At 41.3% G+C, this 288,358-nt stretch overlaps 2 protein-coding genes across 2 annotated transcripts in view; both read left to right on the top strand.

Annotated features, from left to right (window-relative positions):
* The window catches only part of OTOGL (otogelin like), a 145,599-nt gene extending 12,148 nt beyond the window's left edge, over positions 1–133,451 (top strand). The window contains exons 6-57 of the mRNA XM_048501557.1: positions 10,920–11,074; positions 12,335–12,456; positions 13,922–14,127; positions 15,282–15,409; positions 16,275–16,381; positions 19,145–19,251; positions 19,811–19,936; positions 21,176–21,284; positions 21,463–21,509; positions 23,448–23,593; positions 24,623–24,746; positions 27,129–27,306; positions 30,828–30,952; positions 31,315–31,524; positions 33,801–33,966; positions 34,754–34,828; positions 37,093–37,145; positions 38,315–38,477; positions 41,234–41,341; positions 42,974–43,112; positions 55,506–55,640; positions 58,398–58,544; positions 59,429–59,548; positions 61,102–61,218; positions 65,345–65,501; positions 65,665–65,691; positions 66,599–66,766; positions 69,305–69,583; positions 70,660–70,777; positions 75,619–75,698; positions 76,940–79,449; positions 81,564–81,741; positions 82,320–82,462; positions 82,977–83,000; positions 83,104–83,196; positions 86,992–87,181; positions 90,703–90,917; positions 92,230–92,371; positions 94,377–94,562; positions 94,997–95,209; positions 96,288–96,392; positions 96,503–96,610; positions 99,243–99,344; positions 101,742–101,846; positions 104,755–104,795; positions 107,374–107,434; positions 108,440–108,618; positions 112,615–112,719; positions 114,213–114,332; positions 116,393–116,438; positions 126,773–126,852; positions 130,882–133,451. Coding sequence (XP_048357514.1) covers positions 10,920–11,074; positions 12,335–12,456; positions 13,922–14,127; positions 15,282–15,409; positions 16,275–16,381; positions 19,145–19,251; positions 19,811–19,936; positions 21,176–21,284; positions 21,463–21,509; positions 23,448–23,593; positions 24,623–24,746; positions 27,129–27,306; positions 30,828–30,952; positions 31,315–31,524; positions 33,801–33,966; positions 34,754–34,828; positions 37,093–37,145; positions 38,315–38,477; positions 41,234–41,341; positions 42,974–43,112; positions 55,506–55,640; positions 58,398–58,544; positions 59,429–59,548; positions 61,102–61,218; positions 65,345–65,501; positions 65,665–65,691; positions 66,599–66,766; positions 69,305–69,583; positions 70,660–70,777; positions 75,619–75,698; positions 76,940–79,449; positions 81,564–81,741; positions 82,320–82,462; positions 82,977–83,000; positions 83,104–83,196; positions 86,992–87,181; positions 90,703–90,917; positions 92,230–92,371; positions 94,377–94,562; positions 94,997–95,209; positions 96,288–96,392; positions 96,503–96,610; positions 99,243–99,344; positions 101,742–101,846; positions 104,755–104,795; positions 107,374–107,434; positions 108,440–108,618; positions 112,615–112,719; positions 114,213–114,332; positions 116,393–116,438; positions 126,773–126,852; positions 130,882–131,082 — 9,089 coding nt within the window. The 3' untranslated portion in view covers positions 131,083–133,451. The remainder of the gene's footprint in view (positions 1–10,919; positions 11,075–12,334; positions 12,457–13,921; positions 14,128–15,281; positions 15,410–16,274; positions 16,382–19,144; positions 19,252–19,810; positions 19,937–21,175; positions 21,285–21,462; positions 21,510–23,447; positions 23,594–24,622; positions 24,747–27,128; positions 27,307–30,827; positions 30,953–31,314; positions 31,525–33,800; positions 33,967–34,753; positions 34,829–37,092; positions 37,146–38,314; positions 38,478–41,233; positions 41,342–42,973; positions 43,113–55,505; positions 55,641–58,397; positions 58,545–59,428; positions 59,549–61,101; positions 61,219–65,344; positions 65,502–65,664; positions 65,692–66,598; positions 66,767–69,304; positions 69,584–70,659; positions 70,778–75,618; positions 75,699–76,939; positions 79,450–81,563; positions 81,742–82,319; positions 82,463–82,976; positions 83,001–83,103; positions 83,197–86,991; positions 87,182–90,702; positions 90,918–92,229; positions 92,372–94,376; positions 94,563–94,996; positions 95,210–96,287; positions 96,393–96,502; positions 96,611–99,242; positions 99,345–101,741; positions 101,847–104,754; positions 104,796–107,373; positions 107,435–108,439; positions 108,619–112,614; positions 112,720–114,212; positions 114,333–116,392; positions 116,439–126,772; positions 126,853–130,881) is intronic.
* A 17,056-nt stretch (positions 133,452–150,507) lies between these two features.
* Positions 150,508–285,886, top strand: PTPRQ (protein tyrosine phosphatase receptor type Q). Its single transcript, XM_048501555.1, has 54 exons — positions 150,508–150,513; positions 151,622–151,808; positions 151,918–152,202; positions 152,816–153,100; positions 153,718–153,987; positions 156,666–156,926; positions 159,899–160,029; positions 161,344–161,473; positions 174,770–175,030; positions 176,176–176,336; positions 177,162–177,273; positions 177,701–177,927; positions 180,022–180,091; positions 182,795–182,994; positions 185,669–185,903; positions 188,900–189,028; positions 189,707–189,853; positions 196,195–196,367; positions 196,499–196,709; positions 197,708–197,863; positions 197,974–198,153; positions 199,085–199,192; positions 200,130–200,411; positions 201,061–201,243; positions 203,265–203,366; positions 204,801–204,921; positions 206,944–207,104; positions 208,842–208,987; positions 211,843–212,011; positions 214,136–214,429; positions 215,082–215,357; positions 216,940–217,091; positions 222,397–222,538; positions 223,942–224,211; positions 229,728–230,054; positions 235,793–235,914; positions 241,413–241,599; positions 242,743–242,987; positions 243,342–243,408; positions 245,050–245,208; positions 245,990–246,212; positions 247,717–247,790; positions 249,827–249,926; positions 251,183–251,311; positions 258,100–258,126; positions 258,738–258,819; positions 261,130–261,220; positions 262,720–262,796; positions 278,389–278,523; positions 278,628–278,753; positions 279,682–279,830; positions 282,066–282,201; positions 283,790–283,913; positions 285,617–285,886. The coding sequence occupies exons 1-54, from the start codon at positions 150,508–150,510 to the stop codon at positions 285,652–285,654; spliced, it is 8,841 nt and encodes a 2,946-aa protein (XP_048357512.1). The 3' UTR covers positions 285,655–285,886.
* The last annotated feature ends 2,472 nt before the right edge of the window (positions 285,887–288,358 follow it).

The raw sequence follows: 288,358 nt of genomic DNA, 5'->3' as shown, positions 1-288,358 counted from the left end.
TTAATCATATTCATCTTAGAGTAAGGTCTGATTTACACAGATGGAAGCTTTTAAAATGTGGTGATGGTAAGTCAGTTGTGTGTAGCTGGTTGAACACTGAATCAGAGGTGGGGGGGTGGGGGTGGGGGGGGGGGGGGGGGGGGGTGGTGTGGGGGGGGTGGGGGGGGGGGGGGGGTGGGGGGGGGGGGGTGGGGGGGGTGTGGGGGTGGTGGGGTGGGGGGGGGGGGGGGGAGATGGGGGGGTGGGGGGGGGGGTGAGGGGGTGGGGGGTGGGGGGGGGGGGGCGGGGGGGTGGGGGGGGGGGGGGGGGGGGGGGGGGGGGTGGGGGGAGGGGGGGGTGGGAGAGGGGGGGAGTGAGGAGGGGGGGGGGGGGGGAGGGGGGGGGGGGGGCGGGAGGGGGGGGGGGTGGGGGGGGGGAGGGGTAGGGGGGGGGGGGGGTGGGGGGGGGGGGGGGGGGGGGGGGGGGGGGGGGGGGGGGGGGGGGGGTGGGGGGGGGGGGGGGTGGGGGGGGGGGGGGGTGGGGGGGGGGGGGGGTGGGGGGGGGGGGGGGTGGGGGGGGGGGGGGGTGGGGGGGGGGGGGGGTGGGGGGGGGGGGGGGTGGGGGGGGGGGGGGGTGGGGGGGGGGGGGGGTGGGGGGGGGGGGGGGTGGGGGGGGGGGGGGGTGGGGGGGGGGGGGGGTGGGGGGGGGGGGGGGTGGGGGGGGGGGGGGGTGGGGGGGGGGGGGGGTGGGGGGGGGGGGGGGTGGGGGGGGGGGGGGGTGGGGGGGGGGGGGGGTGGGGGGGGGGGGGGGTGGGGGGGGGGGGGGGTGGGGGGGGGGGGGGGTGGGGGGGGGGGGGGGTGGGGGGGGGGGGGGGTGGGGGGGGGGGGGGGTGGGGGGGGGGGGGGGTGGGGGGGGGGGGGGGTGGGGGGGGGGGGGGGTGGGGGGGGGGGGGGGTGGGGGGGGGGGGGGGTGGGGGGGGGGGGGGGTGGGGGGGGGGGGGGGTGGGGGGGGGGGGGGGTGGGGGGGGGGGGGGGTGGGGGGGGGGGGGGGTGGGGGGGGGGGGGGGTGGGGGGGGGGGGGGGTGGGGGGGGGGGGGGGTGGGGGGGGGGGGGGGTGGGGGGGGGGGGGGGTGGGGGGGGGGGGGGGTGGGGGGGGGGGGGGGTGGGGGGGGGGGGGGGTGGGGGGGGGGGGGGGTGGGGGGGGGGGGGGGTGGGGGGGGGGGGGGGTGGGGGGGGGGGGGGGTGGGGGGGGGGGGGGGTGGGGGGGGGGGGGGGTGGGGGGGGGGGGGGGTGGGGGGGGGGGGGGGTGGGGGGGGGGGGGGGTGGGGGGGGGGGGGGGTGGGGGGGGGGGGGGGTGGGGGGGGGGGGGGGTGGGGGGGGGGGGGGGTGGGGGGGGGGGGGGGTGGGGGGGGGGGGGGGTGGGGGGGGGGGGGGGTGGGGGGGGGGGGGGGTGGGGGGGGGGGGGGGTGGGGGGGGGGGGGGGTGGGGGGGGGGGGGGGTGGGGGGGGGGGGGGGTGGGGGGGGGGGGGGGTGGGGGGGGGGGGGGGTGGGGGGGGGGGGGGGTGGGGGGGGGGGGGGGTGGGGGGGGGGGGGGGTGGGGGGGGGGGGGGGTGGGGGGGGGGGGGGGTGGGGGGGGGGGGGGGTGGGGGGGGGGGGGGGTGGGGGGGGGGGGGGGTGGGGGGGGGGGGGGGTGGGGGGGGGGGGGGGTGGGGGGGGGGGGGGGTGGGGGGGGGGGGGGGTGGGGGGGGGGGGGGGTGGGGGGGGGGGGGGGTGGGGGGGGGGGGGGGTGGGGGGGGGGGGGGGTGGGGGGGGGGGGGGGTGGGGGGGGGGGGGGGTGGGGGGGGGGGGGGGTGGGGGGGGGGGGGGGTGGGGGGGGGGGGGGGTGGGGGGGGGGGGGGGTGGGGGGGGGGGGGGGTGGGGGGGGGGGGGGGTGGGGGGGGGGGGGGGTGGGGGGGGGGGGGGGTGGGGGGGGGGGGGGGTGGGGGGGGGGGGGGGTGGGGGGGGGGGGGGGTGGGGGGGGGGGGGGGTGGGGGGGGGGGGGGGTGGGGGGGGGGGGGGGTGGGGGGGGGGGGGGGTGGGGGGGGGGGGGGGTGGGGGGGGGGGGGGGTGGGGGGGGGGGGGGGTGGGGGGGGGGGGGGGTGGGGGGGGGGGGGGGTGGGGGGGGGGGGGGGTGGGGGGGGGGGGGGGTGGGGGGGGGGGGGGGTGGGGGGGGGGGGGGGTGGGGGGGGGGGGGGGTGGGGGGGGGGGGGGGTGGGGGGGGGGGGGGGTGGGGGGGGGGGGGGGTGGGGGGGGGGGGGGGTGGGGGGGGGGGGGGGTGGGGGGGGGGGGGGGTGGGGGGGGGGGGGGGTGGGGGGGGGGGGGGGTGGGGGGGGGGGGGGGTGGGGGGGGGGGGGGGTGGGGGGGGGGGGGGGTGGGGGGGGGGGGGGGTGGGGGGGGGGGGGGGTGGGGGGGGGGGGGGGTGGGGGGGGGGGGGGGTGGGGGGGGGGGGGGGTGGGGGGGGGGGGGGGTGGGGGGGGGGGGGGGTGGGGGGGGGGGGGGGTGGGGGGGGGGGGGGGTGGGGGGGGGGGGGGGTGGGGGGGGGGGGGGGTGGGGGGGGGGGGGGGTGGGGGGGGGGGGGGGTGGGGGGGGGGGGGGGTGGGGGGGGGGGGGGGTGGGGGGGGGGGGGGGTGGGGGGGGGGGGGGGTGGGGGGGGGGGGGGGTGGGGGGGGGGGGGGGTGGGGGGGGGGGGGGGTGGGGGGGGGGGGGGGTGGGGGGGGGGGGGGGTGGGGGGGGGGGGGGGTGGGGGGGGGGGGGGGTGGGGGGGGGGGGGGGTGGGGGGGGGGGGGGGTGGGGGGGGGGGGGGGTGGGGGGGGGGGGGGGTGGGGGGGGGGGGGGGTGGGGGGGGGGGGGGGTGGGGGGGGGGGGGGGTGGGGGGGGGGGGGGGTGGGGGGGGGGGGGGGTGGGGGGGGGGGGGGGTGGGGGGGGGGGGGGGTGGGGGGGGGGGGGGGTGGGGGGGGGGGGGGGTGGGGGGGGGGGGGGGTGGGGGGGGGGGGGGGTGGGGGGGGGGGGGGGTGGGGGGGGGGGGGGGTGGGGGGGGGGGGGGGTGGGGGGGGGGGGGGGTGGGGGGGGGGGGGGGTGGGGGGGGGGGGGGGTGGGGGGGGGGGGGGGTGGGGGGGGGGGGGGGTGGGGGGGGGGGGGGGTGGGGGGGGGGGGGGGTGGGGGGGGGGGGGGGTGGGGGGGGGGGGGGGTGGGGGGGGGGGGGGGTGGGGGGGGGGGGGGGTGGGGGGGGGGGGGGGTGGGGGGGGGGGGGGGTGGGGGGGGGGGGGGGTGGGGGGGGGGGGGGGTGGGGGGGGGGGGGGGTGGGGGGGGGGGGGGGTGGGGGGGGGGGGGGGTGGGGGGGGGGGGGGGTGGGGGGGGGGGGGGGTGGGGGGGGGGGGGGGTGGGGGGGGGGGGGGGTGGGGGGGGGGGGGGGTGGGGGGGGGGGGGGGTGGGGGGGGGGGGGGGTGGGGGGGGGGGGGGGTGGGGGGGGGGGGGGGTGGGGGGGGGGGGGGGTGGGGGGGGGGGGGGGTGGGGGGGGGGGGGGGTGGGGGGGGGGGGGGGTGGGGGGGGGGGGGGGTGGGGGGGGGGGGGGGTGGGGGGGGGGGGGGGTGGGGGGGGGGGGGGGTGGGGGGGGGGGGGGGTGGGGGGGGGGGGGGGTGGGGGGGGGGGGGGGTGGGGGGGGGGGGGGGTGGGGGGGGGGGGGGGTGGGGGGGGGGGGGGGTGGGGGGGGGGGGGGGTGGGGGGGGGGGGGGGTGGGGGGGGGGGGGGGTGGGGGGGGGGGGGGGTGGGGGGGGGGGGGGGTGGGGGGGGGGGGGGGTGGGGGGGGGGGGGGGTGGGGGGGGGGGGGGGTGGGGGGGGGGGGGGGTGGGGGGGGGGGGGGGTGGGGGGGGGGGGGGGTGGGGGGGGGGGGGGGTGGGGGGGGGGGGGGGTGGGGGGGGGGGGGGGTGGGGGGGGGGGGGGGTGGGGGGGGGGGGGGGTGGGGGGGGGGGGGGGTGGGGGGGGGGGGGGGTGGGGGGGGGGGGGGGTGGGGGGGGGGGGGGGTGGGGGGGGGGGGGGGTGGGGGGGGGGGGGGGTGGGGGGGGGGGGGGGTGGGGGGGGGGGGGGGTGGGGGGGGGGGGGGGTGGGGGGGGGGGGGGGTGGGGGGGGGGGGGGGTGGGGGGGGGGGGGGGTGGGGGGGGGGGGGGGTGGGGGGGGGGGGGGGTGGGGGGGGGGGGGGGTGGGGGGGGGGGGGGGTGGGGGGGGGGGGGGGTGGGGGGGGGGGGGGGTGGGGGGGGGGGGGGGTGGGGGGGGGGGGGGGTGGGGGGGGGGGGGGGTGGGGGGGGGGGGGGGTGGGGGGGGGGGGGGGTGGGGGGGGGGGGGGGTGGGGGGGGGGGGGGGTGGGGGGGGGGGGGGGTGGGGGGGGGGGGGGGTGGGGGGGGGGGGGGGTGGGGGGGGGGGGGGGTGGGGGGGGGGGGGGGTGGGGGGGGGGGGGGGTGGGGGGGGGGGGGGGTGGGGGGGGGGGGGGGTGGGGGGGGGGGGGGGTGGGGGGGGGGGGGGGTGGGGGGGGGGGGGGGTGGGGGGGGGGGGGGGTGGGGGGGGGGGGGGGTGGGGGGGGGGGGGGGTGGGGGGGGGGGGGGGTGGGGGGGGGGGGGGGTGGGGGGGGGGGGGGGTGGGGGGGGGGGGGGGTGGGGGGGGGGGGGGGTGGGGGGGGGGGGGGGTGGGGGGGGGGGGGGGTGGGGGGGGGGGGGGGTGGGGGGGGGGGGGGGTGGGGGGGGGGGGGGGTGGGGGGGGGGGGGGGTGGGGGGGGGGGGGGGTGGGGGGGGGGGGGGGTGGGGGGGGGGGGGGGTGGGGGGGGGGGGGGGTGGGGGGGGGGGGGGGTGGGGGGGGGGGGGGGTGGGGGGGGGGGGGGGTGGGGGGGGGGGGGGGTGGGGGGGGGGGGGGGTGGGGGGGGGGGGGGGTGGGGGGGGGGGGGGGTGGGGGGGGGGGGGGGTGGGGGGGGGGGGGGGGGGGGGGGGGGGGGGGTGGGGGGGGGGGGGGGTGGGGGGGGGGGGGGGGGGGGGGGGGGGGGGGTGAGGATGGGGGGGGTGGGGGGGGGGAGGGGGGGGGGGGGGGGGGGGGGGGGGGGGGGGGGTGGGGGGGGGCTATGAGATCTAAGTTTGAACCTTACAACTGGAGAGGGCCAAGGGGGCTTCTTCTTCACGAAAGGACTTTCGAGCCAAAAGCCATTGTGTGAGCATCTTCCTTTTCCCATGCCTCATTGTCCTGTAGATTGGCTGGGGAGCATTCTGGGAAGAGTTCAAAAGCGGCAGTCCTCTTCCGTCAGCTTTTCTTTCACTGTTGCAATTCCGGTGACTGTGGACTCTGCAGAGATTTTGAAATCGCGATGCCATTCTCCGGTTTACTGGCGGAGGCATGGTGACACCAAAAGGTAGAAGGGGCTAGCAGAGCAGGAAGTATAGGCGTGGGGGGGGAGATGCAACGAGGATTTAGATTAGCTGAACCGTGAGTAGCCTCAAGTGAGGAAACATAGAAGCAGGGTGTTCAGGTGAACTTGGCAGTTTCTCGCCGGGATGTTCAATCATACGCGGATGTGGATGGCTCCCTGGTGCATGAAGTGCGATGACCCTGGGATGATAGACAACCCCTGTTCAGCGGCCGAGGAAGCTTTTGGCAAGACCAGCCTAATGGTGCTCACCGTGGGGGATGGGATCACTATACTGAGCTGGAGCAGCGAAGATCTCATGGGGAGCTCCGGGGGAAGAGGTTTGAGAGTCGCGGATCTTGGTTCCGGGCTGGGAGAATGCCAGGCTGAGGCCTCCCAAAGCCGGGCATTGGGAAGCGCCGGCCCTATGGAACTTTCCTGGGGGTCTTCGCCCTCTGGGGAGAGGAACCCTCCTCCGTCAGGGTTGGGAAAGCCCCCCCGCGGGCAGCCTACAATTCCTCGGAAATGTCCTGAAAGCTTGCCGCAATGGTGAAACACCTTTTCGTCACCGGGGCTGCCTCATGGCAGCCAGGCGGCGACTAGAAGGCTGGCTTGATGGGCGAAAGACCCGATATCCTGGCAAGCTTTGAGCATGTCGGCCAGCTACGGGGTTCCTTCCTAGGCCTGTGATAAACTGCGGCACTCAGCGGAGGCGTTCTCCTTGGCAAAGCGCTTAAGGAGGATCAAGCCCTGGGCCTCTTTCGTTTGTCAACCTGCCTCTTGAGGGCCTCCTGGAGCCTGTTCACAAAGCTTCGGCATAGAATGCTTAGGGTTTTAGCGAGGATGGTGGAGAATAACTTTCTGGGTTGGCTGGCGGCATTGCAGGGACTTTGATAAATGCCTTATAGGCGCACTCAGTAGCGCTGACCGTGGGGTCGGCCTCAGGCAGAGGGCTAATCTGATCGTTGGGGTTGGCGAAAGCATGAAACACGTAAAGCTGGGCGGCTGTGTAGAAGCAGCGAGGCGGTTGCCCTGCTAAAGGCATTGCTGGCGGAACTTCGCTCTCCCAGATCACAAATTGTTAATCGGGCTTTCCAGGAGCATCGCGGAAGAGTGAAGGTCTTCCAGTGCGTCGGAACCGATTAAGTGACTCCTAAAGCGACTGCCTCGAGCATGCTTCTCACACATATGGGCTGGTTGACTCCCGCGTCATACCGCGCAGCTGCGGAGCTCGGTGAGGGAGATATTATAGCTCAAGGGGTGGTACTACGTGCCTAACCGCCCGAACTATGCCATCCTCCCCCTCGGTATCTGTGAAGTGGAATGGGGGCACAATGGTCACAGGAATATGCGGCATGTCGTCTTCCTAATCAGGGTTTCTTTCTTCTACCAGATGTCGTGGCTAATCTGACTCTCTGCGATTTCGCCAGCGCCATTCGCGATGGCGCTGGCGGAGGTGCAGCGAAACTGGCGGAGAAAGTAATTCGAAGCAAAGGGGCAGCGGAGAGTTTGGAATGGTGAAGGAGCAAGGGCAGAAGGAGGACAATCAATTTCCAGTCGGATAGAGAAAATTCGGGGTTGAAATTGAAGGTGTTGAAAGATCGATCGAGATGGTGACCTGCAGCAAAGGGAGCCATAGGTCTGCCCGGGCTGATGGCGGAAAAGACATAACATTGTCTCCGCGTCAGTAGCTTGGCGACATGTCGGCGGCTGGCGAGGCTCTGTCGCGAAGAAGGAAGTGCGCCCGATGTTTTCCCAGTCGCTTAAGATTCAATGTCCCCCCTCTGGGTACGCATGGACACTTGAGCTTCAATCTCCTCAACCAATTTGCGCGGCTCCCCTTCTCTTCACAGGGGACCATACTGCGCATTTCGTTAGCGGCAGTTTAAGGTTAGCATCAACGTGCTTGTCATAAGCCCTGCTTTTGCAAGCTCCCATACTCCACCCGGTGTTCCGTCCGGATGAGAAGTGTCCTAGGATGCGTGTCTCTGGATGCGCCGATCGAGAGGATCAGAAGCTGACGTGTCACGAAGCGGTGGTCCCTGGATGCGCCCGATCCAGCGGACTTGATTATCGTAGCCCTTCCCCAGGCTGACCCGGTGAAGCAGGGTGGAGGGATTACGAAGGATTCGGGTTTGGCACCAGCTTGCTTTAGTCATCGCAGGGTCGTCAGCTAAGGAATAGGCGAGAGGCGGAGGAGGTTTCATCTGGTGGTCAGAGGCGTCCAGCAACAGGAAGCCAGCGGGATTTCGTGATCCTGACAACTCTCCCTGTGCTGGTCTCTGGCACCTTTTATTAGGGTTTCGATTGTGGGCCAGAGTGTAAAGGAGGTGGGTAGGGAGATGGCGGCGAGACCGAGCAGACCTGGAGATCATCATGTTGATGCATGATCTCACCTGGCAGCTGCGATCTTGAGAGGGGCGTAAAGCGTCTGAGGCCTAATCCGTGCTCACCTGGGGAGCAAGACCATTGATAAACCTGCGCCCGGTGACTGAGCCAGACAGTTCATGACCCGTGACTCATAGGGGGATGAGGAGTGGAGATGCGATGCGACCAGCAAGGCCGTAGGTCCATTGGCGTCCCAACGTTCTACCACGGTGCTGCTGGGTCAGCAGTGCATCACTACATCTAATCCACAGGTGTCAAACTTGTGGCCCTCCAGATATTATGGACTACAATTCCCATCACCCCCTGCCAGCATCATGCTGGCAGGGGATGATGGGAACTGTAGTCCATAACATCTGGAGGGCCGCGAGTTTGACACCTATGCTCTAATCCATTTGTAAAAATGCCCTCCTGAACAACTGTTTTCCATAATCTACAGAATGTTAGGAGCGTGGGAGCCTTGCTGACTTCCTCAGGCCAATCCACAAGGTGGGAGCCACAACAGAATGTAGGGGTATGGCAGTTGCCAAATGTACCCATTTGTAGGGTTATACCATCACAGGACTTTACTCAAATAAGGAAAGCTGTTGTGGCAGAGTATAGCAGGAGAAGTAGTCTTGCATAGTCTTGCAGTTATATAGGTCTAAGGCTATTAGGGGCTTTCTGATAACCAGTATCTTGAACTGAATCCAGTAACTGATTAGTGATCAATGGAATGGCTGCAGAATGGGAGAGATCCGTGATGGGATCCAAAAATTTTAGAAACAGGTTCCCATGGTGGTGGGATTCAAACTGTGGCGTAGCGCCAATGGGGCGGGGCGGGGCACGACGGGGGTGTGGTCGGGCATTCCGGGGTGGGGCATTCCTGGGCGAGGCTGTGGCAAAGACACAGCCACTGCGCCTCAGTCGGTATGAGCGAGGAAGCGAAATGCGCGCAGGCATGAAGCAGGCAGCCATGCGCCTTGCGCGGTTACCTCCTGCTAGACTGCTTCAAGTTCTGCAAGCTACTGCTGAGAGGAGGGGCGTAACTAAGGCAAAAATCACGTGGCAAAATCACCAATTAGTAACCCCCTCTCGGCACACACAAATAATTAGTAACCTACTCTCGGGAACCTGTGAGAACCTGCTGGATCCCACTTCTTGGTGGGATGTGCATGCTCCACCTAGCTTCTGATAGTAATCAAGCTGCAGTGTAAAAGTAGTTATCATACCACTATGTACTTGTGGGAAAACATCATGAAGACCTTTGAAATTAATGGAACTTTACCATAAGCATTTAGGCTAGGTTTCAGGGGTGTAACGGCAAAAGGGGCAGCCCTGGAGCGGAAGCTGGCATAGCAGCCTGGGCCAAAACCTGATCCACAGTTGGATGCCCGTCCCATGGTGACCCTCCACCACAACCAATTTTTTTTGAACCAGGACATTGGTGCCTGCAGGGGGTGCATTTTCAGACATACCAGCACCACAATTTCAGCACATTATCAGGAGACTATCCTTATGCTACTCCCCAAGTTTGGTGAGGTTTGGTTCAAGGAGTCCAAAGTTATGGACTCCCAAAGGGGGTGCCCCATCCCCCATTGTTTCCAATGGGAGTTAATAGGAGATGGGGGCTACAGTTTTGAGGGTCCATAACTTTGGCCCCCCTGAACCAAACTGCACCTGGGGGGCATCATCAGGGCAGTCTCCTGATGAGACCCTGAAAGTTTTGAGACTGTGCCTTCAGAAATGTCCACCCCCCAGTCTGCAACCCCCATGGACAGCAATACAGAAAACTCAATGCAGAACAAAGATTCTTGGGCAAATTTCTGGGATGTTCCTGCAGGGGGCGCATTTCTGGATGTATCGGCACCAACATTTTAGGGTATCATCTGGAAACTGTCCTTATGGTACCCACCAAAGTTTGGTGCAGTTTGGTTTAGGGGGTCCAAGGTTATGGACCCTCAAAGGGGGTGCCCCATCCCCCATTCTTTGCTAAGGAGATGGGGGCTACCCTTTGAGGGTCCCGCAACTTTTCAGAACCCCTGATAACTGCGCAAACAACTTCAAAGTGCCATCATCTCCAGATGATACCCTGAAATTTTGGTGCCGAGTACATCCAAAAATGCACCCCCTGCGAGGGAACATCTGAAAAATTTGCCCAAGAATACTGATGCTGTGGACCTGCATTGGAGTTTCTGCATTGCTGTGTCAATGAAGGTTGCAGGCTGTGGGGGGGGACATTTCTGAAGGCACAGTCTCAAAACTTTCAGAGTCTCATCAGGAGACTGCCCTAATGATGCCCCCCAAGTTTGGTGCAGTTTGGTTCAGGGGGGCCAAAGTTATGGAACCACTCAAAGGCTAGCAACCCCATCTCAATTCAACTCCCATTGAGATGAGAACTAATGAAGAACACCACGAATTTCCATACATAACTTCGAACTCGAACAACTGAACAAACTTCGAAGAATAACATAAGAGACAATACTCCTGATGATACGCTGAATTTTGAGGCCAGTGCATACCTAAAACTGCGCCCCCTGTAGGCCAAAAATGGAAAACCACTAAAATACCCAAAAACGAACCCAGCATTTTGATGCCCCCCCACAAGGTGATGCCCTGGGCAGCTGCCCACCTTGCCCAATGGGCATTACGCCAGTGCTAGGTTTCAAAAGAACTGAGGTTTCTTTCCCTTTGGAAACTGTGACGTGGACAACACTCAGCACATATTTTTTGATATTTTCTTTCAATGTACTTTTTAGCTCCTGCTCTGTTTTGCATCGGGTTGCAAACAAAAGAAGTAGTTCACATGCAAATGAGACAACCACAACACAACTTTCCTATATAATTTTTTCAGCAATAGGTCCCACTTCTGAAATATCAAATTAGCTTTGAATGGACAGTGACTTGCCTCTTTGGGAGCAATTGCAGAGAAAATGCCTGTTCTCTAAGTTATAACTTTACATAGGAATTACGGATTTGGTTAGGAACCCATATATCTATTTTGCAAAATAATTTCCTTAAATCATGCAGGTTTATTATACTAGGTTTTAATCTGTCATTTTAAAAACATGGTTTATGGAATAGATGTTGGCTCTGCTGCATGTGCCCTGTTGGTTTCCATTAAGCTCACACACCAATATCTGTTTTACTATTTCTAGTTCCAAACACTGGCAGAGACAGAGACGGTATTTGTAAATCATGGGGGCAGCATCACTTTGAAACATTTGATGGCATCTACTATTACTTCCCAGGAAATTGTTCATATATTTTTGTGAAAGACTGCAGTGATCCAGAGCCTCAATACACTGTATGGGTAAGACAGAGCCCTGGCTCAAGAAGGAGGTTATTAAGAATGGGAAATACAGTGCATCCATTCCCCTTCTTCCATTTCCTGTAACAGATTCCTCTGTAATTACTCTGCATAGATACCAACACACTGGTATTCAAGTACGGGATGGAGAAAATAGCATTTCTGTGCTTGTACACTTTTCTATTTGTGGTGATGCATTCAGGCACTTATCTGTATCTATGGTTCCATTTCTTGGTCAATTTAGAAGTCAGATTAAAACAGAATTACTCACATATGATCTACAACTACACGAAGAGGAAGAAGAAGCAAATTTCAGTTTTTTAATTGCTTAACCAAAAACACTAAGTTTTAGGAGTATGCTGCGGAATGCTCCTGCAGGCTTTCTTTCCCATAACCTTCCACACCATATCAGTTATGAAGACCTTGTACTTGTGACCTACACGAAAGCCTGTCTCAATCTTTTTCTCTTTTATGTTTTTTAATTTGTTTCATTATTTAATTTTTATTTATAACCTACTTTTCTTCATGAGACTTGAGGAGAATTGCAGAATGCACAGCAGTACAATCAGACAGTATAATTTGATAAATGCACTCAATGACCGCAGCATGATTCTGGCTTCAGGGGCCCACCAGCTGACTTGGAACCCCTGAATTTTGTCCCCCCAGCCTTCATCTCTCAGCAGCCCTGCATAATTAAAACAGTGCAATCAAACAACATAAGGCAATGGGACCAGGATTACTAGGATTTAAAAACAATGTAAACAGCAAACCACCTAAGGAAAAGGTATACTATACACAAGACAGAAAGTGGAATTACAAAGTTTAAGAGTTAGATTTTAGTCCTTAGAAACAAACAAAATTTTCAGGGTATATGCTTTTGAGAATCAAAGCTCCCTTTGTCAGCTATAAGATGTAAAGTAAAGCAAAATTATGCATATTCCAATAGATCACAGATGTGGTCCATTATAAAGCTGCCTTCCTTGATATTCTATTCTGCTACAGTTCTTAACTGTTCACAATAGTGGTCTCCTGAACATTTCTGTTTTGAGTAGAAATGTAGCAATTAGTGCATATTTGTTACCATAAGTAACACAATAAATCCACAATAAACACAATAAATCTGAATATCAGTCATAGTATGGAAAGTTTCTCTGAGAGATTCCTGTTCTCATTCTTTTTAAAATTAGAAAACAAGATAATTATGCCACTATGCAAATACTGCATGTGCTTGTTATTAATATGTCCCTATTTTTTCCTTTTAAGATTAATAACAGCCCACATTGTGTTGGCTCTGTGTACTCCTGCTTGCGGTCCATCAGCCTGTTCTTTTTAAATCAGGATGAAATAATCATATTGGGACATGAAGTAAGGAAAGGCAGAAACAGGTAAAAATTCAAAAACTGTTTTCTGGAGCTCTTTCATTAGGAATGAAATATTGAGGACACAAAGTTTCTGTTATTTTTTAAAATGCATATGCTAAATAATAAAGCACCACAGGCAGGCTAGCCTGATTTTGTTAGATCTCAGAGGCTGTGTGAGCCTTAGTGAGTACTTAAGAGAAGAGATCACCAATGAAGTCCAGGGTTGCTATGGAGAGGCAGGCAATGGCAAACTACCTCTAGACATCTTTCACCCAAAAGACCCTGCAGGGTTACCATAAAGCAGCTGCAACTTGGCAGCAAATAAATAAATAAATAAATAAATAAATAAATAAATAAATAAATAAATAAATATAAAAAAAACTGAAGGAAATATAAGGTTATAATCACATTTAGACTATGTGAATACTTTACTGTAATATTTTATACTACAGGGCTATACATAAAGCAGTATGAATAATCTAAATTACTACTAACATTTGCATGGAAAGCAAAAAAAAAGAGTTTTCTTAATTCTTAAGAATTAAATATATTTTGGTCATATTTTGTGTTCAGTAGTTGCATATATAAATAGAATTGGATTCTATCATTGTATCTGTTGGTGCCAGATGGAAGAGAGTCCATAAAAAGCTGTAGTGGGGATCATAGGACCTGCGTGGATAATAAAGTATGTGGAATATGCTGTTGTAATGAGGGAAATTGATAAGACTGTTCTTCTCTGTCTTGCATAGTGGAAAATATCCAACCGCAAATAATTTTTATGAATTGAGTATGTTTTTTCTATATAATACACTATATCAGCATTTCCCAACCCCCCCCCCCCCAATGGCCTGGTTATTTTAATGCCTCTTCTCTGTCACCAAATAAAATGTTTATGGCCTATTTATTAGTAAAATAAAACAAATTTGAATGCCACCCCGCCACAGGTCTGCCTATGCTGGCTTGGCAGGGACAAGCCCAGCCCTGCACTGGACCTCATCTGCATGCAGCAGCATCAAGGAGGCTCCCTGGGGTGCTGCTTTTTCCCCCACCTCCCTCACAGTACCAGCGTCTGCCACGAGCTGGGCTCTGTCCTCAGCCCCTTTCTAGGTGGTCAGCTGGCTGGGGAGGACCCCCGAAGCTGCTGTATCATCCCGGCTGGTCCAGCTCCAGGTCTGTGGTGCCCTCCGAGCTAGGACAGGGGTGGGGTGGTCAGCCCCAGCCCCGGATATTAGATGATCCAGCATTTTGCTTTCGTGACCCAGTGCCGGGTCACAACCCACGATTTGGGAAACGCTGCACTATGTATCAATATATATTATAAATATTATTTTATTTATTTAACTTTTATACCGCCCCATCCTCTAGGGGCTCTGGGCGGTGGCTCTGGGCGCCCCATCCTCTAGGGGCTCTGGACATCTATTAGTAAAAGATGTCAAACTATCATGTTGTTTTTGTATATTTTAATTGGGTTTTTTGTTTATTTTTCTAGGTTAATATTGCCCCAGACCATTGGAAATATTTTCATTGAACGATTAGCAGATTACATTTTGGTGAAAACTACCTTTGGCTTTTCTCTAGCCTGGGATGGAAATTCTGGGATTTATGTTAAATTAACTGAAGAACACAAGGGGAAGACATGTGGTCTGTGTGGAAATTATAATAGTGATGTATCAGATGATCTCATACTACAAAATAGTAAGCAAATAATCCTGGTATTTGTAAAGATGATGTTTTTGAATCCTGGTCTCTTATGATTGTCAGGAAATAATTCAGTGACTATAAATATTTTCATTGTAGAGCTGTAATTTTTCTCAAGTTTTTTCTAATTTATAGCTGAGCAAAAAGCAGCACTATAAGACAATGCAATAGGAGACAAGCCTAAAAATCCATTAAAAAGGTACCTACTTATTGGTAAAAATGTAAGTCATTAGAACAAACTTAGTATTAATCATTGTGCCAGAGGAACCTTTCTGAGGAAGGAATTTCATAGCTCAGATGCCCTCATGAAGAAAGCCCTCTCTCCAAGAGCTTAGAGCTGAGATGTTTCCAGAAGCTCCCAGAAAAAGGATTCATGAAAGGAGCCCAACTCTTGGGCAGATTGGTATGCGAGCACAGATGTTCTGGATCTTACACTCAAAGAATGATGTTAGTTTTAACATATACAATCTGCTCATCATATACTGGATAAGTCTTTATGGGGGGGGAGCACCTCTACACTCAGAACCAACTGAATGCCAGCTGCAGATTTTGCTGTCAAAGTCATCTTTAAACCAGCAAAACTCCACACTAATGATCTATGCATTCAAAATTTCATTGATTACTGCAAAGATAAAGCCTGTGTGGTGTGGTGGTTAGAGTGCCAGACTTTGCTGTGAAGATCTGGAAACAAATCCTTGCTCAGCTATAATGCTCACTGGCTCAGTTGTCAGCCTAACCTACCTCAGATCTTTATTGGAAGAGGAGGGGAGAAAAGGCAGGCTAACAAATGATCTTATGTTTATCTCTGATGACAATAGCACTTCCCTTTGCTGCAAAAGAGATTGGTTTCAGCTGTCTGGGAGTTTCTAAAGTAGTTAACTGAAGGAACTGAAAAGGTAATTGTCTTGCCCCACACCCCTGGTGGGAAGGAAATGCTGCTAAAACAGTCTTGATTAGGGTGAACATACCCTCATGCTGGAAGATTGAATGACTGTTCAAAATCACTCTAACATTATTAGAGTCAGGTGCAAGTTCATTTTATTTTTTTTCCTCTTTTTTGAGAATAATTTTTTGCAATATTTTACTTTTGAATTGACAAGATATTATTAGCTATGATGGTAAATGATATTTTCAAATGTTGTCAGATGTAGGTGACTATGAAGAAGATATTGCTAAATTTGCCAACAGTTGGTCTGTACAAACTCCAGATGATGCTACTTGTGTACCTACTGCCTCTGATTTTCACAGTCCATGCTCTGTTGATTCAGAGTCTTATGAGGTAAGCTAGCTAGCTGGCTATTATATTTTTATGTTAAGCCATCTGCATGGGCCAAGTAGTCTGGGTGAATAATCTGATTGTCAGGGGTGAAAAGTCCTTAAATGTTTTTGAGGAACTATAGATGATTGAATTATTTTATTTATTTGTTCAAATGAACAACTAAGGCAGCTGCTAAAATGAAACACAAAATTTAAGAGCAATTAAAAATAAAATATAATTAAAAGCCAGTGTGGTGTAGTAGTTAAGGGGGTAGACTCAAATCTGGAGAACATGGTTTGGTTCCCCACTCTTCCATCTGAGTAGTGGACTCTTATCTGGAGAACTGGATTTGTTACCTTACTCCTACACATGATGGCTGCTGAATGACATTGGGCTAGTCACAGTTCTCTTCAGACTTTCTCAGCTTCACCTGTCTCACAAGATGACTGTTGTGGGGAGAGGAAGAAAAGGAGTTTGTTAGCTGCTTTGAGACTCCTTACAGGAGAGAAACTTTACCTTTGTACAGGAGAGAAAGACAGGATATAAATCCAGACTTTTCCTTCTACTTCTTCTACTACTACTAAGTCAACAAAATTTGGTATGTTAGTGTGTACTGTACTCTAATCTGGAGATATTTGCTATTTCATAGATGTATATTTCAGTTTCCATTTATATTGTCTCATTAACTTGAAGGACTTTGTGTTCTTACCTTACATAGCAAAATTTTGCTATGTAAATCTTGTTAGCATGAGACCATGTTTAAAGTACAGTGACAAACAGGATTTCTAGTAAAAAAAGACACGATGAAGGGAGTTGTGTCATTTGCATTGCACTGAAAGGATTCTGGGTATGTATACATAATTGTTTGTTTGTTTTTTGTGCTCAGAACATCTACATCAAGTGCCAAATACTTTTGCAGTTTCCTTTCCTCAGCTGCCACCAAAGCATAGATCCATACCCATATATTTCTAGCTGTATGAATGACCTTTGTCAGTAAGTATAAGCATTTGTTTTTCTTGCGTGGATTTTATATAGTAACTGTTGTTGTTTACTTGGCTTGTGAATGGCATTCAGTAATTTACAAGAATGGGACAGGCAGAGGCGTAGCTGGGCCAAACTGCACCCAGTGCGCATTCTATATTTCCCCCCCCCCCCCTGCAGCATCCCCCTTCCCACACTTACCTTAGTTCCTTTCCTTTTTTTAAACTTGTTCAGGCTGCAAAAGGCCACTGTTCACAGTAAAAACGGCCTGATGGGAACTATACTTCCCAGGAGACCTTGTGAGCCCCAACGGTAGTTCCTCAGGCTGTTTTTACTGCAAACAGGCCTTTTGCAGCCGGAACAAGTTCAAGAAAAAGGAAGGGAACTAAGGTAAGTGTGGGAAGGGAGGCGGGGGCACCATGGAGGGCATCGCAGGGGGAGGGGCCTGGGGCGATTTTCTGCGCCCCCCAGGCATGCGCCCACCCCCTTAAAGCTCCGCTGCTGGGGACAGGTAAAAATGTGTTTATTATGAGTGATTGATTACTGTGAATGGGTTTGCCTCTCTGGTTTTCCCTAAGATGATGCTTATTTGAACTGTGAAACTCCCTAAGTTGGGGACCTCACCCATCTTGGGGAATTTGTTTAGGTGCTGAAAGCACCTCTGCCTTGCTGGACCAGCATGTGGTTTTCTCTCCCACCTGACTTAGGCATGCCTTTAACCTTGTCCAGTGGCGTAGCACCCACGGGATGGAGGGGAGGGCGCGAAGCCCTGGGCGGAGCAGGAATGGAGGTGTGGCTGGGCCATCAAGGGGGGCATGGAGAGGGCATGGCATGGCATTCCTGGGGCATTCCGGGGCACGTGCGCCCTGGTCACAGTTTCCCCTCACTCCGCCCCTGCCCTGGTCTAGTCCTCTCAGGTTGGGAAGCATCCAGGCTTTGTCTCCTGCCCTCCTTCCAGGACTCTTACTGATGCCAGCAAACTGGTCCCTCCGATAACTTTCTCTGTTGCACCTTCTAAATTTGTTTTCTTTACCCACTTAATCTCTACTGCCCACTATTCAAAGTGTAGTATAGTGTGAAAGTGAGCTAAGGCCTTTGATAAAAGAATGTTAATGGCTTGTGTGTGTGTGTGTGTGTGTGTGTGTGTGTGTGTGTGTGTGTGTGTGTGTGTGTGTGTGTGTGTGTGTGTGTGTGTGTGTGTGTGTGTGTGTGTGTGTGTGTAACAGGCTGCCAAGTCATAGATGATTTATGGCAATCCCCCAATAAGGTTTTCAAGGCAAGAGACTACCAGAAATGGCTTGCCATTGCCTTCCTCTGGTTAGTGACCTTGGAATTCCTTCATGGTCTCCCATTAAAATACTAATCCTTAGGTTCCAAGATCTGACAGGATCAGGTTAGTCTGGTCAGTGGTATACCGGTAATGGGGTCATGGGGTATCCCTAACCCTAACTCACCCATGTGATGAAATGGTGTGCACCCCAGCCACCCGCCCTGGGGAGAGCAGGAGCCGGCCTGTAGGGAGGCAGGAGGACGGGGCTCCATGGCAAGTGGTGACAGTGCCCGACTGGGCCGCATGGTGTCCCAGCCTCCTGCCCTCCCTGCAGACTGACTTCCCTCCCAGGAGCCTCCCCTACCCTGGCCTCCCTGCTGGCTCTTGTAAGTGAGGTATGGAGAGCTGGACGGGGAGCCAGGCAGGCGGGTGGGGGGATGGGGGAGGTGGTCATGCCCCCAGGTGCCATTTAGGCCTAGTATGCCACTGAGTCTGGGGTTTCTAGGTCAGGAAAATAGTCTTTAATAGATGTAGGCTTTTCCTCAGTGGGACTTAATTTTAGGAGATGGTCTCCTGTTAGCCCTCTCATTAAAGCTTGGAGAATGTTATCTAACAGAGGGATAGGTAGGGATGTGTGTGAGAGAAAGGGAAAGAGAAGAATGGGAAGTGGGGGCTAAGAAAAAGCACAAAGAAGGCAGAAAGACAGCTGTGAGTTGGCTGAAGATAAAATACTTTTGAGCACAGGATTGTTTGCTTCTGTTCCATCAAAATATCCTTGTTTGGAGTCTCTCTTTGCCTCCACTCTCATTCCAAGACCACTCCTGAATTAATTAATCCTTGTTTGGAGTCTCTCTTTGCCTCCACTCTCATTCCAAGACCACTCCTGGAACTTCACACCATTTTTGGAATGGAGGCAAAATAATAGTATTCCTTTTCTAAATTAAAATTTTGTAATAGTAAGGATACTGCAGATATTAAAAATAATGGAATATGTTTATTCAAATGTATTAATTAATGAGTTATTTATGAAAAAATTTCCTTGCTGTGCAAGGAAGCAGCTTGTGGTGCTATAGTTAACGTATGCCAAGTCATTATTTCCCTTTAAATTAATTTCATTGGGTTGGAATTAAAACACATTTAATTAATTAATTAATTAATTTCTAAACTGCCCTCCCCTTAGGGGCTCAGGGCGGTGAACAACAATGGTAAAACAACTTAAAAACATAACATAAAAACTGATTTGCAATAATAAGAATAAAAACCGGAACCATATTTCATTACAAGCCTTAAAATCAATAGCAGCGTACAGAATCCTAAAAACAGAGTCAACTCAAATTCCCTGGAAAACCCACAACAACCAAATAAAACCAAGTCTGTTGCCTGGAGTTTCCTTTTCAAACTGTCTTGCTATAAGAATGTGTGTTTTTATCACTTTCTTGTGAAATGTTTAAGGTTAGTTTAAAAGATCAGGATTTAACATCCCTGGATTAATTTTGTCATTTCAGAGAGAATAATGATGAGACTTACTGCCGAGCAGTGACTGAATATGCTAGATCATGCTCACATGCAGGTTACCCAGTACGAGATTGGAGGGATGACTTTCCAGAATGTAGTAAGTTGAATGACAATTGTAATTTTAATATTGGGTCAGCCAAAGAGTAGCAAGTATGTGAATTGGTGTTAAAATGGATGGTTCAACCATCCTGATACCAAAAAATATATATTTTGGGTAACAAAGACCCATTTCACTGTGGAAGCCAGTGGACTACTATAGCTGGCACCATTACAGCTGCTCAGGATGGAACCCAGAAAAACTCTGTCAGCCTTCAGATATCCTGAGTTGTCGCTGACTGGCCAAGATAGCTTACATAATAGAGATTAGACATTGACTATGAGTTGTTATTGAATCTTACAAATCTAAATTTTTGTATCTGCATATTTCCTTTGATTAATCCATGAGGACTCTCCTTCAAGGCTGGTTTAAGAACTTTTAGCTTGCAATGTATGCAAAGTTAAGAGTGAGAGTAACTTAGGTTAACATTAATATTTCAGAGTAAAAATAATTTCAATTTAAAAGTTGACTACAATTTTTGTTGATGTGAATTCTATTTTATTAATCAAGTGAAATGAAAAGAATGTAGTACGGTCTTCCTTAACTTGGTATGTTTCAGTTGAAAAGTGTGAAGACAGCTTCATCCACAGGGATTGTATTAGCTGTTGTCCACCAACCTGCACATTTGAGAAGGATTGTCTTGGCAGTAACCTCCATTGTTTAGATGGGTGCTACTGTCCTGATGGTAAGTAGGCTACTTTTTATTAATATTTTAGTGTTAAAGCTACTCTGAAAACTAGAAACCTTTCAGTGGTTGGAACACATTCTCCATTAGTTGTGTTATTTTTTTGTGTGAACTCCTGGTGGATTTCCAGATTGTATCTATATAAGTACCCATACAATTATGCTATTAGGTAATAGAAACTGCAATATAATGTGTATGTTTCTACATATGTTTTAACCTAGTATTGTTATTTCCCCACTTTTGCCTAATTGTGCACTACTTTTGTGGTGTTCATTGTTAAGGACAAAAGGCAAAACATAAAATATCCTCTGCAGCTCTTGAATAATCTTGGATAATATATGAAGCATTACCAAGCCTATAGAATAAAAGATACTGTAAAACGTACATTGTCAGTCCTGGTCATGGCATTTTTTTTCATTTATTCTGTGCTTTTTCAAACTAGAATTATTTTTGTAATTTGCCTAGATGCAAGCAAAGACAGAGAGAAGCATAGGCATATGGAGAAGCATATGGAAGTTTTTGTCTGCATAGACAAGAAGCTCCCACTTATGATATCATGCCCAGTTTGTACATGACTAAAAAGGATTCCACCTTAACTAATGCTTGATGAAAACTCCCCTGAAATCACTGATTATAGGAAGTTAAGAAGGTAGTTTCAGTCATGTTGCTGTGCAGTAGAAGAGTTAGATTTGAGTCCAGTAGTACCTTAGCGACAAACAAGGTTTTCAGGTATAAACTTTCAAGAGTCAGATGTAATGAGGGAGGTTTTGACTTTCAAAAACTTATACTGTGAAAATCTTGTTGGTCTCTAAGGTGCCACTGGAATTTCATCTTAGACCTTTCCTTAAGTAATGTATATTTTAACAAGAAAGAAGAGGTGGTGTTTGGATTTATACCCCCCCTTCTCTCCTGTAAAGAGACTCAAAGGGGCTTACAAATTCATTTTCCTTTGTCTTCCCACAACAGACACCTTGTGAGGTAGGTGGGGCTAAGAGTTCCAAAGAACTATGACTAGCCCAAGGTCACCCAGCAGGCATGTAAGAATGGGGAAACAAATCTGGTTCACCAGATAAGTGTCTTCCGCTCAAGTGGAGAAGTAGGGAATCAAACCTCATTCTCCAAATTAGAGTCTCTTTACCACCACATCATGCTGACTCTCAGAGTAGTATCCTTACTACATAATGAATGTTATGATATTCGAATGTCATGATCCTCATTCATGCTATTTTTATAACCAAGGTCTTATACTGGACAATGGAACCTGTATTTCTGTGTCAGACTGTCCTTGTGTTTATCATGGGACAGCTTTTCCTGTGGGCTCAAAAATTGAGCAAGAATGTAGCAGCTGGTATGTAATCTTCATTTCTATTGTCTGTTTGCTTGTACTTGCCTTTATTAAGATGTATTCCTGATTATATTACATTGTGAAACTGCCTGGCTTGTTAGAACTGCAAATGTGCAATGTAGAGATTTTCTTTTCTAAAATGCGATACAATTAACTTTTGTTTTTGTTTTTGTAATTTTAGTATTTGTATTGGTGGTATTTGGAATTGTACTGCGCATGATTGCCCAGGTAATTTTTATTGTTTTGTGACATGTAAAACTTTTTTTGGTTAACATTTTTAATGTTTGCTGCCCCAAGGGCTCTGGGTAGATAAAAATAATTTAAAAACATACCACCTGAAATGTAAATTGAAATCCAATAACAACAAACATTAAACCTTCAACTATTTGATCTGGATTAATGTCTGAGAACATTTCCCAATAAAGTTAAAGTATTTTCAGCGTTTTTAAAATAGGGATGTTCTTGGCTTTAGGTCAGATAGGAAGTGGTAAACTTCTTATAGTACCAAATGTAGGGATTTAGCCATTATTGCCTCTGGCCATTCAAGTCAATTTTTATTCTACAACTTGTCTGAAATCCAGGAAACAGGAGCATAGTAACATTTTCTTATTACTTAACCAGATTACCAGTTTTCCATGTGTTATTTATGGTAACATGGCAAAGCTGTGGCCACTGTCTTTTGGAGTCACTGTGTATGTGTGTTCTTTCAAGTCACAGTTGGCGACCATAGAGAGCTTTCAGGGCAAGAGGAATTCAGAGATGGTTTACCATTGCCTATTTCTGCATAGACTGAGAGTTCTGAGAGAACTGTGGTTCTTTTTGCACAACAAAAATAAATGTCTGGGGGGTGTTCAAATGCATTTAGGGGAGGAACTCCCCACAGCTTTTCCCCCCAAAATGTCCTCAGGGCATTTTATTTCTGCTCAACCCAGGTTTTTATAGAAACTAGTAATATTTTCCCCCCCAAGTTGGGGTCAAGATGTTTCCTGCTTGCTATCCAGACAGCAGGAATCATCTTATTTTTCCCGCTCAACTTGTAACAGCTCTTACTTTCATTTTCACCACAACTCACATCTACCACATGATTCTCCTTGCAGCCCTCCATTTGGCGGAGGCCTCCTTAGAGGTTTCCTCTGCTTGCCATTTATGCACCCACGATTTCATTGTATAAAGTACATGAAGAAAGTGAGTTTGGACTAGCATTTCCACACGTGTGTCGTTTTTCCTTTTTTTTGTCTTGTGAAAGGTATCTTCGAAGCTACAATGACTCGAAATATGTGCATATTGCAGATTCTCATATTGCATTGTCATAGATTTGAAGATACCTCCCTCAAAACAAAAAAGAAGAAAAACAACAGGTGCCCCAAATCAACAGTCCAAACTAACTTTATTCATGTACTCTATACAATGAAATCACGGGCGCATGAGCTGCAAGCAGAGGAAACCACTGAGTAAACCTTCACCAAATGATGAATGGCACGAATTACAAGTGGGAGAAAATAACAGGTGTGAGCTGTGGCAAAAACAAAAGTAAGATCTGGGGGGAGGCAGGAAATTGAACTGCCTTCCCTGGCAATACTTTTTTTTTGTCCGCGCTATGTGGACAAAAAAAGCCAAAATTTTTCTTTTTAAAAATGTTTGCAAGGTGTTTTATTTGGGTTGTGCGTAAAGAGCCAGTGACTGGCTCAAGGTCTCCCAGGAGGATTCACGTGGAAGAGTGAAAAATCTAAATAAATAAATAAACAATTAAACACGGTTTTCCAGATTAGAACCTGCTGCTCTTGACCACAACACCACACTGGCTCTCTAGCCACCTTTTTATGTGTAATTGGTGCATGGAAGAGGCAAGAGGATTTTCCAGGTTAATTTTAGAGAATCTTGCTGCAGTACTGTTGCAGAGTACAGAAGAGCCGGGGTGGGGGCAGTTTTTTCCTTATGAGCAGGTACCTTGTACTCCTTTGCAGGCTGCTTTTGAAGTTGCCCTGAATTTCTAAAACAGGTTGAGATATGTCATAGAGGAACTATTGTTGGGACAGTGAGGGCAAAAAAGCACATTCATCCACTCATGTCACTCTATTGAAATTATCTTATATTTGCTTTATGCCTCTTACGTTCATTATCTGGTTTTCTGAAAATGCAGTTTGTTATTTTTGTCTTTGTTTTCAGCTGAATGCTCAATCATTGGTGATTCTCATTTCACAACTTTTGATGGACGCCATTACACCTTCCTTGGGGTTTGCCAGTATATTCTGGTAAAAGGCACTGGGAAAGACAAATTCACAATTACTTTACAAAAAACTTCTTGTGGTCAGGTATGATCCCACGAATTAAACCTTCATGCTGATAAGTAAATAGAATGCACATAATATGTGGTTAGAACCAATATATTAATTAAACTGAATTAATAATAAAAATAACTTTTTTCTTAGTAGTGAATATTCAACTGGTCATAACAGATTTTATTTCAGTTATAAGTATTGCCTTTTGTAAAACCAATTGCTCCTTTTACTGAGATAAAATCAACAGAGCTTTTCATTCACGCATGATTATACAAGCATCTACATATTTGGTTACAGTCTGAGCAGGTGTCTGAGACAGATAAATGCTCTTGGTGACAGGACTGAAGAGGTTTGATATACTGCCAACTAGATAAGAGACATTTGAAAGCTTACTGAGATATTTATTTGATATTTTATAAGCTCTCTCATTTCTTAGAACAATAAATCTGAGAGCTCACAAGAATTTTAACTATAGCTATTTCAACTGATGTCTGAATAAATCCAGAAAATATTGAATTTGTCCCAGCATTAACCCTTTTCTCTCCCTATGTATGAACCACCCCCCCCTTTCTGGAAGAATAGTAACATTTTCGTTCCTCAACTGAGGCAACCGCATTTAGTGGGCAAAAGGAAATGCCCTTCATTTAAGTTAACTTTTTATATGAGAGTGTGCTGTAGCTTTCTCCTGCAGCTCTTCATCCTTTAAGGGCCAAACTAAACATCAGTTCATGTTCAGCCCTCCTGTAGTAACACCCATCTGGGATCATTTCAGGTTGGAGAAATTATATGGGAGGAAGGCTGAACCTCCTTCTCCCCCATTCCCCCCAGATTGGGCCTCTGCAGAGCTTTGGAACGATTCCCAGCAGCTGCCATCTGACTAACAGAAATGCAAGTTGGATAATGCCTAGTTTATACCTAAGATACGGATTTTCCAGTTAGAGTTCTGTGGCAATCAGTGGAATTCTTTCTGTATTATGTGCTGGTCATAATGGAATGTTATCCAGTTTAGTAAAGTTATGTATCTTTCTCTCTCTCTCGGGAATTGCTCCTGTGTTCCTCCAGAATCTTGACCATGCATGCATTCAGTCAATAACACTAGTTCTTGAAGATGTAAACAAGCAAGTGACTCTGAATCGGGGTGCTGAAGTTCAGTTTGGTTCTTCCAGCCAGGGATTTAACTTTAATGGTAAGGCACTTAAAAACATATTTTCCACTGAGGTTTGTGTTGTTTCTAAATGTTTTTTTAGAAGATTCTGTTATAATATTCTAACCAAACTGTTTCTGAGGAAATATGCAAACATTTGTGCATGCATGGGGTGAGTGCATTTTCATTTTAGGACAAAAGATGTTAACTCATGTTTTAATGAGCTAATTTTTGTGTGTGTCAATATACAAACATTACTAGCGTCACAAAACTCTTCTTCCGCTTTGGAATAGTTGAACAATGGGTGTCATCTCCCCACCCCCATCCCGCTGCAACTGACAGCGTTTCTGAGGAAGCCCCAGCTGCAGCTAACAGTTTGCCTGAGAAAGGGTCAATGGAACCTTGCAGAGAGACACCAGCTGAACTGGTAGAGCCTGTGAACTCACACAGGCTTCTGGCTCAGAACTAACCAGCAGGACTAAAGAAGATGCTAGCAGCTCTGGGTCTCCAGATGCAAGCCTGCATTGCAGATGGAGATTGAGACTGGCCTTAAAGGAGAGACGCTGCTCAACAAGGCTACAGGCTAGGCATTACCCAGAATCTTTGCAGGAGAAGTCCCAGGCAAATAGCTCTGAGGAATAAAAGGCATTTGGGCAGGAACTGCAATTATGCTTGCAAAGTGGATTCTATCTGACCTTATCTGCACACCACTATCTCCAGACCTGACAATAGACCAGCTTCTGACCTTGATTCTTGGATTCTCCTGGTTGCTGTATGTATTCCTGGCATTTGACTCCTGGCCTGATTGACTTCTCTTTGGACTCTCCCATGGACTTGGTAACCTTGGTAACCTTCTGTGTTGGACTGCTAGCACCCAGCCCCTACTCTGAGACTCCTCAGTACTGCATGTTGCTGCAGCAGCACACCAGCCCTGTCCGCCCAGCACAGTGTGCCAAATTAAATAGCTGAAACCATTAAACAATGATCATACAACGGAAGTCACTCATTGTCAAGAGAGTATCCATCTTAGAGGAATTTTCCAGTTTACAGCCTTTGCAGGTGAAGAGTACACTCCCTGCCCCTGCCATCACCACTTATCTCAAGGACAAGTTCCATGGCATACTTAATTAGATTATGCATTGCAGCTGAGAATCTCTGTTGGGAGGGAGTCATTCACTCATTCCCTGGGTGCATGCTTTTTGGCCCACATAACCGAAAGGTATGTGCCTCAGCTCAGGAGCCGGCCTGCAGGGAAGTGGTGGGACTCGGCAGCAGGCAGCTTCGGCTCATGCCTGGGCTGGCTGCCACCAAACCCCACTCCCTGGCCCCCATGCAGGCTGGCTTTTGGCCTTCCCAGGCCCTGCCGGTCTGCACAGAAGCTGGAGGCGGGGCTCAGTAGTGGGTGGCCCCGCCCTCACATGGGTCTGCCCCCTAGCTATGCTCCCATCCTCTGTACAGGCTGGCAGGACAGGGTTTGGTGCCCTGAGCCATGCCCCCAAGTGTGGGGGGTGTGGGGGCACCTGGAGAAGGGTTGTCTCTGGGCACCATTTCCCCCGATACGCCTCTGACCAAACTGATTGCCTTTGTTTTTAAACTTCTTTCCAATTTTCCTTAATAGAGCTCTATTTTTCTTATAATTTGATATGAATTTACTGGCCAAACCAAGAAGCACTTGGTTATGATACTGTACAACAGCTTGCCTGCTGCTACACTCATCATGTGAACTGAATTAGGTTCCTGGCTCACATCTATATCATTAGATATTTAAAAGAAAAATGCATTAAATGAATTTTGTAGTTCTCTCTAGTTATGGTTAAGTGATACATTGTGCTTTGAAACTGAACAATTAGCATACAGGTATCACTCATCATGTGAACTATCTTAGATGCATACCCTACATCTCTTGAGTTCTAAATGTGAATGGAGGAAAGGCATGAAATGAAACATATTATAGACCAGTGATCACTCTTTTCACAGTTAATTGATGTATCATGCTTTGGGTGCTTGTAGTTTAGGCAGACTTTGTAGTTTAGGCATAGTTTAAGCATATTTTACTCTAGTATGCATAGATTAACTGTAATGAAATCAGTATTCTGTCTGAAATGTCTAACATTTTGAGGCTGGATTGACAAGTGCCTTTCTTGGCATCAGATTCCCCCCTCCCATTTTTCCCATTTAAGGAAGCTTTAGCAGGTCTCGTTAAAATTACCATCATTTTGGGGAGATGATTGCTTTAAGGATAATTTGGAAAAAGATTGCAAAGTTCTTTATGTTAAAAATGTATATTTATAAAATTAGTTTATTTACATCTGTTTCATATGTTGATCATTAGCTTTTTTGATGAAAATGGGTGGAAAAAAGCATTTGTGCGTCTTTGGATGATTATTTTGATGACTGGCAATTATTTTCTCCTATTGCATGTAGGATATGTTGAAGTTCAGAACCTGTCTTCATTGTTTGTTCAACTGAAAACTAAGTTTGGTTTAAGAATTTTGTTTGCTAATGATGGAGAGAGAATATATATTCAACTCAGCTCTAGCTGGAAGAGAAGAACTCTGGGTCTATGTGGAACTTATACCGGAAACTTGAGAGACGACTTTCTGTAAGATGGATTTATTTTCCATTTTTTCCATTTTCTCTTTTTTGTTTACTCAACCCATAGAGAAAGCGTGGTCTAACCAATATATATTTACATAACATAGTGAACAGAAAAACCACATTAAAATATAGAATACAATACTGTACCTGAGGAGTCCCTCAACCTTATTGAGTTCATGGATTCCTTTGGGACTAAGAAAGGATAGTGTGCAATACCACAAAATAACTTTCTTGGGAAGCAGGTCTCATTGCAAAAGGCTGCCATGGCAGCAATTATAAATTTGGGGGAAGTTTCAAATTGAATTGGGGGCAACTATTTCTCAATGTATGCTCCCTGCAGACCCAAAGCAGCTCCTACTCGAGTGAAGTGTAGGATAGCCAAGACTGGCTGTTTGTTTTGGGAACCAGGAAAACATCACAGGGTACCATGGCATTGCAGGAGTCATCACTGCTGTATCTTATCAATTTCACTTCTGTTATTCATTCATTCAACCTAACCAATAAACTTGTTTGGCTAACATAGTGCAATGCTCAGTCTTTCAGATGATACTGTATATCCAAATGGATATGGGAAGATATCTTCCATTGTTTAAGTGAATCTCAAGACCTTTAGAGGGATAAAATGTGTTAAATGTGTGCCTTCGATCAAAACTGAACATGTTACTCTGTAAGTCTCCATCCCGATTTGGACTCCTTTGCTAATAAGAGCATTAGATAAGGCTACAACTATTTGGCTGATCTTAATATGGTTAGAATGTTAGGCTCATTCTGAAATTGCTCACACTTCAAGTCAAGGCTATCAGTGTTTCTCTGATAAACAATAGAGATGTTTTCAGTCTTAAAATTGATAGTCTGTGCCCATACATGTGATTGTTATGGGAAAAGTCTGCATGATTACCAAGCAGCAAGAAACCATGTCATGTGCATGTCATGTATAAGATTAATGGTATTTGACATGTCATGGCAAATGCTGCTTTTGAGTAATTTGCATTGCCATATCAAAACCTAAATCTTGTGCATGACAACAGATATGCATAGCTTTACTACCACAGGCTGGGAGCCAGCATACACAGGCTTTTCTTGCAGCTATATGCATCTTATAAATATACTCAATTTTGCATCAAAGTAAGGATTGGAAGAAGGGTTGCTCACAGACCCTGGAACAACAACCTAATTATTACATTCATTGTGCATTATCAGTGCAAGCCTCTGTAAAATAGTTGTTCTGGAGATTAAATTTTCTGTAGCGTTGGACACTAGTCATTTATCCCCTGGCTGAAATTTAGCTTGGACTTTAAGGGTGCTTTGCCTTTCGCTACATGCACATCAACATATGGGCTGAGAGGGTCTGTGCAACATGCTGGCCCTTTCTGCACAAATCTGCTAAAACATTTGTAAAATGCTTTCAATCCCCCCCCCCTTTTGTTCACCCTCACCCCTTAAAATAATTCCTGGCTGACATTTTGTGATTCCTCCCTCCAGAGGCGTAGCAAAGGGGGAAAGCGCCCGGTGCACCGGTGCGTCCTCTGCCCCTGCCCCATCCCGGAATGCCCCCACCACTCCCCCAGAACGCCCTTGGCACACCCCCACAAGGGCTTGCGCCCAGTGCGTCGCACCCTCCTCCCCCTTGGATATGTGCCTCTGTGTGCTTCAATTCTGCACAGTTTCGGGCTGCATTCTCTATTCCTTGTATACTCAGTGTATACTCAGTGCTTTGAAGATTGCCCCCTCCATAAAGAAAAGAACAAACAATGCTGCAAATAAACAGGTGAGAGGGAACTGAATGAGCTCAGAAGATGGTGCCAAGGATGAAGTTCAGGGAAGCAGAAAAATGCAGGAAAAGCAGTCGGTAGATCGCACAGCAACTGAAGACATTTTCAAAACACTTCAGCCAGATAACTGCTTTAAAAGGGGACACATTTAAAACATTTTGAGACTGGAAATGAAATGTTTGGGGGTAAAAACAATGTGAAACTTTGTGGAAGGAACGTTTTATTTCCTGCCTCCCTCAAAATGTTTTAAATGAATTGTGCAGGAAAGCCTGTTGTCACTTCTCCCTTGCCACTTCCACTCCCAGCTGGCCGGCCTTAGAAATCATTGATGCTATTCTCTTAGGAAAGTCTTCATACTGTCAAATCAAACAGCCAAAACAGGTTGGTTTAGGAAAACCTCTTTTCATCAAATAGGTGTTTCTGAGTTCTTACAGTTAAACCCTACACTCTCCCCTCTCAGCTGTGACACCTTATCAGCCATATTGATCACCAAGCAAATAACATCTTTCCATAAGAGCAGGAAAAAAGTCCAGTCAGCCATGAGGCAATCAAAAATTCCTGTTTGCTCTGTTAGCAGTTATTTGATCTCATACTGTCTTGCATAATAAAGGGATGAGTGATGGATTGTCATGCTGATAAACCTTGGACCCAAAGATGGAATTGTCCATTATAGGTTCCAGGCTTGCAGCTGAAGGCTGGTCTCAGGCATCTGCCATCTCCTACATACCGTATATACTCATGTATAAGTCGAATTTTTCAGCACATTTTTAATGCTGAAAAAGCTCCCCTCGACTTGTATGAGGTTAATTAAAATATTTTTGTGTTTTTACTTTGCCAGCCAGCAGGGGGCAGTTTTTATGCTAGCGACACCAAAATTTCAGGGTACCCTCAGAAGACACTCCTGATGATACCAGCCAAGTTTGGTATTGTTTGGTTCAGGGGGTCCAAAGTTATTGATCCCCAAAAGGGTTCCCCATCCCCCATTGTTTACAATGGAAGCTAATAGTAGATTTTCCATTTCTGATAATATCCCTCTTAAAATGGGTTACATTTGGACATACAGATGATGATGAGGAATCCAGTTTTGAAGGATTTTAACTCCTGTGTTTTAGCTTGGTTGCTGATTGAGCTAAGGTTTTTGTACTTTTAAAGGTACTGTTGAGACCATATTGTTCTTTGGCCAGCCTCTTTTCCACTTACAGAGCCAGTTTACTGTTTTTCTTTGAAATAAATATTCAAAAACATTTAACCTACTGATGCCTCAATTGATGTAATTTTATTGGTATCTATTTTTATTTTTGAAATTTACCAGCAGCTGCTGCATTTCCCACCCTCGACTTATACGCAAGTCAATAAGTTTTCCCAGTTTTTTGTGGTAAAATTAGGTACCTCGACTTATATGCGGGTCGACTTATACACGAGTATATACGGTATATTCCCTTCCTTCAAAGGGAAATCAGCAAAACTATCCTCACCCATAGGCATGAGCAGGAAGTACAGTTTTCAGGGTTTCGATGTACTGTTTCGGCACATTTGGTTTCTATAGCTATGCTGCATGATGTGAAGCTCTGTACAACATGGATACTTTTTGTGGATCTGGTTTCCTGTCATACCAGTTCAGTACAAACCACTGAGCCAGGCTCAGCAACTTTAGGAGATGCTGGAGAAAATGAACCAACAGTGATAAGTATTCCACATAATGGAATGTAGGCAGTCTTCTTCCCGTGCTTTATTGTGCTCTTTTCCCCCACAGTTCTCCGGCAGGAATGATTGAAGGAACACCACAGCTTCATGCCAATGCATGGAAAGTTTCTTCAGCATGCCACGTGCCTGTCAACATCCCTGTAGTTGATCCTTGTAACATTAACCAACAAAACGGTGAACTTTACTTTTGGGATATTGACGTCAATTTACAATAATCACATTGTTAGATCACATTATTGTGATTTCTTAGCTTTATTTTCACTGTCACCTTTGGGGATGTCAAATGTTCTAGATGGAGCCATATTTTAAAATTAAAATGAAATGTCTTTCTTGTTTGCTTGAATCCCATTTATTTCTATTACCATTTAATCTTAATTTTAGGAGGGATTATGCCTATTGGAACAGTGGAGTAAGGACTTCATCCTACCTTTACTTGCATTATGTTTTACCAAATGTTACTTTTAAGTGGTGTAAATTATTATATTTTGTTGTTTGAGTTCTCTAACATAAAAAACTAAATATTTGTGTTTTTTTAGTTGGTTATGCATCCCAGTGTGATTTAATCAATCAAGACCTCTTTGCTCCTTGTCATGCCTACATCAGTCCAGACTTGTACTACCAATTGTGCCGCTTTGATGCTTGTAAATGTGGGAGCACTTGTTTGTGCAATGCACTTGCACACTATGCCTATATATGTCGTAAGCATGGAATTATGATTGACTTCAGATCTCACATCTCCTACTGTGGTGAGTTAGTGTGGAAAACAAAAATGGTTACTAAAAACTGAAGTTCTGTTAGGTTGTGTTCTGCCTTCAGAACAAACTTACTCTCTCCCTGTTTCCAAGATTTTTCCCACCCGACTTACCAGCTTCCACTTTCATTTTCTCTGCAGCTCGCACCCACCATTTTGTGCTGCTTTGAAGTGGTGTAAATTATTATATTCTCCATGCTGCTGGCCATTTGCTGAAGATTTCCTACAGAGGTTTTCCCTGCTTACAGCTCATTTACCTGTGATTTTACTTTATGAAGCACATTAATAAAATTAGTTTTGACTAATGATCCTGCACATGCATCCTCTTTCCTTTCTTTGTTTTGAGGGAGTATCTTTGAAGCTAAAATGACTTAAAATATGCACACATCGTCAATTCTTATATTGTGTCATTGTAGCTGCATAGACACTTTCCTAAAAAAAAGGAAAAACAACATGTGCATGGGATCACCAGTCCAAACAAATTATATTTGTGTACTTTATACAGTGAAATTGCAGGTGGATGAGCTGCAAGCAGAGGAAACCTCTGTGGGACTCTTCTACAAATGGCGGGCGGCATGGAGAAACCTGCAGCAGCATAAAATAGCGGGCACGAGCTGCAGAAAAAAATGAAAGCAAGAGCTGCGGGGTGGGGGAGGGGATAAAATAACTGACATGCTTTATTTTCCTGTGCCATGAGGGAGAAAAAAGCCAAAACAGTTATTTTTAAAACTTCTGCAAGACGTTTTATTTGTGTTCTACAGAATCGACCTATGTCTGTGCAGTCCTTTCCACGTCCCCATTACAGTAGATATAAAGTACAATAGAGGGGGGGATGATATTTTATGTCATTTTAGTTTTACGAGGACCCTTAACAGGAGTCCTATTAATATTCTAGATTTTAACCATCACTGCATGTATAAATTTACATGTTTTAAATGTTTAATATTGAAATTGTGTACATTTTCAGTTGACTTATATATGGGAATACTTTAATTACATGTGTTAGCTGCTCTGAGCCTGGCCAGCAGTTGGGAATGAACAAGATAGCAAGTTTAATTTTTTTTTAAGTTTTAAGAAGAAAAAAAAGCTCATCTCCTAAAAGAGAGACAAGCTTAAAATTCAGAGATAGAATACTTCTTTTTAGTGTTTAACCTTATTAATACATAGTGTAAAATGATATTTTGCTTCCAGACCACAATTCTGTGTGTTGGGGGTTGGGGAGTTCGCTTGAAGAAAGGAATTATTGTCCCATTTTGCTTCAGTTCGTTTTACACAAATCCCTCCTCAGGTGTATCTGGATGCTGAAGGGAGTGAGCTGATAAGTCCTCCCTGCCTTTCGTCCTACCACAAGGGCTAATAGCAGCTCAGGTGAAGGGCTTATCTATCCATGAAACTGCATGAAAAGAAGGGATTAACCCTCCCCCCACCCCAGTAACACAGCACCGATGCACTATCTAAGACCACCACCTCACAAATTGCTTTTAAAGTACAGATACCTGCCCTTTTGTGTGTATCTCCCATTACCTCATTGAAGGGAGAACTGATTAAATGTGAAGATCTCCTGAATTATTTTCTTACTTACTTATTCCTATTATTCTTCTCTTACACTTTCCTATTATTACTTGTTTCTATTATATAGATGAGTCAGGGAATATTTTCTACACCAATTCATGGTATAATAAAATATGATAGTAGCAAGATTCAACACAGATTCTAGCAAAGGAATGGAGGTTCTTTAGAGTTCAGCAGTGGCAAACAGGAATGAGTAACTATGTCTTCCCCAACCCATTTTTCTCTTAGTGCTAGTTTTGGAGCAGTAGTGAGATAAAACAGTTTTTAAAATACCTTTTTTGCAGGAGGTGGAAAATGCAGGGGAGGAATGCAGGGGAGGAAAATGCAAAGCAGAGGAAGGAAAAGTCAGTTCTTCCTCCTGCTGAGCCTTGCCACACTTTGAATCTCACTCAGACACGTAAACACATATATCTACAGTTTTACAGGCAGTAGACCAGATTCTGCACATCTTTCTTGTGTTGTAACATTTTGTGTGGCCCTCATCAACCAAAAGTATCTTGAGCCAAGTTCCAGGCACTTTGTAAAAAGTATCTTTAAATCTCAAATATTAAGGTAAATGTTAATTAGAATTACTTTGACTTTTTAAAGTTTATATATATAAGGTTGCATTCTGTATTTTGTTAAAAAGTAACAGTGCATCTCACTATTTGTGCCTGTAATTTATTTCTGATAGGTTAACAGTGTGCTGTTTTTCCACAGCATTAGTGTGTAGAAGTGGTATGCAGTATCACCAGTGCTCTTCCTTCTGTGAGCACTCCTGTTCTTCCATGTCTTCTATGGATGCTTGTGATTATGACTGTGCAGAAGGGTGTAATTGCCCAGAGGGTAAATACTTTGAAGCATCTATCAACTTTTGTGTGCCAATGTAAGTCTTTAAAATGCCATTGTTAATGATATTCAGGAAGCACTTCCTTGTTTGCTTAAATTGGTGTTAACAAAGCAGGAACATTTGCTTACCAGCTAAATCACTGTGAGATCACAGGATGCCATGATCAGAGATCAGTTGCATCTACCCAACTTGAGCCCTGTGTGGAAGAAAGGTGGGCTAAAAGTGTCCTCATAGTCCTACTTAGTTGCATTCTGAGTATAAGGATTTCCAAAGTTAAAAATTTACGTCACTCATATTTTAGAACTGGAGGCCAACACCCCACCAAAAAACCCACCAAATGCACCTCTTCCACAGTTTGTGATCAAATTAAATATATGTCAATTCACTATCCTTTGAAAGAAAGCCAGATCTTGTGCTCGAGGCTGCCAGTTCACTGTGCTTTGTTTCTTTAGATGATTCTGTCTTAGAGTTGTATCAGTTCTTTATTTTATGTTATTGAAAGGGCTGACAGATTGCCAAGAATGTAAGCAAATAATAGTTAGTTCCAGCACTACTGGGGAAATCAATGTCTAGCTGCTTACTGTTAATTATCTCCCACTTAACAGAGGGAGATTCTTTTTCTGTGTCTACAACACTCAGAAACAAATTGAACAGAAATTTAACAAAATAGAAATGTAAAATTATGCAGCAGGTTTTGTCTGTGGTGGAATCTGTACTTTAAGTGGTAAGTGTTGGTAATTTAAAACTATATGATAAATAAAAGCTTTGTATCATGTTCTGTTATCTAACCTGCGTATCTAAATTCACTAGTTTTTTTTTTAAGGTCTAGCTGCCGATGTTATTTTAAAGGCAGAAGTTTTCAACCTGGGGAAATACTACCCACACCCTCAGGATTATGGTAAGCAGCAACAATTAAGAACTTTCTTTTTAAATAATATGATATAACATACAGCATATAATATGCAGTCTAACTTATATACACATGATTTTGAATGTGTGATTTTCCATCTAAATTGCTTATAGAGGTGGGTTTATTTTGTATACAATAATTTTTTTAAGGACCTCAATATTCTCTGTTGATTTTGTTAGATGGCTCTGCATTAAAAATATGCTGTATTATCATCTAAAAGTAGAGGAGGACTGGCTTCAAGCTTGCATGGTTTGTCCTTGTAAGAGAAAAGAATCAGACCCTTGGCTCCACCAATGTGTTTTAAGTGTACAAAGCAAGCATGTATCCTCAGGATCTCATCACAGTTACTGTATAACTGATCTTTGTTACATTAATCTGAGTATGCTCTTTTGCTTATGAACAACATACCTATCTTGCTGGATCTGACACAGGCTTAACTAGTCCCACAGCAATTAGCTGAATATGGAGAGCCCAGATGCAAAACACGAGGGTAATATCCCTGACTTTCCTTCAGTAACTGATGCACACTACTTCCAAACATAGCAATTCTATGCCCTTGTTAGAATTTTTGACTTGAAGTTGTCTGTGTGTGCCTCGTTCCACTTTCTACAAGTCTCTTGTGTTTTCTACAGCTATGACTAGCCAATCAAGAAACCTGCCTTCTAGCCAAAGCAATTTGCTTTGGGGGAATAGTTTTATTCAATTAATTAATTAAACATTTTGAGCATACTTTTTCTAGAGTCCAGATGGCAACATGTGCAACATGTAGAAGGGCACAGCTAGTTCTTAGAAGGGAGGAATGAGCTGCTTGCTCATTGCAAATTCGTTCTGTTAGATGAGGATCTGGGAAGTTTGCATGTAGGACACCATCAGGTCACAGAGGATTCATGGCGATCCTGTAGGGTTTTCCAGGCAAGAGAAATTCAGAGGTGGTTTGCCATTACCTGCCTCCGTGTGGGCCAAGAGAACTGTGACTGACCCAAGGTCACCCAGGAGGCTTCATGTGGAGGAATGAGGAATCTAACATGCTTCTCTAAAACAGTGTCTGCTGCTCTTAACCTCTACACCATCCTGGCTCCCCACAGGATCTGAGAAAGCCAGGTTTAAATCTCCACTCATGCCATAGAAGCTTGCTGTTCGACCTTTGGCCAGACACACACTCTAAGCCCTAATTCTGGCTAGTATTTTGTTGGAAGACTTTCAAGGAATACCTGGGGCATGACCGAGATAGGCAATGGCAAATCAGCTCTTAATAAATGTCTCTTGCCTTGAAAACCCCATAGGGTCACCATGAGTCAGCTGTGACTTGATGGCAAAAAAACCAGAATGGTGCTTCTTAAGTATTATAAATGGGACAGTTGCATGGATGATCACAATTCTGAAGCAATGCTGAGCAGAAAGGGAGGAGACATCGAACTGAAGCTGACAATGGAGCAGCTGGTTTTTCCTGGTGTAGGATTCTCTGGCAAGCAACAGGGGATGGAGTCTTCCAGGAGTTCTAAGAAATAGTACAAAAAGATGTGTAACAGTAAATTATGCTTTTTATCTCAAGAGTTTAAATACCTTCAGGCGCTTTTCTGAGCCTTGCCTAATAAAGGCTGTGAAACTGTCTTTGATCTTTGTAAGACTTGTGGGGAATATCAGGTTTCTTATTGAAACAGCTTCCAAAGTGCTATATAAACTCATCTCTACCTTTTGAGGTCCTGTTTCCTGTCTACTGTAGACAATACTCCTTTTTGGACCCCATGACTGGTTCTCTGAAGATGATGCCTTCATTATCTCGCATGGGCTCAAATACCAATGGCTACTTTTTGTGTTTTGCAGTAGCTTTGTAAGCTCCCAGATCAGTGTCAGTGTATCAGTGACAGTGCTTCAGATGCCATACGCCAAGGAATTTGCACTGACACATCCAAAAGAATGGCCAGCATTTCAGAACATTGTTTGAGCTATCATATGCAGAGCTATCATATGCAAAAAACATTTGTGTGAATTGGCTCTCAACTAGTTTTAATATCTCAGTATCGGATATTGGAAGCAGATTAACTGCTATTAAAAACACTTGTAAATGATAGAACGTTTGATTTTTTATAATCAAATTATTTTACTGCACTGCACTTAGTTGCATTATACAAGGTGTTTGAAATCTTAACGTATGCAATGAATCCTTGCACCATTTTTTACTTGTACATTAAAGTTCTGAACTTTTAAAATATTAAATAATGTAAATGTCTGTTTCTCTATACACTGACTAGCCATTGTCTGAATGGAACAATGAAATGCACTGAAGCTGCTGCAGTTCCTGCAGGTAAATCTCTTGGTTCTGCTAGATGAAGAGTTTGATCAATTTTCTTGTTATTGAGTCAGGTACTGCATGTTCCAAGGAAGAGTACTGAATATGAACCTGAATTCAAAGCCTTGCCTACCCATGCTTTTTCTGTATTTTCTTTCATCCTCATTCCTTTTTGCCCATAGAGGAACAGTAATAGAATTCATGATATAGCACTTTATTCAGAGGAATAAATAGTTGTGACACTTGAATGGAACTAGTTGGGGTTTTTTGATTCTGCTAAAAGACTGGCCATTATTTCAGATGCACGGTATGTTTTCTTATTCCGTTATTATGAACACCAGATCTGAGTTGGATTTGTTTCCTGTAATAAGCTTAGCACTGTGGCCTTTAGCATAAGTCCCCCAGGTGTATTGAGAGCAAGTACATGAAGGAGTTTTGACTTTTGGATTGGCTGTACAGGTGTAACACTTTTGAAAACATGAGGTCCAAAAAATTGGAGGGGAAACGAAGAAAAAGTACAAACACAGAAATGCCTCCCCCCAAAGAAATGATGTTTCTTCATAGCAAAGACATCACAAAACACCTCCTGAGCTCTTGATTGCCCACTTTGGGTTGTCAAGGCAGCTCCTCACAATGATGAGTCCTTCACCATTGTGAGTTGTTGCTTTGCCAAACTAGAAATGAAGTGGCAGCAGCAGACATGGTGAGGTGGTGGTGGGAGGGAGTGGATACAGACAGGATAGAAGCAAAGCAGATCTGCAAAGTGCTGGGGGAGGGAGTAAGTAGGAGTTCCTTTCCTTACCTTATTCATCTATGTTTTTGAGAAATTAAAGCAAATAGAGCCAGTGTGTTATAGTGGATAGTGTGTTAGCTTAGAATCTAGGAGTCCCAGTTTGAGATCCCCACTCACCATGGAGATCACTTTAAGATCTTGGCCACTCACTTGCAGCTTACCACACAGGATTGTTATGAGGAAAAAGAGGAGAAAAAAGTTATATATGCTGCCTTGGAAATACTGGGTAAAAATGTACACAAGTTTTAAAGTTTTAAGTTGATCTTAATTTAATTGTATTTTATCTAAATAAATAAATAAAATATAAAGTTAAGTAATTTTCAGTCTCACTAATTGTAAGGGAAAATTAAGCATATGATGCCCTTATGTAGCTTGTAATTTATTTTTGTAGTTCACACATGCCCTGAAGAAAAAATCTACTATGACTGCCGATCTCATGTACCTGGCTTGCCATCAGCTGGAGCGAACTGTGAGCTATCTTGTGCAAACCTTGCCATGAACTTTACCTGTACACCATTGCCACCTTGTGTGAGTGGTTGTGTCTGCCCCCCTGGGTAAGTACCTCAAATAGCAAGAGGACTGGAGAGATCTTAAACAAATTGTACTTATGGATTTAATAACTGAGGGGTTGTGTGGTTTCCAGGCTGTATGGCTGTGTTCTAGTATCATTTTCTCCTGACGTTTCACCTGCATCTGTGGCTGGCATCTTCAGAGGGGGGGCATAACTGGGGCCATAATTAGTGTTGCTCGCTGGCATCTTCTTCCAGTCTCAGTGAAGCCTCCAACTCCTTTGTTTACTAGGGAGATAGACAATATGAAGCAGACTGGGAGATGACTGGAGCAAGACTTGGGATGAATCAGTCAGAGCACATCATAAAGCCCATTTGCAGACCTATGAGGTGGTGGAGATAGCAGTGAAGACTTTCTGCTCAGCCATCATTGTATCAGCAGAATCTCATCCAGCTCAATTGTTCAAAGTGATTTGTCACTTAATAATACCTAAGTCTGATCCTGCTGGTGATGAAAATTTGCTTGTGATGTTTGGGGAGATTCTTTGCTAACAAAATCACATTCATTCAGACAAGTTGATTGCTGATTCAATATCTGATGTGTTAAGAGTGTCTGCTTGTCTTTTTGACATGTATAGTTTCAGATTGATCTTCCCTATGGATTCTGATGGGGTCCTTGGCCATGTATGTTGGTTCTGGAGTGTTCTGGAGCCCATGCTCTGGACCCAGACTTTTGAAATCTTGCTGGTAAAAGGTATTGAAGCCATTAGTGAAAACCATCAATTTCTGATTGATTGAGGGGTCTCTCCCTACTCAGTTACTTAAAGGGGCGGTGATTAGACCTCTGCTCAAAAAACCTTTGTTGGTGAGTGATGGGTTAGCCAATTACAGGCCAGTCTCCAAGTTACCGCTTTTAGGTGCGTGATATAGTGTGTGGTGATAGACCAGCTCCAGGATTTCCTGGATGACACATCTGTTCTTCAACCCATTTCAATCTGGTTTCAGGCCTGCGTTTGGTACTGAGACAGCTTTAATTACACTGGTGGACAATCTTTGTTTAAAGATAGAGAGGAGACAGTTTCCCCTATTTATACTGTTGGACCATTCAGTGGCCTTTGATCCAATTTGATCCACTCCATTCTTATCCATCAGCTTGAATATCGGATTGGTAGCCCTTTGCTAGCTTCACTCTTTTTTGTCTGACAGAACACAAAGAGACTTCACTGAAGGTTCAGAGTTGGATGGAACGTATTGTGTGCAGTGACACAGGTTTCTTCTCTTTCACCTGTGCTCTTTAATGTATGCACAAGACTGCTGAATGAGACTGTCTAGAGCTTTGGGGTTTGGTATCATCTGTTTGCAGATGACACTCAGCACTGTATTTCACTACCCAAGCCTCCAGATGCATACATCTTGGTTCTAAACAGGTGCTTTGGGGCTGTTGTCAGATGACTAGGACAGAACAAACTGAAGCTGAATTCAGACGAGTCAGAGATAATGCTGAGTCTACTTGTCCTAGATGGAGTGATGTTGGCTTTTTCACAGCAGGTAAAGAGCTTGGGAGGTACTTGTGTACCCATCTTGCTATTTCAAAAGCTAGTTGAAGGAGTACCTAGTATCAACTTCATCCAACTCACCAGCTCTCTCTTTACCTAGACTCAGCTGATCTGACTGCAGTGATCCATGTTTCTGTAACCTCACATTGGATTACTGCCAGACGCATATCTAGGGTGGGGCAAGGCAGGGCATGTTCCCCAGGTGGCATTCCTCAAGGGTGTGTGTGTGACAAGCCCATCTGACCCTGTTTGCAATGTGGAGACCTGCTTGTTGGTCTTTAACTGCACTGCCAAATGGAAAGTTCCTCACCATGGAGCAGTTGGGACAGGTCACAGCTGCAAAATGCACCCCCCAGAAGTGGCACCTGGGGCTTGAGACCCCTCCTGCTCCCCTTAGATACACTACTGCAGCAAAAGCAAGGAATGTGTACATATAAAAAGATAAGGAGCTTGACTTGCATTTTTGAGCTAATATTATTGTACAGTTATCTGAAAGATGGGTGTAGGATATTGGGTGGGCATCAGTTTTACTGCTTGATCCAGGTGCCATTTTCTGTAGATATGCCCCTCATTATAGCAGCACACTGTATGTGGGGCTGCCCTTGAAGACATCCCAGAAACTACAACTAGTCTAGAAGCCCACTATGGTCAAGAGCTAGCCACCAGGAACATATGTTGCCCATTTAGAAACAGCTACATTGGCTGCCATTCTGTTTCTGAGTTCAATTCATGGTGCACATTATGACCTTTAAAGCCCTTCGCAACCTAGGTCTCACATCTTTGAAGGACCACTCCTTTCATATGTCCCTGGACTTTAACTATGGTCATCAGGCAGACATCTGTTGGCTGTCCAGCCTATCACTTTTTTTTTGAAGAGGCCCATTGGGCATCAACCTTTTCCATTGTGGCTCCAGCTCTGTGGAATAAGCTCTATGAAGAAGTGAGGGGGCCTCCCTCCTTAGAAATCTTCAGGAGGTCTGCCTGTTTTCCAAGGCTTTTCATGGGGTTTGAACGGCAGACATCTTTTAAAGGAGTGATGGGGAAAAGAGTTGGTATTTACTATTTCATTTTTTTATTATATCAGAACATGTTTTAACCATTTTTGTAAATTACCTTGAACTATGACAAAAGGTGAGATATAAATATTTTAATAAATAAATGTTGAAGAAGATCTAACCATCCTCTATGTAGCTTTCCTCTTCCATGGAGGATTTTGTGTTTTAAATGAATGTTGTTGTTTCAAAGGATGGCAGAGCATAAAGGAAAATGCTATGTCCCTGATAGCTGTCCGTGTATGTGGAAAGATTGGGAATATATGTCAGGAGAAATTATAGCTACACCTTGTTATACATGGTGAGTAAATGTTACTTCATTACTAACATATCAGTTTGTAATAACATAATAAATTTTTGTATCAAACATTAATATATGGGACCACATTAGTTTTCAATGAATGTTATGCAATGATTGAATATGAAATAAGTTTAAGTAATACATTAAGAAAAAATTAAAGAAAGGTTGAAAATGGAGGCAAGTGGTGTATCAAATAAAGCTGCTGGGTCTATATTCTGTCAGTCTTTCTCAAGGCTATAAATTGATATAGTCCTGAGATAGGTCAAATAGCAAAATCAAATGTGGCATAGTTGTCAGAGAGCTGGATTAGATTTTTATTGTAACCCACCCTGAGACTGCTGTAAAGGGCAGGGAATAAATGCAAATAAATATAAATAAATAAAAAATAGAAATAGATTCTGGCAGACTCAAGTTTGAATCTCCATTCTGCCATGGAAGCTTGATGGATGATCAGTCACACACTCTCAGTTGAACCGACCTCATACTGTAGTTGTGAGGATACAATGGGGGATAAGGGAACGTTGTAAGCTGCTTTGGGTCTCCACTGGTAAGGGCATAAGTCCAGTAAGTAATTTTAAAGATGCTACTTTTAATTAAGCATAGAAATTCAATTATAATTGATACAAAAGTCTAGTTACTAATTATAATGCGATAAATGGCATTCTCAAGTATGACAGTGTAACTGTAAGGCAAATAATATCCATATGCCAGGTTTAAATCTTGTAGAAACTGATATTGACAATTTGGACGTGGTTAATTTACACCTTTCTAAGGACTCAAATAGATGAGGAAGATCTTGTGTCTTGAGAGAGAGAGAGAGAGAGAGAGAGAGAGAGAGAGAGAGAGTGAGTGATTGGGGGGGATAAACCCTTATATCTCCACTTGGTTTAGGTATTTGGAACCATGCTACTTTCTTTGTTGTTAGAATTAAAAAGAAGAAGATACGTGCCTTTTGAAATCAATGATTTTCTACTATATTCATTGAATGGCAAGACCAGCCTTTTAAAAGGCATGCTACAGAAAATAAAAAGGTGTCATTTTAAATTTGTATAAACATTACTGTTATGTCATTTAATAAAAACTGGTTTTTGTAGGTAACATTTTATAAGAGGGGGGAATCTTTCTTTTGAGTAAATATGATATTTAACATTCCAATGACAAAGGAGAACAGTTTTGAAAAGCAAAACCAAGTGGAGGTCGAATAGTTGCAGTTCCTCTTCCTTTCTGGTATTGCCTCAAGGCAAATAGTAGCAGCATGAGCCTGGAATTTTGCATTGTTTGGTTGGAATGAGATGTGTGATCTTTGTTTCGTGCCATGGCTTGGACTGTTTGTGATATTTAATCATCAAAAAATAAGTTTACTCTCATTGTGTGTGTCTCATTACCTATAGTAATATTCATGGAAAATACCAGGGACATTTCATATTTTAATTTATACTTTAATTTAATTTATACACAGGATTGTTTTTTAAAATGTCGTATCGTGATTGCCACAAAAACTGCACAGATCAAACAGATGTGCTGATGTATACTCTCTTTAATTTATGTTTTGTGGAAAGGGAGATATGTTTTGGTTTTCAACTCATAATAGCTTTCTACTGAAAAATTCTTCAATAATGTTTTTTCTTACAGTGTTTGTCGACGTGGGGTATTTAATTGCACTTATTATCCCTGTCCTGCTGTATGTACAGTCTATGGGGACCGGCATTATTATACCTTTGATGGACTAGAGTATGATTTTGTCAGTGATTGCCAGGTTTATTTGGTAAAGGTAAGAAGAGCTTTTGATTTCTTAAATGCAAATAATTGTATTGACAATAACTAACATCAAGGGGCAAATCAGCATCTTTAAAAAATACAGTGATAAAAAGTGAGTGATGGTTGCTGCTTTCAGATGCAGCAATATGTGAGATGATTAGAATCTGTCATACCACTGCCAAACTAGCCTTTTGTTAATGTTCTGGATCTCGTAAAAAAAAAAAAAGGGAATGTGGTTGCTTGAATCCTGTTCTTACTTTCCAGTCTTTCAGTGCTGTGCCCCATTGTGGATTGCATTCCATCAGCACAAGGTGTTTTCAGCACGTGCAAGACTCTGGTCTTGTCTGAATGAAAAGCACTTACTGCTTAAGAAATGCACTCAGTGACAAGGACAATTTCCACAGTAGAAAACAGTGTTGTGTAAGCAGAAGAAATGTATAAGGATGCAAACGATCTCCCTCTCTTTCCTTATTCCTGAGTATACTTGTTCAAAGCAAGAGATTTTCCCTATTTTTGGAAGATATAAAAGAGTATCCATTCATGGCAACAGCATTAGTTTGCCTATGTGCAAGGGTAAGTGGCTATGCAATGAGCTCATACTTATGCGTATATGCAAATGTACGTCACTATTTCTTAATCAGAAGATGTTTACATGACCAGTTCTTTCTACCTTATTTGCCTTCACTTCATAGTAGTTTTCCATGGTACACTGTCAGCTGAAAGCATCCAACTTGGATGGGCTAAGAGTTATGTTTTTGTCAATTTGCCAGAGCATAGCTGTGTTCATCATGTGATGTGAGCCTTTTTTGGGCAAGGTCCTGTTTTAAGTTGAATGTTTATATAGCTAGCATCAGGTGTAAAGCTGGAATTTCAATAATAATAATAATGTATAAAAGCAACAAATATCCATAGAAAACCATATAACAGGAATGGCATACTATGACCAAAAAGACCAACAAGACAAAGCTTCATTATTAACTCAATTTTAATTTTAAAAGGAGATTCAGATCAGAATGTATCTTCTTCAGGAGGACAATGGGATATTGATTGGGCCTGGTCTGTTTAATACTGAAGAGTTTGTCTTACCTTTAATGCCAACTTACTTTAGATTGTAAACTTGTTTTATTTTGAAAATTACAAATAAATAGGCAGGGTACCCACAAGGACTTGTGGGAGTCACATTTTTACCAGTACACCACATTGGCTTTCATGAGGTTTCTTCTGTTGAACAGTAGACAATACCAGGGCCTAGGTAAATCATACAAATCATACAAATCATCTGGTGCTTCCTAGCAGACATTGGCCTGATGAACTTTCTCTGTAAGGCCGAAACAGGCCTGGAAGCTGCCATACCTCCTACTCCTGTTCTTTACTGACAGTGGCCACTGAGGGCATTCATCCCTTAAAATTACAGGTGCTGCTTCTATCAGACTCTTGTAACTGTATGTACTTTATCACTTCAACCAGTTTTAAACCAGATCAAATAATATGGAACTGCAAATACTGCAGTTTTTAAGATAAGATTTTTTTTTTACCCTTGCCAGGATAGAGGCTGAGTATGTGTGACTGGACCAAGATCACCCACCAAGTTTCCATGACAGAGTGGGGATTCAAACCTAGGTTTTCAGATCCTAGTCCAACACTTTGAGCACTATACCTTGCTGGCTGTCTAAGAAAATAAATGCAAACAGATGAAAAAGAATAAGAAAGCATATGAATGACTTCTCATCCTTTTGCATTCAAGCATATTACTAAATATCATGTGATATGCCACAGTGGTCCATATTAAGCTACCTGTTCTGCTGGGGACATTTGGAGTTCTAAAGTTCAGGAGAGAAATTGGCATTCACAAAAACAAGATCAAAGGCAAATTGCCTGTAGCTCTTTCATCCAACAAGCAAGATGACACAAGTGATGAAAGCATTGTCTGTGTAGATCCATGGCATTAGAACTAGCCTTGTTATTGTCTGGACAGGTGCAATGCTAGCTCTACCAAGAAGCCTTTTCATACTTTTTGGTTTTTTTTTCAAAGGAAGATGATACACTATTTCACAATAGCCAATTTGTTCTTAGCATTTGGATTGCATAGGACTGTTGAAGGATTCCCCTGGCTTTACAGAATGTATTTTGACTATATTCTAGACCAGATATTCTCATACTATGTCATAATACATTTTCTTATGAGAACTGGTTTTTGATCTAAGAAGGCAGTGGTAAGGAAAGTGAAGCTTCAAAGATGTCTTCAAAAGTTGTCTCATGTCTCATCCTGTGTGCATTTGTATTAAGTGTCATTAAGTAACTTTTGACTTATGGTGATCCTGTAAATCAGTGTTCTCCAAAATGTCCTATTGTTAACATCCTTTATCAGGTCTTGCAAACTGAAGTTCATGCATCTGGATATTTCAGTAGTGTGGATCAGTGTGTTTATGTTTGCAGCATCTAAATAAAGGCCTGCCTTATGAGTAAAGTGTAATCGAGAGAAGATTCTCCTAGTAATGGCACCTACATATTGTTTGATAAGTAAAAAGAAATCACAGATGCCTCCTTTTTAAAATGTAGGGGTACCCACAAGACCAAATAGACCAGAATTCCCTTTATTCTGTCTAGTTTGCTGTTTGATAGCAAGCAATGGCGTACTTAGTGGGAGGACCAAGGGGGCCAATACTTCGGGCTCTACTTGCATGTGTTTCCTGTGGGGAGGATATTCGGCCGCCCCCTTCTCCCTCCACCAGGAGCAAGGAGCTGCATTGGACTGCCTGCTCTGTGACCTTCTCCTCCTGTGCACTCACCCACTGTCTCAGGCTGCTGCCACCTGGACCTCCCACCTCTGCCACTTCAGGTCACCCACCAGTCCACCTCTTCCTGGTCCATAGTGCTTCTGTGCCCTACTCTCACCTGTGAACCCAGCCTCCAAACTTCGGGAAAAGGCAAGAAAACAGGCAGAAGAAACCCAGATGGCTGACTCTGTCCCTCCTGACGCAGCAGCAAGCTCCAAAGATCAGTGCGGCATGCTGGGCCCCAGAGGAACCCTCCTCAAGCATGGCAGGCAAGCTGGAAGGTGACTGGAGTGGCCCTTGTGCTGGATGGGGTGAGCAAGTTAGAAATGCTAAACGAGTGGGTGAGGGAGGGCAAGTGGGCATACATGTGGTCTGTTGGGTACTTCTGGCTTGGCTGGGGGAGGTATGCGAGGTGCAGCCTGGGTCTGGATACCACTCGCCAGCTCTGCTTGCCTGCCTGCTTGTCCCCTAGGTAGATACACCACTGGAGATAAGGGAACTCAGGTCACTGCATCATACGCTAGGTTTTACAAGACTTTGAAGAGAATCAAATGTCTGTGGGGAGGCATAACTTAAAGTACTGGCACTAAGCACTGTTGATAAGGTAACACCTTGGCTAAGAAGATCGCCAAACTCCTGACCATTTAGTATAATCCTAAGGGTTAGAAAGGCTGGGGGCTGGGTAAGGAATGTTCCTTTTCCCCCCAAGTTCTATCATCTTCTCTGAACAGCTGAATTTCTAACAGGAGCTACAATGCATCTTTTACAATACTTGCCATTGCTCTAATATTTGTGTGCTGTCTATTTTGGGGAGAGATCCTACTGCTTATTGGTACAATTTAAAAGAAAAACTGAAATACAAAACTGACTTAAATTGCAGATTAGTATAATGGATTGAAAAGGTAAACTAATCTGGAGTGGCTCGTCTGGAGCATGTACAGCCAGAAGAAATTCAATGCTAGCTGGAATCAGACCTTCTGCCTCTTCAAAAAAGGTTGTTAAAAAGTAGATAAACCAGGAAGGAGCCCATCAGTGGGAAGAAGCATACCAAAGATTACTTTGATCATTTGCGGAACAAACAGTTGGTAAATCCATCATGTTGAGAGAACTGCACAGTAGCATTTTTCCGGATTATCAGTTAAAAATTCTTCCCTACACTATTTATGTGACATTTTCCCCTTAAAAGTAGGCTTTTTGCACTGAAAGAGAGTCAGCAATTCAAGACATTCTGATATCCTTGGATGCTATCCCAAATGAGTTGTATCTTCCACATAAATGCATTCAATAATAAATACTCTGATTTTTTTTAAAAAACACAATAGATAAAACATGCATGCTGTGACAGAGCAACTCATTGAATCTGAACCTTGGTTTTCTACCAGCTAAAAGGTACTTCCACTATCAAAAGAATAGAAGCAATTTTTGTTGCTTCCCCTCCCCACATATAGACACAACGGACATCTACATCTCACCTACTGTTTAATTTATCAAGTTTGGTGAGGTTTGGCTCAAGGAGTCCAAAGTTATGGAATCCCAAAGGGGGTGCCCCATCCCCCATTGTTTCCAATGGGAGCTAATCCCCAAATTGCGTGCCCTATGCAGCCCTTTGTCTGGAGTTAGGTCAAAACTCCTTCGAATCAGCCACTTGGCTGAGGGCTTTTAGATTCTGGCTGTGAATTCATTCTTTGCTAAGGAGATGGGGGCTACCCTTTTGAGGGTTCATAACTTTGGACCCCCTGAACCAAACTGCACCAAACCTTGGGGGTGCCATCATGACAGTCTCCAGATGATACCCTGAAATTTTGGTGCTGATACGTCCAAGAATGCCCTCCCGGCAAGAACATCCCGAAATTTGCCCAAGAATCTTTGTTCTGCATTGAGTTTTCTGCATTGCTGTCAATGGGGGTTGCAGGCTGGGGGACATTTCTGAAGGCACAGTCTCAAAACTTTCAGGGTCTTATCAGGAGACTGCCCTAATGATACCCCCCAGTTTTGGTGCAGTTTGGTTCAGGGGGGCCAAAGTTATGGACCCTCAAAACTGTAGCCCCCATCTCCTATTAGCTCCCATTGGAAACAATGGGGGATAGGGGCACCCCCTTTGGGAGTCCATAACTTTGGACCCCCTGAACCAAACCTCACCAAATCTGGGAAGTAGCATAAGGACAGTCTCCTGATGATACGCTGAAATGTTGGTGCCGCTAGCCTAAACACTGCACCCCCTGCAGGCCAAAGTTGGAAAACCACTAAAAATACCCAAAAACGAACCCAGCATTTTGATGCCCCCCACAAGGTGATGCCCTGGGCAGCTGCCCACCTTGCCCAGTGGGCATTATGCCAGTGGCAAAGGGTGATTCCACATGGTAGAAATATAGGCCAAGGAAAGAAAATATCCCATTTTTGGAAAGTACTTTTCACAGGTCCAGTGGCAAAGGGTGATTAAACTGGGGAAGCGAGGTTGGAAAATGGCGGCTTCGTGCCGCTTGGGCAGCGCGGCTGCGAAGCAGCTGCGCCCCCTGTGCGAACAGCTCCCTGGGGACGGCGTTTTTGCCATCCCCAGGGTGCCGTATTTGGCCCGTGCGGAAAGGGCCTTTGAGCCCCATTGTCTCTCCCCCAACCGTATTTCCCCTCCAGTCCATGTTCCTTATGACATGGCCATGAATAACCACTAACTGCCCCATTGGGGAAATGTACATATAATGATCCCTACATAACGTTTTCCCCTTGGGCAAATAGTGGCTCTCCAGGGCTCTCTTCCTGGTCAAAAACTGGCATGTGGGGGAAAGCCTTAAAAATGCAACATTTTTCATTGGCCACAAGAACTTTGCTAGGAAGACAGCCAGAGGTAAACTGCTGATTTCAATGAAACTAATCTCCCACAGATGAACATTTATAGTTGTGGCTTCTTCCATAAGGGGGAAGAAGATTTTAATTTGTGTCTTTTTAGGTTTTTTTCTTCTGATCTACTTTGTAAGCCACTTTGAGTTACATGGGTACAGAGAGACAGCTAATAAATCCTTTAAATTATTAAAAATAAAGTTGCTATGTGATTTTTAGGACATTGTTTTTATAAAAAGCAGCCTTTGGCAGGGAAGGAGCTAATGAAGCCTTTCCCGTTGCTGTTTTCCTACCTAAAGTACCTAACTTGAAGTGTTTTACTTCCAGCAGTTTTCCCAAAGGTGAGTAAAAGCAGTGATAGTTTTCATTGTAAAAATGCACCAATGGAAATATTTCTCTTTAAATCATAACCCCAACATTTGGTGATGGTGGTGGGGAAATGACAATATCCTGAAGAATAATTACAGAATTACAGAGATTATAAAAGGGAAATGTGCTCCAGGGAGACACTGTGTACAAAACTAACAAAAATATAAGAACTACATTTGTGGGCATACATAAATGTAGTTTAATGTATGTATTCCCAGCCTTTCCCCCTTTCCCTCTTCTTTCACCATTCTTTCTATGAGAACAAAGAAACACATTAAGAAAGTAAAAGTGCTCCTGTCCATAAGTATGTTTGTAGACTTTCAGCAGAAATTAAGTGTGAGATACATTCCTTCATGTAAGAGAGCTTCATTTCACTGAGTTTCCAGCAGCATGAAAAGCAGAGATTTCACCTGTTGAGCTACGTGGATACCTACTATGGCACATTGCTAGGGATTGTATCACTTGAAAATGGATACCTAGGCATTCCCAAACTTTAATTGTGGGACTATCATGTTTTTAATTAGGAAAGGATTGCTGTAATATAACCCAGTAAAATGCCAACTGATACTCAGCAAGGCACAGCTAAGTAAGTGACACAAAGGAGAACTGTTTATGGTGATTATTCACATCCTTTTAAAATGCATTAAGTATCTTCACATTACACCAATAATTGTTGATTGAAATAAGAACAAAAATTAGAAAGTCTTAGGTATATTTTATAATTTGTTCATTTCAGTAACTTTGGTGCGCATGTTTATTGAAGTTAATCTTTCAAGAATCATTAAAAGCCCATTCTGACCTACATACAGAATGAGAAAACTCTAGTGTCTGTAGGCCTGAATTTATTCATGTGATCATGTAGCAACATTCATAGAAGCTTTTAAATTGAAGGAAAATATGAAAGTTATTACCTTAACTATATACCAAGATAGGACAGCATTATATAATAATATTAAAGTAAATTACAAAAGACTGTGGTTTTTTTTAATTTGTAAAAACTATTCCATTTGTTGAATAGATAGCTAAGAGAATAGATAGCCCATAATAGTTCTACAAGCTGGCAGCCTAACCAACTCTTGAATTTGTTGATAGAATAAGCAACAAGAAAATAAAAATTAATCCTATAATTGCTATGAAGATGAACGCCAACATGATCAATATTCTTAGCATTGCTTAATCATATTATAGGAAATAATCATTTAAAAAGCAAATCAGGTTTCAGGTCTTCATCCCACAGGTTTTAGGAATAGGCACAAGTTACAAACCCAGAAATCTAATGTAGTCTTCTTCCATCTGGAGAAATCTGATTTGTTTGTCACAATAGGGTATATTTAAAGGAGTATATTAATCTTATCTTGTTATAATTCTATCATAATCATCTGATTATTATCTAAATAAATGATTCATTCATAATTAAATATGTGATAATCAAGAGCAAATAAGCCAGTCAACATATGCATATGAATTATAGCTGCTATAGCAAGATAAGGCCAGTCTCAATTCTTAATCTAAATTAAAAAGCATCTTTGCTTTAATATTGAGGCCAAAAGCCTCACACATTTAGCCCTCTCTGAACTTCAATCCTCGGAATGGTGGAAATGTATAGATGCCAAAATAACCTCTCTAGGTATCTCCTTAGAAACCTTTTTTATGCAATCTGCAAATGAAATTTGGCTATCCCTAAAACTATCGCTACTGGACCAGGAATACCAGTTGCTGTTGAGGTCAGCCAGGACATCTTGTTCTCCCTTGCACTTTGGAATCTATCCTGAAATTAGCCTCACAGCAGAGTTTAAAGCAGAGCTAGTCTGGTATGTTAGCATGGCCTTCATCCCCTGCCTTATGAATTATTGGATTTTCATATTATTCCTTACATTGTGTGCTGCAAAATGCCAGTTTCCATGTTTGTATGGGTGGATAGCAGAATGTCCAAACTGAAAACAAGCCTAAGGCAAAACAATCTGTTTGCAGAGATTAAATCTATGAGTTACTCCAGGCAATACTATCTGGATGCCTCATAATAAGGACATGAATCTTTGATTATCCCACCCTGCCAGAATACTCTGTTAACATAATGGAATCTGTAGAACTCCTGAGCACCGCACCTCGCTAAGCTGCTTTTTGGAAACTCCCTGATACTGTGCTCTTGAGAAAACATGTCTCCAAACAATTGCTTTCTCCATGCATTTCCTCAACCTCCAAATACAATCTCCCTAACAACAAGATCTCTTCCTGATTCACTCAAGCCTCAGCCAAATTTGAATACTTAAGGCAGAGACTTTAGGAAGCACCTCTGCATAAACCATTAAAGGTTTCACTGATATAATATAGGACCAATTGACCCCATTGTCCCAGAAAGCAGAGACAATAGATAGAGCTGTTAATTAGCTCAGCCCCGCTAGTCCATCAAGGAAACCCCAAGCAGTTGCAAAGAAATGAAACCTAAGCTTGAATTTCCCACCTTACCTGCGCAAAGGGGTATAAAAGTCCTGCTCACCTTAAGCTCATTGCTCATTTCTAACCTGAACCTCCCTTGGTCAAGTTGATGTGAGACACGATATATCGTCCTTTGCTTGGGTCCTATGCTGGCATAGAGATCCTTGCCTTCTTCTGGAACTTCTCTGCAGATTGTTGGTAACATACAAGTCCCTGCCTTCCCCAACTCCCATTCTATGATCCAACCTATTTTTTCCTCCCTATTTATATACTTAGGAACTGTGTGTATGTGTCTTAACATCTCACTGATTGTTTGCAACCAAAACTTATATAAAAATATTTAAACTGCAATTTGGTCTTTTGTGAATTCTCTGCGGATACGTTTCAAGCCGTTTCTGGTATACATTGTCTAAAAAGATCCCCTCCCAGCCTACCTCTAGCACTGCCAAGCCGAGTAATTCCCCATTGCTATATCAAAATAAGTCAGTATACTGTTAAGCTGGGTAACAGGTAAGATGAGAAGGTCTATAGTCTTCTTGCACTCACTGCAGCCTCCTTCCACTCTGGAAAAGAATACTCTCCATGCAAGATGTTCTTTCCATAGGAAACTCACCTATCATGTTAAAGGTCAACTGTTGCCACTTCATCCTAAACTTACTGTCTCCGGCCTTGTTGTTAGCAAACTTCTGCTGATTAGAAGATGAACCTTTTGTGAACCTTTTTTTTAATGTCATGACAAATATCTATCCCAACTGTCAGAGCCCAGGCAGAGATGGAGAATTACTCGAGCTAGATGTAATGCATTCCCCTCTGCCGTTCTTAAAGGGCGACAGTTGAATATTCCACTTCAAGATAGAACATGTGCATATTGTCAGGATATTGTAGAGACCCTCAAGCATATTATGTTTTCTTGCCCGGGGTATGCATTACCTAGAGTCTCCCTACTTGCCCCAGCTCTAGGGAATAAAAAAAGTTATTCGGAACATACAAAGACTATTCACCTGCTGAATAATAGCAATGGTGGGATAACTGGAAAAACAGCTGAATTTTTATTAGAAGTGCTCAAGTCAAAGACATAATGGAAGCTTGATCACCTCTTCTGTACCAACCTTATGTGCTTTGTCCAGTTTTATGTCCTGTTTTAGCACCCGCTCTGTCCTGTATTTTGTTTTATTTTTACTGACATGCCTAATAAAGGTCAGTTGAAGTTGAAGTAAAAAGCAATTAATCCAACTTTTCTGTAACTGCTTCAACTAATTGTCCAAGATAAAGGTAACTCTAAGCAGACAGACTCCACTAACAGTTGAAAAGTGCTTGAACTTCCGCATAGCTTGCAAACTCAGCAAGAAAGGGTTAGAGACAGCATAGCTATTGCTACACATGTAGCAGTTTCCAAAAGCATGGAACCCAGGACAGATGAGATGTTGAAATGAGCCTGTTAATGATCAGAAAGTGCCTGGTGCTAAAAAAGTGCTCTTCAAAATGAAGTGCACTTCCTAACAGGGAATAGTGGTATGAAAATAAAAAAAATTGGTTAGGATCCAAAACATGGTTAAAGGGATTTTTAAAAGTTTTTAGTGTTTCTTCTTTGGTTGACATAGGGAACATGCTACTCTAATAGTTAATATTGCTAGCTGCAAATGATTTTAAGAAGCAGAATTGTAGCATCAAAATGATAAAATAGTGGCAATCGGTTTCACCAGCCTAAATTTTCTAAAAGGAATAGAAGCTATTCTTTCTTCAGCACTGAAATCCTGATATACTGTATTCTGCAAAAATCGGGATGGTTGCTACATTTTTTATTCTTACCCAGATTTCTCTGTTTCCCCATTGCTTAGCAACACTACACTATCACAAAGAAACTGATACTAAATTAGAACAGGCTTGTTTTGGTGATTTAATGGGAAGATACGACCTGCAGTGGAAAAAAACATTTTGTTTTTGTTTTCTTCAATTGAGTTTAGTTTCTCAAAGCAAGTGTGGTATTTCCTTCTTTGCATTTTACCTTAAAAGGCTTTGTTCCTGAAAGTGGTTATATAAAAGTGATGTCATATGAAAGTAACAGGAAGGCAAGAATCTAGTCTTCTTGTTTTAAAAACAAGATCTACTGGTAATCACAGTAGACATTATTGGGCTGGATAGACCACTAGCCTTATTCTGCATACAGTAACCTCATATGACCGACTTTGAATGTGTGGTGGCCATCCTTGTATACAAATATGCCACAAGAAATATATGAGAATGCCAGTTAAAATCTTGCCCTTTATACCTCTCCCATCTTTCTTTTCTGTTTTTTACTATACTATAGTAAAACAAGTTCAACCAATGACTTTGGACACTTTGTTAAAATGTGAACCATTGGTGCATACTAGGCAGTACTGTACCATCCATGTGTGGAAAGCATACAGTTTCCCCATATTCTTCTCCTTTCCCACAACACAGAATGATAATTCCTGGGGTTATAGGATCCATTCAAAGTCATGAAGGTTGGTTGGCTGGAGTAAGGAGGAAAAAGAGAATAAAACTCCTTTCCTCAGCAAAGCTATGTTTGTGGAAGAGTCTGTTCTCCCCCAATACTTGCAGTTGTTCCTCTGTGTAATCACACAACTCTGGGAAATGATCTTTCCAATAGTCAGAAGGGGGTGTAGTGATTACAGTGGGACTGAGGAGACCTGAGTTTAAATCCTCTCTCAGCTATGAAGCTAAACAGGTGATCTTGAACGAGCAGCTTAGCCTAACCAACTGCACAAAATTGTTTGGATGATAAACTAGAAGAAAGAACAACAAAGTTGACCACCCTCATCTTCACAAAGGAAAATTAATGTGTAGATAATAGTTTGCCAGGAGGTCCTGCACTGGTAAGAAATAGTGTGGTATAGCAGCTATATTCAAGGTTGGTCTCCAAGATACTATTTAAGACCAAAATCTTGTTGGTTTCTAAGGTGCTACTGGATTTAAATCTAGCTAATCTGCTGCAGACCAACACTGCTACCTCCTGAAACTGTGGTACAGCAGATACACAACACCTGTATCAGATGTGGTGTTCCTTGGGAGTCATTTTCCTGTCTGTGAAAGGCTAATTATAGCCAAAATGGGGGAGATAGTAAAGCAGTGACTGGGGACAGCACCACTACACTGCCTCCAAAGAGGGAATTGGCAGCTGGGTGCCAGTGGATAAGGGGCAAACCTTTATTCCTCTAGGAAGTCCATTGTGCAGAGTAGGTTATGCCACACTTTTCAGTGGTGTAAGTTTACGCCACTGGAAGGGGGCATGAAATAACTCTCGGAGCCAACAAATATCAGCTCTGCCTCTAGAAATGCCCCACTTTGACACCGCTGCAAGTAGTTGCAGCAGAGGCTCACTGCTTCAGGGGCCAACTTCTGGGTTTGGCCATCATGCATCCACATGGTGGCCCAATACCAATGCAAGTGGCTCAATGCTGGCATCTGTAGGCATGAACATTGGCGTAGGGCTCCCATCGCTTCCAATGATGCCTCAACCCATCCCCATCCACCCCCAATTTCACTCTTAGAATTGTTATGGAGAATGAAAGTGAGCAACAATTGCCAGCCTGCAGAGCAAAGGAGGAAGCTGCGCTGTACATATATATGAAAATGAAGAACCACAGTGTTCGTTAGTCTGAATTTAGGATTTATTCCCCCCCCTCCCTGCCACACATACTTTGAGATGTATTTTTAAACTTACTGTGGTAAATTCAGTCTTTATTCTATTTGGTTTCAGTCATTTTGTGCTGCAATATAACACACTGTGCAACTGAATGGGTTTCATCTGGCAGATCAGGGTTTATTTCTATGTCAACCTAACGTAACTTGATTTAAAACAGTTTGGCTCAGAAACTGCCCAGGGCAACTGGAGTCAAGTCAGGGAAGGAGATGTACCATCTGACAAGTTCCATGTTGTTTTGTTATGAGGATGCTGCCATAACATACAGTTGTGTTTGCATATAACGATCCTTTCTGCTTCACAGAGTTCAGACAGTTCGAACATGTCTATAATTATTCAGAACAAGAAGTGCTTTGATAATGACATCATTTGCTCTAAGAGTGTCTTTATCTCTGTTGGAGACACTGAGCTTTATTTCAGTGATTCTCTAGATATCCAGGTAAGTTTTGTGTTTCTCTTTTTTTGACTTGACCTTTAGCCAACCAACTGCAGTATAGTTTGACTACTAAAACAGATTATATCTGAATAAACATAATAAAGAGCCCTAGCTGTAACATTTAAAAAATGCTGTTTTCTTCATTTTTTATTCTTCTATATGGTTTTCTGTACTATCATCCTCATCCTTTGGACAATATAGAACTTCAGTGAAGTCAAAGAGGTTTTTAGCCCCCAGCCATGTGGTTTCTGAGGCCTCCTCCTGCTGATTTTCAGAGGCCTGCTTCCTCCATTGAGTGATAAATGCTCCTTCCTTCTTTGCTCTTCAGATGTCTTTAAACTCTGTGCATTGAACTGCATTTGCCTAAAATGGCTTCCTTAACTCTTGTGAGTGGCATCTATCCTTACTGAGCATGTGTAACTTGCAACACTGTTTTTAGGAATCCATAGCATAGTAGCCTCACTAGCCCTGACTGGCCCAAGCTTGCCAGAGTTAGGAAACTAAGCAAGGTTGACCATGGCTTGCACTTGGTTGGGAGAACACGAAGGAAGACTGGAGTTGTTGTACAGAGAAAAACAATGGCAAACCACCTCTTCTCACCTCTTGCCTTAAAAACCCCTTCAGCTTGCCATGAGTCAGTTGCAACTTTTCAATACAAAATTATTTAATATTAAGAGTATATAGAGATTGATGACGAGTTAGCTGATTCATCTCCAAGAAAGAAGAGCAGGAAGCAGCTTCAACGAATGGGGTGAGGTGAAGGTGACTGTGGAGGATACTGCCTTCATAATCTACTCCATGAAGCCACCCCTTACTTAACCTTGGGCGTTTCCCCACTTACTCATAGCCCCCTATTCCACGCGCCACTCTCAGCGCGCGTCATTTCTGGCGTGCGCCCGGGCTTCCCCATGACCGCGGGGCCATCAAAAGGCGCCATTTCGAAGAGTGCCAGGAATGATGCGCGCTGAGGGGGTGCGGTAGCGGCAGGGTCGGGGCGGCTGTGTTGTTGCCGCCCCTGTAGTGGGGAGTGCCGGGGGACCCCGCGCTACTTGGCTACAGTAGCGCGGGGCAGAAGGTAAGTGGGAAAACGCCCCTCATTATAAAGCTGGCTTGATGGACGTGTAATTATCCAATAATATTGAAGTTTTTAAATGGGAGGAGGCATGAAATAAATTGATCAAGTCACTTTGTGAGATCTGGCTTTAAAGCAGGACTTAAAATATTTCTAGACACTGTTTACTCAGCTTCCCTTAGAAATCCTCTGAAAAGATCATTGCATACCTTTCCATGAAGAAATAATGGATTATGAACAATATATTTATATGTTAGAGTTGTGCCAATCTTGAAATGATATTATCTGAGTGTATATCTTGGCTATATCTTGTTTGGATCCTTTCCAGTCTAGTTCTAGGTAAGGTTGGGGGACTGAGAAGCTTTGGTTGCCTTTTTGGATGATTTGTGGTAGATGAACAGAGAGACTGCAGTTCTGTTGAATGTCCTGGGCCTCTCAGTAGCTTTTGATATTCTTTATCATAGTAATCCTCTGGACCACCTTACCAGGCTGAGACTGGAAGGCACTATTTTCGAGTGATTTTGGCCCTATGTAGAGGATAGATTTCAGAATGTGGTGCTTGGGGGACTGCTGCTCAGCTCGTTGGCCTCTGGCCTGTGTGGTCTCACAAGGCTTCATCTGTGCCTTTCAACATCTACATGAAGACACTGGTTTAGATCATCTGGAGGTTTTAGCTGAGTTGTCATCAATATGCAGATGACACTCAGCCCCATCTTAGTTTCAGCGGATGCCAGGGAAACTGTAGAAACTCTGAACTGGTGCCTGGAGGCCATTTTGAAGTAGATATTGGCTAAAGCTTAATCTTGACAAAGTAGAAACACTACTGGAAGTGGAAGGTTTTACCTGGGACTTAAGGTGTCATCTGTTCTGGATAGGGTTGCACTCCTCATGAAGAACAGGTCTGTAGTTTGGGGGTGCTGTTGGATCCAGCCCTGCTGGATAAGTAAGAGGCAGCTCTGACTAAGAGTACCTTTTACCAGCTTTGATTGGTTAGCTGGCTACTGCTTTTCCTAGTCAGAAAAGTTCTGGCCACAGTGGGGCATGCCCAGGTTACATATAGATTAGATTACTACAATGCACTCTATGTGGGGCTACCCTTTAAAAGTGTTCAGAAACTTCATTTGGTGCAGCCTGCTGGAACCAGGATGTTGACTGAAGTACTCTATTCTTGGCCCATCTGCAGGGGCTTCTAATTTGTTTCTGGGCATAATTCAAGGTGCTGGTGTTGATCTTGGAAGTTTGGTTCCAACTTACTTTAAGAACTGCCCACTCTCTTATGACCTACCTGACCACTATGGTTGTCTTCTAAGGCTCTTATGAGTTTAGGTGGGTGGCAGCCTGGGAGAAGGCTTATTTTGTCTCAGCACCAACATTTTGGAATGCTCTCTCAGAGAGACATGCCTGTCCTTTGCTGTTGCAATCATTCATCAGCAAGCGAAGGCTTTTTGTGTTTCATTTTAGTTCCCTTGGTGATCCCTCCTTCCAACCCTATGTTTTAATTGTTTTTACATTTTTGTGTTTTTATGTTAGCTTGGTCTTACTTGTTTTAATAATGTGTTTTTGTTTGTTTTAAGTGGTTTTTTTAAAATGTGTTTCAGGGCAGAAAGGCAGGTTATAAATTTTGTTAATAAATAAAAAATTGCATGTTACTGAATCCTTGTCTTTAACAAATATGGATTTGTTTACAGAGAATGCTGAGAATACATGAGAATAAAACCAAATATCAGCTTTGGAAGGCTGGACATTATACAGCAGTACACTTCCCAGAGCAGGAAATCACTGTCCTGTGGGATAGAAAGACAACAATGCATATCAAAGTTGGAGCTCGATGGAAAGTGAGTGAATATAAGATTGGGTGTCCTATATTTTTGCAGTTCTAGGAATAGAGCAGGTTAATTCTGCAGAGTCCCAATGTTCCACTGGGACAAGCTGGTGGTGGCAAGAAGCCACTAAAAGTTGCTTCCTGTTGTCAGCAGAGACCCAGATGTGCCCTTTCCCTAATGGTGTTACTCTTCATGGGCCTCAAACTGCCTAACAATTTTTCAGTCCATCAGCCCACTGGCAGAAGCTGTAGTCTAATAGGGACTGATCATTAAAAAAACCATTATGCAGCTCAATAACTGCATGAAAGAGGATGGTCCCCAGGCCATAATTTGCGCATCTCCAGTTTAGCAGCTTGATTTGACCTAGTGTTTAGGTAACAAGGCAAAATGTATATCAAAGTGTGGACTGTGTTTTCCCACAATGTGAAATCTGACAATTATCTTTGTTCACATTTTCTGGCTATGCCAGACAAATGGCAGCTGCTTTCTTATGAAAAAATAGCACTCTGTTGGTCTAGTTCAGTAATTTTTATAGTTTTTTTTAAAAAACATTTTCTTCATAAAGAAACAGAAGGGATGTTCCAAAGCAATGTGGGTTCTGCCTTTTCATCTCAAATTAGGGCAAAAAGGACATCATTTTTCTTCTTGAACCTGTGAAGCAGCTCCTCAGGGTCCTTTATGACTATATTGCTTCCCTCCACCAAATAGGACAGCAGTCCTACCACCTGATTTTGAGAGGAGAAAAATTGGGTGAGCATGTTTATAGCAAAACTATCTTTGTGTATTTGCTGCCAAATATGGGCATTATATTGAATTAGGTTTCTATAAGCAAGCCGTAAAGAAGTCTCAAAATAAATGAAAAGATTTTGAGAAATACCGTCTTGTTATAATTTCAGGGTAAATTGTCTGGTTTGTGTGGAAATTTTGACAAATTCACTTCAAATGATCTGACTACATCCAACAATATGGAAGTCAGAAATGCTCAAATTTTTGGAGAAAGTTGGGCAATAGGACAGGTAAGCAAGAGTCTCTATTCAGTTTTAAAATAATTCTATTGAGAGTGTACAGATCTGTGGAAATAAACAATATCAACTATCAGTATAACAACTAATAGCCAGTCAGTTTGATGGGCAAGGATGTTCAGGACTGGAAAGTTCCAGTTCTTTTTCCCTCTTCTTCCCTTGATCTCCATGCTTTTGCAGTTTCATAGTTCAACGTATCATGCATTGGATCAAGCAGAAACCCACAGCAAGCAAAGGAAATGGACATGCTCTAAGGCAGTGGTGGTGAACCTTTGGCACTCCATATGTTATGGACTACAATTCCCATCAGCCCCTGCCAGCATGGCATTGGCCATGCTGGCAGGGGCTGGTGGGAATTGTAGTCCATAACATCTGGAGTGCCAAAGGTTCGCCACCATGGCTCTAGGGAATGTCTACAGATGTTTTCATTCTTAGCCATTTGATAAAGAGTATGACTAGATCAGCACAAAGTGATGAAAGCTTCTAAGAATTTCTCAGAGAAACTGATATAGCTTGACAGAAAAAAACTAGATATCAAATGACTAAAATACATATATGTGGCAAAATCTACAACACATGAAAAAGTAAGGTATAACAATGAGCCTATATAATTTCTCATAAAATCACAAAATAGTACTCCTTTTTACAACATTTTAGGGAGATCACTATTGTCAGATATTTTGTAAAAGATTGGGGTTATTTGTGGGTCAAGCTCTTCTGATAAGGATACCACCAGAGTTTGACAGGAAGCTGAAATCTAGAGAAACATTGAACAATCCAGAGGGTTGTGGGGGCAGACCGTCAATCACAAAAAAGCAGAACATGGTCTACAATCAGCAATGCAATAGATGCACAATCACAAAAATCATTCTGAGAATGGTATTTGAGCGAATCATTCTCTTATTTCTGCAGTTGGTGGGGAATTTAAGAAATGGGTTCTTTCAGTGGCTCTTGCTAGGCAACCACAGTATTCAAGGCTTGGTTTTGTTTGAAGTGGCCATTTCTTGGTAAGAGTTGCAGTATCAGGTCTACTTTAGTTGTAAAATTCTTGGAAGGAGAAATCTTCCTTTCCCCCCTTGTGGTTGTTTGTTTTTTTTCTGTTTTTTCCCCCCAGAGATTAATTTGTTTCCACTGTTGCTTCTCTATTTGACCTTACTGGGTCAGTTTTCTCTCCATTGTAACTGTGTTAAAGTTTTTGGCAATAAACCAAAGGATACTTTGGATAAACAGTGTTTTGTTTGTCGTTTGCAGTCAGCTTTCTGGAAACTATGATACAATGTGGCAAAACAGAAAAAGAAAAAACATCTGTTTGTCATGCCAAAATGAAGAAGGAACATTAAATAATAATAAAAACCCCTTTATCATTTGTTTTCATTTGTTAAAAAAACAGAAAAACTATAAGTCCCAAGGGAAGAGAGAGAAACAATACTGCATCTCAAGAATTTCTTTTTTCTGTAGAAGGGGAGGGTCCCAAACCACTCTGAACAACAACACAGTGAAAGATATTGATAATTGGATAATTGCTGTTTGTTTTTCCTGTAAACCAGTGTATAAGCCCAAATGACACCATAAAACCATGTGAAGTACATCAGAGCAAGTTCCCATATGCCAAAAAGGAATGCTCAATTTTGTACAGTGATGTTTTTGCTCCATGTCGCAATGTGGTAAGTGAATACTTAATAAGCTATCTAGAAAAGTACAGATTTGCTCTGAATCTCTGTTTGCAGGATACTTCAAAAGCTGCCTTGGCACCAGCGCCTGTTTACATGAGCAGCTTCCTGTCTTAATGCCAATGAACTTAATGCCACCAGTCCTTATGCCACTCCAGGATTTATGCCAGAAACTTCATCAGATAGAGTTGAAGGGGAATTGAGCATATGCTGTTGTTACACATCCTTGAGCAGTCCTTTGTAGAATTACCCCAGGACTTCGGAGATTGTACACATCTTCTCTGAAGACCAGTACAACATAATGGCTGGCTGCAAAATGGGTCACTGAAAATGCCCCAACAAATGTATCAACAGGTGTAGTAGAACTAAACTACAATAAGAAAAAAAGACCTCCTACACTATGGCTATTGGCATGGGCAAACAAGGTGCAGAAATTTAATGTGAAAAAGTGCTAACATACCAGTATACAGTATTATAAATGGTAGAATACATACATCTCAAACAATCCAATGAGAACATAAAACCGCATCAAAATATGACAGAACAGCAAAGTACATGTAACAAACTCCAGATGCATGTTAGGATGACTAGACATAATGGGAAGAATAATATTAGCAAATATATTGTCCTTAAATTGTCCTTAAATTGCTAAATTAGCAAATATATTGTCCTTAAATTGTCAGGTAAGTGAGTTTTATTTATTTATTTATTTATTTCTTCAATTTATATACCGCCCGATCCCCGAAGGGCTCCGAAGTTCTTAAACAATTTGTTCCTAATATTTCAATTTATAAATCACATAATCCGAGTTCTTCCCAATGTATCAACTTGTGAGTCACACCATCTGAACTGCTCTTTGGAGATTGTAGTCATCTTCTCTGAAGACTAGTATATACAACACTAGCGGGGCCCGGCCACGCGTTGCTGTGGCAATTGTCCTTCTCATCAGTCCGCAACCCACACAGATGTCCATGCAGGTCCAATGATCCGCAGCATAGCCTTTTGGGGTGGTCAAATGGAATCCCTCTTTCCCAAAGCGGAACTGTCCAGAGTGCGAATCCTGCTGTCCATGAGGCTGGTTGACACGCACAGTCCTGGCTTGGGGAAGGCAGAACTGGGGCAAGCAGGCTATCCCAGTCAGTCAGCAGAGGCAGGGTGGTGAGGCGCTCAGATCCCTGGGTTCTTAAAGGGCCATGTGCAAAAGAAGCGGAGCCAGTAGTGTTGGTTCGCCCCCACCCCGCCGATTTTCTTAGAAGAAAAAGGCAAACTCCAGCTTGCTTTTAGTAAAAGAGATCTGTGGCGAATATGGGTGAGGAAGTGGGTAAGTGGTGTTTGGATGTGAAGGAGGGCAGAGTGAGGTGTGTGAGGATGAGCTGGATGTGGATGAGAGTATGTATGTTGTGTGGTAGCAGTGGGTGAGGCACAGAGAGTGAAAGTTACCTGCATGTGAGGGGGGGGGAACCCCACCTGACGTCTCACACGGCAAAGTGTGTATGTGTTTCCCTTCCACTCGTATTACCTAACAGTATTACCTATTTACTGTTTTCACTGCACATCTCTGCCCATCTGCGTGGACATTCTAAGGGCATACCAACCCCTCAGGCCACAGACATGTTGCACGAACATTCTAAGGGTGATAGTTAAACACAGCCAGCTTCATGGCCTGGTGTGCCAGGAAAAAGACGTTTTACCTGGCTCAGGTATGGACTTTCGGTGATTCAAAGGTCCAATTACCTGCCCGCAAGAGGGAGGACTTTCATGTGAAAATTTGGGGGCATCCGTCCAGCCATTTTGGCGTTAGGGCATGACTAACAAAGTCACTGTTAGCTTTTTATATAGATAGATAGTGGTTGGCTCCCAAATGGGTCACTGAAAATGCCTACCAGTCCACTCCCAAGCCTTTTTGAAATGCCCCCATCATTTTTTCCTTTTGATCAGCAAGTCCGCACACATGCTATGTCCTTAGTCTTATCACTATGGTGTACCTCTGAAATGTATCTTCAGAGGCCATTGTATTAATTGGTCCTGACATTTACATCTGGGATTTGACAAGATAAACAATATTAGATTATGTAACAAGTAGTTATGATTCTATTCAACTGTGCCTCTGAATGTGGGTTGATGGAGTATCTTGGAGGCTGGAATTATTTATGGAGAACTCCCCGGCTGAGAGCTCCCTTTTTGCTCCACCAGTTTCTTACTATCAGTATTGCTGTTATTAGCTGTGGCATTATTGTAAACTGCTTGTCGTCATCTTTTTTGGGGGTGGGGAGGAAGCAAGATATAAATGGGCATATTATTAATATGAGAAAGATTCCAACAGTATAATTCTACGTATAAATATATTTACAAAAATGGGCACATCTTTGAATAAAAACTGAAGTACAGTATATAAATAAATGCATTGTATGAGCACTGAACCTCTCTCTAACTGTGTTGTTCAGGTTGCTAGATAGTCACAGCAGTATTTCCCTTCAAGATTTGGTTTTTGCCAGTGTTTGGTCTTTGAGGGAAGATTCTTTGTGGCTAGGCCTGGTAACAACCACTGGGCAACTTGATACCATGTGACTTGCATGATCCACCTGGGACTGGCTGCTTGCTACTGTTCCTGTGGTTTGAGTTATGTGGAAACCCTGGAACATTCTCTTTTCCACTGCCAGAAACATACTCAACTGAGGATGAAATATAAAAACTCTTTATTTGTTAAGTGCTCGGGCCTGTCGGACTTCCATAAGATACTTTTCCTTTTAAATAATGAGGATCCTGTGCATTGTGCACTAGTTGCTAATTTATTATTAGATATTGCACCCAGATGTGCAGAGGTTCCATCTGGTGAATAACCACAGGACACGTCTTGGAATTAAAATGAGCTGCAGCCCTTTATTGAGGCAGAAGTTGGGCAAGCAAGAGGAGCACATCTGAGCAGCCAGTCAGAACCCCTGGCATAACCCCGGTACCAACCCTAATCCATATTGGGGAGGACAGAGAAGGTACTGGGCCACCTGGGTGCCTGCCCGCTGTGGCCCCCTTCCTGCTGGGGTGTCAGGCTCGATTGCAGAGGCCTCTGTGGCATGCACCATGAGCCCGCCCCACCCCAAGCCTCTTATGGAGGCCCCCAACCGCGGGGAGGTCCAGCGCGCAAGCTCGGCCTTCCCATAAGGATACACTCCTCTGCCCAAAACACCAAGACTGCAACGGTCTGAGCAGCAAAAAACCCTGCGAAATAGGGAGGGAGGGTGGGTGGGTCAGTTTGCTCCAGGCTTTGAAGAAGGCCGGAGCAATCACGTGCTGCCTAATACATAGGGAGCGTGCTCTACCCCTTCAACTCGCAAGCATCATGCGATCAGGCCGGGTGCGGCTCGGCCACCCAGCTGCCCCAGGACACGCATGCTCACCGCTCCGGAGTTCACCATGTGCCCTGCCCCTTGTCCAATTACGGTCCAGTTGATTCTAGTGCCATTATTTATAGAGACTCCGTGAATTGCTTACAGTTGCAAATTGTATTTTGTCTTCTGGTTATTATTTTTGACTTCTTATATGTAACCCTTTTCTTTCTTTTTCTTATGCCAATAAAGGCTGACTTTAGACATGAAATGACAATGAACACATTTACAATGTATGTACTTGATGTTTTCCTTTATATGTGTGTTGAGTAATTCTCATGTTACTACCAACACATGTAATCCAGGTATTAGTCTCTTGTTTCGTGTGTAAAGTGAAATTACGTTGCCTTTTTTTTTCACCAACATAAACCTTTAGGTTGTCTGTGAGAGTTCACTGCAACATGTGAGCAGGGCTGATGTGCTGATAAAAATGCACTGCAGGTTGAACTTGACAGCAAAGCCAATTTCAGATGCATGACTAGTCATTACACTAGATGGCAGCATTTGCTTTAAAACATTGTTTACCTTCATGCCCTTCTAGTGGACTTCTTGGAAGCATTTGCATGGAGGAATGCTGGAATTAATGGACCTTTGGTTTGTCTAAGCAGGGATCCTACAGCATATTAGAAGTCAATCAGCAGAGTCCTCAGAATATGATGCATTTGTGAAAGTGATTTCTATTATCTGAGGACTTTAATAAGTTATATCACATTGGGTTTTGTCCTGTCATTTTTCAGATTGATGTGACATCCTTTGTCAAAAATTGCCATGCAGATACATGCAATTGTAATCTTGGTGGAGACTGTGAATGTCTGTGTACAAGTATTGCGGCCTATGCTCACAAATGCTGCCAGCAGGGTGCTGTAATTCACTGGAGATCTCCTTCCCTTTGTCGTATGTATGCTGTTTTTCATACCACCAAATATATGGATTGACACTTCATTGTCTGATTTCTGTTAAATCACGGCAGTTGAACGCAGTACTAAGTGTTGATTCTGAGAATCAGAAGTGTGCCTATTTTCCAAGATGTTATAAATACTTGTACTTTTTCTTTCAGCTTATGACTGTGATTATTACAACCAAGGTATGTATCATTTCTGATTTTCTTTGTAATATTGGATATATACACTCTCTCACTTCATCTTCTTGTGCTAGAAGCAAATTTGCATTTGCAAATCATTTCAAGTGAGTTAAAAATAAAACTCATTATTTTTTATGCTCAGGGTACCATCCTGAGTGTAGTAGTTCTGTAGTTTTATGCAAGGAACAGTTTTAGAATAGTGTTGTACAGTGGTCCAGGTGGGACAGTCTTCAAGAAGTGCCTCCTTGAAGGCAGGCAGGTCACTAACTTTTTTTGGTGAGTCAGAAAGGGGCTTCTCACATCTTCCAGTTTCAGTCCTGCTTGGGTGGCAGGCAGATGACTGTTAGCAGCATATATTCACTTCCTGATAACTCTAGACTATTCTACAATATAAAAGGATTAGGCAGATAAAAAACATGATATAAACGTAACAAGGTATTAGTCATTGATCTAGTAGAACTTTGGAACTGTCCATTTGGCAGATCATGTTTTAATAGAGAATCAGTAGAGTTTAAGCAGAATCTGCCCAAATATGAAAAAGTGATGGTGAAGGGATTTAACATTCAGAATCCCAGTAAATGAAGATCTACAGAAGACATTCCGGATAATGCAAAAACAGCACCAGGTCTTAAGATGAGAACTGAATCTCTAGCTCTAGAACTTACAATACTTAGCCAGCAAGCAGCAGGCTCATAGTGTGGTCCATCCAGTGATTGGAAGAAAGCAGGAAGTAGACCTTGCACCGCCTGTGCTACTTGGTGCTTTCTGAGAGAAAGTTGGTGGAGCAGGAGGAACCAGTACCGATGAATTCTGGTATGCTCAGAGGAGTAATCAACAAGCATTTGAATCTTTATAAATTTTTTATTTTTCCCACACTTTTAACATTTTATTCTCATTTTTTTTCTTTTAGGCCTTGGAGAAGGACCATATATTTTGTCAAGCTATGGTCAGAATGACACAGTTATAGGAGTCAACATCAGCAGCAGAAATTTATTCCCTTTGCCTAGAATTAGTATGAATGGAAATGTGTATTTTAATTTTATGCTAACTCCAGGAATTTTTAAAGATAAAATATTGTGTGAGTATATTTTCATAGTGGAGTACAATTAAACCTCAGATTTTGAAAGTAACAAAAATGTTACCTTTTCCACATCATAGATTCATTTTCTAACATATTTTTAAAATTTGGATACACTTGGTGATTGTAGGCCTAAAGAAAAGGTTGTAGAAGTTGTAACTATGTACAATTGAGGAAAAAGAGGAATGCTTTAACTGTTAACAAGACCATTACTAATATTTATAGTTCAATATTTATTAACTTTTTAAATATTCATAAATTAAAAGCATTCTGTGTCTATGTATAAAAGCATTGGCTGCATTCAGACATTATAGTAAATCATATAAACATATAGTTAATCAGTAAATCATATGATTTCAGTCTTTTCCAAAAGGAAACTTAAACAGCAGTAAAACCGCATGAAAGAAGAAAGATGTCGGTGGCTATAATTCTTGTTTTACAAATTGATGAGCAGCTAGACATAAAGAAAGAGAAAAGAGACTGAAGATTCTGATCCTAGAGTGAGGAGAAGGAAGATACTTTGTTAGCCTTGGACTGATCTTTCCCCATTTATTGTATCTCACAGTAAGCAAGCTGTATATGTAGGGAAGCTATGCCAACAATCTGGAAATGTTGATGGAAAGTGCCATAAAGGTGCAGTTTATATATGGCAGCCCTGGAGGGTTTTCAAGGAGAGAGATAGTTTACAATTGCTTACTTCTGTGTAGCAATCATAAGAACAAGCCTGCTGGATCAGACCAGAGTCCATCTAGTCCAGCACTCTGCTACTCGCAGTGGCCCACCAGGTGCCTTTGGGACCTCGCATGCAGGATGTGAAAGCAATGGCCTTCTGCTGCAGCTGCTCCTGAGCCCCTGGTCTGCTAAGGCATTTGCAATTTGAGATCAAGGAGGATCAAGATTGGTAGCCATAGATCAACTTCTCCTCCATAAATCTGTCCAAGCCCCTTTTAAAGCTATCCAGGTTAGTGGCCATCACCACCTCCTGTGGCAGCATATTCCAAACACCAATCACACGCTGCATGAAGAAGTGTTTCCTTTTATTAGTCCTAATTCTTCCCCCCAGCATTTTCAATGAATGCCCCCTGGTTCTAGTATTGTGAGAAAGAGAGAAAAAATTCTCTCTGTCAACATTTTCTACCCCATGCATAATTTTATAGACTTCAATCATATCCCCCTTCAGCCGCCTCCTCTCCAAACTAAAGAGTCTCAAACGCTGCAGCCTCTCCTCATAAGGAAGGTGCTCCAATCCTTCAATCATCCTCGTTGCCCTTCTCTGCACTTTTTCTATCTCTTCGATATCCTTTTTGAGATGTGGCGACCAGAACTGAACACAGTACTCCAAGTGCAGTCGAACCACGGCTTTATATAAGGGCATGACAATCCTTGCAGTTTTATTATCAACTCCTTTCCTAATTATCCCCAGCATAGAGTTTGCCTTTTTCACAGCTGCCATGCATTGTGTTGACATTCCCATGGAACTATCAACTAAGATGCCCAAATCCCTTTCCTGGTCTGTGACTGATAGCGCTGACCCTTGTAGCGTCTATGTGAAGTTTGGATTTTTTGCCCCTATGTGCATCACTTTACATTTTGCTACATTGAACTGCATTTGCCATTTCTGAGCCCACTCACCTAATTTATCAAGGTCTGCTTGATAAATCCTGGACTTCTTGGTGGTCTCCCATCCAAGTACTAACCAGGGCCAACCCTAATTAGGGTAGCCTGGGCCATGCATGCCAGGGCAGCCTGGCAATAACTTCTGGAAGTTCTCAGTTTAGCAGGGAGTCCAGTTTGAAGCCTGGGAAGAAAGCAAGAAGTCAACTTGCTGAGATTTACATAAAAACTATGATGTGTTATGTACATTTTGATGGACTAACCAAGACTTGTGTAACAAGCTGTGTTTTAAACAAACGATGGTTTGTTGTGATGTTTGAATGCTGCTATTTTTTCATTGACCAAAGGAAGGAGTTTAATATAATCTTAACACTGTCTGACAGTTATGCAGTTTTTTGTCATGTTCAAAAATATACTGCCATGTTTAATATTTTGAGTTTCAAAAAATGCAAGAAAGAAATGAATGAATTCATGAATTTTCAGACTGTTTTGCCTCAACATGCTGGTCTAGGCAAAGAATGAAATAAAATAATCCCTATGGAAAATGATATTTTTGAATAAGTTGTTAGCAGATGTTTAAATACTAGAATTAGTATGAATGGAAACGTATATTTTAATTTTATGTCAAATACCAGTTCTTTAACTAATGAGAGGCCCCTTCCGCACACGCAAAATAATGCGTTTTCAAACCACTTTCACTACTGTTTGCAAGTGGGTTTTGCTATTCCGCACAGCTTCAAAGAGCACTGAAAGCAGTTTGAAAGTGCATTATTCTGCATGTGCGGAATGAGCCAGACTGAATATAGGTCGTTTTGCATGCTAAGTATGTATTCTGGCAATTAGTCTGCTTGAGTATCATTCGTGAATTTTAGTTTTTGGTACAGGAATCTTACTGTTCCTTCCTTTGTATTTCATTTGTCACAGCTCCATCTCTGGTTTTTCTTGAGTCAGCTGAAAGACCCAACTACTTTCTATATGTTCATGACAATGAAAGTGTTTGCTTAGAACAGTGGGAAACAAGTGCATTGTTTCATAGAAGAGCCACTTTCTTCCATCATCAGGGACTTTGGATCGCGGGTTACAGTGCATTTGAATTGCATAGCAAGAAAGGCTTTTTCATTATACTCACCACAACTGCTGTAAAAGTATCAAAATATGATGACTCTGAAGAATTCAAACGTTCAAGCAGCTTCAGTATAGAGGGTAAATGTCATATAATCCAAAGGTGGGACATTGCTAATGTGCTTATATTAGAGTACCAACAGCTACTTTTCAACTAGCCCATAAATCAGAGCTCACATCATCAGATTAGATGTGTAACTGTATCAGGCCCAATTTATAAATGCAACAGAAATGTGGTATTGAGGAAGTTACCAAAAAAAGTACACAAGATCTAATCCAATCCATTAATTCAGCATGGGTGTGAGAAATGAGAAGTCCTTGTTTAACACCTGACAGAGAGTGTTGAACTTCTCGATGAATGTTAACATGGTAATTTCTCTTTGCATTCTTCCTATGAAGTTCTTGGGTAGGAGAACAGTGACATGGCTTAGAGAAAGACATCATTCATAACTAATACTAAATTATGGTTTGACGCTATAAATATGAGACAGGGACAGAGGTGATGCTACAAGGGGACGGGGGGTGCGCACTGCACTGGGCACACACCTGGGGGGGGCAGAAGGTCCCCTAGGGCCTGCCCCCCGCCCCCCACATTTACCTTAGTTCAGCCTGAAAATTCAGGTTGGAAAAGTAGCCTGTTCACTTGAGGCTGAAAATGGCCTGGTGGGAACTATACTTCCCAGGAAACTTTGCAAGCCCCAAGGTCTCCTGGGAAGTGTTGTTCCCACCAGGCCGTTTTCAGCCTCAAGTGAACAGGCCGCTTTTTCCAGCCAGCACTTTCAAGCTGAACTAAGGTAAGTGTGTGTGTGGGGGAAACGCAGAGTGTACACCGAGTGCAGTATGACCCAGCTACTCCTCTGGACAGAGATTCTCAGGCTAATGCACTTCCTCTTCACCCTTTCTGTTTTCTCTTTCTCATGTGCATGGCCAGTTAACCAAAGCTTGGTTTGGTTTTATGGCAAACAATAGCTCATTAGATCTAAAAAACTATAATTACATCCTTTCATCCAAACCAGAATTTAATCCTGTATTCGGATTCCCCAGATTCATTAATATAATTACTCATCCATGGGCTCTGCTAGTAATTACATTTCTATTATAAAAGGTTGTTATAACCATTCATGAAATTGTTTGTTTTAATTTTGGTTGATTCCTAGAGCTTCCTGCAGCAATACCTTATAGGAGGATGTGTGAATGGAGATATGAGCCTTGTTCAAGTCCTTGTGTTAGAACATGCAGTGATCCTGAAGGAATAGCATGTAAATTTCTCCCACCGTGAGTTCATTGAAACTATAAACAGTTGTAATGAATGAAGCAAGTGCATTATATATTTTCTGCTGTATCCCTTTAACTGGTAGAGGTGGAATGTGCCATTGAGTCACATCTTACTTATGGAGACCCAAAGAGACAGCCTCTATATAGTTACCCTGGACTTCCTTGGAGGTATCCCATCCAAATACTAATCAGGGCTGCTTAGCTTCCATGATCTGACAAGATTGGGCTAGCTTGCTCCATCTAGGTCACAGCAGCACACTTAATTAGTGTAGAAGCTCTACAAATAGTTCTTTAAATATATCCTAATGTATAGAATGTTCTTAATTGGATCAGAGTTCTAAAAGGGAGGTTGTTAGCACATCTCACATTCATGATTATCTCCTCCTCTTCCTTCAACACAAGGAAAACTTTGAGCGAACTGGGAGATCATGAATATGCATATTTCCTGATCTCCAAGGCAGAAACTGTTGGAAATGGATTGTTAGCAGGTTCTGTTTCAAGATCAGAGAGATCCCAGGTTCAAACATTAATGGGATTACTCAGTTCTTTTGGTTCCGTCTCATTGTGTGGTTTATGTGTTAATATGAGATGGAGTATATTTTTCTCAAGATGTGTTCTAGTTTCCTTCTGCACAGATGTTTGTGAGAGAAGAATTATTCACATAGACTCATGGATACGGAATCCACATTAAGAACTAAACTATATTTTACATGACCTTTTTTCACCTCATGGTGAACCAAAGGTACTTATTTTTACCAATAGTCAGTGGTTAGGGTTTCCAAATAGCTCTTACAAAAATTCCTTCTACTGTCATGAGCAAATTAACAAAATTCCACTATCCAGAGTCAACTGCATTTTGGCTGAATCATGAACATGAATTTTAATGGGGTTGGTTTTAATATATATAGAGCCACTATTTAATGATTATTTAAATCTCGATATTATTGATTTTATTATTTATTTATTTATTTATTTTTCAGATTTCTAGACCGCCCCATCCCCTAGGGGCTCTGGGCGGTGTACAACACGATAACCATTGTATACAGATAAAAACAGTTAAAACCTTTAAAAGCAGCAGTGGATAAAGGACTAAAAAGAATAATTAAATTAATTTGTAAGATGGCGTCCGACAATCTAATTTCACCCTCTTTCAGAGAGGGAAGGGCAGCAAATCCCGAGATGGCAAAGGCACAGATGTAAAGGCCACGGGAGGGGGGGGCACCCAACGGCTGGTACCTCCCAAGGCCCGGCGGAACAGCTCCGTCTTACAGGCCCTGCGGAATTCTGTAAGGTCCCGCAGGGCCCGGACAGCTGGTGGAAGAGCTTTCCACCAGGCTGGGGCCAGGGCTGTAAAGGCCCTGGCCCGCGTGGAGGCCAGCCGTATCATCGAGGGGCCAGGGACCACCAGTAAATTGTTCGTTCAGCAGAGGCCGTATTGGGACATGTGGGGTGATGCGGTCCCGAAGATACGAAGGTCCCAGGCCGCGTAAGGCCTTAAAGGTCAACACCAGCACCTTGAAGATGATTCGGAACTCCACTGGGAGCCAATGCAGCTGGCGTAGCACAGGTTGGATATGATCCCAGGTGGCATTACCTGTGAGCAAACGCGCAGCTGCATTTTGGACCAGCTTTAGCTTCCGAATCAAACGCAAGGGAAGGCCCGCGTAGAGCAAGTTACAATAGTCTAATCTGGAGATGACCGTTGCATGGATCACTGTGGCCAGATCGGTCTGGGAGAGGAAGGGGGCCAACCGCCGGGCCTGGCGAAGGTGGAAAAAAGCAACCCGGGTAATATGGGCCACCTGGGTCTCCATTGATAGAGACGAATCCAGGTGGACCCCCAGGTTGCGTACGGAGGGGGTCGGTGCCAATGTGACCCCCTCCCACACCGGCGGCTGAAACATCCCCCTCTCCCCTCGGCCCGGCCAGAGGATCTCCGTCTTCGATGGGTTCAGTTTTAACCTGCTCTGTCGCAACCAACCAGCAACCGCCTCCAAACAATGCTGTAGAGCTGCAGGGCCGGTGACTCCTCCCCCCTCCATCAACAGAATGAGCTGAGTGTCACCCGCATACTGATGACAGGACAGCCCAAAACTCCATACCAGCTGATCAAGGGGTCGCATGTAGATGTTAAATAACAGCGGGGACAATAATGCCCCCTGGGGTACGCCGCAATAAAGCGGGCACTTCCAGGAGGCCTCATCCCCGCACCTCACTTGCTGATTCCGCCCGGGCAGAGACAATCCATTGAAGGACAGTGCCCCGCACCCCAGAGGCAGCTAGGCGGTGGGCCAAAAGGTCATGGTCGACCACATCAAACGCTGCGGTAAGATCTAGCAATACCAGCAGCGCCGATCCGCCCTGGTCAAGCTGCATACGGAGTGTGTCTGTGATGGCGACGAGGACAGTCTCCGTCCCATGCCCAGCACGGAAGCCGGACTGGAAGGGGTCAAAAGCGATCGTCATCCAGGAAGCCTTGAAGCTGCTCCAGCACCACTCTCTCAATTACCTTCCCCAGAAGCGAAAGATTCGAAGATGGGCGGTAATTGGCCAGATCTCCAGGATCTAATGATGGTCTTTTTAAGAGTGGGTGGACCACTGCCTCCTTCAGCCCATCCGGAAAAACCCCTTGCTCAAGGGAGTTATTGATGATGCTCAACAGATGGGGCCGTAGCTCCGCTCGGCAGGCTTTCACAAGCCAAGACGGGCACGGATCCAGAGGACAGGTAGTAGGTCTAACAGCAGCTAAGGTCCTGTCGACAGCAGCTTCACGGAGCAGGGAAAACTGGGCCAAACAAGGGCCTGAAGACGGCAAGGGAGTCTCCAGTTCACTAATTGTATCCAACGTAGGTGGAAGGTCGTGGTGGAGCGACGCAACCTTATCCGCAAAAAAGCTCATAAAAGCCTCACAGCTAATATCCAATTGAGGATTTGCAGACCTCTCTGACAGGGAGGTCAGTGACCGAATTATACGGAACAGTTGAGCCGGGCGGGAGCTAGCGGACGCGAGGGAGGAGGAGAAGAAAACCCTCTTCGCTTCCTTCGTCGCCATCTCATAGGCTTTCATAAGCGTCCTATAAGATGTTCGCGCAGCTTCGTCGCAAGATTTCCTCCATGCTAGCTCTAGTCGTCTAAGACCCTGTTTCATCTGACGCAACTCCTCCCTGTACCATGGAGCGCGTCGAGAGCGGGGGCGTAGAGGACGCCGGGGAGCAACGACATCGATGACATCGGAGAGCCGGGCATTCCAGTCCTCCACCTGCTCATCGAGTGTGCCAGCGGGTTCAGGGTCCCGAAGAGCATTCAGGAAACCAAGTGGATCCATGAGTCTCCGCGGGCGGGCGTAAATCAGCCCGTCGCCTAGACGGGGGTGTTGTGGCAAGTCCATCTGGACCTTCAAGGCATAATGGTCGGACCATGGCACTCTATCAGTAGAGGATACGACCAAGTTTATCCCTGACCCGAAGACCAAGTCCAGCGTGTGCCCGGCCTCATGAGTGGGGCCAAAGTTTATTAAGGAGAGGCCTAGTGTCGCCATGGTTGACACTAGGTCCGCGGCCGCTATACATGAGGCGGCGTCGACATGGACGTTGAAGTCCCCCATGACAATAAGTCTGGGGAACCGCAACGGCCAGTCCGACACCACCTCCAGCAGCCGCGACAGGCTGTCCCTCGGTGCGCTAGGCGACCGGTACACCAGAAGGACAGCCACCCTCTCCAAGGTCAACCACTCCAGGCCGACACACTCTATGCCAGTGATCTCCAGAACGGGGACTGCCCTAAAGGGCAATGCCAACCCACCCCCCCGGCCCTGTGTTCGTGATCGGTGAAGGCACGCGAAACCCGGGGGCGCGACTTCGCCCAAGGCGATGGTCTCACCTTCGCGCACCCAGGTCTTGGTAATGCCTGCCAGGTCCACCTGCTGGGCACCGAGAAAATCTCGGAGCACCATGGTCTTATTATTGATGGACCTGGCATTAATTAACACCAAGGACGAAGCAGAGTGTCCCTGATCCCAACCACCATCGTTTCTTGGGATAGGTCGGAGGTCAGAAGGCGTGCGAGCATAGCTATATCTCGTACGTCTTCTATCATATGGCCGCCGCCTACCGCAGTATCTACCCCGTCCCATTAACACAGGGATCCCCAGCCCCAAAGTTGGTGCCCCCATAGTTATGCCACTTCCCTCTATCTACAGCCTATCGGGCCCTAGCCTATCTGGCCCTGGTGTATACCAGGCTAACAAACTAACTACTTACAACTAATGCCTAAAATACTACAATAGTAATTATAATATCAAATGATGATTACAGATACATTCCAATTATAACAACAATCCTTTAAGCAAGAGAAATGCAATAGAAAAGAAGGGGGAGATTTGGGAAATAGAAGTTGAAGGCACACTAAATAACCGCAAAAGGGGGTTGCTGCCACCAAATCCCCCTGCTGTTGAGGTTTCCAATAGACTCTGTGGAAGTGATGATGAATACAAGAGATGGAAAATTGCTACAACGTAGGAGGAGGGCGAGGGGCTCACACCACCCAAGCCACTCACTCCTACGTGAGCCAGCGGAGTTAAAGAGAAACCCACAGAGTCGGCAATCTGAGACTGCAATCCAAATGATTTTATTGTGCTCTATCTGTTTGTTCACCGCCCTGAGCCCTCCGGGGGAGGGCGGTTTATAAATATTATTATTATTATTATTATTATTATTATTATTATTATTATTATTATTATTATTATTATTATTATTAATAATAATAATAATAATAATAATACATTGAATTCTGTGCAAAATGTATATATTTGAAATAATTCCATCTATCTTTTTTATCTGTAGGGTTGAGGGATGCTTACCATACTGTCCTAAAAGTATGATTCTTGATGAAGTCACACTTAAATGTGTTTATCCAGAAGACTGTAAGTGTCCGCTACATCTTTTTCCTGGATTACTACAATAATGAACTATGCATTTGGTTGTCAACAATATTTTTTAATTATATTGAACTGACTCCTGCCATTTCACTAAGCTACTGGCAGAGGCGTAGCCGGGCCAGAATGCACTTGGTGCGCATTCTGTGTTTCCCCCCTCCGTGGCGCTCTGCACCCCTTACCGTAGTGCAGGCTGGAGAAGTGGCCTGTTCCTTTCAGGCTGAAAATGGCCTGGTGGCAACTACACTTCCCATGAGACCCTGGGGCTCGCAAGTTCTCTTGGGAAGTTCCCACCAGCCTATTTTCAGCCTGAAGGGAACAGGCCACTTCTCCAGCCTGCACTGTTTCACAAAAGTCTATGTGGGTGTGGGGGGTGTGGGTGGGAGGGGGTGCCACGGGGGTGGGGGGTGGGAGGGCAATTTTCCGCCTCCCAACATGCGCCTGGTGCAACGCGCACTCCCCGGCCCCCTGGTAGCTCCTGGTTCCTCTGCTTCCTCTGGCTACTGATTCCTCTGGCACAAGGAACATTCCTACCATGGAAGATTCTCTTCTGCAGGTTGAGGAAAGCTCCTTGTGACAGGGAAACCATTAGCTGAGTAGAATGGCAGGATATCATGTACTTTGTACTGTACAATGTTTGTATTCTGTGAATTTTTAAACAAAAAATTAAATTGTGCTATATGGTATCAATATTGTTGAAGAAAATATACTTTGTGCACTTTCTAAAAGCAATTTAGATGAGCAAATGTGTAAATTGCTTTTTATGAATTATTTCTGAGCAATTAAATGTAATTTACATAAAAATCTTATGCCAGATTGTCATAAATCTCAGTGAACTGATTGAGACTTACAGGTAAGTAAGCATAGGATTGAAATATTGATTTTAAAATCTAAAAGTCCATTTTATATGTTAATCACTTTATTTTTTGGCTCGTTAAATGGTTTTAAAAATATTTCCTAAATGATTTCAAGGAAGTGGAAGCTACTACAGCTATTTTCCCTAACCATCAGGGGCAACACATATTCAAAAGTGGTTTTTCACATGTGCATCCATGATGAACTGTGTGCCAGTTACTTTCAGTGGGTTTCTGCATCCAGCACTAGTGCTGTGCACAGGTTCCTGATACTGCATCTTGCTCTTTTTAAGTTTTAGGGAACTTGTGATCCCTCTTCTCCCCCCGTCCTTTTCATTACCATTGATTTAATACTGAGGTTTATTGTCTTTACAGGCATACCTATAAAACCCACAGAAGCTATTTCTGTCACCAAACAGCCAAGAACAGGACCAGCCATAGATATATTATCTCAGATGTCTACTACATTTGTTAATGAAGAGGTTGAGTCAACACAATTTAATCTAACTACCAAAATGACAACAAAAGGAATTACAACATTAAAAGAAGCAAACTTTACAGAAAAATTACTTACAGATTCAACTGCATCAAGCATGTATTTACCTGATTTTCTGCCAGTTCCAGAACAACCTTCTGATGGCACAGCAAGCCCACAAGTGCTACTTAGACCTATATCTCCAACCTATCCAAAAGCTCCAGCAGTTACCTTGGAAGAAACATCATATAGCACAATCCCTCCATTCTCTATCTCACTGCCTCCTTCAATTCCAGTTGTATCATCATTCCCAGCTTTTCCTTCAATAACTCCAACATCAACTACACCATTAGAATCTGCAATCTCTTTAGCTATGTTAGCTACTCTACCCCTTGAATCAGACTTTGTTAAAATCCCTACAAGCATCTTAACTACCAGAAGTCTAGCAACAAGTCCCTCTCAGACATCAGGGGCAGCCACACATTCTTTTTTAACTGAAAGAATATCTTTTTTAAGTCCCATGTTATTTACAGGTACACCTTTAACTCAAACATTTTCTGTGACTTCAAGAAGTAAATCAACTGAGACTCATCCTCTTATTCATCCATTCTCTCTTTCTGAGCTGACTGCATCTGAGAGTCCTTTATTTACTTCTAGATTTACTACATTTGTAACAAGTTCTCATCATATTACCACAGATTCAGATACGGTGACAATACAACCTGCCTCACAGATGTCAACTAGTAGTTCAATTCCTACATCGGCATCTCTAAAAACATTCTTCACAGCTTCTGAACATATTGCACCCTTAATTACAAAGCATGTTTCTGTTATTGAAGATAAAATCAGGACATCATCTTCAGTAGTTGAGCAGACACCCACATTTATATGGTCTTCACTGAGTTCCAAAGAGACATACATGATGCCTACATTGGTGCCTCCTCCAATTACAACACAAAGACCCAAAGCAACTGGAGAAGTCACAGTTGTCTCAAAGAGCTTTCATATAGGGCCTTCTACAGTGTCTCTTCCAGGCATTTCCCAAACTTCTAGAACATTAAGCAAGCACACATTATACACTGATTCATCTCTAGAATCAACTGTTCCTAGAGGTTCAACAGGAATTGCTAGAACTAGAATTTTACCTAGTAGTACTTCAACATTACCTGTAGCAGTTTCATATGATACACCACAAACAACTGCGTACTTCCCTGGTCCACATACAGAATTAAAAACAACTTCTGTGATTAAAAGTCTGGACATTTTCCCAACTTTTGCAGAGCTCCCAAAAACCTTATCTGCTCTTACAAACCCATCTGCATTACTCACGCTGCTAACAAAATCTTCTGCTTCTCAGACATCTTCCTCAGAAACGCCTTCTAAAAGTTTATCAGCTATTCCCACAATTAGTGAGACGTCTGCTATAAAATTAGCAGGCACTCGAATACAAATGCCAGTTGTATCTCTTGGTACACACACTACCTCAAGAAGTCCACATTCATATCCTGAATCGCTTCCTTCAGTTATTTCTTTGTTAACTTCAAGCACAGGTATCTCTGCAACAGATACTGCATCGTTATCTCCTCCTGAGATCTCACATATGACAATACAACCATTAGGAACAAGAAGTTCCTCTTTGACTTCACCAGACAGTAGAACATTATCTTCATTTTCAAGTGGACTGGACTCTCAGGCTCCAGAGGCAACACTGACATTTTGGAATACTACATTAGCCTCACCTGACATCACTGAAAAGTATTTCCCTAGTTCTCCAATACATTTATTAGCTTCCACTGCCAGCCCAAAAGTTCCCAGTCGAACTGCACAAATCACTGACATCTCTTCTATCCATTTTAAACTTTATACAACTACTACTTCGACCCCAGTTCCTGCTACCTCCCAAACACCTGCATATACTCCAAGCTTTACTTTGTTTACAACCAAACCCTTCACAGAAGCCTTCAGAGCTACAGCCATAAAAATGGATGAAATTACAGTATCAGATTGGGCAAAGCGAAATAGAACCTCTGTTGGGAAAACTGCATATTCCTTAGGAAGTGATCAAACTTCTAAAGTTAAAGAACATGTTACAGAGACTAAATATGTAAGCCCCAAAGAAACTTTGCCACCTGCCTTGAAAAGCAGCACAGTGAAACCAGTCTCTTTTTCCAAAGTGATGCATGTAACATCAGACTGGTCTAGAATTTCATCACCAAAATCAGTTAGACCTTACTACAGTGTAACTGAACCACAGCAGTTGAAGATCACCAGCATACAGAATGTCACCACAGGACTTTTGGGAACCCAAACATCACAAGTTGAAACAGAGATAGCAACAGAGAGTGTGGAGCATTCTTCATTTGGCACTATGATACATACTTTAATATCTGTGACATCACCAGAATGCACGGTAGGAACACTTTTGACTACTTACTTTTTATTACAGAACACTCTTCCAAAATGTTATTTTTAAATGTTGTATTAGTTTATGCTGAAACATTCTTAACTTGTTGTCTTTTGTTTAGTTGAATATCGGTTTTTGTATTAATTTTTTCTCTCTGTTGTTCTAACGGTCAGCTGTTTTTAAAGATGTGTACATGTACATTCCTAGGTTCTTCCATATTTGATTGATATTGTTTTTAAGGATTAATATTGAAACAGATATGTTTGAAAAAAATGCACATATACTAAAATCACTAGCTAATCAATTCCACATCTCCTTACTTGGCCTATTCTGTCTTGGTTCATTCCTGTGGATCCTCAGTAACTACACAAGCCAGACACATTATCTTGTTAGTAGATATCCATTTAGTAAACATCCATGCACATAACCAAAACCTTCCAAAAATTTTCTGTTACCGGTGCTGTTCTGCTGTTCTGCTGTTGACAGTGTAGTTCCGACCTTTTGGGCTCGGCATGTCAAAAATCTGGAAAATGCTCAACATGACTCTGGTGGTGTGTCAACCCCCCTCTATCCCACTGCCAAAAGAGAAACATTTCTTTACATATTTATTTAAAAAAACACTGTCCAATCATTTGTGGTGATATGTAATATACAGAGAGACACCAATAATTACAAAATTGCCTCAAACTCAAAGAGGGAGAATAGCTGTTAGATGCTGGCAAACAGTGGCATGTCATTCAAAATGTTGTGGTATGTAGCCTTTGACACGCACGTCATAGGTTTACCATTGCTGGTGTAGTTCTTAGAAAAATCAAAATAGCAGTTAGATTTTACTGCATCTAATAAGGGCAATCACTGTGCAAGAGAAATGGTGTGAATTGAAGAAACTTAAGTTAGGCTCCACAATTTTGTGTAATTGGCAAACCAGTTGGCATCTTAGCTCATGGCATTCTTCAAGTATGCAGCGCTGACATGCTGGAATTGCTGCTGGAAGCAGGTGTCAACCTGGGCACTGAATCACAATGAAATAGCTTCTTTCACTTTATAGAAATAGCATCACAGTTGTAGCAGAATAGCAGCTTTCCAGGAGAATACCAAGAAACTCTTTAGGGAATCTTTCATAGAGTGAGTGCATTCAGGGAAGGAAGGACAGACAGATGTCACAACTGGGAACCTAGTCCTCTAACCTAGTCCTCTGATCTGTTCCTATATTGTTGGAATAGAACCTCCATATATACAACTGTATTTGTGTAGGTCTCTTACTTTACAAGGTACTTTGCTTTTTTTTAATAAATAAGTATGCTGTAATTCCAAGGTTCAATTTAAAATGTTAGATTATTGTTTTGTGATGGATGTTATCAGCTCTGTTTTGGTTTGGTTTGTGTATATGTACCTGGTCATTGTAAACAAAGTTGTGCTTTGGAATGCCAGAATGTTTAGGATGGACCTTATCTTTTTTGTCAGTGGGTTATAGCCAGTGTTGGGATTCAAATAATTTAACAACTGGTTGTTTACAAGCACCATTTTAACAACTGGTTCTGCTGAAGTGGTGCGAACCTGCTGAATCCCACCACTGGTTATAGCACCCATTCACGTAGCTGCATGCTTCACAAGCCTTTCTGCCATCAACACCCACACTCACCTATTGATTATGTAATTCCTAGGGAAGTCAATATGGTAACTACTTCCTAGTCTGCTGATCTCCATCCAGTTATTCTGAGGTATTAATGGTGTACAGCTATTCCGCATTCCTGTGTGCTGCTTGGGGTAATTCAGAACAGGAACTCTAGGGAATCTTTTGGTTTTAAATAAGATATCAGATGCTACAAATTCCAGCTCTATATTGGCCTGATATGAATCTGTCTCTCTGGAAATTATTGAGCAGTATGGGACAGCTGTGTCATTAGATATCGATGGGGATGAATTCTGATATTTTACTAAAGCCACTTTGGCCTTCACTCAACCATATACTGATGTTGCTGTTGTAAGGCAGCTGTTCTACAAGCATGCCAGTTCAAATCACACCGCTCATGTTGGACTGGTACTGAATGAGATTATCTGTTATGGTATAATGGCCAGATGTTGACATTTCAATTTCCCCCCTCCTTATTATGAAACAGCCAAGATATCTTGATCCAGTAGACAGATGCAGTCAATACGTTTGTATTAATATGGGCTGGATGCTCTACAACCTATCAAGGAACTGCCATAAAAATGTGGAGAAACCTAACTGTGGTTTTCGAGGAATGCCAGTCCAGGTTAACAGTGACAGCTGCTGTCCAGAATGGGAATGTCCTTGTAAGTTTTTGCACCACTGAACAAGTAGATTACGTTTTTAAAGGTGAAAGCTTGAAGCTTATGATTGGCATGGAGGTCCTAGCTCACTTTATTTGAAGTGCATGGTGGAAAGAAGAACCATCTGTCCCCTCTTCCATCATGCAAGGGCAGTAACATATAAACTGAGGGCAGCTTTGATGACACAAATTTTATTTTAATTTATAAGAAAGAAGCAAACACATGAATTGAGAAGAATGTAAATATAGGCACTGTACAAATTAGATGTTATGTTATTAAGAGCCATTGTTGCATCTGCTGCCTTTGCAAGCAATTAATGTTGAACTATATTTCCTTTCCTTCATCTAAGAGCTGCCTTACCAGTTACAAAATCAGCTGCTAGCATATCTAATAATTTTGTAAGTTGCTACTTCAAGATAATTATATATTTTGCTGTTGAACTGGTCTTTGGTGAGTCACAATTCCATTAACATTTTGCACAGTTCATCATATGAAATAATTCTAGCCATTATTTACTGAGGAAAAGAAACATAAAATGCCATGTTTAGTGGTGCTCTCATTAATTGTCAATTCTTTCTTAGGTCAATGCTCTGTCCTGTCCGAACTGAGTATTATTACATTTGACGGAAATAACGTAGCACTATATAAAGTAGCATCCTACATTTTAGTCAAGCTACCCACTGAAATTATTGTGGCTCATATTGAAAAATGTCCCACTAACCAGGTAGGAGACTTCTAATATGATGCAAAATTAAGTGTTCAAGATGTCTTTTTAAAAAGATTTATTTGTATTTGTATCACATATTTTTGTAATAAATAATAAAGTTTCATCCGTGTATTATAATCCAAATGTTTGCAGCCCCTAAATGTGTTTAGTGAACATGATTTTCAGTGCAATCCCAAGGAGAGTTGCTCCAGTCTAAGTTTATTCATTTCAGTGGGCTTAGACTGGTGTAACTCTGCATGGGATTGCATTGATAGTTGGAATTTTACAGAGAGGGAACAATTAGCAAAATACTGAAAATGCAGATCTTTTCAATATTGAATATTAAATGTTATTTGTGCCATGTGTTGTACTATAGTTTTGTTTTTTAAAAAAGGGGGTTGCATCCAAAGCAACTTTTAATTCTTATAAAGGATTCTCTATGTTGTAACAGAACTAATGTTTATAGCATACTGGAATTTTACCATATTATGCAACAGCAATTCTTCTAACATACTTCTGAAATATCTTTCAGAGTATCAATTCGATAAGAAAACTAGTAAGTATTTTTCTGTCAACATTTCTAATATTTCTATATGCTCATGCTACGCTAAGGTATTAATTTCACCTCCAAAATTCTGCCTTTGTCTTTTTCTTTCAAGGTTCCACCTGGGAGTGCTTCAGGCCTCTGTTTTAAGAAACTTAATGTAACAACGTCTTTAAATGCAGTACTCATCAACCGTTTAGCAAGAAAGGTAAATTAAGAACTCCTAAATTATAATGTAATTCTGTTAATATCTGAAGGAATATTTTAATGATCACACAGATATTCTCTGATGCAGTAAATATGCCATAATTAACAAACAGATTTTTAAAGTGCATCAGTTATCCACAGGGTCAGAGATGGCATAGTGAACCAACTGCTCTTTGCATTTTGACAATATATCATTCATGGCTATACAGATCTATAATTTAATTTCCGAGATTTAGGTATGCGCAAATATGTGCATATGAGTGTTAATTATATTGCAGTTGTGTCCTAGCTACATATTCTGACCAAATTTTAAAGTAATGAGAAGCAGAACTATCCAGACTTCAAAAACTTACACAGATTCTAATTTCCACACACTCTGGTTTCAGTGTACTTAGCCACATGCTTTGGATCTCATGCACTAAACATCTAGTCTGTCCTTAAGCTCCTGCAACAGAAAATCCCAATCTGTTTCATGACATCTATCAGATTCCTTGTGAGTCCTTGGAGGAGTAAGAGGCAAAACTGGAGGCATCAATCCCTACCTCCCAATTATCACCAAAAGGCATCCCTCTGCCTATCTATATGGTCACATAAGATTTCCAACAATTTGATGAAGGTATGTTTCACCTCCATCTCCCTGCCATTCCTCTGTTTGGACAAATTATCCCATGGGAGCTCTACTATCCTTCTTGAGCGGCATTCTTCTTTACCTGAACTTGTTTAAATCTGTAAAAGGCTGAGCCTTTCCCCCATCCCACCCCCCCTAAAAGGCTGCCCAAGCACCCAACTGAGCCTTTCCCCTGTCCACCCCATCTCCTAAAAAACCAGTCGGGCGCCCAAGCATCCGGCAAAGCCTCCCTGCCTCTCCCCCTCCCCCGCAATCAAGCTTCCGCGCCTCCTCCCAACAAGCAGCTTGGCAGCCCCTTTCACCTCCCCCAATCATACCCTCCCTAACCATTCTACAGCTTCCCACCCTCCCCCATCCAAGCATCATCTTCTAACCCTCCCCACCTCAATACTAACTTGCCAACCCTCCCCGCACTAATACTCACCTACCAACCCTCCCCCAGCCATAGCCACACCTTACAACCCTCCCACCACCCAAAGCCTCACCTCGCCATGCTACCCCACCCCAATACTAACTCATCAACACTCCCCACCCTCATACTCTCCTACCAACCCTCTCTCACCCTTAGCTAACCCTTCCATCCCTCCCCCACTCCAAGTCTTACATTTCAACCCTCCCCCACTTCAAGCCTCACCTTGCCCCATCAGAACCCTCACCTTTCTGTCCTCTCCATCTGGAGCCTCCCATTCAACCCTCTCCCAATCTGCCACCCCAAGCCACTCCTCTCCACCTCCACCTACTCTCACCTTCCTATCTACCCCAAGCCACACTCTACAACCTCTCCCACCCCTGAGCTACAGATGCACACCCAGGTAAGTGTTACGCCCCAAGGAAGGGTGGGGTGGGGGCTACTACAACCCCACTAAAGCACATTGCTGGGGAGATGCTTTCTCTTCCACCTTTTGCTAGGACCCATTGCATCTCCCCTGCTAGTAAATAATATCCCATTAAGCATCTGTTGATGGAACAGGAGTTTTTTTTTCTCCAAGAAGTTGGCAATCTTAATTTGCTTATAAAAATAACAGCATCACCCATCAGGTCCCAAAGGTCCAGCTGATGAAGTTACTCAACTCCTGCATCCAACCTTCAGTTTGAAACTTTTTCTTTTCTCCTGTCATGTCACCTGCCTGAACTGACACTCCCCAAGGGTGAGAATCAGGTTTACAAAGGCCCAATACTCACCTCAAGTCTCACAAAACTCTCAGTTGGCCCCAGTGTTGTGTGAAGCATCCGGTGACTAGGCTTCAAGCCACACAAACAATTGCAAAACATATCCTGAAGTCCTCAGTTTCTCCTTTCTTCTGGTGAGTGGAATGTGAGATAAGTAGAATTCCTCAACAGTAACTGTTAATATATTTGTAATTTCCTTCTGACCTATGGGTCCCAACTTTGTTTTATCGTGTTTTTCTCTTCCTGCTTGACATTCATAATCTTGGAGTGCCACTTGGAAAGATGATATACCCCTGAATTCAGACCACATTGTTTGCTTCCTTACATGCATCTATGTCTCTGCTTTCTTTATGGATTAAAAACAATTATTTAATGTAATTTATTATTAAAGATATTTTTATGCCACCTCTCCAAATACCTGTTTGAGATGACATGCAGATAAAATCCTCTTATTAATATAAAAACTCAACAAGCCTTTAAAACAGAATTAAGATCAGAGGCAGACTACAGAAAAACTAAAAAGACAAACACCAGATAAATCCCTCGCTGCCCAATTAAAGTTACTAGACCATTTTCATGGAAGCCCCACATAGTACACTGTATACTAGTCTAATTTGGATGTAATCAGAACATGAATCACTGTGGGCAGATCACACTTTTTGAGGAATGGCTGTAGCGGGCATATCAGCCAAAGTTTATAAAATGTGCTATGTGTCTGACAGCAGACCTGAACCTCCACACATAGGCCAGGATCCAGCAGCACCCCTAAATTACAAACCTGCTTCTTTAACAAATATATATCACAACAGAGCTTACTGTAAATCTTGTCTTTCCTTCCCCTTTCCCCAGAAAACCTGAAATAGTATCACTGCACAGCACAGATGACAAAACCTAAACACTGAATGATGTCTGAAAGATGTATAATAAAAGCGGTTGAAAACACTGGCTATTTTTTCATGGCCTGATGCACCAGGGTTGATCCAGGATCATATATACCAGGGCTATTTTATCCTGGTTTCTGCCTACATATGGATTCCCGCTTCTGCCCAGGAGCAGATCTAGGACCAGTAGGAAATGCTCCAGTTTACTCTGGCCGAGCTGGACTTCTATATTTACTTCAGAAGCATGTCTGAGCATGCCCAGTGTACCATGTACTGTTTGGCTGTTGTTTTGAGAGGCAGCTTGAATGGATATCAGGCGGAGAGAGCAGGCAGCTGGGCAGGAAAATAAACTTGGTCTGCTCCCGATTGGTGTTTTTGTGTATGTGCTGTGGGAATAGAAGAAATTGATCTGTGATTTTAATGGTTCAAAAAAAAAGATTTTGCTGTTAGAGGGAGAAAACTACTGAATAGGTCTGCTAATTGATTTAAAATAAAGCTTGTACTAAGAAAAATAGACCAACTGATTATTCTGATTGGCTGTTGCTTTTAAGTGGCAGCTGCAAGCACCTGTGAGCTTGCCCGGTGTCCCGCATTCTGATTTGCTGTTGTTTTTGAATGGCAGCTTGAATGAACGTCAAGTGGGGTGGTCAGGCAGCTGGGTGGGAAAAATAAACCAGTCCTGCTCCTGATTGGTTTTTGCATGGTACAGGCACAAGCAGGGTTACACTGCGACATTTTAAAAGAACCTCCAAACTGGTAATTTTTGAAAATCCTGGGCTAAGGTAAGCATTGCAGGGCCACTCCAGGGCAGACCCTGTGCAGCTTCGGGAACTGAGGAATTCCCAGCTGCAAAGGGATATTTTCCATGCTCAGCCTGGGATATTTGGACTGTGCAAAAACAGCCACTAAGGACCATCTTCAATGGAGAGTTCATATGTTAGCCAATACCTGAACATTTCATGAGAAAGTGAACATGTTGTTTTATGGAAGCAATCATGTACTGACAATTTATTATATTGGAAAATAATCTTTAAGGAAAGTATTGCTACTTACAGTGGTTGAAAACTTGGGCTTGGACTGTACTTTTCATTCCTGTAATATTTTTGGATTGTTATAGGTAGTTGTGGATTCAGTGGTTCAGCCTTTGCCATTCTCTAAACATGGCTTATGCATTCAAGATACTGGTGCTATGTATGTCATTAATACACCATCAGGGATCAACATTAAGTGGGCTCATGTTACAGGCATTATAGATATTCAGTATGGCTTTCACTCTAACACCACAACCAAGACTGAAGGACTTTGCGGTGAGCATGTGATTTCTAATCTTTTCTCCTTTTAATCAAGTGTATCCTTTGAATTTATTAAATAATAGCATGCTTTGCTCTCTAGTGCCCTGTCATCCTCTCCTCCCTAAAAGAGTTTATGTGATCGGATGGTTTCCTTTTTTAGCAAATCCCAGACACAGGCATTGCCACTAATTAATGTGATTTATTTAGCCTGATGATGCTATTGTTCAGTTTATTTATTTATTTATTTTTATTTATTATTCCATTTTTATACCGCCCTCCCCCGAAGGGCTCAGGGCGGTTCACAACATTAAGCAGGACAGTGGATATATTAAGAATTAAAACAATTTAAAAGCAGCATTCAGTTATATCAATTAAAATAAGGATGGCATCCGGCTATTAAAATCTCTACATAAGGGAACAGCGGGCTTTAGTTGTTTCTAGGCACTTCAATCAGCTGCTAAGGTTGGACTCTCCTCCTTAAAGCCCAAGGAATAATCCCTCTGTCTTACAGGCTCCTGCGGAATTCTGCTAAGGTCTCCGTGAGGGCCCGGACAGTTGGAGGAAGAGCATTCCACCAGGCAGGGGCCAGGGCCGTAAAAGCCCTGGCCCTAGTGGAGGCCAGCCGCATCATAGAGGGGGCTGGGATCACGAGCAGGTTGGCCTCTGCTGAACGCAGAGACCGCCGTGGGACGTATGGGGCCAGTTAATGGCCCATTCTGAGCAACACAAATAAAATGTCTTCAGGACATTAAAAAAGAGTTTTGGGGTGGAATTCTGCAGTTTCTCTCCCCCCCCCCAAAAAAAACACATTTGGGAGACGTTTTGTTTCCCCTCCAAGGGTTTTATTTCAAAAATGCTAAACTAGTGACTTTTTCCCCCTGAAGTTGCTTTGAAACCATTTGATTCTATTATTCTAGAAAAGTGGAGAAGTGCCTATGATTTTATATTAGTACCTGTGAGGAAAGCTGGAAATGTTTAAGCAACAATAAATGAAAATGCTCATTAAAATAATATGCAATCAAGGTGATCCTGGTAAAATGAGAAATAATAGACAGTTTTCCATGTTTAAACTGATACTGATTTTGTGAGTAAAACAACACTTTAAGAGTTTGTACTAATTCACATTTACATGTGTTTGTAGGGAAAGTATTAGTTGGCCATATTTATTCCTTTTTACTAATTCATTGGGAACAAAATAATATAACCTACTAGAATTCAAAAGCTAGAATTGTCCTTGCCAGTGGTTTTGGATATAATCCTACAAGGAATTTTGTGGTACTTTAAGAACTACATTGGTTGAATGAAGTTTGTCCTTATTTGTAGAATATACCTAAGACAAGAAAAAAAATCATGGTGATCAACAGTTCATAAAATGCATTGTCACATCTCTATCTAACATTCAAATTTTACAGTCAAGATAAACAAAATAACCATTCACACATCAGCAGTACTGGATGATAAGATTTCTCTAATTTTGCTAAACTATACATCTACCCAGGTGAGAAATACATCATCTTCATTCAGGTGAATATGGTTAGATTTCCTGATAAACTTCAAATGAGCAACGGCACATTGAAGATCATTTGTTGAAGAATGGCAGTTTTTTAGATCAGCTAAGGCATGTCTTGGGAGTCTGAAAAAACCACTGCAGCCTTGGCCCCCCGTGCCTCCCGGGAGCACACTTGCCTCCCCTGCTGGGCCCTCCGCATGTCCTGCTGCCCCCGGGCACCCCTCCCCAACGATGGTAAGGGTTTAGGCCTACACCCCCAGACATCCGGCAAACCCCTTCCCCCACCTCCAAAACTCCAGCCAGGCCATCCATAGGCTCTGCAAATCCCCCAACATTGAAAAGGTTGGGAAACACTGACCTACATGATAAATTGTATATCGCAAACCATTCAGTATACTATACTACATTTATTACAGATCCTTGGACAGGAACTCGTACCTGGTTTACATCAGGTATTCTTAAAACTAGAATTACCACCCACCTAGTAGATCGATAAAAGCCAAGCTAACACATACTGGTAATTTACAAGACGGACCCAAAAGCAAAAGTGATAGAACACTGCTTGTTGGCACACATTATTACGTTGTTGTCATTACGTCACACATTATCAGTTACTTCAAGCTCATGTTGTGTGTTTTTTAAAATATATATATAGATAGAAATTAACAAAACAGAAAAAGAAACTGGAATCAAGTAATAGATAACACTTAGTTCCAAAGACTAAGAGGGGAAATCAAATTTTACATATAATATTATATAGAAATTTGAAAAATTGCTGACGGCTATTCTTAAAATAATTTCTAAAAATCTACAATATATAAAAACACTGAAAAATACATTCTATTATAATGTTTTAATTGTTTCTCACTTGATAAGAGTTGTATTACCATATTATCATTTTTCAAAATGTAATTAATCATTTGTTTCCCTTTAAACCCCTTTTCAATCTGATACACAATATATTATTAAAGTTAATAATTTACATATATCATTTCAACAATATCTTTCACTTTTCATCACTATTTTCTTTTGGGGAATATATAAATAATATTACTTTCATTCATTTAGGAATTCTTCACTGGACACTTATTTACAAAGTTGGTTAGTTTTGCCATTATTAGATATTCCACTATTTTATTTTCCCAGTTATCTTGACTTGGACATTCCTCAGCCTTCCATTTTGTTACAAGTACTATTCTGGCTGCTGGTATCAGATTGTGAAATAGTTCTTCTGAAGTTTTTGGAATATTTTTGGCCATATGACTAGGAACACAGTATATTGCAAATTTGATTTTTAAGATTTTTAGAATTTCTGCATGTATTTTTAAACTTTTCTACATGTCCACAACATGTGATGAAAAGAGCCATCTATGTCTTTACATTTCTAGCATTTCACTTGGTAGTTCTTGTCCATCTTCTCAATATTCTTTGGAGTGATGTACCATGAATAAAATATCTTGTACCAATTTTCTCTTAATGTTTGGCTGGCAGTAAATTTATATTTATATTAGGAGCTAGCTAGAGCACTTACTAACAGAAGAGGATGGAGCTTATCTGATACTACTTTGTAGACTAAAGGGCAGCCCAATCCAGAGCCCTGGGGTGACTTGGGACTGCACTGCTGTGCTGCTGCCCTGCTACCTCCAGAGTTCTTTTTGGCGGCATGGGGAGGCAATAAGAAAAGCCTTCTCACTGCTGAAAAGGCCTCTATGGGGCTCAGTGCACTTATGCCACCCAAAAGGTCAGTTCCACCCCTGGCCCCGCTCCAGAATGCCCCTGCTATGCTGAGCCAGTGGGAGTGCAGGGGCACTGACATGCTTCTCCTCACCACATTGGAGCATCTTGGAAGCTGCAGCAGCCAGCCGCCAGTGGATTTGCCCCTCTGATGGGGTAAGTGCCTTAGGGAGGGCATTTTTGCCTATGCATGGCCCTTTCAAACCCCCCTCGCTGAATCTGGATTGGTCTGTTAAAGTTTCAACTCCTCTAAGATATTTAACATTCTTGTGTTTTGTTTACAAATTTTAAGGTGTTTGCAATGGTGATCCAGTTGATGACTTGAAAATGCAAAATAGAACAGTAATTACACATATGGAGGAAATTGAGGCTTTTATTAAAAGCTGGGAAATTGAGAAATCTGTTGATGTAACAACCAGGAGACCAGTAAGAAACTGTACGGAGGACAACTGTACATATTGTATGGAACTGCTACATAGATGGGCATTTGCCCCCTGTCATAAAAAAGTAAGTACAAAGCATTGACCAATCCCATATCCATAAAATCAGATTTAATAATTCTGGATAAAAAAGACAAAATATTTAAATTAAATCTATGAGCAAATGATGTCACTCATATTTGATAGTTTTATTTTCTGAATAGATAAGGGGATTCCCCCCACCCCAGAAGTGTTATACCAAGCATCTCTATTGAGACCATAAAGGGAGTATGGGATGGGATTAAACAGTTTGTTTGAAGCTTTCAAAATCAGAGATCTTTCAATTTTTTTACTGCCTTGAAGTGTCTGTTTTTCAAATGATGTTCTTGATTGGAAGGTTCTTGATATATGAGAATTGATTCATGAGCATGTGGCAAGAAATAGTCTTGCAGGCTTTGTTCCTGCTTGTCTGGGAGTTCAGAAAATTGACAAGTCACTGCCAGGCAGGGCACTCTTTTCCCTTATACCTGCATGTACCAACTGCTATCTGTAAAGTAACTATTTTCCCCTAAATGAAGAGTATTTCCATCAAAATGGATTAGAACTTCTAGCACTATCTACTATTTTGCTGTTTCGAGGCTCCACCTTGTTGCTGCATATCCTGCTTTGTTCTTTCTAACTTGTACTGGGAAACCATATCACCCTTTCCCCTTTAGGGGCAGCAAACTTAACTGCTACCGCTCTTCATTATCACTCTTTGGAAAGTGGAACCAAATAAAGAATCGGGTGGGCATTTAGAATATTTAAAAATGTGCATAGCCTGAACAAGTTTCACAATGAGCAAGGATAAAAAAGTTGTGAATATGCTCTGAACCCAACTTTGTACTTATCCTGAATGATGTTAGAAGTACTGTAGGCTAGTATCTTTTACAGATGCAGCATTTAAATTCCTCCTTTGTCTCAGTTTTCAGACTTTAGGACTTTTCCCCATTGCTCCTTGACAGGTGGCCAAGATGAAATCCCATTTCAATCACATGGGCCCCTTCTGCACTGCACAGGGAGAGTGGATTGCAAGCAGGATAAAGTAACCTGCTCTCCTGTTTTCCCATTAGCTTGTGTCCATGCAGGCAGTGACCAGAGCCCACGGAAATAATACAGGCGGCTGTCGAGCCTTCACACGGAGGCACGGGTTTGTATAGGCTGGAAGGCATTTTTCCATACATTTGTCAGACATAACTATACATTATTGTGCCAAAACAAATATGAACACATTGAATAGAAATACAGAATTTGCATATTTTAGCACATCTCTCTCATATGCAAACAAAAGAGGCACAATGAAAAAAAATTGCGTCAAAAGAAAGATGACAATGTGTGTTCAATCTTTTTTTACAACCTAGGTTTCACCACGAGACTTTTGTGAAAAAATGTGGATCAACAATACTTATTTCTGGAATTATGAATGTGATGCCCTTTCAGCTTATGTGGCATTGTGCAACAAGCATAACATCTGTATTAACTGGAGAACATCAGATTATTGCTGTAAGTATGCTACTGTCTTCTACTGTCAGGTTATATTTTGCATTTAAGGTTGGTAACCCAAAACATTAAGGCAATGACAAATCACTTCTGTTTCTTACTTGCCTTGAAAGCTTTTTCCTGGGATCACCATAAGTCAGCTGTGACTTGATGTCACTTTACACACACACACACACACACACACACACACACACACACACACACACACACACACACACACACACACACACACACACGCAAGCACATACACACAACTCAAAACATTGGTGAATATTATGTTTTGAAAGAAGCTCAACTTCAAATCTATGCTGAGCCATGAACTTCTCTAAGTGGCACTCAAGTCCTGAAGGACAGACAGAGCTATTTATCAAGTGATAAATTACCATGGTGAGTATGTTGAGTAGAGTTTGTTGTATCAGCCTGTCTGTTGAGGATAATTTTTATCTCTCCCTTACTTTCTCATACTTCAGAATATATATGGATGTGTACTAAATTCTCTTCAACATGTGGGTAGATACTGCAGACCACTAACTCCCATGTACAGTACCATTTGATAAATACTTGCGTTTTTTCTTCCTATCTAGAAACTTTATGCTCCACACGTGTGTAGAGATTATATTATTGTGAAAATACTTCATGTATATATGTGTATATGTGTGTGTATCCCTTTTAATTCGTGCAGTAGTTTTGTATGGTAGACCAGTGTCACCCATATCACAGATAGGAAGGGAGGGAGGTTGTAACTAACACTACCATCCTAAGCAGAGTTATCCCCTTCTGACCCCATTGACTTCAATGGACTTAGAAGGGTGCTACTCTATTTAGGATGGCACATTTCTCTATTTTAGGCTCCAGACTGAAACATTATTTTTCACTTGGTTTTTAAATTACGGGGTCTATGACTTATTGTGCCCTGACTTGGGTAGCCCAGAATAGCTTGATTTTGTCAGATCTGAGAAGCTAAGCATGGTTGACCCTGGCAAGTATTTGGATGGGAGACTTCTCAGGACTACCAGGGTTGTGACAGAGGCTGGAAATGGCAAACCACCTCTGAATGTTTCTTGCCTTGCCATAATTCAGCTGTGACTTGATGACAAAAAAAAAGACTTACTGCTACCATTACTATTGCTACAACTAAATTTTTTAAGTGTTAGTAGTGTGTTCGGCGTTGTACAGGATATAAATGTTAAATGGTTCCTCAGTGGAAGAGTTGCCATCTACATTAGATAGGAAAGAAGGGATGTGGAGAGGTCCTACAATGCAGCCTTATAGTGAATCAAGCCGTTGGTCTATTGACGTCAGTGGGCCTTTCCCCACTCTCTTCAATCCCCCCTATGCCGCGCGAAGTCATAAGTATCTGCGTCTGCCCGTGCGCTTCGAAGAGGTGCGGCAGTGGCAGTGTTGGGGCGGCTGCGCTGTCACCGCCCCTGTCATGGGGAGTGCCAGGGGAGCCCACGCTACTCTCTTCAAGTAGCGCGGGGCTTAAGGTAAGTGGGGAAAGGCCCAGTATGGGCTAACCGACAACAGCTCTCCAGAATCTCACAACACCTGAAATCTGATCCTTTTAACTGAATATACCAAGATTGAATTTAAGACCTTGTATATGCAAACTCTATCAAGACACTGCCTGACACTGACATAAAGGAGAGTGAAGAAGATTAAATAGGGTTCAAGAAAGCTGAGGCTAGGTTTGTTCAGGGTAGCTCTCTTTTAATAAGTGGGTTTAAGTGACTTGGATTGGGCTTCATTTTGTATGCTAATGCTGCATTTATTTCACAGGCCAATTGTTAGTTATATTATTTTCCTCAAAGTCTCATTTCCTCTTTGGTGACTAGGTTTCAATTCTTATTTGCCTTACCACAAAAAAGCTTGACTTAGTTATATCAGCATTTTATTACTTAAAATATGTAGTTAAACTGATAACTTTTTCTTCTTCTTTTGCCCTCTGTTAGTGAATGTTGGAAAATGTGGACATTTTTTTCATCTCCTCTGTATGTGTTATCTGTAGCCCTCAGTTGTCCTGATGGGAAGGAATACCAGCCTTGTGTGCAACCCTGTGCTGCCAAAACATGCCTAAATAAATGGTTCTATGAAGAATCACCCTGCTCCTACTTAAGGGAAGACTGTGTTTGCAAAAATGGGACCATTCTTCATAGAACTGATACTGATCTTTGCATCCCAGAAGAAAAATGTGGTAAGTAATCTATAGCTATGTAAACACATTCTTCCCATTAGACTCAAGTATTTTAACTGTCTGGTGAGGTTGGGAGGTATGATTTCTCTCTCTGTCTTCTATTTCCCCCAAAGGTATAGAGTTAATAGGCATCTTTAACAGAGTGTGGAGTTAATAGGCATTCGGTACTATGTGCCAATTAGAAAAGTTTTTGTCTATCTTCAGGCCATAAAACTACAGTCTTTATTACAAAAGGCCTTATTTCTTGACAGTGATTTCCAGACAGTGAACCCAAAATATTGGTTCAAAACTAATCAAAGGCACTAGAATTCTGTCCAGTATGATTGCTGGTACAGTTCTTCTGTTGACTTTTATACAGGGATCAAATGTTGTCAATACATTCCTAAGATCTTGGTTGTATTACAATGCAACAATAAATTATTTCTCTTTAACAGCATGCACAGATAATGATGGGCAGCCCCGCTCTGCTGGAGAGATCTGGAATGGCTCCAATAAAGGTTGCTGCATGTATAAATGCTTGGAGGATGGGAGTATTGTTGCTATACAGCCTGAATGCAATGAAGAGCCACCTCCCATCTGTGTGAGGGAGGGTGAGGCAATTATTAATGTAATTGAAGAGGGGGCCTGTTGTCCGAAGAAAGTCTGTGGTAAGTGTTAGAGCAGTTACTTTCCTCAACAGAAATATTGATGAGGTGATAGGCTATTCTGATGAAAAAGAGACTGATCAGAGTGCAATTAATAATGAGTTAAAACACGTTTCTCACTATGTATGTTCAAGGTAAAGCATTTTTTCATTGATAACGTCAATATTGAAGTTTTGTCACAAAGAAATTACTGCTAGCTATCTCCTGTGCTTCTTAGCTTTGCTGTGAAACAAGCACGAAAAGATTTTGCTTTGATTTTTGTTGAAAAATGGCATCTGATAGTTATCTAAATAATGAGTGAGGAGGCAGGTCTATGAACAAAACACCATTGGTCATGCCTTCATGGGGACTGACTAAGCAGCATGGAGGAAGGACCAGGAGATATGAAAACTCTTGAATAGTGTCCTCAGCTGGGAATAATAAGCCAGCCTAAAGGGATACACTGACTGTCCTTTCCAGAAACCCTGTGGATGCTAAAAAGGGAAGCTGGTACAAGTGCCTTGAAAGCTCATCAACTCTAGGAAACAAAGAACCATAATGGGGAGGGATCTAGAAATCTGGGCATTAACAGCCCAGCCGCTGGACTTCTGGCTCTGTGCTGAGCTGCCAACAATGGCATTGCAATCTTGTGTACTCCTGCTTGTATGTTTGTGTGTTTGTGTTTAGTTTTTCATAAGTGGAAGGGGAAAAAAGCTGGGCATCAATCTGGTAGAAACTAAATCAACATAATTTGTTCTCTCCTAACCTTGGTTTTTGTGTAATAAAAAAACCCTTCCACATTTTAAGGGATTAAACAAAATCTAGTAAATGGTAATTCTAGACACCGTGCAATGTTAATATGAAACATCATCAATTTAAGAATTTTAAGGGTTTTTTTTTATATTGCGCTTTCTCTCCTTATGGGTTGGCAATTGTAAAGAGGATTGTAAAGAGAACTTTTGGTTCAGTATGTGCATTTGCTTGTTTCTGAACCATAAGTGCTTGAAGTCATCAACAAATGCTTTGGCTGCCATGTTTATTCACATTAGCATGCTAAGTAGTGTTGTGTTGATTAACTTCTATTGTTATTTTCAATTTTTAGAATGCAATATGACTCTATGTAACCCTATTATTCCAACATGCAAAAGTGCTGAAAAACTGGTAGTGGGATATAGTCCTTCATCATGCTGCCCTCAGTACCGATGTGGTAAGTTTACATTAAAATAACCAGATTAAGAAGAGACTGTCCATTTAAACATGTGTAACTCCTCTAATCATTTTAAAGAATACTAGAAGAATGCTCTTGTCTTTATTCAGACTGTGACCCAACAGCATGTCCCAGTGCTTCCCATCCAGAATGCAGAGAAGATCAATTTATTGTTGAAGCAAAACAGGAGGATTCTTGCTGTTTTTCATATTTGTGTGGTAAGGAACCTTGGCTACAACACGTTCTTGACTTTCAAGGCATGATTAGTTGCTACTTTGAAAGAATTCACAAAGTGGGGCTGATGGAAACAGTGATGGAACCCATGGAAACAATCTGGGTTGCTTTCTCGCCTTCATACAGAGACGCTTCTCTCTCTCTTTTAAAAAATTTCCTGCAACACACGTGTAGCTTCGCAGGCATTGAAAAATGTAATCCTGCAGCCATGCCCACAATCCAGTCAGCTTCACCTGTGTAGCTGCACATGTACAACACACAAAAGAAAATAAAAAGGGAAAAGGGACTTCCCTGTAACAGCTGGGCAATAATAAATTTGTTGCTGTAGATCATACTCGCTGCCATGGGGAGAAAATATGTTTGGGAGACTTTGTACTCTGTGGGGCCCTCAGAGAATCTGCCCCCAACCTGTTACCTGAAGTGATGTGAAATCTTTCTCTTTTAGTGTAGGAAAATTAGCTGCAGCAGACACTTGGCATTGCAAAAGGCTGGGCAACACGGGATCTTGACTGCCTATTTATGCGCGAGTCAGCTTTTATATAGAAACATGCAGGAGGGTGGATCAAAGTTTAACAATGGAGGTACACAAGCACACAATGAAAACAGGACACACATACAGTTGTGAGGGGATGGATCTAGATAAGGAATATAGGGAGAGGCAATAAAAGTTATAGTCACCTGATCTTGGAGCAGAATGGTCCAAGAAACAGAAAAGGGCGGTCGTGAATCACCACAGCCACAGTTGCTACCCGGGAAGGACAGGAGGAGGCCCTTGGCATCCACCCTAGTAAGGGCGGATGGGGGGCCTCTCAGCCATGCCCCATATGGGCAGGGCAATGTCACCAGGGGAGGCTGGCCAGAGCTTACATGAGGCTGGCCCAGCCTTTGTGTTCAGACCATGTGCCCTGGCTGGCCAACAACTCGCCCACCCACCTCTCCCCTTTTCATATTTTGGTAATGTGTTAATGCATGCTGCTTTGTCATAGCCATTCTGCGGTTTGGTGCATGGGAATTGATCTGAGGAGCTGGGGGAGGAAAGCTAGGGAGTTACCTCCCCCCTCCCCCATGGTGGTATGGAATGCTATGGCAAGAGGCCAACTACCTAGCTTAGCATCACAACGAAGCTCCAGTAAGAGGCTGACCGTCTGCTGGAGCTCCACGGCAAGGGCATCAGCCAGCATGGCGGCAGGAAGAGCAGCTTGCCCTGGAGGCACCCCTGGGGAGAGGCTGCCCAGTGTTACAAATCAGATCAGAATCCCATGCTTCAACTCACACTTCTTACTGCACAATAAATTGTTGGCTATGACCAAGTAATTTTCCCCAGCCATGAGTGTTGTGTGATTATTGGGTCAAAGGGCTCCAAGAAGGGGTGTTCCTGTGCTTGAGCGGCAACTGTACAACCCACGCTTAGCTCTGGAAAAAACAGTGCTGTGGAATAGTATCACAGACAGAGAGTTGTCCAGAGATACTGAACACTGTCTATTGGGAAAGTGTGCTTCTTGTAGGGAAAAATAGATGCTCAGGGTTACGCAGAGTGACAAAAAGGATTTCCTTCCCTTCTTGGGAAGGACAAGATACAGACATTAATCTTAACAGTGGGTCATCAGTCTAATGGGTTGAGACGTCAGCCTGATGTGCCCAGGGAAGTTAGCTGAAATGACAATGCAAAGTGAGGTGGTCATTAAAAGTATTAGTCAGAGGAGGAGTACAACACTGGGCTGGTGAGCACATTAATACGTTCCTTGTCTTCTCTGGGGTATATGATCCAGGGCTGGACATGGGAACTCTCTCTCCAGGGCAAAATCGTTTGTGTTAGGAAGGGTGTGAGAGAACATTAAGCTTTGGAGGGACACAAGTCCAACGTTCTTTTTCCTTGTAGGTACATTGAAGCAATGCCCAAATTAGGCTCCCCCATTTTGAGGCACTGTACTGGCAACCAAGATTTAGCTGTGGTGGTAGAGGTGCCACTGTCTTTTATTAAAAAGGAAAAAGGGCCTCTGTGGAATGTCCAAGCAATGGCAGGCAGCTTCTCCCTCACTGTCGAAGGTGTGGTGTAAGAGAGGCAAATAAAGCAGGTTGGGGGAAATAAAACAAGGTAGACTCGTTTTGGAGGTGGGACCTGTGCAAAGTCTCCTTCCAAAACAGGTTTGTGGTTCTCCAGATTAGAGTCCACCGCTTCTAAGCACTACACCACTGTGGCACAAGGTTAGAAGTTTACTGTTTCTGAATATGGAGAACCCTTTTATGTGCTATGGCCAGTAGACAGTTAATTGTGCTGGTTGTGATGGCTGTGGGCTGTGTGGCCGTGGTCTGGTGGATCTTGTTCCTAACGTTTTGCCTGCATCTGTGACTGGCATCATCAGAGGTGTATCACAGAGAGAAGTCAGAAGATGCCAACCTCTGAAGATGCCAGCCACAGATGCAAGAGAAACATTAGGAACAAGATCCACCAGACCATGGCCACACAGCCCGGAAAACCCACCACAACCAGTGAAATCTGTGAAAGCCTTTGACAATAAGTTAATTGTGCATTTTCAAAAACGAACTCAAGTATAAAATGGCAAGAAACCAATTTAATGATGTTTAACCTTGTATTTGATCTATTTTTCCTTCCAGTTTGTGAATCCTGTATTGAACCTATTCCATTATGTAATGAAGGGGAAATTCTTACTGTGGATCTCAGCACTACACAATACTGTTGTCCGCGTTATCATTGTGGTAGGTTTTACAATAATATCCCTTACAGTGAATTACGATTGCCATTGACATGATATGAGATTGGTATGGGTCCTAGTTATGTTCATTTTTCTTTACTTGTGGTCTGAAAGCAGATATTGGAAAACGGTTGGAAAATAATCCTGGATATATATTTTTGTTTGTTAAGCATGGTCAGATGATTTCATATGCTTTGGAATCAAATCTGACCATTTATATATATTGATGAAGATGCAGATCATCATTAATTCATTGTTATGCTCCATTATTTCCCCCCAAAACCCTCAGCTTCTCAGCAAACTGTGATGGTAAACCTTTTGGGCTTGGCATGTCAAAATTTGGAAAATGCCTAAGAGAAACAATTCTCTAAATGTTCATTAAAAAAACACACACAGTCTAATCATGTGTAGTGCTATGTATTATATAAAGAAACACCAAATAATTACAAAAATGATTCAAACAGGAGAATAGTTGTGATCGGATGTTGGTGAACACTGGTGTGTCACTCAAAATGTTGTGGTGTGCCACCTTTGACATGCGTATCATAGATTTGCCATCACTGACCTTTAAGATTAGGCTAAGCAACAGTGATCTTTCCAAGACCACTCAGTAAAAAACATAGTTAAAGAGAGAGTTGAACTTATTTTTTTTAATGTTCACCATTCCGCATTCTAGCTGTGCTTTTGCAGAATGAGATTTTTTTAAAAAAACATTGAAAGTGGGTGCTGTTATTAACCATGTCCAAGAGAGCTCAACTAGTTCCACACCCACATGAACTTTTGTTTCTGAAACTGAAGCCTCCTGTGCCATGTAAAAATTGCTTTGGGAATGTAAAGGTCTTTCAGCCATGGTTTGTGAAATAGCAGAGGGAGGGGGTTCTTTTTTATTATTATTTAAAAAGCGAAGAATGTCCAAATCCTTGTAAACTCTTTAGATCCTGGCCCATGTAATTAACGTTGGTTCTTTCTGCACAGCACAAATAAAATGTCTTGCAGGCATTTTAAAAAGAACCTTTTTGGCTTTTTTTGTTGGCATAGTGTGGACAAAAAAAGAGCATTGCCAGGGAAAGTGGTTCTTTTTCTTCCTTCCCCTCACTAGCTCTCACTTCTGTTTTTGCTGCAGTTTGTGCCCACCACTTTCTCCCACTTGTGATTCATGCTGCCCACCATTTGGTGAAGGATTCCCTTGGAAGTTTTTTTCTGCTTACAGCTCATATGCCCACCATTTCTGTGTAAATGAATAAAGTTACTTTTGACTGCTGATTAAATGCATGTGTTGTTTTTCCTGTTTTTTGTTTTGTTTTGAGGGAGGTGTCTTTAAAGCTGTGATGACATAATTTGAGAACCGGCAATATGTGCATATTTCAAGTCATAGCTTCAAAGACACATCTCTCTCTCAAAAAAAAGGGTGGGGATGACATGTGCACCAAATTGGCAGTCAAAACTAATTTTATTAATGTACTTTTTACGTGGAAATGGCAGGCAGATGAGCTGCAAACAAAGGAAACCTGCAAGGGAAACATTCACCAAATGACAGACAGCACAGAGAATCATAAGCAGGAGAAAATGGTGGGTGTGAGCTGTGGTGAAAATGGAAATAAGATCTGTTAGAAGTTGGGCAGGAAAAATAAGACGTTTCCTGCTCCCCACACAGCAAGCAGGAAACGTCTTGACCCCATCTTGGGATAAAAAGATATCTAGTTTAGCATTTGAGCTGAAATAAAAAAAGTCCTGAAGACATCTTGGGGAAAAAGCTGTGCAGAGTTCTTCCCCCAAACACTTATTTTAACATTTGCAAGACATTTTATTTGTGCTGCACAGAAAGGACCATTGACAACTATCATAATATACTAAAAAGATCCAATCAGGCTTTTTTGCTGATGAAAAAGGAAGGAGACATCATCTTCAACCATTCAAAATACCATGCTGCAATTAATGGAATTTGCCTGTGCAAAAGAAGAGAAGAAGAAGAGTTTTGGATTTATATCCCCCCTTTCTCTCCTGCAGGAGACTCAAAGGGGCTTACAATCTCCTTGCCCTTCCCCCCTCACAACAAACACCCTGTGAGGTAGGTGGGGCTGAGAGAGCTCCGAGAAGCTGTGACTAGCCCAAGGTCACCCAGCTGGCGTGTGTGGGAGCGCACAGGCTAATCTGAATTCCCCAGATAAGCCTCCATAGCTCAGGCGACAGAGCTGGGAATCAAACCCGGTTCCTCCAGATTAGATACACGAGCTCTTAACCTCCTACGCCACTGCCATTTGATATGGAGCTGTAATATAGAAAGCAAATAGGTAGGACTGAGGGAAAAAGCTGCCTGGATCCAACTTTGCATGTCTGATTAATTTACCTAATGTATTGTGGTCATAACTTTTTCCCATTTAAATAATTTTTGTTCCTCTAGTTTGTGATGAGAACCTCTGTCCATTACCATTTGCGAACTGCTCTGCTGACATGAAACTTCTGAAGAAAAGAGTACCTGGGCAGTGCTGCCCAGATTGGCACTGTGGTAAATCTTATTACTTCCTTCCTTCCTTCCTTCCTTCCTTCCTTCCTTCCTTCCTTCCTTCCTTCCTTCCTTCCTTCCTTCCTTCCTTCCTTCCTTCCTTCCTTCTTCCTTCCTTCCTCTTTCCTTCTTTCCTTCCCCTCTTTTCCCTTCCTTCCTTCCTTTTCCCCTCCCTCCCTCCCTCCCTTCCTTCCTTCCTTCCTTCCTTCCTTCCTTCCTTCCTTCCTTCCTTCCTTCCTTCCTTCCTTCCTTCCTTCCTTCCTTCCTTCCTTCCTTCCTTCCTTCCTTCCTTCCTTCCTTCCTTCCTTCCTTCCTTCCATTTATAATCTGCCTTTTTTCCATTTATAATCTGCCTTTTTTCCACCATGGTACTCAAGGCAGTACAGGAGTTCCTGTGAGGTCTCCTATAGAGGTATAGACCAGGCCCAGACTTGCTTATCTGCAGTGTTACCTAGCTTAACAGGAGTTATCAATTTATAAAAGGGAATCTCCACCAGCTACTAAGAGTGTAACAGCACTCATATGGTTTTTTAAAATAGCAAAGGGGAATGAATGCTCACTTGGCAGTGCGAGAGGTTGCTAGGAGGGATCTTGGAGACTATATATACGGGGAAGGGATTTGGCAAGGAGTGATCCGCAGAGTAAATGCAAGAGTCCGAATGAGTTTTCAAATATTTATATAAATTTGGCTTAAAATACACACATACAGTAAGGCATAAGAGCACACACATTCATAAGAACATAAGAACATAAGAACAAGCCAGCTGGATCAGACCAAAGTCCATCTAGTCCAGCTCTCTGCTACTCGCAGTGGCCCACCAGGTGCCTTTGGGAGCTCACATGTAGGATGTGGAACCCTGTGTGGCCTTCTGCTTGGCGTTGTTGTTCCCGATCACCCTGGTCTGTTAAGGCATTTTGCAATCTCAGATCAAAGAGGAAGGATCAAGATTGGTAGCCATAAAATCAACTTCTCCTCCATAAATCTGTCCAAGCCCCTTTTAAAGCTATCTATCCAGGTTGAGTGGCCATCACCAATCGCATGCTTCAGTAGCATATATTCCAAACACCAATCACACGTTGCGTGAAGAAGTGTTTCCTTTTATTAGTCCTAATTCTTCCCCCCAGCATTTTCAATGAATGTCCCCTGGTTCTAGTATTGTGAGAAAGAGAGAAAAATGTCTCTCTGTCAACATTTTCTACCCCATGCATAATTTTATAGACTTCAATCATATCCCCCCTCAGCCGCCTCCTCTCCAAACTAAGAAAGTCCCAAACGCTGCAGCCTCTCCTCATAGGGAAGGTGCTCCAGTCCCCTCAATCATCCTTGTTGCCCTTCTCTGCACTTCTTTTTTCTATCTCCTCAATATCCTTTTGGAGATCACGCGGCGACTCAGAACTGGACACTGTACTCAGAATGCGGGTCAGCATCACTGCTTTATATAAGGGCATGACAATCTTGCAGTTTTATTCTCAATTCCTTTTCCTAATGATCCCCCTGGCATAGAGTTTGCCTTTTTCACAGCTGCCATGCATTGAGTTGACATTCCCATGGAACTATCAACTAAGACGCCTAAATCCCTTTCCTGGTCTGTGACTGATAGCACTGACCCCTGTAGCGTGTATGTGAAGTTTGGATTTTTTGCCCCTATGTGCATCACTTTACATTTTGCTACATTGAACTGCATTTGCCATTTCTGAGCCCACTCATCTAATTTATCAAGGTCCGCTTGGAGCTCTTCGCAATCCTTTGTGGTTCTCACCACCCTACATAATTTGGTATCATCTGCAAACTTGACCACCACGCTACCCACCCCTACTTCCAGGTCATTTATGAATAGGTTAAAGAGCACTGGTCCCAAAACGGATCCTTGGGGGACACCACTCCCGACATCTCTCCATTGTGAGAACTTCCCATTTACATTCAAGTTCCTAGTATATAGAAAGGTTTGAAAAGTAGGTGGGAGGATAGAGAGGGAATTGGGAATTAGCAGGGTGATACGTTTCCTAACGATCTGAGAAGCACACGAAGTAGAAGGCAGGGATTCCACGGCAGCACAGAAACCCGGTAGAAGACGATATCGTGTCTCAAACTGACCAGACCAAGGGAGGCACAGGCCAGTAATGAGCAATGTGTTGCAGGTGAACTAAACTTTTATAAGGTAGATCGTTCCTTGGCGGGAAAAGGAACCAGTTGCACCAAGTTTCACATCTGTGCTGGGTTTGGGGTGCAGAGCTAGTTAATCAGCTCAATCATTGCTAAGCCCGGGACAATAGGGCCAAATTGCTTTGTTAAACTAAACGAGGAAACGCTGAAAGGCTTCCATGCAGATTAACTCTTTAGAGTCACTGCCCAAGATATTCAGATTTGGCTGAGACGTTTAGACCGGGGTAGGGTGAGTGGTTTAGGAGAGTCATAACAAAGGTAGAGGAGATTCAGAGGAGCAACCATTGTTGCTGACTTGGTTTCCAGAAGAGATAGGGAAATGCAATATCTGATGCTGAGGTGGCTTTCCATATTCTCTGTTTTAACAGTATCTTTGCAAGGTGTGGTAATCAAGCATGCCCTTAAACAGGATGAGACCTCCAGGTTATGCAGGCGTAACTCATTATCTTAATTAGATCATGTTAAAGCAAACTTTTGACCTTTGGCTTGCTGTCAGGTGACCATGCTGCTACCTACACAGAGAGGTGCTGTGAAAACTGGCCTTTGCCAATATGATTTTAAAGAAAATATATTGCAATAATATATGGGGGTCATCAGGGCCATAACAGCAGCAAGATGGCTGTGTGATGTGCAATTCAACCTTTGGATCTTCAACCATACTTTGGTTTGTCTCCCAGTTACTTCAACTGACAACTTACGATCTTTTGTTCTACACTGATATGGTCATATTCACCCTCTTTTTTCCAGAATGTGATTGTGAAAATGCTACTGTGCCAGCCTGTAAAGTGGTAAGCAATTTTATTGGATATAACTTATTTACTGTTTTAAAAGCAAGATTTTAACTGTTTTAAAATCAATTATTGCTGCTAATCAGTTTTATGTTACGTTTTTGAGCTGTTTTTATCATTGTTGTTCACCGTCCTGAGCCCCTAGGGGGAGGGCAGTTTAGAAATCAAATAAATAAATAGAGTCTACAGAATACTTGTATAATTATTATATATAATGGTAATATAGATGACAAATTAAAAAAGAATGACCTTGTATCAGTAAATGAGTTTTCGTAAATGTTGTTAGAATCAGATTGGAAAGTATGGAGTTGGATCCAATGGAATAGTTCTCAGGAGCAGTTAGCAGAAGGGTGCAGTTGCCTTCCCCTAACAGCCTGCTGTTTCATCTGAAAATCCTCTTGGAGGGTCACTAGATCCTTACCGTTGAAACATACAATAATACAGGCTGGTGTAGGAATGAGGGGGGATGAAGTTATATCACCTAATAGAAGAAGAAAGTGATTTGACATTATCCCCCCTCATTACTGCAGCACCCCAGAATGTTGTGTGTTTTGCAAGGAAGTTGTTACAAAGAAAAAGTTACTTTGTAAGAAGAAGAATTGGATTTATACCCCCTTTCTCTCCTTTAAGGAGACTCAAAGGGGCTTACAAACTCCTTTCCCTTCCCCCCTCACAATAAACACCCTGTGAGGTAGGTGGGACTGAAGAACTCGGACTAGCCCAAGGTCACCTAGCTGGTGTGTATTGGAGTGCACAGGCTAATCTGAATTCCCCAGATAAGCCTCCACAGCTGAAGTGGCAGATTGGGGAATCAAACCTGGTTCCTCCAGGTTAGAGTACACCTGCTCTTAATCACTACGCCACTGCTGCTCCTTGGTTAGCCAGATAAGGTTAGCCAGATAAGATAAAACTGACAATTCAGGCAAGGACCAAGTGCTAACTTGAACATCCTTGAATCCTGCTGGGGTCACTGAATCAGATTTTAAATCAACTGATGAATAAATTAAAAGTAGATACTGATTAAAAGTGTTAATTATTTAATGCCAGTGTTAATTATTTAATGTAAATACTTACAAATTCTGGTACCTCCTTAGAAAAGTTTCTGTCTTATGCTTGCATTTCTTCTGAGATTATGTTTTCCATCACACCTATGTATATCTCTAAAATCACCAATACTTTTTCTTTAGAATTATTTTACTCTTATGCAAATTTATGCAGATGTATTTATTAATTAAAACGCATATAATTAACCAATAGCTAACCAAACTCAGTATTGTTCAAACTCAGATGTTCAAACTGATATAATTTAATTTACCAACAAACTTTGAAACTAATGAGCACACTTATTACCGGTTAAAATGTAGGTTTGTTTTGAAAGTTGTATTAGTATTTCTAACTCATTGTATTTACAATGTGCTGACTTTTGTAAAGTATGAACTTTCAAACAATAATCTGATCAGATATGCTGGATGACAGTTCAATCAGCAGTGGCATACTGCTAATGGGGACATGGGTTATCCCATGTCCCTGGGTGTATACCATTTGATCACATGGGGGGGGGGAGAAAACAGGCGCCAGCTGGGTCTTTGCAGGACCCAAACGGTGCCCAGCAGCTCTCTCTGTGCTGCTTAGGTCAGTGCCGCAGCCACAGGCTGACTCCTGCACACTTTGGCCTCTCTGCTGACAGGGAGGCCAGCTGTGGCTGCGGTGGCTGCCTGAGCTGCCTGTTGACGAGCTGCGGGTGCAGGCCGGCTCCTGCCTGAGAGCTGGCTTCCCTGTCAGCCTGAGCCATGGTCGCAGGCCGACTATCGAGCAGGAGCCAGCCTGTGGCTGCAGCTCACCGGCAAACAGCTCAGGCAAGTGCCCGAGGCCGGCTCCTGCCCTCCCCAGAGAGGCCAGGAGGACAGGAGCCAGCCTGCCACTGTGGCACCCCCACCGCAGTGCCCTGTCTCCCCCTAGCCTCCCTACAGGCTTGTAAAGGGACACAGGGGAGTGGGGAGGGGGGGCACAGGTGCAGGGGTGGGGCACAGGGGCGGGGGGAGCCGCTCAGTGCAGGTGTTGCCCCCAAGTGCCATTTTCCCCTGGTATGCCACTGGCAATAAGACCTGTGTTCATGTTGTGTCCTAAAAACCATGGGCTGAAGGAAAAAGGTCAGTAGTAATGTTCTACAGATACTTGTACAAGAATTTATACAGTGCTGTAGTAACAGTTCTTAGCCTTCTGTGTGTGCAAGCGATAGTGAAAGATGTGCACCTTCTTAAACAAGAATGAGTACATATTTTGTTTCACTGTCTTTGCACAGTGTTTTAGCATAATGGAAAAAACAGTTGGCTTTCTGCATGCAGTGGGACATCTTGTGATACAACCCATTTGTAGGTCCCCAATTAATCCAATTGGTAATGGGTATGAAAGTGAGAAAAATCCTTTTACTGTGTTTAAAAACATGCGTGTTCTGGTATAGTGGGATGTACATTAGTTATCATTGAAGTTTTCAGTTTCTTATAGATGAGATGGCATTTTGAGGTGCTTGTCAAATTTGACATACATGATACTAAAACATGTATTTTTAATATCACAGGGAGAAGTTCAGAGAATAGATACTATTTCAAGTACATGTGGATGCACACAGTATATATGTGGTATTTCTCTTTTTAATTACCCATATTTGTGTTTTTTTTCTTATATTGTACTCTTGAAATTTTGAATTCGTGGTTTGCAAATAGAAAAGGAGCAAGGCAAGGGTTTATAGAAACGTTGCAGTTCTTGAGAAGTAGAAAATTTCTCAAACCTCTTATACACCATTGCATCTGTCTGTATAACTCATGTTGTTTGCAGTATTCATCCCATATGTACCAAAAATTGGAGAATATACTCAAAAAATAAAGCATGTGATAAAACTAGTATTCAGTTATTGCATATGAAAATATTAGAATGATTGGGGAGTAGGAAACGGGAAAACTGTTACCATGATTAATCTTACAATTACAAGATTGGAAGGCATATTAGCAATACATGCTTTCCCCAGTACCCCTCCCATACACCCCTCTCTGCAGAGGCATGGGCATCTTACTGGACAAAGTACCACACAGCTTTGGATTCTGCTGTAAGGAGATATGATTGTGCAAAATTACACTCCATGGTTTGTGTATGTGTGTGTGTGTGTAGCAAAATTGACTCCTGCAAGAGAGAGGAATGATTAATTTGCCCAGTTCACTCAGTGCTAGATGGCACTTTGCCTTGAGCAGTGGTGTACGGCCTTAGGGACGGGGGTACCCTCTGTCCCTGGGCGCCAATAATCTGGTCACGTGGAGGGTGCAAAATTGCCCCCTCATGTGACAAGTAAGATGGCAAGGAAGCAGGAAGTTGTCTGCAGACGCCCTTGGCCCCGCCCATGTCATTATCGATGTGGGACTAAGGAAATGTGAGGACACCCTCCCAAGCCTCGCCCCCTGGCTCCTGGTTTGCAGCCAGCAGTCCCTGAGGGCAGAAGCAACTGAGGCTCCATCCTCTTCTCTTTTGCTTTTATGAGCACGGGGGTGGACCTGAAGGTGTGGCTCTAACCCGCAAAGCTTCTATAGGTTTATATTTTGTTTCTTTACTAAAATTTTATTTAAAAATTATTTTGTTTATTTATTTTGCATTAGAAAAGGGTAATGTCTGTGTATTTCAAGAGGTAACTGTGCTGAACCCTGGTCAGTCTATGATTCAATATCTAGACGGAGATCTTTGTTACACAGTAAAGTGTTCTCAGGACAGAGACCCCAGGACAGGATTTCATGCCATGGATCTGACAGTAATCAACTGTTCCCAAAAGTGTGACTCCGTAAGTATTTATAAAATATAGGAATAGAGTCATTTGTGAATATAATACATGATGAAATTTGTTCACAAATCCACTCAGAAAATTGCAGGCAATTTAGAGAACAGATGGTTTGTTTTACTTCATAGCTAGCTAAATTGGTATTGGAGAATGAAGTAGATGATCTACAGTAGACCTCTGTTAAAATTATATGTATGTGCATAAAGTTTTGCATTTACATATGTATTTGGATAATGCAGGTGTGAAACTAATTTGGATAGTCACATTCGTTCTGTCAATAGTTCTATAGGTGGAAAAAAAGGGAACCAATCACTGTACTCTGGCTGCTGAAACACATCATGTGGCATAGACAATGCAATTTATAAAGATGCAGTAAGGAAAAATCAATGACTATATATACACAAAGAGACTGGTTATCTTTAGCTTTATATTGTTGGAGCATTTTGCTATCTTCCCTCACAAAATCATGGTTGTGAGTCGAGTTGCTCTTTAATCAGTTGACTATATGGAAGGCTATCTTGGAGGTATGCTTCAGGAACTCTACCAGATGTATAGGAGGATGGCCACATTTAAGACAGCGGAGAGAGTTTATGCCACAGACTTGGACTACTTGTATGTGTATTAGGTCTTTGATTGGATCATCATTTACATGTATATGTTATTGCTGCTATTTGTATGATATAGGAATCTGTAAGCAGTCTATGTGTATATATATATTCACTAATTTTCTTATTGCATATTTATCTACATTAAATTGCATTGTTTAGGTCATAGTGTTGTGTTTCACAGTGATTGGTTCTCTTTTTCCCCCTGTACTTACACTGTATTCCAACTGTTTGGTTGTTGTTTTAATAGTTCTGTAGCTGCCATTTTCCATTGTGGCTGGTGTGAATGTAGGTAAGCAATAACTTATGAGAAAGTATACATACAAATTTTTCTGCACACATTTTCAGGACTTTTCTGCACACATATTTTTATAGGGATTTATTGTAGATCCAGGACTGGTATTTATGTCTGTATTATTATTTACTATTTCATTAGACTTTTACCATCAAGATGAGACTTGGCAGCTCACAACGGATATATATGTGTATGTGTATACACACACTCACACTCAGACATATATGAATGTACATATAAATATCATTTAAAAACCCTACAATATATAACATAAGACTCTTACAATGCCATAGAGAATAAAATCCACATAATATAGATGATGTTCAACTCTTTAAAAACCAATCTAACTAATCTATACATGGATCTATTTAATTTGTTCCACTCCATAACAATAATTCAAGTACATAACTTCATTTATAATTGGGGAATCAAACAGAAACCAGGCAGATGTAATAGTAATAAAAATAATGATAAAAATAATCATGGAGCATTTTGAACAATTTTAATGGGAGACCAAACAGAAACAGACAGAAATGGATAAAAAGAGAAGTAGGTTCAGAAGAGAAACCATTGCTGTCCTCAGACATAGGTCTGGCAGAACATCTCTTTCTTTTAACTCAAGCCCTACAAAACTGAGCCAGATCCCTCTCTTTGAACAAAGAAGTCCAGCAGGCAGGGGGCACTGTCGAAAAGGTTCTGGCCCTGGTTAAGGACAGTAGGATAATCTTTAGGCCAGGGATTACCAGCCAGTTGTCTCCTGAAGAGGTAAAGCTCTCAAGGGGATGTAGTGGGAGAACCAGTCCTGAAAATATTTAGATCCTAAAATGTTTACGGCTTTAAAAGTAAGCACAAACACCTTGAACTTGATCTGGTATTCAATTTGGAGTCAATGCCACTGGTGGAGCCCTGATCATATATGTTCTTTCAATGGGGTCATAGTAAGGACTCATGCAGCTGCATTTTGGACCAATTGTAGTTTCTGGAGTAATCTCAAAGGTGGTATAGGGAGAGTTACTGTAGTCCAGTTCGAAGTGACTGTTGCATGGATCACTGTGTCCAGGTCAGAACATGGCAGTTAGGGATTATTTGCCAAGCTTGGTGAAGATGGAAAAATGCTCTCCTGATAGTGTTTGCAAATTGGATCTCCATCAGCAGGGAGGCATCTAGAGTGATTCCAAACGGCTTGTTATACCTGGAGCTAATAACTCTGCTGATAGTTAGCATTATCCATGTATTCATTTCAGCTCTGCTTTTGTGCCATTGGCCAGCATAGTTAATTGAACCCTTGAAAATTTTACTTTCTTTTTACGCTACAGCATCCCTTCCCAGTCTTAACCAGTGGTGGGATCCAAAAATTTTAATAACAGGTTCCGATGGTGGTGGGATTCAAACAGTGGCGCCACTGCACACACACACCTCCAGTCCCTATTGGGCAGGGAGGTTGCTTTAGTAACCCCTTCTTGGCACTCAGAAAAAATTAGTAACCACTTCTAGAGAAGTGGTGAGGACTGGTTGGATCCCACCTCTGGTCTTAACCCATTTCTCTTTATCTTCCTTTCCCATCATAACTGGGAACAGGAAACTAGTGAGCATAGAGGTAGAAGCAATGTCTACTTCCCATGTTTGTATTTAGGAAAGTGAGTGTATAATTATTTTAAAAGCATATCAAATATTTTGATGGTTGAGTGGATGACTCAGACTGGCAAAATAGAGCCAATGGCTGCCTTGCTTCAAAGCAAGGACGTAGGTAAGGGGGGCTTCTCGGGTTCAACCCCCCCATTGCATGTCCGAAGCTCCACCCCCCGTGTGTGTTTTTTTAATTTTAAAGTGCTTTTTTGTTTTTGGGCTGCAGGGGGCGCATTTTTTAGGCTAGCGACACTGAAATTTTCAGGCTATCCTCAGGTGACACTCCTGATGATACCATCCCCCATTTTTTTCAATGGGAGCTAATAGTAGATGGGGCTACCCTTTTGAGGGTCCATATCTTTGGACCCCCTGAACCAAACTTCACTAAACCTAGGTGGTATCATCAGGACAGTCTCCTGCTGAAACCATCCAGGTTTGGTAAAGGTTGGCTCAGGGGGTCCAAAGTTATGGACTCCCAAAAGGGGTGCCCATCCCCCATTTTTTCCAATGGGAGCTAATAGAAGATGGGGGCTATACCTTTGAAGGTCCATAACTTTGGACCCCCTGAACCAAACTTCGCCAAACCTCAGTGGTGTCATCAGGAGAGACTCCTAAAGATACCCTGAAAGTTTGGTGCTGCTAGCTTAACAATTGCACCCATGACAGCAGGCACCCCCCAAATTTTCCCAGATTCTCCTTTTAAATCCACCCCCTTCATCATGGATTTAAAGGGAGAACCTGAGGTCCCCAGATTAAACATTGAAAGTGATGCTGTTTCAGGGTGGGGGATAATCCACCCCAAAGCATCACTTTCAATGTTGTTTCAACTGGGGACCCCAGATTCTCCCTTTAAGATGGATTTAAAAGGAGAATCTGGGCTCCCTAGTTAAAACACCATTGAAAGTGATGCTGTTTGGGGATAGATTTCAGTATCACAGCAGCCGCCCATGGGGGAGGGGCGCAAACCGCAGATTTTGCACCGGGCTCTATTTTCCCTATCTACCCCTCTGCCTGGAGGGGAGGGAGAAGGGACTGCTGGGTAACAGCTGGGAGCCCAGCCGGTGGGGGGGGGGACGGGGCAGGGCAGGCAGGGGAGTCTGCCTTCTCTGGCCTCGCAGAGCTGCTTTTATAAGCACTGAGGCCAGGGGCGGGGCTTGGGGAGGTGTGGCCATGCCCCCAGGGGCAGGTGGGGATGTGGCCTTGCCCCTGACACCCCCATAAAATCTATACCTATGTCACTGCTTCAAAGGGGTCAGATGGTAAAAGGCATTTGGATTGTATGGTAGCTTCCTATGGTACCCAGAAATATGGCACAGGAACACTTGATCAAGGGAATGATTGTGCTGAGTTTGAATCAGTTATTAATATTTCTGTATCACAATCTTTGAATTTAAATACAGTACTGGCTTATAATTAGTTTTTAAAAATGTATGCATTTGGAAAAGAAATTAACAATTTGTCTCTTTTTAATAGCACCAAGTATATGTTCCTTCACCTAGTCAACATTCTTGCTGTGGGTCTTGCATAAATGTGTCATGTACTTTCTACACCGAAAATGGAACTCTAGTCATATATGAAGTAAGTCCCTCTGGAACATCTGTAGAAGATACTTCTGACTCCATTATCTTCATGGTACAGACTTCTTAAATTCTGTACCTTCTTGTCATATTTCTACTATATTTTTAGTTCAGACATGAGGCTATTATTGAAGTCACCTTGGGCTTCAATGAACTTGTATTCAAACGGACATTATCACAAGGAACCCTTTAACTAGAACAGGGGTAGGGAACCTGCGGCTCTCCAGATGTTCAGGAACTACAATTCCCATCAGCCTCTGTCAGCATGGCCAATTGGCCATGCTGGTAGGGGCTAATGGGAATTTTAGTTCCTGAACATCTGGAGAGCCGCAGGTTCCCTACCCCTGAACTAGAATGACATCATTGTCCATTTTTCATTCAGACAATGCAAGAGTTAGATCTGTGGTTGGTGTCAGCCATAGAACACATCGATTAAGACTGCTATGTTCAACTTGCTTACACTATTATTGCATTTAAGTTATTTCTGAATTAACTAAGTATTAACAGAAATCCAAAAGCTGACTCTATCAGAAAATCAATTTCAAGATTGATTTTACCATACTTACCATACTTTCAGGTAAGATCTTGGACCCGAAGTGGCAATCCTATTATCAGAGAATGAATGTGCTCTAGGTCTGAATATGGTACAGGACTTCAGCCCTTTCAGATATCCTATTTTATTTATTTAAAACATTTGTATGTCACCTTTCCACCCAACAATGGTTCCAGAGCAGTGGATAATCAAAACATTGAAACGTTTAAAATACAGATAAATGTTGAATATATAAACTCACAAATACATTGACACACAACAGGGAGAATGACCAAAAATAATTAGTGAGGAAAGGCTAAGCAAAACAAAAAGACACATTTACCTGGCAAGGGAATTCCAGAATTCTGGCATCCAGAGACGTATCAGGGGGAAATGGCACCCGGAGACAACCCCTTCTCTGAGCGCCCCCTTGCGTGCCCCCAACCCCGTGCCCCCCGGCTGCACACCAAAAAGCCCCACCCCTGACCGCCATGCAGGCCCTCAGGTCTGCAGGGAGGTAAGACTCGGTGGCTTGCAACTGGGGCACACGCCTTTTGGTCATGGGGGGGGGGGGAGGTGCCCAGCACTGAAAAAGCAGCCAAGGTCTTTATAGTCCATCAATGGGGATATTTCTTTTTCTTTTTTAATTTTCTGCATTTTATCTCCATTTAATGTAAATAATGTTGAGGATGAGTTCTAATCACTGTGTTGGGTATGTAAATGTCATCCACCAGACCCACAGACCTTGCCTCTATCATTGCTGAGGCAGTAAGAGACTCCTGAATGATACACTACTTGGTTAAGTAGTACAATCAAATTGTTAAGACAGTTATCTCAGGAAACAGTTACAGTAGTTAGCAGAATCCATTGTCCATTAAATTCCGCCTCAAAAATAAAGTTACTATAATCATGTTTTTTGTTTTTTTACAGAAAGAATTAACAACATTTTTCTTATTTTTTAGGAAGGAGCCACCTGGGACTCTAACTGCACCAAATATGAATGTGCCAAGACTGCTGTCGGTGCAGTAATTCTTGGATCAAGTGTTGTTTGCCCACCTTTTAATAAGACTGAGTGTACAAAGGTCTGTTTTCTGTACACATGAGAATGAGATTCTATAAATGAGATTCTATATGATTTTGACATTTTGTTTTGTTTTAGAATTTGGCATATGAGTATATGAGTATAGGGTTTTTTTGCTGAATTATTCAAGGGTTCAAATTATGCCTTTGAAAACTGGTTCAAATCCTCTGAAGACATCGTATATGCAGACATTTAGTATTAACTACTCACTTTGAATAATATTAAATTTTTAAACATGCATAGATTCAAATTAGATAAGACAATGAAAACTCAGATTTGTCTTTTTAAAATGCCCACAAATATCTGCACACACATAAACAATTTGTTGCAGGAACATGGTTTTTAAAAAGTTTAACTATTTCCATCTACCTTCTTTCCCTGACATAAATGGGGCCCACTTACCCTAACAGCAGAGAGATCTAGGGCAAGCCTCTGCCACACAGAGAACTTCCAATGTGAACTCAACACAACTGCATGAGAATCTGATTTGGGCAATTCTTCCTAACTGTTTTTTTTTGAGGATGAAGAATAATATGAACCAGCTTGCCATCCAGCTTGCCATTTCTCACTAGAAATGTACTGGCAAGGAAAAGCATAGAACCATTTATTAAAAATATTATTATGCTAGTATTGAGAAGCTTTCAAAATAGTATGTCACATGGCATATACCAAGGGTCTCCAATGTGTCATGGTGCCCACAGATTCTTTTCCTGGTTCTCACTAAGTGTTTTTAGAAAGTTAACTGAGCTAGGAGGGGCTTTTACTGACAGTACTTCCATTTGGCAATTGGAGATCTGATTGGCTGTTCAGGTTTTTAAAAAGTTGCTTTGGTATAGTTGCCATCACAGTACAAAGATCTTTACTGTATGAATAAGAGTTGTGTATGCAAGAAAATACTTAAAAACAATGTGTTAATTTTAAAAGGCATTCTGTTAAACAGAGCTTCTGCCTAAAATGTTGAAGAGATATTGTTAGAGTTGTACATACCTAATATCCTGACATTTTGTGGTTAAAGCCATCTCCTGTGGCAGCCATTTTGTGGTTATACCCAGAACTATCAGTCACAGACTGATATCAGTCACAGACCAGGAAAGGGATTTAGGCGTCTTAGTTGATAGTTCCATGGGAATGGCTACCAATCTTGATCCTCCTTGATCTGAGATTGCAAATGCCTTAGCAGACCAGGTGATCGGGAGCAACAGCCGCAGAAGGCCATAGCGTTCACATCCTACATGTGAGCTCCCAAAGGCACCTGGTGGGCCACTGCGAGTAGCAGAGAGCTGGACTAGATGGACTTTGGTCTGATCCAGCTGGCTTGTTCTTATGTTCTTATGTTCTTAGAACCTATGCCAGAATTCCAAAGGTGTCTGCAGGTTTTTAAAGATTGGGGACCTGGTATAGACTAAAGAAGCTTCTATCTAGATTTTTAAAAGAAAAAACAGCGCATTTCTTTTGAACCATGGTTTCCATTTTAAGTGGTACCCATTTTCAGTAAATAGTGCTGTCTAATGCTTCTGGTGATACTGTCCTAAATAGGTTTTCATCAATACTGGTGATAGGGGAACTATGTTGTATTACATTTTACACCAGTACTAAAATTTGAGCTAGATTCTACTATGGTGTAAAATTGCTATCAAAGTTTAGGGATGCCAATTGCCTGCTTTAGGTGGGCATTCTCCAACCATTGGGCCCTCCCACTCGCCAGTGAGAGAACATTGGAGAGGGGAAGAAATTGTGTTGGGTTATGTGCCAACAACATATCTGGGTAAAACTGGTTTCTAGAATATTGACTGACATACTGATATCATGTCCAGATTTTTGCCTGGACTTGATGTCAACATATAGCCCAATACAAATTCCTGCCCTTGCCCTCCTCTTGAAGCTCTCAACAATACTAGGTGATAGTCTGCCATCCTTATGATGAAGATATATATGGGGAAAAATGACCTGGTTGTGGATGTGTCTTTTTGACTTCTGAGCAGAGAAGAATTTATAATTTGCAGATATCAGTGTTTCTTTGGGCACAGTCTTTTTTGAAATATTTCCTTTTTATCTTCCTAGAATGGAGGCACTGTACAGACATATAATGATGGCTGCTGCAAGACCTGTAAGTAAAGAAAGCTGCATTCACTGCTAGTTGTATGCTAGTTTGGCTTTGGTTTTGGATAGCTGTGTGTTTTACAACTCCTTTTATGGGACATAAGGAAAGAAAAAGCATGCTTTCCCCAAATCATGTAATATATATATCTATATATATCTATATAGTTATCAAAAGTCAATGATGAGTCTTGCTTTATATGGCTGCTCACATGGTGATTTTAAATCTTTTCTCCTTCTGGAGTATAACCAAATCCCTCAAAATGCAAAGTGAATATGACTAAAAGTGATTTTATATTGAAGATATTTTATTGCCAGAACCGTATGTGCACGTATATTGAAAGAAAAAGTTGAAGATATGCAGTTTCAAATTTGATTTGGAGCCTCTGCAGATAAAAATTAGTGTTGGGTTTATCTTTTGTCATGTGATTTATAGAGATAAGGGGGGTTTTATTGTTGTTAAAAACTGAATTTTTCCACCTGAATTCCAAGAATAACATGATATTTCAGTGATCTAATTATTAAGAAATAGAAAAATGGCAGCTCTAAGGAAAGCAACACTTGTACTTATAAGAAATGATATGTTTGTAATGTGCAAGTGTGAGTACATATTCATTAAATATAGTTATATGTCATAATCTAATTTCACAGATTCTATTATAAAATGAGTTGGCCAGAAACAAAAGGTCTTCATGCTGTGAATTAGGACTCTCAGATGACTCTAATAGGGAAGGATCTCCTTTTGGCATCTTAAAAGTTTTATCCGAAGCTACATTTCCCAGTTGCCTAAACTTCTCAAAATCCTGGTAGCAAATGGGATTTTGGCCACTATTGAGTGATTTCTCCCAATGAGGTTTTCTAGATATTTTAGATGTGAAGGATAAAAGTCAATCAGCCATTCTCATTTTGTTTAAATAGGCAATACATGTTTAAATAGGCACCATGTTTTCCATCAGTCAACTTTTTCACATTGTCTGAAGGAATTATGATTTCTGAAAGAATCTACTTCAGCAATGTAGGTTTCTGGAAAAAAGGCTACTAGACAAATAGTTAATAATATGTAGGAAGAAAACATGAACACAGTTCTATATTGTGCTGCAAAGAATAATTCTAGGGATGCACAATATATGTTCACTTTTTGATTTGAAAACAGAATACAGCTTGAAACCATGTATTTCCTTATGCAAAAGTTTAACTATTTCAATCTACCCTCTTTCCCTGACATAAATGGGGTCCACTTATCCTAACAGCAGAGAGATCTAGGGCAAGACACCACGGTGTCTGGTGTGAATCCTGTATGTATCATGGCAAAAAAACAGATGCAGAAAGACGTTAAGAAAATAAACCTTAAAGAATTTATTTAACTGAATAGATTGTTGAAGTTCAGTATCTCAATTAAGCCATATTTTTTTCTCCTTTATTTATATGAAGACTTCCTACTTCCTTAGATGTAAAAAATTATTAGCTTTCACAGTATTCAGTCGTCTCAGGGGAAAAGCATTGTTATACTTCAGAACTATGTGCTGAGACAACTTGTAAGAAAAACATGTAACACAAATGCTCTCTTACATGCTAATAGAGAATGTTCTTTTTTAAAAAAACTAAAAGCATGTGCTTTATGGTAAAGCAGAAGTCAGCTATGAGTCTAGCTTGCAACTCTTTGGGTTTTAATGGGCACCAATAATCTTTGTTTAAAAAGAAGAATGATTAAATGCATGCAAAGTGGGTTCGTATATTTAATTCTTACCTTGCCAGAGTCATAAAATGCCCATATAAATATTTTTTTAAAAAACCTTTTCTAGACATTGTAGACTTGTTACTCAGGGGAACATTAAAGCTTAGAATTATTAGCAATTTAGAGCAACAGGATAATCTTCCTTTGCTCAAGAAAGGACAATTACAGTTGGCAGTGTAAGAATTAATGCAATGTCATTTATGTAAAAATGTTTTCATATTACAAGAAACTTATGTTCCCAATAATTCTGCCAGGTTCTGGATGGGGTGTATTACCCTTTGCCATTAGCCCCGTAGTCTCTACTGATAATATTAATTGTGAACCAGGTATTATGATTTTAATAATGTATTTTCTTTCCTTGCTTTTAAAAAAAAACTTTAAAAAATGTTAGTATTCTTAATAGAGATGTTGTCCATACATAGTGTGAATAGCAGTGGTATAAATAATAGTGTTTGTGTTAATAGCAGTGGTATAAGTAATAGTGTTAATGGACTTCAGAGTGGCTGGTTGATATATATTTAATGGTTTCTTTGAGAGCCAATGTAGTGTAGTGGTTAAGAGTGGTGGACTCTACTCTGGTGAACCAGGTTTGTTTATCCACTCCTACATATGCAGCCTGCTGGGTGACCTTGGACTAGTCATAGGTGACAGAATTCTCTCAGTCCCACCTTCCTCACAAGGGTCTGTTGTGGGGAGGGGAAGGGAAGGAGTTTGTAAGTCACTTTGAGCAGAGGTGGGATCCAACCAGTTCTCACTACTTCTGTAGAAGTGGTTACTAATTTTTTCTGAGTGCCGAGAAGGGGTTACTAAAGCAACCTCCCTGCCCAATAGGGACTGGAGGTGCATGTGTGCAGTGGCGCCACTGTTTGAATCCCACCACCATCGGAACCTGTTATTAAAATTTTTGGATCCCACCGATTCCTTAAGAAAAGCAGGGTATAAATCCAAACTCCTCCTCTTCCTCTTCCTGGAAGAAGACAGGTACATTATAAAATCCAAAGCTCAAGCATGCAACATTTTAGAGCATGTTTTCCTTTACTAGCTTACAAATACAATGGTGCCTGGTATAATGCTACAACAGGCCATAACTGACTGGTTCTTGTTAATGGGAAGGGGCCCCAGTGCCCATACCTTTGTTCTTGCCAGTGGATGCCATGAAATGATGGTGGAGGCAGAGGCTAGTTGGGACAGATCATGCAGGTGCATAGCCAAGCTTGAGTCCAACCAAGACATAATGCAGTCCATTGCATGGTATTGACCTAGATACCACCTCTATTTTGTGACATTTTCTGGGTAGGGCATCTGGATCCTCTTTCCCTTGGTCATCACTGTGGATAAAAAACCAATGACTTTCTGAAGCACCAACTGTGTAGCTGCTGCTGCTGCCATACTATATATTGCATTTTTTCATAGAAACCAGTTCCATGGAGGCAATAATGTGCAATTATAGCCATAATTTCCTAGTCAGAACCTCCTGCCTTAATACAGTTCTCTCATTATGCGTCATGTATAGTGAGCATTGTTCATTTAAATAATTGTATGAGATTTCAGCATATATTTTGCTATATTTGTAACTGGCTGTAACATGATAATTTACATACCTAGTGTGCCTTATTTCCCACATTAAAGTACTTCTTGCATAGAAAAACTGTACCAAATGAAATGGTAGTAATATGTGCATATTCTGTGAACATGTTATCTGATCTAATGGCAAGTCCTGAACTAGCATGCATGCATGGGAACTGTGATATGCAGTGGAGTTCCCTGTGGTGCAAGAACTTCTCTGATGTGTCAGCAGTACTTATGCAATGAGGCAAGTTCAGAGTTAACACTGAAGTAAACGAAGATGTTCTTGCTTATTGAATGGTATTTTTATTATTATTATTTTATTTATTATATTTATATACCGCCCTCCCCAAAAGCTCAGGGCGGTGTCCATCAATAATAAAACAATTTAAAACATCATAATATATAATTTACATAAAATAATACATAAAACCAAGACTACAGATGGCTTCAACCCCTCCCTCCCCCCTTTATATACCCACAGGAGGCCAGATGTTCTTATGGCGGAGTTGACATCATCCCGGCTGGCCAAACACCTGGCGGAACAGGTCCGTTTTACAGGCCCTGCAGAAACTTTGTAAGTCCCGCAGGGCACTGATCTCACCTGAAAGCCTGTTCCACCAGGTAGGGGCCGGAGCCGTAAAGGCCCTGGCCCTTGTAGAGGCCAGCCGGATTGCCTTGGGGCCAGGGATCACCAGTAGGTCCGCCTCCGATGAGCGGAGGGGCCTAGAAGGGTGATATAGGGAGAGACGGTCCCTCAGATACTCCTTTATATTTAAAGGAATATAAAAGAAAACAGATTTGTTCCCAGGCAGACCAGTGATCCTTAATTTTTTTAATACGAGGGAACATTGCTAGGGTTGTTTTTTTTTCCATATGAAGACCTCTAAGTATAATCTTGTTTCTACAATAATCCCATAATACTCCTGCATATGTACTATGTGCAAAAGGGGCAAATCCAATCTAAAACTAAACTGGAACCTAAGAGATTAAGAGTAACTTTCTAAAAAGGAACTAAACAAAATGTATGTTTAATCCTACCGTGCACGTAAAAACAGATTTGAAAAGAACTGACTTCTAGACCATGCAAGTCACAAAGGTTGCAGTACACTAAACATCTCTTACAGTTCCTTACAGTTTCACAGGTTAATCCATGAAACAGTATTCATGAACTAGACATGTTCTGGCAAAGAAGTTCTTCCTCAGTAGTCCCCATCTACTAGTAGATACACACTAGATGAAGGATAAATTGATCTTTATATCTAAAGGCCACTGTATGAAAAAGACCCCATGGATGTTCCCTTATAATGAAAATTTTAAGGATTGCTGGTCTTCTATCTTGAACAATGGAACTGATTGCTTTACTGATAAAGACAGCTATGGTAGATAGCTCTAAAATGGAACAAGAAATTAAGAAATTGAAAGATAACATTAAAACAAACATGTGAGAGAAGGTATCCCCAGATAAAATGTGTATTTTAGATGAAGAACTACAATTTACTGTAGGGGAAAAAATTTAAGTTTCAGAGGGATATGAAAGGTTATGAGAACACAGCCCAGAAAACCCACCACAACCAGTATGAGAACAAAGTTTATAATTGTCCAACATGAATATAAGATCACCCCAGAAAAAATCTGTTTCCTTTGATACTACTTTAAATGTCAGCTCAGACTTGGATAGAACTAACTCTACAGATGATGGACCTGCTTAGTGAATGGAGCATGTGCATATTAGGACTCACAAGAAGATTTAAAGTGACCCAGTAATTATTCTAAATTACAGTTTTAAAATGGTAGATTAAAATTCAAAACTAATTTATTACATCTAAGATTTCAGTAGAAATGAGATGTTAGCTGCTGAGCCAGTCATTTAAAACTGGATAACATCCACTCCCAGATTATCAGCATACCCACATCGGTCTTGAGAAAAGGGTCATGTTATAAATCATTTTCATATTACAGTTTAGACGACATTCAGAAATATTCCAATTATTTAAAATCAAAATAATTCTAATCCTGTAAGGATGATCTGTGCAATGAAACAGCAAATTGCCTTACTGGAATGATTTTTAATTGGTTTTTTGTCTACAAAAGGTTCTTTCTCTCTTCTCTCTGTCTCTCTCTTTCTGTAGTCATCTAGCAACTGAGAAAGTGCATGGGGTAATTTGTTCACAATGAAGTAGGAAAAGGTTTAAAGGAGCCAATATATATATATTAAAGTTCACTTCATTAGTACAAATCTGTGCTTACTGTGCACCAATCAGATATTTATATTGAATGAAGGTAGTCCACAACATGCTTTCACTTGCACCTAATTATTTGTAACATATTTTAAACATTAATCTATGATACTCATTGTAAGATAAACAAAACTGTTGCCTTAAGTTTTCTGCTCTGATAAGGTAAATATCCTTTGTTTATCTTGTAAGCTGCTTTAAGGGTAGCTGACAATATTCTGATATTGCTCAGTGTTGGCAGTAAAGTGTGAATTTCCCCCCATAAACATATCACTACATCATCTATCTGTATAAGCAATCCAAATGAAATAGGTAATGTGTTGTTCACACAACCTATTCTTATTGAGATTTTTGCTCTTTTCTGAAGTAATGTTCAGAATATATTAAGCTTATTATCTTCCTCCAAGCCATTTGATAGGTAGCAACATTGATGCCCTGTACCACTCTTTCATTCCATCTCCGGCATTGCCTCTGCATTATATTTTTTACCATCTTTGGCATTGCTGGCCCCCTCCTGACCTTAGGATCAGATGCCATGTGGGTTAATGCTGCTGCTGCTTGTGATTTTAAGGGATTTTAATGTTTAAAGTTTATAAATTGTATTTACCGTATATACTCATGTATAAGTCGATCCGCATATAAGTCGAGGCACCCAATTTTACCTAAAGAAACTGGGAAATTTTATTGACTCGCATATAAGTTGAGGGTGGGAAAGGTCCATCAGGAGGCAGGGTGTTGAGCCGGCAAAGGAGCCACAGCTGGAGGAAAGGAGCGCCCCAGAAGCCTTTGGGAGGCTTTTTAAGTAGGGGCGAGGTGGGCGCACGCGGGTCTGGGGAGAGGGAAAGCAGCTGAAGGCAGGAGAAAGCGAAGCAGAGAATGCCTCAATACTGGAGCATTGCCCTTTTAAGAAAATCATAGAGTCAGGCTGCCCTGAGCGGCAGCTTTCCTGAAGCCAAGCTTTAGACTTAGAGCCTGCAAGAAAGAAAGTATGAGTTAGTGAGGGGGATGAGGCTTCGCGACTCACGAGTAAGCGCTGCGGCTCTGCGGGGGGGACCCACGTATAATTCGAGGGGGGCATTGTTCAGCCTAAAAAGGGCTGAAAAATGTGACTTATAAGCGAGTATATACGGTAATACTTATTGTTGTATTGCACTTGAATTTGTTATTGTATACTGCCCAAAGCCCCTCGGGGATTGGGTGGTCTATGAAATATAAATAATTATAATAATTATAATAATTATAATAATTATAATAAAACTGTCTTTCTTGCCCAGGCATGTGATTTTTCAATGAAGTAGATTATTAAAAGTTACTTCTATTTATTTTACATAGCAGATAAATTTATGTCTGCTTTGGTCACTACATGTGATGTTAGTATACATGTTTTGATTTAGTTAATTTTTGTTGCATGATTTATCTGTTAATTAGTTGTCTTCATCTGCCAGATAGTGTTGTGGGGTATGAATTATGTAACAAAAAAGCTGGGGGAGAAAAATCCAACACAACCTAAAAAAACAAGTGAGGAACCAAGAAGATTGGGAAATCTAAAAACTATCCCTTAATAGTGTGTGTGTGTATTATTGCACTGTGCTATATTCTAAATAATAAAACACTAATAAAAATCTTTACAGAAAATGTACATTCATATCTGAGAACACATATAATACCACAATATCATAAAATATGTTACAAACACCCACAAAGCCTCAATTTTAATAATCAAATGCGCAATATTTCAGGATGTAACACATAAAAGAGCTTAATAGACCTGATGTGTTTGGATCCAATTGGATCTTCAGATCATTAAAACAACCCACACATACATATTATAAAACTATTCACAATCCACACAGTCTTATTTATTGTCCAGTATGTTTTAAATAGGTCAAAGAGACATAAAATTGTGCTCCCATAGATATCTATGACATATATTATGAATCTTACAGGTTTCAATCCACCATGTAACTTTTTAACAGAATACCACTAGGGATGCAAAATTAGCAAATGGTGTTATCACAGATATCTATGACTTACATTACAAATCTTACCAGTTTCTATTCACCAGCTAACTTTTTTCACAGAATATCACTTGGCAGACATTCCCTGGACTGTACTAAAATCAGCTATATGTGGTCAAGAATATACCGTATATACTCGAGTATAAGTTGACTTTTTCAGCACATTTTTAATGCTGAAAAAGCCCCCCTTGGCTTATACTCACGTATATACGGTAATTCCAAGATGGTCACCGGAGCTGTGGCACACAGAGAAAGGAGATCACACCAGCTGTGGCAGAAGCATTTTGCCTGCATCCAACTTTGAGTATTAAATTCACCATTCCCTTTTGTGTTTTTATGTAAAGCTAGGCTTGTAAATCCTCCAGCTTTGATAAAGCCACAGTCTTTGCAATTAGAGTTGCTCCATTGGCTTTGAATGCCGTGTGAGGTATTACTCTGTGCCCTTGAAATTTGTGTTCTGATAGGCATGACATCCTCTTGGAGAGAGATTCCATTGCACTTGTAGCATTTAAAGACTGCAAAATGCAAGTCAAGATTTGTTACTAGTAAATCAGGTCAAGCTGAGTTTTTGTGCAAATTCCTCTCTGTAAAGCAGTACAAATTAAAGCTGAAAAGAGAGGATCTTACTGTTCTAAGGACAGAAATACCCTCTGTGCTATTTATCAAGTGTGGTAGGAGACAAAGAGACACTGTAGATATTCCTAATGGCTAAATCTTACCTGTGAATAAAATATGTCCCTGAACATGCAAGGATAAAAGAATACACTGTTCACAAGGTGGTGCTAGCAAACAGTATCTGCTTCCTTTAAAAACTGCCTTGCCTAATGACACTTTAAAAATTCTAGTGAGCCATTTTTGAGGGAGGCCTTGTGGGTATGCACAGTCTTTGGCATGAAGCAGCCAGACAGTCTCCCTTCTTGCCTTCATCCTGTTTGTCCTCTGATCATGAAGATTGCTTTTAGTCAACTTTTCTTACAACCAGTGAGATACCTTCATGAATTTTATTGGTATCTATTTTATTTTTGAAATTTACCACTAGCTGCTGCATTTCCCACCCTAGACTTATACTCGAGTCAATAAGTTTCCCACTTTTTTGTGGTAAAATTAGGTGCCTCAACTTATATTCGTGTCGACTTATACTAGAGTATATATGGATATATCAAAAAGCCAGCTGGTAGATTACAACCTGTAAGATTCAAAACACGTAAACAAGACTATGGATTGTGAATAGTTTTATAATGTGTATGTGTAGGTTGTTTTAATGATCTTTGAAGAAGATCCAATTGGATCCAAACACGTCAGGTCTTTTAAGGTCTTTTATGTGTTATATCCTGAAATATTGTGCATTTGATTATTAAAATTGAATTATAATGCTCATAGTCATTTGGGACTATTTTCCACTGCAGAAGTACGCTACTTTCTGTATTGCTGAGCCACAACTGACCGCACATTAATCTTTCCTTGGAAAAGAGTGTAGAACAAAAGACAGAGAATGAGAGAAACATATATAATGCATTGCATCTGCTTGCCAGGTTATTATATTTTTAAGTCTGGCTCTTAGCTGCACCATGTAGGTTTTAAATTAAATGGATTTAGTTTAAATGTATTCCCCCTTCACATGTAGAACTTTCAGTATGAATTGAAGCCAATATAAAATGTTGTACGTTGTGGTCTGTTGCAGTAAAAGGTGTAGACAGATCATGGGAACCAAGCCTGCCTGAATAGGCAAGGGTTTCTTCATGCTGAAAGTTGTATACTTTATCCTAAATTTCTTTATCCTTTATCCTAAACTTTATCCTAAATTCCATTGTAAAATCTAGTCATGAATGTTAAATGTGAGCTGGAACTTATTAAGCTACATTCACTGCATTCAAGATTTTATTTAGTTAAATTTATTATGTTTCTGAATGACTATTGAAATATGATCTGCTTTCCTTGTTTATTTTATTTAGTTCATTATACCATGCCTTTGGAACTTCAAAGTGGATTGTATCATTCTGCTCTCCTTGATAATTTTAATAACTGAATTCAGTCTTCAAATGTACCAGTTAAAAATATTAAATATTAAGCAATAATATTTGTCTTCACTTTTTCGTATATTCAGTGAACAGGGGAAAATAGGCTGATCACACACACACACACACACACACACACACACACACACACACACACACAGGCTCATTCCGCACATGCAGAATAATGCACTTTCAAACTGCTTTCAGTGCTCTTTGAAGCTGTGCGGAATGGCAAAATCCACTTGCAAACAGCTGTGAAAGTGGTTTGAACACGCATTATTTTGCGTGTGCGGAAGGGGCCACACAAAATTGGAAATTGGAAAAATTGATACATTCCAAACTAATGCGGAAAATTTTTACTAAAGAAATTGAAATAACTATAGCTGTATTACTGATGCTTTAATCCAAAGAGTTGGATTGTAAGATATACTTGCAAATGGATCTCCCAAGCTCCCTACTTGTCAGTTTGCCTGACAGGAAGTTCCCAAAACTCAAGAGAACTTCTGGAGCAGCCTGTGAAAGTAAGAAGTTTTAATCAAGGGGGGAAAGGACAACTATGCTTGTTATTCTCAGAGGTGTTCCAGAAATTCTCTTGGAAAAACAAAATGTCTGTAAAATACTTGGGCATAATCCAAAGTATTAGCATACTTCTAAAAGTAGTTGTGACATATGTGTACAGGGAGTTAATTTTATTTTGAATATTTTATTTATCCTTGGACACAAATATGTGAATGAATACATGAATAAGTGGACTTTATTTTATATTTCATCAGGTAAAAGGGATGAGAAGATTTGTCAAAAAATCATAGTAAGAACAACTATAAGGAAACATGATTGTGTGAGTCGAAGCCCCGTAAGTACACCTAGCTAAAGTTTTTGCATTTTCTAGTCATTATGGACCATATAAACAAACCACCCAGTAAAAGGTGTCTCATAACTATGTTGCATAAATACCTAAATAGGTCCCTGACATCTGGGAAATCTCTTGTCTTAGCTGTGTTCTCCTACTCATAAATGTGTTTACACTTTAATTGCCTCTCCCATCACATGACACAAGTGCTGACCTTTTGCTCTTGGAATAACATCAGAATCCAGAGGAGTAGAATTCAATCTAATTATGTTCACCTGACAAATACATTGACTTGTCTAACTATCCTCTTATAAATAAAGAGTGCAAATAGAGTGCATGTACTTTCATAACAAATGCAAGTAAAACGTCTCTGATCTAGTGGTTTGCATTCTGATATTTATGATCCAAACCAAAGTTCGAAATTTCCTGTTTAGTTTTGTTGTAGGTATTTCCACACCAAAACTAAACAGGGAATTTTAGGCACTGTTTTGGATTGGAAATAACCGGATATACAATCTTACTCTGATTGGCAGCCTTTGAGAATAGATATGCCTTGGTACAGCCATACTATTAGAATACCCTTTAAAGGAATTAGTTGAAATATGATCGCTCAGTTGTGTGAGTCTTTCAAGCAGTAAATACATTAACAGAGAAATAGTTGTAGTTCAATACTAGCAGCATTACAGTACAGCATTACAATAAACATTTTGATTGACCATTTTCTGGTTTAGAACTATATTTGAAATGACATCTGAATCAGACACATCAACAAATTATGGTTTATGACTTGCCAGTAGCCCTGCAAAGAAGAAACTGCAGTTTGTTAGTGCCCAGGGCTGCTGATGTGGAGTATTGGGGATATAACAATCCCAAGGCCCAAGTCAGTTTGAGGGCCTAGTGCAACTGGAATAATCAAATGTGTTTGTTTTCATTTTAATGAAGTTGAGTCCTTCAGTCTCTAGTGGTACAGAAATGGCAAAGCCGAGCAACACAGATGCTTAGTCTTCCTGGATGGTGCTGTTTGCAGCATTTTTAGCAATATTTTTTTAAAAAGCTTTCTCTGACTGCAAACCTTTAAAACTATGAGGATAAGGAATACATTTTCCTATCATGAGTTGTTCCTAAACCCATCAACCAACATGGTGTGCCTTCATTTCTTCCCTCCCCCACCATCTAATGCTTTTGTGTTTGCCCCCCCCCCACCCCCCACTTCTAGCTTTATTCCTTCTGATCCTTACTCTGGATGGGGAACTGAAACATGGATTATAGTAAAACAGAAAATATCTGTTCATGTTATGCATAGAAGGGGGGAGCGCCAATTAAAATTTTCCGGGAATCTATCAAAGTAGCGAAAGAGTGATTCCCCACTTCACACATATACTTTTATGCTCATTGTGGTTTGCATAAATCTGGAGGTTATAAGTGTGGATAGTGAATGCCTTAGTTTCAGTTTATATCAAAGGAAACAAGTCAAATATGTAACTATAACATATGGTGTAAAAATATATTTTAAAAACTTAATTAAGGCACATTGGAAGTCTGAGATTAGAAGTTAGAACTACAGGGTATCCTATATTGCTAGACAGCAGGCCTTTCCCCACACAGCAGTTAAATTGTTTGCAGAATTTTTTCAGGAGCTTTTCAAAACTTTTGTTTCTGTGGGTTTTGTCCATATTCTGCCTTTTAAAACATTCTGCAGACATTTTAGCTCATCAAAACAAAATGTTTCAGGTAGTTCACACAGAAAACCTCAAAAGTATATATATTTTTTAAACCATGCATGCGTGGATTTGATGCTTTGAAGATCTGAATTTTCAAAGACATGCCAATTTTCCTGTCATCTGATTGGGTATCAGTGTTGTCGCCTTTTCTTCTTAGATTCTATTGGTCAGCATAGCATAGTCATATTTCCCATTCAGCTTTCTGTTTCGGTTTTAGAATGGGCAGGAGAAATAAAACATTACATATTTGCCCACATAGCAAGGAAGAAAATATTTCAGAAAAAAGAATCACTCTAAAACAGGTTTCATATAGAACATTTTAAGACTGGAAATAAAAGGGTTTGGGGACACAAGGGGGGAAAATAATGCAGAATTCCACAGAGGAAACATTTTATTTCCTGCCTTAAATCCTTTTAAAATGTTTGTGCGGAAAGGGCCATATTAAAATTACAAAATTAGACACAAGGTCAATTATACAAATATTGAGGGCCACATGCTATGCAAACTGAGCTGATGATATAGAGAATCCTCAGGACTGCTACAAAGAGAGCAAATGATTTTTTTTACAGTCTAATAAGTAGAAGAGAAGGGCATTTTTGGTGGAAACAGTTTGGTTGAAAAGAGCTGACTCTGCTTCTTTAACACAATTATGAATTCTTACATGAGCTAAAAAAATAGAGGCTTAGAAACTACTGAATGATGTGAAGTAAAATTTATTATTTAATAATATGCCATTTTTCCTTTAATGTTTCTACCTAATGGATTATTATCACTCAATTCCCGATAAGAGATAGCCAAGTTATTTATTTTGTTATGATGTTTATTTTGGATCAGGAGCATGGGGACAGATAAAACCTTGCCTGAAGGCCCATGGTGGCTCTTGGCAGTACTCATAAGAACATAAGAACATAAGAACATAAGAACAAGCCAGCTGGATCAGACCAGAGTCCATCTAGTCCAGCTCTCTGCTACTCGCAGTGGCCCACCAGGTGCCTTTGGGAGTTCACATGTAGGATGTGAAAGCAATGGCCTTCTGTGGCTGTTGCTCCCGAGCACCTGGACTGTTAAGGCATTTGCAATCTCAGATCAAAGAGGATCAAGATTGGTAGCCATAAATCGACTTCTCCTCCATAAATCTGTCCAAGCCCCTTTTAAAGCTATCCAGGTTAGTGGCCATCACCACCTCCTGTGGCAGCATATTCCAAACACCAATCACACGTTGCGTGAAGAAGTGTTTCCTTTTATTAGTTCTAATTCTTCCCCCCAGCATTTTCAATGAATGCCCCCTGGTTCTAGTATTGTGAGAAAGAGAGAAAAATTTCTCTCTGTCCACATTTTCTACCCCATGCATAATTTTATAGACTTCAATCATATCCCCCCTCAGGACGTCTCCTCTCCAAACTAAAGAGTCCCTAACGCTGCAGCCTTTCTTCATTAGGAAGGTGCTGCAGTCCCTCAATCATCCTCACGCCCTTCTCTGCACTTTTTTTCTATCTCTTCAATATCCTTTTTGAGATGTGGCGTACCAGAACTGAACACAGTACTCCGCGCGGTCGCACTCACAGCTTTATATAAGGGCATGACAATCTTTGCAGTTTTATTCTCAATTCCTTTCCTAATTATCCCCAGCATAGAGTTTGCCTTTTTCACAGCTGCCATACATTGAGTTGACATTCCCATGGAACTATCAACTAAGACGCCTAAATCCCTTTCCTGGTCTGTGACTGATAGCACTGACCCCTGTAGCATGTATGTGAAGTTTGGATTTTTTGCCCCTATGTGCATCACTTTGCATTTTGCTACATTGAACTGCATTTGCCATTTCTTAGCCCACTCACCTAATTTATCAAGGTCCGCTTGGAGCTCCTCGCAATCCTTTGTGGTTCTCACCACCCTACATAATTTGGTATCATCTGCAAACTTGGCCACCACGCTACCCACCCCTACTTCCAGGTCATTTATGAATAGGTTAAAGAGCACTGGTCCCACACGGATCCTTGGGGACACCACTCCCTACATCTCTCCATTGTGAGAATTTCCCATTTCCCATTGTGAGAATTTCCCATTGTGAGAATTTCCCATTTCCCATTTACTCAATGCCTAATGGGGAACTCATGAAAATTGCAGTTCTAACTCAATGCTCAGAGTAAAAGTGAAGAAGGGAATGAACACATCTGATTACTTCCTCCTTGTATTGAAAAAAAGCATGGCTTGTGTAATCTCAGTTCAGCCTACTAACTGCTTTATCTGATGTCTTAATGTTTTTAAAAATATGGACAAAACGTTTACTTTCTTTCCTTTTCTCTAACAGATAAATGTGGCTTCTTGTGATGGAAAATGCCCCTCTGCCACAATTTTTAATGTGAACATTGATAGTCATTTGAGATTCTGTAAATGCTGTCGGGAAAATGGAGTACAGAATTTAACTGTACCACTCTACTGCTCAGGAAATGGCACTGAAATTATGTATGTCATCCCGGAGCCTACAGACTGTTCATGTCAGTGGAATTAAGAATGAGATTAATTTTGTGGATGATTACGTTCAGACAGGGAATTTATATGTTTATTATTGGAATTATTCAGATTTAATAAATATATAATTAATATATTTTTCTAATCTTTCAGACACATTAATTCAAAACTTGATGCTGTTACAGCAGCAAAAGATTATATATTGGCATGTATACACCAGTTAATTAATTTTAAGGTAATTTACTTCTCTTGTTCAGATATGAGGACTGATTAGTTCTTGGTAAGCGTTAAACTGTTAACTACATAGATACTAATGGCTGAATAGTTTTAATATACAGCTTGATCTTGCTAACCAGGCTGACTACTCCCCACTTGTTGTTTCTCTTGTTGCTCAAACCAAATCAAATAATAAATAAAAAATTAAATGAAATACTCTAAACCTGAGCTGGGGAAGTAACCAAAACACCTTTTACTATGAGATAGCCTATTGCTTCAAGGCTGAAACAACTAGATAATTATAATTGAAGAGGAAAAAAAGCAGAGACCCAAAGGTCCCACTAGTAATCTGAACAGTCCCCAGGGAGTCTCATCAATCAGGCACAGCAAAATAAAATAATTATTTAAAATAAAAATAAAAATGTAAAATAAATGATGTGGCATTCAACAATACTACTCACATGGAATAAAATTAATTTAAAACATTTACATTTACTAATTTAAGTCAAACATTCTATGTGATTTACAAAATATCTGTTCTGTGACAGACTCCATAGAAAGTTCATACACACACAGGTTAAGACTGCGAAGCAAAAAGGCATGGTACACTCCTACGCTAGAGAATCTCCACAGTGCACATTATCCTGAAGGAGACATTGGAACTCAGAACAGAAAAAATTTCCAGAAACAATCTAGCAATTGTCAACATTGGGGAGCATTGGGGTCTAGCATTCCATGAAAAGCTGAAATTGACCAGTGATAGCATAGTCCTGCTCCCGTTCTTCTACCTGGATGCTACTATTTCAAGGACTGACATTTATTTGTAGGAGCTTACTGTGCCTTTTTGCTTCACAGTCCTAATCTGTGTTTGAATGAGATTTCTATGCGGTCTGTCATAGAATGGGTACTTTGTATATTAATATTTCAACTCGCTCTAGCAATAGTATGTTTGACTCGTATTTACATATTTTGCTGCATTTCCTGTAGTGTTCATGTTTTGGTGTATCTATGGTCATGAGGTACTTGAACTCTACTAGTTATGTGGTCTTACAAACTAAATACCAAACAACCAAAAAATCTCAAAAGAATATCTGAACAGAAAAGAGAGGAAAAAAGCAGATACAACTAAACTCAAATATTAAGCATTAAAACAAAACTTCTCAGAGCAGAAACTTCCCACAGCTGGAATGCCACCCAGCCAAACCAGAAGTTGGTGAACAAGATCTTCCTTACGGATCATTATAATTGGAGAACTTTTATTCTTTCTTTGCTCTTTCACAGGCATTAATCAATGAATATAATATACTTAAATGCAACCTATTGCATAGTTTAATATTTATATATCATTTTTAACTTTAAAAATATATGGTGTACCAATATTCCATCTATACTCTTGTTTTCTAACCATGCACATGCTACTTTTTTGGTGTCCTTTTTGGGCAGCCTTATGTAATTAAATATTATGGATAGTTTTAAAGTATATCTGAAAACTTCAAATTAACCATTTTTGCAATACATTTTATATTTAAAGTTTTATCAAAAAAGAGAAATAATATTTTCTATATTACCTTTGGTTAGGAGATGGCAAAAAACCTGATGAAAATACATTTGCTTCTGTTAACTAAAAAGAAAATGCACCTTGATTTCTTTGTTTTTGCATTTAAAATATTTTGCCAATGTTCAAACTGAAATATTTGATATTATTACTATTATTATTATTATCATTGTAACTGTTCTGCTATAAGTCATGTACAATTTTCAAATACTGTATATATTTTGTATGCTACATGGACAGTGATAATATCACAATGAACTGGGAAACCTACAAACTAATTAACAAAACCAAATGGGACTGGAAGTTATTAAGAAGAATCTGATGGTTTCTATTCAGGACGATACATCTGGGGTGAGATTTTCACATGTGAACAATCCCCTGTATGAAGTCTTAGATGGTATCAGTCATATGAAATTTTTTAGAGATGGTATATTTGAACTGTCTTCCAATTGAGAACTAGTTGATAGACATGGCTAATTAATTTGGACTCATCATGTGGTGACATTGATTGTGCAAACTGTTCACAGTTTAAATGAATTATAATGGATTTTGTTTTAATTTAGTAAACTATACATTACTTTTAAACACAATGCTTGCTTTGATATATGTAGTACTGCAATTCAATTAATAAATACATTTTGAAAGACAAATAGCTAAACTATTACTTGCTATTACTAAATTATTATAAAACTAACAGTAAAGCCCATTGTGGAAGAAAATGCAGTGGGCTCGAGAAAAATCGGGGGAGGGAGAGCAAGCATATTCTCCTGCAATGGCTTTTACTGCTGCTTTACTCTCTCCCTCTGTTTTCTATTTGTTGTTTTCTATTTGTCTGTTTTCTATTTGTTGATGATCCCGCTGTTGGCTTGCTGTTTGAGGTGGGGGAGGGTGGCTGAGGACTGGGAAGGTATTTGGTATGGGAGAGGGTTGGCAAGGAAATGGGGAGGTGTGTGCTGTGTCTGGAGGGGAGGGTGGCTTGGCACCCAAGCCCTGCTAGGCCTGGCTTGGCCTTTGGTGGGTGGGGAGAGAGCAAGTGGGAGAGTTGGGAGGCTTGGGCTGGACCAGCAGATGGCAAGTGTAACGAAAGGCACTTATATAAGTTCTGCTTTCTGCGCTGCCACCAATAATATTTTTCTTCTATAGCCCACTCAATACTGATTTTCCACACGGCCACCACCCTGACTGGGGAACACAGACACACAAAATAAAAGACTGGAGAGGTTTTTATAGCACAAAAACTTAAAACGTTTATTTGCTGGCTTAAACAGAGAGGCTTCTCAGGTAAACTGGAGAGGTAATAAGCGTGTTGGTTTCAGAGAGAGTTTACTTAAGCTTAACGGTTACTAAGTAAGTTTGGTTCTTAAAGCTTAGCGGTTACGGATAAAGTTTGTTTTCACGCTTAACGGTTTCAGGCACTTCACTTTAGGTTTCACAATGGACACTCGCAGGTGTCACTTCACTCCAGATTTTACTTTAAAAAGGTTTCTCAAAGATGTTACTGTTAGAGGTTTTCCACTCCCTCATAAAAATAAAAGTACTCAGTCCGCTGTTCCTCCTCACAAAAATACCACACTCAAGCTGCCCTGTGGGATTCAGGCATACAGCCTCCCTCTCCCACAATCCCAAAACTTGGCCTCGCTGCCACAGGATTTGGGCCTCCCAAAAACTGATGTTCCCTTTGAGGACAGACCCACAGACTTTAGAGGTTTCCCTCACAAACCAAACACCTGAGGGCGGACACTCGCCTCCAAACTCAGGGTTTTAATCACTGAATAGCCTCCTCAGCTATTCCTAACACAGCAGTGAGAGATCTCTGCGGATGCTCTTCACTCTGCCTCCTGCAAGTACCTCGGAGGGCACAAAACGCCATACAGAGCCAAAACAGTCCCAAGACTCCAAAAGAAGAACCCCTCAGCTCTAGCGCTGACAGTTTATAAAGACTCTGCCTTTTTTCCTCTGGCCAATCAGGGCTGGCCAGGGCTTAACTCTTAAAGGGGCGGGTCCACCCTGTAACCTGAATGCAGTATAAGTGCATTCGTCACAGCAAGCCACCACTGCCCCACTGGACCCAACTTGCTGTTTGAGGCAGGGAGAGGGTGGAATGGGAAAGCTTAGAGTGGGGGGAGGGTAGAATGGGGAGGTTTTGGGCTGGCCTGTGGGGCAGCGGACAACAATCTGCTGTTGCCCCACTGCCCTGGATTACTATTTGGGGGTTTGGAGAAGGTGGGTGAGGGAATGAGGAGGCTTGGACTGGTGGGGTGTGTGTGTTTCCAACAAGACCCAAGGGCGCGCCCTCTCCTGGGAAAGTCCAAGTCTCTATAGGATATTCCAAGGGCTCCCTGTCAGGACTGTAAGAGTCTTCTGACTGGTTGCCCACAGTGAGACCCTGAATGTGGAGTCCTCCAGCTTTTCTCTGACAGTCCACCAGTAGTGGTTCAGTAGTGGTTGTTGATCCAACCTTAGAACCACAATTGTTCTTGCTACCAGCCTGCATCTAGTTTTCACTGATGTGCAGCTGTTCAACTCCTGCTGCAACAGTTTCCACATCGGGCGGTTCTAGCACCAATTCCGCTATATAATCCAAAAGCATAGGGGTAGTTCCTACCCCAGCCAAAAGGTTGCCAGGGCCCCCTTGTTCGAAAATCATAATTGTTGATAAAGCGTTTGCAACTTCAGCTGGTGATTACAGTATGAAACTGGAAACATGAACAATGCAGAACTGTCTTAATGTCAGTCCCCTACTCAGAGAATAAAATGCTTGGAGATTTTCAAGGATTTTATTGAAGACATATGAGAAACAGAAGAAGACAGTTCTGGCGAAAAGGTGCCAAGCAGTTGATAATATGGATAGCATAATCCCCACCCCCCACATGGGAACAGAGAGAGTCAGAAGTGTCCAGCCTGGAGGCCCTTCCCACCACAGAACTCCAAGGCCAGAATCATTGATAGCAACGCACCTGCAAAGGCGAAAGCACTCCCAGACATCCCCCCCCCGCAAGAGCATCCTGACAGTGGTCAGTACTGTTACTAGAATCTTAAAGGTAAGTACCGTTTTTATTGCTGACATGTAATTATAATCTCTTTATATTACAAGAACACTGCAGAAATTGTCTCTCAAATATTTATGTGATTGTTTATAAAAAGCATGCAATATTCATGTGAATTGCATGTCTTGAGCCTTGAATCCATCTGACTTATTCTTGCAAGAGGAGTTTCCTAACATTGGTTCTAGTGTATGCTGTATGTCATAAGCTAAAAGGAAATGCAAAATGTTGAGAGGGCTGTGCTGGACAGCCTTACTATGGCTAATGTTATGTGTGCAAATTTATCCTGACACAAATTTGGCTACAATCTCATGCTTATATATCCTTGCCTGTGCATGCAATGTGCCAATGGATGGCAAGCTTCATCCCCTTCCCTAATGTGTCATAAGCTTCTGCCAGGTTTGGCTCAAAGCCACTCAGTATCAAGAACATTCCTTATTAAAGCAAAGTCCTTCCATAACTCCTAGTGTTTCAGGCTGCTTGACAATTATTCCAACCTTATCCTAAGCAACCTGCCCCATTCCTGCCAAACATGGGTTAACCCTGGGCTCACTAGAAATAGTTTAATTAACAGAAAACATTGTCATTTGGGGGAGGAGGTATTTAATTAACTTAGAACAAGCTGTTTTGTTTGTAAAAAAAGTTTTTTGCTGATTACTTAAAATTGCTCTGTTTTTAAGTCTTCATTTACAGCTGACTGTTGCAAATGTGTGCTGGAAAAATTTGTAATGCAACTGCTTCATACTTGGATGTCTCCAGACAGTCACTGAATGTGTGCCCCTACCACATTTTAACCTTTGCACAACAATCTAACAGATTCCCCATTCAAGAACAATGTTTATAAGTTACATAAGTTACAGTGAATGCAAGTATAATTTTTGTACAGTGTATATGATTTTTGCTTACATGAGCATTGAATAATGTTCATATTACATTAAACATTTGAAACCACTCATGTATCCAGGTAGTGGTCTTTAGTTGCATTTGTAAAAACATACATTGGCTCTTTTTTATGAAGCATGTGAACGCATGTACATGCAAGCTGAATATTTGTTCCCTAGAACATGTGAACAGGACTACTGTGATACCCAATTCAGTGATAGCCAGTGATACCCAATTCAGAAAGCATAAGGAAAGCTGTATACATTTGCATCCAAACAAAACAAGATACAAGCAAAAAAAAAAGTATTTGTGCTCTCAAGCACTGGGATGGTGGAAATGCCTAGGCTTCAAAAACTCAATAAAAAGTTTGTAAAGTTTTAGAAATGAATAGTTAGAACATCGAATGCAGTTTGTCTTCAAGTTTTAAAAAATCCTTTCCATGACTACTTGAGGAAAATATGGTTTTTGTAGCACAAATGCAGCCTTAAAGATATTTAGATTTTGGGCAACAAATGGATAAATGTGAATTAATTGTTCTAAAACTGATTATCCAGGGATATCCTAACAGAACTTCAAGCAGACGTGTATCATGGTTTCTAAAATTAGATTCATTTTTTGTTTATAGGATGATATCTTGTTGGCCCAAGATATTTCTGGAGGGGGGGGCTGAGGGGAGTTGCGGAGGTGGTGGGACCCCATGCTAGCAGATCTGCCCTCCCTGGGACACTTACCCCTGTGGAGGGGCAAATCTGCCAGTGGAGGGCTATCACCGCCCTTCATTATGTCCAGTGTTCCTGCACCCCTGCCAGATCCACTGGCATAGCCGGGGCATTCTAGAGGTGTAGCTGGGGGTGAAGCCAACATTAGTCAGCTTCCACCCTAGCTTTGCCTTCTGGGACGCTGGCGTGAAATCACATTGGTACTGTCTCTGACTGCCCCAGGGCTCTGGATTGGGTTGCCCATACAGTTTCTGAGAATAGTGTGATATTTTTTTTTGGAAGGACCTGCTACTAGTCACATGCAGAGAGAAGGTGCTGCATCTTTTGCCTCTTTTTGTATACAAAAAGGGCCAGCAGGATGGAAAAGCTCAGTTACACAGTGGTGGACAGGATTCTTCCATAGCCCTATCAGTTTGAATGTATTGTCGACTGGCTTTCACGTCGATCATTAGGTTAGAGCCTGGAAGACTTACAGCATTTTCCTGATCGCTAGAGCCTGTGGCTGGCATCTTCAGAGGATCATGATCCTCTGAAGATGCCAGCCACAGATGCAGGCGAAACGTCAGGAGAGAATGCTGCTAGAACACGGCCATACAGCCCGGAAACCACACAGCACCCTATCAGTTTGTTCCTCACTATTCAGCTTTTTCCTGACCCCAGCTTTCTTAATCTGCTGCTCACAACTTGGCCTTCCGTCCTCGACCTGGGAAGGTTGACGACCACTAAGGTAAGATACCAAGTCCCTGGGTGTAAGTTTTCACCACTTTGGTAAGTGTAGGACATCTCAGGTGATACTCTTTTGCCAAAAAGGAGGTTTCCATTGGTAGAGACCTTTAGTTCATATGAGCCCTGTGGGCCAACCACAGAAGCACACTAGGTTATAAGGTACCACAGAAATCTGCCTGGCCAAGGATCCTTTAATGTTAAGCTTCATTAGTTTGGAAGTGTTGTCAATACTGAAAAGAAAACTGAACTTTTTAAAGTTCTTCCGATTTTTTACAGCTATGTGTTGTTGTGTGTCACTTTTATCCCCTAAATTAAAAAAACCGAGATGTGCTCTGCAGAATTTTTGAAAAATGAAAGGAAATATATGTATGCTTCAAACAAAATGTTATTTTAAAGTAAAAATTTTTGAAGGGAAAAAAAGTCTCAAAACAGTGGCACCTTGAAAACCAACAACATTTTCTTTTTGATCTAAGCTTCCATGTGACTGCATGAAGAAGTGGGAGTGTGGGCAAAACTTATACCAAGAACAAAACTTTCTTAAAGGTGCCTCTGGGCTCAAACTTTTTTCTGCTGCTCCAGACCAGCACTCACCAGAATCTGTTTTCTAAGGAACTTAGGCTTCCTGAGACTGAACCTGTTTCTGTTCTAAAGGGAGGGAGAAATCCCCTCCCCATGAAGCCTCCCAGTTTCGCTCTCCACTTCTAAGCCGTTCGTTAAGCCTCGCCCTCTTTTCCTCTCCCTCCCCACGTTTCCACGGAGACCTAAAAAAGGAAAAAGAGCCAAAGCGTCCAGGACAAATGGGAAGAGCAAGGCAGAACGATTAACAGCCGCCTTAGCGAAAGGCACGAGTTCACAAAGGCGGGCTTTTCTTCCGTGGGAGAACAGGTGTGTTCTGCGCGCAGCCGAGTTCTTGACGGCCTTGTTAGGCTAGGTTGCCCAGGGGAAGAAATACGAACCACTTGCTTGAGCAGAGGAGCGCGGAAATTCGAAAAGGCTTTGCCTTTCCGCGCGATGGTTCTTTGGGGGAAGGAAAGGCTCAAGTGGATTTGCCCGGGTATTTGAGGGTTTTCCTTTTCCCGGTAGATGCACGCATGCAAAGGAGGAAGATGGATGGAGTCGGGTTGATTCACTGAAGTTTTTTCCCCCACAGTGCCCAAGAGAAGCTTCCGGCAAAATCGGGGGCGAGGGGGGGTGGGTAGGTAGTTTGGTTGTTTTTCTGTTGCTTGTTACATACCATTAATTTGTGCCCATTTCTGTACCTATTTTTTCATCTTGTAGGATTATGGGATGTGCTGATTTGTTAACACTGGAATAGACACATTTATTTGCCTTGAAAAACAAATTGCCTACTAGGTTAACAATGTTGTGGCATGAGTTTTAATAGGCAAGAATGTTCATCAGATGTATTCTGATCATTGGTACAATATTTCTTACCTGCTTTTTTGGATTGCACTCACGCTTAGCAATTTAGGGGCTGCCTTAGTATTTTAAATTTTAAAATGAGAGGAGCACATAAAGCTCCTCTCATGCTGAATAAGAGCATTGGTCCATCAAAGTTAGTATGATTGGCAGCATTTCTCCAGAGTCTTAGGCAGGGATTACCCATTATGTAATTCGTTCAACTGAAGATGCCAGGTATGGAATCTGGAACCTTTTGCATGCTCAACAGATGCTCTATCACTAAGCTACAGCCTCTCCCAAGTACAACAGGGGCCCCTTCCTCAAGACGCCAAGAAAAATAATAGCCAAACCACTTTCACAACTATTTGCAAGTGGATTTTGCTGTTCCGCACAGCTTCAAAGAGCACTGAAAGCAGTTTGAAAGTGCATTATTCTGCATGTGCAGAATGAGCCAGGTTAGCATATGCCTCTCATTCCCCTAAATTAGTGCCCCCAATGCTATAATTTATGGTGTTCTAAACCCAATATCTAGAATAGAATCCCAAAGTTTCAGATTAGCACCAATTCTATCAGCCTCTGTCAGCATGGCCAATTGGCCATGCTGGTAGGGGCTGATGGGAATTGTAGTTCCTGAACATCTGGAGAGCCGCAGGTTCCCTACCCCTGATCTAGAAGTATAAAACATTGCTTAACATTCCATTATTTTGGTTAGGGTATGATGCTATTTACCCTTGGAGGTGAGGAGGCATGGCTGGAAATATATAATTTGTCCATGCCCAGTGAGCTGAAGTTAATCTTTGACCTGGGTGTTGGGGGTGGAAGGAAGAGGCAGGAACATTCTGCTGGCCCATGGAACAGCTGTTCTGAGGGCCTAGCCTGGGTGTTGAGGGGCCAGGCCGACTTTTGGGTATGGGGGGAGGTGGGAGGGCTTCTGGGGGCCCGCAGAGCAGGGGTACTAAGGCACCTCTGCTCTGTAGGCAGGAGGGAATAGAATGTCACTCACCAATAAGGGAGCAGGACTCACTTCATGAGTCCTGATCCCTTGTTGATGAGGGTTCACTGTCATGACATTTGATTCCTTAGCCCTTTATTGTTTAGGATAGAATATACAAATGGAAACTTGCCATTTCATTTTCCGTCCCACTATTTCCTCTTTGTCTTTCATGAAAGTCCCTGTAGCCACTTCCCTTTTTCTGCTTCCTTTTCTCCTTCTAGGGTTGCCAATTCCTGGAATCAGAACAGATCTCCCAATTACAGAGACTACTTCTTCCAGTAGAGTCACTAGATCCAGGTTGGGAAATGCCATTAGATTTGGTGGTGGAGCCTTGAAAGGGTGAGGTTTGAAAATTGAAGGAACCTCAGCATGGTATAATGCCATGCAATCAACTCTCTAAAGCAGGTGAAGAGAAGGCCCCAGAAGTCAATGGTGGGATTCAGCAGGTTTGCACCACTTTTGTAGAACCGGTTGTTAAAATGGTGCTTGTAAACAACCAGTTGTTAAATTATTTGAATCCCACCACTGGAACTGGTTGTTAAATTATTTGAATCCCACCTCTGGTGATGCCATAGACTCCACCCTCTAAAGCAGCCATTATTTCCAGGGGAACTGTCTCTGTAATCTAGAGAATAGTTGTAATTCTGAGTGATGTTTAGTTGGCAACAAAGGACGTAGGTAAGGGGGGAGGGGGGTTTCCCGGGTTTCACCCCTCCATTACATGTCCAAAACTCCGCCCGCACATTTCTGGGGTTTTTTTTTGTATTTTTAAGTGTTTTTATTTTTGGCCTGCAGGGGGCGCAGTTTTTAAGCTAGCAGCACCACAATTTCTGGGATTTTTTTGGGAGACTCTCCTGATGATACAACCCAGGTTTGGTGAGGTTTGGTTCATGGGGTCCAAAGTTATGGACTCCCAAAGGGGGTGCCCCATCCCCCATTGTTTCCAAAGAGAGCTAATAGGGGTTGGGGGCTACACCTTTGAGGGTCCATAACTTTGGACCCCCTGAACCAAACTTCACCAAGCCTGGGTAGTATCATCAGGAGAGTCTCCTAAAGATACTCTGAAGGTTTGGCACTGCTAGGTTAACAATTGCACCCCTGACAGCAGGCACCCCCCAAATTTGCCCAGATTCTCCTTTTAAATCCACCCCCTTGGGCATGGACTTAAAGGGAGAATGAGACATCCACAGTTTAAACATTGAAAGTGATACTGTTTCAGGTTGGGGGATAATCCACCTCAAAACAGCATCACTTTCAATGTTGTTTTAACTGGGGACCCCAGATTCTCTCTTCAAGGTGGATTTAAAAGGAGAATCTGGGCTCCCTAGTTTAAACACCATTGAAAATGATTCTGTTTGGGGGTAAATTCCAGCATCACAGCGGCAGCCTATGGGGGTGGGGAAAAGCAAAACTAAGATTTTGCACTGGGCTACACCTGTGCCCAGAGGGGAGGGCAGAAGGGACTGATGCCAGGGGTGAGGTTTGGGGAGGCGTGGCCACACCCCAAGGGGCAGGTGGGAGCATGACCCCTCCCCCCAAACCCACCCCATAAAAATCTATACCTAGGTCACTGTTGGCAACCCTAGTTCCCCTGGATGAAATTACTGCTTTGGAGGGTGGAATCTATGGCATTATGTCATTCTGAGGACCCTCCCTGTTCAAAACTCCACCTTCCCTTGACTCCACCTCCTGAATCTCCTAACCTGAAGTTGGCCATCCTATCTCCTTCCCACCCAACAGCCAGCCTACCTTTATATGCCCCTCTAACTTAAGCTTTCCCTCTCCCCCTTCCACCTGGTAGGTTCTATCTAGAAAACTATGGCCCAGTTGTATGGTGACAGGTACTAGGCTAGGCCCACTCTAACTGCTTCACTGCACTGCTTTCATCGGGTGGCTGTTGTTGAACAGTACCAAGCCACCAGACCTAGTTGAGTCATGCATGTCAGGTGAAATCAATTCACCCAGAAGTTGCCAACCAGGCATAGGGTTGCCAATCTCCAGGTGGGACATGAAGATCCTCTGGAATTACAATTGCACTCCAAACAACATAGATCTGTCCCCCTGGAGAAAATCCCACTTTAGAAGGTGAACTATGTCATTATATCCTGCTGAGGTCTCTTACCTCCCCAAATGCTGCCCTCCTCATGCTCCACAACTTGGCGCTAGTACTCTTAGTCAGGCCTGGCCTCAATGAGTCTTCCTCAAAGGCCAAAATTGGTCTAGAAATGACCCTGATACCTTTCCTTGCCACTTATTGAGAAACTGAAGCCTGTAATGCTGTGGCTGCCTAGCAACAGACATTGAGGAACTCTATTGCTTAAAGCTACAGGTGCTTCTTTTATTATTTTTGGTTTTTAAAACTTTGCAATGATTTTTTAAAATTTCACATTCTCCTGCAAACCTGGAGCCCTTTTTAGGTTTGTAGATCAATGTGGTTTGACCTTTCACAGTTCCAGTTACAGGATTTAAATATTCAATAATTTGGCTGACTTTGCTATTGTAATATAAGATTATATTTGGACTGCAGGCTCACTTAAGCTACTGGTGACATTTGATTATGCATATATCGCTCTCGAAATAAGACTTACATTGCAGTCTGAATATTGCTATTTTGCAAGAGTCATAAATTTAAGGTGAAATGCAATCTGAATACAAGCAACTCAGAACTATTATTAATTTCTGTTATCTTAATTTTTACAAGTGTGTGACCATAGGTTAATCAAAAGTTTTTTTGAGTGATTCACAACAGGCATTGAAGCCAAAATAATAACTCCATATGGACAAAACTATTTGGTTACTGATTATAACACAGTATATGTTTCAGGTAAGGAATACTGTTTTTTTTGTTTCTACTATCGATAACAATGTTAACTATTTTTGAAAGAAAGTTGTACTTCTAAACAGCCAAAGAAGTCAAGGTCCCTGCCCTGCAGAATGGAGAGGGGCCTTCAGCTTGTGGCATCAAAAGACCCCACATTCACCATGAACCTGGTGGTGCCAATAGGAACTGGTCCTACCGAACCTTCTGAAGTCCTCACCATTGGTGACATGAAGACACCAGTGGATAATGACTTCTTGAAAGCTTTTGACATTCCTGACATTGAAACAAATGAGGCCATCCACTCTGGCCTTGAGGAGACAAAAACCCACATAAAGCCCATTCTGGTCGAAATGGTAGCTTTCCATGTCCTTCCCCACAACAGCATCCCCACAGTCTGCATCGTCATAAAGAACAGGGTCTAAGTGTGCTTTGCACAATTGAATTTTTTCTGCCTTCCTCTTCTCTGATTCTCCCATAGTCCACCCCCACTGCCCAATTTGTCTTGAGGACCAGGCACCCTTGGAGCATTGCGGGATGTGGCTCTTTAGCTAAGATATACATTGGACTGCCTTTATTTAATGCATACTTTCCCATTGTATTGCAGGCATCTGTTGATCTGGAGTGTGATAAAACTGAAAAGCCTTCCAGAGCAGTTTTGTTAGAGTGGCCAAAATTTCCAGAGGGAATACAGCCAGAGTTTTATACTGTAAAATATCAACCATCAGATGACTTCGTCCGAAAAGTAAGCTTTGTACTTCTATACTATTTAGAAGGATCTCGGGATAGTGCTAGAAAACAGTAGTGTTCTCATTAAAAGGACACTTGGCAGAAGCATAGCTTTAGGTCTTCAAATGTGATTTAAGAAAATACAGTTTAACATTTGAAAGGATAGTATCTGTCTCTGTCATCCTATGGATGAAAGATAAAAAAAGTATGGAAAGAGATATTTTATGAGGAAGTTCCAGATCAATATGGTTAACCTTTATTTATCCTGAATGTTAGTCCTGGGCGAGATGGTTGTTTCAAGGTACTGCACCCACAGTAGCTGGGTTCTGTAAGTTCTGGATTCCAAGAGCAATGTAGTTCTGTAAGTTCTGGATTCCAAGAGCAATGTAGCAATAAAACATATTGATAGAACTTTTTCTACCATTTTTTTTTTGCCCAGAACACCTTAAGGGACAGTTATTCCTGGATCTGGTATTTTATACATTCAGGGTTCTATTGTCAATAGTTTAGCCACAGAGTTGTATTAATCCTTAAAATAACATTTGTATTATAGAATGTAAAAGGTATTTCTACAACTCAATTAAGAGCGCAGAACCTTACAATTTTACTAGAAGAAGACAAGCAATATGATGTAATGGTACAATCAGTGAAGAATGGGAAAATTTTACATGTGATATCATTCAAGACGCGTAAGTGCAAGGAAAATATGGGGAACAATATATGATCTTAGGGAATTTTCTTTCTATGATAATTTAAACTGATAATTCAGTGATTGGTAACCTCTACTTGTGTGTGCGGTGAAGTCACAACTGACAGCAACTTTGTTGAGTTTCAACGCAAAAGACATTCAGAGATGGCATGCCATTGCCTCTATCTATGTGAAGTGAGAGAGTTCTGAGAGAACTATAGCTTGCCAAGATTACACTGCAGGCCTTATGTACAGGAGTTCTCCAGGTTAGAGTTCCACTGCTTCTAACCATTTGTGTAATCATCACATTGTTTATCCAAGCATAGCTATTTATCAATTAGCACATTAAACTGTGTAGTAGGTAATTTTACACTTTATTTATCTGCACAATTCATGTTTAGCATAGGAAATTCTCTTTTTCTGTCCATTAAATTGATTTTTAAAAAATTAGGTTTATTAGGAATTTTATTTTCCTGTATTTCTATTATAGGAGGAATTTCACAGCAGATTGTCAAAACACTTGTGACAAGTACTAGTGTATTGTTTAATTGGAAAACACTGGCTAATGATTTTTCTGTTGGAATTTCACATAATAATATTTCTTGGACTTTTGAACACAATGAGATTTTTTATGAATGGACTGATCTGAGACCTGCAACTTTGTATACTTTTACATTTGAATTTAAACAGCTGCACTTGGAATTTATGAATGTGTCTCAGACACTGGATATTCAAGTTGAAACGGGTGTGTACTGAAATTCTCATTATTGCTTTCTCTTGTCTGAAAGCACTTATTGTAGTTTTTTGTGTGGCCATTGCCTTGGAAAAAGGGCTACAGATGTGGGATATGAGCTGCTAATAGGAAGAATAAAATACCTAATTTTAATAATGTGTAGAACAGCTTAAACTTACTTAATAGCTATAGTTTTTAAGAATGGGCTTGAACTCAGTAGGACTTGCTTTTAAGTAAACATTATTAGAACTGAAATATAATCAGATTTAAGGACAATTGTATCAGATTGTGGCCTAAAGTACACGTCTCTCCAGCTGTTCAGAGCTGTGCAGGGAGGAGAGGTAGGTGAACAGGAACACCAGAGGGGCCAGAAGTGGCGCCCTCATGCCAGTGCGCTTTATACCACGCAGGCGAGAAGTTGCCGTTTTTGGAAAAAACTCGCTCAGGGAGTGAGTTTCAAAAGCAGCGTTTTCGCACTGGTTGGGGGGGGGCGAGCATGGCGCTGCTGCGATGCAGCAGCACCAGCTGTGTGAATAAGGATGTGTTTTTTATACCATCGCTAGGATGCTGTTTTTTGGCCTTGCGGAAATGGCCTAAGAGAGTCACACCAAACCAGACAAATACCTTAATCTTTTATAGATACAAATAATACATATGTCATAATTCATAATCATACCTGCATACATACTCCTATAGTCATATTTCTCCCAGACATTCTTTCTTCCTTTGCATTAAAATCAAACTGGCTAGTCTGATTCTCTTACACAAAAGCTGGAAATTTCCTCTGCTTTTTGGCTCATTTGTCCCTTCCATAGGCAGGGCAATAAAACTGAATTCTGTCTTTCTGGTTTTCAATCAAGATAAACAGTTCCCAACATTCCTAAGGGTGGAGTTTTCCCATAGAGAAATACATCTTCAAGGTGTAAGGATTTCACATACAATTTATTCACTTTAAAAGGTTAAAAATGATTTTCGCAATTATAATACATGTTTCTAGTATAATGCATGTTATATATACTTTTCATTTTTTTTACTATCATTTCAGTGTTCATTAAAATATAGAAAAACACCTTTTCAATTATCTGATCAGATTCATCTCTCTTCTTAACTTTTGATCTTTTCATTTCTGTGTAACCCATTTCACGTAACCCATCTTATATAGTTAGTTGTGCCTAACAGGTCTATAAGATATGCCTTTTGTCATGGTTTAGCAGCAGTGGCATAGGAGGTTAAGAGCTCATGTATCTAATCTGGAGGAACCGGGCTTGATTCCCAGCTCTGCTGCCTGAGCTGTGGAGGTTTATCTGGGGAATTCAGATTAGCCTGTGCACTCCCACACACGCCAGCTGGGTGACCTTGGGCTAGTCACAGCTCTTCTGAGCTCTCTCAGCCCCACCCACCTCACTGGGTGTTTGTTGTGAGCGGGGAAGGGCAAGGAGATTGTAAGCCCCTTTGAGTCTCCTGCAGGAGAGAAAGGGGGGATATAAATCCAAAACTACTCTTCTTCTTCTTCTTCTTCTTCTTCTTCTTCTTCTTCTTCTTCTTCTTCTTCTTCTTCTTCTTAGTTTCATGATCTTTCTTAGTGATATGATCTTTCTTGCCTGCATGAACAGTTTGCCTAGAGAGAAAACCCTCTTGAATCTCTGATTATATAAATACTTTATTCTTTAATATCAAATACAATTTTCAGGCCTATTCTCCTTTCCCACACCAGCTTGTAGAAATTCAACAAATAAGTAGTAGAATTTTATTAAACACTTTGGGGGAAATGGGATAGGAGGTAATGCAGGAAATAAGGAGGTAATGCAGGAAATAAGGAAAGAAGCAGTTTTACACTTAAGTATGAACTTATTTTCAAAGTTCAGCTTAGATGGTGTTTGGCTGAGTATTAAGACTTCAGTTGGTCACAGAGTTCTTAATGCTTAAAAATATGATATAACCCAAGCTAGCACTCAGAGATTCATGTATTCACTCTGATGCCTATAAACTATAGAGAATAGATACGTTTAGTATTTGTAAAAGACATTTGGTGTTGGGGGGAAGAGACTACTGGGGAAGGAAGGGACCCTTTTCTTGCCAAGAAGTGGAATTTACTTCTAGAGAGAGAAGAATTCCTAGTCCAGGCTCCAAGAGCAGACAAAGTTTGTCTTCTGAAGAGAATGGGTAGAACTGAGGGAACTGACAGTGAAAGAGTATGTGTCAAAGAGATACCATGCTCTAGTCAGAAGAGGAATTTATATTGGGTGTGGGAGAAGAATTCCCATCCCTAGTTCTTTGGAAGGGTTTACTTCCAAGGCTGTGAAGTGATCCTAAAGTTTGGCTCATTCCGTACATGCAGAATAATGCACTTTCAAACTGCTTTCAGTGCTCTTTGAAGCTGTGCGGAATAGCAAAATCCACTTGCAAACAGTTTGAAAACGCATTATTTTGCATGTGCGGAAGGGGCCCTATATCCTAAAACCCAGTGAAGGAGGAACCAGTCAACAAATAATGAAAAACATATGAACAGTAAACTAACAAAAGAAAATGAAAAAAATGTGAGAAAGGGAAGGGAGGCCAGCTAAAATGGTGCTGACCTCTATCATAGGCCTGGTGGAATATCTTGTGTGCTCCTTAGGTCTGTCACAGCCTTCCAGGTTTGGGGGGGGACTGCATACATATGTCATAGGTAATCAACGTCAGTTTTTACTGGGATTCTCTATGTAAAAAAGAAGGAGTAAAGGAGGAAGGAGATGAACTCATAAGCCCAACCCAGGTTCACAAATGCTTGCTTTCTTGCTTGTTAGAAGTTTGAATGCAGCCAAATGTTTTGTTTTCTTATGAAAAAATTTTTTTTGCAACTTCTTTAGCTGATAAAGTCCTTTGGAATATATAGCATATATATGTCTGTCTTTAGGTTTATGTTCAGAGGGTTGGACAGCTTTCAAACAGAGCTGCTATAAAATATGCAAAAGAAGTATGCCTTGGAGTGTAGCACAACAGAACTGCCAGTTGATATCAAGTGGTGCACATCTTGTTGATGTAAAAAGCAAAGAAGAAAGCACATTTCTGTTTGCTTATCTGCAGTCATTCAGTCAGATCACCATGTTGTGGACAGGTCTTAATGACATTAAGGTCAGTGTTTATTAACTTAGCTGGTGTTATGAAAATTATTGTGGTTAACAGATGAAGGGTAGAATATGGATCTGAAGTTGCTTGGATTCAAATTTCACTTCTGCCATGAATTTACTGTGACCTTTTCTGCATGCTCAAATTACTCCTAATTTCCTTGGTAGTCAGTCCACAAGCATTTGTATTAGTTTGAACAGGGTTCTTCTGCACATATCCCCTCTCTGTGCATTTGCAGTTGTGGAGTCAGTTTATTTTCTTCTACATGTAGTTTAAATAATGAGAATTTTCGAGGAAGGATGCTTTTGGTGTCCTTATTGGAAACATCACAGCACCCTCCTTATTTTTTTAAAAGGCTCTAAAAGGTCTATAACTTGGGGTTTTTAAAATGATATTTAGAGCCTTAAAAATCTTAAATCAATTGTTTTGGGAAGGGGAAGGGAGCAGTTTAACAAAAATGACAACCCAATAATTGAAAAGTGGGCAGGACAAAGAAAACTTGTATAAATATTACACACAAGGGAAAAGTTTTCTCAAAATTAGCTTCCAGAAAAACAAATAAAAGTGATCTTAAAGGAATTGGGATAAACCTGGGGGGAAACCAAAAACTTGTGAAAACTAAAGGCACAAAAATGCTTGTGAAAATCATGGAGAAACCAAAGCAATGTGGGTTCAGAATTGGCTGATTGATTTGGTAAAACAAAACTGGAAGGAAGGAAGGAAGGAAGGAAGGAAGGAAGGAAGGAAGGAAGGAAGGAAGGAAGGAAGGAAGGAAGGAAGGAAGGAAGGAAGGAAGGAAGGAAGGAAGGAAGGATGGAAGGAAGGAAGGAAGGAAGGAAGGAAGGAAGGAAGGAAGGAAGGAAGGAAGGAAGGAAGGAAGGAAGGAAGGAAGGAAGGAAGGAAGGAAGCTGTTTCTAGCTTCTTTCTGCATGGTTTCACCCCTGAATACAACAAACAGTAAAATAAAACCCCTAAGCCTTATACTAAAAAACCTGATATTTGGGTTATTAGGTTTTGGGTTATTGGGTTTTGGCCATTTAAACTGTTGTTATTAGCAGCATGATAGAGTACATAAGAACATCAAAGAGAGCCTGGAAACAAATTGGTAATTAGTGGAGTTCTTATATTATTAGTGATTTTGAGCCATCTGTGTTTCATGCTTCTAAGGATCCACAAGGCTTCCTCACTTTGCTACCTGCATGCTTCTGGTATGAGTTGGGGTCATGACTGTTTTTTTGGAATTAACTTTTCAACAAACTGTTGGCGGGGGATGGAGATGTAACCAGGGGATGTAATCTTTCAAAATCATAATTTTTTAGTTTGGTTTCTATTTCTTAATTTTTTGCAATCTAAGTAGCACTCTAGCTTCAAACCAATATACTGTTTTATTAAGCCATAAAACTGGATCCAGACTAAATTGACCATTTCCACAGAGTTCCCTCTTCCAACACAGGACTCCCTCATGATCATTTCTGAAAGTCGCCCTATCCCCCAGAAGCAGCATTTTGTATAGATCAGTGGGCTGCACTGGGATGAGAGAGGCAGAGAAGTGTTGGATAAAAGGCATACCTGGATACTAAGGGAGCCAGGCTGTGTATATGTGTGATGCCTCTCTTTGTCAATGCTAGAAGTTTCTCCTTCTTCTACTGGACCCTTTGCCGTCTCTTCAGGATCTTGCACGAGACAAGACACTTCTTCAGATCTCTCCTGTGCAAGCAAAACAAGTCAAAACCATGATCTCATACTAGAAAAGAGGTGCTGCTAGCCACTTGGAATAGGAATTGATATTATTTAACTTAGACTTTGGTTTTGTTTTTTATTACAAAATGGATGTGAATGTCAACCAGCTTCAATGAAAGTAAGTTCAATGTTTAGTATAATATACTAGATTGAAGAATGTTTAACAACATGTGATTCCATGCTTTCCTGGTTTCAATTTTGCTATAATAAATAAACTTAATAAAAATTACATTTTGCCATTAGAAAATTTAGTTTGGACCCAACCCATGATGATACATTACAGTATTAGCAAATGAAATAGTGACTAAACTTGCTCAGCAGGAATAAATCAGAGCATAAATTTGACATCAGAGGCATTGTAGGAACTAACTGACAAATACGACTATATAATTTAAAATTGTCTTACAGGCATTTAGTCACGGGGGGCTAAAAATTGCCCCCACATGGCCACACCCCTTTGTGTGCGGTGGTGGCTCAATGGGCACTGGGAGGGCGCTCTGCTGGCTGGCTCACTGCCTGGCTGCCTGCAGCTCCCAGGCACGTGAGCTCGGCCTCCTCCTGTTAGCTCCCATTGGGTTGCACCAGACCAGGTGGGAGGCTGGGCTGGGGCCCAGGTGGGCTGGTGGGTGGGCAGGCTAGGTGGTGAGCCCCAGGCCCCCTTCCCGGTCGGCACCAAGGTGCGGCGGTGGCAGCTCATGCTGCTTCTTCAGGCAGGTGGTTCATGTGAGGCTGTGGGGAAGGGGAGTGCAGACCGAACAGCAGGGATGCATCGTGCCGGGCAAGTGAGGCCTCCATCCCAGGAAGAGGTGAACCACCCAGTGGGAGGGATCAGGCCTACTGAGGCCCACTTGGACCAGGCCCACAGAGAGCCACGTGGGGCAAGAGCTTGGCCTGAGTGGCGGGAGGGGCACCTCATGGCAGGGCAAGCTTGACTCCCCTTCAGGAGGAGGCAGGTAGACTGCAAGGCAAGGGGAGGCTCTCTGCAGGCAGGGAGGGGGGAAAAGAGCCAGGGTGGGAGGTGAATTTTGAGGGGGGTCTCCCAGATTTTGAACTGGGTTGTTTGGTTGTGGTGGGGTAGACCGACTGTCCAGGGGGAGGAGTGGAAAACTCAGGGTTTGTCCCAGGTCCATGGGTGTGTGTGTTTGTGTGTGTGTAAAACTCAGATTTTGCCCCAGGCTTCATTTTCCCTATATATGCCTCTGTTTACAAGAGTTTAATTCTTACAGGTTGAAGGACATCTTTTGTGGACTGATGAATCTCCATATCTTGGAAAGTCTGGACTTTCTTCTTTACCATTGATACCAGAAAATGAAACGGATTGTTTTGCTTTCCAGCGAAATCCTGATGGGTCAGATTATTCCTTTTTGGGATTTTTCTGCTATATCCCGTTGCCATATATGTGTGAATATAAGTGTAATTATTTTATCAAACTTTAAAACATATTTAAAGCTACTTTTAAACAAAAATTGTTAACACTGCCTATAACAAATTGCATTTATAGATCTTAAATTATCCCTTTCAGTACCTTCTGTTCCTGAGAACTTCACATTTAAGGTGCAGGATATCAGCACAACTAATGCAGAACTTGTTTGGAGCAGCTTAGATGGATGGTTTACTTCAAACTTTGTACTCATGATTAAATATTTTTTTGACTATTCAGAAGAACATGTCAAAACCTTTTCTGTGAATTCAACGCATGCAAACATTTTGCAGTTGTGTCCTGGTAATTTCTATAAATTTTCATTGTCTGCAAGAAGCCTTGATGGGGCAGAAGTTAGTTTACAGCCAGTTGTGATGGTGGAAACAAGTAAGTTACTTAAAATAGAATTAAAACTCATTTAAGTGTGCAATATTTTAAGAAGTAAATTTGGGTTTTAATAAACTCCGAGTAAAGATGTACTCTGAGTAAAGATGTAGATTTGAACACATGCTCCAAATGTTAGCATTTATCCCTGATGGGAATCTAATACATTGTGTTGTAGATTCTACACCGATCCTGATATATGAATATCTTGCTTTTACAATCTTTAAGTACAACAAGAAGAATTTCATTTCTCTCTCTCTTTTGACTCTAACATGTCCTACAGCCTTTTGGAAAATGTGACTTCCACAAAAGATATTCTTTGTAATTAACTTATAAAAAGTATACAAGACATGGAAAGTACAGAAATGGGGGAAATGCTGTTTCTTGTATTACATTAATTATTGTTATTAAGGGAGAGGGTGTTTCCAGATGTAATAACTTGATTTTTAGAAGATCCTTGTTTGTAATAAGATATCCTGTCAGCTGTGCTATATCCATTTGAAATACAGATTGTAAACATTTACCTTTTACTATGTTTTTTTCAAGCATTTGTCTCAATAGTCTTTGTACCATTTTCTACTCTATTAACACAATTTTCTTGTTCTTCAATCACTAGGACCACTACATTTATGCAATGTAAAAGTCATACATGTGACATCATCAGAAATAGTTTTGCAGTGGGACTCTCCAGTGAGTTCATGCAATGCATCTTTTCATCATTACCTAGTTCATATTTTGGATAGCAAAACAACAAAGTGGAAAAGCTTTCCAGTTGAAAAAATGAATACTACTGCTGTAATTGGAAATGTGAAACCATACCACCAGTACCAGATATATCTTCAAAGTGTTGCTGACAAGGGTTCTGTAAGCTGCTATGAAGATCCTATGCTAATAATAACAGGTAAATACTTATTTCATAAATAATGTGCAAAGGACTACGCAGAAAAATCAGAATGGAGGGAAAAGGCACAAACAGCTTCATTTGCCCACACCTGTTTCTGTTCTAAGATCTGGTGCAGAGCAAAAAGTCTATATTCTGGTCTGTTTGACTGGTTCTACCCCAAGCCTGTCCAATACTGTGCAATACCCAAGGGGAGAAGGTCAGGCACAGTAGTGCAGAAAAATCCATACAATTTGTAATTAACCCTTGCCCTGATTTCTTCCCATTTTTCTCCTGTGGCAGAACAGGTATTCTTGCTAATGGTAGGGTGCTGAATTTATGCTCTTAGCAGGGCCAAAAAAGTATAGAAGGTTTGCTTCGAAGTGCAGTCTTTTTTGTTTTGAATATAACAAAAATAATGTTGGGATAAATTAAAGTTTTAGATACTGAAAGCATGTCCACATCATTATAGAACTTATACAACAATTTTGATATGAATTTTGATATGAATAATTAAATCTCCATGATTGAAGAGATATATATCTGTATATACATTCTTTTAACTGATAACAAAGTTTTCAAAGTAGAACTATGAAACATTACAACTGTCTGATTAAATAGTAATTTTTTTTATTCAGCTGTCAGCATTCCTACTGTTTTATCCATCCATCCAGAAGATGTAGGAGAGGACCATGTTACTATCTACTGGAAACTGCCACAAGAGGGCCAGGAGTCCTACATTCAAGCAACACCATCTTCAGTCACAGATAAATCCATAATGTTTATAGTAAACAACACAGAGAGATTTAAGATTGAACACCTAATTCCTGGAATGACTTATGAAATAGGTGTTGCTACAATGACAAATGGAAATAGAAGTGATCTGAAGACCATTCAGTGCACTCTTAGTAAGGGGTTTTAAATGGATCAGTACAATTTCCCTTGTTTAAAGGTTGCATGCAATTAAATAAAATAGTTAAATAGAGTTGAAATGCATACACATTTATTGGGATTAGAGTAGAATAGAATAGAATAGAATAGAATAGAATCTTTATTGGCCAAGTGTGATTGGACACACAAGGAATTTGTCTCCGGTGCATATGCTCTCAGTGTACATAAAAGAAAATACATTTGTCAAGAATCATAAGGTACAGCACTTAATGATTGTCATATAGGTCTAGTAAGCAATCAGGAAACAATCAATAGTAATAAAAACATAAAATGTAAAATCATAAAATAAAATGAAATGTCAGCACAGGCTATAGTCATACAGTCATAATTGGGAGGAGATGGGTAATAGGAATGATGAAAAAAGTAGTGCAGTAATTATATAATAAATTTATAATAAATAGTTTGACATTATCGAGGGAATTATTTGTTTAACAGAGTGATGGCATTCGGGAAAAAACTGTTCTTATGTCTAGTTGTCTTGGTGTGCAGTGCTCTGTAGCGACGTTTAGAGGGTAAGAGTTGAAACAGTTTATGTCCAGGATGCGAGGGGTCAGTAAATATTTTCACAGCCCTTTTTTTGACCCGTATGCATCCAGATAAACTCAAGCCAAAGACATTTCAACTTCATCAGGCTTCAGAGGTGGCACAGCAGCCAGCAGAGACTGGCTCAGTGAGTCCCTGCATGCAATTCTCCCCTGCTACCTCAAAGCCCAGGCAGGCTCCAGGTGGTGAGGCAGCCACGAATGCTGTGTACAGGGGTCAGCTCAGTGGTCCCTGTGCGCAGCTCTCTCCGCTGCCTTCCATGGCCAAGTGAGCTTCAGAGGTGGCAAGGCAGCCAGGAGCTGATCCCTGTGCTCAGCACTCCCCTGCCACTTCCCAAGCAGGCTTTGGAGTTGGTGTGAGGCAGCAGACTTGAATGCAGGGGCCGGTGCAGCTGATCCCTGAATCCAGCTCTACAGCTCAGAATTTTTCAGGTTTGACTTTAAAAGACCCTTAAAAAAATAGCATTGATGTTTGGAATGTGTGTCTTTTAAATCCAAACGCTCAGCCTGAATCAAAATAGCATGGCCAGGAGAGCATGGACAGGAGAATGCTCTTGCAGTCATCATGCTTGACATTAACCAACTGTGCGAAAAGTATGTTGGATTAGATGGGCCTTTTGTCCAATTGAGTATGGCTAATCTTACATTCATAAACAATTCAGTAGTTGAAGTACTATATCATGCTCTATGTAGGGCTGACCTGAAGACAATCTGGGAACTTGTTCAGAATGCAGCAGCTTGATTATTCTCAAGAGCTAACCCCACCCCTCCAAAGACACCTCTTGCCTATTTAAAAAGACATACTTTGACTGCTAGTTTGTTTCCAATTTCAATTCAAGATTGGTTCTAACGTGTAAGCCAAAGCCTATCATGGCTGTAATCAATGGGCTGTTGTGGGTTTTCTGGTATGTGTGGCTGGTAGTTTTTGCTCCTAACATGCCACCCCCATTTAAGGTTGGCCTCTTCAGAGGCATGTCACTGGTAAAATATACATCCCTCTGTGACACAGTATGAAGTAATTGTTGTGAAAACCCACAACAGCTGCTTGTAAAACCCTCCATGACATAGAAATATCATATCTGGACTGTTTCCCCCCATATGATTCATTATGCCAAATATGATCCTCTACCTTCCACCATCTGGCTTAAGGTTGCCCATCTACTGGCTACTGCTTGGTAAATTAGGCTCTGAAGGTGGTAAAGAGGGTGCCATCTTAGAAGTTTTTAAGAGATGCTGTTTTATGTACTAAGGTTTTTAATGGGATTTGTGCTGCAGGTGTTTTCTTGGGGAAGGTATTAATGGAGTTTTATTTTATTTCACATGTTCTTTATGTAACATTGTTAACTGTTAAGCCTCAAGGAAAATCACTGTACAAATATTTTAATAAAAACATACTTTTATAAAAATGTGGAAAAATGGAGATGATTCATTCTAAATATGTAGAAAATTTTGCAGAAGGGGTGCTATCAGACTGCAAGCAGTAAAGTATCTGAACTCAATAACAATAGCTGAGAACTGTTGCAATGCTTTTTTTGCCAGCTCATGATAAAATTATGGGCAGCTATGCAGTCAGCAATATGCACCCAAGAAGCTACAGAAATTTGGTGAAAGAATTATGAACAGATGTATATTAGTTACAATTATATTGTGCCAAACAGCAGTCCTGTAGACATGAGCTAATACTTCTGCAGTGTGGCTGTTGAAATGCTTTAAAAGTGGTGTGTATGTCAATTACCACAATGTTTGATTCTTTACAGTAAAATGTTAAAATTGATTAGATTTGAGTAAAGAGAAAAATTAATTCAGGGCTCCCAAAACTAAGGCCAGAGGACCAAATACTCATCTTGTTCATAACTTCGACATTTAAAGCATTGAGCCTCCATAGCTAATTCCTTTGAAGTGAGTGGCTCAGAAGTTCAAGGAACAGAAGATATGTTCAGTTCTTTATTTAAAATATCCAGAAATGTATGTTCCTTGTATCTATCATTTTACCACCACACTATTAGAAAATTTGGCCCACATTTACTATCATATTTGCAGTTGTTTGCAAAATACTGTTTTGATCAGATTTTCTTTTCTTGTTGACAATCTAGAACCCAAACCAGTATATATTGCCACTCCTTATGAAGTTCATAGTACCTCTGTGATTTTATTTATTCAAATGCCTACTGTTGGAGTGTTTGATGGCATTTATATAAGGAGTAAGAGAGGTCCTAATGCCACATTGGCTTTATTGAGGGATGGAAAAATAACAATGGAAAATTTGATCCCAGGCACAAAATATGATTTCTTCGTTTCTACAACAAGTGGAAATACATTAAGTTCTGTATATCAAGTTCCAGCTGTAAGAACATGTAAGTCCTTTGTTTCAATATGAAATCTTTCTGTTTGTTTGTTATGCCATCATTTCTTCATATACCAAATATATACCAAATATGGGTGGGCTATGGATATATACTTGTAAGCAGTATCTAATTAAATTATATTTTAATAATTGTATTTTTAACAGTCTTATGCTATTTAAATGTGTGAAACACATGGTCTATAATTATCAGTTTTTAAATTTTGCCATGTCATTTGTTAATCTTGCAATAGTTTGAAATGGTGAGTACCTTATGAAAGTGTCATGACCACAGGGCCCCTACCCCACTCTCTCTCACACCTTTCCTGAGGACTCAGAACATACTGCAGATGTCAAGACTCTTCCCAGGCTACCTGTCTTGGTCAAGTCATACCCTGCCAGCTATCTCCCCCCTGGCTCTCCAGACAATATACCTTAAATCCCCTCCCTCCATTTTGAGATGTACTTCTGGGCCTGCCCCTGGGGCCCAGTCTTTCTGGGTGTGGTGGTCCCCTTTAAATACTCTTCACTGGCCCCTCTTCTAACAGAGAGGGATGGTAGAGGCTTAGGAGGTGGCCTGGAGCTGACTTGAGGCCTTCCTGCATTGGTGCTATGGTTTTGCCATCTGCCCCTTACTCCTCCAGAGGTGATGCTTGCCTGCCTTTAGCCAGGCTCCTCACAGGAGAGTTGGCTGTGAACATCCCCTTCCTGGATGGCCATGCTTCTAGCCAATCTTGCCAACCCCATACCAGGCAACTTCCAGGCTCATTCATCTCTGCTGTGGCCTGACACTTGGGGGCCTGCTGGCTCTCCTCCACTCCGGCTGGCCCAGAGTGGCCTCTTCACTGATTCTGTTGGTGTTCCAGTCATCCAACCTGTAGGTAAGCTCTCTGGTTACTGCTCCAAGCTGTTGTTGCTGCCAAGGGGCTCAGGAAAGTCCAGGGAATGGGTCTCTGGACAATAAGTTCCACTAAGCTCAATAGAATCTGTACTGTAGTAATAACATGAGATTGGCAGCTTTATGAGGTAAAACAATTTTGTTAGGCAATAGGGCGTGTTTTAGGATAAGATTAGTCTGGCTGCTAGCGTTAAAAAAAGTTCACTGGATCTACCACGGGGCATTTTGATGTACAAAATCAGCCACAGTAGCTTTTAAACTGCTACGTGGGGTTTGGGAAGCCAACAAGAATTGTATAGTGTTTGGTTGGAGGCTGCTCATCCCTAAACAATGAGATGAATGTTGCAGGTCATCTAAATGGGGACAGGCTACAACTTGATTACAGTGGTACTTCGGTTTTTGTTGCTAATTCGTCCGAAAGGAATCGACAAAAACCGAAATCGAGGAAAACCGAGGCACCATTTCCCATAGGAATTAATGTAAATTCAATTAATCCGTTCGAGGCACTCCCAAAAGTGCCTCGAACAGATTAATTGGTTTCCTCAAACCCCAGCCGGGGGGCAGGGAGCTCCTTATTTGGACAGTGACATCAGGGGGAGTCACTGCTCAAATAAGGAGCTCTCTCTGCCTCCCGGCTGGGCTTCATTTTTGTGGACTTTTCGTCGGTTTCGGTTTTCGTGGACTTTTTCTGGGCAAATTTTTTCTGTGTTTGAGGAGGAAATATGTCCCATATGTCCCACGTCAGTCTCTGCACTCGGCAGAGGCCAATCTGCTCCAGTGGATCCCTCGGCCCCCATCTATGAGTGGCTGGTTTTCCCACCAGCAGGCCAGGGCTTTTACGGCCCTGGCCCCTGCCTGGTGGAATGCTCTCCCTCCAGCTGTCCGTGCCCTGCGGGACCTCAATGAATTCCACAGGGCCTGTAAGACCGAGTTATTCCACCGGGCCTTTGGAGAGTCCAGCCGCTGATAGGGTGCCAGAAACAGCTAAAACCTGCTGTTCCCTCTGTAGGAGTTTTAATAGTTGGATGCCATCTTTAATTTTAATTGATATAGAAACTGATGCTGCTTTTAAACTGTTTTAGTGTCCGATATATTTATTGTTCCATTACTGTTGTGAACCGCCCTGAGCCCTTCGGGGGAGGGAGGTATAAAAGTAAAATAATAAATAAATAAATAAATAAATAAATAAATAAAAATAAAACTGAGGCAATCAATGTAAACCGAGACAAATTTTGCCCAGAAAAAGTCCATGAAAACCGAAACCGACAAAAACCGAAATCAACGATAACCGAGGTACTACTTTATAAGTATATTTCAGGAAACTGAAATGCTTTAGAAAGACCAAAGATTTGGAATGGAAATGTGTCCACCAAGGATGTTTTCAGAAGGTTGCAAAGGTATTTGTACTCAAACACTAGAAGGTGGATAAAAAAAGAAGTTAAAAGACGTTTATATCACATTTATTTGGTTAAATCTGGAGAGCCACAGAGATGAGATTTTTTTCCTAGTGTATTTGTAAATGAATTCTTGTGTAAAGCATAAGGAGTTTAGATTCAGTAGGTCCTGAGAGCACTTCCAGATACCATGGACTGTTACATATTCATCAGCCCCTGCCAGGATGGCCAATTGGCCATGCTGGTAGGGGCTGATGAGAATTGTAGTTCATAAACATCTGGAGTGCCATAGGTTCACCACCACTGGTTTAGATTAATCCTCCACCTAAACATCAGACAGTCTTGCATTCTGAGAAGATTAACAGATTGTCTGGTACTTAGGCTGCCATTGTTCCTACCCTTGAGTTAGTGCTAAGAATATAAAAAGGCTCACTCTACATACTGTAAGTTATGGCAAAAAGGGTTGTTAATTTATCTTGATATTTTAATTTAAAACATGTCTAAGACCTTATTTTGAAAAAAAAAATACATAAATGTAAGTAAACCAAGTGCTAGGGTTAATAGACATGATGAGAGGTCTTTAGTGCATCTGGATAGTAGCAAAGATCCAAAGGGTGGAAACATAGATTTAAAGCTGTTCACTTGCCATGAGAAAGACAATCTATAATGTGCATGCTTCAAATATCTTTGTAGGTCTTGCAGTTCCACAAAATGTACGTGAAGGAAGAATTACAGACATTTCAATAGAGATTATTTGGGATCGGGCAGATGGAAACTTTCAGTACTATGAAGTGTCATGCACAAATTGTACAGGTACTTTAATGGTATGTTTAAAAATAACAATTCTATGTAAATAAATGTATTTCTGTTAAGTAAATAATTTTAAAATTTACAGGATGTTAACCGAAGCAAAGGTTTTGCTTTTGTTTAGCTATTTTGGTGCATTTCCTTTCACTGTATATGTTTTGTTTTGTATATTTAAAACATTTTTATGCCAATTAACCCTAAGGCAATATGAATAAAAATGTTAAAACATTTGCACAATTAAAAGCATTTAAAATTCTAAAATAATTAAATAAAAACACATAAACAATGCTAGAAGGAGGACCAGTAGCCATTATTCTGGGCGTCCCAAATGAAACACATAAGTCTTCACACGTTGGCAGAAGACACTGATAGAGTGAGATAGATGAATGAGTGACATCCCCATTCAAAGGGGGGATGGCTGTTTGGAGCCAGTGTGAGCTCCTGTCAGCATATTTGCCCACTCTGCTGGAACATTTGGCAAATGCGCTTTCAGTGTGGGCAGCATGGGAGATTGGCGGACACTACAAACCTCTGTGGTTCTCAACTCAGAAGGACAGCTGGCATTCCACCTTGTGTTGGTGTCCGATTGTATGCCTGTGTGGGTGGCAGACTGGGATGATTCTGAGGGAGAGGCCAATAATAGTTGGCTCCAACCCAGGCAAGCCCCAAGCACTACAGTCCATTCAGCTCCATGGAAGGCTTTTGACTGGCTAGGGAAGTTCATTGTTTTTTCTACCTCTATGCACCAACCAAAAGCCCTCTGGAGGCAGCAGGGTGGCACAGTAACAGCACTGCATCTTGCCGTCTTGGACTCTACCTGGGATGATAGGGACGATTAGAGCAACACCTTTAAAGATGACTGACGTGAATGTGTAGGTTTGCATGCACTAAGGTGGTCCTTAAGGAATGTTGCTCTTTGAGATGTGACTGAATAGTTCTTGACATGTGGTCTGGCAAGATTAGGAACAGAGGTAGGATCCAACCAGTTCTCACCACTTCTCTAGAAGTGGTTACTAATTTTTTCTGAGTGCTGAGAAGGGGTTACTAAAGCAACCTCCCTGCCCAATAGGGACTGGAGGTGTGTGTGTGCAGTGGCGCCACTGTTTGAATCCCACCACCATCGGAACCTGTTATTAAAATTTTTCGATCCCACCACTGGTTAGGAACCTCTGAAGAATGAAGTCATAGGTATGTTCATAACAGTTACTGCATCTGATTGGATGCACATCATTTTTTGAAACTACCAGGTGACACATATACAGCATTTGTTGGTTGCAGGAATAATATCTCCAAAACTGACATAACAGGCACAATCACTATTCAATTTGTAGGTTCAAAAAGTCTCAAAAGAAATAGCAGAATTTTCTAATCTAATTCCTGGCATGCTATATAACTGTACAGTTAAAACTGAAAAAGAAGGCTACAAAGACAGCTTTCCTGTAAGGATACAAATAGAGACTGGTAAGAAATTGATTTTTTACATTATTATGTGACAGAATTTTCCCTGGAACACCTACATTTGTTTCTAACAATAGAACTGCATATTGGATTTATTCCTGTGTCACAGTTTTCATTACCTTTATACCCTATTGATTCTTTTAAAAATGACTTTTTTGTAATAGGCTAAATGGAATAGAGGCAAAGTAAAACAGCCTAAGGATTCTGATTGTAACAATAATTTCCTTCCAAGTGCTTTTCTGTTATTGTACATTATGCAACTAATAAATTTGCTTTCAGTCTATGAAAACTAGTGTTATAAGAATCATAAAGCAAAGTTTCTAGACATCACTAGCCTTAAACTGTTCTTACAGGAAACTGGACAATTTTTTGACTGACTAGAAAATCTTTGATCTAGAACTAGTTTGATTATATTTCATGATACATAAGTTTTCCTTGGGTATTGTGTGAGGGATATCTGGCAGAAGGCTTTTGATTTCTTTTTTGGTTTGATTTAATAGGGTGTATTGATGTTACTCTACAGTCTATTTTATTCATGATGTATCATTTTTCTTCTCTATCATTATACTTGTGATTACACTTAGTTTTCATGCAATGATGTTTACATCCCTTCACCTCTTTCTGTCACCTTCATTTGCTCTAAGAGGAGTTCTATGCCCTGTTCATTCAACCCTTTAGGACAACTGGTTAGCCAGTGTGTGAAAAAGTATGCTGGACTAGACTGACTACTGTTCTAATCAAGCAGACTCATTTTACATTTTTTTTTGTGTATATCAGTATTAAACACTTGGAGCAATTACCCTTTTCTCAATTAATTGGAGGAGTTCTGCTACTGTTTGAAATCTTATAGACATTGTGGAGAAGCTTAAATAAATACAGGGCCTGCCTCATTTATTGTTGTAATGAGCTAATCTGTATGAAGAAAAAATATGTATATTATGTTGTGGGTAGGTATCCAAATGCTAGATTTGGACCGAACAACTGATACAACAATGGCTGCTAATTCCACATACAATGGAAAAGATGCTTACAACATGCTACATTAACAACACATTAATTATATATGGGCTATGTTGATGTGAAGATAATTTCCATGAATTATTTCCATGCGACATGAAAAGGTTCCCAAAGAGCATGCATATGCACTTGTATATCATAATGCTCACTGTGATATATAATAATTAAAGAAAATGCTGTGTGGTAAAATGCAGTAGTAAAATTTTAGCTATTGATATCTGCCTGTCGTGCAACTTAAAACTATTTTCACTTGTGTATTTCTGTAGTTGTTAAATTCTGACAATTTTTTTGCTAGTGTTCAGTTAATTATTAATTATTAATTATTAATTATTAATTATTAATTATTAATTATTAATCTAAGTACTGTATTCTTTGTTGGCAGTGCCAAGCTCAGTTAAATATATGAATTGCAGTAAAGATTCTGAGTCAATAACTGTCACCTGGCCACCAGCATTAGGTATTTCTGATGGGTACATCATTTCACTGTTTAGCAAAAACCTCAGCAAAAAAGGAAGAGTATCTTCAGATGTAAGGTATTGTATGAAGATTCTGCATTACTCCCAAAGCATAACTGTATATCAGATAGTTGCCTTGAGCGTTTTTGCGGGAAAGATATATACATTTTGAATATATTACAAATTCAGAGATACTGTTCTGTAATGTTGCGTATTTGAAAAAAACTTAGCTTATTCTATTAAGAATGTTGCTTAAGAATTGCGATTGAAAGCTAAACAGATATAGAAGTAGACCCTAATTAAAAATCTTTATGTCAGCTTTTCTTTTGGAGGACTTTATCTGCCATTTCAGTGAATGCAGTTGTAACAAATTCTCCATGTAATATTATTCCCATACTTCATTGTTGTAAGGAACTGTGTACATTTTCCTCACAGAACATATTTTGTACTTCATTTTGACAAGTACCTATATTCTCTGTTTTGCTAGTCAGTTATTTACTTAGAAATGTTTGTGTCATGCTAAAGATTCAGAAATTCACTGAGGAAGAGAGAATGCATATTTTGGATCCTGCCATTTTGCAATTGAAAGCTGCTCACAAAATATAATTTTCCATATCTTCCCCAGAGGCGTAGCAAGGGGAAAAGCACCCAGTGTACCGGTTAAGGCCCTCCCATTTCCACCTCGCCTCTGGAATGCCCTCGGCTTCATCACTCTGGAATGCCCCCCTCGCCACAGACCACCCCATAGGGCATCGCTAGCCGGTAAAGCACATGTGCATCCCCCCCCACCCACTTGGAGCTACATTTCTGCTCTTCCCTCTGCATATCCTGACAATGCTCTCATGGAGGTTGGAAGACTTGCATGGATAAGTGCCATGCATCATTGATTGCATTGAGAGGAGATTGGGTAAAATGGCCTACTCTTGTTTGAATACAGTTTCATTTATATTAGAACAAGAGAGGTCAATTGTGTTCAATTCTTTCTCATCACACAGTCCCCTTGATGTATGGCACTGTTAATTACATTCAGTCTTGATTACTGTAATTCACTCTATGTGGGGCTCTCATTAAAGACTATATGGAAACTTCAGTTTGTCTAGGACATAGCAGTCCAATTGCCAGTTGGAAGTAACTGTTGACGGGTGATTTTCTTCAATTATCAAGGTGATAAAGACCTAGAGAGCCTGGGAATCTGAATGTGAGTTGATAGGACATCAGAAATAGGGAAAAGTTTTGGCCTCTGAGTTCCTGCTGTCACATTCTGAAGGTATCTGATTGGCCACTAGTGACTTCAATGGATTTAGAAGGGTGTGACTATGGTTTGAATTGCATTGTGAATGGACCACGGTTTTCATCTGAAAGTGTTCCTTTTAAGGGACCACGATATCTGAAGGGCTAGTTACCCCTATGTGATTAAGATCTTTTCCTAAAAACCTTCTTAATATGCCCCAACCTTCAGAATTGGCAGGTGGTCAGTGAAGAAGGACATTTTCTAAGGTAATAGTCTAACTGTGGGTACTCCTTCAGTAGCAAAATTGATCTACCTCCTACAATAAAGCTCACCTGTACATTAATGACTAATCAGGCATGGGTTCTGATGATAATTTTATGATTATGTTTTATTTCTGTCTTTGTTGGTTTTGATGCTCAGTCTATCTGTAGTATATTCTGCGTACAACTTTAAGGAGTTAAAGGGTTTTTTTTTCCTGCTTATACAGAATGTTCAGATTTGGTGGTCTCTCACCTGGATCAGACTACTTTATTCAAATGGTTGCTACCAATAGATTAAAAAGAAGCTCCCCTGTTTTTCTGAGAATAAACACGTGTAAGTTTATGTTATGTTCAAGGTTTTTGCAAACATTTATGGGAAAAGGGGAAGGATTAACACTGTTTTGTTCCCCAAGTAAAACTATCGTAGGTGTCCTGTACTCGGCCAGAACAGAGTATGAGTTTCACAGACAAGGGTGTAACAGCTAAAAAAAAAAAGATTTAATTGCATGCCATAGAAGAATTAAGACCCTGTCTCCTCCCAGAGTCTGACTTAAATGAAGTACTTTCTTGATTTGAACAGCTTGAAGCTTGAGACCTTGATTCTTCCTTGACTGCTTCCAAGAAAGTCCACTTTGTCTACATTTCCTCTTACGGTAGTTCCTTCTGTGTCCTCTATCTGGACCCCACTTTCTGTAACACCTTAAACGTGAGTCTGTAACACCTTGAACTTAACACCTTAACAGAAATATTACAGCCTTCCAGTTCTACTGGCACCTTCGACTATAACTAACTGAACAGGAGGACTACTGGGTAATAAAAGGAGACTGTAAGGCTCTTTCCTCTAAAGGGCTTCTTAAATGGACAGGGTCTAATTAAGGTTCTCTCCCATAGAAAACTATACAAAAGGAACTAAGCCCATTCTAACTAGAGGGACAACTAGACTTAAGTAAAGAAAATAGTGAGGGTATCTCTGGGGGCATGACCGACACAGTAATCTAATGTAGTGTAAGCATGTAAGCACTGCACCAACAGAGGCTTACAAATGTATTTGTCTCCTTGTTCTACCTGTTCAAATTGGTTTTGGAAGGATGCTTTAGGATTCTGTTAATTGAGAATCCTTTATTTTCTGAGTCTGTCTCACAATGGACTGAATCATGCTCTGAGTCTTCCCAAGATTCATGTCAATTAAGATATACCAGTTTACACAATTTTATCCAATATGTGTGAACAAATACATTTGTAAGACACATGAGGGAGGAACCTAAAGAAACAAAAGGTCCATGAAGAATGAGATTAAATGATTGAATTTAGAAATCATCACTCAGCATGCAGGCAAGAGGAAAAGCACCAATGGAGCTTGTATTTCTTAGCAAAGTCATGACACAAGTATCAACATGTACCCTAGTGGATGTCTGTACCTTCCTACAAAGAACTGTCTCATAGAATTCTAAGTGGGGACCTGCAAGAAACTTGCAGGAAGGGTGCATTTCTTCCTCCCCCTTTTCTCCCCCCTTTGTCCAACCAACATCCCCCTTTTTCTCCCCTCACCTTCTCTACAAACCTATCCCCTCTCTATTTCTCCAGCTTTCTCTGACAATCTTCCTTTGCCCTCACCTCTCTCCTTTGCCCCAACCCTCCTCCATCAATCTACTCCTCCTTTCTCTGTTTCTATTCTATTTCTCCCTTCCACTTTCTATTTCTTCCCCCTTCTTTCTCCCATTGTCTGTCAGCCCCTCTCTTGTTTGTTCCCGTTCCTCCTTCATCAATCTACCCCTTCACTGTCAACTACCCTCTCCATTTTCATTTAGATATCCTAAGATAGGGGCTAGACTTCCCTATTAGATGTATAAATGGACTTGTGCATGAACTTTTTCAGTATTTTTTAAATTCAGGTTTAGTAGACTAAAAAATGTTGGAAAATCAAAAAAAAATGAAGTCCCTGAACCCATATGGTTTTCCCAGCTTTTTTTCAAATATCTGAACATTTTTGTGTCCATTAAACCCTAGCAAAAAACTTTACAGAGATTTCAGAAGTGGTTTTTGAGGCAGTCACTGCTTTTTGCAACAGAGATGAAGATGACTCTCATTACAAGAACTGCCAAGTCTGGTGAAAATTGGGTTAGGGTGTCCAATTTTAGTGGCCCCCAAAGGTGTCCCCATCTGTCCTCCACTGGAAACAATGGAGGAAAATTGGACCCTCTGAGTCAAATCAAACAATTTTAGACTGGAGGATTGTACTGAGAAAAATTATTTCAATAGCAGGAAAAATGTTCACCTTTTTTGAAGTAGAGGCACCACATTTTCAACGTAGCTGCAGGTGCCTCTCCTTACGAGCCCCCCTGAATGTGGTTACGTTTAGGTCAAGGGGTCCAATTTTATAAGCACCCAGTTTTCCTCCAATTGGGCCCCCCAAAATTGGACTCTTTAACCCAATCTTCACTAAACATGGGGGTTCTCATTTTATTTATTTATTTATTTATTTACTTACTTGCTTGCTTGCTTGCTTACTTACTTACTAGACTTATAAAACTGCCCTCTCCCAAAGGACTCAGGGTGGTGAACAACAAATAAAACAATAACATCATCAAAAATACCATATAATAAAACCAATCAAAATAAAACCATACTCAGAATAAATTACAATAAAATAGGAGCACTACTGCAACAGATGGATATGCACCTGCAGCTCAGCTGAACATTTGGTGTCTCTACTTTGAAAAAATAGTGTCTTGAGTTCCAGAATGATTCACCGTAGGAGATGTTTAAAGTTAAGAGTTATGGCTCCTATGTTAGTTAATGGGAACATTTCATGGGGCTCTGCGGGGACCAATTTTTAAGGTAGACGAACCACATTTTCAGCATAGGTCAGTGATGGTGAACCTTTTCGAGACCGAGTGCCCAAATTGCAACCCAAAACCCACTTTTTTATTGCAAAGTGCCAACACAGCAATTTAACCAGAATACTGAGGCTTTAGTTTAGAAAAAATGACTGGGTCCGAGGTGTGTGTTACTTGGGAGTAAGCTTGGTGGTAGTCGGTGGCTTTGCTTTGAAGCAACTGTGCAACTCTTCCAAGGGGTGAATCATGACCCTAGGAGGGTTTACTCAGAAGCAAGCCCCATTGCCAGCAACCAAGCTTACTCTAAGATAAAGGATTGCACTTTAGTTCTTCGCATGAAAATCAGTGGGGTTTAACAGCGCTTAACAGGGTTACCTACACTGCTTCCCCAAAACCAGAGCCCTTCGGGAATAGGACGGTATAAAAGTCCAAAAAATAAATAAAATAAATAAATAAAACTAGGTCTTAGGTTTAATGCCAATAATCGAGCCCAGCGGCCCAGGCCAGCCTAGATGTGGGGGGGGGGGCGACTCTGTTTGCTCGTGCACACAGAGAGGGCTCTGAGAGCCACCTCTGGCACCCATGCCATAGGTTCGCCACCACTGGCATCGGTTCTGATGCCTCTCCTTACAAGAACTGTCCCCCCCCCCCCTTACACAGTCGCACAAAAATAGTGGACCTGGAAAAGATGCAAGATTCTGAAAGAATTCAGGGGTTTTTTTTTGGCTTTGCCTTTTCAGCTTCATTAAAATGGTGCCTCTTTTTTCACCCAAAAAAGCTGAAACTTTTTTTCAGCTTTTTTGTTTGTTTGACGTATCTGAATGCACAGCCCTATATATAAATGGCTATTTATCTGTGGTGATCTAAAACTTTGGTTGAGGCTATTATATTCTATCAATTTCCTTTGAATTATAGGAGGAGAAAGATAGAAACAAATGTATTTTATAATGTTTTCTGCTAACAAGTCATGTAAAAACATTTATTTATGACATTTATACCATGACAAAATGGGGATTCAAACCAGGATCTCCCAGATTCTGTTCCAGCACTGTACCCACTGCACCTCATTGACTGTCTATAAAAATATAATGTAAAAGAATACATTGTATCATATTCTTTCAAAGTAAAAAAATATTTCATGATTCAGGGCATGTATGACATATATCTGACAATGTGGGATTGGGCTTACAATAAATTCATTTTTCTTTAAGATGTGTTTAGACTCTCTGTTATGTTGGCTTCAACAGATTAATTTGGCTATCTGGAATTAATCTTTTAAAATATAACATGTAAATCATAATTGTTAGAATTTTTTTCCAAATTTATATTCATTCAGCTTGAACTTTTTTTACTATGGTTTTAAGTGTATATATATATATATCTGCTTTCAGATCCAGAACCACCATCAGATTTACAAACATTTGGAGTAGAAGAAAACACAGTTTATTTGAGGTGGAAATTGCCAAATGGAGGCTTTGATAATTTTGAGGTGCGAAAATATACCATCAGTAATGGTTATTGATTTTGCTTTTTTTTAGATTTCAGTAACATGTTAGAAATCATAAAGGGGAATCAGGCTAAAAAGAAACAGACAATAAAGGTAGTTACTCTGATATATGAAATTGATCTTATGCATTTGCTCTGTATACCCCTGAACAATTGGTATATAAGGATGCTGTTGGGGTGGGGCATATCAACTAGCACGTAGTATGCATGCACCATTTTTATATTTGGAAAGCATGTCACGAAACAGATCAGCAGCATTTTCACCTGACACTTTTCCGAACTAATTAGGCGTGGTGAGTGGGAAGTGTGTGCCAGTAGACTTTGTCAATGACAATTTAACAAGTGATTGCTATGACTGGCTGACAGCAATGACCATCTAACACAAGATCAGAGAGAATGCAGTGCAAGAATAACATGTGATATAAAACCTCCATCTGTGTACTTAGTTCACTAGCCTAAAGCCTATGTTCAGAAACCATAGATCTAAACACATACAGGAAAAATTTTCCTGAACACCTCAGTTGTGCAAAACTTGTAACCAAGAATTGTGAATAGTGTTGATTTCTATTTTTTCAAATAGGAATGCACTTTCAACAGCTAATTTTAGAAGTTTGTTGAACTGCACTAATATCAGTAGTTCCTTAAAAAATTACTGAGATTAGTAGTTTTATTAGGAACCATGTTTTTCTTTGCTGAATAAGAAAAAATAACAGTCATAAATTATTTTTGCCATACTTCCTGGAATATTTTATTCAGTTAAATTTATATTTACAGAGGAATTGTATGCAGATAATTATCTTGGAATTATTTTTATTTGGTCAGGAAGATGTTTAAATGTGCTATGGAAAAAATAATTTAATATTAATCCTAATGACATAATGTTATTGTCTGACGTATTGCAGAGCAGGCAAGCAGCCTAGGCTGTGTTCATTCTGAATAAATGAGATTATGCATAAAACATTAATGAGGAAGGCTGTGGTAGAGTGGTTGCTTAGCAAAGTGCACCTGTACAAATAGGATTATTTTACCAATCATTTAAAATTAATCATCACAGCTCATCTAATTTCCATCACATCTTAAAAGCTGGCTGTGTGAGGACAATAATAAAATTCCTTGAAAATGTTTTTCTAACTCTTTTTAAAATTCAGTCCACTTTTTCATTTTATATTTTGCAATTTGTTGTCATTTGCAGGAGTAGTTAGTCTACCCAAAAAGAAGGTCAAACATCTGCCTCTGTAGACAGATTTATTAGGTGAAATGCTAGAGAATTTCAGTTCACTCTAAAGTGAATTTTAAGCCAGTACCAGAGAGAAATTAGCCAAGCTTTAGTTTCTAGGAGATGTTGACCCAACTCTGCACAAATGATTGGCTAAAGCACACTTTTAGGAATTCCTGGAAGTTGGTGAAAATAATTTGCCTGGACACCCTCAATGTTATCAAAAGCATTTATCCCAACAGGATGTCCATAGAACAGTTGTGACAAAATTTTGGCTTCAAAAATTTTGAAAGTGGCCACAACAGTCTTGGATCTGCATATCTGTGAGACTGCCTCTCTCCTTATTGCCCTCAAATACCCTTCTGGTCTGCGAAGGGGAATTTGCTAGTGGTACTGGGCCCCAGGGATGTTTGGCTGGTATCGACATGGGCCAGGGCTTTTACAGCCTTGGCCCCGGCTTGGTGGAATGCACTCCCCAATGATATCCGGACCCTGTGGAGTCTATCCCAGTTCCCCAAGGCCTGTAAGATGGAGTTGTTCCATTGGGCCTTTTCTGTTGGGTCACCTGGGCATCCCTCTTCTTAAAATCATCCTGTGGCCTCTGGCTGGGTGTGACACACATGCTTTTTATGCGTTTGATTTTTTTTGCCATATTGTTAAAACTGGTTTTAATATTTATATATTTCTATATTTTTGGTCTTGCTTTTAAACTATTATATTATGTTTTAATTATTTTGTAAGCCGCCTCAAGCCCTTTGGGGGATTTGGGGGATAATAATGGAATGAATGAACGAACTAACAAACAAAAGAACGAATTGGTTTCATTTGAGATGAAAGAAATGCTTAATTGGAGCAGATAAACATTTTGCTAATTTGACAATTCTGGATTTGTGCATGGTCCAGTTAAGTTTATACTGAAAGATAATGTTCAAATATTTAAAACTTTTAAATTGGGCAAATGACTTTTTCCCCACTGTCCATTTCTGAGATTTCCAGCATTTGGAAAACAGTAGTATTTTAGATTTTGAGTAGTAAGTAGTTTTCTATGCAATAATTATGCAATGCCTGCAAGTATTTTACAAGCCCACTGTTGTAAATGAAAGGATGGTAGCATCATCAGCGTAAAGGGTGTAGGAGTATTTCAAGAACCTAGCTTGGGGGGATGACCACTTATTGTTTTAAGAGACTGACCTAGGTCATTCATGAATAGATTGAAAAGGTAAGGGGCCAGGACACAACCTTGTTTCACCCCATTAGTAATTGGTATTTTATTGACAACTATTAGTATACTTGGCAGAATTAGCCAAATCCCACTGCAGGAGAGAATATGTATATACTCCTCTAGTTCCCTTGACTCAATTCATCATATCATTCTAGACTGTCAGTTACATGCAACACAACATATTATCTTTATTCTTCCTTCAATTCAGTCTAATGACCTAATTAATAAGGATGACATCCTTTGTATTTGTTGAATGACCACATTCCTGAGATTACTGCTATGGTTTCTAAGTTTCTAGCAGAAATAGCTAAAGTCAGAAAGTAGTTCACTGTAATTTATTGTGAATGTTATCTAATGTGTATTATACAAATGCCAATAAAGGATAAAGAAAGAAAAAGATTCATTAGGACCGTTCCCACCAGAAATGTTTTAGCTGTAAGAGTATGAGTTTACTTTGGTTTGGTATTTTTTGAGGTGGTCAACCTGAAGACATGAGGCTGGATCCAGCAAGCTATTCAGTTGCTGAACAAGATGACTACCATGAAATGGAATCTGCATGGACAAAGGTCACGTGGGATGAAGGTTGTGGTATTGAAGTGCATTCAGCAGGACTAAGTGAATAAGTTGGTTGGATCCAACCCATGACATTTCCCAGCTTCTGGTCCAGTACTGCAACAATTTTTCTCTAGGCATGATTACTTAAATATTATCCCAACAAACCTATGTGAGAAAAATTGATTGTAGATCCCTCAGTTATAGTACAAGAGCCCAGTGGAACAGAGTCGTAAGCTGCAGTGCTGCAGTCAAAGCTCTGCTCATGACCTGAGTTCAATCAGTTTCTGATAGCCAGTTCAAAGTTGTCTCAGCCTTCCATCCTTCTGAGGTTGGCAAAATTGGGCCATAAGCAGCGTCCTAGGGATGGCAGAAACACCGTCCCTAGGGAGTTGTTCGCATGGGAGGCGCCGCTGCATCGCAGCAGCGCTGCCCTCGCTCCCCCCCAGTGGCGCAAAGACGCTGCTTTCAAACCTCGCTCTCTGAGCGAGGTTTTTTGGAAGCAGCATCTTCCAAACGCTGCCGTGTGAACGGCAGCGGCTGGAAGGCACCATTCCCCCCTTTCCCGAAGGCCTTACCATCTCCTTCGGCCTTCTGGCATGTCGCACAGGTGTGTCCCCTGCCCTGTGACTCCAGAGCTGTCGCGCAGGATGGGGGGGGCGTGTCCCCTGGCCTGTGCGACGCGCCAAAAGGCCGGAGGAGGTGGTAAGGCCTTCGGGGAACGGCACAGCCTCTGCACAGGCTGTGCTGTCTTCCCCACCTCTACCAGGACCGTCCATGCGAACAGTCCCGGGGGGGGGGGTGCGTCGGCGTCATTTATGCCGACGCACTCCCACAGCGTGGCCGCGCGGAAACGGTCTTAGTGTCCAGCTTGCTGGGGAAAAGTGTAGATGACTGGTGAAGGCAATGGAAGACTACCTCATAAACAAAGTTTGTCTAGTAAACATTATGATGTGATGTCATACAATGGGTCATTAATGACCTGTTGCTTACATAGGGTGCTTACACCTTTACCTTTAAATATCTTTAAATATAGTACAAATAAAAAAAATGCTGTATGACTTTGCTGAGTCATACTCTCATAACGAAGGGGAAATAATTGCACTTGTGTAAGAGAATAGCCCTGGTATCCTAAATACTGTTTCACAGAACTTTTGTTGATGTATTTAGAATTAACACTGTGGAAATATTTTTACATTCTGCATGGTTCTACTTTGGCAGTGTTTGAATGAGTCTTGCTGCAATGTTATCAGTTTATCCCTTTTGCAAATTCCGTCCTATTCCTTGATTATAGAATCCTTCAGTAAGCATTAATTGAATGTGACCTCAAAATATGTTTTTCCCCTTTAGCTTTCCTATAGTTACACAAGCAGCAATGAAACTCTTCTTACTTCCACAATTTTTGACAGCATAGCTGCAGTGAAAAATCTGATGCCTGGGACAGATTATGTCTTTCAGCTAAAGACAACTAAAGGAAAAGACTTCAGCATGGCTGTGGAGAAAAGAGTTACCACAAGTAACTGCATGTTCAGTTCTGTGTAATTTTGTTTTGAAATAGCACTCTGTGAATGCATTTAGCTTTGTTAAAAGTGGACATTATTATGAGGAATACTGAAATTAAATAGAAACAATAGGCACAAACACAACTTTTGTATAGGCCTGCTTATGTGCCTTAAACTGAGCAAGCCATGTGTGGATACTCCAGTTTTCTTTAAATAGCAGTTCAACGCATTTTAAATTCTTGATTTGCCTATTCTTAAATAGATTTCCAGTGGTTTAGCTAGAGGAAAAAAAATTGTTCTTCAGATATGAACCGTCCACGAATAACATTCCACCATGTAAATCCTACTGGTAGTATTAGAATGAATATTCACTAAAGTAAATTGAATCAAGAATATAACTTAGGGGTTTTCCTCACTTTGCTTCATTTGAAACATTTGGAAATCTGCTATGTAGATGTTGTTCTGCTCTGGAATATAATAATCTAGTATTTGGAGTTTTCCATCTCAGTACAGTTTACCTGGGGAACATGGGGAATAAGTGCACTAGGGCATTTCTATCTACCCATCTCACTACAGCCCCTTATGTTCCCTGAAAAGACACTTCTAAATGAGGTTCATTTAAAGAAGGGTTGATGCCCCTTCTGCACATGCAGAATAATGCACTTTCAATCCACTTTCAATGCACTCTGCAGCTGTGCAGAATAGCAAAATCCACTTGCAAACAATTGTGAAAGTGGATTGAAAGTGCATTATTCTGCATGTGCAGAATGGGCCTTAGTGTGGCATAAGGGAATGCATCTGGAACAGCAGCATTTTCTCATCAATAGGCTATGGTTCAAGTATCTGCTTTGCCTGTAGATGATCCCAAGTTCAATAAAAAGGACTGTGTAATAAGTGATGTGAAAGATTCTGCTCTGAAAATCTGGAGAGCCAGTATGAGTAGACAGTAGTTGCTTCAATGAACCAACTTCATACATTCGAGCGTCTCAACTGTTCACAAAGCACTTTCTGCTCATATATATATATCTTTTTAGATCCCAGCCACTATCTATTCCACAGTGATTTGTGGAATAGTAACTTTTATGCCATTTATATTTACAGAAAATGCATTAATAATATAAACACATCCTGATAAAGTCAACTATTAACAGAGTTATTGTTCTATTTATATTACTTTTATAACATTGCTATGTGATACATGTGTTGTTTTCATTTATCAGATGGTTTAATGATATTGAAGGAAGATGACTTGCCCAAGGCTATGTAGTTAATTTTTGATTAAGCTAAGATCTGAGTCTTAGATCTAAGTTCAGTACTACATCTGTCATCAAGCGCTATTACACATCTATTACCAGACTACCACTTAAAATAATTTAATATCATCAAGTTTGCAGGTGTTATAAAAACAGCTTATGGGTGCTCTGACTGTGAAATGTTTTTTTAATTTTATCTATTGTTTTTCTTCATATAATCAGTTGCCTTCCTTCTCAATTTTTATCAGAACCTATGAGGATATGTGATCTAACACTGAAAGTGGCAAATACTTCATCTGCTACATTAATCTGGAAACCAACCATAACCCACTTTACTCATTATAAAGCATCTCTATCAAACAATACATTCACAAAGGAGTATATTATTTCAGAAACTCAGCCACATCACACAATTGCAGATCTTACTGCTGGTGAGAGTTATAATTTCACATTGCAAAGAGTAAAAGGATCTATTGAAGGTGAAATTGCCTTTATTGAACTCAATACAGGTTTGTGGGTTTTTCCCCCTATTACTATGCGTATATATTCATGAACAACTAAATAATTATGCACTTAAAGTCTATATTGAAAATTGAATCTTTAGCCCAGGAGTTTGTGCAAAAGAGCCCTGGCTAATTTAAAAAAATGAAACAATTGTTCCTATCAGGAAATGCTGCATTTGCAGTGTGAGATGGTTCTGCAAAAATTAGATCTGCATCTGTATACATTTAAATCTCAGAACAGCTTTGAAAAAAAAACAAAGAATCCCTAAAGCCCCTTCTGCACATACAGAATTATGCACTTTCAATCCACTTTCATCATTGTTTGCAAGTGGATTTTACTGTGTGGAATAGCTAAATCCACTTGCAAACAATTGTGAAAGTGGATTGAAAGTACATTATTTTGCATGTGTGAAAGGGGCCTATGTTTCCTTGCTGTGAGGGAGAAAAAAGCTAAAACAGTTCTTTTTTAAAGGTATTTTATTCATGTTGTGCATAATGGGTCAGTTTTTACCTGGTGCCTAAAGGCAAATGAGAGCCAGGCGAGCCTCAAGGGAGGAGGCATTCCAAAGGTGAGATGCCACCACTGAAAAGGCTTAGTTTCTGGTTGGTACCTGCTTTACTGGTGCAGAAAGGGGCACAGAAGAAGAGCATAACTGTAGTTAGGTATATGGTTTTTATAAATGTTTATATAAACCTATTCTAGTTTATGTAAGCCCAATCTAGTAAGAATGATCTGTACTTGGAAGGTATGATTATGGGGGAGTAGGTATCTGTGTGTGGGCTCTGCATAATGCAGTTTGTACATACCGGTACATAAGATACAAATCTACCCCCAGCATTTGGGTTTTCATGTGTGTGATTCTTACTAGATCAGTTCTGAGCACAATTTTTTTCTAATGCATATTTGGTACAATCAATTTTGACAGTGCCAATCAAATTTTTGGAATGGGGAATTAAACACAGGGTCCCTTCTTCTATAGGTGATAGTCTGTCGGAATTGTCCTCACCAGTAAAATGTTCAGTGACAGTATATAGAGGCTGTTGATGCATGTAGATAGCTGCTTGTTAGGATCCTGGTTGTTTTCTAGTTTAATTTTTTTGTACATAGTCTGTTTAAATGGAATGAATAATGCTAAAATTTTCTTTTTAAGTGCCTGAAAAGCCCCTGGGACTAGAAGTCTTCAATGTGTCATCACATTCTTTTTCTCTGCACTGGAAATTACCTCATGGAAGTGTGCAAAGGTTTCATGTGGATCTCACACCTCCTCATGGCTTTGTCTCTGTCCTAGATGTGGGAGGTGGGGAGTATCAGGTATGTGAGGGTTTTTTAAAAAGTACTTGGATAGTCAGGGATTATTTATGTACTGTGGAGATAGGAAAATTGGCCAAGCATGACGTTCTTGTTTTAAGCTTTGAAACATAGATGAGAATGCAGAAGTATACATGCCAAATTTGTGAGAGCAAATTTCAACATCTATGGTTTGTTTCCTTAACAACAGTTATGATACTTTTACAAAGTCTGCAGTAGACCTCTGGCCAGTCATTTAAGGGTTCATGAATAGTTTAACGAAGGCAGGGCAGAGCTATTGAGTAATACAGGTTCATTAATTGTGTACTTGCCAGGAAGATCTAGCCTTAAATCATTAATGCAGGCAACGATTCCCTGTTAAGTCATTACAGAGTTGTAGCAGCACTGCTGATTCCAGTGTTTGAAAATAATAAGTTAATCATCATGGGTTTTCATGTTTTTTTGCTTCTCTTTTTTATTGGAACTGCAAAGGCACAGGTACTTTCTATAAATGCTAGCTATTGGTTGTTGTGGATTGTGTTGGAAGGGATAAAGTAAAAGGGTTTTTTGAGGATTTCTCAGCTGAAATGAACAGAAAAGTCTAATTTTAATGGTGTGATACTAACATTTGAATTCTGCAGATTTCAGCACAGTCATAGGTATAGCCTCTTGCTTTTTGAGAGTTGTTGCCTTGTCTTTAAAAAAAACTAATATGAATGTGATGAACAAACAAAAGTTTGATTTGTATTATATGTCTTATAGTAATCACTGAAATATATTTCATACTTGCTTTTTGTTTCCATTCAAATTGACAGAAGAAGCTCTAATTGGTTTAATTTAATATTCTAGGCTGATATTTCAAACACTACTCCTGGAACACTGTATAATTTATCTGTTTCTTCAGTTTCCTCTTCGGTGTATAGTTCACCTGTCAGCAGAACTGTGACAACCAATGTAACCAGTGAGTTTATGATACTGCATTTCACTGTTTTCCTTGAAATATCCTGTTTGTGCTTTTAAAAACACAATGTGCTATTTTGCTGATTTCGATACATTTGCTGAAATCCATTTCCACAGAATCTTTTAGATCAGAACCTCAGAAGCCAGATGTTTTAAAGCTGTAATAGTGTTTTAAAAACTAAACTGGCATCAGGTCTATTTTGACTTTGAGTATTTCAGCATTCCATTTTTTGAATTCTTATAGAAAGAATGTACTTGGTGCTCCAAAAGCCATTTAACCTTTTATAAGAATTCTAAAGAAAGCCAACTTCACAAGTTGAACTTTGATGTTTAAGAACTCAAAAAGTCTTTTTCTGACTGAGAAGATCTTTTTGTTGTTATGAAACAGTTGTGATAAAATGCAGTTTAGTTAAAGGATGTCTTTGCAGATCCTGGACCTCCTGTGTTACTTGCGGGAGAACGAGTTGGATCTGCAGGAATTCTTCTGTCTTGGAACACACCACCACATCCAAATGGGAGGATTATATCCTACATTGTTAAATATAAAGAGGTGTGCCCTTGGCTGCAAAACACTTACACTCAAGTTACAGCAAAGCCAGATAGTTTGGAAGTTCTTCTTACTAATCTTAATCCTGGAACAACTTATGAAATTCAGGTAATTTATCTAATCTGCTAATTACTTGCAAACTGTGAAGCAAAATGTAAGAATGATTAATTATCTCAAATTAATTACAATTTTGAATCATAGAATTACTTTATTTAAAGTTTCCAAAATCTTTGGAACATTGTCAAACTGTTGAAGACTTTACTTTGAGATATAATGTAATAAAAGTGTCTGAAAATAGTAATTGCTTCCATTTTTTTCAAGATTTGAACAGAGTATTGCAATCTGAATTGCACTAAAGCATTAATGTTCTGCTTTAGGTACAGTATTGCTAGACTTTGAAGTTAGAGACTTGCTTTGATTTTTAGAAATATACCAGTGTCTTTTGACAATGAGCAATGAATGGTGAAATAATAAGAGGGAAAATCGAATAGTAATGCTTTGCTGGCTGCTTCTTTTATACAGGTCAGGCGTACAGTGTCACGAAAAATAATAAGTGAATTTTATAGGGCTTTCATGAGTACCATACTTTCATTTTATGCAAAACTAGTTTAATGAAAAGTCCACAAATCATAGATGATGTACCTTCTACAGAATTATAATTTATAGCCAGTTTCATGTATTCTTCATGTCACACATCATTAAAAGGGCAGAAACAAATTGTATCTGTTGAAACATTCATACATTACAGAAGTTTAAAATGGCAGAATTTCATTGTATCTTTATTCTAGCAACTGTAAAGATCAAAGATTAAGTTTTGCAGTTAGCTTACTGTTATCATTCTTCCTTTTTTGCAAATAGCACTCTTGATCTTATTTTTCAAATCTATGACACTTGTTTCAGTAATATTAATTTTTCTTGTTATTGGATTGTTTCAGATACTGACACTAGAATAGAATCTATTGCATTGTAGTGTGAATTCTGAATATGTTCACAGCCCAGAAGTGCTGTGCATATAGTATGGTGATGTAGCATTGAGCACCTGCCCCATTGTATAGCTGAATTTGAGGAAAAGATTTCCATGCATACATCTGCATTACCTGGAGCCTATTGACCCGCAAGCTGTTGATCCAACTGAGCCCTGCAATCCCACCAATAAGCATTCCCAGTGTCAGAAATAGGTGCTGTAGAGAAAGGAAGATAGGAAAGATCTGCAGTCCTTTTATCTGTGAATTGCTGAATCCAGCCCAGTGACTATGTTCATATACTACACAGAAATATAGAATGAATAATGTCAACTTGCATTTACACTCAATGTCAACTTTGTTGCATGGTCAGTCACTTCAGAGAAGTGAATTCAGATGTGATTGTCATGGAATAAGATTATCATTGGCCACTATGTTCCTACTGTGTGACTGAATGTACCTTCATTATACTTCAATTTAATTCTTTGTTCTAATTGAATTAAGTCACTTTGATAGAATATATAGAAGCAGGATCATCAACTGTTTGTCCCTTTGTGTGTTTGTATGTATATAATCTCCCTTCTTAATCAGTCTTTTCCTTGAACTAATGCTCTTGCTGTACTAATTTTGTTGTGTTTATATGCTATCCTGCCTCTAACCTTTTCTCACTTCTTTTGGTTATTATTATTTTTTGCTATTTTCTTTTTAAATGAAGTGATCCCCCTGAAACTGAAAAAATAAAGTAAATTTACGGTGAGTGGATATTATTTTATATTTAAAAAATCAGTATTATATTGTTAGTTTTACTGCTTTAACATAGCTATTTCCCCATTAATATAATTCTCAGTGCAAGTCCAAGAAATGAGTGTACTGTAGAGCTTTTTAGTCTTTACATTGCTTTACCAGGCATTTATATTCTTCTTTTCATATAATTTGCCTATGTATGAGCAAGAAATACAACATATATTTTTATTTGGGCTGGATTTTGGTCTTCAGGATTAAATTTCAGAGTTTCCCCATATACTTCCACTATCCATTTTACTGAAACAAGAAACTCTGCAACATAATTAAGGTGTTTTTTTCGCAGGTTGTACGGCAGTAGTTTCCAGTGGATTATGCACAATGTTTTTTATGAAATGACCTGAGGTCTCAGAAGCATATGTAGTCCTTATAAATAGCATACATCTCACTAGCTGACTTGAAAGCATTATCCTTCTATCACGGTTTTGGTTTATTGCAGGTTGCTGCTGAAAACAGTGCTGGTATTGGAGTATTTAGTGATCCTTTTCTATTTCAAACTGCAGAAAGTGGTAAGTTGATGTACTGTTCTGCTTACTAATAATTTTTAAGAGACTGAACACTTTACAAGATGTCATGGAAGTCACTATAGAATTTTATTACAGAAATTTGATGGAAGACTTGCTAAATTGTAGAAAATCCATATCCTTTTAGTTGAAAATTAAAATTCTGGTTTTTATTATAGGACTGCTGACAGTCTTAAGTTTTTTAGATACAAGCCTTTCTTGAAGCTGTTGCACAGGTATGAGTGGGAACCATATTCCTGCATATCATTTATGCTCCTCAAACAACTTTCTTTTTATGTTATCCTCTCTTAGGACTGTCCATAAGCAACAAATAGGTCTTTCTATGTGGTAGAGTCAGTCCTCTGGAATGGCCTATCAGAGTACATTTAGAGGGTATCTTTCCATATTTTATTTAAGATGATGTGCAAGATAGTTCTATTTCAAGGGCTTTAGGAGAAGGGTGAATTGTCACGGTAGATTTAACTGTGTTTTAGTTCTTTTTGTGTTTTTAAATATGTACATTATTTTTATCTGTTAACATACTTTTATATTCTGTGTTCTGTTACTTGTAGCTGCACTGTTGGTTGTCTTGAGTTCTAGATGGGTGATAATATGGGTGATAAATATCTTCAATAAGTAAAATATCCATTGGGTGAGAAACTGGGGACTTGAAACTAGTTTCTACTATGTACATGTAGACATCCCCACAAGTGTGCACTCAACAGCTCAGACATCATTTTAGGACTGAAGTACATGGACTTGCTCTGGTCTATCCCTTCTCTGAAAGTGCTGGAAAGAAAGAACCTACAATAGTAAATTTTATTGACACTTAAGTTGATAAATCAAAGATTGAAAATAAAGACACGAGTTAATCAGCAGCAGTTCGTAAAGACAATCTGAATCCCAGTGTGATTACTCATTTCTTTTAAAGTTGTGTTCCTTTTTCATCTAATTCTTTTTTAGGAGAGCTATCCAAGCAGATGAGTATATACTAGGTTCTGGCAGGGTCTAAAAAAATGCTGCTGAGAAGATACACAGAGAGACATAGGCAGCAGTTGATGGGGGCTAGAATATAACTGGGATCAGAGGTGGACATGCAATGGGGACTTCTGGGGTGGTTCGCCCCGGGCACCACCATTGCAAGAGCAGGAGAAGGTGCGGGGGAATTTCATGTCCTGGGTGCAGTTTCCCCTTCCTTTGTCACTGACAAGTATTGAATCCAGGGTCCTATACTTAAGGAGATTCCAGGAAGTGAGGGACAGTGGCTGGGATTCAGAATTGCCTGGAGAACGGGAGATATATGATGCTGTGCTGAGGAGACAGGAGAGAGAAAGAAGGAGGCTGAAGCAGAATAATACTGCAGGATGGAATTTGCAGAAAACTTGTATGAGGCTCTTGGGCTGGATGTGATGTGGGGTGGGGAGAGAATACACAAGGAAAGAAAGAGAGGTTGAATTACATTTTAACTCATTCTATTATCCTTGAGTTGGAGTGGCACTGGATGTAGTGAAGTAAGTATAGATTTTTAATGGGGGGCTCAGGGGCAGGGCCACGCCACCCCAAGCCCCGCCCCTGGCCTCAGTTCTTATAAAAGCAGCTATCTGAGGCCAGGGATGGCAGACTCCCCTACTCTGCCTGCCCCTCCTCTCCCCCACTGTATGGGCTCCCAGCTGGCAGCTGGCAGTCCCTTCTGCCCTCCCCTCTGTGCAGAGGTGTAGCTAGGGGAAATAGAACCTGGTGCAAAATCTGAGTTTTGTGGGGGGCCCCCATGGACAGCCACTGTGATGCTGGAATCCACTCCCAAACAGCATCACTTTCAATGGTGTTTAAGCTAGGGAGCCCAGATTCTCCTTTTAAATCCACCTTAAAGGGAGAATCTGGGGTGCCCAGTTAAAACAACATTGAAAGTGATGCTGTTTGCGGGTGGATTATCCCCCACCCTGAAACAGTGTCACTTTCAATGTTTAAACTGGGGACCTCAGATACTCCCTTTAAATCCATGACGGAGGGGGTGGATTTAAAAGGAGAATCTGGGGAAATTTGGGGGGTGCCTGCTGTCAGGGGTGCAATTGTTAAGCTAGCAGCACCAAACTTTTAGGGTATCTTTAGGAGACTCTCCTGATGATACCACCCAGGTTTGGTGAAGTTTGGTTCAGGGGGTCCAAAGTTATGGACCCTCAAAGATGTAGCCCCCATCTCCTATTAGCTCCCATTGGAAACAATGGGGGATGCGGCACCCCCTTTGGGAGTCCATAACTTTGGCCAAACAGGCCGAAAACTGAAAAAACACTAAAAATACAAAAAAACCCCACAAACAAACCTGCAATTTATTTTCCCCCCTGCCCCCTGGTAGTCTTGCCTCTGGCCAGATGACTGGCCAGAAGCTACCGTTTAACATTAAAATACTCCAAAAAGTCATGGTAGGTAGCACTCCTTGCTTTCATACATACTGCTATGGAAGCAGTTGCAGCTTCAAAATGCTGCCCACCTGATATGTTGCAATAAGTTGTTAACCAGCCTTTCTATATAAAATTGGGATTACTGGACAAAACAAATGTCTAAAGATTATGTCATTCAACTTTTATATGTATATCAGAAGGAGGAATAAATAAGTATTTTCTTTCTGAAGCCCTTTCTGAAGTCAATATGCATTCAACCACATGTCAGATATATTCCTTGCTAAGTTTTGATTTTGATTTTGTTTTAAAGCTCCAGGTAAAGTGGTGAATCTAACAGTTGAAGCTTTCAACCACTCATCCGTTAATCTGATTTGGTTTCTACCACGGCAACCAAATGGAAAAATAACTACTTTCAAAATTAGTGTGAAGCATGCCAGAAGTGGGATAGTAGTGAAAGATGTGTCTGTTAAAGTAGAGGACCTCCTGTCTGGAAGATTACCAGAATGCAATGTAAGTCATACAGAATGTTTTGGTTAGGAACATATTGCATTGGATTGTGTGAATCCAGGCCTCTTATGAGTTAATTTCTGTTGCAAGGAACCTTGCTCTGGTAAAATAAGGAGTCTTGCTGAACCGGGGGAAATGAAACAGAAGATGCAATAGGGGAAATTCAGCACAGAATGAATACTGAGGTAGTATAGGAATACCTGGCTACTTTAAATGAATTCACATCTCCAGAGCCTGATGAACTACTTCTCAGGGAATTAAAAGAATTAGCAGAAGTAATCTCAAAGCCACTTACTATAATTTTTGAGAACTCCTGGAGAACAGGAGAAATCCCAGCAGACTGGAGGGCTAACATTGTTCCCATCTTGAAAAAGGGAGACAAAGAGGACCCAATTACTGTCCTGTCAGCCTGACATCAATACCAGAAAAGATTCTAGAGCAGATCATTTAAACAGACAGTCTGTAAGTACTTAGAAAGAAATACTATGATCACTAAAAGTCAACATGGATTTCTCAAAACAAGTCATGCCAAACTAATCTTATCTATTTTTTTGATAGAGTGCCAAGCTTGGTAGACAAAAAGAATGCTGTGAACATAGTATACCTTGATTTTAGTAAGGTTTTTGACAAGGTGCCCCATGATATTCTTGCAAGCAAGCAAGTAAAATGTGGGCTAGACAATGCAACTTTTAGGTGGGCTAGACAATGCCACTCAAATGTGGGTTAGACAATGCAACTCAAAGGTTGATGAAGGGAACGCTTTGGATGTATCATACTTTGATTCCAGTAATGCCTTTGAGAGGGTCCCATGATATCCTTGCAAAAAGTAAGTAATATGTTGGCTAGACAATGCTTCTGTTAGGTGGATTTGTAATTGGTTGACCAACTGAAAACAAAGGGTGTTCACCAATGGCTCATCGTCACCCTGAGGAGAAGTGACTAGTGGGGTGCCACAGGGTTCTGTCCTGGGCCCAGTGCTATTCAATATTTATTTATCAATGACTTTTATGGTGGAATAGAGAGCATGCTAATCAAATTTGCAGATGACACCAAATTAGGAGAAGTAGCTAATACCCTAGAGGACAGGGTCAGAATTCAAAATGACCTGGACAGATTACAGAACTGGGCCAAAACGAACAAAATGAATTTCAACAAATGTAAGATACTACACTTAGGCAGAAAAAAATGAAATGCAAAAATATAGGATAGGTGCCACCCTGCTTGACAACAGTACATGTGAAAGGGATTTGGGAGTCTTAGTAGACCACAAACTGAGCGTGAGTCAGCAGTGTGATGTGGCTGTTAAGAAAGCTAATGCAATTCTGGGCTGCATCAATAACAGTATAGTGCCTAGATCGAGAGACATAGTAGTACATTTGTCAGACCTCACCAGGAATACCGTGTCTAATTCTGGGTACCACAAGTCAAGAAGGAAATTGACAAGCTGGAACAGGTCCAGAGGAGGACAAACGAAATGGTAAAAGGTCTGGAATCTATGCCCTATGAAGAGAGACTTAGGGAGCTGTGTATGTTTAATCTGGAGAAGAGAAGGTTTGAAGGGATGCCATGTTGAAGATGAAGCAACACATTTAACATGTTTAACACATGTTCTGCAACTGCAGATTTTTCAGGATGGTTCAGCTGACAGTGTCTTTCATGCTCCTTAATACAAGTCTGAATGCTGCGTTTTGTGGTTCCTATGTAGACCTTTCCACAGCTGCAGGGTATGCGATAGACCCCTTCAGAAGTGAGGGGGTCTCTCTTGTCCTTTGCTGAGTGTAGCATCTGCTGTATTTTCCTGGTGGGTTTGAAGATGGTTTGTAGGTAATGCTTTTTCATCAGTTTCCTTATTTGATCTGTAATTCTCCTGATGTATGGTAGAAATATTTTTCTGTGGTGGGCTGTTTCTCCTCAGTCCTCTGGATTTCTCTTGGTCTTATTGTCCTTAACGATATCTTCGGCATTATCTCAGTAAAAAAAGAAGCATTATCTGCTTCTGTTCCTGAGGATGGGGAGGATAATGGGTAGAAAGGGGGAGACCAGCTGTGGTTACTAGGGGTTGGTTAAGACAATGTGGGGGAGTTTATGAAGGCAATGTGGAGATGGTAATGGTGAAGGTAATGGTGGGGACTTCCAAAATCTGCTGGCTTGGGCCAGTGCCCTACTTAGTCTCATTGTGAAGTGGCTGCCCCTAGATCATGAATATTGCTGGGGGATGGTTGAAAACTATCGACATATTTGAAATTTGGTTGATGGCTAACTACTAAGAATGAAAGCAGTGGCAACAATATTAGTACAAACAACAGTTCTGTATATTTAAAACCTATGTAGAGTCCCAATTATGTATGCAGATTTGGATTGATAATGTCCCATATTGTTTTATAGCGCAAATTTAGAAGATAAACACTAATTACACTTGTATTCTCTGATAAATTAAATAATATCTGTACTTCAGTGTTGTCAAAATGAGAAGAAATTATTTTCATAATTAACCACTTTCATTGCATGGTGAAATTTGTACTTGTTAGTATAGATTCTAATTTTTGCTTCCTGGTATATTTTCCAGAAATATTTCTGCTTTGTTCTGACTGATTAATCCATCCATTGCTTTGAATTTTGAAGACCGTATTAAATTAATTTTAATATTAAGATACATGGGATAATTTTGTCTTCACAGGATAACAGTGAATCTTTTTTATGGAGTACTACCACTCCTTCAACTACTTCTAGCAAAACTACTCTTTCAATCTCAAGTACAGCTGCACTCAGCAAACTTAGCTCTGTTTGGAATGAACCTATTAGTTTTGTTGTGACCAATCTCAAGCCATACACTACTTATCTTTTTGAAGTTTCTGCGGTTACCACTGAAGCCGGTTATATTGACAGTGCAATTGTCAGGACACCAGAATCAGGTACATACTTTTTCAGTGAGGAAAAATTGCTCCACCTTTGGGACCTGACTCAGAGTTTGAAAACTGCTGATATAAACTCTTCACAATAGTTTTAAAATATAGTACCATTATTAGCAGCAGAACTATGCTTGAGATTGTGATTTGATAGTGTCACTATCCATTTCTATTTTGTTTGATTAAGCAAGATGTGGTAAATATACGTCTTTCTTGATAATGTGAGAAAGAAATAATGGAGACTGTGTATCTTTGAAAACAAAGAATATATGTATATCATTCACTACTGGGAAGTTGCTCATGAAGTTTCTCTTCCCAATAATTGGGTTTCTATTTGTTTTATTTTTGTCCATTCCCAGACTTACAGATTGTAAAGCTGGGGGTGTTTTCACTTCTTCCTCCTCAACCTGTGAGACCACATAGCAATTTGTTGTCAGTATTTGTGCAGGATAGAAGTTGTCAATTATTAATTGCTTGGATTTAGACAAATCATGGTCCTCATCTCTCCTGTGATTTTTACAGCCCATAATAGTTGTTTCAGTGTTTCACAGTCTTTATTAGCTTCTTTGTTGTTACAACAAAGTAGAGGCAGTTCTCCTCCGGTTAATAAGTTTAAAACACTGTTTAAATTAATGCTCATGTGGAGTGCAAGACACAGAGTGTAGAAATCAAGCAGCCACTCCTAGTCAAACCGGAACCCCCTTGAGTTAGTCAGAGATGAAATCCTGTCTTCCGTATTAAAAGATCTTCCGTTGCCTTTCGTGTGTGTGTGTGTGTGTACACACACACACACACACACACATACACACACACGAAAGGCAACAGAAGTTATTTTAATTTTCTGAGTTTAACCAAACACAGTAGCAAAAAGAATTCAAAATAGGACAAGCTTTAATCTGTTCAGCAATTTCATCTTCTTGCCAACTTTTCACCTAACATTCTACCTCTCCTGGACCTACTCCATCTTAAAACAATCACAGTGTAACCATAATGTATCCATAATGTATCCATAATTTGAGCAATGAGCCACACTCATGAGCATGCCGTTTTGGCTCAAGAGAACAGTATGTGGAGAATGCACAAGCCCCTTTTCCCTCATGCCCCCTTTCTTCCCCCACGCTTGAGCTGATTTTGGCCCCTGTAGTATTCTCTGCCACTGCTATGTGATTACTTGGAAAACAAGTTGAGAACTCAGAGTCAAGTTAGAAAGCGTAACATAAGATTTGGCCTATATACCCTGCTGGCAGGGGTGAAGCGCCCATGGGGACATGTGGGGTCACTTGGCCCCCGGGCGCATGACATCCTGTCACATGGGGCAATATGTGTGAACAATGAACAATATATGTGAGTGTAATGTGTGTATCCATTATGCTCTGATAAAAGGTAAGTCTAAACTCTGTACAAAATCATTATGTTTGAAATTACATAAATAGAGTTTGACTCAAAAGTTTTATAAGGCTTTGCTGTAACAAAACTGTTTCAATGTGCATAATCACTGCTCCCCAGTTAACCAATTCAGGAAAAAGGTGTCCAATAAAGCATTCTGTTGATGTACATGTCAGTGTACCCATGACATTGGAATTATGCATCAACTAACCTAATATTCTCCTTTGATGAAGTATGATACACATGGAAAATGTGGTTGACATGATATATCTATAATGTTCTCAGGCTTTTGGTTTATTCCCAGATTATGTTTGTAAAATGATCAGTCATTCATTCCACTAGGTAAGAGTAGAAATATGGATGAGTGAATTATTTTCCTGCATCATGAATTAATCCCAGTGTGCCTTTTATGAAAATCCAATACATTTCCCCTGTTTTTAAAAATGTTGCATATGCGCAGTCCAAAGAGAAACTGTATGCACAGTTTGGGTTGTTCTATAGCTTTATGCACACAGCTCCCACAGCCAGGAAGATGACCTGCTGTTGAACTTCAAAAGCAGCTCTGGGAGCCACAGTGGCAGAACCTAGAAATCTCTACCTATGGTTATGATTCTCTTATGCTCTCCCACTTCACTGAGAAGATCTTCACATCACGGCAGTGCAGCACATTGTATAACATAAAGAATTTCCCTGGATGGATAAATAGGTCCTTTTAAAAACACTGAAATTGTGTACTTGTTCCTTAAGTAGAATCACTGGCCGCTTTAACTTCTTTCAAAAAGTTAACATTCTACAATAATGTGCTTATTGTAGCTGATGTTGTCATAGCTCACAAGATATCAGAGAACAATGAAGCAGTCATCAGACAGCATGGTACCTAAATTTTTCCCCCGTGGTCAAGAGATTTATTTACATGCTTCAGCAGCTGCTCTCATTTTGACAACTACCATAATATAAATTATATGTCTTTTTGCTTCTATGACCCACAGTGCCTTTAAATAATGCCATGTTTGCATTAATCTTTGTTATATTTCAAGGAGCTAAAGCAGTTTGTCAGCTGTGCAGAAAAAGCAGTATGGTAGGGATACTGGTCACCAAGTAAATGTTCAAGCAAATATTCAAAATAATTTGAATTCATGGCAAAGGTGATTTTTAGATAATGGTGTTTAAAGTTTGGTTTGTTAACATTTTTGAATCAGATCAGTGATTCTGTTTGCAATTATTACAGCAAAGCAGAACTTTTGAAATACCCCAATCTTGCTATAAAGTGAATTTGATTTGCTCAGCAATAATGGTTGATATACCTTGTGCTGCAGGTTTGAATGACAATGAGTTGGATCCAAGGAACTGTTAAACAGCAGAACTTTCATTTAGTGCAAGGGGTTTGTCCACTGCTGCAAGGCTCGTTGGCCAGAGACAGTCTAGCAATATATAAAAATATATTGGTAGTTTCTCTATCATGCTGCTTGGTTTTTTCTAAATTATATTGTTCAATTATTTTGTACTTATGAAATGTTATATCAATATAATAGCACTAGTGAGAAAAGAAATGCAAACTTCAGGTACTTACTTCATGAACTTTTAAAAAATCTTACTTATGTTTTGTCTTACTTAAGTTCCAGAAGACCCACCTCAAAATTTTGTCAAAGGCAACATTACAGGAAAATCCTTCTCAGTTTCTTGGGAGCCCCCAACCATTGTTACTGGAAAGTTTAGCTACAGAGTTGAATTATATGGACCATCTGGTAAGTCAGAGTCAATGTAATTCTGTTTACCTTTATTCACATTCTCTTTTAGTTTTTAAAAATGAAATTGGAAACAACTGCAGTATCTATAGCTACCCTTTGAATTAATGAAATTATTTGACTAGAATTGAGGAATGTTTCCACTGTGCCTTTTTTTGAGGGGGGTGGGTATGTGAAAACTGTTGTATTTAATGAACTTCTTGTTAGTTGCATTTCCTTCAACAGCAAAGAAAACATGACAACATGTAACTCTGCTGAAATAGGACATCTCAGTTTATACTGAGTGACCCTGAAGATAATTTACATATTCTGATTTAGCACATATGTACATACCAAGCTTCATCTGACTTCAGTTCTGACCTTCCACATCATCAGTGTAGCATGTAGCCCTACTCTGCAGTACTCCTATACCACAATACTCCCTATATATGCATTGCAGAAAAAACAGCTAAAAGAAATGATGAGCAGAAGATGCTAATTTTTTGTAACAGGAGTGTAGCTTTGTTGTAATTAGTTTTTAAATTTTACAGATATAATAATGCTTATTAAACTGTGCTACAGATGTGTCATAAATGAATCAGTAAACCTTAATAGTCTTTAGTTTTGTCTTTCAATTACCATTAAAACAGCTAAATTAGTATGTAGAACATTTTTTTTAAGTGTGTATGTTTATTTCAGGACGTATTTTGGACAACAGCACAAAAGATCTCAAGTTTAGCTTTAATAATCTGATACCATTTACAACATATGATGTTTTTGTTGCTGCTGAAACAAGTGCTGGGGTAGGTCCAAAGGCAAATCTCACTGTTTTCACTCCTGCAGGAGGTAAGTTCTATTTTTGCTAACAAACGAGATAATGCTTCATACATTATATTTAAGTTTGTCTTCGGACTTCTAGTTTGCAAATGCGGCTAAGGAAAGTAGGCATATTTATATTTTAAATGTTGATTAGCACCTGGTTAGCAGTTACCTATGGTCCACAACTATGTAGTATGAACAAGCATGGCTGCATCTGTCCTTTTCACGGCAGTTAGACATTCAGCACATGGTGGTCTTTTGTGACCATGTTTGGTCAGGGAGATGTGCACTTTAGATATATGTCAGTGTGAATGGAGCTTACTTTTCACTCTGGTCCCAGTCCCCATAAACATACATCAAAGCATCAGCTAAGAAAGACCAGCATAAGAAAGAAGACACTTCTAAGAACTGCTGACCTTTGTCTGGTTTAAAGGAAACCTTCCAGCCTGGGCAGTGATTTAAATAAAGTTATGCAGGACTCCTGACAAACAGACAAAACACCACTACAAGCTTGGAAGTAATACTGAGAATCTGGAAAGAATAAAAACAGAGATGAGGTTTAGCAAGAGGAATATTAAAAGTAGCTGGGCTGGAGAAGTAACAAATTCCAGTAATTGCAGTAACACTGAACATTCAGAAATAATACCTGGTATTGGAAAGCCCTGTTAAGCCTCAAATATTCCAAACAGTCATGCACAATATACATTATACATTAAAGTGGGGGAAGGCAAGAATCCAAAGGAATAGAGTCAGAGGGGAAGTAGTCATTGTAGCTACCTACTTGTACATGTCGCACAGGGGTCCAGCTCCCAAGGCAGGGATGGATGCATCTAGGCAAAAAATAGTTCAAAAGCAAGAGTAAGATCCTCATCACAATGAATAGGAACTTAAGCAGCTGCACAAATGGTTTGGAGCAGGTCAAAAGTGTGATTTGTAGACAGATTCATAATCTAATTGGCTCTAACAGAAAAGGAGGTAGGTCAGAGTTAATAGGTAATTCATATAGAAACAGGGAGCTGGAAGGAGCCATATGGGCTATCTAGTCCAACCGCCTGCTCAGTGCAGGTTCATCCCTGACAAGTATTTGTTCAACTAATGCTTGAAGACTGCCAGTGAAGGGGAATTTCACTACCGAACTATTCTTAATGTTAAAAAAATTCTAATATCCAGCTGGTACCTTTCTGCTCACAATTGTATACCCACTATTGTGAGTCCTATCCTCTGCTGCCAACAGGAACAGCTACCTACCCTCCTCCAAGTGACAGGCTTTCAAATACTTAAAAAGAGCATGTCCCTCAACCTCCTCTCCTCCAGACTGAACATTCTCAAGTTCCTCAGCTTTTCCTCATAGGGTTTGGTCTCCAGGTTCCTGATCATCCACATCACCTTTCTGTGTACCTGCTTCAACTGTATTAAGCATACCAGGTGTGGACTGACTAATGTGGTGTGCAGCAAGACTATGGCATCTTGCAATTTGGATGTTATGCCTCTGTTGATTCTCCCCAAGATCACCTTAGCCTTTTTCGCCACTACATCACACTGGCTGTTCATGTTTAGCTTATGTTTCACCTGTACCCAAACATCTTGTTCACACACACACTGCTATCCAGAAGTGTACTCCCATCCACTATGCATGCTTCTCATTTTTGTTACTCAGATGTAGAACTCTACACTGATCCTTGTTGAGTGGTGTGTCTTGTTCTGGGGCAATAAGATCTTCTGAGATTAACAGCTCATTGATTAATCACATGAGAGGTACTGATTAATAGCCTGATTGCATGATGGTGGACAAGGCTCCTTTTATATTGAAAGAGCTGTTTTTCTGAGTAAGTGTGATGAGATTTGCCAAATCTGCTCTGCTTTCTCCTGCCTTTGTTGTGAAAATGGACCCAAAACTCTGTTTTCTGGCTTTGTGAAGGAAAGAAAGATGACACTGTTGTGACTGGAGATGCAGAGAACAGAGGGAAACACGGGCAATATTTCTGCCTCCTCTGCAGCTGTTAAAGGCGCCTGTTAACAAATCCAGGCCTCTTTCTTCCCTGCCCACCAGAGCTAAAAATAAAAGACATGTCATTCATGCCCAACACAATTCTCCTGAAGGAGAATAATTCTTGTAAATTTTTGCTGTAAAAATGATGGGAGGTACATATAACGGCTATTTGCTAAACCATTTGGATTTGTCTCTAAACAATTAGCCTAAGGGACTGAACGTTGGGAATTCTTGGTAGATAGTTTGAAAGGTTACATTACTGCATGCTATATGCAGGTATTCAGAAAGGGGCTGTCATGAATAGTTGGGTGGGAGAACAGCTAGGGTGATTCCAGTACTGGTTGTTGACCTAAATTCCAGATTAATATGCTGAACAATGTATTGTGGCCATGTGTGTAATTCAAATGATTCCTGCCATGACGGAAGCATCATTTGTGCTGCTCAAAGGGCCAATTTCCCACACCAGAGCAAGCCTCACAGCCCTGGGACATCCTTGCTTCCAGTGCCCTGCTTTGGGTACCAAGATAACTGTGATTCATACTATTATGTTTGAAACAGCTGTATATGTCTAGTGCATTAGAAACATGGATCAATATGAGTAATTTTGCATGTGCCTGATTGTTTTTCCACTTTCCGTTCCAAAAATTACTCTGAGTTTTTTAAAAAAAGCAGTTTGGTCATTATGTATGAAAGCAATTCAAATAGAAACTGGTTTATAATAATGTGTTCCCTTTGATAAATTTATCTTGATCTTACTCCCAACCTGTTTTTTTAACTCAGTGAACTCATATCCTAGAGGTTCTGGTGGCAAATTCTGTAGGCAAAATAACACAAAACGTGAATAATGCCTCTTATTTACCAGTCCCTTTGTTCATTAATTGTAAGTCTCAGAGAAAAGGGAAGGCTATAAATGAAGCAAGAAATTAAAGTTTTTTGGACAAGCAGAACAGTTATCTGGCCAGTAGATGGCAGTGAACATTAAACTGTAACGATAGGTCTTGAGAAAAGAGGCTAACTTTACCTTTGCAACTATGAAGCTGACACATGGTATACTGATAGGAGCACTTCCAATACAGATTGCATTCTTTATGCATAAAAATTATAGAGAGTTACAAGTGAGGGATCAGCAAGGACTTTCAGGAAGTGTCCCATTTCCCCTTTCCCACTATTTCCTCTTTACCTTCCCTGAAGGTTCCCATAGCTTTCGCTTTTTCCTATTTGCTTCCTATCTACGAACCAACCTGTCTGTATCTAAGTGCATGCCTTCAGGTTTACTTCCTTTCCTCTCCCCAGCATCCTTTTTTGGTGAAAATGATGCATGGTGCTGGCCCTTGTGCTCCATCAGGTTGAGTTCTGCAGTACCAGCCTCCAAGCTGAGTTCTGAGATGCCAACACCCAGGCTGGGTTTGGTTGTTTGGTGGTTGCAGCTGCCAGGCTGGGCCCAGGTGTATAGTCTAGGCTGCTGCCACCTGGCCCAGCTATAGAGTGAGTGATTTCATTGGGCTTTGCCCAGTTGCATAGTGGAGAACTGCAAGGACTTGTGATAGGATCCCCTTCCCCGCAGTTTTCTCTTTTTCATTGTATATCCCTCTCTTTTTCATTGTATATCCCTCTCTGCATTGTATATCCCTCTCCTTCCTTCTTCCTCTTTCCATCCTTACTTTTCTATACTTCTTCTTTCCTTCCTGCCCACCCACCAGCCAACTTTTTATGTGCCCCCTATCTTCAGCTATATATATTTACTTAATTTATATATTGCTTTTCTCCACAGTAGAAACCATCATTTTCCTCTTCTCCATTTTATTTTCTCAACGTCCATGTGAAGTGTAGGTTAGGCTGGGAATCTAGATATTCACCCAATATCATCAGGTGAAATTCCATGACAGAGTAAGGGTTCAAACCTGGGCCTCAAAAATCCCACTCTGGCATTCTAACCTCTGCAACAGGGTGGCTCTCAGCTTTTCCTCTTGTTCCCCTGGCAGCCCATTCCCTGGCAGCCCATCCCCTGGCAGCCAAGTTGTTAGTTTATTATTACTGCCTTTAGGCCAGCCAAGGCTAAGTTGTGAAAGATGTGTGGAAGCAAGTTGTTCAGTCAAGTTGCACAGTAGACACTCCTGAGCCTAGCACAGTCACACATGTTGTGTGGAGGCTGTTGGTAGATCCAGACATGTTATGTTGCATCAGGCTGCAGTCACTTATACACTTGGGTAAGTTGAGCAGGGATTGGCAGGGAGGTCAGCATAGCCCTGGAAAGGTCCTTTCCCCAGCTTCTATTGATAGAAACCAAGGCTTGAAGGCTGGCTATGAACATAAGAACATAAGAACTAGCCTGCTGGATCAGACCAGAGTCTATCTAGTCCAGCACTCTGCTACTCGCAGTGGCCCACCAGGTGCCTTTGGGAGCTCACATGCAGGATGTGAAAGCAATGGCCTTCTGCTGCTGCTGCTCCTGAGCACCTGGTCTACTAAGGCATTTGCAATCTGAGATCAAGGAGGATCAAGATTGGTAGCCATAGATCAACTTCTCCTCCATAAATCTGTCCAAGCCCCTTTTAAAGCTATCCAGGTTAGTGGCCATCACCACCTCCTGTGGCAGCATATTCCAAACACCAATGACACGTTGCGTGAAGAAATGTTTCCTTTTATTAGTCCTAATTCCTCCCCCCAGCATTTTCAATGAATGCCCCCTGGTTCTAGTATTGTGAGAAAGAGAGAAAAATTTCTCTCTGTCAACATTTTCTACCCCATGCATAATTTTATAGACTTCAATCATATCCCCCCTCAGACGTCTCCTCTCCTCATAAGGAAGGTGCTCCAATCCTTCAATCATCCTCGTTGCCCTTCTCTGCACTTTTTCTATCTCTTCGATATCCTTTTTGAGATGTGGCAACCAGAACTGAACACAGCAGTCCAAGTGCGGTCACACCACTGCTTTATATAAGGGCATGACAATCCTTGCAGTTTTATTATCAACTCCTTTCCTAATTATGGAGTTATAGTTGACTAGTTACCCCACAATGGGATCGCAGAGGCATTCATTTCCTAAACTATAAGCACTGCTTCTATCATTTGGGGAGATTCTATCCCCCACTGGGATCCTGGCTAACTTTAAAAAAAGCCGCTGCTGATGTAACTTTGACATATACAACTCTGTATACCTAATATTGTCCATATATGACACTGTGTCATGGTCTGACTGGTGACTGACCAGAACAACTGGCAGTTCCAAGCTAGGAAACACACACACAGGTCAAACTGTCCAAAGTCCAGCATGAAGAGTCAAACAGAGTCCAAAGAGTAGTTCAAGAGTCAGAGTACAAGACAAGGTAACAAGAGCATGCTAGCAGGTACAGGAACAGGTCCCGAGCAGAGCTACAGTAAGGCCAGCAACACATCCAGTGTTGGGATCCTAATAATTAAAAAAACTGGTTTACCCCCCCCCCCGCCTCCACCCCACATCCCCCCAGCTGCCATCTTACCTGCTATGGAGGAACTTCTTGTGGGGGTGGAGGGGGATAATGGGGCCTTGCCGCCGCTGCTCTGAAAGCCCCCTCATTCCACTGGGAGAGGGGGTGATGAGGCTTTTATGCCATAAAGCAGCCAGGCACCTTGCCACTCTGAAAGCCACTTTTAACAACTGGTTCACCAAACTCAACAAAAAATTAGGCACCAGTTCTGCCAAACTGGTGCAAACCAGCTGAATCCCACCACTGAACAGACCTTTCTTATGTAGAAAAGCATCTGCTAGCCCTTGTTGCTTTATATTGTGCTGGGGCTAAGTAACTGAGATCCTGTGGCCAGCTTACAGCCACTGTGCAGCCAATCTATCAGATCTCCTGCGCTCTGCTAGCTCTGAGTGCAGTCGCTGGCACCTCTTTTCCAGTGGAGGGGAGCGAGGCTGAAGGGCTGCATGCCTCTGGTGTCAGTAGAACCCTCTGAACCAGTTCAGCATCCCTGCTTTCACAGAAGATGGTCCTGGGACATAGTAAACTGTGCTGTCTGTCATCTCTGGGCCTGTTGAAAGTGCAGATGCAGAATGCCAGTCCTCTATTGGTGGAGCTGCAGGTCTCCTCATCCTCACCATCGGCCGACTCCTCTTCCGCATCATTCTCATCCTCATGTTCTTCAGCACTGCTGTCAGCCTCAACTGGATGGAAGGGACAAATCATGGCACCTTGTATGTTTAGGTCCAAACTCTGACAGGTATAGAGAGGCCATGTATTCTCATGTTAATACAGATGTTAAAATTTTATTCCTGATTTTTGCACAAATATGTCCAGTTACCTGATGTTACTTGAGTATCTTTACACGGTACTTGACTGAAGAATTTAAGTATTTGCTACAGTGTTTAGTTTATATCATATGTATTATATTCAAGTTCCAGGATCGGTATTTGATTTGCATGTAGCCGAGGTAGCAGCAACCTTTATTAGAATTGCTTGGAAGAAACCACAGCAACCAAATGGAATCATCACTCAGTACAGAGTAAAAGTATTGCTTGAAGACACAGGGGAGATTCTTGAAGATACAATTCTTACAGAAAAAATTCAGGTGCTTTGATTTTAAATTAGTTACTAATTGGCATACATATGACCCCTTGTTCCTCATTGTAATATAAAAATTGGGAAATTGCATGACTGTATCCAAAGAGTTTTTCTCATTTTTTTGCTTTTCATTTTTAGAACGTTATCGAATCTGTGGATGTAGACATGATAAATGACAATTCACTACCATCTTTTATGTGGAATAAAATACAGACTGCAAATGAGTTATATGAAGGTTCAGCTGATAATTTTCCAACAGAGAAACCATTTTCTCCAGTAAAATTTACAAGGATATCCAGTGATGATTTGCCAGTTGTAAACGGAGTTTCAGAATTACATTTGGTTTCCGGTAAGTGTTGCTATTTTGCCTGTATATACTTCATAGGTCAACAGACACTTTTCACATACTTGATCTTTAACACAAAATTTAGCCAAGTTCTTGAATCAATTTTTTGGATACCAACTGTACTGAAAGCAAATGGGAAATGCCACACAAGCAGAAATTGCTAGCCTCTTGTCACCCAGTTGACCTTTCTTCCTAGAGAAAGAAGATGCCAGAGCCATTGGAGAAGCTCCATAGACAATCAGTTATTACAGTTGCCAAGACAGGTGTGATTGGAGGAGATTAACATATCTCCATGTTTAGTACAGACCTTAATTTCTCCCTGAGCTTTTGACTAATAGGTTTTCAGATGTCACTGGAGGTAAATAGATCAAAAAGTTACAAATCTGCTACATGGGGCAAAAAACAGGTGGACAAGACCCTGTGTCACAGTGAGGTCATTAGCACATTCACTTACATAGCATTATCAATGGAGCTTTTTTCTTGACTAAGTATGGATATTTATGACCCATTAAATGGTTGGCTGACAGATGCAGGCTTAAAATGCCTTTCCAAATTGTTGAAGTGAAGGCATTAAACAAAAGGCAGAAGACCACATTCTGATTTTATTTACATTCCATTGAAGCTCATTTGTAAATTGAACCAGAACTTTGGGTTACTTTTGAAAACATACCCAGTCTTCTTGATTTTATACTACTGACCTTTTTACTGACACACACACACACACATATGTATGTATGTATATATTCCATCTAACATTGTGGGAATAAGTGAGCATTTTCTTAAACTTAGTACATTCTAAGAAAGGAAAATGCTGAGATTCTCATTGTATATATTGTAGCTCATATGGTTCAATGCTCTATCCTACTCAACATTAGACTTTCTTTTGCATTGTTTTTGCTTTGTGATAAAAATGCGCTTTGCTACTGATCAGTGTGGCAATAATTTTGCTATTTAATATATTGGTAAAGCAACAAAGTTTTCCTTTTTAAAAAAATGTTTAGCATTGACGACTGATACCATCAACCTTTCAGCTAAGCAGCTGTCATATCTTGTAAAGGAACTCCAACCTTTTACTCAATATTCAGTTGCTGTGTCTGCTTTTACTATCATTGGAGAAGGACCACCAGCTATTCTCATTGTGAGGACAAGTGAACAAGGTAAAATTTTATGACTGAAATAATTTCATGCTGGCAGCTCTTTATTTCTCTGCAGATTTTTATTGGTTTAATTCCTTCACACATATTAACGGGCCTGTTTTTTTCTTCAGTTCCAAGCTCTGTAGAAAATATAAATTATAAAAATATCAGCTCATCCTCTATTTTGCTGTATTGGGATATTCCACTAAACCCCAATGGGAAAATAATACATTACACAGTTTATGCAATGGAGCTAGATACAAATAAAGCTTTCCAGATGACAACATCAAATAACAGCATCTTGATTACAGGTAGGAGTCTTTTAAAAAATTTAGAATGGTAACTGCAAATTTATGTGAATCAAACATCTGTTTCCATCTTTCTGTATTTTTGCTTTCTGCATGCATTAGGAAATGAAACTTTTTTAAAGCAATGGTCTCATTGTTGTGCATTGTTTCAGCCAACTCTAGCTCTGGACCTCCTAAACTTCCATTTTTGTTGGACTTGGAAAATTCAGTGCAGTTGTGTGGAATTTCATTGTGCCAAGTTATTCTGTCATTGACATTTTCACTTCAGTCATTTCTTTTTTCCCTATAATGTTAACGGTCCACCTAATCCTACTAAATATTGTATAACCATTTAAGACTGCCCAGAATCCAAAGAATCACTCCCCTTTGTTCCTTATGCTTGAAGCAGGGGTTGAAACTGTGTTTCTTGTACAACAGCCTCTCCCCCTTCCCCCATCCCTTTCCACATATTTATTTTAAAAATGAAGGGATTTGATATGACATGGCTATTTAAGAGGAGCAGAGTCAAAAATCCTACTGGCCATACCCACGTAGTGTTTTGGTTTGGGGGGCCATAAAAATAAAGTTAAAATCAGCTTCTCCAAAGAAGCTCATTGTACAAGATTAACAGTTCAACTTAGAGTTATTCCAGTTTAAACTCAGTAATTTCAATGGGTCTTGACTGGAATAACTCTCTTTAGGATTGCATGATAAATGTCCTTTTAAGGGGTAAAAATTGTTACATGTCCTTCATGTTCTCAATTGTAATTTCTTCAAAGAGGACATGTTTTGTCCTTTAAATATGTAAACCACATGAAAATGTGAGCATGTGGAAAGAAACTTAGAATCAGACTCTCTAGGAACTTTTTCTGCTTCATCCCTATTGTAATGAATAGGCACTGTGCAGTTATGCTTTTAACAGTTGATGGTCTATGGTTTTTTTTTCTCTTTCCAGGTTTAAGAAAATATACAAATTATAAAATGAGAGTAGCTGCTTCTACTACTGTAGGAGAAAGCGCTCTGTCTGAAGAAAATGATATTTTTGTGACAACGCCTGAGGATGGTGAGCATGCTCTTGGTAATTTTATTTGGTATGAAATCACCAGTAAAAAGACAATGGGGTACAGTGTCAGAAGCCAAACAAGCACTCAATCACTGTACCCTCTGTCTGTTCACCAGCAGAAGGTGTGGTGATTGAGTGTTTGGCCCATTATGCATGGAACACTTACCTTGGGGCTCTTAGCTGCCCAGTGGGGCTGTAGTGTGGTCTTATTGCATTTCTCTGTTTACATTCAAGGAGGCATTCACTGACTATTCTACAGCTTGTTTGCTGAAGTCTCAACAGACCTCTGTGTTTCCTGGTTCTCTTAACTCTGCCCATCAACTTCCTTTTAAAGGAACAGATCTCATCACACTCAGTAGTTTCAAGATTGCTGGCTTGTTAAAGCCCTTTAAATTGCAGTTGTATTGATATACCTGTGATTTCAGTTATACCGATACTGTAGTGCCTTTCCAAAAGTATCCACCCCCCAAAAAGAAAGAGGCAAAGCAATTCCCTGAACCACACTTTGCTGAAGAAGGGGATGATGTCCTAGAATTTATACAATTCCCATCAGCCCCAGCCAGCATGGGAATTGTAGTCCATGAACATCTGGAGTGCCATAGGCTCGCCACCACGGTTATAGATGATTAAAGTTCTGAGTTAGACCAGTGGCCTGACAGAAGGGTATATATTTGAGGAACTACCATAGCTTAGTGACAGAGCCCAAACTTTGCATACAAAAGTGTCCCAGGTTCAGTCCCTTGCAGAAGTGGAATACCATACCTCACTATGCAGTTTACTTTAGATTACACCTTGATACTCAAGGTTAAGCTAGATATGACCTGCAAGATCTGTGATTGGGCTTTCCCATGATTTTTAAAAAGGACTCAAAAGACTGAATAGAAATCCTTTAAATATAATCTTCAAGAAATGGGTTTGTATGTTTTCTGACTTACAGAACCAGATTCTCCACCCCAAGATGTCGAGACACTAGAAGTGACTGCAACAGAAATAAGCTTACGATGGTCACCCCCAGAAAAGCCTAATGGGATCATAGCATATTATGAAGTTATGTATGACAACTCAACCACTTTAATTATTAAAAACACTACAGGAACAAGTCTTTCTTTAACTGGCTTGACCCCATACACTCTCTATAATATTTCTGTAAGGGCGTTCACCCATCTTGGTCATGGGAATCAGTCATCAACCCCATTGTTCATCAGAACAGCTGAAACTGGTAAGTGCAGAACTTTGGACTTTTGCATGACTGGGGTCTGGCAATCCCAAGAATAGTTACTAGAAAGTAACCCCCTCTGAAAACAACAGGATTCACTTTCACAACATATACTTGTCCTTCTTGGGTGAAGTATCTCCTTTTGCAGTGCACAAATTAACATCTTGGAGTGCTTACAAAATATGATATAACAAACAAAAGAGCTACATAGACTATGTAAATCAAAAATGTACATTTATTGCACAAATATTGCTTTTGAAGAAAAGCCGCCATGCTCCCATCATCCACAAACAATTGTAAAACTCTCTTTTTAGAATTAAAGAGAATACCTGATTTGTTTTTTTAAACAAATTCATCCCTAGTGGATCAGTGAAGAAGCTTGAGGACAAAGAGGTCCCACCATAATTTTAACAGATTTTGAGATTTAAAAGTTGCTCAGCCCATGAGGAGGGAAGCAAAACTGAACCTGTGCTTCCAAATTTGATAGTTTGGGGCTTGGTTGAATCAAGGAGTTGAATAAATTCTTTGGTGGTCAGGAGTGACAACACTTTAATTCCTGTTGTTATTTCCTTGGAAGTGCCATAACAATATCAATGATAATCTGAAGTTTTAGTTACAAACGCTTTTTGCCTGCTTTTCTTTTTCCTTTCAGTACCAGAATTTCCCCCACAAAATATAACCTACAAGAACATCTCTTCTACAGAAATAGAGTTATCATTTCTTCCACCATCTGTTCCCAATGGAATTATACAGAGTTATGCTATATATCTCAGAGAGCCTGGTGGGACTGAGGAAAGAATAATTAACACCACCCATCTGTCACTGAACATTACAGGTGATGACTATCAGAATATACTATTTAAAAATGGATTGTGCCCTTGCTTTCTTACGCTGGCCCCTTTCTATCATATAATATGTGATATCATATAGTACATGGCACCTTTATTTAAAATATTTTAATCTATCTTTTGATTGTGGTCTGCAAGGTGACTTACAGATCATAATTAGAAACACCATTGTATAAAACAGCCAAAATAATCAGTATTTCAAATAAGCCCTGCTCCAGTGTCTGGAACTGTGAATGGGCAAGACAGATCTTTCTACAAACCTGAGAAGGGGCCCAGGTTTGCAGACAAAGCTGAAATCTAAAAAAAAACCCAACAACATTGGGTGGGGGTTAAAATATGAAAATAATAACAGGATCACTAGTAGCTTTAGGCAAGGGATTCCCTTTTTTGCTGTTGCTAGATAACCACAGCATTCCAGGCTTCAGTTTCTGTGAATAAAAGGCAGGGAGAGGAGGCAGGATCTGCGAGCAGCAAGTTCTTCACTTTGCTGTGGAAGCTCACAGGAAAGGTAGCTTTTGGGTGGGAAGGAGTTAGTGTTGCCAATCCAGTGGGAAATTGCTAGAGATTTGAGGAGTAGAGTTTGGAGAGGAGGGGTTTGAGGAGGGGAGGGACATTTTTCAGCAGCCAGGGTTTTCAGAGCAGACCACAGTTCCTGACAGTTTCAAACAAACTTTTATACATGTTGGAAGCACACACATGTGGAATTTATGTTCCACTAGCTTTAAAGCTTGTTTGAGGCCAGTGCCCATCCAAGTTCTGGTTAGCTTGGTGGATGTTTTGTACAGGATTTTTATCAATGTTATTAAGGTCTGTATTTCAAATACTTTGTGGTACTTTTGTATTCTGTGTAGTTTCAGACCCATATTATACTTATAACAAGACTTTATTTGAAAGTAGACAGCAATTGCTGCGAGTCTTCTTCAGTGTAATTTCTTTTGGGTTGTACTGCGTGTACTGATCCCCACTTAATTCAAATAGTGTCCTCAACTAGAGTCAGGACTTTCTCTGTCCTGGATTGGGCTGGTGGAACCCTCTGTCAAATGAGACCAGGCCCTTGCGGAACTTTCCTCAGTGTTGCAGGGCCTGCAAGACAGAGCTGTTCTGCCAAGGCTACAGTTGAGGGCAGCAATAGATATGTTTTCATCATAGCTGACCTCCCTTTCTTTCCCTTCTTTGGCCAAATTCCCACTGCAAATTTAATCTAGATACAACCAAGTTTCAAAAGAATCAGCACCTTTTCATCCAGGTTCCATCATCCTCACTGCAGCATGTTTCTAGTGAAGACATCTAGGTCTGCCCCTTGGGGGGTTGCCTGCTGTCAGGGGTGCAATTGTTAAGCTAGAAGCACCAAAGTTTCAGAGTATCTTTAGGAGCCCCTCCTGATGATACCACCCAGTTTTGGTGAAGTTTGGTTCATAGGGGCCAAAGTTATGGACCCTCAAACACGTAGCCTCTACCTCCTGTTATATCCCATTGGAGTGTTTTTTCAAAAAGGTGCATATACAAGCAGGTCCAGGAAAATCCTGTGATGGGGGTGGGGAGCGCCAGAAATGGGAGTGATCTGTGTTCCATGGTTCAGCAGTGGGGAGATTACGAGGAAACCTGGATATTTCGTGTGACTATCCCAGGATTAATCGCCAGTGGGAAATCTCCCCTTGTTTGGTTATACTGAAGGGTTGGGAGCTTTCTGAGCTGTCCAATCCTTGGTTGGACCAAGGACATTTGTATATGTTTTCCTGGGTACTGTATTATAATTTAATGTTTTTATACTGTTGTGAGCTTACTGTGGCTGGGGAGTGTAGGATAAAAACCAAATAAATAAATCAATAAATAACACCACCACCCCAATAACAAAAACTGGAAATGATTTAAAATTTATGTGACAGCTTTTGCATTCATGATGTGTAAAGAATTTTTCAGCACTCCGTACTTGTGAAAACACTACAAATTATATGTAGTTATCATAAACATTAATTATAATGTATTTAAGGCAATATTCTTTATTCAGGTTTGAAAATATATACAGACTATACAGTTGAAGTGTCAGCAAGCACTTCAAAGGGTGAAGGTGTTCGCAGTGAGCCCCTGAACATACTCACTGATGAAGATGGTGAGTCGTCTATTATTGTACTGTTGTATATTATATCTGTACTATATCAAGTAGGAAAGTCTCTGAATTAATTGGCTGTACTGTACTGGTAAGATGGCATGGGATTTTTACTTTTCTGTTGCTTGGGGTGAGAATGTTTGCATTCAGTCTTCTATGAAAAAGGAAAAGTTGATACAGAGCCCTTTCATCCAGGAGCTACTTTGTGTGGCAGTTTGAAGACTTAGGAGATACCCCATTAGAATGTCGGTCTCAAAAAAGCCCTGTAAATATAGGAATTTATATTTAAACAGCGCTCATCGAGGCAAAATTAATTGTTGCAAAACATGAAAAGTAGGAGGCAGTGCAATGAAAGGACAAGCAAATAAACAAATCTGTTTACAGTGTGTCACGTTATAAACTTTCTTGCAATACAGATTGTTCTAGGCATAATTCCAAATGTTTCACAGACTGGCTAAAAGCTGTACTTATGTTCCAAATTTCCATGCATGACTACAAGCATGGCTTGATTTTCTGATACAATACAATGCAGTTCTGTGATATTTAAGATAAATATGACTAGGTGATACTGCGTATGTGTTTCATTATCAGGAAAATTATAGAAAATTCTATTGTTTCAGTTGAATGACTTGAACTGTACAGTGCAATTTAATATATATTTAATATAAAGATAAGGAGTTACTTTATATTGAGTCATATCAACCATCTTGATACATTTCCAAGTTATATAGCATTATATATATATAACATAAATTCCTGTTAACTAAAATCTTGAGTAAATTAATATGTAAAATTTTGTATGAGAAACAGTTGCTCTACCATTCAACTACATTCTGAATTTTGAAGAATTTTAAGTTGTATCCCCCTTCTGTATAATAATATTGATGTCTTGATCTGATTGATTTTTAATTGTCTTGAGTCATGGCATATTCTAAGATCACTCTCCCACGTTGGTAAATGTGTTATAAAAAATAAGGCTCTTTTTAAAAAATTGAATGAATAGATTTAAATGCTGCATTCTACATTTTTATCCTCCATCAGAGACATCCTCATCAATTTTCCCTCATCCACTGGAGCTTAATATAATTATTTTCGGTCTCTTTGGTCCTCTGGGGGACTGCACTATAGTTTATATGGGTTCACACCCTTAAAGTTTTTGCTTTTATTATGAAGAAAAAGTGACAATAATGTATTCAGACAGTAGGTGAATTATTGTGACACGCTCATTACTCCATTCTCCCATGAAATATTGTTTTCCATCAAATCACAGAAACAGATGTCTTAACATCACCATGCAAAATTATCCTTTATCGCCTCACTACAAAAAAAGTCCCAGCTATAATGCCAATCTGTGGTATAGAAGACCCTTTAAAAATATGTTTCAGCTGTATTTGAAATTATAGCTGCTTAACTAGATGTTGCCTCCTCCCTTTACAGCTCCTACGTCTCCTCCTCGATTGCTTACAGTAAAGCTGTTGTCTGGTGTCATTGTGAAGTTGTCATGGAAATCACCTCTAGAGCCAAATGGAATCATCCTCTATTACACAGTTTATGTTTGGTAAGATTTGATCTGGAAATTTTTTTGAAGAAAACTATTGATCTGTCACTTACCAGGAATGTAAGCCTCCCCCCCCCCCCCAGTCTTTGTCATTTATATGATTGCTATGAGTGAATATTAGAGCATCACTTTAAACAACTTGCCCTGTGTACATCTAAATTAAGTTTTTGAAAGGGGGTAAGTACAATACTTGTTAGCTTCTAAATTGTTTTTGGAAGTGGGGTAAAACCAACATATTTTGCCACCTTCCAGCTGCTGTACTGCACAAAAATGCATCCCACAATCCCTTGCATAGCTGCAGTAGATCCTTTTTTATTTTTATTTTTTGCATTATAGTTTTCAATATACCTCAGCATTCTTTGCAACATCCCTCTTACTTCCAGACTGGGATATAAGGACTCAGGGATCTCCATTCTTACTTGTATCTGATAAGGGAAGTTTTGACTCTCAAAAGCTTACCCCGAAAATCTTGTTGATCTTTAAGTCATTACTAGACTCAACTCAAACAGTAGGGCTGTCAAAAGGGCTGTCCTCATGCCCAACCCACCCTGCCATGAATGCAGTAGACTCCACGAGGAGGTCTGGAGCAAGGCACTGGCTAATACAAGCGGGGAGGCAAGTGAGAAACCACAAGGACTTGCAGGAGACATCTAATTTTCCCTCCTCCATTATTTCCTCTTTTCTCTGCTTTTTTCACCTTTCCCCTCTTCCTTCTCTTCTTCCCACCTAACAGCAACCTACATTTATCTGCTACTCTAACTTCAGCTTTCCTTCTTCCTTCCCCAAAAGCCTCTACCTAAGAAACCTATTGTCCAGTTATGTGGCGCCAGTCACTGGCCAGGCCAACCTTACATGTTTTGGAATCTTCAAGGACTGTGTCAGGGGGACCTCATCCTCCCCTGTATCCCTCCCAGCACTATTTCTTCTTTTCCTACTCCTGGTAATTCCCATATCCCTTCCCATTTTTCTGTTTCTCAGTCATTCATCTACCTATCTTCTGTCTCCAAACCAGTCTCATCAATGTTTATTATTTATTTACTTCATTTATACTCTACCTTTCTCCTCAATGGGAACTGAAGCAGTGTACCATTGTCTCCTCTCTTTCTTTTTCTCCTCACAATAACCCTGTGAAGTAGATGAAAGTATGTGACTGGTTCAAAAGCATCCAGTTAGTTTCCACAGCAAAATGGGGATTTGAACATAGGTCTCCCAGATCGTACTATGAAGGCTGAACCACTGTACCATTTTGGCTTTAATAGTAGCAAGCAGTCAGGTCTGGTTGGGTCATGCAGTAGTATCAAGTCATCTAAAGGCTGCTGCCCCAGCTAGGGTTGCCAGTCTCCAGATGGGACATGGATATCCACCATAATTACATCTGAACTCCAAATGAAAAAAAAATGACTGATTTGGAGGGTGAACTCTTTGTCGTTATATACCGCTGAAGCCTCTCCCATCCCCAAACCCTGCCATCCTCAGACTCCTACTTAAAATCTCCAGGAATTTCTAACCTGGAGCTGGCAACCCTAGTCAGGCCTAGCCCCAATTAGTCCTTTCACAAAGGTCAAAATAGGTCTGAAAAGGACCCCGCTTCCTAACCCTCCCTTTTGCTGACAGGACCAAGCCTGGAATACTATAGTTGCCTAGCAACTGACACTGAAGGAATCTGTTTCTTAAACTTAAAGGTGTTCCTTTTTGTCATTTAGGATTTTTTAGCTCTTCCCAATGGGGTTTTTTTTTGTTTGTTTGTTTGTTTAGATTTCAGATTTTTCTACAAACCTGGAATATTTTTCAGATTTGTAGAAAGATCTGTCATGTCTGTTCATGGCTCCAATCTATCAGATTTAAGTATCCTCAGGTTTGGCAAACTTTGCTATGAGAATTATTATGGTTCACTTCAGATAAAGTGGTATACAGCAGCACTTATAAAATTTGTTATATGGGAAACTATGGTCTAGATTTTCTAAATTATTAAGATATCATTCTGCTTTTTAACTACAGATTACTTGAAACATTTTCCCTTAGGAATATAATGTCGAACAGAACCATTAATGTAACAGAACCCTCATTAGATATCACAGATCTTGAACATAACAATGAGTATAGTGTTTATGTAACAGCAAGTACCAGATTTGGAGATGGGAACATAAAGAGTAACATGACTATCTTCAAAACATCTGAAGGACGTAAGTATAATACTGCAGTAATCCTAGAAAATTAAAATGAAATGTAGAGATTTGGTTTACTGAAAATTGTTGTACCAGTGCACAGTAAACAAATAAGAGTCTAATGGGAACCAGAAAAGTGAGATAATTTGATAATGAAAAAATATTTTTGTGGATTCTGCCTGGCACAAATATAATGTCTTTAGGATGTTATAAATAGCAACTCTTCCCCAAAATGACTTCCTCTCAAATTGGGTTTTTCAAAAATCTCTAAACTAGTGATCTTTCCCCCTCAGCTCAGGTTGATGATGTGTCCTGCCTGCTGAACAAACACAAGCAGGCAGGAAACAATGTATTGTTGAAGGCTTTCATGGCTGGATTCAACTGGTTGTTGCTGGCTTTCCGGGCTGTGTGGCCATGGTCTGGTAGATCTTGTTCCTAACGTTTCACCTGCATCTGTGACTGGCATCTTCAGAGGTGAAGATCACAGAGGGAAGTGTGGACACAGTGTGTAACAGATTTCCCTCTGTATTGTCGAAGTCTTCCCTCTGTGATACACCTCTGAAGATGCCGGCCACAGATGCAGGCGAAATGTTAGGAACAAGATCCACCAGACCATGGCCACACAGCCCAGAAAACCCACCAGAACCAGGCAGGAAACACTTTATTTCTCCCACCCAAACTTCTTACTTTTGTTTCAAAGCATCACTCGCGCTCATAGAGCTGTAGCAGATTCTTCCTTGAAAGACTTTCTCATGAGGGTTTCCCCTCTGTTTACAGCTCATCCATTTGCCAGTTAGTTTTCACTGTAGGGGGGGCAGATAAAGTTTGTTTTTGCCCAACGCATCCCATTATTGCATGTGGGCTTTGTTTTCCCTCTTTGAGGGGGCTGGTTCATGCTGCTACAGCAACACATTCAAGAAGCTGCAATATATGCATATTTGTATTGCAGTAGCTTTACAGACATCCCACAAAACAAAAAAGAGAGGAAAAATGATATGTGAATGGGATTGCTGGCATCACAAACTTTATTCATCTACTTTTTACAGTGAAATAGCAAATGGATGAACTGCAAGCAGAGGAAACCTCCATGGGGAATCTCCATGGAGAATCTGCTGCAGCACACAAAATGGTGTGAACTGTGAAACTGTGAAACTGACAAGAGCTCAGTTCAGCAAGCGGGGGGTGGGGATCTGTTTTGACGGCAATGCTTGTGTTTTCCTGTGCTGTGGGAACACAATATGCCAAAATGGATCTTTTTATAACATCCTAAAGAGGTTGTATTTATGCTGTGCAGAATCCACCTTTGTGTTGGTTATACTGTAATATGGCCTAGAGATGGATGAGTCCTTGCACAGCGAGCAAATCTGAACACATGAAGTGGCTTATACTGAATCAGTCCATTGGTCCATTAAGGTCAATATTGCCTAATCAAACTGGCTGCAGTTCTCAAGTGTCTCAGGTAGAGGTCTTTCATCAACTACTTGACCTTTTTAAACTGGAGATGCCAGAGATTGAATCTGAGACCTTCCAGTGTTTTGAAAATGTTATCCATGCTTCCCTAAGACCCACATAGTTTGTTGGTGTGCTGATTCTTGCCTATGCTCACCATTTTTCCTCATTGGATACATATGAAATTATCCACCTGAATATGACTTTCTAGCCACACCCTCTAATAAGCAAGGCAAGAAAACTTGCCTAAGTAGCCAAGAAAACAGTTACTTTTTCTAAATGCTAAATTGTTACAACTTTTTTCAGCTCCAAGTGATCCTCCTAGAAATGTCCGGTATACAAATCTCACCTCCTCATCAATATGCATTTACTGGAACCCTCCTCAAAAACCCAATGGGATTATACGGTTTTATTCAGTTTACTACAAAAATTATTCAGACACTTACATACAGGTACATCTTTCTATTCTTATTTTCTCAACCCTCCAAAGTTTACTCATTCTTTTGTTACTTTAACGTATCATGAACAAAATAAGTCTAAGAAATGTCACTCTATTTAATATTTAATTATGGGTATGTTTTGAGCACAATGATAAGGAAAATAAAATGCTATTTAGTCTTTATTCAGTGTTTTAATGTACACCTTAAAATAAATGTGATCTTTACCTTTTACTTCATTTAGCACAGTGTGGAGGTCTTCACTGAATTTATAGACTGCTTGCCTACCTCAAGTGGGAAGGAAAAGGGGTAACAAGCACAGAATATGATACATCATCAGCCTTTTAACTTTATAAATAATATGTCAATTTGACACATTAATATTGTATTATTAATATTTATTGTCTTCCTTCTATCCACAAAAATTCAATTGTGCATGAGTAGAGAAGCTATGAGAACATCTGCTGTTCAGTTTAAAAAGTAGCTTTTCCATTGAGAAGTTAGGAATGTTGCAGAGAAAAATTCAAAGAAACATTGATAAAACTATGTGCAATCTGGGGAAAGATACCACTTAATGCCAGTATAAGGGGCAGTTACTCTGGTGGCATGGCAGAGTATACTGTAATATGGCCTAGAGATGGATGAGTCCTTGCACAGCGAGAAAATCTGAACACATGAAGTGGCTGGGACCGGGGAGCAGTGCTGGAGCACAGCAGAGGAGTAACTGCTCAACCATAGCTGCAGCATGATCTGGTGCAGGGGCTCAAGTCAGTGCAAAGGGGACATCGCTTGGGGGCAGGGCAAATGGTAGTCACCTTTCTAAGAACTTTCAGCCAAGGAATGCCCACTTGTCTTGGTGCAAACTTTATGCCCACCAAATCTATGGTGTAGCCCAAAGGAATCATAACAGCAAGTTCCCAAGCAGCAGTAGAACTGGCTAAGTAGCATCAGTGCCATCATGCCCACAAGAGGCCAAAGTGAATAGGATGCTGATCTGTCAATGGGGAACCCCCCAGCAGTAGCAACATCCCCACCTCAAGAACCAATATACAGTTTGGTTCTGGGCAATTTACAAATTCTGGTCAGATGCTGGCAAGCCCCAAAAGGGAGGGAGTGGTCAGCACTCTGCTGTGAGAACTTAAAGGGAATGCAGGGGACTCTCAAGAAGGTGGAAAAAGGACAAGGGGGCTTCTTAGCACAAGGGGGCTTGCACTTCGGAGAAAAACCTTCCCCTGCAGAGCAAAGTCTGTAGACATTATGACTGACCTCCCCCACCCAAGCTCCTTTACAGGTCCAAATCTCACCAAACTTGGGTTGGTCTAAGAAGAATCACCTGCAGCTATGCTGTAAATTTGGTGATTCAACCTCAAAAAACTGCCACCTCAAGAGCCCTGCAAAGTTATTGAACTTGAAACAGCCAGTTTTTTTTCAGCTATGTCTTTTTGGCTCCATTAATATGGTTACTCTTTTTTTAAAAAAAATCGGGTTTACCCAAATTATCAGCCCGAGAGTACCCAAAATTTCTGCCTGTATCCAATTCACACACTATTTCCTCTTTCCATCCTCATGGCTGCCACCATATCCTCTTCTATCACAGCTTTTTTTTGTGCTTCTCACCAATCATTAAACTTTTTACTTTCCCCAATCTTCAGTTATATATATTTATTTACTTCATTTATACCCCATCTTTCTCCCCAATGGACGTTTAAAGCTGCTTATCTCATTCTCTTCTTCTCCATTTAATATTCACAGCAATTCTGTGAGGTAAATTAAGCTAAGAATGCACAACTGGCTGAGGGTCACTCAGAAAGCTTCTATAGCAGAGTGGAAATTTGAACATGGGTCTTCTAGATTTTATTCCAAAACACTAGCCACTATGCCAAACTGGCTTTTTTAGCCTGGCTGTTAGGCCTGAGTAAGTAATATAAGTTGTTTAGTGGTTGCTGCCAAACATGGCCCCAGGTTGCTGCCAGGCATGGCCCCTAAAGATCAAAACAGTCCTGGAGAAGGCCATGGCCCTTCTTTTTCTGACAAAAATGAAGGATGGCAATATTATTGTAGTTGCCTAGCAATAGCCAATTAAAAATGCATTTCTTAAAGCTATAGAGGTAGTACTATTATTTTATTGGGTTTTAATCCCCCCAATTTTTGAAAGAGTTCAGATTTTTCTGCAAACCTGGGACTTTTGTTGGGCTTGTAGAAAGCCCTACTTTGCTTGTTCTTGGCTCCAATCTCTGGATGTAAGTATTCATAGATTTTGCCATGTTTATAATTAGGTATATTGATGCCCATTTTACTCATTATTTCAATTGTGGTATCTAAGAAGCTCACCAGGAGTGTAGGGAAGTAACATAGGAAGATAATAGTACAGAGAGAGCCAGCAGATCCATAGAATGGCACATGCTTTGCATGCATTTGCTCCTAATTATGTTTCTTTACATCTACAATTGAAGGATCTGAAGTAATAAGAGTTGGAAGATCTTTTCCTGGGTTTGAGGGAGCAAAGGATTGACTTCCAATAACACAGCTTCTTATGTTCATATAAACCAGAACATTTAGGAATAGAAATAGGTTAAGGGAATGTCTATACATTATATTTTTATAGAAATTATTATTAAGAAACAGGAGGCTCAACAAAAGGTTCTTTGCTTTTTGATGCTGATTAGGTGGCATTCAGTAGGAATTTAGATTTAGTTAAGTTCATCCCTCCAGCCAGCAAACTGTTTTTTGTTCAAGGCGTACCATTGATTATTTTGCCTGTAAGTATTTATGTGAATATATAGTTTATAGAGAGATACTAATTTGATTTTGACACTTAAATCATTTGAATGTTGGAATATTGAAGGTTATGTGTTCATATTTCTCCGCAGAATTTTACCAGTTATGCTATTGATACTGACATTGACAACATGACGTTGTCTACAGTATTAAACAATTTAGCAAAATGGAGTCACTATGAACTTTGGTTAACTGCAAGCACAACCTTTGGGAATGGAAACCAAACCAGTGAAATAATACACATATACACGGATCAAGATAGTATGTACACATTTTTTTCATTCTGAAGTAAAACATTTATTCTGTTCAGAGGATTAGGCGCTATGTCAATCATAAACACCATGATTTTTTAAAAGGGACTTATTGTCTTCTTGTAGTCTTCTCCATCCTTTCCCTTTAGAACAGGATTTACTGCATTCCTTCCACAAGGGATCAAGATGGATGTACATTCATCAACCTTAGGGCACAGTAGAACTGGCTATGTTTAAGGAACAGATATGAACCTGACCTTTGCATTCCACACTGCACCTGTTTTCAGCCTGTGATAGTCTTCAACCATCTGCACAAGTTAAAAAAATAAGATTTATATTATTTTTATTTATATTATATTACTGTTCTTCTCTGAGGTGTAACCTATATAGGAATTGTGTTGGTGCAGATTTCTTTCATTGCATCATTCATGTTTCTTCTATTTTTAATCTCTTTAAGAAGTGGAGGGGCAGAAGAGCAGGAAGCATCAGTACATAGCTGCTTTTAATTTGTTTGTTAATTCTATGAACTCACTTTTCATTTGTTAATTTAGCAGAAGTGTATCTTTGGAACACCATTGCTGTTTATTTTAGTAATTATTACCTGAATGCAGAGGCAGTCGATTTTTACTCTAGATTGTTATCCTAATTATATTCAGTCTAGCAATCAATCTTTATTATAAACCAGCATAAACCAGCATAAGGTAGATAAGATACAATTAAAAGGATAAAATATATTAAAACTATAAATATGTATCTAAAAGAATCTACTGACAGAAGAACACTGGGAAGACAAAAAGGAATGGGAACATAAAAGGGATGGGAAAAGAGCATAAATATTAAAAGGAAATGTGGCATAAGGGAATGATAAAATTGGCAGATAAAAGACTATCAGCCCAATCCAGAGCTGTCAGATGAGCAGGGACAGCACAGCTCTGGTGCTACCACGCTCCTTCCAAATGCTTTACCACAGCATGGGAAGTTTTTTAAAGAACCCTTTAAATCCCTCTTACGGGGAAGTGGAGATATGCCATGAAAATTGTGGTGTTTCTCCGAGGGACCTGGCACCTGCATGCAGAGGCTTTAAAGGTAGTGGAAGCCAACCACAGTTGGCTCCACCCCTGGGAATGCCTTTACCATGCCAAATTGGCTTAGGAGCAACAACACAGAGCTTGGTGATGTAATCAGGCATTCCACGGCCTTGCAGCAACCAGATCCAGAAGGATTTCTCCCTCTGCCAGTATTAGTGCCCTGAGGAGGGCAAATCCACCGGTGTAAGCCCATGCTGCCTCCAGAGGGGGATTTGCCTCCCCCCTCTGGATTGGTCTGCCCAACCATTAGATCACCTAATTATATATTCCTTGAAATAAAGGCTCATTGAAGTATTTTTTTCAAAGCAAGACTTTTTAAATTTTGATTTTACACTATTTATTTAAATTGTGCTTTATTGGTTGTTAGCTACCTTGAACCAGACCTTGATTGGGAAAGGTGGGATAGAAGTCTAATAAATGAATAAATATTCTGAGGGGGAAAATGATAAAAATCTGAAGTTAAAGGAGTAGAAGATCCTCTGCCACCGTCATGTCTTACTCCTGTTTTCTTGGGAGGTTTAATAAGTTTTAGTTATCAAACTGATGTCTCAAGAAATGTACAACTCTTTCTAAGTATACATCAATTATTTGTGGGCATAAGCAGAAGTGGTTGAAGTTCAGTATGTTCAGAAAGCATCACTCTACTTAAGCAAGTATATCACATCAAATCACATGAAGTAGTCATGTTCCACTTTAGAGGACATTTGAACCATGAGATGTTTTAATATTCCCTGTGTACAAAAATGTAATGAATGTTGAAAATTAACATGTTAGGCAAAAAGCTAAATTGCAGAACCCCCGGTGTAACAGTACTTTTCTGTGCTTTCTGATTGAAATATATTCTCATACAAATATTGTATTTACTTGTTTTTAATAGTTACAGGTAAGACTAAGAAGTTTTCCTGTTACTTGAGGCGCTCTATTTAAACAATGTTTTATCACTATTTTTAGTGACTACATGAATATTAAACATTAGAGTATACATTTGGTACATACAGAATATACCTTTGGTACATATTTTAACCTTTGTTCACTCATGCCCACAGCTCCTGATGGACCTATCGAAAATCTAACCTATCAGAACATTTCATCTACTGCTGTATATGTGAGCTGGTTGCCCCCAGCCCATCCAAATGGAATAGTTTTCTACAGTGTTTCACTGGCAATACAAGAAGCTCAAATGGACCGTGAGATTCTGTTGCTCGTTTTGCATGATACGAACGTAATTTTTGATAAGTTGGACAAATATACCAATTATCTTCTGAAAATTGCTCCAGCAACACAAAAAGGACTATCTGAAATGTATACTACTACACTTCATATCATAACTGAAGAAGATGGTGTGCCTTTTTTTGTATTCCTCTTTGGTTTTCCCTGAACTTGAGCAGTATATAATTTAAACTGTGATTGCATGGCATAGATTATATGTCCTGTGGGGCATTTTTAAAACTTGTAGCCCTGATATTAACATCAAGGTTTAAAACATGAGGGGGAATATGCTTGAGGATCAGAAACTGAAAAGCAACTAAAAAGAAGCCCAAGTGATTTTAGATCTCTATTTTGAAACTTAAAGGGGCTGAATACAATATCATGTGTTTTAAAACAGCAATTGCAGAATTGCACACTCTAGATTTCAGGAAGTAACTAAATCAAGTAAATTACTTGTACTAAATGGAGAAATTATCTTCAGTGTCTGAATCATTGTATATTTCTAATGTTAGGTGATTCATGGTGATTATGTTTTTACTTAAGTTCTTTTTTAACAGTAATCTTAATTGTTTTATTATTGGTGCAATACACTATTTAATAATTTTACTATAATTTTATTACCACTAGTTAAGAAATATACTGGCACACAGCTACTGTTGTCAGGCTGTTTTGTATTTATAAATGTTAAGTAAGTGAGCTTTTATATTATTGACTAGTGCTTTCTATGTAGTTCATTGTAATGCTTGTAATTCAATATTTTCCTCCTTTTTAAAAATGTTGCAGTTCCAGAATCTGCACCAATTATGAAGTCTTACAAAAATCTTTCATCTACGTCTGTGATGTTATCTTGGGATCCTCCAGCTCAGCCAAATGGCATTATAATGAGATATGAATTACAGCTGCAAGGACCAGAAATAAATTCATCCTTTACTACCTCCAATGATTCAGTCATTTTAGAAGATCTTTCACCCTTTACTCTGTATAGCTTCTTTGCTTCTGCAAGAACTGTAAAAGGACTTGGCCCATATGCAGTAATTATGTTCTCCACAGATGAATCAGGTAAGTGAAGAATTCCAGAAGGTTCCAAAAAGTGGTGCTAGGAAATTGCTGCTGTACCTCTTGGGATCTATCTGTAGAGTTTCTCAGGCTTCCATTTTGTCTTTCATACTCTTTGATATCTACATGAAACTGCTGGCAAGCGGTCATTTGGTGTATAATTAGTTTGCTGTTATTCTCTCTTTTTTCATGACGTTCCAGGGAGATAGTAGAAAAGTTAAATCAGTGTCTGAAGGTAGTGAATGTATGCAAATACAGTAAAACACAACTTCAGAAATTGCAGAAATATTTTTTGGAGGTAAAGGTTGCGCTACCTGTCTACGGAGCATCTGCCCATGCTGCAGCGTTGCCAATAAGACCAATGGCACAATGCTGTAATTAGCTGTGCAGAAATGGCCTAAAATTGCTGCTAAACCACTATTCTGCATTTGCAGATTTGAGCATGGCATGTACATATATGAAGATTTCTTTGTATTGTAATGTCTAGGCAATAGTATTCCCTGCTGCAGGAGAAGTGCCATTCTTTTGGCCTGCCAGAGATTGGTTAAAACTGTCTTGGATCAAAGGAACTTTCAATGATTTTATTTCCTAAAGCACTGGCATTTTAATATTTTTAAATACTCTCTGTGTTTCCACTGGTACTTTTGTTTAGCTTATTTTATCATTTTCTGTTTTTCTTGTGTTCAAAATATTTTATTGACTTTTATGAGGGTTTTGCTATTGTTGGTCTGGTACATTTAATTTTATTATGTTTTAAATTTCTATTGGTCTGAGCCGGCTTGAGTCTTTTTTTTTTAAGAAAGTCAAAATATAGTAATAATAATAATTAATAATTTTTGGACAGTTCTCCATCTAGAAGTGCATAGATTGCACTATCACACTCCATTGAATCCAATGGAAATTTTCTCTTTACAAAAAGAAAGGGGATACTTTTTTCCTATTACCAATATTTTGTAGACCACATGCTGTTCCAGGAAATCCATTTGTTAGTGTGTGTGAAAAGTGGTGTTATGCCACATCCAATTTATGGCACTCCTTATGGATTTTCAAAGCAAGAGACTAACAAAAGTGGTTTTCCTTCCACTGCACAGCAACCCTGATATTCCTTGGTGGTCTCCATCCAAATGCTAACCAGGGCTAATCCTGCTTTGCTGCTAAGATCTGATGAGGTCAGGCTAGCCTGGGCCATCCAGGTCATAGTACACAATTTTGTTGCTTTCCAAATAAAACACTGAAGGATGGGGTGGCGGACCTCTGTATAGCCTCTGTGTATGTTATTTACATTCCTTAGAACGTATGGTTTAACCTACTGATTTTTCTTCACATGTGAAATTTTCTGTCTTTAGGTAGAAAACTCAGTAGATGTTACAGTTAATTACTGGTAATCTCTAGAGAAATTCATATATCTGAAAAGTATGCTTTATTATACCTAACTAAAACTTCTTGCTAAATACGAACATCACACAGTTGATTCTAAAGAGGTTTAGAAATGAAGGCACAGGAAATCTCTTGTGGTGAATAACAATGTGTCCATAGGTTTTGGTAGTGTTTTTAGATTTAAGCAAAATAACATTTTCTTCCTCAGTTCCATTGGCTCCTCCTGAGAATCTGCAGGTTATCAATTTCACATCAAACTATGTAGGGCTGAAATGGAATCCAAGTTCTCAACCAAATGGTGTTATACAAAGATATACTTTTAACATTTTTGAAAACAGCAGTCAAACTACATTTTATCAGGTATGCAGAATTAATATTATATTTGAAATTATTGTTGTTGTTAAGAAATATTTAACCAGTGCCAGTAGTGTGTCAGGTAATGCATCTAAGGGAAGGGACAAAGCAAATTCTGAAACAAGTTTTTAAATAGTCAATATTTTCAAAAAAGGCCATTCCAGCACATATTTCCTCTGCTGAGATGACGGGGGAGGGGCATGATTTGGGAGGAGAGGGAGAGTCAAGCAAGCTGATACTGTGTGCCTTTGAATGCTACTGGGGACCAGGTGGAGGAAGACCGTATAAGGGTCAATCTCTGTTTTGCTCCCCTTTGCCTTATTTTTAAAGGGTGTTGTTAGATTGCTATAGTTCTATAACCTTATAACAATATGTTTCCACAATCTCCTATTTTCCAACTATTGTTTTTTAAGAGACAAAATGTCTGTAGCTCCTTTTGTTGTGAATGTGTGAGAAATGGGTCCCTTTCCCCTTGTAACTCTACAACAAAAGGATTAGAGACTTCTAAACAATGAATGCGAGGAACTATCATGGCAATCAATCATAACAATGTTGTTGCTGTATAAAGATTTATACTCTTTTCCAGCAAAAGATTAAAGCAAAATTGAATATTCATCTGCCACATCCAGGACCTTCTTTGTGGAAGTATAATTTGCTTGGGTCCTAGTGCCTACCTAGTTCTGCTTCCCACTCAGACCACAAAATAAAAACTTGATGCTTTTTATACAGAAGTCCAATTTGAGTTGGGGGGAGTTTAAGATGGGATGAACACCTCAGAAGGGAGGGGGTGATTCCTCCTAAATGGTGTCCCAAAGGGACCCTGGCTTTGGAATCGCCAGGCCCCCAACCTGACCTATCAATGCAAAGTTTTCACCTTGGTCTGAGGTGTCCCACGGGCCTGCCACCATTGTCCTCCTCCTGCAGCCCCATTTGCAGAGCTGCCTTAAAGCGCTGGCTCCCCCTTGGATGTGCCTGACCTCTCGCAACCCCAGTGAGTGCTTTGGCACAGAGGGGTGCTGGTGGTGGGCAGAGGCACAGCACCACACTGATGGATTCCAGAAGCACTGGAGGTGAGCCAGGGAGAGGATGGCCCTTTGGGAAGCCAGCTTACCAAGGAGAAGCTGCAGCCAGAAGCTGAGGGACAGCTGAGGAAGAAGGCAGGCAGAAAGTCAGCAGCAGTGGCCAGAGGGACTTGGTCAACTAGTGTGGTTAGCAGGCTGCCCAACTTGTGGAATTTGGCACTGCAGGGGGCAGGATTCTAAGGGAACCTCTTGACTCTGTTGGCACACTTGGTGCCCAGTGGGAGGAGCATGTGGGTTTTCATCAATGCCAACCCTGAAATTAAGGAAGGCAGAAGAGAGAGATGCAACTGCTTCTCCATCACCCTGTGGGGCTACCTCCTGAATTTCCCTTTGAGTGCTGGGAGGAAGAACAACCCCTGGCCTGGATGTGGGAGGGCTGCTGAAAGTCATTTGATACACTATAAATGTTTGTATCAAAATACCATGGTTAATAATGCACAGAATAATGGTTTTGACAAAGGTGGCACTTAAAAATGAATGTAAATTCTCATATTCATGAGGAACTATATTTCTACTGCAGAAGCATGCTAGTTCCTCTTCCACTGCACCACAACTGACTCCACTTTAATCTTTAGGTAGAAAAGAGTATAGTAATTTCTGGGTGTTTTTAAGCCCTTTAGTGGAAGGGAAAATAGTGGCCATGGAAGGCTGAGGAAAAGAAACTTCTGTGTCGAATAGTCTGTTGCCATCACAAATGCCAGTGCATTCACAGAAGTGAGAGCTGCAAAAAAAAAAAATCTTTTCTTTGTGGAAGCAGGCTATGTTGCAATTATTCCGTTTAATTTGGAAACAATTCAGAAATGCCAAGAGTTTTATCCAGATTTCAGAATTAACTCTGTTAATTAATTAATTTTATTTATCTGTATTTTTATTCATACCCCGCTGTTCCCAACAGAGCTAAGGGCAGCAATCTAGTCCTGTTAAATTTAAAGAATGTTACCATGTTACCCAACTTAATGTTACCTTAATATAGTCCTCAGCATCTTTGAACTATCACAGTCACACAGGAATTCTGCCGGTGGAGGGGTGGGGGCCGTTCGCACGGGAGCATGCGAGCAACCCCCGCAGAGGCCGGCGCAGGAGAGGCGGCTTCGCATGGAGACGCCTCTTCCCTGCCCCCCCCCACTCACCTCATCGTCTTAGCCGTGCAGCCTGCTTTGAACTCCTAAGATTTCCGCCATGCGCTGCCCTCCAACCTCCAGGGTCGGAGGGACTTGGCGAGGGAGTGGTCTCAACTGTAACCAGTAGAGTGACGCAGGATCGAGCATTTTGAGGCGTACCCTAGAGCAAACTGGCGCCGGGACAACAAAACCTGAAGGCTTTAGCGCCCCACGGCCTGGCTGTATGGGCGGCCACCCTCCCCACCATGACCAGTTTGGGCATTTGGGGTTATTACACAGTGTTTGGTTTTTTTTCGGCCTGCAGGGAGTGCATTTAAAGCTAGCTGCACCATGATTTCCGGGTACCATCCAGAGACTGTCCTGATGATACCACCCAAATTTGGTGATGTTTGGTTCAGGGGAAGCAAAGTTATGGACCCCCCCAAAGGGCTAAGTGCCCCCATCCCCATTATTGTTTTCAATGGGAGCTAACCTGAGATGGGGGCTACCGATTTGAGGAACAATAACTTTGGTCACCCTGAACATAACTTCACCAAACTTGAATGGCATCATAAGAATAGTTAACAGATGATACCCCTGAAATTTTGGTGTCACTAGCTGTAAAAAAAGTAATCATCCCTTCCAGGCACCCCAAAAAATTCTGCCCAAGATTCTTTGTTTTGCAGTGACTTTGCTCCACTGCAGCTAATGAGGAATTTCTGAGGCAGGCTGCACATTTTTGAAGATAGAGGCACCAGACTTTCAAAGTTGTGGCTCCAGGAGGGGGCATCCTGCTAATTGCATCCAGGCTTAGAGACCTTTGCTTCTGTCCAATTTTATGGGCCCCCCCCAAAGGCTTATTTTGTTTCCCCCCTCCTGCACATGAAGCCTGCTGGGTGCGTTCTCTCAGAACTTCTCAGCCTCCACCCACCCCCAAAGAAGCAAAGCTCACCAAGCTTGGATGCTATTACTCCAAGGCCTCTTGGAGCCACCTTGAAAGTCTGGCGCCTTTGTCTTCAAAAATGTGTGAAGTCACTGCCATTACACACTTCCTTCAGTGAAATTCCCCAGGGAATCTGCCCGCCATCAAGCTTCCGCATGATGTGTATGTTCTGGTGGTGGGAAAATTATTATACCTACCATATAGACTCTCAATGGAGACTTTCTTGTTATGTGCCCAGCTGGCTCTGTGGTAGAGGTTTGAACAGGGGGCACTTCGTGGTAGGAGTTTTTCTCTGGGCGGGGGGCAATCTCTTATTTCCTGTAGGGCTGCTGGTGTGAATCTCCTGGAAAGGAACCAGCCAACTTGCTTTTTGCTAAAGGATTTGCCTGTGATGGCTCTAATGCTGTGGGCATCAGGTTCACCTTCAACTCGGTGCCCACAGCATTTTCTCCTCTTCCACACATATTTTAAGCAAATTTGGCTGGATTTCCTTTTCAGGAGACTCACACACCATTGCGCAGCCCTACACAGGAAATGCCCCCACTCAGAGCAAATAACATCCCTACCACAAAGTGCCTCCTGTTTGAAACCTTCTACCCACAGAGCCATCTGGGCATAACAGATAGCTCCCATTGAAGTCTATGGTGGGGAAAGTAATTTTTCCCACCACAAGAATCCTTCTGGCTGAAGAGCCTGGCAAATTCTGGGGAATTTCTGAGTGTGTAAGCGCTGGCTGCACATTTTTTGAAGATAGAGGCACCAGACTTTCAAGGTGGCTCCAAGAGACCTTTAGAGTAATAAAGCATCCGCTTGCGTGAGGCTTTGCTTCTGGAGTGGGGGAGTTGAGAGAAAGTTCTGGGGAGAACTCAGCCCACAGGCTTTTTCATGTGCAGGAGCAAGGAAACAAAATTGAAGCCTTTGGGGGGCCCATAAAATTGTGAACCCCCCCATAAAGCAAAAAGTCTCCAAACTCTGGATTGCAATTAGCAGGATGCCCTCCTGGAGCCACCCTGAAAGTCTGGTGCCTCTATCTTCAAAAAAAAATGTGCAGCTCCTTCCGCTCTACACACTCAGAAATTCCCCATTGGCTACAATGTAGCAAAAGTCACTGCAAAACAAAGAATCTTGGGCAAATTTCTTGGGGTGCCTTGTAAGGGTGGATTGTTCGGCACAGCTAGTGACCCCAAAAAATTTCAGGGGGTATCATCTGTTAATACTGTCCAGTGATGCCACCCAAGATTTAATTCGGTGAAGTTATGCTCAGGAGGACTAAAGTTATTGTCCTCAAATGGGTAGCCCTCATCTCAGGTTAGCTCTCCATTGAAAACAATGGGATGGGGGCACCCCCTTTGGGTGTCCATAACTTTGCTTCCCCTGAACCAAACATCACCAAATTTGGGTGGTATCATCAGGACAGTCTCTGGGTGGTACCCCGAAATTATTGGTGCCGCTAGCTCCTTTAAAAAAATGCGCCCCCCTGCAGGCCGGAACGTGAAAAAACACTTTAAAATGTAAAAAACATACAAAGCGACCCTGAAATGTTGGCGCCCCCACGCTGACCAAATGGGGGCGCCGGGAACAAAGCGGCACCCCATGTCCCTAGGGTAGGAACGCCACTGCAGGGCTATCGCGAGGTGAGTGCGGGAGAGGGCCGGGGAAACAGCATGTTCCTCGGCGGTGCCGTTGCAGCTCATGCTGGCGGGAACGCACTGTTTTCCAAAAACCTCCCTCCAGGAGGGAGGTTTTTGGAGGCGGCCTGACGCCGCCCTGGGGGTGGTGGAGGGGAGCCAGGTCGGCGCTACTGCGTTTTAGCAGCGCTGCCTGTGCGAATGGCTCCCTGGGGACGGCGTTTTTGCCGTCCCTTAGGGTGTCGTGATGGCGGCCTTGGCGCGAGCGTCATTGAGTCAGGTTGCTTTCATTGACTAGGATCTTTTTTGTTCCCATTCTTGTTGAATCTGTAACAAGCAAAAATCAGACCTTTTTTAGGACAGCATAGCAAACCTTCCATCAAGTAACAGGAGCCATTTTTTAAACTAGAGGGATTTATATATGTTATGGTTCTAAGAAAAGATTTTTTAAAATGTCATGGAGTAGCTCAAAACTCTTGTGAGAAACTAATGTTTCCAGACTGCTATAGAAAACCTTCCAAAATAATATTTGTACAGTAATTGCTTTCTTTATCTAAGAATGTTTCAGGTTCACAAACGGAAGCTAATATTGTTGGGCTAGAACCATTCACCACCTACTTCATCAGTGTATCTGCATTTACAAGATTTGGAAATGGCAATCAATTAAGTAATATTATTCAATTTACAACAAAGGAATCAGGTTAGATTGATTAAAACGCAGTGTTGGGTTCATAGCATTTGCTTTCATAGAATAATTAAATTATTTTTACTTTCTCCAAATATTATGTAACTTAAAGCAATGTAGTAATAACAACTTGATTCAACATGCATTTTTTTATCTGTTTCATTTATATTTCTCCAGACAGAAGGTAATGGAACAAAATCCTGGCTTTCAATTTATCTGAGTTGAGCTATTGGTTGTTCAATGTACATGATGATCAGACAGTTGGAGGTGGACATACAAACCTTTTCTCTGCTCTGTTGCAATGTCATAGGAGGCTTTGGTGCCATACTTCTGTGCCTGAAAGCTATATCCCTTGCTGGTTCAGCAGCTGGCATTGGTCATATTACTATAACTTCAACATAATGATACTTGGGAAAAATGTTGTAAACAGAGATTAAAATAGCTATAATATTAAAATAGCTATAATAATAAAATAGCTATAAAATAAAGGAGCTTTATTTCTTTTGTTTCACTTTCCTGGTTTAGGACTTTGTTTTAACTGTTGCAGCAGTGGCATAGCGCCAAGGGGACGGGTGGTGCGTCGTGCACCAGATGCATGCCTGGGGGGAGGGAAATCGCCCCTGGCCCCTCCCCCTTTTCCCTGTGCCCCCCCCAGCAGCCCCCTCACAGCACCCCCTGCGGCACACACAACCCCGCCCCCCTTCCCATACTTACTTACATTCCTTTTCTTTTTTAAGTACTTTTTGAGGCTGAAAAAAGTGACCTATTTACATTTCAGGCTAAAAACTGCCTGAGGAACTACAGTTCCCAGGAGATCTTTGGGGTCACAAGGTCTCCTGGGAAATATAGTTCGTCAGGCAGTTTTTCCCTGAACTGTGAAGAGGCCGCTTTTTTCAGCCTCAAAAAGTACTAGAAATAGAAAAGGAACGTAGGTAAGTGTAGGAAGGGGGGCAGGGGGCGCCACGGGGGGCATGGGGGGCAGAAAAAACACACTGTGCACCGGGCGCAGTTTGGCCCAGCTACACTTCTGTGTTGCAGTGCAAGGCTTTTGCAGCAGTGTAGAATAAAGCTGACCACTTGTCTGAAATGCTTTATAGCATCAGAACTTGGTGAACCACAGATTCCTTTACCTGATTGTAGATTTTGCTAAACCTTATTTTGTGCAAAATTTATCCAAGCTTCTTATCGGTTTGAGAAACCTTGTTGCAAGCAGTGTCGGAATTGCGCAATATCTAGAATGTGAAACCAAGGATTTCTCTTAACAACTTTACTCATGAGCTCTTGTGGTACTGTCTGTATTGAAGACTGGAATGTTTGCTCTTGAAACATTGCAGTACTCATCCTAAAATATACTTTAATGCAGCTGCCCGTGTACTTTTGTAGGAATGTTAACCTCTGGTGCATGCTTTTCTTTGAAGTTCCAGATACTGTTCAGAATATCCAGTGTACTGCAACTAGTTGGCAATCGGTCTTTGTCTATTGGGACCCTCCTCTGAAAACAAATGGGATTATTACCTATTACATCATAATGTTTGGAAGGAATTCAACAATCTTGTCTTCTGATAATGAAACAATGCATACTTTCGGTCTTCGTTATCAACAAATCTCTTACCAGTTTCAAAATAAAAGCCGTAACAGCCGCCGGTGCGGTATTACAGTGCTGAATGTCATCACATTTCCTGAAACAGGTAACAATTCCTGAAAATAAAATTACATTTGTTGGTTTTAATAATTTTTCCGCTCTGTTAATATTTATCATGCAACCTAATCATTGCATTTTTATCAAGGATTGAGAAAATATTCTTAAGAATTCAAAGGAGTAAAATTTATAAGAGTAAGATTTTATTATCAGTGGTAAGAAAGACAAATCCACATGGTGAGGATAAATTACATTTCTGCTGCATAATTATGAATTCCAGTTTTATTGAAATTTACTTGGAAATTAGCATTCTGTAGAAATGTCTGGGACATACTTCTAAGTAAATATGCTAAGAAGCTGGTATCCAAATATTTGCTAAAAGAAAATGGTTAGGTTAATATTTCTTAGCTATGTTTACATGAATTGTTTTCTGTCAGGCAGTATCTACTTGAAACTGGAGATTCATGGTTAGGAATGGAAATAGTTTTATCGTTCTCAACTACTTATTTTCGGTAGCCTATGTTAGTCACAGACACATAGCTAACACTGAGTCACTGCCAAAGCATTTATTCTTGACAGCAAGTGCCCTGACTCATTTCAAAGCCTCTGAACAATGGTCTTTGAAGGATTTCTTGATTGTTTTTATGTTGGGTTTATCACAATTGAATTGAATTGTTTGTGAAGAAAAAATTTGTTACATTATTAGGGTACTGTATGTATAGTTTCAATAGTGAAGTGCTTACAGCAGGGGTCCCCAACCATTTGGATCTTGTGGGCTCCTTTGTGTAAAGGATTCAATGGTGTTGATGAACGGGTCAGCCGCCTGGCCTTGACTACATTCCACAGCCCGGGCGATGGGCCAACTTCTCCGGCGGAGACCTTATCTCTGCGAGGGAGATGAGACCTCCGTTCCCATGGGAATCCGGGAGGGGGGATGGGATGGACAGAGTTATAACCTGTGCTTCTGGCGGGAGATCTTATTCCTGCCACTGCGTGTACGTGAGCTTTCTAGGATGTCTGAATAAACGGTCTTTTACACCCAAAAAGCCTTTTATTTCTGCTTCTATGGAATTCCTTACACTTTGGAATTCTGGCACAAGGTGGTAGGTGCAACCACAAAATGGTTATCACAGGAAGTGGGTCCAACCACAAAATTTCAGTGAGTGAGGTATACAGAACTCAAATAGTAAGTCTTCAACATTTGAAACAAAAGCTCTGCTTGACAATGCATCTTTTTAAAATATATCTTTCGGTCTCCCTCTATCAGTGTTTTTTTGCCAGCAGGTGAAGACGTTTTTGTTTCTCCCAGCATACTCCTCCAAAAGTTTTTTTACATTCTTCTAGTGTTTATTATTATTTTTAAATTGAAATGTATACTTCCATCTGTAATTTTAATTGTTTTAATGTCTTAAAGTCACCACTTTGTAGACTCTGACTGGATGAAATGATTGCATAAAATGTTTGTGAATAAATAAATAATAAAAATATCATTAAGACAGACTAAAACTGACATGTTTTGTATGAAGGACTTTTCAAAATAGCTTTTAAAGAGATATTCTAGTTATATTTTTGTGAGGAGAATGTTTCTGGACAGCTGAACATTTACTCAATCTGAAAGTGTTTATGCAAATCAAATGATTAACTAATGTGAACTTTTGTTATCTTAAAATTAGTATACCAATGATCAGTGAGTTGCATTTGCAAAATTCAAATACCTACAGGATTACACTAAGAACCACTGAAACTAACACCCTCTGTGCTTACAAAAATACGAGGATTTCTGGTAATACTGGAAGAATCTATTGTTGATTGCATGCACTATAGTTATTTGTATTTGTAATCTAATAGCATGTCTGTCTTGAAGTTGTCTAGTCTGAAATACATAGTTTATCAAAGATAAATAATAATGCCACCAAAGGATCAATCACATATACCCTATTTTATCTGCAGGCTCATATGAATATGTCAAATTTACAAAACAATTTAGATACAAATGAATACACCTCCATTAGTTAATATACCACTTATAATTTACATTGCTAAAAACAACCACATTGTTTGTTCACCTCGACCAAAAAGAGGAAAACATCAAGTGAGATTAACACTCTTTGATGTTTGGGGGGAAAAAATAATAATTCTGACCCATTGACAATTCTAGAAAGTAGAAAGGATTTTTTTTAGCACTTCAAATGCAAGAATGCATTTAAATCATTTTCAAAGATATCTTAAACTTGATGGCTATAAATAGATATTTTAAAAATGAATATAATGATAGAATATAAAATATCACTCAAACTTAGATTTTTCAAAGGATGGATTAAGCTGGAGTCATTAGTAACTGAAAGTTTACAGATTTATGCATCCCAACTTAAATTACATTACATACAGTACTTAAATACCATCAACTTTCAATATTTCATTCCTTTAACCTCCTTGTTACCATTAGAGGTCAGAAGATAATGTGTTGTAAAGCCTCCCCCCCCCCCCCCCCCCCACCATGGCAAGGCTGAGAAAGACAGTATGGTTTTTGTTCTAAAACAAAATAAGGCAGGTAGGCTTGGTGATTCAGTATATCTGAATTTTTAAAAAAAATATCAAAAAAGCTGTATTCATCTTTTTCTGGTTTTTATCAGCCCTGAATACAAGCAGAGCTAATAAAAGCCGATCCAAATAGCTCAGAATGTTGAATGACAAATAGATATTCTGCATTTGGGGGATTTAAACCGCATTCGAAGGATTTAAACTAGCTGTCTTGGACTCCTTTTAAAGTTCACTAACTTGACTGTGTATAGTTAAAATCCCTCCACCCCTTAAAGTTCACTAACTTGACTGTGTATAGAGAATTCCTCCACCCCTTAAATTTAAGCTCTTGTATAATTAAAACTAGAGAACCCCCCTCCCAGATAATCTCTTTCCACTTTACTTACCATTGCTGTGTGTGTTGGAGGCGCTCTGGTGGGGCCTGGGAGGCAGGAGCAGCCTGAAGCCCTGCAGAAAGGGTGTTTGAGTTGGCTCTGGCTGAGCCTCTCGCTCTTTCCTTCCCTGGAACACTGTTGTTTTGTTAATTTGTTTCCAGGGCAACAAATTGGAGACTGGGTGACTCAGCCAGCCAGTGATTGTTATGCATTTCTGCTAGCTAGAACTTTACAAAGCTTTGTACCTTGAGGGATAGGACACAAAAAGAGAGGAAAAGCTTAATCTTCCCAAATAAAACTGCCCAAGACTGGGATGATTTTCATTCCCTGGGATATTCAAACTCCATTTGGGTTGCCTGTTATGTCTGTCTGGCCCAAAAGTATAAATTGCAGTGCTGGTTCCTAGTCAGCACATACTGTGCCAGAGTCCAGAGAAGTAGAGCGGTCATACGAGAGCCTTGAACTTGTCCTCCCTCTATCTGGTGTCTGGTCATTGAAAGCCTACCTGCATGGGACACACCAACCCCGCAGAGGAAACCTGCCTGGAGAGGAGATAACACTGAAGGGTTTAATGTATTGTCAAAGGCTTTCACGGCCAGATTCAACTGGTTGTGGTGGTTTTCCAGGCTATGTGGCCATGGTCTGGTAGATCTTGTTCCTAACATTTCACCTGCATCTGTGGCAGGCATCTTCAGAGGTGTATCACAAAACTGCCTTTTTTAGATGTCTTGGTCTTTCACTGATGTAAGCCTATTCATGTTAACTGGTTTAGTCTGGATTAACTCTCTTTAGTATTGCACTGTTAAAATTCTCAAATCTAGGCAGTGATTCATACACCATAAAGGATATATGTCTCAGTGTTGGGAAAATACTACAAACTTGTAAGGAATATTGACATCTGGAGAAAACAAAATATAGCTTATTCATAAAATATCTGAGATGAGGAATTAGCAAACATCAATTAATCAAAATAATATTGTGTGTGTAAAGTGCTGTCAAATTGCAGCCAACTTATGGTGACCCCAGCAAAGGACTTACAAGGCAATTATGAAGTAGAGGTGGTTTGCCTTCCTCTTCAGAGTGGTCACCCTTCAAAGTTCCAACCTTGCTTAACATCTGAGATCTGATAGGATTGGACCATTATGCCTTCCCTTCTAAGAACTATATTATGCTGTCTTTCCTTCTATTCAGCAGTGAATATAACTGCTCAGTACCAGAACCTCAATAAAGTGTCAGTTATTCCAGGCACTCAGAAGTTATACAAGCATTTCTGTTCATGAGAAAAAGCAGAAAGGCAAAACGAGGGAGAGACAGCTTGCGTGATAGTCCAGAATGGCTCAAGCATCAAGGCAAAGGTCCAAGTATCCCCAATTGGAGAGATATAGTCATGCACTGTCATCATCCAATGAGAGGCTAAGTAAAATGTTTTTGCAGATTATGGTCTCAGGCAAGCAGCAGACCGTAAAAAAAGAAAAAACATGATATTTTTTCAGATTTAGAAAGACAGGAGGGAAGAGCTCAGGTAAATACCCTGATGTTTAAAGGCATATGTGGCTCGGAGGGAGGGGAAGGTTAGTATAGGGTCCTGAGGACATTCTATGTAAAGTATGCTAAGGACAGTTCCAGGTGAAGAAGTGTGTGTTTTTGGAGGCCAAGCTCAATCTAAGCCAAGAGGTGATGTTTGGTGGGCATTTGAACTGCTCAAATGATCTAAAGTGAAACAGAGGCGTGACTTGTGCAGATATGGACTTGAAGCCAATGTTTAGGTGATAGAAATACTTTTGATGACAAGTTCTGCTAGTGGGTAAAGGCACTCTAATTAATTACTAAGGATTGTTGATTAAGGGACTGAATATACAGTGCTGGACATGGTGCCACTTCTTTCAGTTATCTCCTCAGGTCACTTGCTCTGTTCCAAGTTATCATATCTGAATGAGGTGCAGTTGTTTTGATGCTGCTGTCTGCTTTTTGTTTCTGCGATGGTCAGAGTTTTTGTTCAGTTGCTTGATGAAAAGGAAGGGAAGCTAGTCCCAGCATCAAGGGATATGACGAATTGTAGGTAGCTTGGCAACATCCCTATTTACAAATGAAATATTCAGGAAATGAATGAGCTGTTGTATGCATAAGAGTGTAAGCTGCTTTGAACCAGTTTTGAGGCATCGTATATTTATGTTTAACATAAGTAAATGCTTCAGTTCTAGAAATTTGACTAGGTTGATATTTGAAAAAAATTGTCTGAGAGTTTGAGTTTTCAAAGGGGAAAGAAAATACCAATTAGGGCATTAAAAGATGGTGAATCTATGATGAAAACTCTGCTAAATATTCCCTTCTCCCTGCCAACATCTGCTCCTGAGCATAGTGACAACATATCATGGAAAAGTTCAATATTATAATGTTCATTACAAATCCTTCTTTTTTATGTTGGTACTTCTTCTTAGGTCAGTAATTCTTATGATGTTGGTAGTTATTCTTAGGTCAGTAATTAAGGAAAGTATGTGTTGTTTATGCCTGTGTATTTCATCATCACAATATGAAACATTTTTTAATACGAGACATAATTAAATGTAAATTTAGCATAATTTTCAACACAGATTGCTTCTCAGTGTAAAGGGAGATACATAAAACTGAAGTTTTGTTTTAATTTGTTTAGTTCCTAGTGCTCCCAGAGATATCGCATTTACAAATGTACAGTCAACCAGTGTGACCTTGAGATGGAGAATGCCAGTTACTATCTTTGGCTACTTTCTAAACTACAAAATTACTTCGCAGTTACAATCTATCCATTGCAATAATTGGGAAGCTGCTGAATGTGTTGAACATGAGAAGGATCAATATTCATATCACAGTGGTGCGTTTACAGAGGAAACAGTTGATGATTTAAAAAAATTCAGATGGTACAGATTTCGAATTTCTGCTAGCACAAATGCCGGTTATGGCAGCGCTTCACCTTGGATTTCTACACAAACTCTGCCGGGCTGTAAGTAAGAATAACTATTCTTCTTCTGAGTTTTATGTTGACTTTAGATCTGTGATGATCAGGAGCAACTCTCAGAATGAACTTGGTCATACAGTTATCTTATGCTTATCAAAGTGTGTCCTGAGGTACCCAGAGTTTAAATATTCAGTAAACTGTGATAGCCATGAAAGAGAAAGAGTGTTTTAGAACAGCACTGTTGCACTGCATAATAGCTGTTTATTTCTGTTTCTTGTGACTATTGCAGTTTCCACAGAAGGAGATTGTAGCCAAAAAAATAAATAGAAAGTCATGTTTCAAATGTACAAAATAAGATGGTAATGCTAATGAGCCTTTCCCTCTTATATTGGTAGTAAAATGTGGTCTAAGGTTTTACAAAGATGATGCTTTCAGAGCAAAAAGTACAGAATCTCTTTTCAGTTCCCTAAAGTGGCATAATTGGGGAATTTAAAACTTTAATGTTCTGTATCAAGAAACTGTACTGATTATTAGCAGTTCTGGGAGAGATTTTTCACTTGGTAGACCTTAACAGCTGCTTATCCTAATTTTGAGAAAAACAGCTATTAAATCTAGAATTTTCTTTTTATGTTGTGGAAATTGTTTAATACAGTAAGTGAAAATGTATTTCATGTTTCCATTCACAGAAAACTTCAATAATTTAATGATGGTGATTCTTCCTTTCAAGTTTTCTGTGGAAGAGTTGCCTAGGAACATCAAGGCAATATTTGCTCCAGAATCAGAATTTCCATCTTGTTACCAACTATTGTTTAGTCTAGGAATTTGATAAAGAGGTTTAAAATATATGAGCACTGGCAGCATATCTCTTCCCTTCCCCTTTCTTCCCTTCCCCTTCCCTTCCCTTTCCTTCCTTTCATCTAGTCATTGTGTAAGTAGTGAATTTATGGAGAATATCATTTAAATTGATGTTTTATTCCCCTTGGTGGAGGTCAGGGGCTCCAAGATGTATATGAGAATACCTATTATTGATTTTATTGTATTTTATCCATTGTTGTGAGCTGCCCTGAGCTTGTATGGGGAAGGATGGTCTATAAATTGAATACATAAAATGAAAGCTGCTACAACTAATCTCCAAACTCTTTTGGGGTATTAAGGATTATATGGGTTATTTGAAAGACAAATCAGAGGATATTGCAGGTGTTTGTGCAGAGCGCTCAGGTCTGGTTTGGATTATGGCACTCACAGTGTTATAATGAACTAGTCACTGTGGAAATTAGCTCACTCATGACATGGTTTTGACAATTTGGAACTGATTCCTTTCCATTTTAAAAGCAATAATTCTGGGAAGGCTCATGAAAATGAACTTTTAAAAATCTTACGCAAACCTTCATACCACAGGAACACTAATATTACATTTTGAACAGTTCAATCCTAAACAGAATTGGAGTACTCGAAGTACATTTAGCAAGTTTTGTAGGGTGTTCCTTGGCTTAGAATGCCCTGGAACTGTATCATGAATTCTGTTTCTGCTCCCACATTTAAACAGAGCTTGCAGACTTCTGTTTTATAGGTTAAGAACATAAGAATGAGCCTGCTGGATCAGACCAGAGTCCATCTAGTCCAGCACTCTGCTACCCACAGTGGCCCACCAGATGCCTTTGGGAGCTCACATGCAGGATGTGAAAGCAATGGCCTTCTGTTGCTGTTGCTCCCGAGCACCTGGTCTGCTAAGGCATTTGCAATCTCATATTATATAGGTTGTTTTCCTAGGGACTGTTTTTCTGGCTAATAAGCTGTCATTGCATTGCTGACAAATTATACAACCACTTTGCAGCGAGATCTATTTTCTAGTGAACATAATTTTATATAGTTACTATAATTTTTAAATATATGTTTGTTTCATAGAAGATGAAGACATTTCAGTTACAACTTGTAACCTAGAGTGTAAGCTGTTCAGCCATTGTTGAGGAACCCAGTCCTAGTTTGTACATTGCAGCCACTAGGTAACTAAAACAGTAGTTTCATTAGTAAGATTTTTCCTGGCATGAACATTTAATGGTGCAAAACTGTACCTGCTAAATTTCTGCTTACCAGATTTTTATGTTGGCAGCACTGCCAAGAGAAGTTGGCAAACCTAGGGACAGCTGTTTTGCATTCCTACATATATTCATCTCAGAGTTGACCTAAGTTTTCTCACATTACCTCTTGCAGTGTGAACAGATTTTATGTGAAACATTAACTTTGGGTAAAAGAAAGTATAGGCAGAATGAACTTGTGTAAAATGGGAAGAGAATCAGATTCATGCCTTCTGTCCCACCTCTTACCTTGATGGGTTCATCAAAAACTGCAGACAGGCAAAAAATGTGAAGTATTGATAATACAAAAACAATGTATGAGCATACAACTTGCATGCATCTAGGTAGGGCAAACATGCAAACCAGTCCATAGGCCTCTATTCACCATACTGACACATTTATTCTATCTGCAGTGTCATCTGCAGCATTATTGCACCATTTTTAAAATGGTGAATACCCTGCTTAGTTTTGCCTACACAGGATTGCATTTAAAAGTCAATAAATTTAGTTAATAACATCCAAATCACATGATGTCATATTCCCACTGTTCTCCATATTGATCAGGCTGCACCTGGAACACTGGGTACCGTTCTTACTTCAAAAAAGATGTGGACAGAATGGAGCAGGTGAAGAAGAGAGTAACAAGGATAATCAGGGGCCTGGAGACCAAAGCCTAGGAGGAATGGCTGAGAGACCTGGGAATGTTCAGTCTGGAGAAGAGAAGGTTGCGGGGGTGGGGGGCAGGACAGGATTGCTCTCTTGAAGTGTAGAGTTGGTCGATACCAGCCAGATTCGTTCCAATTCGTATTCGGACCAGATTCGGATCAGTGGGCTCGGATTGGCCGAATTCCAAACCTTGCATATGTGGACTGCCCGAATCTGTGGGAACGTCCGAGAATTTTGGATGCATTTTTATTTTTTTGGTGTTTTCACGTTTCAGCCCTATCCCCCATTCTTTCCAATGGGAGCTAAGGAGATGGGGGCTACCCTTTTGATGCTCCATAACTTTGGCCCCCCTGAACCAAACTGCACCAAACCTGGGGGTATCATCAGGACAGTCTCCTAATGATACCCTAAAATTTTGGTGCCTATACATCTAAAAATGCGCCCCCTGCAGGCACCCCCAGAAATTTGCCCAAGATTTGCTCTCCTCTTCACCTGCTCCATTCTGTCCATATCTTTTTTGAAGTAAGAACGGTCTCGCTGTGACATACCTTTGAAGATGCCAGCCGTAGATGCGGATGAAACGTTAGGAGCAAAAATGACCAGTCCATAGCTACATAGCCCAGAAAACCCACACAGCTAGTTGATTCCAGCCATGAAAGCCTTTGACAATACAATCACCAAATAACGTTTGCTGCAGAGTTGTTCTTCTCAGATTAAATGGAAAAGAGAACAATACTGGATTGCATCTAGGAATTTCATAATTTTCATGGAAATTGCCCTAATGAAATGAATTTTACTTCACTTCACCTCACACATGTTTATCAGTAAAACACAGCTCCAGACTTACCTGGGGCTGCTGTTGCAGCTGGGGATGGGCAAGAAGGGATAGGCCCATTGCACTGCGCATGAGCATGCCCAGGCCGGAGTCACGTGATGGGGGGCTGAGGCGCACCTATATAAGGCAGGCCCTGGCCTCTTTCAAGGCTTCAGAGCAAGCGGACCCACTGTCCTTCCCTCTTTTTGAGTGAGGCTTGTTGAGTTTATTCGTTGATTGTTAATTCTTTACGTCGTAGCCTTGGCAGGTATGGGCATAGGAGCACATTCTTTCTGGGGAAGCTGAGCTTGCACGCCGGACTTCCCCCTGGCTGGGGGCCTCAATAAGAGGTCTGGGGTGGGGCAGGCTTGATAATTCAAGCCACAGAGGCTCAGCTAGGGAGCCTGCTACCCCTGGCAGGAAGGGGTGTCACCTAATGGGCACGCACTCAGGTGGCACCTAGTAATTTTCTGTTCCTATTCCACAACACTGGGATTGGGGAAAACACAGGGTTCAGCAGGGTTGCTGATGGGCAGGTGGCCAGGAAGTGCCCCTTATGCTTACCCAGCTTCCTACAGTTGTTTAATAAAGTGGGCTGTGGCTAAGTTCATTCCAAAAAGGAAACTGAGTTTGTGGTTATCGGTTTAAGTGAGCCTCCATACATCAGCACACAAAATATTGGAGGCACTAGACACTCATGGTTTTTTCACCCCAAATTACCAGGTTTGATATATATTTTTTTCTGTAATAAAGAGGCAAACATAAATTTACATTAAAATACTTAGATAATAATAGCGCTATCTTTAAAAGTCTTCTGCCAGTACATCCCCAAGTTAAATGAACAGATCTTGGGTCAGAGGATATAACTGAGCATCTGAGACTCAGCCTTGCTTTTTGATGAGCAGCTTTGTAAGATGATAAGCTAGCCAGACGTACCTTCCAGCTAACCAACTTAACTGCTGCCTTAACATCAGGACACAGATGGATGGGAAAAAATGACCCTGACCTCCATAAGACCCACATTCCTGTGCAAGCATAGAAGCATGATAATCAGGAAATGATGGTTATTAGTTACAGAAAATGCATTATTGTGAAAACCTCAAGAAAAGTGCTCATGAGAGGAAGTGATTGGATTATAGGAGGAATGAGTGAATAAGACTAGGTCATTCCTACTGAGTAAATTGCCGTGATTTATAAGAAAAAGGGTATAGTGATATCTTACCCCATTAGTGGCTAGACTCATTTCACAAACAGTCTTAAATCAGTATGTGACAGTTACCATTGGTACAAGTTTATTTATGTAAGATGTTTGTTGTAAAGCCTTTGTAGAGAAGTTAACACATCTGCAGTTTCCAGTCCTGTTTTAGTTCATACCAGTTATTTGATGTAAATTCTATTTCTTGGTGTACATTCTTCAGTTATGATGAAAGCCAGTGAGGGAATGTCAAGCCACTTTTGAAGAAGGGTTAAAACATATTAATATCTTGATCCTAAATGAATTTCTATGAGAAGTATATGCAAGTCCCTTTGAGCCTGTGTCAGCTGTAGCTTTCACTCAGTCTTTGTTGGTTTCTAGTAATGTTGCCACAGGCTGAGTTGGCCATATGCATGCCGGCTACCATGGAGCTCAGTCTATGTTGACTTTTTAAAACTTGACTGCCAGTGTTCAAACCCAGCAATTTTAGTTGGTTTTCAAAAGCTTCTCCCTACAAAGAAAAAAAATGATCTTTATTGCCTCAAGCAACAACTTGTCATATTATACACAGTTTGGATGCTATGCAAATAGTCATCAATGTGTCATCAATATTAGTAATGCCTAGTATTAGGAAAACATCATTTAAACTTGGTCTTATATCAAATGGGTGCACAAATATCTGCACGTATGAGGTACTCAGGTCACCATCATAATTGGTTAAAGTGTTAAGTAGAATCCAGTTTTTCCATTTTTTTAAACAGAGTGGAATACTACACAGCCATGTTATATTTTATGCACCAAAGAATATTTTACTGCCACAGTTCCTATGTTTCTACTATATAGTTAAAATCAATATATTCATCTCTATGGATGAGTCATCTGATCTCTTATGCTTATGATTTTAAATCAAAATTCTTCATTCATGGATAAACCAAGAGAATTTGGATTGACCTTTATTACTGATTGTTTTGAATGAAGTTAATTGATGGAATAGATCTATTGATCTTCATATACTTTCATTTTGTTTTTGTAGCTCCAGATGCTCCTCCAGAAAATGTGTCTGTATTAGTTACATCTCCATACAGTATTAATATTAGCTGGAGTGAACCTATCATCATCACTGGGCCAACATTCTATCTCCTTGACATTACTTCAGTAAGTTCCTTCTGCTATATTAATTCTTTAATGAAACAAATTAAAATAAAGGCTAAAAATCATCTTGTGCCCTGAAAACTTTTCTTCTGAAGAAGCTGACTGTCAACTGTGAACAGTGAGGGAAATTTTACAGGTGGCTTAAAGGAGAAGGCATTACTGGGTGATGAGAAAAGGTGGTGTGAGGTCACAACAAAGAAGGCAGGGGGAACTTATATCAAGAGGAGAAATCTCTATGTATACTCTGTGGTGAATTTCGCACAGCATAAATATCACATCTTTAGGATTTTATTAAAAGATCCATCTGGGCATTTTTTCTTCCCACAGCACAAACATTGCTAGCTAAAATGGATAGCCTGCTGAATAGAGCTTTGGTCAGTTTCACAGTGGCACCCGCCATTTTGTATGCAGCAGATTCTCTGTGGAGATTCCCCATGGAGGTTTCTTCCACTTGTGTCTCATCTGTTTATTTCACTGTAAAAAGTAGATGAATGAAATTTGTTTAGCCTAGCGATCCTGTGCACGTGTTATTTTTCCTTTTGTGTATGGGGGGGGGGGGCAGTATGTCTGCGAAGCTACAGTGACACAAATATGTGCATATTTCAGCTTCTCTAGTTGTGTCACTGCAGCTTTGAAGACATTCCCCTCAATACAAAACAAAAGGAAAAATGACACATGCATGAGATTGCTAGGCAAAACAAATTTTATTCATCTACTTTTTACAATAAAACAGCAAACAGATATGCTGCAAGCAGAGGAAACTTTTGTGGGGAATCTCCATGGAAAATCTGCTGCAGCACACAAAATGGCAGGCGCAAGTGGTGGAAACAAAGGTAAGAGGTTTGGGCAAGAGAAATAAAGCGTTTCCAGGCAGGAATCATCTTCAACCCAGGAAGGGGGGGAAAGATTGCTAGTTTAGCGATTTATGAAAAACCCGGATTGAGAGGAAAATAATGGGCTGACCTCATTTTGGAGAAGATTGTCCTAAAGACATTATATTTGTGCTGTGTGGAATTCACCTATGTTGTTTTGTAACATCCTTAGCAGAAGCTGAACTATACCAGCATCATTTAAACCCCTATACACCTCATAAGCTTGTTTGAAAATATCCAGTCATCTTGGAAGGTACTGCACAAACTTTTTTGTAATTGTGTGATGACTGTTGCAATTTATAGGATGAGTTTTAAAAAATATATTAGTACTGTATACTATTATTTTATTTTGATTATTTGGATTTTCATGTTGGGTTAATGTACTTTTAATCCTTCGAAGTGTAGTAGCATTCAAATACCATAAACCGGAGAGCCAATGCTGGGCAACTCAGTTAAACCAGTTTGTATAAACTGATTTTGACCATGTTAATTAGAACAAAATTAATTTAAATCTAATGTTTCAAGAGCTTTTGGATTGTAGAAAAGTGTACTTAGAAAAATACAACCTTCAGTTCATTTTTCCATTATTTGGTTTTGTATTTAAGAATGGCTTCTTAGTCAGCATTGTCTTATATATGATCATTAGCTACAGGTGTGAAGTCTATATAGACAGGTCCACCATTGCTTAAAGCCCAATAAAACTATCAGTCTGACTGTAGTAAAAATCCTGGAATAAAACGTTATAGCTCTCTAGGGAAGCTGTGTGCTACTGCTTCAGATTCCACCAACAAGCAGTATTTCACAGCACTCCTTTCCTATTATTTCAACTGATGTGAATATTGTCAGAAATGCGTTTTTAAAAAATCAAACATGGTAATTTTAAAATGACTGTGTGTGTGTATAATTCCTTGCTCAGTCATAAAAATCAAACATGGTAATTTTAAAATGATTTTTATATAAAATGTTTGATTTTTATGATTGAGCAAGGATTTAAAATTCCCTTGACTGAATGTGGCACACAATCTATACTGTTCCTATATTAATATCGTATTTGTTAGTGTATATTTGTTAAATCTTCTATTTGCCTATCAATAGATCTGAATGGTGAATGCAGTACTCAACTGTAACCCCCAGGGATAATTAGATCCCACTTTGTCTGTGGTGTACACATTGCGCTAATAGTGCAGTAGCATTTGTGAATTTAGAAAGAGGAGAAAGAAAAGTTTATCATTGCTAATGTGAAAGAGCTGTTATTAACATTTCTCTTGTAGATATTATTGAATAGCCCTGTATTTCTTTTTTTAAAACTGTGTGTTGATATCTGTCCCAGGAAATGAGTGTCTGTTTAGTACATCGGATACTTTAGTTAAGGTTAACTCTCAGTGGGGTTACTAAGGCACATCTGTCAAAGAAAATATATGATTGAACTATCTTAGCAACTGCATTTACGATTCAGCTGACCCACAGGGAATGCTACTGTTAAGATAATTTCTTTCTGATTCTAATGTTCCAATATAGAGGATAGCTAAGTGGAAGAGATTTTATATGTGACTTACAGTCCAATCCAGAGGAAGGAGGAATTCCCCTCTGGAGCCAGCACAGCCCAGTGAAGGTGTGGGTGTCCACCCTTCTGTCTCAAGGAACAAATGAGCCGATAGAGGGGGTACTTACCCCCACTGTCAGGTGCCGTGTGTTTCAGTGGTGCCCAACCCTGAAGCTGTCGCCATCACCTAGGCCTGCTGGAGCAAAATACTGCACTGACATAGCTAGGAACAAGCTTGGGTTGGGCTGGGGGCAGGGCCAATCTTAGTCAGCGTCCACTGCCTAACTGGGCCCCATGCATTGGCAGAGCCACTGGCAAAGATACGTAACAATTTTCATGGTGTATCTATATTCTCCCCTATGGGGGACTTTTGGTGTTTTAAAAAACTTTTTGGGACTTCCAGCACTGTGGGAAAACCCTTTGGAGGGGGCAGGGTAGTGCCAGAGTGGTGCTGTCCCTGCCCACTGGGCCCCTCTGGATTGAGCTGTATATTTACTATATTTGTTTGATAACCTTTATCTCTACTACCACTTAATTCTTCAAGATTGCTTGTGCTTTGTAGTGTGACAGCTGTGGCACAAGAAGCTGGAGGCAGGCTCATGTTGTATTTTATCCCATGCAGAAAAGGACCAAAGAATAAAGAAATTAGAAGAACTTTGGGGATAGAATTTTCTGACAGTGTCTGCCTTCAAAAGGCTGTCTGGTCCCTTTGCTGCAGAATCTGCTCCACACTGTGGTGCCAGATCTTTCTAGGGCAGGATCCAAGTACAATGTGAAAAAACTCATTCAGTTCCTTAAATTAGAAAAGACAAGGTAGTTCTCCACCAGAGCAAGCTGGCTTAATGTACACACACATGAAATTTGGCACACCTGTTCCTTACATACTCCAGGTGCTCACTAAGAAAGGATTTCCCAAAATATTCACTTCCACTTGATTTATTACTTATTTACTGTTTTCACTGCTCATCTGTGGCCATCTGCGTGAACATTCCAAGGGCAAACCAACCCCTCAGTCCACAGTCACGCTGTACAAACATTCTAAGGGTGACAGTTAAACACCACCAGGTACATGTCCTTCACCAACTGCACTCTAACACCGCCCTCCACAACACATGTGAACCTATTTGAAAACAAACCCATCAGTCCACGGACAGGCTGTGAGGAAATATGCTGCATGTCACCTCAAAGTTCACAAACAGGCTGCAAAAAAGTATGCTGAATGTCACCCAGAAGTTAACAGACAGGCTGTGAAAAAGTACTCCCCACCCTCACATTAACAACACTGCTACAGCCAAATACAATCAAAACAGATTACAAACCACACTATCACCTTGGACTACTAAACATTTGTCGAGTTTTGCATATGGACATTAGATTGCTTATTGTAGAGACAAGTTTATTGCTCTCGGCTTCCGATCACCCTGTGCTTGGTGTTGTGCTCTGAAGTGGTGGGATGAGTCCCCAGGAATGTGCTGCAGTGGCGGTACAGTCCAGCTCTCTGCCCTTCAATCCAACCCTGAACCTCTTCACAGCCTTCTCACTCATCAGCATCCAATGGCAGAACACTTCCTTTCTGCATCCCAAAAATACAATGGCTGCTTCCAAATGACGTCTTTTGGAGCCCACCAGGTGAAAGAGAGCAATAACACACTGCATTAGAAAAAGACAACTACAGGAAGCTGATGCAAAATATGTGAAAACAAACCCATCAGTCCACAGGCTGTGAGAAAATATGCTGCATGTCACCTCAAAGTTCACAAACAGGCTGTAAAGAAGTATGCTGAATGTCACCCTGAAATTCATAGAGAGCCTGTGATGAAGTATGCGTAGCGAAGTACCCTGCTAGTTATTTAAATAAATACAAATAAATAAACTTTAAATGGTGCTGCAGCAGAAAATTTGAATATGAACTGTTTCACAGAAATTTGGAAGCATTTTAGCAGAATTTTGTCACAATTTCAAGAGGTCTATGATTAAGTCATTATAACTTTAAATTTTGAGATCTGGAGTTTGGATCTGGATAATCAAATTCTTTAAAATTCTCAGAATCCTTACAACACTTCAAGATGTGGAGCTATGGCACTCGAAATAAGTAGCCTTCAACTTCTGCTAATCCTCCTCTAGTATTAGACCTCATCAGGCATCAAAAATTGCAGGAGTAAGATACTTTGGTGATTTGCTGGTGTAGATCATTGTAGAGGTGGATCAGGAAAGGCATGCCAAAATTATGCTCATCTGCAGATACTAATGGGTTCTATTGGTTTCCAGAATGCTCTGTGGGATCTGAGCTGAGAAGACCCTGGCTGGGGTTGAGGATAGCTGGATACTCTTGGGGTCAGGGACCACCAGTAAGTTGCTGTCCTGGCAGAGCTCTCTCTCAAGTGAGACCTGGACTTGTGGGATTTGATGCAGTTTTTGCAGGGCATATCAGACTGAGATGTTCTGGCAGGCTGATTGAGGACAGTGACTGTTTTAATTTTAGCTGGCCTCTTCTCTTCTCCCTGCCCTCTTTATCTTTACCTATATCCACCGACTTTCATTCCCCATCCTTTCTCTATTGAGGGTACCCTGCTGTCCCTCTTCCCTTATTTTCCTCCCCATTATTGTTATATAGGGTTTAAAATTGTAAATTATGTGATTTGAAAATGTTGTGAGCAGCCACCCTGAGCCTGACTTTGTCAGGAAAATGCTGGTTAAAAGGAGAAAGAATAAATATTTTTTAAAAAAATATATTTTTAAAAAAACAAAATTTAAAAATCATGCTCAGAAAAATAGCCTGGATATTTACCTCACCACTGAGAATATATTTGTGAGATTAAAAAATACTGCATTATACAAAAAATGTTAGAAGTTTTCATTTCATTGATGTTTTCCTTTAAAATGTATGAAAGATTTTTGGTTATCTAATATCGTATGTTCCAGACAGTTTTTGCTTTTTGAAATTTGTAAAAAAAACCACAACGTTTTGTAAAGGACCCATGTTGGTGTGAATCATTCAATATTCAAAAATGAAGGCAAGAGAGGCCTTTTCTAATCTCTTAAATATTGCTATTCAGTTCATTATATAACCTCTCTGCTTTGTATAGGTTGATACTGATGAATATAAAGCTTCATTTGTCAAAACAAATGATGAAATCAAAATGCTTGAGGTTTCAGATTTAAAAGCATTTACACGGTATTCGGTAGTGGTCACTGCTTTTACAGGAGACATATACGCTGCGCACATAGAAGGCAAGTCAAGCACTTCAGTCATTGTTTCCACTTTTGAAACAGGTAAATCGATCTAACTTGATTATTGTTTTTCTGCTCTTCATTTGTGTTCAGAAAAGGAAATGTAAAACCAATATTATATTATGCATTTAAATTAAATGTTAAGAAAAATAAGAGATGAGCTGGTATCCCTATTTATATTAGCTGCAACGACACAAGAATAAGAGCTTTCAAACCCAACAAATAAAGACTTTCAATTCACTCCAGTTTGCTGCTCCTTTTCCCAGAATGGCAATTTTTAAAAACTGACCACTGACATCTGACTTATGGCGACTCCTGGTGGGGTTTCAAGGCAGGAATTTTTTCAGTGGTGGTTTGCCATTGCCTGCCTCCACATCAGAACCCTGATATTTTTTGGAGGTCTCATACAAATGCTTGTCTGGGTTGACCTTTCTTAGTTTCTGAGATCCAACATGATCAGGCTAGCCTGGGCTATCCAGATCAGGACTCAGTATGTATATCTCATTTACAGCTCAATCCAGAGCTGTCTGCCGGGCGGGAGCTACTTTGGTGCTGCTCTACCTGCTCCATAGGGCTTTCCTGTAAAAAGCAAAAAAACCAAAATGCACCTCTGAATCCTCCATAGGCCAGAATAGAGATATGCCATGAAAATCATAACATATCTCTGCTGGGGATTCTGCCAGCACATGGGGGTCAAAAGGTTTCTGGAGCCCGAATAAGGTCAGCCCCACCCTCCAGAATACCTTCAGAATGCCGCACAACTGGCTGCAGCATGAGAGCACTGAAGCAGAGCTAGGCATTGTGGCCAGGCGTCTCAGTGCTTTGCGGCAGTCTGGTGCCAGCACATTTGGCTCTCCACAGGCGTATGTGACCCAGAGAGGGCAAATCCACTTCTGTAAGCTTGTGCCACCTTTAGAGGGGATTCCCTTCCCCCAGGTTGAGCTGCCCAAATTACTTGTGTGTCTCTTTAGGGCAACCAAGTTATACCATTCTGGGAAGTTTTTTTAAAATAAACTAACTGTATTGCTTTGATGGTCTGTTTAAAAATATAATACTGTAAAAAAAAACTGTGATATTTTCCAGGTATCCAAAAGTAAGTTTCATGTTCTTTTATCATGACACATCTGGATTTTAATATACAAATAAATCTAATTTCAAAAACTCAGTTATTGAATATTTTTTCAGTGCCCAGAGACCCACTTAACAACTTAACATTTCAGAAGATACCTGATGAAGTGACAAAGTTCCAGGTGACATTTATGCCACCACCCGAATCTAATGGGAATATTCAAGCATATCAAGCAATAGTTTACAAAGATGATGATCCTACTGTCATCCAGATCTACAACCTGAGTGTTATAGACAGAACAAACAAGTCAGTCACTGCCATGCTAGAAGGACTAAAAGGAGGACGTACTTACAATATCAGCGTACGTTAAACACTGTTTCTTTAAATTAGCAAAATATCTTAACAGAAACAGGAAACACAGCTAAATGCACATCTTGATATCCAGTTATATTTTTCAGTTGTCATTAAATGGTAAATAAAAAATATGCCAGTGTCGGGAAAAATTGTACGATCAATCATGACTTGCAAACATTAATTTGTAATTTCCGAATTCAATAAAAATTAGTTCAGTGCCAGTGTGCTTCAAATCCAACCCTGACTTTATCTATATAGGCTTTAAATATTATTTTAAGTATACATAACACTCATGCAAAACATTGACTCTTATGTATGTTTAGGTTAAATAGATTTAATAGAAAGTTTCATTTGCATTTAGGTGTATGCAATCAATGGAGCTGGTGCAGGACCAAAAATTCAAATGAAAATAACTACAGATATTAAAGGTAGGCATGGATGATACTTGTACAGTTTTTTAAAAAGATGTATTTAATAATTATAATTATGCTATATGCCGTAACTACAGTAAAGTTTATACTTTCTCTAGGAGAGGAATATCCTAGACCAGGGGTAGGGAACCTGCGGCTCTCCAGATGTTCAGGAACTACAATTCCCATCAGCCCCTACCAGCATGGCCAATTGGCCATGCTGACAGAGGCTGATGGGAATTGTAGTTCCTGAACATCTGGAGAGCCACAGGTTCCCTACCCCTGTCCTAGACTAACACCTGCAAAGTTAGATGCTTTAATACCTTCTTTCCAATCCCATTGATACTTTTATGTTAAACGTTAGCACTGATTCGGACCAAATCTGTGAAACCCTTAAGCAATAAGTTTAAATAGATCCATATTTTCCCCATACTAATGCATAAGTCAGTTATGAAATCAGCAGGACCTATTTTCAGGAATGAGGCTGCACAATATTTTGTGCTATTTCTGCAATATTCAATTAAAAGAGAGTAATTTCATATCAGCCCACAAAAATAATGTACATAATGTTAATGTAGATGAGATTCAATTTTATGGGAATTTTTAAAATGAGATATCACTGCACTGTTTATAGCTTAATCACATGATTTCTGCCACCATTTGACTCATGCAAAGGGGCTATCACCTTTGACCAGAAAAGGATGCAATCCTCAGTCCAATCCTATGGAGGGGCTGTTGTGGATCTTCTCCAGCATCCAATTGGACACTGCTGCAGGGGGGCAGAACTGGCATTAGTTGGCTTACACCTCAGTTTCGCAGGTAGTTGTGCCATGCAGAGGCGTAGCTGGACAAAACTGCGCCCAGTACGCATTCAATATTTTCCACCCCCCATGGCCCCCCTGCAGCGCCTCCCCTTCCCCCTTCCCACACTTACCTTAGTTCCTTTCCTTTTTCTAGAACTTTTTCAGGCTGCAAAAGGCCGTTCACAGTAAAAACGGCCTGATGGAAACTGTACTTCCCAGGAGACCTTGTGAGCCCCAAGGTCTCCTGGGAACTGTAGTTCCTCAGGCCGTTTTTACTGCGAACAGGCCTTTTGCAGCCTGAAAAAGTTCAAGGAAAAGGAAAGGAACTAAGGTAAGTGTGGGAAGAGGGGCGCTGTGGGGGGGGGTGCTACAGGGAAGTGGAGGAAAGGGGGAGGGGCTGGGTTGATTTTCTGCACCCCCCAGGCGTGCGCCTGGTGCACGGCGCACCCCCCGTCCCTTGTAGCTCCGCGACTGTGCTCCCACTCCCTATCAAGAAAACACAGGTTCTTGTTGCAGAATTAGGAGGTACCACCTCTATTTAGCCATAATAGAGGATTTTCTGGCAGCAGTTGTTTTTTTTTTTTGCATTTTCTTCTGCCAGAAAGCCCTCTGGAGGTTGCAGGATGGGGCGGCAGTGGTGCCACCCCTGGTTGCCTAGGGCTATGGATTAGGGTGTTAGTATCATAGTTTATAGCTGCTTCTTTCCCAGTGCCAAGGGGTTTTAATGCCCAATCATCTGAGCTGCTGCCTTTGGTCATGGGCTTGTTGAACGGTGGCTATTACAAGGAGAGCTGATTCCCTCCATTAAAGGTGGCATGACTGATAAGCATCGTAATATTTATTTGTCTCCAAATAGAACCACCAAGGCCTAGTGAAAAGCCAATGCCAGTTTATGATACTAGTGGAACACTGCTGGTCACTCCTACAACAATTACTATTCGCATGCCCATCTGTTACTATAATGATGACCATGGACCTATCAAGAAAATACAGATTCTTGTGGCAGAATTAGGAGGTACTGAAAACGTTTTAAAATATATGTTTAAACATATGAACCTTTGGGGTGTTGTGTGGTTTCTGGGCTGAATGACCATGTTCTAGTAGCATTTTCTCTTAACATTTCACCAGCCGCAGGAGAAAATGCTACTAGAACACGGCCATACACCCTGGAAACCACACAACACCCCCCCCCCCCCCAGTGATTCTGGCCGTGAAAGCCTTCAAAAAATACATATGAACCTTTGTTTTGTATTTTGTTTTTACTTTTTTAACTTTTTTGGCTTTGATGTCATAGCCTTGATTCTGTCACTTAGAGCCAGATTTTCTCCTTCAGATGCATGATATTTGTTAGAGTAATATTTTTGTAGTTGGGCAAATTATTTTTCCTATAGCAGTAAGAGGACCAAAATAAATGCACAATCCTTTTTGATTAATAGATGAGATGTGTAACTCACTTATTCTACTTATTTAATCTTTATATACTGAAATCTATGTGTAAGAGATATTCCTATCTTATTAAATGGAATAACACAGGAATTTGAATTCTCACATTAATTTATTCATGCATGGTTATAGTCACTTAAAAATTTTATGCTATTTATTTTTCTCTTCGAGTACTTGTAGACACCTTCACTTGGTAACAATAGCTATATGTGAAGTCATACACGTTACCATGTCTTTACAGCAATTCAATATAATATTTCCATTGAATTACTTGCTTATCTAATAAATTTGTTTTGTGATATTTTTGTGGTTCAATTATTGTATATTTTTGTGAATATTTTTTCTGATTCTAGTTCAGAATGATAGCAATGTAACCAAGTGGTATGATGCCTACTTCAGAAAACCAAGACCATATTTTGCAAATGATGGCTTTCCAAACCCTCCATGTATACAAGGAAATGAGGGGCTGAGCAGCAATGATGATGTGTATGTAATAGGAGCTGACAGTACATGTATGATACCAGGCAGTGAAGAAAGAATTTGTAATGGCCCATTGAAACCCAGAAAGCAATATTTGTAAGTATATGACTCACATTTTCCATCTGTGTAATTAATATTATTTTGGGGCTAAAATACGTTAATATTCTAGTGGTATTTTCAGAAAAACCTTACTGAAATAAATAAAATAAATAAATAAAAATGTAAAATTAGTTTTAAAGGACTGGTTTTGACTTAAATGTGTTATTCTGCCTGCAGAAAAGTACTTTCACTGGTGGAGGAGCAGAGGACATTTTTTTCCACTTCCACCTTCCAACCGTAGATTCCCTACTTTGCCCCCCCAATGCAATTTCTTATCCCCCAGGAGCAGAAGTTTGGGGCAGAGGCTCAGTCTGATGAGAACCAGACCCTGCAGGATCTGACCTAATTTCACAAGGCCTATAAGATGGAGCTGTTCCACGAGGTCTGTTGTTTGAGACAGCAACAGTATTCCATCAAGTGGGCCTCCCTTCTCCTCTCCCCCCTTCATCTATCTTTTTTAAAAATTGGGCTGTAATGAAGTAAGAAGTATGGGAAATTTATCTGTGTTTGAGTTTTTAATGCCATCTAAGTAATATTATATTAGATAGCTATTGGTTCATTGAGACATTTTATGGATTTTATTGTTTTCTTATGTTGGAAGCTCCCCTGAGACGATAACGGAAAGTGCAACCTATAAATAGAATTAATAAAACAAACACACAAACTAGGCATCAGATCTGATCTAGTACACCATGTGTGCAGCACTGGCACATGGACAGACTAGCACAAGGCAGCCCCTACTTTGGCAGGTGTGTATGGGCGCACGTATTGGTACAGCATCAGGCTGTTAAAGGGCATAAGAGGTCTTTGATACCAGTTCTGCTTTATCAAGGAATGCCTCATGTTTATTATATTTATTGTATGCCATTTATGAAACTGGAAAGGTGAAAAGTGTCCTATCAATACCCTTGAACTCTAACTTGTAGACATTCATAAGTTGTGACTAACAGTGCAATCCAAAGGGGTGTTGAAGCCCATTGGAAGCAGCAGAAGGGTTGTGCTGGTGCCAGTGCCACCAGCGCTGCACCCAGTGGTACTAACACTGGCTCAGAAAGACTTACCTTGGCAGCTGGGTCCTGCAGCGCCGGACCCTGGAGGTTTCCCTATGCTGTTGCTTCTGAGACACAGAAGACATCGCTGGCATGGAGAAGTCATTCCCCGGGAGGTGGGGTGGGGTGGGAATTCTCTCCTTCAACTGCATGGACTTAAGTATGGTATAAATCATATTCCTCTTTGGGCGTTCCCAGGAGAAAAAGGAGTTTATTTTTCTCCCCCCAGTACCCACACCACCAGTTGTTTCATTGGAGGCAGTGCTGTGGTGGTGTCCGCAGGCACTGCTCTACCACCTACCTCCCTTTGGATTGGGCTGCCCGTTCCCTTATTTGATAATTACTGGATTCTGTACATTGCTAGATATAGAATATGTGCTATGCTTGGTGGATCATTAGTCTAGCCCACTAGAGCAGTTTCTGTTCCTGAATTAATTATTGTATTTTTGCAGGTTTAAGTTCAGAGCTACAAATATCAAAGGCCAATTTACAGATTCAGACTACTCTGACCCTATCAAAACTTTAGGTAAGGAAAATGTCACTAAGCAGTAACAGCACTGTGTACTTTGTGTCCCTTCTGCTAAAAAGCCATACTAATTTTGACCCTCTATCCTGGTTGCCATGAAAAAGTGAATTGCACACATTGAAGAGATATTGACATGTGGTGTTCCAGTGCCGTGGGATAGCTTGCCTGTGCTCCATATACCAGTTTTATGTGTTTTTGTATTTATATATAGGGTTTGTACCCTACTTTTCCTGAACTCAAAGTAGGTAACAGAAAAGGAACAATAAATACAAAATCTAATACTGACTGAAAATACTATTTAAAAGAACATCCAAATAGTTAAAAGCAATACTTGCAACAATATTTAAGTTCTCCAGTTTAAAACAGCAGTTACCTGTTTCACATCCCCACCATACAATACCTCATGTTCTGAATTATCAGTTAAAACATTATTTAAACAAAGAGATTTTCAATCCAGAAGAACAGCCAAGAAACTGCTGGGTTTTAAAAATCCCCTTGGGGTGCTAATTTCATATCTAGGCATAGCCACTCAGAATGTTCTGTTCCTTGCCATAGTTGACCTAACTGGACAGTTGGAAGTCAGGAAGAGCTTTCTGCAAGTGAGGTTGCCAACTGCCTCAAATTGTTCTGTCCCTTTAATAGAGGATTAATTGGATTTTTTTACCTCCATGCAACAGAAAGCTTTAATAGTCCATTTTCACACATTAAGCTTCTGATAAAGGACCAAGAGCCTTTTCTTCAATTTTGTTGATAATGAACCTAGCAGACTTGTTAGCTTGATCTTAATATTCTTGCGAGCTTATTTGGAGAGCAGTGCTCAGTTCTGTGGGTACAATGTTATGAAAGACAGGCACCTTGAGTTGAGCCTGGAAACAAACTGGTACCATGTTCCCCTGAATATAAGTCATCCCCTGAGAATAAGACATAGTAGAGGTTTTGCTGAAGTGCTAAATATAAAACATCCCCCGAAAGTGAGACGTAGCAAGGTTTTTGTTTGGAAGCATGCCCGTCGAACAGAACACCAGAGCATTCAGCTGTGGAGTGGAAAAATAAGACATCCCCTGAAAATAAGACATAGCGCATCTTTGGAGCAAAAATTAATATAAGACACAGTCTTATTTTCGGGGAAACACAGTAGTTAGTGCAGCTGCTGTAAAATTGATATGATCGAAATGATTAGTTGAAACTTCCAATTTGTCTTCAGAGGCAGATCATGAACAGCATATTGCAGTAGTAGAATCTTGAAGAGATACAAATGTCTGCAGGAAGTGAAGATGTAGGAGGCACATTTAGGGCCAAACCACTCATTACATTTTGTAATGTTTCTGAACTAGTATTAACTACAGTCTCACCAACAAGTTTCTGAACAAAGTAAGGGAATGGGCTCACTTTCCAGCAGATGTTAAAGATGTTGATAGACTTTTCAGCTTTTTCTTGCAAAATTGTGCATATGCATGACACTGAGAGGCCAACTACTTTAAATGACACTCTCATACCGTGTTTCCATTTTTGCTCCCAAAGATGCACTATGTCTTATTTTCAGGGGATGTCTTATTTTTCTGTGTTCTGTTTGTCGGGCATGCTTCCAAACAAAAACTTTGCTATGTCTTACTTTCGGGGGATGCCTTATATTTCGCACTTCAACAAAACCTCTACTATGTCTTATTTTTAGGGGATGTCTTATATTCGGGGAAACAGGGTAGTTCTTCTTTATCCATCTTTCTGCCTGTGGTCCACAAGAACTGCAGAAACTCTTTATGAGGTGTCTCTGTGCCTCAGCGTGGCAAGGGCAAAATGCCTGCTGGCGTGTGAACCAGCAGTAGTTACTGCTATTAAGCTATTGCTTGCTTCACAGCCCTAAAATAATTATATTTGGAAAACTATAATAGTAGATGATTATTTTAAGTCTTTTTCTAGTCTTTGATGAAATGTATGATATGCTGTCCCTAATGAAATATAGAAGAAGCAAAAATAACTTTCTGATATTAGTTTTCTTTAAATTTTAATTAAGATTTTGCCTACTTTATATATTACAGGTGATGGACTATCTGAAAGAGCTGTAGAAATAATACTTGCGGTTACATTGTGCATACTCTCTGTGATTCTTCTTGTGGCTGCAATCTATGCCTTTGCACGGTAAATACATTACTAATTGTTCAGCTAAATTATTTTAGATTTAAATAGTGAAATTAACTCGACTTTTCTCTGCTAGCTCTAATGTTACAGTGTTGTTTAGCAGCAAGAAAAATATGTTTATGTTCATTTGTTGCTGAGTTAGCTTTTAGATGTTCTATTACTACAGATCTAAATGTTTTGAAGTCTAATTGCAGCCCCAACTATTATCTGGAGCATAAATCTGAAGCTGTTGTTCACTGCTGGCCCAAATAAAGTTTTGAAAGCTTTACTGAGACTTCTATCTAATGGATTCAACCGAAAGTTGCTAGCCAAAAATCAGTTCTAGTCAACTATGCAGAAGATAGAAAACATTGGGACTCTTTAGTTTGGAGAGGATACGTCTGAGGGGGGATATGATTGAAGTCTATAAAATTATGCATGGGATAGAAAATGTTGACAGAGAGAAATTTTTCTCTCTTTCTCACAATACTAGAACCAGGGGGCATACATTGAAAATGCTGGGGGGGAAGAATTAGGACTAATAAAAGGAAACACTTCTTCACGCAACGTGTGATTGGTGTTTGGAATATGCTGCCATAGGAGGTGGTGATGGCCACTAACCTGGATAGCTTTAAAAGCGGCTTGGACAGATTTATGGAGGAGAAGTCGATCTCTGGCTACCATTCTTGATCCTTCTTGATCTGAGGTTGCAAATGCCTTAGCAGACCAGGTGCTCGGGAACAGCAGCAGCAGCAGGCCATTGCTTTCACCTCCTGCATGTGCGCTCCCAAAGGCACCTGGTGGGCCACTGCGAGTAGCAGAGTGCTGGACTAGATGGACTCTGGTCTGATCCAGCAGGCTCTTTCTTATGTTCTTATTAACGGTTGTCTAAAGAAAAATAGCTGTTTTGGGGGAAAGTAATGGGACAATAAGATATGGGGGTGTCTTTGGAGGAGAGCAGAGGTTAATGCTATCTTCTGTGCTGTTTTCTAAATGTAATTTGTCATTATAATGCAACATTGTATTGAATGTCAAATGTTCTTTATATGTTTTTCAGCATTATTTTGAATCAAACTGCCAAAAAATTAATAACTAGAATCTATTTCAACATAATTGATAACAGTGTCTGGAACCAAATTTCTTATTACTGTTTGCATACTACTAACCCTTTGAAATATTGACTATAGTTTTTACTGAAGATTGTCTAGTGAAGTCAGAAGTTATGTTTGATACCTAATGCTTTTTTACACTTAACTTTTCCTGTGGCTTTTACTTAGAATTCGACAAAAGCAAAAAGAAGGAGGCACATACTCTCCACGGGATGCTGAAATTATTGATACTAAATTTAAACTTGATCAGTTCATTACAGTGGCAGACCTGGAAATGAAGGATGAGAGATTTACGCGGTAAGTGTACTCCTTAAGGAAAACAATATTCTGGGGTTCTGCAGTCATGACCCCTTTATAACCTTTTACTTGTTTGGCAGTGTTTGTGGTGTTCTTATTTATACAGGTCGCAAGGATCCACTTTCAAAGGGTGACCTCAATCCTCCAGCCACTTCTCTCAGGAATTCAGAAAATCATTTGCTTTTCCTGTGTTCTAGAATGAACCTAAAATGCAAATCATAACACAGTTCTGCCCAGAACTGTTATTAGGTTCTTTACAAATGTGAGTAGCTTTGAGAATTAGATAGATTCTATTCCATAGATCTCATGAGCCAGTGCCCTTGGAAGATGGCCTTCAACCTTGCTGGTTAGACATGCTTTTCTACACTTTACCTCCAGACCCATTAATTACCAGAATCATTTGGAAGACCCATTCTTATAATAGCCCTTTTTGATGCAGAAAAACTTTGGTCGATTCCCCACAGTCAATTAATTGCATGATACTCATATGAAATACCAAGATTTCAGCAAGAACTCCTCACTGCTGAACTGCCAAACACAGATTCATCCCGGTTCTGGCGGTCCCTTTCCCCCTTATCACGTGTTTTTTAAGAACCTGCATGCAAGTGTTTAAAAAAACACGCGCTGAAGCCGGATTGGTGAGGAGGATCAGGGGACAGAATCTAGGTTTATTTTCCCGCCATAGGGAGTGACGTGGAGCCTTCCAGCCAATCAGAGCGCAGTGGGCTGTGCGCAATGTGCGTGCAGCCCTTTGTCTTTGTTTTGTGCCAGTGGCGGCTATGTGAAACGTGGCTGCGTGGAATGTGACTTCTGTGTCAACTGTAAACTAAAATTAGACTTTCGTGCCTGTGCAGCTGTGTGGGTAAAGAGTGCCGAAAATGTTGAAGCCATGCATAAACGTAGCTTAGCGTGAAAAACAGCTACTGTTCTATGTGCGCATGTGCGTGGTGATGTAGCTGCGCAAAAAAAGTTTTAAACAAATTCCCACCCCAACACAGTGCAACAGCCAATCAGGACGAAGAACAGAGCTGCTGAGCAGATAGCGCGTTCAATTGCGCGATCGTGGAGAGTGTTGCATTGCTCAAAACCGTGATAGACATCAAGGTCTTCACTAGATACACGCTGCAGTGGGAAAGGAGAAACCACAATGGAAAGGTGCTGTTTCTTTTGAAACCTGGTTGTATCCGCCTTTAATTTCTCAGTGGGGAAATGGCCTTTGTTCATCACTCCAGTGTTAATGTCCCATGGACATTTTCTCTACTCCCAGAGCCCCTCTTGTCATGAGGCAAACCTATCCTTCATAACATCAGCTCTTTTAATCTAACTGCTTGGTTCACTCAAATGTAATTTGATTCAATTGCAAGAGGGCATGCCAGAGGCTGTGAAAGCATTGAAAATGGGAGTCATCTTGCTCTAGCAATAGCAAGGCCTGTGACTGGCTATTGTATAGTCAGACAGGAAAGACTGCTGGAGCAAAGATTGTTGAGGAAAGCCTATTCTGTGATTGGAGAAAGGCCTTTACCAGAAGTTGAGACTAGTTCACTTCTGCTGCTGGAAAAGGAGAATGCCTTGTACTTCAAGCATCCCTAGAATCTTCTGCATCTGGCCTCCACATTCATGGATCTCACAAATGACTGCACAAATTATCACTGAGAACATCATTTACAGCTAAGGGTTTCCCTGATTTTATCTCCATTCCTATTGCCTCTGCTTAGCCTATATCACTGTTAATACTCACACAAATTCAGAGGAAATATACAGATTTCTTCCTCAGTTATTTGTGGGATGTAACATTGTTTAATATTGTACTTTTGAAGAACTGAAAACGTTTTATTTCTTTACGTTCTGTATGTTTTAATACGGATTGCTATTAATTTTGTTAAGCATGTTAGAGGCTGACTAGTTATGCCCTTCTAGTTTATTAACTTCAGTAGATGTAGAAGGGTTTAGTTCTGTTTAGGATTCTGCCTTACCTTACCTAAGAAATATCATTGTTGCAGACTCTGCCCAGTTATCATACACTTCTGAGTATTCATTTTGTCAGTCTGTAGTACATTAAAGCAATATTTTTGGACTATGTATGTAAAGAAGCCTACAAAATTGCGCCGCAAATTGGGTGGCTAGTGAATCTGCCATTTACTGATTGGTCGATAGCAATATTGTGTATGAGACAGGAAAGTCTTATAACTATTTTATTTAAAGCAGAAGTCAGCACTTTAATTAATGCCACCTTTTATCTCATCTTTGAATACTTAATTATAAATGGGTTTTGTTTCCAGATATTCTTCCTTTTTCTTTAGACGCAAGGAGATATTTGTCATCCAGTAAGTTACTGCATGGCTGAAGAGTCCATGTGTGATTTCTAATGTGCTGTGTTCACTTGTGTGATATGCCTTATTGACTTTATCAAACATAAGTGTTCATTTCAGAATGCCTAGGTACATTTTAAAATATTTTTGTCCTAGGTTTGGTGTTTTTAATTATAAATCATTAGTAACATTTGATTTCCAGAATACAGACTAATGCAAATTTTACCAATACTTCTATATGAGTATTATGATTAATCTAGAGTCAACAGTATAATGTTCTGTTCCTAGGCTGAGAAAAAGCCTTCAGGTGGGGAGAAACAAGATCAGAAGTTGTGCTTATTCCAATGTAATGGTGCAGACAGTCTTCAAAAATGACAGTTTTATAAATCACACTGTGCCAGAAGAGTTTTTGTATGGCAGAAGGGAACTATTGTCAGTGTTTACCACTTTATTTTTATTTTCAAAGGTCTGCCACAGAAATACAACTGTTAATAGAAGTACTCTGTTAAAAGACACGGGGATCCCATTTAACAGCTGAGTAACAGCTGCACATTTATAGCATAAAAAAACTTCTAGAACAGCTCTCAAGGCTGGATTCCAGTGACCTTTTTACCTGTGATGAAATGTTAGAAATCTATTTAAAATTTCAGTTTTGTAAATCTTATTTGTAACGTTTACTAAATTTGAATTTACCTTCAGATTGGTTAGAATCTTTTTACAACAGAATTTCTAGAAAATCGGTACAAGACACTGTAAAAAGTTAATTTACAATCCAAAAGGTTTTGATAGTGGACAAATGAGCTCTTCACACCATATGAACTACACAGAAATGATCTAGATTCTTCATCCTTTATCCTTTGTAAGAGTCATATGTGACTGTGTGTCTTGCAGGTTCTCCTCAGACACTCAGGCAGATTCCGCATGGGCCAAAAACAGCGGTGTGAATACGATATGGTGTAAAAGGATTTAAAATGGTGTAAAAGGGTTTACACCATTTTCACACCACTGTTTTTGGCCCATGCGGAATCAGCCTCAGTGCTCTCATTGGATACTACAATATGCGAACGAAGCTCCTGCCTTCTTCCTCTGTGCCAATTTTCTTACCTTTAGTGACCCTGGGATGTATTTTTTGGCCTGTTGCAGAAACTTAGGAGTCCACTTGTGGGTTTCCTCAACAGCCCAAATCGCACCCTTCCCCCAGGATCATTTCAGGTTAAGAAAATTATGTGAGAGGTAAAGATTAAGCCCCTTCTCCTCACACACTATAGCCTTAAGCCAAACTGGATCACTTCTCTTAGTTTTTTCCCCCCAGACATCCATACAACTGAAATTGTCAATGCTAATATTAGGGTTGCCAGTTCAACCTTGTAATAAAATTAATTGGTTTGGCTCCTGTAACTGTTCTGTCTGCCCCTAAGTCCAGCTAAAGCTCTGTTTGCTTCCTGTGTCCCTAATACTTCCATTTGTTCAAGGCTTATTGGTAAACATTGATCTTGCAAAATGGAAGTACTAGTGGGAAAGGAAGCAAGCTGTGATGAGGCCAGACCCAAGCATGTACAGAATGGAGTCATATAATCCAAGCCATTATTGTTCATTCTGTATGAATGTCTTGGACTATTGTTAACTAGGTGAAAGCCTAACACTGAGCTACACTGTGGTGTTAAGTAAAGAGTATTATAGGGCCCTTACATTAAAAAATTATAGTTCTGTGTTGCCTTTAAAGAGTTGCTCTAATGAAGCTTTCAATTAAGTTGCTTAAAATTAGTTCCTTAGTTATTTCTAACAAGTGCTTCTTGCACTTATGAGCTAAGCCTTTACTCTACGTATTCATTTCTGAGGTTTCCATTGAACAAGTCTCAGTTCCCAGTAGATTTCAACTAACTGACCCAAGGAGTAAGCTGATTCTGTGTGACAGCATGAACTTCATTTACCATTGCCAACATAAATAAATGGGTTCTTTCTGAATCTAGGGAAAAACTCAAATGAGAATGGAAGGGGAGAAAGTCACTCCGAACTGAAACTTCAGCTAATCTGACCTGTCGTTCAAGACAAGAAAAATATTATGAACTCCCATAAACCACAGTCACTTGGTATAGAAATAGATCAGTTAAATTTTTGTGTCTTCAGACTCCATTGGAATGATTGTTCATTGACATATTTTAAATCACTATTCCTTCATGAAGATAAAAGTATATGACTGCGTAATAAAACCCGAACACATGGCTTCTTGCATTTTTTTGCATAAAATCATGCTGCTATCAGAGAAAAATGACCTAAGCACATAAATGATAGATGACCTTCTTGTGTCTTTAAAGCTTAGTATAACTCTGTCCTATTAGTGTTTATTTTACAGAATAGATTTGAAGAGTCTAATTTGATAACACATTTCAATAGTGAACAGAGTTACTAGGTCAGTTAAGAACATAAGAACATAAGAACAAGCCAGCTGGATCAAACCAAAGTCCATCTAGTCCAGCTCTCTGCTACTCGCAGTGGCCCACCAGGTGCCTTTGGGAGCTCACATGTAGGATGTGAACGCAATGGCCTTCTGCGGCTGTTGCTCCCGATCACCTGGTCTGTTAAGGCATTTGCAATCTCAGATCAAAGAGGATCAAGATTGGTAGCCATAAATCGACTTCTCCTCCATAAATCTGTCCAAGACCCTTTTAAAGCTATCCAGGTTAGTGGCCATCACCACCCCCTGTGGCAGCATATTCCAAACACCAATCACACATTGCGTGAAGAAGTGTTTCCTTTTATTAGTCCTAATTCTTCCCCCCAGCATTTTCAATGAATGCCCCCTGGTTCTGGTATTGTGAGAAAGAGAGAAAAATTTCTCTCTGTCAACATTTTCTACCCCATGCATAATTTTGTAGACTTCAATCATATCCCCCCTCAGCCGCCTCCTCTCCAAACTAAAGAGTCCCAAACGCTGCAGCCTCTCCTCATAGGGAAGGTGCTCCAGTCCCTCAATCATCCTTGTTGCCCTTCTCTGCACTTTTTCTATCTCCTCAATATCCTTTTTGAGATGCGGCGACCACAACTGGACACAGTACTCCAGTTGACTTCAGTGAACTTAGAAGGGTATAATTTTACTTAGGATTGTGCTTTGAGTTTCTCCAATTCACACATTATGGACTACACAAGTTGAGTCTGAGTGTGGTACTTCCCTTACTGAAATGCAGTCTTTTTCCTTGCCAGTTTCAGTTCCCAGAACCTATGCTGTCACCAAAATCACACTGGATCTGCATTCCATTAAATCCCCCATTTGATAACCAAGATTGACTAGCATGAACATTACTCCAAAACTGTTAATCTTAGTGATCAGTAGAACTGTTGGGACATGATTATAAAATGAATAAAAACAAATTTTATGTTAAGAAACATATAAAGTTCAGACTATTGATCCAAAAAAGAAAGCCACAGTCCTCAGTTTTCAAGCAAGGATTTTAACAATAAGAATTTTTTGGGTGGATTCTTTAATCAGTGGTCACTGTGGGGGATTTCTTGGGGGGTAGATTTCAGGTGGGGGCATTCTTGGATAGGAGAATTCTCAGCTGCGCAGTTCGCCTGGAAACACTGTGTTTCCTGTATGAACTGTGCTACCTCCTGCCACCAAGATCCCAGAAATCCTGGCTGGTCCCTGGACCTGCTGCGCAAATGGCGGCACAGGCAACATGGATTCATGTAATCCATTTAAGTTGCCTGTGCAGAATCAGTCTTCCTCAAAACCCTTACAGCATTTCATATTTGAGCATGCCATTTGTGACTGTGACTCCCCAGTTGCCTGGTTTGAAAGGGAACCTGATCTTCAGACAGCTTTGCCAAAGCGTGTCTATGCCCTCCCTCTGTATCCAAGCTCAGGGCCTGAGCCACTGGTGACTTGAATAGATCTTGAGTCCCAGTGAAAGGCAGATTATACAATTGTAATTACTTAGATGTTATGTATCTTAAGACTGATCCTGATATATATATGTATGTATGCATTTGTTAAGTGTGTGTGTGTAAAATAATTCCTCTAAACATAATGTGTGCTTGAAATCATTATCTGTGGGGAACAACAGTGCTATGATAAATTATGCCATATTTAGTTACTAACAAACTGCCTTGAATATATGAAAAAAAATGCCCATTATGAACAGAGGAATTTGGAAAAGATGTGAAAAGTGCAATATTGCAAACTTGTCTCAGCAAAGCCACCAGCTATGATTTATCTTTACACCAGTCATATCAAACTAGATTATCCATAGTGCCAAAAATCTCTTTCTCAGACTAATAAAAATCTGAAACATGTTTTGTTATTGGCACAGTTGCTTTGATATTTCTTCACAGGCAGCAAACGTATGTTTTAAAACGGAATCATTTGTAATAGTTTTTCTGAATGTTTTTCTGACTCCTTAGTTGCATCTATAACTTGACTGGAATGCAAAGTATTGTCTGGCTCACAACTTATTTCATGTAACGTAATCTCTGTTGCAGGTTACTTAGTTATAGAAAATCCATCAAGTAAGTTGATTGCTGATTTTCATATTGTGACTGTAGATTTGCTAGTTTGATGAATAATAATGTGTGACTCCTTTCTGTATATTTATTAGAAAAAGCTCCAAGCTGTGTGTAAATCATAACAGCATAACTAATTGCATGGTAACTGGAGAAATGCTTTCTCTCTCTCTGGGGTGAAGCCTGTATGTCTGTGTTTTAGCTTGGCAAGTAATACAGGGATATTTAACTCCTTGGGGTTTAAAAACCATGTCATTATGGGAATGAAGTCACTGCTATATTTTATATGACTAAAGCCCTGTAATGTATTAAATGGTTTTTGTGTGACAAAAGATATCTTATGTGCTTGAACTGAATTTAAATGTGACTTTGCAGACACAAATAAGTATCAAAAGACTGCCTCTGAAGAAATCATATTTGTAAAATAGAGATTGTATATAGCATCGAAGAATGTTTAAAACAATAAGCTATTCTTTCAGAACAATTACAGCATGACGTGAATGGTTCATACAACTTTTTTATTATTATTATGCATCTGAATTGTAATATCCTGATGGTTAAACAGGCATTTTTTGGAACGGGAATCCCATGAATTAATGCTAACTTTTTATTTCCAGGCCAATAAGCAAGAAATGTTTTCTGCAACATGTTGAAGAGCTTTGTTCAAACAACAACCTAAAGTTTCAAGAAGAATTTTCGGTATGTAACCAGCAGTTGTCACAGCATTGGTTCATGCGTCATATTTCATGTCCATTTTAAGCAGGCAAGGCTGTGAAGGACACTGTCCTTGATCATCAGTGTCCAATTACCAGTTTGATTGTTTAGAAAGTAATGTTACGCACATTTAGGTACTCTTGTGTTCTCATTGCAATGTGATGAGAAATATTCATACAGTGACAATATAACTGATTATCCTTTTGACTAACGATAGAGCAATGTTTCTTAAAACAGTCCAAGTTTTGTACTCTTTGTATTATTTAATGGAAAATTCCTGGGGAAAAGTAAGCCTTACCTCTCCTCACCAGCCAACACAGGATGACTGTCCTCTAAAAAAGGATGCTAATTGATTCATATTGGATTTAAGAAGAGATCCCAAAACGTTCTTGTGGGGAGCAGCATCTTGTTCTTTGACCTGTGTCTTCATGTCACCCCTTAATGAGAGGAGAGGTCTGACTGTTTACAGAGTAAGTAAGCAATCCTTTGCTTACGTATCTGGGAATAACATGGAACATGGCTAGAGTTGGCTATAACTGAAGGAGCACCTGCTTCCATATGCTTCCATATGAATTTGAAAGACCATAAAGCAGCCTGCTTGCTGAGAACCAGTCTGATTGCTGAGAGAATCTGCTTTGTATTCCACCATTGTCCAGTATTCCAACAAAGAGGATAGCCATGAAAAATAGGGCATTTTTGAGTGGTACCTCCTTTCCAAGAATACCTACAATTATTGTCCCGTACCAAGTTAATACGTTTTTGCTTTACATTCAACTTTATGGAGCATTTTTGTTTCTCTTTTAACTTATGAAACTTTTTTGACTGCTACTGTTTATACATCATATTTTTACTTTTGTATTCTTGTTTGTCTTGTCTGTTATAATGCTTTGTACTTGGTTCTATTGATATTTGCATTCCTAACATTGCTTCTTAACTTTTATTTTAATACTGACCTTTGTTTGATTGTTTTTATTAATTTTGTAAACTGTTCCGTTTAGTCCAGTTTAGCCCAGCTCATCAGATCTCAGAAGCTAAGTAGGAACAGCCCTAGTTAGTATTTGAATGGGAGTCTGCCAAGAAAGCCCAGAGTTGTTGTTTCTTGTCTTGAAAATCCTGCAGGATCACCATAAGTTGGATGTGACTTGACAATGCTTTTCACCACTACTAATAATTCTATAAACTCCCTTGAGAGTCTTTGGATTTTAAGTCAGGCTTGACTGTCACCTAAACTATATCCAAATGAATGAGGAGGTGCTTCTGGAGCACCTCTGATTTCTGTTAGCCTATTGTTTACTAATGTCACAACAGACCAAGAATGTGTTTCAGTACATGCTGGTGTGTAGAGGGAATCTACACTGCAATCTAAGGTTGGCTAATTTTTACAAATAGATACTTACAATGCCATCCTAAGAATAGCAAGATTTGAGTCCAGTGGCATCTTAGAGATCAACAATGGAATGCTGAGAGCTACTGGTGGAATTGTGAAAATTATAAGAATAACAATTTTAATTTAAATCTATTATTTTGCTGTTGGTTCTCTAATAGTTTTTTTAAAACTACTAATATATTTTATGTTTATTTTTAATGTGACCTGATGGTGCCACTTCCATTCCTTTGCGTTTATATAATATTGGGATGTAATTGGGATGTAAGACAGTCATTCTTATTCTTATCCCTATTTGTTATGATCAACATACATCTTCCTGTCCTTTCTGCACAGAGGCAGAGGTCAGTGAGCAATAACAAATTGCCAGTTGTCCCTCCTTGATTAAGTACTTACTTGTTCTCATACTAAGGAGCTAAGAAAAATACATCCGTGATAAGCGAAATTAAGGCAAAAGGCCATCTTTGCCATATTAAGGGGCACAGAAAAAGGCCATCCCCTCAAAAAAAAACCCATGGAAACACTGAAATGTGGCTTTATGCAGACTGCTAAGGTGAAAGTTCACAAAAGCTTAGATTGTTCAGCTGACAATCTCTTCTATAGCTCAGTATCTGACACTGCTGATGTAACCAGAGTTCACAGTAAAGTGAAAAGCTTCTGTAATATTACCAGCTGTCCTTAGAAATGCAGCATACTTCAGACCTCCAAAGTCTTCCTAACACTGAATGGACACAGTTGAATCCAATTACTTTGATACTATTGTCACATATTCTGTCACAAAAAGAAATAAAAACTGTAGATACTGCTCGGGCTTTCTTTGTCAACCTTCAGTACCGATCAAAAGATGTTACAATTTATTTACAATGAAGTGGAAATGTAAAAGATAATCAGAAGTATCTGTTATTCTATAGGAACTTCCCAAGTTTCTTTCTGACCTTGCTGCAACAGATGCTGATCTGCCATGGAATAGGTCTAAAAATCGGTTTCCGAACATAAAACCATGTACGTATTTTTTAAATTAATCTATTTCTTCTTTTATAGTAGATAAGTGCATTTAAATGTGTTCTGAATGCTGTCATTTAGGTGTGTATATGCATATTCTAATTCCTTATTACAAAATCTGTCTGTGCATTCTTCTTTGTTTTAAGAATTATTTATGAATGTATGTTTGCTTGCTCTCACAATCTGCAGATGCAGAAACTATCGTTTCAAATAACTTCTTAGCTGTGTAACATTATCTTTGTATCAAAATCCTTCTATTGTTCCTGGACTTTCTCTCCTGAAAAGCAAATGTGAAAGATATTACAGTGTAAAAAATACCTCTTTTTATATTCATTTTGCCTTGAAGTATGTGATGCTTTTTTAAGGTTACTTGTAAATGTGCTGTGTAGGAGTCCACTAAAGATTTGAGTCAATATATAGTAACATATAAGTCTAAGATAGATTTTATCACAGGAGACAGGAGTCTGTCTCTCTGTGGCCATCACTGCTTCATTTTTCAGTTAATAAGACAAGAAGTGCCATTATTATTTTAAGCATTAGCTGTGATGTGAGATGGGGGGCAAGGCATTCCTCTGTTAATGTAGCCACATTCTGTGCTATTAACTTTTCAGAGCAGCTGCTCTTGATATCTGCTGCTGGTTCAGGGCACATGCTGTGCCATAATTTACCGGAGTTAAAAACATGCACTTGTAGTAGTCTGTGATATAATGTGGTAGCAGAATCTCAATGTTTATTTGTTTTTATTTTATGGACCTATTAATTTCTTGTGCTTAAGTTCAAAGTTCAGTTTCAAGACTGTATCATTTCCATCTTTCCAGAATCCCTTAGTATCATAGTTTATATTGTAATGCCTATACTCCATTTTTTAAATATTCAAGCATGTTCACAGTCAACATATTTGCTTGAACATTGACATTATAGTCACTTGAAAGAGAACCACATTAGTATTTGTTATAGGAAATTTATATGAGGATCAGAGAGCAAATGCAGTGAATGAAAACTCTAACATTCTTTCGTCTATTTATCTTTTGTTACTGTACAAGTAGACAGAGAGAGTAAGTGAGTTATAGCATCCAACAGAATAATTTGCCAATCAATAGACTACCAAAATATGTAGAAACCCAAAGGCTGAACTGGTAATGAAAAAATATAGATTCAGTCTAGGCATCTACGTATGGCTTGGCACCATCCCATTAAAATGAATACATGAGGTAGGATAGCAGATAATATTGAAAGGATGTTGCTGTGGTTTAGATGCTTGTTTATAGAGTCATTGTGATATGATGAAAGTGCAACTAAAACTACACAAAAGTATAAGAGATGGAGGATTACTGTACATTAAAATGGTAGCTGATGAGGTACTATCATTTGTCTCATGTTGTAAGGTTGTATAGTTTTAAAGATAATTGAATTAATACAATTAAAATTCTTTAATTGCTACATTATTATAGCTTGAACCAAGCATAATAAATTAAATTTGCTTTATTTCTGTCACATAGATAACAACAACAGAGTGAAATTAATGCCTGATGCTAGTATACCTGGTTCTGATTATATCAATGCCAGCTATGTGTCTGTAAGTCTGAAGTAACTTATAATTATTACCACATTTTTTCTATTTTAATCGGTTTTGGGAATGCAACTTAAAATAGATTTTATATAAGAATGCGCCTATGTCTCCTTCCACTGTTGCTGATTCTCTTGCCATAGGTTTGTGACATGGAAAGCAGCTGCTTTTATTGTTAAGATATTTTTATTGTTAAGATTTTATAGCCGTTGTTATATTTACCATTTTAAAACCTTGTTAAATAATGTTACTGGAGAATGAAGTGGGAATACTGTAGTTACATTAATACTTTGTAATTCCTACTTACTTTGATCTCACAATGGCTGGTGCCCTAGATTTCAGTCCTTTGCTACTTTCCCTTGGAAGTATTTCCCTCCATTCGCCCACATCACAGAACACTGTTAATCCTGTTGCGTGTGGATGTGTGGAGATTCGTTCCATTAATGAAACAACAACATATATTTGTTGGAAAAGAAGTCGACCACTGCCCAATTTATTTAACCATATAACAATAACCTTGAAGCTGGGCGAGCATAGCAGAGCACATCCTGGCCCCCAGGCAGTGTACCGCTGAACCTGGTTATGGGGCAGCCCCAGCTGACCCCTTAGGCCCTTCGGACAGAACCCCTGTCTGGCACATCCCCCAAGGGAACTGGAACAGGAAGTTACTAGATGCCACATGGACGCAAACCCAATTTGTGACTCCCCTTCCTGCTGGGCAGCGAGCTCTCGGCGTGGCCCCAAGGCTTGCCCTCACGAGCTCTATCACCACCTCGGACCTCATATGGAGGCCCTTGATGTGGGAAGGTCCGGAATGCAAGCTACTGCCTTCCCAAATAGGATGTGCTCTTGTGCCCAAAACCGCCACAGAGCTGTTAAACCAACAGCTCCCGCCCCAGCTTCACGAGCCCAGAGCCACCATTCCATTGCCTGGCCACTGCAATATAGTACGCCTCATGGTGTGTAATCAAATGTCCATCCCCACTCGGACAGGCGAACTCCATCTGGCTCAAATTGCGTTTCCTGTGCATGGGATAACTCAGACTGCGGGATAACATCTCCGCACATATCCTGTACCATGTGGGCTGCGGCCATGCAGGTCTCACTTCCAAAGACCATAGCTACTGCAATAATACGTGTCTCATGGCTTGTCAGCACACTTCTCTGGCCAACTTGGACAGGTGTTTGTCAAAAAGGCAAAATTACATTGTCTGGTAACGGGAGGCTTCAACCTGCAGGATAACCTCACCGCATGACTCCCAAACCACTCGGCTGTATCCTTGCATCTCATATACCAGGCCCAGTTTACGGCTATTGACTGAGAACCAGGGCCTCCCCGGCTTAGCCCCAGATAGCTAGCAGGATCGAGCTAGAATGCACTTTTGTGCTAGGCTCCACTGTACTTGGGCTGATAGCACTCCACTATTCCTGCCTATGTGATAGGCATAACCATATTTTCTGGCCAATGGAGCCACCGATGCAGCTCTCCAAGCTGTAAACAACTAGCCTGACAGCCAACGCCCCTCTGAGCAGGGATGATGATCCCCCCCCGGCTGTGGAGCTGTGGCAAGCGGTGAACCACATCAGGAAATTTCCTCATAGAGCAGCGGCGGCAGCACATCCCATCACAAACCATGTTGACCGAACCAGCTAGCATAACGATGGAGTCCCCACCGAAGCTCCACTTCCTCTGGATCGATGAGGCAAACCAACCGGCTCAATGGTCCGAGCTGTGTCCACCGATCCAAACTCCAGTTGGCTGGCTCAACGAGACTAGGTAAATAAATTAGAGAAAATTGAGGCTGAACATTCGCCTTGTTAACTAATGTCACCCATGACTGACTGTCCAAATTTGCTCTGGGGTGATTGTCCTCCACCACTGCCACGGCAGCACCTATGCAGGAGGAACCCCGTCGAAAAAACTGTGGTGATAAAATCCCAAACCACCACTTAGAGTAATAGCACAGAACCAGGATTGAACTTTATAAGCAGGATCAACACTGTTGGGATATTCTCATAATACTTTTCCTGGAGTCTACTTCAAACAGCCAGTGCTGTTGGAGTGAAGAGAGTTGCTGGAATCATATTCTTTATTTTAAATTGATTAATTTGTGGCTATTAAGGTCAGAAAGATTGTTGTTCTAGCACTTTCTCATCTGAATAAGACGTGGGATACAATAAAACAAAATCTACCATCTAAACAGGGGAGACCCATCCCCGGTGAAAGAAAGTGCCTAAAATTGCTGGCCACTGAGCTGGGACCACAGCTGCCTCATTGACGGGGCATGAAGACCCTGCGGTGTGGGTTTAACCTAGTTCACCAGATTAGCGTCCACCTCTCTTTAACACCACCCCAAACTGGGTCGCAGAGGTGGTTTGCCCCTGCCTGCCAGAATGTCACCCTGGTACTCTTAAGCAGAGTCACAGTGTGTGACTGGCCCAAGGTCACCCAGCAAGCTTCCATGGTGCCAGTGGGGGTTTTCATGTGGTTAATCCCAGGTCTTAGCCCCATACCTGAACCACTGAACCATGCTGACTCTGTGTGGATAAAAATTGTCCCTTCATCAGGCCGGGCAGTTTGGAACTGGCCAGCCAGATCGCCAGATTGTCTTCACCAATGACATATTGGCAAAGTAAATGGCCTGTGGCACTTCACTTTTTAAAAAGGCGCTACCTCCTAGTATAATGGAACAGGGAGGGGAAGACTGAACCAACTGCATCCAGTAGTCAAGTACTAAAGGGGGAGACCTGAAGGAGTCCCCTAGTGCCCCGAGAAGGCCTCCTGGCCAAGCAAGATCAAGTAAATCGCCCACCAATAAATACTGGAGGACTTTGTGCATGGTCGAGTGCTGTCCTAATCCCATGGCTGATCTGGAAATGCCTCTGGCTTCTGTTGCCTTGGGGGCCAGGGAGCGGGAACAGTCCATCTGGCGATGAATTAAACTGTTGGCAATATCCGTGGTGATACCTGGAAAAAACCAGCCTTAAAAGAAATGCCAATTAGTTCACATAACAACACCAACTCCTGGGCTAAGCGCCCAACCCTTTCTAAAGCGGCTGGATTGCCTGACAACCGCCCATGCCATGCTAGGCTCTGACGGTATTATTTTTGCGGTGCCATAGTGAACACTGATGGCCAAAAGCTGTATGGTCGCCCATGGATTGTGCAAACTGGGCCTAAAGGCCCTTTACAGTACTATGACCCTGCTGACAAATTTGGGTACTCTAACGGGAAAGCACATCCATGACTGCTTGAATTCAAGCCCATAAACAATACTTGTCCTCATAAATCCAAGACCTGTGGAAAATCCAGTGAAGACACGTTCCCCTTAAAAGAAAACCCTGGGCACAAAACTTGGCAACGTGGGGGAACCCTGTCAACCGTCAATGTCAACAATCCCTCCTGAGCACTAGAAGGGAACATGAAATCAAGTAGAAACTATTAAGAAACCCTTACTTGCTTAAGACTGCACATGTACCATATACAAGAGGATGAGGCAGGAAAGTACATCTCATTTGTCCGAGTCCCGACAACTTGTGATAAAATCCTGAGTGTCGCTTAGTAGGCACAGAGGGACGATCACTTCCGATGGATTTGTGCATGGTATAAATGTCAGCATTGAACCATATACAATTGGCTTTATCAGCAAGGAATCTGCCCAACCAGAGCCAGCCCCAGTTAACCTCTGAGCTCTGACAAGACAGGGTAGTCTGGTCAGCCATCTCCAGGCTTAATGAATAATCTATTTCAATATAGCTGGCTATGTGTCTATAAATCTTCCCGTTTTGAGAATTATTATTATCATCATCATTATTATTAATTACTAAGTTATTCAAAACCTTCTTGTCACTTGTCTTAGGCTCAAGGCCTCTGAAAAATGTGATAATATAACCTAGTGCCAAAAGAACCACACAGTAACATTAAATGCCGATGTTTGAATCCCTCTGCCCTTTGGCAGGAAGCAGAAATCTTTTCCCTCCAGCTGGGTGCAATCCCCGAGAATCTTGCCCAACATTAAATGGAAACAGCTCTGGTAAAAGAAATGGAAAGTACTTTGGTGCCAGGAAAAGGGTAGGCAATTCCTTTGCCATCTTAACTACCGTTTAGCAGTCCACCAAGGGCCCATCAGGCGAGCCCTGTCATCTTAACATAGGTATACTTAACATGCTCTGCCCAAGTAGTAAACCATATTGAGATTTCCCGTAGGCCACCGACTGGGCATTCTAAAGACAGGGGATGCCCAGCAGGGCTGTTATGTTAATTGCTGAAAACAACATTTCTATCCCCTGTCTCACTGAAGTATTGTCAGAATAGCCCAGCCAATTTCTTTCTTATTCTATCACAGCATTTAATAAAGGTGGTCAGGAAAATGGTGGCTTTAGTCACAGTATTTAATCATAAAAATTCTGCTCACATTATAAAGTATACATGCTAAATAGTTAAATGCCTTAGTTTTCATAGTCTTGAACTGAACTGAAGACCTGCACTTAGCGAGGAAACCAAATGTTCATACTGTACTCTCCCATTTTTAATGTTCCACTTCAATCAGCTTTTGTGTAAAACTCCCAATAACCACTTTTCAAGCCTACCATAGCCCTTTGCTATGTTCAAAGCCCTTCACATGCATTATCTCAGCCAAGAATCTTCTAAGTAACTGAACTTATAGAAAGTATTGCAGGATATCCCCGAGGTATAGATTCTAAACCAGTTGCAATAGTTGTCTCTCACATACAGAACATTGCAAGGTGCCAGCATTAGGTTTTTAAAACAGTAATGTCTAGCGTAATGAGCACCAAAAAGTACCTTCACCTTTTCTATCTATAATAGAAACATACATCGAAAATTTATGTGCTGGAAGCAGTTGCTCCCTTCCTCAAAACAGTAGCCCTGAGATGGGAACTATCTGTGCCAGCCACCAAAATGCTATAATCAGGTATTAGAAATTAGTCATAACTACCCCCAATTTTTCCTGTCTTAGAAAGTGCAAGGATGCTCCTTTTTAGTTCAGTCTGTGCTGGATGGATCACAAGCAGATCTGCTCATCTGTTAAAGCTATCTCAGTAACCAAGGTACTGCTCAATCTGCGTTCACCCAATAGTCACCCATGATTTCAACACTAATGTGGTGAATCATAAGCTTGTGAAGGAAACATGGATAAACAACTCACTAGTAGGATTTTTTTTATGCGCTCACCTGGACACTCCCTCCCACTTGGCCCCTTCTAAGACCCAAGGCCTTTATGGGCCTGCAAAGCCTTTTACAGGTCTCAATGGGGCCTGCAAGGCCTGCACATCCTCCAGAGGCCTGCCGGGGTCTCCTAGGCCTTCGTGGGCCAGCCGGGCCCCTACAGGCCTCCTTGGGCCTGCAAAGCCTTTACAGCTTCCTGGAGGCCTACAAGACTACTGTAGAGCACTGATAATGCTGAACTTCATTCACCGCCTCTTCAATGTAGAAATAGGCCCGAAACAGGAGAGGATAACACATAACTAAAGGCCTTGATTAAAATCCCTCGAAATACCTAGCATGATGCGAGAAAACAGCAATTTTTAAAATTATTATTTTTATTTTTCTTTCCCCTCCCCCACTTCTTCCTACTATAACCAGGGGGGTGGTAGTGGTGGAACTGGGAGGCCAAGTGATAAGCAGGCCACCCTTGCCTAGCCTGGTAGCCTGTGGGAATGAGGCAAGGATTCCTGGGGTCAATGCCACACTGGATAGCCCAATGGCCCTTGCCAGGGGTGTGGGTGAATGCACCATCAAAGGCTGCGCAGGCAGGGTCACACTGCCCTGGCCCAGAGGTTCCCTGGCATCAGAGCCACAACAGGGAAAAACAGGCCCCCTCCCTGGGGACCCCCCCGCTCTGACCAGTAGCTGCAGCTGCGAGGCTCAACAGGCCTCCAAAACAATGCAGCAACTTAAAGCCAAGAGAGCCCTATACTCCTCTAACTAGCTGAGTGAGAGAAGGAAAGGTGGCAAATAACACCCTGTGCCTCACTCAGTCTCTTTCAAAGGCCAAGTCAAGGGATCCAGAGGGAAAATCCTCTCTTTTCCATCCCTTCTCTGAAGGTGGCCTTGAAAGAGGCCGATCACTGCCGGAGCAGCCGTGGCTGTTCCACACCACATGACTGCCTCAGCCGGTCGGCAGGGAGGAGACATTGCACTCCTTCCTCCCCCGCCGCAACGGCATCGCCAGGCTGAAGCCTGGGACGCGATTTCATCTCATCTCTGCAAGAAGTGAGAAGTTGCCAGTTCTCATCTCATCTCTGTCCATCTCATCTCTGCAAGAAGTGAGAAGTTGCCAGTTGCCTACCCAAATCTATTGGCAAATAGCTCTCTTTCAGATTGGATAGAAAATCTACTTAGGCGAAGTTTGAACTTACAATCTGCAAACTTCTGCAAGAGAGCATGGTGTAGTAGTTAAGAGCAGGTGGATTCTAATCTGATTCCCCACTACTACTCCTGAGTGGCAGAGGCTTATCTGGTGAACCCAGCAGCCCAGGAGTGTTTCCGCACTCCTACATTCCTGCTTGGTCACAGTTCTTTGGAACTCTCACAGCTCCACCTACCTCACAAGGTGTCTGTTGTGGGGAGAGGAAGGGAAAGGAGTTTGTAAGCCACCTTGAGTCTCCTTACAGGAGAGAAAGGTGGGGTATAAATCCAAACTCTTCTCCTCTTCTTCTTCACATGTTGCATCAAGCTAAAAGCAGTTATTTGGCTGAGGAAGGGAGAATTTTCCTGAAATGTGGTATGAAATTTGCCAGGAGTCTGACTAACATGTTAGTTACTATCTCACACTTCTGTCCATTTAACATATTCTGGAGATGGACACTACCAAATCTAGGTTCTATGTATGTCAAGACCCAGTCCTTCCAGCTCACCTCCCTAAGAGTGCAGAGCTTTTTTGCTGCCACAGAACATTGTCCTTTTACATGGACAAATCTTCCACCTTCAGAAAACACTGGGTCACAGCTATAATCAAAGTTTGCTGTTGAAATGGCCCAAAAGAGATTTCCAGTATCCATCAGTGGTCTCTCAAGGTCTTTCACTATATCTTCATCCTTTTTGTAAAAGGATCCCTGTTTCTGAGCTCCAGAGAGTACCCCCTTAGGCTCAGCCTTGCACTTTTATAAGGCACTGTTCTCGAGATGTCAGAGGGCGTTTCCCCACTTGCCACGACCCCCCTATGCTGCGTGCTGCTCTCAGCGCGCGTCATTTCTGGCGTGCGCCTGGGCTTCCCCATGACCCTGCGCTCTGCGCAGGGTCATCAAAAGGCGCCGTTTGGAAGAGCGCCAGGAATGACGCGCGCTGAGGGGGCGCGGCAGCGTCGTGGTGGCTGCATTGTCACCGCCCCTGTAGTGGGGAGTGCCAGGGGACCCCGTGCTACTTGCCTACAGTAGCGTGCAGCTACTGGTAAGTGGGAAAACGCCCAGAGTCAGAGCAGCTGCATCCTTGAGGAGCTGCATCCCAGATAAACTTGCTAATAGTTCCCCATGAGAGCACAGCAATCATGACAAAACCCACCAGTGTAAGAGATGTTCATCATTTGTAAGAGATGTTTATCAAATGGTCATTTGTGCATTCACACTACCACGCCTCCTTCCCCACAACAGATGGTTTTAACTTGCTGTGAGGGTACTTTTTGAGAGGTTCTGAGCAAGAAGGCATGACTTCTTCCCATAGTCTATGCACACTGAAGATTGTACCTAAAAACAATGCTTAAATATTCCAAATTGAAGCAATGCTCAGGCACAGAGCCCAAAAATGTAAATGTACATATAACCACTTGTAAAACATCAGTCACAGGTAAGCAGTGAAGCCCACCTACATTGTTACTGTATATGGTCACAGAATCCCATCCAAAGGCGAATTCAGTTCAGGGAGCGATGCACCACCAGGTCGGTGGATTTGCCTTCCTCAGGGCACTTACTCCAGCAAAGGGGTGATCCCACCAGAATGTGGTGGCTGTCACCCCCTGGTGCTGGAACATGGTGCTGAATGCCACTTCAGTGTCCCAACCCCACTTCCAGTGTAGCAGGGACAGGCCGGAGTTGTGAGAGGAGCCGACATTATTGGGGCTGACAATACATGTCTATCCTAAACATGTGTCTATGTGAGTATGACCCATTCGAAGCCAACATTTGCACCTAGCAGCCCAGTGTAAAAAAAACAACCTCCTTCCACCATATCTGGAACTGCTGGCTAAAATCTATTTATCTTTCTGCTTATTTTGAATATTTATCTCCCACTGTGACAAAAACTGAGGGAGTACAAAACCGCCTAAGGTTTTGGGAGATTGGGCTTGTTTAAATACAACCTTGCCCACAATTTCTCCTCAGTTAACATATTCAGTAGCATGAGCCCTACAAGGGAGAGTGGGATACAAGTCCAATGAATGAATGAATGAATGAATGAATGAATGAATGAATGAATGAATGAATGAATGAATGAATGAATGAATGAATGAATGAATGAATGAATGAATGAATGAATGAATGTGTAAAACAGAAGGTTCACTGCTGTGAGGGAAATAGGACACTAAGATATCTGAGGCAAGAGTTTCGAAAGAACAATAGAAATAGTTATTTGTACTTTAGAAGTCTAAAAGAGCACTTCAGCCAGCAAAGACTTTGATGCTCAGTCAAGAAATCCCTGGCATTCATACTTATTCACTAATTAGGTTGGAATTTCAGGCTGGAACTTAAGCTCTCAGTAACCAATGAGATTATAGTATTTTCTGCATGCACAGCTTACCACAGATTTCCCCAGTGACCAGACCTTGTGTCTTGGAAATGTTTTCTGAGAAATCATTCTGGACACCTCCTGTATTCCCATCATTTTTTCACTCTTGTCTCTTCAGTTTCCTTTATTTCACACAGTACTACTGAAAACATATTGTTCCTGAGGGCAATGCAATGTCATTCATAATGGAGAAGAACAACCCTCCCCCTTTTATTTCTTTATCCAGGTGCTCTTGTGTTATTGTGCAGTTACATTTTGAAGTGGCAATTCAACAATATGTCAGCCTCCATTTCTGCTATTGAGAACTACGAACCCAAAATGGAAACCAAAACAATTCCTTGATTAGACATCATTACCTGAAGGAACAGAAATACATAGCCCATCCACCTACCCCACACAAAGAACCACATTTTCCAGCCAAATTTAATCTGCAGTAACACATGATTGTTACAGCAACAGTCAACAGTTGTATGCACCAATTACTCCTAATACTCTTTTCAGTCACCCCCTGCTTCAAAATTGCTTTCTGCCCTGTTACATCGGTAACCCGATAAGAAATTTACAAAGCTTATCCAATCAATGGTGCTAGTTTGTATTTCTGCCTGACCATTAAGATTGCAAGTTCTGTGTAAAATTGGCAAAGCTGATCTAATTGACCATGCTAGTTTTGTATCTCTGTCTCAGTGTTACATCACTAGTTTGATATGATAAAAAGTTTTTTAAATTCTTTTTGAAAACAGAGGAGGAGGGAGAGAAGAAAATAGCTGAAGGGGAGGCTGGCAATTACACAAGTGTGGATAAGGGGCCAGTTGATTGCACAAAATGGAACCAAAAAAACTACTAGAGCAGACACCATTACCTGAAGGAACAGGAACACATATCCCATGTCACCATCAAGAACTACAGTTTTTGGTCATATTAGAGCTGCAGTAACACACAATCATTACTGCTGACTCCCTGGTCTGTTTGCCCATCAAAAGCAACTTCCCTTGTCAATTTCACTTGCTCCTAATTGTGGACACAGTGTATCTTCATCTTAAGGTTACATTTCTAATTCAAGATTAAATTGCCAAAGCTTATACAACCAACCTGGCTTGAGCCTGAGCCCTAATGTTCCATCCCTGATATGATGTGACAAAGAGAAAAAAAACTAAAATGCCTTCAAAAATGGAGGATTAAGGGAGGAGAAGATGGTTGAAGGGAAGATTGGGCAACTACACAGAGATGTGGATAAGGACCAGGTGTTTGGTGAGGCAAAGACTATTTCAAGGTGATTGCACTACTCAAGGAAAGCTGGCTCAGAAACAGATTTTAAAACATTGTGGTAAAATGGTGGGGAAAACAACAGAAGAAAAATGAATGGGAAACATTTCTGGAACCAAATGGAGAAAAAATGTGCTGAATTAAAATAAAAAAACAGCAAAATACGTTATAAACAACTTGTGTGGAAAATGTGATAGATCTTAAGCCTTAAACCACCTGAGACGTAAACTTCTTGTTATGCAGTGCATTTTCCTTGAACCCAATTGTTTCTGACAGGCTACTATAGCCTAAATATCAAGTTAGATCCTTTCATACATGAAGTCACATCCTCCCAGGGGTCAGCCTAAACTGTTACATATCTGCTGTTTACCAGAGGCAGGCTTAAAATGAGGCAGGCTTAAAACAGGTACTGTGTCTGCTCCCTGAGGTAAAGTTAATACCACTCTGCGCTCCTTCAGAGGCAGAGCTACACTGTCTACATCTGCTCTCTTACTGAGACAGTCTAGAAACTATCAGCTGCTACATTACTGCTAACATTCAGTCAGTTCTGTAAAAGATTATTGGATGTTACAGTAACATTCAAATAGATTCTGTCTCTAACAACCAGTTGCCTGTTTCGCCTTCAGGGGCTAAACAGCCTCCAGTCTGTTACTCCTTTTTTTCTTTAAGAAAAAAAAAATCTATAATTACTGATTCTGAAATCCAGCACCTGTGCAAGAGTAAAGAATCCAAAATATGGAAAAACAGGGCCAAATATCATGTGCCAGATGAATCCCATGCAGTTCATTAGACAAGGCTAGTCTTGGGGAACACAAAAATATACTTTAAGGAAAAGTCCTGTACTCAGTTACATGACAGAAAAAGCAATGATTTGGGAACCAAAGGAAGCAAAGAATAGGGAATGGCTGTGTACCTGGGAAAACCTTCAATAAGATAAAATTAAGAAGATTCTAGAAGCAGAGGGGGAGTTCAAATCTTAGGTAGTAAATTGAAATGTAAGGCAGAGGTAGCTGGCACAAATGTGCTATAAGTTCCTGTGTGGTATAATTGGAGATAGTAAGTAACCTTGACAATCTGTCAGGGCAAAATGCCCACTAATGAATATGAGTGCCTGGGTGAATTATCAAAATGTCAGTTCTGGTTAAGATTTGAATTTTCTGGGATGTCATTTGTCCAGCTAGCATGACTGAGTCCTGGGCAGGTGGGGAAGGTACTGCTGCCATGCTGTCACACTATCCCATTGCCTCCAGAGGACTTTTCAGCAGCTTGGGAGGCAAAAAAATAAAACCACCCTGACACTGAAAAGTCCTCCATTAGGCTACATCAGGGGTCCCCAAACTTTTTAAACAGGGGGCCAGTTCACCGTCCCTCAGACTGTTGAAGGGCCGGACTAAAAAAAACTATGAACAAATTCCAATGCACAAATGATTGTAAAATGTTTGATTTCACCTTTCAGCCTTTCTGTCATGGTCTATTTTTAGAACAGTGGCCAAAGTATGTCAAGTACAGAGTGGGCTCCAAATATTGTTGGGGAGGCTGTGGAATTTTTTCCCCTGTAAAAAAAAGCAGAACTTTCCCAATGAAGCATTCCATCTAACCCAGGATCAGGTATCTTCCTGGGTTCTTTCCTCCCTAGCAGCCAGAGAGCGATTCGCCAGCCTGGCTGATGCCAATGGGAGTGGGGCGGAACAGAAAGCCTGAGAGCAACACATGGAGTAGCTGAGAGGGAAGGGGGGAGCAGACGTTGCCACATGTAAGGTTTCCAACTCTGGGTCAGAAAATTCATGGAGATTTGGGGGTGCCATCATGTAACTGCAATCAACAGCCGTTGGGGCCGGTTCCTCCTCTCCCTCGAGCCCCCACTGCACATGAATGGAGCCATCGCTGCCATGCCTGGCAGGCCGGATAAATGCCTTCAGGGGGCCACATTTGGCCCCCGGGCCGTAGTTTGGGGACCCCTGGGCTACATGGACTTATGCCGCTGAAAATGGTGGTGAAAATCAGTGTCCCAGGTCACTTCATACCTTGAGGCAATGCAGGGTGGAAACCAACTAATGTCGGTTCTCCCCCCACCCGCAGTCATGCCCCTGGAATGTCCCTGCTATGGTCAGCAGCGGCATAGGAAGGCTGATGCAGTGCTCAGCATGCATCCGGGCAACTAAGAGAACCACAGCGACTGCCTGCTGGTAGATTTGCCCCTCCACTAGGGTAAGTGCCCTGGGGAGGGCAAATCTGCTGGCATGGCCCTGTGCTGCCTCCAGGAGTAGCTTCAGCCCCTTCCCCCCACCACCAAATTGACCTGTTAATCAGGTGTAGTCTTATTGTTTCTGATGTCTTGTGTTCTGTGCTTATTTGCCTTAATGTCAAACAGAAAGGAAAGCAGATCTCAGCTTTAAGACAGAGGTTAACAAAACAAATATGTTCCCTTGAAGGTCCCTTTCCCCTTTAGATTTTCTGTTATAAAAAGATTGTAGGTGATCAATTTTTCACAGTAGAGGATTATTAGACTGTCATAGATCTATGCTTACTAGTCAAGTAAAATCAAGCTACTTACAGGTCAAATAATTCACAGCTGTTTAGTTATCGGATACATAATATAGAGAACAGGTGGCAGAGAGAAGCTATGCTAATCATCCCTGCTATAAGAGTGAGGTGAGAGTCCAAAACTCAGAGATATAAAACTTAGTTATGTGTTCCTTCATTCTAGAGGACTAGCACCAAAACCTGGATATTTAGACCTTAGTCTGCTAGCTTTTCTGATGGTCTTTATACCATTGCAGGAATACCATGAAAAATAAGTATAGTATTGGCAGTGCAAATTTCTATTCTGTAAAGGAATATTTAGATCATAGATCTGGTTCTGAATATGGCCCTACACGTGGATCAAAAAATGCACAGATTAGGACCACTTAGACAGAAAGTTGGGAGAACTCCAGGTTTGCAGAAAATCTTAACTGTAGAGTCATAGAGTTAGAAGGGGCCATACGGACCATCTAGTCCAACCCCCCTGCTCAATTCAGCCTAGAGCATCCCAGACAAGTTTTTGTCCAGCTGCTGCTTAAAGACTGTCAGTGAGGGAGAGCTCACCACCTCCCTAGACAGCTGATTCCACTGTTGCACAATTCTTACTGTAAAAAATGATTTCCTAATATCCAGTAGAAACTTTTCTCCCCATAATTTGTACCCATTAGTGCAAGTTCTAGCCTCTGCTGCCAACAGGAACAGCTCCCTCCCCCCTCTAAATAACAGCACTTCAAATAATTAAAGAGAGCAATCATGTCCCCACTTAGTCTTGTCCAGACTAAAAATTCCCAAATCCCTCAGTTTTTCCTCATAGGGCTTGACCTCCAGGCTTCTGATCATCCTTGTTGCTTTCTCTGCACCTGCTCCATTCTGTCCACATTGTTTTTGAAGTGAGGCCTCTAAAACTGTGCACTGTACTCCTGGTGAGGCCTGACCAGTGCAGTGTACAGCAGGACTATGACAACTTGTGATTGAGATGTTATGCCTCTGTAGAAAGTTTTTAAATGCTGAGCTATTAAAGGAGTTGTTCATGAGATTTTGACCGCCATTTTGGATTGCTTAGGAAGTTTAGGCAATTAAAAATAGCCACCCCTACTTTAACGCTAGAGATTAACTGGGAACAGCAAGCAGGCAGACAAGAAATGAAAGAAAGGGAAGGAAGGGGGAAATGGGGTAACAAGGGAGTGAAAAAAACCTCAGGAAATTTAAAAAAAGCTGAAGGATGGAAAGAAGGAAAACAGGAGCAAAACTTGGGTGCTGTGTGGTTTCCGGGCTGTATGGCCGTGTTCTAGCAGCATTCTCTCCTGACGTTTCGCCTGCATCTGTGGCTGGCATCTTCAGAGGATCATCTGATCAGGAGAGAATGCTGCTAGAACAGGGCCATACAGCCCGGAAACCACACAGCACCCAAGTGATTCCGGCCATGAAAGCCTTCGACAATACAAGGAGCAAAACTGACTGCCATTGGAAACGCTATAAAATAACTACATTTTGAATGTTCTCATGCAGCTTTCTGCTATTTGTAATATGAAGTTGACTTCAAATGAGATTGCCAGCTGAGTATATATCCCTTATTTCTTCATCAGCATTGAGTGTTGTTACCCAGCTTTCACAGGTTGTGAACTTGTGGGAGCCTAGCCGTTGATAGGGGCCCCCTCCCTGTCCTCCCTCTCCTTTATTATAACATCAAGTGGATCCACCGCCTCATCCCCCCTCTGGGGCTCTGGGTGAACTGAAGCTGGCACCATCTCGTTTTAATGTTAGTTTAATGTTAATTTTAATAATGCTGTATTTTAATAAGATAGGGTTTATTTATTAGAGCCATATTAACTTATATCTATTGGATTTTAACCTAGTATTGTGCTCTGTTATATGTTGTTCACTGCCCTGAGCCCTTCGGGGGAGGGCAGTCTATAAACCCAATAAATAATAATTATAATTATAACTTATTTTTAAGGAATCTCCACCAGCTGCTAAGAGCGTAACAGCACACAACTATTAAAGTAGCAATGGGGAAAATAACTTGGCTTAGCAATGCAAGAGGCAGGCTGGGTAGGGATCTTTTAAAGACTATGTATACCAGAAATGACTTGAAATGTATCTGCAGAGAATTCACAAAAGACCAAATTGCAGTTTAAATATTTTTATATAAATTTTGGTTGCAAACAATCACACAGTAAGAAGTCAAGGCACATACACACAGTTCCTAGGATATAAACAGGGAGGAGAAGATAGGTGGGAGGATAGCGCAGGGAGTTGGGGAAAGCAAGGGACTAATGCGTTACACCCTAGAATTCAGCTGAAGAAGATCTTTGTAGAAGAGCAAGGATTCAAGTGACCAGCATCTGAATTCAGGCCCGAGAAGGGCGAATTTGTGTCTCACACCAACAAGACCAAGGGAGGTTCAAGTTAGCAACAATGAGGCACTGGAGTTGGGGTGCACAGTACTTTTATACCCTTTTGCCCAGGTAGGCGGGAACAAGAATGAGTTTTTTCAGTTTTTTGTTTCCCTAGAATTCTCTGGAACTTCCCATGCTGGACTTGCTGGCTTGAGCTCTATCTAAAGCTCCTCTATTGTTCTAAACCCCGGGACAATGGGAGTCAATTGCTCTTAGATTATATCAGTGATACCATGAATGGTTTATGCAGAGATACTTCTTACAGTCTCTGCCTTCAGTATTCAGATTTGAATGAGGCTTGATTGATGCAGGATGGGATCTTGTTGTTAGGGAGATCATATCTAGAGGTTGGGGAAATGCAAGGAAGCAACCATTTGTTGCAGAGCCATTTACCAAGGAGGTTTTCAGTGTCTATTGTGTCAAAGTAGTTCAGTGAGGTGTGGTGATCAAGATCATGTCCATAGTTAATGAGGCTTCCAGATAATTGCCTGGAGTAACTCACAAATCTAATCAAACAGACTGTTTTGCCTTAGGCTTGCTCTCAGTTTGGACACTCTGCTATCCACACAAAAATATGAGAGGTGGCTTCTACCTATGTAGTTTAACAGGAAAATATTATGAAATAATATATATTGGGGTGTCAAGGGCAAGGCTAACAGTGTTGTCTTCTCCTTAGGGCTATTTATGTCCAAATGAATTTATTGCTACTCAAGGGCCATTACCAGGCACAGTGGGGGACTTCTGGAGAATGGTTTGGGAAACTAGAGCAAAAACCCTTGTGATGCTTACACAGTGTTTTGAGAAAGGACGGGTAAGTAACCAGCAAATGAACTGCAAATACAATCAATAATTGTCAATTATGCATTCAAGAAACCAACTCATTAGTATTTCAATAAGTCATGCTGATGATTACAGATAAGATGTCATCAATACTGGCCTGAAGACAACATACCAGTGACAGTCTTTGGAGATATAGTGATTACTAAATTAGTGGAAGACCATCAGATAGATTGGACCACCAGGGATCTAAAAATTGAAAGGGTAAGGCCTGGTCTGATTAATTGGTTGCTAAAGATCTTTCCAAACATTGTATAGAAATCATGATTAGTCTGCTCCTGCAATGATTACTTTCAGTCCTGAAGTCATCTAGCTTTCCTGAATTTTTATGGTTTCTGCATGAACAAACTGTATTAGACTTTATGCTGCTAGTTAGCTATGCATTTCTAGGCCTATCAATTTTTTCATAAAGACTAGAAGGGTATCTCTAGGGGGCCATTTCCCCTACTTCTACTTCAGCATAGTAGCAAACAACTAGGGATGTAGAAAATGTTAAAGGATCATGGAAATCCATAGAATCTCTATGGCTGATTCCGCATGGGCCAAAAACAGCAGTGTGAAAACGGTGTGAAAATGGTGTAAAAGGGTTTAAAATGGTGTAAAAGGGTTTATACTGTTTTCACACTGTTTTCACACCGCTGTTTTTCACCCATGCGGAATCAGCCTATGTATCATAACATATGCATACGTTATTGTTCATGAATTGAGTTGATTACTTGCTTGTGGGAAGCAGGCATTGTTTAGATATACGTTACACATTTATCGCAATTATATACTGCCTTTCTTCAACAACAGTCCGAATAGCCTAGTTTCTTGAAATGATCCAGTGATTTTATGATGTCCTTAATTCTTAAAAACAATTTTGTGTCCTGTAGACACCATTGTACAATTAGAGACAGAATACTGTGATACAGTATTGGCTTTCTGATATATTGTTTCTTAGATTTTTGCCATCATAAAATATTAATTATATCCTTTTAAGATAATCCACTTAAGAGCATACTTCTCAGACAAAAAGGCTTCAATTAGTTTCACTGCAATTCTTACTACAAAGTGTGAGATTTCAAATTATAGGTGAGGGTTTCCTGTAAAAAGTATAAAACAAAAATATTTATTGTTCCATCTTTAAAAGCATGGGGATTGTATGATGGTCCGTCAGTGTAACTTTATTGCCTGGCCTGAACATGGAGTACCAGAAACGACTGCATCGTTAATCCGTTTTGTAAAGCTGATCCGTGCTAGCCGAGCACATGATAGTACACCCATAGTTGTTCATTGCAGGTAAGTAAAGATTTCAGTAGAAATTGATAAGACTAAATAGTAGCTATGTTATCTGGAAAGCAAGTGATATGGAAGAATACTCTTTCACAAGTCATCTTCAGATTTCATGGATAAGGAATCTTTGGTCTGTGTTTGAAATGGATGCAAACTTGGGAAATATGTCAAGAAAGGATTTGGAATATCAGACAGTGAGGGAGGCAGTATTTGAGTTTTGATCTTAACGTGACATATAGAAATAACAAAAAAATTACAGGAAAATTCAGATAAGTTGAAAGAGCAGTGTAAACTACTAAATTTAAGGAATTACTGAGCCATGAGTAACGAGGTAGCTTATAATATCACTCAGGCATTTGAAAAATAAGAAACACAAACAAATCAGACGATCCCTTGTGGAAACCACCTCAGTTATGTAATATGTTTCCTCCCTTGGGCTAGTCCAAAGTTGGGATCTACCTGCAGTGTTGTTATGAGCAATCTATGAGGGAAGGGATCAGAGGGCAAGGAGGCAAGGTTGGGAGGCAAGGGAGAGCAGGTCAAAGAAGCAGAGCAGAAAGTGTCATTCATTGCCTATCCCATATTATGAATATCCAAAGCAGTAACAGAAAGGTTCAGAGAGAAATCTGTGTGCAGAAGTGTCAATAATGGAGGAGCAACCTTGGTGATTATATCGACTCTCTGAGCTAAACCTTGTTATGTACTGGTGAAGGAATAGTTGGGGATAGAACTGAATCAGAATTCTAGATGGTACCAGGTGATGTAATGGGGATGTTGGGATGGTTCTGAGAGGGATGACTAGATTACCTGTGTGGCTAACCTGATTAATGCTTGTTAAAGGTCAGAACATGGGTTATGGCTCTGGCTTTATTTATGATTAGTCATCCAGGAAAGACTAAATTGCACGGCAGAATCCTGGATGGTCCCAAAATGCTGATTATTGTCCTGCAAATCTCTACTGGTAATCATGACCAGAATGTTGATGAGCCTTCAGGAAGCCAAAAGCTGGAGGTATTGTCAGAGTGAGTCCAAGCTCCCTTGTGAGTCAGCTTCCCAATTGCGTCTAGCTCAGTATTGCCACTGAACTTGTGTTTTACTTCATTCCATAGCCCATCAACCCTGGCACATCACTAATGATGCCATAAAGCCAGTTTTGTGTTTACATAGCAGAAGTAGCAATGGTTGGAATGGAAATGCTCACTGTTTCCCCCACTTGCATGTAGGGTTGTCCTGTCATGATGACATACTATCTTCACCTTGAAAGTAACATTTTCCATACAGTGCACACTAACCCTGTGCCCTCTTTTTGAGAGACAATGTTACCAACTGTTGAGGGTTTTGGAACCAGTACGCTATAGGCAGATGTTGTGGGTGATGGTGCAGTAGTCAGAGAAAGGGATTTCCCCCTTCCTTATCTGTGTTGAGTGCTATGTCCTGCATACCCAGTTAGAGAAATGGAGTACCTGTAATAGTTTTGAGCAGAATAAAGTTAGCAATATGCTTGGTTTCTTCTTCACCTTGGCTGCTTGTACAAAGTTCCATTTTTGTGCAAAATGCCATTTATCTTTGTCAACAAAGTCCCTTTATGTGTCTGCTTTCTCTATAGTATTCTAAGAGTGTCCAACATGAGTACTGGAAATATATCTCCGTGCCATGCACCCTGTCATCTGAGAGTTAGGTGTATTGACAGAGGGTTATAAACTGCCTGGAAGATCTAAAGTAGGCTGCAGACACAAATAATGTCCTCAGCTACACTATGGCTTTGTCGGGTGTATGTGTTTTTAATTTTCATTTAAATCAATGGGAGAGTGTATAGTTATACCACCCCTTTCGCTGGGTTAATATTATGCCAGTACTAGGACAAGACATAGTCTGAGAAGGCTTAGGATGCCAATGAAGTCCCACTTCTCTCTGGTCCTAAATCACCAGTGTATCTTCATGTTACACAGTGTAGGTATTTAGTTGCCATCCTAAGCTGTCACACTGCCAGCCTTCAGGCCTGGATTTCTCCTGGAATTACTATTCCAGGCTACAAAAAGCAATTCTCCAGGACAAAATGCAACATCAGACGGTGGGCTCTGTGATGTTATACCTCTTCAGAGTTCTCTCCCCTCCTCAAACTCCACCTTCAATCACCAGGAATTTCCCAAGCTGGAGCAACTCTACTAGTTGGTTCCTTGTTTGCCTTAGTAGTGCTAGACTTACATGTGCAATAATTCATTCTCCACTTGTTCTCTATAGTGCTGGAGTTGGAAGAACTGGAGTTTACATTGCCCTTGATCATTTAACACAGCACATAAATGACCATGACTTTGTGGACATATATGGACTTGTAGCTGAGCTGAGAACTGAAAGGATGTGTACAGTACAGAATCTGGTAAGCTATTTTAGAGCCTACTCTGTAGCATAGCTCTCTTAATCAGCAGCTGAGAGAGTAAACCTGTCTCTGGTCTTGGATGCACCACTTCAGAACAGCAGATAGCAGCTTGCATGATGGAATGCTGCTCCCTTGACAAAAACATTGCTGCACACATCACACTAGCATGACAGCTGGAAGGCTGGGATAGGGCAGTCATGCTTAGAGGATGGAATGCAATTTTCCTTCTTGTTGGAAGATAGTACAAAGAATGGGCATCCCCTTTTATGTTATCCATTCCTGAAAACCTGATTCAGTGGGTTTGTGCTATCCAGTGCTGGTGAGGAAAAATTATTTTTCAAAAATTAAGCTAAAATCAAGTTGATGTGGCATGTCTAGTGAAGAGTTTCATTCTATTATGTTTTTTAAACATAAATCAAACTAAGTGAATTCTCCTCTCACTACAGTAGACCCTTCTACCTACTTGGGATTCAACTTCAGATGCTTTTAGACAACCAGTAAGATACTCCTTCCTTCCTTCCTTCCTTCCTTCCTTCCTTCCTTCCTTCCTTCCTTCCTTCCTTCCTTCCTTCCTTCCTTCCTTCCTTCCTTCCTTCCTTCCTTCCTTCCTTCCTTCCTTCCTTCCTTCCTTCCTTCCTTCTTTCCATTCATTCATTTTTTTTGCTTTAAATTTTCTGTTACTTTTTGCTAGGATAAGATTCCTATGCAGATACTATGTTGATATTCCACTCAAGCAGAGTAGGAAACCATAAGTGCTGTTTTTGGAAGTGCAATTCATCCAGTCACTGTATCATGTGAATTTCCAAGCAGGAACAGCTTGCACTGCTGTGAACACTTCTGGTTTGCATGAGAAGACTATGTACCCACTTACAAAAGCCACATGTGCATGTCTTAGTCTTATGATTCAGCTATCATACTCCCCAAAATATGTAGTTGATGGGTACCTACTTTGCACAAATAAAACACCCATGTAACATTTACATAGGTATATAGCAAGATATAAACTGAAATCTGTAATCCTGAGCTAAACCCCACATAGACTGTTCCAATGAGTAGAGTCAACCTTCAGTTTAGATGTGTGCATTTTACTTTATTTTAGTGGTGTGGCAGACATGTATAATGTTTCTTTAACATCCTAAGTGTGCATATCCCAAAACTTTGTCAAAGCATTTTAGCATTAGAAGGGAGTTTTCCATTCATCAATCATCTTGGACATTTTAATTGAAAAATCTAGGTATAAATATCTTAAGTAATCTGAATACTGGTTGTTGTGGACTTTCAGGGATGTATGGCCATGATCTGGTAGATCTTGTTTGTAACATTTTGCCTCCATCTGTGGCTGGCGTCTTCAGAGGTGTATCACAGAGAGAAGTGTGCACACTCCTCTCTGTGATACACCTCTGAAGTGTGCACACTTCTCACTGTGATGCACCTCTGAAGAGGCCAGTCATAGATGCAGGTGAAACGTTAGGAACGAGATCTACCAGACCACAGCCACACAGCCCGGAAAGCCCACAACAACCAGTTGAGTCCGGCTGTGAAAGCCTTTGACAAAATCTGAATACTCTTTCATTTGCGCATTTCACAGGCACAGTATATATTTTTGCACCAGTGTGTTTTGGATTTGTTGACAATCAAGAGGAGTAGCCAGCCAGTATGTTTTGTTAATTATTCAGTACTACAAAAGATGGACTCTTTGGATGCCATGGAAGGTCAGCCAAAACATTTTATGTGTGTGTTTTTAATTTGCAAAATGTTATAAATCTCCTTTCAACACATGATCTTTAGGGAAATCTTTTTTTAAAAAAGGAACATACAGGTCAGCAATGTATCACTTAAGAACAAAACACTGGTAGTATCATAAAAATGGGAGGGGGTTAATTTCTGCATTTCTGTTCCACTTAAAGTTTCTTCTCTTGGAGCTTGATTTGAAGATCTTCTGTTGAAATTCATGGATTTCAGAGAAGAGGAACCACAAGAGCGAGCAGGGAATGAATCCATGCTTTGATTATGACCCATTTCCCCCCTCAGTGTTTGTGTAAAATTACAGTGGTTTTGCACAAGAGAGTCAGAACCCCGAAGTTCCAGGTTTGCTATGGAGCGCAGAGTACATACTTCTGTACATGCTTTTGTGTTCTCAGACATGAGTCAAACACTTGGAGAACAATTTCTGAGCAACAAGAATTGAATCTTAGATTCAACCTTGATTGGACTGCTCAACAGAAGTTCCTTGGAACAGAGTTTGATACAAATGGGGTCCCTTTTTAAATTATAGAATCCACTATAATCACATTTGCCAGTAATCCCTAATAAAAACCAAAGCAGATCTGAATAGTGTTGTTAATTATTGTGTCATTTTTAACTGCCAAGGGGCAGTTGTTTGATCAAATCACATTAGCAGTCTTTGAGAAATGCCACTTGGTCAATGATTTCTGCTTCCTTCCCAAAATGACAATTAGTTAAGTTCATCCTGTCTAGAATCATAAATCTAGAGAAGAAACAAAGAAGCACTGCTACATGGGTGTAGCAGTCAAGTTGCAGCTGATTTATGGCAATCCTGGCAAGGGACTTTCCAGGCAAATGAGAAGCTGAGGTGGTTTGTCACTGCTTTCCTCTGCAGAGTCTTTTTTAGAGATCTTCCTTCCAATTACTGGCCCTGTTTGGTTTCTACAGTATGACAAGATCAGGCTATACCATGCTACCTTTCCTCCTCTAAATGTTATGCTCCTCCCATTAATCCATATAATCCAGAATACAAATTTACTGGACAGAAAGGCCATTTCGGCACAGCCAGCTAAGCGGGGGTGCATTGGCATAGTTCATGCCGATGCACCCCTGGGACAGTTCACATGGACGGTCCTGCTGGAAGCAGCTCCGATGGCGCAGCCTTCACACAGGCTGCGCCGTCCCCAAACAGCTCCTTACCTTCTCCTGTCTTCTGAAGCTCTGTGGAGACCAGAGGACATGCCTCCATGGCCAGAGTAACAACTACAGCGACGGAGGCCAGGAAGACAGGAGAAGGTAAGGAGCCGTTTGGGGTAAATGGCGGGTTCCACCTGCTGCTGTTCACATGGCAGCGGGTGGAAGACGCCGCTTTCAAAAAACCTCGCTCAGGGAGCAAGGTTCAAAAGCGACATCTTTGCACTGCTTGGGGATAGCGAGGCCGGCACTGCTGCAATGCAGCAGCACCAGCTGTGTGAACACCTCCCAGAGACGGTGTTTTTACTGTCTCTGGGGCGCTGTTATCCACCTGTGCGAAAATGGCCGGAGATTAAATGTGGAGTCACAATGGTACTTATAGAATGGAAAGCTTCAGAGAGTTCCCATCATTCTTCCTTTGTTTGTAGAACTTATGTTAAACTATCACATAGTGCAATATTAAAAGGTTCAATTAGCATATCTATTTCTTTCATAGGTGATGTGGAGCTTGAGTGGGAAGAAACTACAATGTAATTACAAGAAGAATGAAACCTTATTTTGTTTCCAGAATTATGTTTCCAGGCCAAAACAAACCCCCTTCTTACAATTAATTAAAAACAATGTGCAAGGTTTATGTCTTATTTATGTGCCTTCATATACATTATAAATTATTAAATGATACTTTTGTATGGAGAAGAAACCAGTTATTCTACTAATATTTTACTTACATATACAATCCATCAATAGTAAAATATGATTAACTGAACACTGAACATTTAGTGCTGTTTTTGTCCCTTTTATTTTATTGGGAGTCAGGGTGGGATTCCATGTTACAAAAGAGGCCCAGAACTGCTGCTTCTCCATGCCCCTTTCTCACTTCTTCTTCAAGGTAATATTTGGCAAGACATAACATGTGAGAATAACAAACGCTGTTTTCCCCTGCCTTCACAGCTAATGATATCAATCAGAAAGTGAAATACAAAATGTAAAAATACCACATCATGTGTTGTATTTACTTAAGAAGGTACTGGGAAAGAACGATGGATCAGCAGCAGCCCTTGTAGCAAAAGCATATTTCCCAGTGTATATGCACATGAAAGGAAATTATGGCCAGTCCTGGCTCTCTTTTGAGTGGATCTTTGTGATAAATGTATTTCCAAATGAGCATTTACTGATCCATACTTCACATGCTCAAGTGTATACATAAAACATTGTACATGTAGACTCTAAGAACATAGTGGTTACTACTGAACATGCTAAAGGAAGACTTTAGTCCATTGATTTCAGTGTACTTATGCTTAACTCTGTGGCAAAAGTGTGAAGTGACCCTGAGTTGCGACTAGCTTTATCTTGATTGTGTCCACTATTCTGAATTATGCAGAATTACAGACTTTAATAAACCTATTCATAAGCAAGGCATTTCAGAATTGCAAAGAGGAGCCATAAAAGATGGTTCAGCCACTGAAGCAACCTTCCATGCATATTAGGAACTGTGCATCAGATTGTGAAAATATATTGCTTCCATCTGGTTGAGCATCCAGGTACACACTCAAATTGCACATTTCCATCCATATTTTGATGCGCATCCCAGCACGCAAACCACAGAAAGTAGCAAAATACCTCTTCATTTGGATAGGCATCTAATTTATGGTTGATGTTGCTGATAAATATGGAAGCCTGCTTCTGAGCATGAACTGCCTTTTCTGGATAACAACATGGATCTTCCACTGAAAAGCTTTGACTGCAAATATTCAATTTAATTCAAAACATCCTTTCAGTTAAACCTAAATGAGCCAAATGTGGTGTGAAACATTCGTATACCTCAGGTGTACATAGTTTTGTTTATGAATTTGCTGTACTTTTGTTGCTGATAGTATATGAAAGCCATCCCTCAATTGAACTGAGTCAGCTTAATATGGAAGATATAGTGAATTTAGTGGATGACTTGCAGAATTATCACAATAATATTTCCTTATAATGTATTGTCTTGTGCTTTGATTCTTTGTTTTATGGATCTGGAATGCCATCTTATGGTCCTGAACAGCTGAAAACTCATCCCCTGACATTGTAGTGATAAGTGATATACAGTACACAGTAGGTTTTCAGGGACCCTTGCTTTAGGCAATGTGTGTTGACCAGAAATTATTCAGTTTCTCATTCTGTTTTGTAATGCATTTGGTTCTCAAGGATGAAAAATAATTCATCACATTCCTGTTAGTTTTCTTATGCTGAAAAAAAGAAATAAAGTTTTACATTTTTATTATACAACAAAACTTTTAATAATGTGTTATATCCTGTACAGCAATGCTTGTTGTTGGGTGTATGTATGTATGTGTATATGTATATTAGCAGAGCAGGACAGAAGAGACAGATTCTCAATTGCTTTTTATAAATGAGTTTACAAATGGAGATAAAATAAGAAATCCTTTCTTTCCTGTTACACATCTACATTATTGTATGTTTGGCTACATCTTGCTACCAATCTTCTGTCTCACATGATGTTGTCTACCTTGTGTCTCCTCTCTGGTGTCATGTCTGCTCAAACAAAGAAACAGAGTTAACTTTATAACTTCAAATGTACATGCTCACTAACATGTAAGCAATGGCTATCTCACTGACCAATAGCTAATCAAAAAATTAGGTCACAAACAGTGACTTCAGCAATTTGTTTACATACAAACAGTTAACCCTTTTATAACTGAGTTGTGACGGACACTTGCAAAATCCCAACACTTTTGAAATGGGACCCACGACTACACTTGGCAGAGAAAGGCTGGAGAGAGGCTTCCAGTTGCTAGGACACTATACTTTTCCAGTCCCACTTGCAAAATAAATTCATACTTTCTCAATTTAAAACACAGGAATTTCATATTAATAATGAACGATATTATGTTTTTTCATATTTACCATTCATATATTTACAGCAAAACAGGGCAACAGGCTATATTTCAGGGCCATGTTGCACACTATGTAGAAGCAAATCCAATTTTTTATCAGACTTCCTAGAGCTGGCTCATCTAGCTTACCTCTGCCCCTTATCTTCCTCCTTTCTGCCTTTGCAGCCCACCAGGAAAGTGTTGCAATCTATTTGGTGGGTTCTGATCCTCAGCCTGAGAATCACTGTAATTCTTTTCATTGTTTCTGTGCATCACCTGAATGATCTGAAATTGTGGAACTTAAGCCCAGTGCATATGACCCTGATAACTGGGATACAGCCAATGCACATACAGCCTAATGA

The sequence above is a fragment of the Sphaerodactylus townsendi genome, linkage group LG06, assembly GCF_021028975.2.
Source record: "Sphaerodactylus townsendi isolate TG3544 linkage group LG06, MPM_Stown_v2.3, whole genome shotgun sequence".
Lineage (NCBI taxonomy): Eukaryota > Metazoa > Chordata > Lepidosauria > Squamata > Sphaerodactylidae > Sphaerodactylus > Sphaerodactylus townsendi.
This window is presented reverse-complemented; position numbering and strand designations above follow the sequence as displayed.

Coding starts and splice junctions, on each gene's coding strand:
- PTPRQ (XM_048501555.1), top strand. Junction 200,412..201,060: donor CATCAGAACAGCTGAAACTG/GTAAGTGCAGAA, acceptor TTTTCCTTTCAG/TACCAGAATTTCCCCCACAA. Junction 283,914..285,616: donor CTCTTTGGATGCCATGGAAG/GTCAGCCAAAAC, acceptor TTTCTTTCATAG/GTGATGTGGAGCTTGAGTGG.